The sequence below is a fragment of the Ixodes scapularis genome, unplaced genomic scaffold (assembly GCF_016920785.2).
Source record: "Ixodes scapularis isolate PalLabHiFi unplaced genomic scaffold, ASM1692078v2 PGA_scaffold13__105_contigs__length_92229423, whole genome shotgun sequence".
Taxonomy (NCBI): Eukaryota; Metazoa; Arthropoda; class Arachnida; order Ixodida; family Ixodidae; genus Ixodes; species Ixodes scapularis.
Genome location: NW_024609839.1, coordinates 91570399 through 91816174, shown reverse-complemented (window position 1 = coordinate 91816174; position 245776 = coordinate 91570399). Strand labels below are relative to the sequence as shown.

General features: G+C 47.2%; 4 protein-coding genes across 4 annotated transcripts; 2 read left to right on the top strand and 2 right to left on the bottom strand.

Moving 5' to 3' along the window:
* Window positions 1-24047: 24047 nt before the first annotated feature.
* On the top strand, window positions 24048-129299 carry LOC120837296. Its single transcript, XM_040206530.3, has 12 exons — window positions 24048-24183; window positions 69126-69308; window positions 80764-80917; window positions 97376-97532; window positions 99228-99344; window positions 101164-101238; window positions 103481-103526; window positions 105588-105703; window positions 107550-107673; window positions 113096-115431; window positions 116732-117070; window positions 126415-129299. The coding sequence occupies exons 2-12, from the start codon at window positions 69173-69175 to the stop codon at window positions 126487-126489; spliced, it is 3675 nt and encodes a 1224-aa protein (XP_040062464.1). The 5' UTR covers window positions 24048-24183; window positions 69126-69172; the 3' UTR covers window positions 126490-129299.
* Window positions 129300-144968: 15669 nt separating this feature from the next.
* Window positions 144969-149778, top strand: LOC120837297 (putative nuclease HARBI1). Its single transcript, XM_040206532.3, has 4 exons — window positions 144969-145399; window positions 146444-146583; window positions 147530-147698; window positions 149034-149778. The coding sequence occupies exons 1-4, from the start codon at window positions 145142-145144 to the stop codon at window positions 149721-149723; spliced, it is 1257 nt and encodes a 418-aa protein (XP_040062466.1). The 5' UTR covers window positions 144969-145141; the 3' UTR covers window positions 149724-149778.
* On the bottom strand, window positions 149778-151802 carry LOC120837298 (chromatin assembly factor 1 subunit A-like). Its single transcript, XM_040206533.3, has 2 exons — window positions 151628-151802; window positions 149778-151113 (listed from the first exon to the last, which is right to left on the bottom strand). The coding sequence occupies exons 1-2, from the start codon at window positions 151791-151793 to the stop codon at window positions 150431-150433; spliced, it is 849 nt and encodes a 282-aa protein (XP_040062467.1). The 5' UTR covers window positions 151794-151802; the 3' UTR covers window positions 149778-150430.
* A 21111-nt stretch (window positions 151803-172913) lies between these two features.
* LOC121835477 lies at window positions 172914-237656 on the bottom strand. Its single transcript, XM_042289719.1, has 6 exons — window positions 237537-237656; window positions 216021-216114; window positions 211906-211991; window positions 180617-180709; window positions 179369-179422; window positions 172914-173527 (listed from the first exon to the last, which is right to left on the bottom strand). The coding sequence occupies exons 1-6, from the start codon at window positions 237654-237656 to the stop codon at window positions 173438-173440; spliced, it is 537 nt and encodes a 178-aa protein (XP_042145653.1). The 3' UTR covers window positions 172914-173437.
* Window positions 237657-245776: the final 8120 nt, after the last annotated feature.

Below are 245776 nucleotides of genomic sequence, written 5' to 3'. Positions count from 1 at the left end.
CTCTCCGCCAATTCTTACGTGCAGTAAATACCTTGGTTTGTCGAAAATTGCGTGGAAAAATATTCTCATGTTTTGACACAACAATATATTGTACGATGAAACAATCAATCGAGTCATTAGCGACTAATCTCACCTTTGCGGAGGTTATGCCGGCAACTGTTACCATCTGTTTCCTCTGCTGCCGGGCAATTTCTGGTTATTACAGTTGGTGGAGCGCTCCGCTAGTCCTGCGGAATTTCCGGGATGGACTCGTGGACCAGGCGGATGTTTTCAGCGGCCATTAGTCGCCTCGAGGGCGCCAGCTTCTCTCCATTTCGGGCGATTTATTCTTAAATGTTTTTATGTGCCCATTTTTAGTTTGTTTTTCATACATGCAGGTTGTTGTTGTTGAAAAACTTTATTGAGTTGAAAGATTTAGGAAAGGGAAGGGGAGAAAGGGGAAGAAAAAGGAGAGAGTGGTTGTGTGCCCCTATTCCGGGGCTCCAAGTGCGGAGTGAACTCGGAGTGCTCGGGCCACGAGCAGCCTCTGCTCGCTAGCCGTCGCGTACTTGAGTCCCGCTTCCTACTCCTCGAGTTTGGGCTCCTCGACTGGAGCCAGTCCTGGGAGGTTCTTGCATGCCCAGAACATGCAGGTGAAGCTTAAGACATGTTTTTGATGCAAAGCATGCTCAAATCGTATCTCACCAGCCATACCCGTGGAAACAGCTAACTACCGCAAAATCAAAGGGTTTTTTTTTTTTTTTTTCTCCCGTTGAGTGACGGAACAAGGGCGAAATCGGAGTGTGGGTGCTACCTTCAGTGTGGAAACTCTGATCGACTGCCAGCGTTGTCTGTCGGTCGGTCGTTACCTTGACGTATTTTGAACGCGGCTTAGTGCGCGGCATCCAGCCCCGTCGATGAGACAGGCGCTGATTGAACGCCGCCGCATTAAGGCTGATGTGACGAAGTGGCGGCCATAATGTGCTGGGTTGTATGCCGCGCGTCTCTCGGGAAACAATTAGCGACGACGACGGAGCTCGAATGCGACGGATAGATGATCGAAAAGGACGCTTTGTTTCCCGGGTCTCTTGGGTCAGGGACATTTCGATTCTGGTTGGATCAAACGTGTTTCACGAACAGCTGAAACTCTGTGCGTTCCGATGGCAGCCATTCAAGCATGCTTTAAAAGAGCGTTGTCACCGTGCTCGTGTTCTTTGTGCGTTTGCTCTCCTCTGCGGTTCATCTTAAAGGCCGACGATAAGTTCGCGCTTTCCCCTTTTCCCCCGCTGCCTCCTCTCCCCCCTTCTACCCGGTCCACCGTTGCCTGTCTCCTCCTCTTCCATGCTGAGGAGGATCTTCTGCCTTGCAGAATCTGAAGTCTGGTCGTCGCTTAAGACGAAACGGAGTATAGTAGTCTTGGGGGAAGTTGTTCAGTATTAAGAAAAAAAAAAAAAAGAAAGAAAGAAAACTCTCGATCGCTCGTTCGAGCTAATAGTGCCGCGATGTGTACGAGCGCTGTTCAGTTCAGTCTGTCTCTTTCGTGCGGACCATCGCCGGTGTCTCGCGTGTACCTTCTAAAATTGTGGCCTCGCATTTCTGCTCTCTTTTATTCTTAGTACCCGGTCGAGCTCGAACATGTTCCCCCGCAAGGAGGGCGCGCATACGCGAACCGTTTTGGGCCGCTATCAGATGTTATCATCAGCGTCGCCCGCACTCCATCTCACGTGGACGCACAAACGCTATCGAAGGTCAGCATCAACCTACGAGCCGCTCGCTGTACTTCGCGTACACAAAACTCGAGAATGCTCCGGGTAAGAATCGAACCGTGCTCCTATCGACGGTTCGCTTCGCCCCGTCACGTGACCGCTCTTCCTGTCGATACACGCGGAGAGCTGGCGAGACGTATCGCGGTTCTTGTCGTTGATTGGTCGATCCGCGCGTGTCGTCCGCTCCACTGTCAGCTTCGGAGAAGGGAGGAACCGAGTTTTGGTTCTCGTTGGGGATGCGTCTGTTTTCCTCCGGGTTAATTTCCATGGGATCCCAGTGGCTTTGCGGGCCTCTCGCGAAGAAGGATGGCGTTCTGTTCTCGAGCCGAGTTTAACGGAGCGTACCGAGCGGGCCGCCATTTCAGTTTGAGTCAGCCGGGCTCGTGACCCCGACGGGGGCCTGTGGGGCCGCCGAAAAAGTCCTCCGTCCCGTTTAAAGTCACGCCGCAGCTGGGACTTTATTCGGCGAACTCACCCCTCAGATTGCAGCGTGTCGCTTGGTACGATTCTTCGTGCGCCCTACGAGAAAGTGGAGGTACGGTAGTTTTCCAAAATTCCGCGATTAATAAAATTTATCGGAAAATCATTACTCGTTAAAATAATGATTTAATTTACTTTATTGGATTTCATTATATCGTATCGATACCCAGTTACTGTTTGGACCCTTAGCCATGGAGGCTACTCTCGGGTTCAGTTACAGCATAGACTCAAATGCGGGAGGGAAACAAGAACATTGTGCGATAAGAATTACATACCAGAAAATACAGCCTGATAAACAATGATGGGTATCACTATTTTTCGAGTCGAGGTGACAAGTTTCTAGTCGTAGTAAAGAATTAACTGTTAGCGGGATCGAAAAAGAGGCAGCCGTCATTTTAAATTTTTTATTTAACGGTAGACTGTTTGTGATCAAAACTGCTTGTGTACGGAATGATCTTATACGAGGAACCAACCTAGGTCATAAATTTGATTGCTAAGCATCCAATCTATGATTCTAAAAAAAAAGAAAAAAAAAATCTCCGCCCATGTTGTGGCGATGAGATGATCGGTGGAGTGACGACGTACGCAGTGTGTCACTCAGTGTGTACATCATCATCTGACCGTTTTGACCTTTTACATTCAGCCTATACCGAAAGACAGCGTGCTCGCACTTTCTCAACATCTTTGATATCTTCGCATTCTTTTGACAGTATGACCAGCTTTGCGTACGTCAGTGCTTCCGAAACTCTGCTGCGCTAGACCCATAAAAAAGAAACGAATATATATAATATTAACATCGAGTCACCACAACTCCTTCCTCCACCGCCCCCCCTACCCGCTCTGCGATTTCTGCGCATAATAATTAATACAATTTACGCCGACATATTATTTGGCAGTTATTACAGTCACTGTCGTCATCGTCGTATCGTCGCCCATCGTCGCATAAATTAAGGAAAACGAAACGCATGTGCCAGCTGAAGTACCGTTTCGACTGATCAAAGCGGTCTTGTGTTAGATCGCAGTCTCTCGAAACGAGGTCGGAGTCCGAGCACTGCTACTCCCAGCGCTCCGGCTCTCGATGGTGACCTGGATGGATTTTGTTTTCATCGACGCCTCCACATATAAAAGCCAATTTCGCGTTTTTCGTTTTTTTCGTTCTTTTCAAGTTTTCCAGCTGCTTCGCGATCCCCCGTCTAATCTGTCGCCTTGGAGTCGCAACCGACAGTTTGGAAAACACTTGCGCGAATGTTTTTTTATTTTTACTTTCCTGGGTTGTTTCTATGATACTTTATCAGCGGGATAGTGGGCTTGCCATTTTATTTCACTAGCAGTAATGTGAGCCCGTCTCGGCAGTTCTAATTTCAACGTCAGTCTAAACGTTCTCGACCGAAGGTGACATTTCGACAATCACTTTCCGCGCAATTACGCAGTAAAAACATTCATCAAATTATTTTACCTGTGCGCCATCCTTAATTATCGTTAAATAACGTTTTCGAAGCCATTATCTGAGTAAGCTTTTGAGAAAAGACGCCGATAAGGGAACTAGCTGTACCATCGAAGCTATCTTTGTTATCGTGTTGCTGGCCCGAAATTCGCTCACCCAGCGACGAAAGTGACGAACGTTGACCGACACGAGTTGCTGCTGTATTTCTTGCCGAAATCTGTCATATGGAGGCAATATTTTCGTCGTCGTCCACGTCGTGCTGCTGTTGCCGCGATGTGACAGGGTTGTCGGACAGCACGAAGAGCGAGCAACAAGTTGCCCGGCTGTTGGACAATATGTTGTGCTGCTTTTGTCGTCGTGTTGCCTCAGTGTACTCTCTGAAAATGAGTTCTGGCATTGAAGCATCATTGCAAAAATTGTCTATTTTTTTTTTGTAAATATATATATATATATAATATTCTAATTAGTGATAAGGCGCAGGTGAGCTGGTTTACGTTCATGATTTAAGACAACCCTGAGACAGGGGAAGCAAGAAGGACAAACAGGACGAAGATTTCGTCGTGTATGTCCTTCTTGTTTCCCCTGTCTCAGGGTTGTCTTAAATCAAGATATATGTATATATTTTTTTTTCTCGCTAAAATAAACTATGCATCGCCGATTGCTCAGTCTCCACCGAAATTGGTAGCGTTAGCGGTGCGAACAAAATTCGCAGGTTTCATAGGTTGCTGTTATCTGATTCAAAAGTTATACTAAGCTATTTTTAAAATATTTTGAGAATAAAATGGGAGCCCTTCCCGGTAGACGACGCCATTTATCTCCATATATTCGCGGGCTTTGTCGGCCGCCATTTTCCCACCGTAACACTAAATTTTTCCTCGGTCACCCGGTAATTGCATTTATAATTTAATTCTTCCCGCTCAAATTAAGTCACTATTTTATTGGGCTAGAATTGCGAAGAAATTGCAATTACATATGATCAGAACTAGCAAATGAATAAATGTAACTCAGTATAATATCTATCCAAGTGTCTGCAAGAACCGGGTGCCCGTCGTAGTTGCGGCAATAGTCGGAGTGTGAGCGATAGCCGGCCGAGCCCATCGTCCACGGGCGAAGGTCGGTTCTCTGCGTGACCTGGCGGAGTCGCTGGGCCGTGGCCTGTGCGTGGGACGACGCCGGAGCTGGGCCTTTCGGAGCCGGAATCGGAAACGCCGCCAACGCCGCAACCCATTGTTGCGGCTGTCTGCATTAAGCTATCGCTGAGCCGACAAACATTACAGTTCGTTTCTGTTGACGCCCGGACGCCGCCGACGCTACGAGCTAATGGGACCCATATCCAGACTTGTGCCAATCTTGAATATTCTACTCTAGATATCCCATTTCAAATACTTTTGGTAGTGTTTCAGCATCATGTAAATACATTTCGTCTCTAGACTATTTACTACTTTATTTTAAGTACATTTCCCACTATCTTGTACTTAGTATTGCAAATACATTTTTCAACCTTCGAAAAATATTTGTCGCCGGAACAATCTACGGGTCTAGGGATCGGGAGAGTCGAGTGAAAAGTCTGAACCGGTTTTCAACCTGGGGCCAATCCACCAAAAACAGGACAGGAAACAAGGCACGAGCAAAACGCAGTCTCCGAATGCCAATAAAAAAGACCGAATGCCCCAAGTACGCCTTTTTGTGTCCTCCTGCCCGCTTTTTTTCTTTTTTTTTCTTTTTCAAGTTGTATTTGAATGGCAGCTTACGGTTGGAGCTAGCAAAGTGCTGGGGACGTCATCGGAACCTTTTGTCCGAAGCTAGAGTGGTTTTGTCAGCGGAAGATTATCATGCCAACGCTTGGCACGGTCACAACGAACAATTTTCGGAAATCGCCAGTTCAGGAGGTTCTGGTATGAAAATGCGCGAGCTCGTTTTCAAGTAAACGTCAACACTTCCTCGGCCACGGAAGCTAGATCGTGCCGGTTTTATTCAGCTAAAGTGACCTCGATTGGACTTCCCCAAAGCCCCTTGTGCGCCTATTGTGACTTAACTTTGGCTCCCAAGCTCGTTCAAAAGCGTTTCTTTTATCTCCTTCGGAATGCGCACATTGTTTCATTCTCAGAATCCCCCGATCCGGTTTTCCGCCAGGTGGAGCCAGGGATTGAACGCGGTTCCGTGGACACTCGGTTCTGTTACTTGTGTTTCTCTCTTGGCCTTCCTAATGTATTTTGTGACAGCTGGAAGGTACAGGCGCTCCTCCTCGTCCTTGGCTGAGGAGACCAAACACTCGCTCTTGGCTGTTGATTAGCGACAGAGGCTGCTTTCCTTTAGGCAATGTTTCTCCCGTGCGCCCACGTTTGTCATTCACTCGCGTACTCGTCATCCATGGAGTCTGGCTGCCTGATCAACTTCCACTTCGGCTGTTAAGGATATGCACTGCCGGTCCGGCAGTGCATATCCCTAACAGCCTAACGATACCGCGATTGGGCGGACTTTGCAGATGGTCCATCTGTAAGGTCCGCCCAATCGCGGTATCGTTAGGTTGGTTTCCCCCCAGACAGGCGCGTCTGGGGGGAAACAAACCTTGGAGGTGCGCGAAGAGCGGAGGAACTTGCGCGCCGTACACACCTGTCCAACGCTCATCACCCGGGCGAAATATGCCGAGTCACAGAGCTGTGCGCGTTTGCGCGTTGTCTTCTTTTCCACAGACGAGATCTATTGCCCGTGCGCCGAACACGTTCCAGATCCCAGGATACAGAGGCGATTATTGGAATGGTCTAGAAGGAGTGGAACGTTTCTGTTGCCAGTTGGGCTATTGCGCGTAATTGTTCTCGGTGAAGGCCCGTTATCCGTTGACATTAGATGCCAGAGAAACGTGAGTCAAACGCCCGAGGCAGCTGCCACGTTGGCAATGACCCTGGCAGCTGGAGCGTTGAACGCCTTCTCGCGCGCGGGCTTTTTCCCTCGCGGTGGCTCGCGAAACCTTGGCGACGCGGGAAGCATGCGTGGCACTAAAGTTTAAACGTGGGGCTACCGTTGCACGTCGCGTGATAAAGGGAGAGTTTGAAGCTTGAGGTCGGCCGTGAGATTGCCAGATCTGGCTACTTTCCAGGCTCCCGTCTCGGATTGGACGCTGCTTGGAATGCCGGTCACGCAACATCCAAGTCTAATTACCGTCGGCTCGTGATTCTGTCGCGTTGCGACATGGCTTCGAGTGAGTGTGCTAACGGTTTCTCGACGTCAAGTGATATGGTGGTTCAAAGGCTACGCTACGTGATTGAGTTGAGCTATAGTTGGTTCATACTTGTTACTGCGGACTGCCGAGTTTTGACGACATGCGAAGGCAAGGAATGGACGAAGACACGTCGGCGGTGTCTTCATTAATTCCCTACGTGCTTCGTCAAAGATCACCTGTTCACATTAACAGGGACGTTGAGGCATAAGCAGTATTAGTAGATAATGTTTGCTTCCCGATGGCGATCTTCAACACTTCTTTGCAGAGAGATTTAGTAGGTCGTTTTATAGCTCCGGTAACGATACCTGATAACATACGTTTCGCGAGCAAGGGCACCGCGGTGAAGTATGGAATTGTGCACAGTTGTCGAAACGATCTCTTGAAACTTCCTTGCAGTAAAACGTTCATAGTAGATTATTTTTGCTTTCCGATGACGATATTCGATAGTTTTGAGTCGAGTGTTTTAGTAGAGCGTTTTTATACTGCGATAACAATACCCAATAACGGTGTACGATTCGGGAGCAAAGGCGCTGGTGAAGGTTCGGATATTCTTATTGGAGTTAACCGAACCATCAACTAAAACTCCCTTGTAGTAGGAAGTTCAGTACCTAGCTTTTTACGTTCCGGTAACGATATCCATGCGATACTTGGTCGGTGGCGTCACGCATCCACCGTATCCTTCTTGGATATTGTTATTTTAGCGAAAAACCGAATTTTAAAAACTTCCGAGGGTCGTTTTTTCATGTTGGAGCTATCGGGAATATCGACCCTTTCGAATCGCCTCGACTTTGCTGATTTCCTCTGACGTTCTCGTTGAACTTGCATGGTCTACAATTTGTTGTTCAAAGTTCAGTTCAAAATGCGTTTATTGGCCATAATCTAGGGGGGAAAGGGTAGGGAGGGCGTCGGTAACCATTCAAAGTTATTCAAAACGACTGCTTTGCTGCAGTATATTATTTTTCTTAACACTTCCTTTTCCTTTAAAAAGACTATTCCTATCATGCACTGGAGCCTTTCTTTTTTTTTTTTTTAATATGCAGGGTGTTTCTGCGAAAGATGTCGAAAATCCTTAAAAATATGCTGTTCGAGATAACAATGAACATCTTTTGCGGGAACAAACTACCAGCCTTGACGGATGTCAAGAATTGCAATAAGCGTACGAATGAGCCAGTTAACTAAAATATATTGCCGATTTTTGAATTGGAGAAAATAAACATGGTTCTATTGAGAAACTTGCTGAGCATCATCGAAAGCAACTAAATCAACTCATTTTTTTTTATGCATGGGACAAACAACATTTTACGGCGTCCAAAAAAAAAAAAAAATTTTTTTTGGCCTGCATTTTTGCGTTTGTTGTTTTGCTCCCCGGTGGTCTCGGCGCGAAACCTCGGCTCCCTCGTAGGCTGGAAATGAAATGCAGCGCACGTGTGTCGCGCGACTCGCCCACTGGGGAGCAGGACCGCGGGCCGAGTTGCGCTCCGATAAGAAAGCGAAACCTAGAAACGTTTCCCAGACTGAGCGTTTTTACGATAGGCCGAAAAATGCTGCCCCTACCTTATATCTTTCTGAAAAGAGTTGATTTCGTGGTTTTCGATGATGCTTAGCAAGTTTCTCCGTATGTTGATTTTTACTAAGCAAAAATGAAGTATTAAATTTAGTTAATTATCTCGCTAATGTATAGGGTTGAGCGTGAAATAAAAATTAACTCGATTAATCGCCGCCCTTTAATCGATTGACTGATCGATTAATGGGCTTCGTTGATTGCCATGCATTAATTTTTTTTTTGTTTTTTGCTCGAATGTGTGATAAACAGCGCAAGGCACAATTGCGGAGTTTACATCAACCTTGAAGTGTAGTTGGGAACAGCCAGAGAGAGCCACACTCACAAATGATTACTTGAGCCGCAGAAGCCAGAGGTTCGTTCATATTCTCCGCCGATAGCGAAATTCTTTGATGGTTCAGAATAGTCGCTACTGCGCTCAACGGACCTTCGCACGGCGTTGTAATGGCTGGGACATGTATAACCTTCTCCACTTGTTTGGAGTTACAAATCTCGCCCCGTACAGTTTACTTTATGTCAATGTTTCACCTAAAGATTACCTCGATATATACGGGCGTCCTCGTCCACTTCTGCACGCTGAATGCGTCGAATTTTTACCTTTTTTGTTAGTGAAGATGTAATTGATTATCTGGTTAAAGATATTAATCGCGATTAAAGCATTATTCGATTAATGGGTAGGTTAATCGATCATGTGCCCAGCCCTACTAAATAGGTTGATCAATCGAGTCCCCGGCCCTACTAGATAGGTATGTTTTTGCAATCCTTGACGTCCGCCGAAGCTGGTAGTTTGTTCCCGCAAAGGGTTTCTTCTTATTTCGAATAAAATATTTTTAGAGAAGTTTAGGACCCCTACCGCTGGCAGCCGACCGGGAAGACCCCGGTAGATTTAGCGGGAACGTTACACTTTTGAGCGGAGTTGTCTAACGAAACCCTAGCCGTATTACTCGTATTTATGTAACACAATTTGCGTAAAAGAACTCGAATGTAGCAGAATCTGGCGGAAGTGCGTGAAACAGCAGTACGTTCTAGAAATCTGGGGGGGGGGGGGGGGGGGGGGGGGGGGGGGGTTTGACGTACGCTCTTAGCGCGAACAAACCATCGCCCGTTTCCCCTTCCTCCTTTCTTTCTCCATATTAAAGGACTGTCGTCGAAACTGCTATAGTAGTGGAAACTGCCCAGTTGGGGTACTAACCTAAGTGGTACATTTCGATTCCCAGCAGTGGCCTTTCGAGGCAAAACGCGCCGAAGTCGTGTTCGTGCTAACGCTGAAAGGCTCCTAGTTTCTCTTTGTCCCAGTTCGCGGAATATCGGTTGTTACTCCGTTGCTTCCAGGCATTTTTTCTTCTCGTCAGCTCAGGGCGTCTTTGGCACTTTCAATCTGCCATCGCGCCAAAAGGCGGCGAGCTTTCGCAGCCCGCGGCCGAGAAGAACTGCGATTTCCGTAAACACTGGCACTTGGCAGCGTGTGATTTCTCTCTCGAGCAATGCCGAGGTCGACACGCACACAAACCGAAAGCGCCCGTCCGGACGTTTACGTCACGTGGGCGTCTTCGACCTCGGGAACGCGATCCAAGGAATTGTTGCGCTCCCTTCGCGTCGGAAGCAGAAAGCGTTCTTTTGTTTGGCTCCGGTAGGCTGACTCTCGTCCCCTGCAACGGTCTATGCTTCGTTCCAGCTTGGCGAGCAGCGAACGCAGTGTCCTCCTCGAGCAAATCGACGGAGGTGAAGCACGGGCGACAGCGTAACCTAAGAGGAGAGGGGAACTCCCTTTTTACTCGGACCCTCTTTTGTGCTTTCCGGAAGTCGCTTTTGTCCCCATCGGAGATCATAGCCCCGCCACTCGAAATTCGTACAAAATCGTCTTCCCTCTCTATCCCGCCCGTGGCTTCGACAGCACTGCGCGCAACTATAGACCTTTTCTGCAAGTGCGCCGCCATCTTGAATTGACGTCACTTCCAGTATGGGCGAAAACATTGTTTTGCCTTTGCCGCGCCAATAAAAGGCATTTATGATATAAGCGTAACCGTCACGCGTTCTCGTTTTGCCTCCCCTTTATTCTTTTACTATTTGCAGGTTGAAACGTTGGATTATTTTTTTTGTCGCCCATACCGGATACGCCTATTAGGTGGCTGGAGACGAGAGTACACAGAGAAGGTCTATAGGGACCTAAAGAATACTCGGGTTTCTCTGCGATGCGTTGATTGGCTCCCTGGGAGCGTTTGTTTGCCAGGTTAGGGTGAGACGGTGCGTAATTAATGGGCGCCTGGCTTTCTTTCCCTTGGCGTACGACGGAGGCGAATGACTAATCCCTCGCCCCGGGACACCGTCGGGTGCAGCCGTCGTGGGGCTAAATGAAAGGCTGCTCCTTTCAGGGACATCGGAGACGAAGCGTCGGTCGCTCCTGGCAGGGAGCTTCGTTCTCTCGTTAGTCGCCCGCTTGGTACTCTCTCTCTCGAAGATCTGGAGCATTAAGGGGTGCCCGCGTGCAGGGAGGAGTTCGCACGAAGTACGCACGCGTGTGGTCTACGAGGCTGTTTGTTGGGAGAAAATGAATTACCCCCGAGAGAGAGAGCGACCCACTTTCTTGCCAAATTGACCTGGTCCCGATGTAAGCGAGCCAACAAGTTCAACAAACACAGCTGGTAGACGTAGGCTGCTTTGTGCGTTTTGCTTAGTGTGACGACCAACGTTCTTACACACCTGCCCATTTTGTTCCCAACGCTTCTTTTTTTTACTTCTATGTGGAGCGCGTGAAAGGAACGTTGCTAGATCAAAGCATAGCCTCCTCTATACTGACAAAGCCTGGCAGATCGCCACGAGAAGTGGCCGCCGAAATGGAAAAGGTGGAGCGGCAGACAACGGATGAGAGGAAAGCCACGTGACTGGCGCCCCGCTGCGGCGAGACGCCGAAACACACTTCTCTTTAGCCAACGAGTATGTTTTTTGGTCCTCATCGCTACAAAAGCTGAGCGCCGACGTCCAGGTTCCCCGAAAAATGCTCCGTGCTGCCAGATCCTCGCGTTCTAAATCTGCGACCAGGCACTCTATGGGTCCGTCGTCGAACTGCCAGTAGAACGCCCGGCGCCTTTTGGTGGCGGGTGCCCTCGGTGGCGCTTGCTGCACCATCAGCCCGCCGGACAGACTTGGTGGAACAGGTGGGACGTTGGCTGCACACTAGAGAGCTTGAGGGAACCGTTTTGCACATCTGACAAGGTACGATGGGGGCCCGTCGGTACGCACTGCGCACATGGGAAACTTTTCTTGTGTAGCGCATGTGCCGTTCGTACCGGAAGGCCCACCGTGCCGTATCGGATGGGCAGAAACGGGTCCCTAAAAATCCCGATTATCTGCGCTATAAAGGGATTCTATTGTGGTTTTAGGGCGCAGCTCTTAGGCGCCCGTTTCCGGCTTGAGCGGCGTCGCCGTCACCGTTGCCGTCGCTGTTGCCGTCGCCATCAGCGTACACTGCGCGGTGCATTATGCATTATGGGTAAATTTCCGCGCTGAATTTATCAAAAAAATTCCCCCGCTAAATGCAGCGAAAAAAATTCCCCGCTAAATTTATCGGGGATTTTTTTCCGCTAAATTTAGCGGGGAAACTTTTCCCTAAATGGGAGGCGAGCAGGAGAGGAGGAGGGGCATACCCTCCTCTCCGTACCTTCCCTTTCTCCTCCTCAAGAGCTGCGCTCTAATTCGGCATTACGGGGGATCGTAATCGTCTATCATTTGGTTTTATGTTGAACGAAAGGCATGGACGTCGATTAAAAATTTTAACCCGATTAATCGCCACCCTTTAATCGATTAATCGGTGTCGTTCACTTCCATGCGTAACATTTATTTTTAAAGTCAGAATACATTTTTTTTGTATATGTGGCAGACAGTGCAATTAATGTATAATTTCGAATATATATCGACCTGGATGTGTAGCAGAAAATAGCCCAAATACACTCCCACTCGCAAATTATTACTCGAGCTGCAGAGGCATAGATGTTGGTGCGTTGATATTCCATTGCAAGAGCGATCGGCTTTTGTTTGTGCGCTGCGTTAAACGGAAACAGGCACGGTGTTCAAGTGGCGTACCTTCTGCACTTGTTTGGGGTCACTCGTCCCTACGGGTTATTTTAGGCCAAAGCGTTACCTAAAGTTTCATCATACGTATGCGCTCTCACGTCTGCGTGATGAAAACGTTGAATTATAGATATATTTTTTTGGTTTGTCAAACTTTAATTGACTAACCGGTTAAAAATAATGATGCAATTAGATCATTAATCGATTAATCGGTAGGTTAATCGATGATCCATTTGCCAGCCCTAGAAACATAAAGTTTGCGCAACAGTTGACGCTGTCGCCCTTGAAGGCGTTGGCTGCGCTAGGAGCGCTGTCCGCCCACACCTGCTCGCATGCAGGCCACAAAGAAGAACCGTTTTCGAACGCAAGCTCTTCCGTGGAGCTCGTCAACTGAGATATCGAAACAAAAATTGAAAGACGTTTACGACTCTCCGTAACGCCGAATTAGAGCGCAGCTCTTGAGGAGGAGGAGGAGGGAAGGGTACTGAGGAGAAGGTATACCCCTCATCCGTCCTCCTCCTTTCCTGGTCCCCTCCCACTTAGCGGGAAATTTTCGCTACATTTCCCGCTAAATTCAGCGGAAAATTTTCCCGCTAGATTTCGTGGAAAAATTTCCCCGCTAAATTTAGCGAAAAAAATTCCCTCCTCCTCGTCTCTCGTGACCCTCGTGACGTCATTATGGGAAACGTCCCATAATGCAACACGCGGTAACGCCGACGGCGACGCCGCTCAAGCCGGAAACGGGCGCCTAAGAGCTGCGCTCTAAAATGTGGAGTGAAAGAGCGTCTCCGTGCACGAGCTCTTGGCGTTGACTCTGCTACGGCGGCATTTTGTTTCCGGCGATGTCTTTGTATTTTCTATCTGAGCGCGTGCTGTCGGCATCGAGTACTACGAGGTTTGTCATCACCCAGAAATACATTGAGACACCCTAGCTAGATAGAGCCTAACTTGCATCCTGCTGCACTCCAGGAAAACGTTACTGTACTCGTTTTCACTTCAAGAAAGAAGAAAAAAAGGTGTGCGCATTGTTCATACGCCGCGCCAAGTAGTTCTTACAAGATTTGATTGTCGGAGGAAGAAGCGATGATTTTGGCGTTTGAAACGTGTACGGCTGGGTAAGATAGCATATATCTAATCTCAAATACACCTACCCCATATATCTCAATTCTCTACATAAAGGGGAAAAGTTGGTAATGCTCCGCGAGAAGCGGGATGTTTTTTACTGCGGTTCTTGGGGTGAAAAAAGAGTATAGACTAGCTGAGTTACGGAACTGGCCATGGACGCTGCTTGCACTTGCAGTACCCCCCTCCCCCCCACCCCGCACACACGCACCACGCACGCACGCACGCACAGACACACACACGCACACACACACACAGACAGACAGACAGACAGAGAGAGACAGACAGACAGACAGAGAGACGATGAAAACATTGCGGTCACAGGTGGGGGTCAAAATATTGGTGGACAATTAAGGTCTAGAGAAGCGCGGAATTACACATACAAATGAACGGGTTATCTGGTTTGTCCAAAGAAAGAACTCGAAGTAAGGCTTAGAGGGGACGTAAATAGTGTGGGCTTGGTTGGCGCGAGCTATATACCCCCTCGTACTCTTACTATTCACCCACATATATCCGCCAGCCAGCAACGAACAGGACTTGTCGCTGAGTGGTTGTAAATCGCGCGGCAACATGCACTACGCGAGTGGTGTATACATTGGCTCGATATTTGGCGAGGCGAAGAAGTACGTGTTGGGCATATCCTAATTGTTGCCTCTAAGGTGAGCTGATAAGATTGGATCGTCCTCCTTCACAATACCCGATGGATACTCAGAGTTCGTTCTAGAGACGACAGAGACGATCGCTTCTGTTGCGTCGAATTTATTCGAATGGATCTGAACTTGTAATTTCCGGAGTTAACTGAAAGGGAAACAGAAACTGAGGATACAAAGCCTGACGAAGGTCTCTGTTTACTCCAAAAGTATCTAGAAACATTACTCGTTCCACAGGCACATCAACAACAAAGACGCACACCGCTAATTGTAATAGACTGGAGAGATTCAAGTTATGCCAATTAAAGGCCGAATACAAACGATGAAAACCTCGTAAGGCTTTTAACATTATATTACTGCCGTTCATGTAAATGTTTTCTTTAGCGGATTTCCTTATCGTTTAACTGAACTATCGGTTGCAAGTTGTTAAGCTCCTCCGAAGTTCGACCCGAGGGATTTTTGCCTTATCCACGATGGCCGAGTGAAAATTAAGGAGACCGTTTCTTTCGTGTTTTTTTTTTTTTTTTTTTGTCTTATTCAGAACTGGGTGATTTCACATTCAATATATTGGTTAGTATATTTGAAAAACAATAAGAAATATAAAATAATGTTTCGAGACATCGCTTTCAGCGTGGCACCCGCGACTTCGTTCACTTCGTATGAAGTACACTTCCTTCTGTTCAATCTTTTTTTCTTTCTTCGATGTTCAGAAATGCAAAAGAATTACTGCGGCAATAAATCCAGGCTATACGAAGAGTGTTTCAGTTTAGTTACTACCCTTTAAAAGTTGACGCAAAGTTCAATCGCTGACCTCATCCATACACTCTCACGAGGACGTAGTACCTTGATCATCTGCCATCACAGACGCGAATGCCGAAAGAATGAGCCACGGGCGGCGTGTCTGGTTTGCCAACAGACTGAACGCTTATTCGCCGTTTCCAATTTCTTCTATCGGCTCGGACGATCTCGATTATTCGGCGGCCGTGGAAAGTAAATGAAGAAAACAAAAACTGCTTCCGTCAACTCCTCACTCGTTTCCCAACAGTGACGACACACGCACTGGTTGCCGTCGCCCGCTGCGGCAGAACGCTCAAGACTCTGACGGTCCAAGTGCAGGTTCAGGCTTGGGGACGTATTCATTACCTTGTCAAACATCCGCACGAGCCCTCCCTGTATAAGAACCTTGCAAAGAAAAGCAGAAGCAGTATCGTTAGTTCACAATCAGCCCTCGTACTTTAGAGAAGTAAACACGAACTCATCGTGACGTGTACAGCGGCGTTCAAAGATACATTTTACGGGCCCTATCTGCCCAAAGTATGCAAAGCAAAGGAAAACCGCCGTGGGTCAATAATACGAAGCTTTCACGCCGCCGAAGGATAATCTCAACTTGCCCCTGCTATTTTTTTTTTTTTTCTTTTCTTTTGAAAGCGTTTGTAGGAGTGAAAGATGGACGCATTCAGCCGCGGTCACGTTGCGAATACATCATATAAAAGTCTGGAGGTGAGCTGTGTTTCTTCCTTGTACGGAGACCTTCGCATTAGTCACACAAAAACAAAATGTCCGCAGACATGTCCGAAGCACACGTGTGTGGAAACAAACATGAAGCGAACAGGCGTGATCCGGAGATACATCTGCCATCCTGTCTGCACGCGAATACCGTGCATTGTGTGTGAGGTACGAGCGGTGTGGCTGCGGCTTCAATGAAAGGCCCAGCCCTATTCTTACGGTTAATCTCCGCCATGCATTTGCGCGTCGGCGCTGTAAAATTGGCCTCCAGAACGAATGCCCTTATTTTTCGTTCGATCAGGGGGAAACAAGAAAAGCTCGTTCCAAGTTTTCAATTCTCTTTTTTTTTATCTTCCTAATAATACGAGACCGCTGGCGGTATAAACAGACTGGAAGTAGGACGCGAAAACGCCGCGAAGCCGGACAAGGTCGTTGAATGGCTCAAAACAACTGTGCGCGTTGTGAGCCCTCATACAGGCTGTGCGATGAAGCCTGCTGCTCCATGCAAAACTTCGGTCGAGGCGGGAAAAGTTGGCGGGGCTTCGTCTCGGAAAAAAGATGACGGCTTCTGCGAGAATGGAGTGGTGCCCGGGTCGATACTTCCTATTGTTTTCCTCTCCGCGATATGTAAGGCAGTCTTTCCTCGCTTCACGTAACGCCCTCTATGGCTGACTTGAGCTCTCTTGGGCAGCTGTGGAAGGGAGACATCCAGCGAAAAAATAATAGTAATAGTTATAATATTACATAATAATTCGTTCCGTGAATGGTGCGTGGGTCCAACAGATCCTTTCAAAAGATATGGAGTGAGCGAGCCAGCGGCGTCGCCTCCATCGCCTTTTGTTCGACGCCACCTATCGGCCGCCGGAGCAGTATAGACCTTATACGTAATTGCTCGATGGTCTGACGACACCCAGAGCGTGGCCATTTTAATGTTGGCAAGCGTCGTCGGTGCCGAAGCACGGTGGAGTCATCGGGGACGACTGTACGGGCAGTGTGCGATGACGCGGCAGCTGTGTTTTCCGCCTTCCGACCATGGAATGCGGACGAACAGTTTAAACAACCAACCGCAGCTGTCGGTGACAACCCACAGTGTGCAAGCTTCCACAGCGAAGGCGTAGGACTTGCTCCGCGGCTTCGACGAGGTTGTCACCAGCGTGCACAGACTTCCGAGAGTTTCGTCAGACAGTTGCGGTACGTTGTTTCAGCTCTTCGTCCACGTTCCATAGAATACAGCTGCAGCGCCATCGCACAATGCCCGTACGGTTGTCTCCGATGCTTCCACCGTGCTTCGGCACCGACGACGCTTGCCAACATTTAAATGGCCACGCTCTCAGTGTTGTCAGACCACCGAGCAATTTCGCGTAAGGTCTGTTGACGGACGCAGTTGTGGCAAACTGAACTGCGGTCAACGGGTCGTTGTCGTTGCGAGAAAATTAAAGACAATTGAGACTCTAGAAAGCGTTTTTCATGCAAGAAGTCTGTCGACCACGAAGCTGCTCTATACACCAACTCATGTTTACAAACAAACCGGAGCGCCCCTAGCGGACGCCACCGGCGCCGCGCATGCGCGGTGGATGGTGGGCAAGAAGCCCGCCGTCGCCCATAAACAAACCATTGAATTGCGTTGTTGTCGGCGTCGGTGGGAGTCCCCGTGCTCTTTTTCGCGTTGGAATTGTTGATTCTACGTCCTGCTAACATTGTCTGACTACTTGAGCGGCTTCAGCAAAACTATCGAGGCAAAACTTTGCGTGAATAATGTGACGTGCGGCGATTCATTTCACGTGGACGCCGCAGAATGGGCGCTAAAGCCTGACTCCCGCGATGAGATTCCGCTCGCTATTTTCAGTCGCGACGTCGCTCGGACTGCAAAAGCGTGGACCGTAGGTGAGATGGTGGATATCGATACTGAAAACCGCAAGTAGAATCGGGCATTACAAGTTGGTGATGGCCACTGGTAACAATGATCAACAACTTCTTGTATCTGTTTACACTTAGCCGACTTACCCCAACCAACCTTCAAAAGTGTTTTGAGGCCTGCACTTAGTTCTTATCGCAATTGCCGGGTCAACGTTTGGTTTACGGGCCGCTGTCGTTTGAACGAACTGACGACAAAAAGCAGCCAAGTTTGAAAGAGCAGACGACAGTTCGAACGCACGCGCAATGGAGTACGGGCAAGAAACACCGCGTCCCGCGTCAACAAACCATTCGAATGTCACGTTGTCGGCGTCTGTGTGAGTCTGCATACTCTTTTTCGCGTTGGAATTGTCGATTCTACGTCGTCATCGCAATGTCTTACCACTTCAATCGCCTGAGCGAAATTATCAAGGCTCGTTACGCCGCTTAACTTTCCATAAATAGTTTGACGTGCGGCGATTCATTCGCATGAACGCTGCAGAATGGACGCCGCAAACCATGATGAAATTCTTGTACTATTTTCGGTCGCGACGTCGCTCGTGCTGCAAAAGTGTAAAAGGTAGCGGCGATGATCGACGTCGATACTGAAAATCGGAAGCGGGAACAGACCAAGCGTAACAAGTAGGCGATGGCCAACGGTACCAATAATTAACATCTTGTATCGACTGTTTACACCGAGCCTACTTAAGTCTTTTGAGGCCTTCAATTACTTCTTATTGCAATCACCGGGTCAAAGTTTGGTCTACGGGCCGCTTTTGTTTGAACGAGCAGACGACAAAAAGCACACAAGTTTGAAAGAGCAGACGAAAGTTCGAACGATCAGGCGGCCGTGTGAATTTGAAGACGCACTGAATCCGTGAGTGGTCCGGACAACTTGGGGGTTTTCTCTCGTTCATGTTGGAACAAAGCAAATACATCTGGCGACCACAAATTGTGGCCCGCACACGCAATCGTAGTTCGATAGCGTCTGGTTTGCCCTTTTCACGGCTGCTATCCACGTTCTCGGAAGAACGGAGGGTGCAAAAACACATGAAAACTGATCTTCAAACCTTTCCAGACTCTCTTGGTAAAGCCCCCATCGCAGCATTTTGACGAGAAGGCAGGTTTTTTGTCTCGTTTCTTCCGAAGGAACACAGGAATGCATGTCTGGCACGGCGACTTCTGCCCACCGCCCCAGACCGGAAGTGCGTCCGGCGCGCCACCACCGCGGCGTGACGTAGGAGAGTTGAGTTGGTGTATACGAATTTGACCACGTGTATGTTGTGCAGCAAATTTCTATCGACGGATAATTTGACATAACTGCCCGGTGGGCTCATCAGACCAGACTCAATGCTCCTGGGGAGCACGTCAAGCTGTCTTTTTTCTGCCTTTGAGTAGCAGCTTAAACGCATTTGTTGTGTTATGGATCATTTTGACAACGAAAGGACGATTATTTTCGCGAAAACTCTGGCTAAATCTAGGTCTGTTTGAGAACGGGATGTAGGCACACATCGGTGTGCATGAATCGCCAATCGCGGCTGACTTCACGTATGTATGCCAATTAATTCGTAAAAAATGGCAGCTTCGAATTGTCATGACAGCGCGAACTAGGTTTGGGCGCTTTTTGGCAGTTTGCTCGAATAGGGCACATATGAACATTATTCGTGAACTCGGCATTGATGAACACCTCAGTGCCACTCTTGATGGTACCGATTTTTTAGTTACAAGAAAAACGTGAAAATCCGGCGATTGCTCGTTAGTGATGACAGTGACGCACTCAGTGCCTTACTTTGCTATGGCGACAATTCAATTATTGTCGTTTTTATCGTAGCCTTTTGCACCGGCTCGCGAAATGCTGGCTCCCTCTCAACAACGACACGAATGTTTACAGACATTTCCCTATTCTGCGACGATGCGGTCTAGGAGACGTCTTCAAAGCCGGTGCCCAATCAAGCCTGTGATATACTTAACGACATCTGGTTTCATTGCATTCCAAGATCGGTTGCTGCACAGATGAAGTCAAAACTGGCTGCATTGGTCATTTGCCGTTTTGGAGACGTTTCGAGCGTTCGTGATCCAAGTCGCTCGGTTTGATGTCATGAGAGACGCCACTGAACGCGTCCATTGCCGACAGAATGATATCGACAGAACTTTGAGTTTGATGTGGGTGTTTAAGTAACTTCGTTGCTGTGAGTACTAATTGCCCGCAGCATAAAGTACAGCGCTACCTGCAAGATGACATTCACTGGGAACAGCGCCTTGAATCGAAATTTCGTGTCGCTCAGTGGCATACGGTCCTCAGTAATTGATTACAATTACAAGTACTCTCGTACATGTATTTGATCAGATTATTGGATTACTCGAGACGAAAAATAATTGGCCGTTACTTGAAAAAGTAACCTTTGCTTCTCCGATTACTTCATATATGTTCAAAAATACATAATTTCCCGCCGACCTAAAAAAAAAAAAAAAAAAAGGTATTTGGAACTGTTTATTGTTGAATTAAAATCACGGAATTACGAATTCCTTGTCTTCTTAATCCGCTAATTTCGGTAAACCTTCCTCCTGTCAAAGATCTGGTTCGATATGATTCCTTGGTAAAAGAAATTGTACACAGGGCGCCATAAGACACGGGAGGCGAAAAACAAAGTAACAGTTACAAGCAATTTTAGTACTTCCAAAAGTACTCAGGTTACTCTTGCGATTACTTCCTGATTAATGTAATCAAATTACCAAAAAAATTATAGAAAAGTAATCGATTACAAGTAATTTGATTGCTTGTAATGAGTGCCAAGTCTGTACACACAGTTTTTTTCTTTAATCTGTACTATGTCGTTAAATTACGCTGCTATCATTTTGACTTTCCAAGAAAGATGCCCTCGTCGTACAATCCCCCGTCTAAAGCCCAGTCTAACGCCGTCCTAACGTGGCGGCCCTTAAGGGCGTCCCGACAAAATCGATATGTTAACTTCGCCACCGTACGGCGCCCTGATCGGCGCTCTGCGCTCGAGTTGCGTCCGCACCGCCCCTGTTAATCCATAGACAAGATTCCTTCGTGCATGGATGTCAGGTAGCATCGGTCATTATTCTAACCAAGTATTGGAAGAGATGATCATGCGAGACACTAAGGGCAACTGAAACAAGCGGATACGCATATTTCAGTGCCCGAAGCCTAGGCCGTTGGTTTCGGGTATCAGTGGGAAGGTGACCTTTGAAGTCGGTGTTGAAGATCGAAAGCTCCGGCCTCGTCGTTGAGGAGGTGTGCACTAACCGTCTCCCCACTGTCTTCCTGTCTCTCCCCCTTGGTAACACCTCGGCCGGTAACGACCAGCCGAGCTTGGTCCCAGAACCGACATCTTGTCCCGGATGTCGCTTCTCCACGGCTCCGCTAAATGTCCCCTTCGCGCGCGACTCCTCGACAGGTGTCATTAGGGGCCAGTTGCGATAAGCATCTCGAACGACTGGAAATTAAGGAGGAGGGGGTGATTACATCGGCGCCGTGACGACCTCCCCCCGCGGACCCCAGTTAACGACCATCGCGCGAAAAGACAAGGTCACTTGGATCCTTAACGAGAAAGGGCAGCTGGTTACCTGCACGCTGTAACTTCGTTTTCCCTTCGGATAGATCGCGGGGGTATACTGAGCTATCGAGGCCCATTCGATGGTATACTTTGTTCACCTCTAAGCTGACATTGCGGGCCAATCAGCCGCCTTCCTTTCGTCACCGGACTTCCCTTTCTACGCGCGGTCACGCGGCATGGTCACGTGGCGCCCCCTAAAATAATCCGAGCCTGCGCGCTAGAGTCGTGACGTCATCACATTGAGATCGAGCGAAAGCGCTGATTGGACACGAGTGTCGCGTCAGCGTTTGGCCGAGCCTCGTGTCCCTTCGAAGGACGCTCGGCATTGGGCTCGGGTCCAATTGCTGAGTTGGCGCCATGCCTTACTGCGATGACGTTCCATGGAGGAAAAGGAGGGCGTTTGCGGGCCTCGACTTCTCTTCCAGATGGTGTTGACGCAGCGACTCGCGAGAGCTGCTGTAGTCACGTGACGGGTTCCCAGCGCTGGATTGGCTGGGATGGCTCGGAGCATCCGCTGCGGTCCAAGCTGACGTGAAACGGCGTACATGCTGCAATGGCCGCTCGGGGCGGGTCTCTGGACCGGATCCGGACCTGCCTTTGGCTATGCCTCGGAAACCGTTTGTCTCGCTCGAGGTTATCCCACCGGAGGAGTCGCGCCAACGGTCCGTCGCGGACGCTCCTTTTCCGGAAGAATCTCGCGCCAGTTCCGCTCTGCCTGTTGCATCGACTGAACCGGGCAAGACGCTGTGATGCTGGGCCGTGGACGTACTTCTCCGTAGGAAGGTTGGACTTTCGGAAATCTTCGACGAGAAACAGCTATAGCGCTAATTATCTTTACTTGTTGGTGGGACTCGTGCACAGGCCATGGTTTTCTCGGGGAAACATTCCGAAGTTCCCTGAATAACAATCATATAGCGGCAAGCTATGAAAACCTTGATTTCTTGTTTCAACCGCAATCCCTACAGCTGGGCGTAGACGAAACGTTTGGCGGTGCTCATAGTTCTTTTTCTTTTCTTTTTTCGGTAAGGAAAAACAGTTTTTTTTTTTTCAGGCGCCCGTTCATGCATAAATATGGAACTCGCCAAGGAGAAAAAAATGAAATAAAACGGATTATTAGAAAGACGGCGAGGTTAAGCGAACTGAATGATGTCACTCACTAGTATGCTTCGTGCTGGGGGAGGGGGAAGGGGGATAAAGAAAAAAACAGATATGTACGAAGAGTAATTTTAAAAGAAGATATTAGAAATAAACGCACGAAAACTCTTCAATAAAATGAAAATAACGGATTTAATCAAAACACGAGCGTGCTCTGGAAAACCAGAGACAAAAAGGTCTATAAGCTATGTTCATTTTTCACCTCTGTTTTTACATATTCAAGTGTCCCGCTATGTGTGGCGTATACTCCCAAATTCCTTCACCTCATTGGCAGTAGGTATTCCGGTGATTGTCTTAGTTCTGACGTGGAAGGCTCAATAGAACATATCCTGCGTGAGTGTCCTAGATACCCCGACGAACAACGAGCTCTACACCGCAGATTGAACCAAATGGACGCACGGCCCTTCCCCGTTTCCAACGGGCTTGGTGCCTGGAACACAATGGACACATCTTCAGAGACGTCCAGGGCTTTTATACTCTTCCTTACCAGTGCCGGACTGTCAAATTGTCTGTTTTTCTTTTGTGTGCGTGTGCGCGTGTACATAAGTAAGTTTTAACATCGTCCTCACCATACCTTGCACCATCATCGCAATAATTTCATTCTGTTCTCTCATCACTCTGTTTCTTACCCCTCTTCTCCTAACCCTATAGTGTAGAGTAGCCAGCTATAGGACAGACATTCAGGCTAACCTCGCTGTCTTTCTGTAAATCAATCAGTCAAAATGTCCCGTTTAGCCTTGTTGCTTTTAACATTTTTGCCAGTGCATTGGCGGCCATCTGAGCTTAACCGGCTCGCCTAGGTTCTCCCTTTGACTTTGATGTAGTAGGATGTTGGAATGCTGTTGCAGCCCGGCCGTGTCATTTCGTCCCCCGTGTGCAGCCACAAATTCTGTGTCTTCTTCGTTTCCTCGGAGAATGTCACCGGCACATGTCTCTCGAGTCTCTTGCCCTTTAATTTGTCGCCGTAACGTCTGGACCCTTATCCGTGGAACGCGCCTGGTCGCCCCCCACTCTCCCTCATACCAGATGGGCTGTGGCAGTCTTCGACGCCGCAGAGACGAGTAAATAATGATCATAAGAAAACCCGCCGCTTCCGATGAAAACGCCGAAAGCGAAAGGACGAGGTGCCTCCGGCGTGATTTCGGCTCTATTTTAGGACCGGTTCGGACGCCTCCCCCTGCAAGAAATCTTCCCGCTCATGGGCCTCCGACGTTCCTGGGGTGCAGACTCTTGAAAAGGAGGGGGGGGGGGGGGGGGGGGCAGCAGCGTGGCGTCTTTTTGAACGCTACGTGCGCGAGGTCTCAGTCGCGGGCATCGCGCCTCGTGGAGCACTCCTTTGCGAAAACTTCCTCCGGACGTTCGCGAATTTCTGGGTAAATCGTTGCTGTTTTTTTGTCTTTCGTGTCTTCGTGTGGTGGGCTTGGTGCATTTAATTCGGTAAAACTGAGCCACTTTTTTTTTTATCTTACGAGTGTTGATTGGTTCGTGCGACACAGGATGTACCTTATGCAGGTGCAGTGTCTGTCGCGCCTGTTCCTACAATATTGCGACACTTGTATTCTGTGCGTGTTTTTTGTCAGTTTTGTTCGATTGCCGTCTTTTTGTTTTCATTGCAGATCTTCGGAGGGTGCATCGTGAATCAGAGTTTTAACCCCGGATTACGTCTGTGACAAGCATCGGTCGGCTCCCGAACTCCATTCGACTGCTCGGATTACGTTGCCTCGAGTCGGCCGCGACAAGCTCCCCGATGACATCGAGGTCAGTGTGCCGATTATGCTTTCGCTGAACTAAGAGACACTCTCGCGAAAGCAAAAAGTTGCAATGGGCTTATCGGTTGCTCTCGTTGATGCTCCCTTCATATTCGAATACAGTTAGAGCCTCGAATCTCTATTTCTGTACAGCCTCGTTGTCAATTCGTTCTAGAGTACGTACGGCTAAAATCCTGACAGACTCCTCGCGAAACCGTTCCACTTCCGTTTGGTGATCCGTTTTTTTGCTACGGTGGCCGAGTGCCTTAATGCGCCGTTACTCAGAGCCCGTGGAGCGACAGCAAGCGCCCCAGAACCCGGGGAGCTTAGGCTTGATCCCCACCCCCCTGCTTCGATCTGGATAAATATCGTACCGGCGTGCGGTCGTGTATCGCTACTGCGCGGTGCACGTTAAAGACTCCGGGCAATGCTGCTGCACTGGGAAATTTCATATCTGCAGCAGAGAGACCAGAGGGACCATGACTCCCATTGGGGCCCGCACGCAACGCTTATTCACCATCGTCCACTAGGCAAGTTCCAGTAATTAACTCCAGGCGTCGTTACCGGTCGCCGACGGCTAATATCCCCTGATACCGACGGAAAGGTCTGTGGAACGCAGTCATCGGCAAGCCCAACGCACCCAACTTCCGCCAAGGACTCCGTAATCCGAGGAAAGGCGGAGGAAAAGAACCATCGAAATGTTGGTTGCACATCGAGAGATCCCCACGTGGTCAAAATCGTTCCTCGGTTCGTCGGTTTGGCACGTGAAACCCTCTCATTTGCTTCTGCATGACATTGAAGAGTTTGAGAATAAGAAGGCCCCGACGGCTCTGCGCCCTACAGGAACTTCTGCAATTGCGCAGTGCGGTGCTACAGGCTGCTCGGAGTATACCCAAAGCGTCGAGGCCCCTATTCTAAAACACTCTATTTTGTATAACGCTCTCACTCACCAACTCAAATATACGCATCCCAGGTTTTCGCTTCTATGGAGTGTTAATTTTGTTTTAAAGATCGCCTTTTTCGTGGTGCGCGTAGGTCTCTGTACGCGCTCTTATGGAACCGGCACAAGACGCACAGTCTTCGCACGCGCGGCTTCGCAAATAACGAGGCAAAGCGAATACGAGGCGAACAACCGACGGGCACCTTCGCTTCGCGCGCAACTCGAACAGCCCCTGTTCGCACTTTGAAGAGCGCACTTTCGAAGAGGGTTTCTTGGGCCCTTTTCAGAAGTGGGCTGTATGTATACAGTAGCTGCTGTAGCAATGATTCGAGCCCGTCATTGGTTGATCGCAGCTACTCTGAGCGTGTGTATTGGACACCAGGGTCGCGTCATCGTTCGACGACCAATTGGCTCGGCTTGTATCGAGGGCTGGTGCTGCGTCAGCCGTTCGGCGAGGACTCGGATCCCGCCACATGCCTCGTGCCCTAAAAATGGCGACTGCCAATGTTGCTCGATGAACTGTCGAAAAGAGCTCTATATCAAGCGCAGAGCCCCGGCCGAAATTCCTTGTTTGTTCGCAGCATATTCGGTCCTGGGAGTCCACTTTGGAAGCGAGCAGCGGTGGTATATCATAGTTGTCATGGTCTGTCAGCTGCGTGTAGAAATGGCGTCTTTTACTCTAGTCCTTGGCAAGCCAAGAAATGCGGGGTGCAGCTTGTCCCGAGCATGTCATTAGGGATATTGTTTCTGCATCTTTGGCTTCTGGTCTGGGCCGCTAGCGCTGTATTTGGACGGCCAGTAAGACAATGCTGTTCTTTCGTGTCTTGTTGTCGTGTTTGTTCCTCTTCGCAGTCCGTGTTTTCTGAGCTGTTTTCCCCATCATGTATAACGTCAACCAACTGGCCCAGTTCTCCACCTTATTACGGCCAGTAAGCGTTGGGCAATGCGTAGTTTACCTTCGCAATTAAAAATTGAAAGACGCTTACAAATCTCTGTAATGCGAAATTAGAGCGCAGCTCTTCAGGAGGAGGAGGACAGGGTACGGAGGGAAGGGTATGCCTCTCCTCCTCCTTGTCTCCTCCTCCTCTTCCATTCCCTTCTCTCTCTCTTCCTCCTCCAACTCAGTTTCCCCGCTAAATTTAGCGGGGAGGTGACGTCAGTTGACCTCAACACCAATTCAGTTCCAGCGGAGAAAAGGAATTCGTCCGCTAAATCTAGCGGAGAAACTCAATTTCCCCGCTAAATTTAGCGGGGAATTGAATTGGTGTTGCAGTAACGTGACGTCAATGTTCCCGCTAAGTTTAGCGCGGTATACCTTGACGCCGACGTCCCTCAACCCGGAACCGAACGCCTAAAAACTGTGCTAAAAAAAAAACAACAAAAAAAAAAAACAATTTTTTTTGTTGTTTTTTGTTTTGTTTTAGGCACCCCGAATACAGGAATGAGGGCGTCCTTGCGTCTAGGGCTGCCCTGTCTTGGATGAGGACGAGGGGGCGACGTTTTGTGCGCGCCTCCCAAAGACCCCGCTAACCATACTGCAGCTCGCAGGCGGGTTTTCTCCGTGGCGTGGTCTGGTGAGCCGCCGGCGGGCACCTCGTACCCGAGCGTGACGACGGGGCAACCGGATTAATCTGGCAGATTAGGCTTCCACGTGGCCATTAAGCCGACTCCGCACTCGCTCGACGGCGCGTGGAGCGGTCGAGCCAAGTGCGAGATCCAAGTGGGACGGCCCTGGCAAGTCCACATTACAGGCCTGGCGAACCTTTGTGGGACCCGAGGTTCGGCTGGTTCCGCGAACTTCCGAGCCTTCGGCAAATTTCTCCAAGTCTGAATCATAAACGGTGCTTACCAATTGAAAAAAAAAAAAAAAAATGTAACGATTAGTTTTAAAGTAGTGTATCTTGTGAAATGATTACCACGATTATACGACGTCAAAACATATAGGTGTACTTTTAATGCTTTATTTCTTTAATGTGAGCAAAATCCAGGTGGCGCCAGCTCGTTTTCACATTTTTGCGCATGTGCACGAAAGTGAAACTTTAGTTCAAAATGTTTGTCGAACTTGGCGTTAGAAGTTCGCAAAAGTCGAACCTGGGCGAACTGGAACCTCGGCAGATCCGCGACAGCCCTTATGAGGATTCAAAGCCAGGCTCATGAGCGTTAGATACGAATCCGTTGCTGGCCACTTTTATTCTAAACCATCTTTCAAAGTGTGCGCCCTCCAGGAGCGGCTCCGTCGATTATCTACATGGTGTACGAGTGGCCGCCATCATTTGGACAGGCCTTTGAAGCAGACGTTAGAAATGAGTTCTGCGGCAGCAGTCATGCCTAAGTGCCCAAAATATGGCGGCCGCCATGTTTTTTTTTTTTTTTTTCGATGGAGTTTTAAAACAGCCTTGTCTCCTGAAATGTATTATAATATATATTACTTAATTACTGGTCGCCTGCTGCTTCGTAATTACCCGTTACCTTTTCCCCCTATTAAGGGGTGTCCAAACAGGACACTACAAATGGCACGACTCCGACAAATCGTGAAAATTGAAGCGGACGCGCCCGCTTCAATTTTTACGATTTATCGGAGTCGTGCGTTTTGTAGTGTCCTGTTTGGACACCCCTTTAGTTGTCAAGCGATTACTGAGGCTGCATGATCGTTTTCCGTTGTGCGCATTGTTTGGTTAGCTGGAGTTTGAAAGATGCTCCTCTTTGGGTTTGGCACGCGCCAACCCTCAACATCGCAATTGCGTTCGTGGTGTCATTCGTAGGGTTGCGTTCGGTTTCGAAGTAAGCACTCGACGAGCGTGTACCCTTTATTCGACGCTTGCCGAGATACGTAGAGAGTGGCATTCAAGGGTGGGGCCTTATCGCCTTCGGACAGCCGAGGTGCTATTTTTCCCTGGCGTTCCTTTTTGAGCTTATCCGGATGATCTCAACTTAAATGTCGCGCCGAGCTTCGCAAAGGGTCGGCGCGTCGAAGGCTGCCTTCTTTTCTTTCCGTCCGGTTTTCTTCGCTGCCAGGGACTGATATCTTAATCCTCGGCTCCATTGAAGCGGTACGTCTTGATTTAGAGCGACCGCTTCGCATACCAGCTTCATTCTGACCGCGAAGTACGACCGAGGCCCCAATACCGAAGCAGTCGAGGGAAACCAAAAATGAGCTTACCTCGATACTTCGCAAAAAAAGGCGATTGACGCAAAATCTGTCTTGTGTTGTTGTTGTTGCAAATGTATTTATTGTAGTCGGTCGCAGTTTAAGAAAAGCAGCGCAAGCTCCTCCTGCAAAGCCCTCCACTCTTTTCACTTTAGAAGAGCAAAAGCGGGAGAGGAGGGAAGCAGCATGCCATTGCGGGCAGAGAGCTTTCTGGGAGGGTATACTTTGTATCGTGAAACGTTCTCTGGCTAGGGGTGTTCGGTATTTCGTGAAGCCGAGATAAAAGCGTGGCCGTGAGGCTCGAACCTGGTTGGTTGATGGGCGGGATAGGAGGAGCGAGGTGCTCGACGCTGATTGGTTAACGGAGAGGTCGTGGGTAGGCAAGGAAGAGCTCGACCACCTGTGCGCCCGGACGGACAGGAGCACGAGAGTATGGAAGGCCCTGGAAGATCGCCAGACTTATCAGCCCGATCGGCGGTAGCATCGCTTCATTCTAGAAACAGCTATAAAGTATACACATGGCTTGTGTTAAACTATCTGATGAAGAGCTCCATGAACGTAGACGTCTGGAAACTGTTCATGATAGTTTCACGTATGTAACACAACAGGCGGTATGCGAAATGTCAAGGGCCATCCAGTAGCGTGCCGAGCACTACGTCCGCCATTTTAGTAGCGGCGAGAAAACGAAACCAGGGACCCAACCGGCACAGAGCCCATGTAAACAAGTGACTGCGCTTCATGCGAGAGATGCGATGTTAAAGCTATGCTGCGTTCTGCTGCAGAAACAGCGATATACTTTGATTCGTGCGTGACTTGAAGGCAAGCGTGAACGGGTTCACCTTTTTTCTTTTTCTTTGTTACTTTACACGCAGCTTTTGACAAAAAACAGTCAATGACAAAGTAAAAAAAAAAATACACGTGGACATTATTGCACAGAGCGAACCCATTTACCAGGGTGTCGAACCGGAACCGAACCGAACCGGAACCGAACCGTTATTTTTAGCCGAACCGGAAGTGAACCGAACCGAAATCTTCGCCGCCATCTTGGAACTGAACCGGAACCGAACCAAAAAAGAATATTACGGTAACCGGTTCAAAACGGTTCAAGGTAATTTATTTTTTTATTTTTTGTTAGTATCACAAAATGAAAATATGGGAATAAAAATGGTCAGCAGTATTTCTATCTATTGATCAAATTGTCATATACAGAATTGCAACGTATGGTAAATTGTGGGTTTTCGTGGCGCTTTTGTATTGGCACTATGATTAACCATGTGGCACGTTGTCACGTGACGTCATGGTGTAAATACATGTTGTCAAGTAATGTCACGTGACCTCGTGACGTCAAGTGACTCACTGCGTCAACTCGTTTAATTTGAGGAAGTCACTAGATGTATTAGCCTTGTTGACAGCGTGACGTAACATGACATCACGATTTTGCACTGAGAGTCACGTGACACCGTGACGTAAGCGATTTTCATAACACCTAGTCGAGTGCTCGGGTTCTTGACAGTCAGCATCGTCAAGCATTCGGGTAACGGCTCATGTCAATTAAATATGTTAATAGCTAAACTCTAAAAATATCTGAAGCTTAGCCCAAGCTTTTGCTTTCCAAACCCTAGCCGCCTAGGGCATGATTATGGTGAACACCGACGGTATAGAATTAGCGTCAGATCACGTGGCCGCTTGTTCAAATTGCGAGTTGAGGAGGGGATCGACAGCTGTCTCTCTCCTTTATTTTTCCTGCATCTGCTATTGCGCGGAGGAGAAAACTAATGGATGTTTTCGCAAGCTATCAACGTCAGTGGTTACTTCTTAACAGTATTTATTGATTGTACAAAAAATGTTGAGAGACTAATTGTACATCATCGAGGCACCCGAACATTTTTTGGTTGTTGCTGAACTGCATCCGAAAGATGTCCCCGAGAATAGAAGTATTGAAATGACTAAGCGCGACTTATTAATATGACGTTACATATAACTACATGTGAGTATGAAAGAAATACCTAAAAAAAAAGATTTTAGCGACCTCAGAGGGACAGCGAACGTTGGCAGTCGCTGTAAGTGCACACGAGCGTCGTTCTCAAGTTATTGCCCAAGTTTCGACCCCCTCTGTATTTTGGTTAAGAAGCTCCCCCTGGTAAGATTCGGGTCATGATCCCTACCGAAACGCTGCTTACGTGTCATGTAACGAGCTTCTAGTAGTGGCATGTAAACAAAGTAACGCCCACGCTGCTTTTATTGACAAAATACATTTGAAATGGAATCCCAGTGTGCTTTCGTTAGCTTTAATCTCCAGTTCTGGCAAAAAGGTTACGCGCAGCAGCAGCAGAGTTTTTGTACCTCGACATCTGAAAACCGTGCTCTGTCTGCGTTGTCACGTGACACGACCCGCCGGAGTAATTCGGATCTATTTTGGGTGAGATTGAGTCACCTCGCGGGTGTGACCCATGTCAGACTGCCCGGTATAGACACGCTGTTGGCTGCAGATACAACGGCAGAATTCCCTCCGTCCTCTATCGAAGAATGCGTCTGCAGGCAGTTTTTGTAGGACCGATCGTCATCCATGGAAGGCCTCAGACAGTGCCATGCGGGCTGTTATTGTGTATTAGCAGTTGGACCGTGGCTCTACTGTATTCTATACTCGTCGTCACATCCAGAAAAAAGTACCTTTTTTGTGCGCTTCGCCGAGTTCTTAGAAGATTTCGTCGTCTTGGGAAGACGCGATGCTTCTGGTATTCGAAACGTGTATGTCTTATCTAAGATTTTTCTAAGCATGTCTTCATTCGAAGCACGGAGGCCGAAATTAATCCTGTTCCTCAAGGAGCCCGAGTCCTTTTCATCATCATCTTTCTCCCTTTGTCCTTAGCAAGCACTAAACTGGGCCGACTGACATTGCCGCTGACTTCCATTGTAAACGAAACAGAGGCGTATTGCCCGAGTTTCGCGTCATTCGTCCGCTTTCCTTCGTCCTTGGGCCGCGTCCCTCTCGCCCGGACGATCGATGGGGTCCCTGCGAGGGCCGTTCCGAGTGGAGCGGTTGCCAGTCGGCCCTCGAGAGCTACAGCAAGGTCACGCCGCGAGTCACGATGATGTGGAGGGCACGGCCATTGTTGAGACGTGTCACCGACTCTTGCCCCGGCGATTGTTCCCCCGCATCCGTCACTCGGCGAGTAACGGGGATTAATGGCTGCGCCGTCGGACTGCCCGCTGTCGCCCGGGCAGATGTCTGGCGGAGAAAGGACCGAGCCGAAAGTGAACTGACTCCGGCAGCGAGGAAAGGAGGACGAATGCAACGAAGAGAGAGAAAACGGGCGTGAAGTGGCGTAGGGCCGGCTCGAGAAATTAACGGGTTCATTCGGTGCTGTGACTATACGCACATGTTAGTGCAAGTTACGGGCGCGAGCTGGGGTGAGAACAGGTTGGGTACACCTGAGTTGTGCACGTTCCCCTCCACGAGTAAGGAAATACCGTTGCTCGTTATCTCATCAAATAGTGACTCATTCATTTTCATTTAAATGAAACTAGGTCGTTCCTTCGTTACCGAAAGGAGCAACTACCCTATTTTCCGGGCTATACTCCGCACCCGGTGTACAGTCCACATAAAACCATTTCAGGCCCCCCAAAAAAAAAGTTTTTGCTCAGGTAGTTTGCACCGGAATTGTCCGCACGCCGTGCATATAGTCCGCACCTGGTGCGTAGTGTACACGAAAATCTTCTCATAGACGGCACACGTTGGCAAATGTCTGCTTTCTTAGCTCACAAAGAGGCACGTATTATATCTAAATCATCATTAACATACTCTTTCATTCACTAACTCCGTCACGTCTCGTCATTATGCGCCATCTTGAAAAACAAAAGCCCCGTATAGTCCGCACGCGTAGAGAGTCCGCACGGCCTAACATTTCAACTTTTATACACGTAGGTACAAGCAACGCCTTGTGTACAAGTCTGCTTTCAAGCAGACATGTACAAATTACTCAAAAAAGGTAGTTAAGTTAAGTTTCTGAGTATCGACGCCAAAAGTAATTGCAATAGAGTAGAAATTACGCATTTGTAATAGTAATTGAGTAAAATACTAACTACTGTAAAAAAGTAGCGAGTTACTTTGAAGTTACTTTCGAAGTTACTTCTTTATATTTTTGTGGTAGCGAAATGAACATCAATTTTGATCCGTGAAAAACCGAGCGAGCCTAAAATAAATGCAGTCATTTAATGGCTCTCGTTTTCACCAAAATAGATTATTCGCCCGCAGAAGCAATTGACTTTCAAAGTTTTTGATACGGGAGATTTCCCCTTTTCCTCCTAAAGACGTCCCCAGCCAAGTAAAATGCGTTCCATCGACGCGCTGGATGGAACGGCAGCGTTGAATTTGAGAAAGAGGCTGTGCAGGGTCGGGTGAGCGAGTGTCGATCTTAGGTGTCCGGGACGAAACATGTGAGGTTTGCCTAAACTAGAGGGTCTTTTATAAGAAAATCTCGTGCTTTTTCTTTTTTCTTCGGCAAGTTGAGATTGTTAGGAATTTTTATCCCACGACGTTCGGAGAATACGCTGAGCGAGTGCATCTGACCGTCAAGGGTTCAAGTCTCGCGCCACGACGATGAGATCATTCGGACGACTGTGCATGCTACGCTACTGAGAAAAAAAAAATTGCTTTGGTTTGACAAAAGATGAAACGAAGTATATTACGCCGCTGATGTCGGGTCCAACAAAAGGATCTCCCAAGGGTGACTCGCAATCCTCGCCGGCGTCTTCGGTATCTTGACGCGCCTGACACGCCTGACAAGAAAATCGTTTTCAACAAAGAGGAGGTCTCCTTAGCGTGGAAAGTCGGAAGGACGCGTAGTCGAACTACGTGAACAAGCATCGTCGCTCGTACAGTTGCAGCTGGAAGCGTGAAGGTGCTCCCATGAACGGATTATCCGTGTCTGCGTTTGTGCGCGGGGGAGTCGGGCTTCGCAAGGGAGCACGCGCTGACGACAAGGCGACCATGGGAACAGGCGCCCAGCTGCGAGGTCATTCCAGTGGCGCTCTCCGTGGAACCCCCAAACTGCTTGAGGCAGAGGTCACTAAAGGCAGACAACATGAAAACAACAATAACCCTGGGAGTGTCCCCGTCTTTCACGGTTGCAGCTGGAGGCGGGCGCCTGCGTGCATTACCGGATTAGGTCAATACACGACCAAGGCTTGTTAAGCATCTTTGCCTGCGTTCGTGCGCGCCGGTGTTATGTTTTGGCTGCTCGTCACAACCATGGCCCAAGGACGCTTTTGATGCAGTTTCTAGAATGGGAGGGGGCCACTTGTTCCGGAATGCCACTTCATCTGCTGGCGTCTTATTTATTTCTGCGCTCAAACTTTTGTGATGAGCAAAATTAGCAATAGATTTCAGAAGTAGTTAGTAGTTTGAGTAGAAGTTACCTCAAAAACGTAGTTAGATTAAACTACTAATTACCCAAATCAAGTTGTAATTGAAAGTTACCAAGTTACTCGGAAAAGTAGTTAAACTACAGTAGTTTGAGTAGAGTAGTTGAACTACGTCCAAGTCTGCTTTCAAGTACCCATTGGCTGACCTTCGGAGGGGTGTGTGCGCCAGGGCGACTTCTTCCAGGCCTTCCTCCTCGCTCACCGAGCATTAGCTTCGGTGCCACTGCGAGTACTTCGTGCCTAGACGGGCACAGACTGACGGACAATAGGAGATTAGAGGGGATTTCGCGACACCGACCTCTGGATGGGGCACTCTGTACTCGCCGCTCGAAAGCAGACGCCGAGCGTCGGGCGCGGCCGTTCGGCCTTTGAAGGCGTTCGAAAAGTGTAAAAGGAATTGTCTTGTTGGTACGTTAGTCTGCCTCAAATGAGCGACTTGTCTCATCAGCTGTGCATGACAAATTGAGCCAGTGCAGTACAACCGCTAGCCTGGGTTCTTTAACAGGCAGTAGAGGTTCACGACTGCACGTCGCTACGATGCTTATCCGCATCGAAACGGGCCGTGGGGATTGAACCCAGGATGAGTATAGAGACGAAGGAAGCTAGCAAATTTGCCTCTATCCCCTACTCATTCCAACCAGAGCTCGCTGTTCGGACGCCCCCGCGCGCTCTCCCTTCCTCCTCTCCCTCATTTTCTTCCCGTGTACACGGTTCCATTGTTTACGAGTCCTCAGCCCAGCGTGCGATTTCCTCAGCCCAGCACGCGCGGGTTTGTCACTTTGGAAAGCGAGCGAATCGCGCGCCACACGCACGAACGTTGAAAATGGAAGCGGTCAGGACCCCTCTGTCGACCAGTGTCCGCTCGTTCCATGGGCGCCGCCATGACACTGTGGTGGGAGCTGCGCTTTTTGCTAAACTAAGCTTTTTTTTTTTCTTCTTTTTTTTAAAGAAGTTTTTGCACGTAATGGTTGTGCAAGAACGTCAGAAATGCATAGTCACGAAGCTCCGAGAACAACACCGACGCCAAGAGCGCCGTGAGAAAAAAACGGAAGATCTCGTTTTATTCGCAAGGGCCTGCGTTTGAGATAATCATTTGCCAGTTTGATCTCTGGTGCTAGGATTTCCGAGAGTGGCCTATAGTCACCGAGAAGGTGAAAGCGGCAGGGAGCATCTTCGGTTGTTCCTCCCCCGGAGCGAGCTTCCTACCTTCAGTTGTTCCTCCCCCGGAGCGAGCTTCCTAAACTGCCAGCTGTTTTCATCCTGTGAACACCCCATTCCCCGATTTGCTTGATGGCGCCGCCATTTCTGTCGCCAGGTGTAGAGCGTGCGCAAAGGGGACGACGATTCGAAAATGCTACTGCCCGAGTTTTTCCATACGGTGATGGAAAGCTCGAGCCATATCGTTTTGCTCGGCTTCTACTGAGGTATACGACGTCAGAGACATCGCAACCGGCCCGAAACCGGGGCAACCGGCCAGGCGGCTCGAATCTGGACACTCGGCGAGAAAGTCGGCGAGGAGTTCGACCGCCGTGATTGGCCGACGCCAAGGTCGAGCGCGGCGCCGGCCAATCACGGCCGCCGGATTCCTCGCCGGCTTTTTCGCCGAGTGTCCAGTTTAGAGCCCCGGCTATACTCCGTTTAACCTCACGATAGGCAGCGCAGCTGACGCTAGACGAGCCATCGCAGCCAATCCCGCGCCGTAGACGCGATCACGTGACTTCGTAAGCCGCGTGTCGCAGCGCCCCTCCCGAAGGTCGAGTGCCAATCAGGCGGCATTAGATTGGCTTGGGTCGCTCGTAACCTCCTCCGCGGACCTCCGTAAGCTAGACGAAACGAAGTATACATAAACTTGACTTTGACCTGAAGCTACCAGGGAAGGCGGATGTTGCCAGCAAAGTCGCAGAGGCACTCGGTTACGGTCTGTGGGCCAGTCGAGATCGGGCCGATGACGGCCGCAGAGGCCGACGTCGCCGCGCTAGCGAACGCGTCTGTACTCGGGCGTGTCGAACGTCCCCGATGCCTGTCGACCGCGTGTGACACGCGACAACGGCTTCGGCGAACAATGGACCCGTCGGCGGCCGCCGTCCAGTGGTCAGGACGACCCCGTTTGCTCGCCCCCGCCCCCACATCCACTTTCCATGTCATCGCGGACTGTGGCGACGGGCTTCTTTTGTGTGGCAACGGACGAGCTCTCGCTTCGCTTATTGTGTAAGTTGATTCGTCGAGGTTCGATGCTCGAGGCCCATTCAATCGGCCGGACCGTTTCGCTGTGTTGTCCGAGCCGAACGCTGATTTCCTCGTCCGAGCCGACTGTGGCTGGGTTTTGTTGAAACCGACTGGCGCGACGTTGTCCGCGGTAAACGTTCACGCTTCTAGGAGCATTCTACTTTCTCCAGAATTCAAGCTTACATAGGAACATTCTAGTTTTCGTGACAGCTTTTCAATTGCAAGGGAGAGAACAAAACATTTGAGCCGTCCTGTGGGAATCCGCAGTACAGTCCCACCAATCACTGCGACACTTCGTGGGACCGTGGCATATCCTTACCTTATTTATCTTATATCTTGTTCTTCCTACAAGCTAGTTACAGCGCCCTGTGGGCATTATTGTATGGGTGGGTTGCTTCCAAATGCACTACGGTAACAAAAAGAGTAGAAAACGCTGTCATGAATAGACACAACTTCATCATGAAGGTGGTTCCACTCTCTCGCTGTTTGAACAAAGAACGAATTTCCAAAACTCTCGGTTTTGGCTACGTGCAGGGACCGTTGCCGGTGTCTGCTCTTGCGGAGAAGGCACCTTGTAGCCTAGATTTCGGGTGCACGTTAAAAGATCCCCGGGTGCTCCTTATTACTCCTCAGTGTACCGCCGGGGCGTGCCAGATGCCCTTCGTCGGTCTGGCACGGAAAACCCTCGAATTTGTCTTTTGATTGGGCCGATGTCTGAAAAGTGACGCACTCGTTCATTTTATGCACACAGGGGCCCTCTAGCGGACGAGGCGTGAGGCTGTGGTGGCCTGATGAGACGTTACCTTAAGCGCGCGGCCATCTAGCGGGCGCTGCGCGAGACTCGTATGCGCTGTTGTCCTCACAGGCGCTTTATTGGGCGGAGTGTTGAAACAGCTGGCGTGGCTCCGCGGCAGCGCGGTCGCTTCACAGTCAGCGGTTTGGAGCGGTCGTAAACCCTTCGGAGTCTACGAATCAAGTAACAAAAAATATACACATAACGAGCCAGTCGCTATCAGCGAGTGGACGTTAACGATCCTAGATTTAAACTATAGGAAGCTCTCAAACCTGTAAGGAGCAGTTGTATAAGGTAACTGGCTATCGACATCTTTCGTCGAGCCTTTGTTTTTGATATGTGATTTCTGGGAAGGGAAAGGCGTTCACTGCAGGTCACATGTCCCGTGGGAGTTGGGCGTAAAAAGAGGAGATACGCGGAAACGGCCGTAAAGTCTAACGAACCCCGGACAAGATGTTCTTATTCTCTCCTGGAAGATCGGTTTGGCATTAGCGAGTTTTAGTAGACCGTGTTTCCCGCTCCGCTAAGTCCCTCCGCTACCCGGAACTCTACAGCCAAGGCCATCGGCGCGCAGGCGCAGTGGCGGTTTCTTCGTAGCGGAGGGCTAGCGGAGCGGGAAACACGGTCTACTAAAACTCCCTATTCTCTCTGCCCAAGCTCGGGCAGTTGTCCTGATTCGACCTCACGGCGCGAGAGGGCGCCCCATTTCGCCTCATTATCTATGCACTCTCCGTCGTCTCGTAACCGGCATCTAGAAGCGCGGAGCAGAAAAAAAAAATTAAATACAAGAATGTACAAAGTCTGGTCCGTCTCATCCTAGATTCGGCCCGACTTTCACACAGCCCCAGATAACAAAATGGTCGGCCGCTTTTTTTTTTCTTTCTTAATTTTCATTTATGTCGGATGTTTTGTTCTAGATTCGAGAGTCTTACTTCTTCTATAACAATTTTTTTTTTAAGTAGTCTCTCGATTATCTGTATTCGTATCACGGAGGTTTCTCATCCGCATCAGCTGCTCTGCCAAATCATCGGTGGGTGTGTCGGCGGCTCGGCTGGGGCGAGGCTCGGCGTGTAATTGCGCGCGCAACCACGAGGAGACATGTCTGCTTGGCAACCGGCTTCGCGCTGTACCTGCACTCACTCTCGCGGTCGCTGACAGTCATTAGAAAACTGGGCAACTAAGTAGGAGTGCACGAATGACTGCGACACAACGACGTCTCAAGAGACGCCGTCGTGTTGTCTCTTTTTACGGCGGAGCTGTTCAGGGCTGGTTTTCCCAGTTTTGTGTCCCTGGACAAAGAAATCTCGAGGCAACCCCCTGGACAGCTACCGCCATCTAGGAGCGACGACGACAACCGGACAACCGGCAAACCGGTTGTCTGGTTGCCGCCGTCGCTCATAGATTGCGGCACATAGTACAGCTCCGCTGCTCTTCCTTCTTCATCAGAGTGGAAAGGCTGAAAGAATTTTTTCTTTTTCTTCGTTTTTTTTTTCCTCTTCACTCGTGGTTTTATAAATATATACAAGGTGTCAAAAAAGAAAAGAAAAAACAAACTTCGCAGGGTTTTTATTTCCGCAAAAATAAACTAGACATCGCCGAACGCTCATTCTCCGCCCAAAGGTAGCCCTAGAGGTCACTACCAGATGCCAAAGTTTCAGCCCGATCCGATACCTTAATCAAAAGTTATAAATGATTTTCTAAAAATTTCAATGGCAAAATGGAGCCCATTTTTGCCCGTTTTCGGTTTCTGGTACCATAGAGTCCAATGTATTCGAAAACTCCCTGGGCCGCCATTTTCCCATTGAAATTTTCAGAACATTATTTATAACTTTTGATTAATTAAGGTATCGGATCGGGCTGAAACTTTGGCATCTGGTTGTGACCTCTAGCGCTACCTTTGGGCGGAGAATGAGCGTTGGGCGATGACTAGTTCCTTTTTGCGGAAATAAAAACCCCGTAAATTTTGTTTGTGTGACACCCTGTACTCTGTCTCACAGTAGCTTGGCAAACGGCGAAAGCTACGGTCCCAGTGAGGCAATCAACGTGGCTACACTTCTTTCTCACTGTACTATTCCGCTCACCCCTAAGCTGAGACTGCGGTGGAGTCTGCGTCCTCTTTGAACAAATCGTGCTTCTCTCTTTCGCCAAGTCATCACGCTCCCACCCGTAGCCGTGCGCGGAGAGCCGGGTCGCGTGATGTGAGGGAGGCGGCTGACTGGCGCCTAGCTCCCACCGTAGTCCCAGCTTAGGGGTGAACGGCTCGCACTGACGCCACATCGCGTACTTTTGGCCACCACGAAAGAGAGGGAAGATGCCTTTGTGGGAACTTTGAGTGACGGGCTAAATCTTCCATACTCTTCTGGGAGGAGAATAGGGACAATCTCCGGGAGACACAAAAGAGAGCATCGGGAAGAGGGAAGCTCCTTCTTCCCCTCTTCTCCGGTGGCCATCGGAGCGCTCTTTGGATGACGTCACGTGCAAGCCATGTATAGTTGCGCGCAGTGCTGTCGAAGACACGGGAGAGAGAGAGAGGAATGGCCGCCCTTAAGGGGGGGGGGGGGGGGGTTTGAGTGACAGCGTTTCTCTGAAGGGGAGGAAAATCGACGTCTGGGACACACAAAAGAGTGAATTTGGGTAAGACGGGAGTCTGTCGAGACCGGTTAGAACGAAGTCGACGGGAATCGGAAATCACTTCGATATATCCGCTATTTCGTTGTAACCGACTTGGGTTGAAGTGCAAAAGGGAATGGGAATCGTGATCGCTTCGCTGATATAGCCGCTATTTGGTTATAACCGACTTCGTTATAAGTCCTTCCCCTCTTCTTCAACTGCTCGGGTTACGGTCTCCCTCGCCCCCTTTGGTAAGGGCTGTGCACGTGCATCGGCTCCGTCGTCCCGATTGACCCGAAGGGGGTTCGCTTTCAGCCAAGTTACGGTGAAACCTAGTGTAGCTCGCACAGCGCCTCCGCAAATCTGCGCTGCTTAGCAGACGGGAGAGCTTGCTCCGAAATAATGCGCGGTGTACATCTGGCGTGCTTTTTGAACGCCCCCTGGACACGCGGGGAGAGTTTTAGTATACTCTCTTAATTTACCGCATCTTTAACAATCGGCAGACACCTGGTAGAATTTGCTTGCTCAAGATATGACAGTCGTGTTCTCGGAAGCTTTTGGGCGGGCAAAATGCCTCTCGACTGTGGAGATCTCCCATTGGAGAGACCCTCGAGGGGCATCGTCGACGGACCGCTGTGTCACATGACCTCGGGGAGAGTAGCAACGTCACGCGCTGCGATTGGCTGGGGCCGGCTGGTAGGTTTTGCGGCAGTCTAGCGTAAAGGGCCACCCACACTAGCGAGAAAACGCGCCCGGCGCGCCGATAAATCGGTTAAGCGGCAAGATAAAGGGCGTGTGTCTGCACGCGCTCGTGGCGCTGACTGTGCTTCGGCGACATTTTGTTACTTGCCGCGATCGGCGTGCCACGCGCGTTTTCTCGCTAGTGTGGGCGGCCCTTAAGACGGAACGGACCATGCTCTAGACTCAGTTCACCTCTGAGCTGACGGTGCGGTGCAAGCTGCGCGCTAGATGGGGACCACTGTCGTATACGTCCCTCTTTGACCACGGGATCAGACTCCCGCCTATGCCCACCATAGAGTCATTATAAGAAACGCTGGAGGCTCAGCTCGCGCTAGTGTCTACGGGACTTCCGGTTGCAAATTGAAGCACTCAGCAACCAGTCTATTTTTCTACTCTTCCCGCGTATTTCTATGGGAAGATGTACGTGATATTTTTTCTCTTCGCCAGGGAATAATAGAAATCAGCGGAGTTTCTTTACTCGTAACGTGTGCTATGTAGCTTTATTCGCATTATAAAAGTGTAATTTATTTAGTTAATGGGCTTTCTTTTTATTATTGAGCGATGTTTAAGTTAGAAAAAAGGGAGGCGCAGGTCTATGCTGCGCAGCATGATATGTCAATACAAGCTATCAAGCAACAGCAGTCGTATTTATTTCAGAGCAAAATCACTCGGTTATTGCTTTATTACGGTTATTCAGGCACAGTTCGTTACTAATCCAGTACGTGTTCTTCGTTCCATAACTCCATGCTTCGTTCTTGTCGTCTGTGTTTTTTTTATTTACCTTCCTTTTGGTGTTTTGTCAGGCTGATTCACTCTGTGTGCCTCTAGAATTGACTATATCTGTAGATACTTGCCCTCTAATATCAGTCTTCAACGTCAACACTTATACATCTGTATTGGGCTATTTTAGCGCAATGTTCGACGCCATGAATTCTAAAAAAAAGAAACGATCTATCTGGCACATATTTTTGTACATCCGATCGTAAAATGTTCCAAACTTTTTATTCTGTCAGAACACTGCGCAAAATTTGCTCTTATAATCGACAAGGAAGACAACACGCATTTCCGTTTTCCCGTAGGAATGCATTGCCGGAAGTCAAATTTAGACTGGTTGCCGTCTGCTTCGAAATGCAACTTTAAATGCAACAGCACACTAGCGCCACCTGAGCTTCTAGCGCTTATCGTAATAACTCTATGATGTTCACACGCGGAGAGCTGGGTCACGTGATGAAAACGGAGGCGGCTGATTGGTCCGGCGAGAGCGTAGCTCCCACCGCACCGTTTACTGAGGGCTGAACGGAGTATGTGTGACGGTCGTCGTTCGTGTTGCGACCGTTTTCGTTGACACGATGCGCAAGCTCCTGTTGGCTTCGCCGGCTACGGCTGTATCGTGAGAGGAAGAAAGCAAGGACATCGCGGCACGCGCTGCGGTTGCGTGGTCGCCAGCGACGGCTTGGCGTGACACGCGTCTAGCTTTCCACGTTGGACGTTCCCTTCCCGGGAATTGAGCGGTCGACGCCGACGTGGGGTGACATATTGATTCGCTAGCCCGCGTGTATTTATATACGGCTGTTGGGCTTGACGTCACTGTGTTGCGTCGTGGCACGTTATTTTTGCGCCCACGACATAACCTCCGCTATAGTCACAAAGCCTGGCAGTTCGACGACGGAACCATAAGGCCAATTCAGACACTAGCGTTTGAGTGCGTTTGACTGCGTTGCGTCGAGAACCGAAAGCGAGTCACCGGCGCATCTGTGCTCCGTATGAAGCGTGGAATCCAATGCAAGGAATCATCTTGGCACGCGATATAAGCAGCAGGGATGTCCTGGTCTCTCGCAGCCGCAACGCAGTCAAAGGCAACTGTCTGAACCAGGCTATAGAGTGCCCGGTCGCAGATTTGGAGCGCGGGGATCTGGTACGCACAGAGCATTCCTCGGGGAACCTAAAGCCCGGGGAACCTGGTCGTCAGCGCACAGCTTTTGCAGCGTCGAGGACCCGAAACATGGTTCTCAAACCCGACGAGAAAAGAAGTGGTAGCGCGAGGAACGCGAGAAGCACGAGCGGACATTCGATCGCTAGGGAGAAGTGTGTTTCGGCGTCTCGCCGCACCGGGGCGCCTGTTACATGAGTCTCCTCTCCTCCGTTGTCTGCCGCTCCCCCTTTTCCATTTCGGCGGTCGCTTCTCGTAACGATCTGCCAGGCTTTGTCAGTATAGAGGAGGCTACGCCCACCAACGGGGGGCAACGGTGGCCGAGTGTGCTAACGCATCGTAGCTCGGACGGAGCACCCGGAGCGGAATCGCGCGTGCTGCAGGTCCCGGGGATCCGAGCTCAAACCCCACCCCTGCCCGCTTCGATTTCGACGAGCTTCGTAGCGCGGCGTGTAGTCGTGTACCGCTGTTGCCTGGTGCACGTTAAAGACTCGGAGGCTGGTACAGTGGTGGCTGAATTCCTCATCTGCAGCGGCGACGCCAGAACGCCCAGCTGACTCCACTTCACGCTGTCTAAACATGCGCAGATCGCAGTTACTTTCGACTTCTGGAACAGCCGAGACTAGCCGGGAACAAAAGTCTCGCGTGTTCGAGATGTTGAATGTTGACCAGCTGGCTTGTATCTTCTCCTTTATTTCTTCAATTATTTTTACGGAGATTGTTGGGCCTCGCGTGGAATCCGCATGACGCCTTTCTTGGGAAGAATTGGTGTTTGCGTTCTACATTTTTTTTGTAAAGGCAATGACAACTAGCGCGGGGCCATGATTGTTAGAAGTTAGAGGTATGTTAATAGGACGTGTAGTAAACACGAGTTGCACTAAGCAGCGGGTGTCGCCCAAGAAAAAAATGAAAGACTTTGACAATCCCCTGTAACGCCTAATAAGAGCGCAGCTCTTGACGAGGAGGGGAAGGTACGGAGATGTGGCTATGCCCCTCCTCCTCTCCTGCTCGCCTCCCATTTAGGGGATAATTTTCCGCTATATATGGCGAAGTTTTTCACGCTAAATTCAGTGAAAAATCCTCTCGCGTAATTTATTGGAAAACTTCCCCGCTAAATTTAGCGGAAAAATTCCCCGTCAAATTTAGCGGAAAATATTTCCCCGCCAAATATAGCTGAAAAACTTTCTCCGCTAAATTTAGCGGAAAAATTTTCCGTCAAATTTAGTGGAAATAATTTCCCCGCTAAATGTACCTGAAAAACTTTCCCCGCTAAATTTAGCGGAAAAATTACCCTGCTAAGTTTGGTGGGGAAATTTTAGAGCACAGCTCTTAGGGGCCCGTTTCCAGCTTGAGCGGCGTCGCCGTCGGCGTAACCGCGAGGTCACGTGACCCCCCAAGGTCACGTGGCCCCCAGGTCATGTGACCCCCGAGGTCACGTGACCCCCTGAGGCCACGTGACCCCCTGAGGCCACGTGACCCCCTGAGGCCACGTGACCCCCCTGAAGTCACGCGACCCCCCGAAGTCACGTGACCACCCTGAGGTCACGTTACCCTCCAAGGTCACGTGACCCCCTCCCCCGAGGTCACGTGACCCCCCAGACGTCATACGACCCCCCGAGGTCACGTGACCTCAAGGAGTCACCTACCCCTCAGTATGTTTTCATCCTCCTCCTCAAGAGCTGCGCTCTAACCGGCGTTACAGGGAATTGTAAACGGTTTTCATTTTTTGTTCAGCTAAATTTAGTGTGAAAATGTTTTTCGCTAGCGGAAAAATTTTTTCCGCTAAATTTATCAGAAATTTTTTCCCGCTAAATTTAGCGGGGAATATTTTCCGCTAAATTTAGCGAGGAAATTTACCCATAATGCAACGCGTGGTGACGTCATTTATGACGTCAATGGCAACGTTATTAGATTAGCTCAGTTACGGAACTGTTCATAGACGCTGCATGCACGAACAGCATCCTCCCCCTCTCACTCACCACGACTCGCCTGGCGTCGCTCGACGCGCCGCCGGACGGCTGCTTTGGTAACTACAGTGTATTCTATGAGAATCGAGATACGTACGTTTCGAAGCACCGCGTCTAGATGGCGCTTCAGCTCCGCTTTTTGGAACGCTGTTACGATTCCGGGCCGAGCATGCTCCCACTTCCAAGCGTCGTAGACTCCGAAGACACTGAGGAGCGTTCACTGAGAGGAGAAGACGTTTATATACAGAATATTTACACCGTCATCTTTTCGCTTTGACGTCTGAGAAGGGAAGACTCTTGACGAGTCCGAGCACCGGCTAATGTAGCCTCCTTGAAGTGGCGAGGGGGTCCCTGTCCAAGGTCCCGCGAGGGGAAAGGGCACTTTCGTCACCACGGGACGTCTCTGCAGGTCTCCCGGGGCGCGGACCTCCCACGTGGTCACACCCCGGTCCAAGCATCCCTCTCGTCCCGTCTCCCAGAAGATCGCGGGAACAGGCAGCTCTCCCGATCACACGCCGAGACCCAAACGTCTCCACTTGTCTACGTCGTTCATTAGCACCCGGTCCGAAGGCCGAGGAAGCGGGCCCCCGTTTCTCAGCGGGGTGTCAGGGGGGTCAGCTCCCGCTGTGCCGGGTGGCCCGCTCGGTGTCGCCCGGAAGCCGCACCCCACCCACGCCGCGTCGGTCGGCATGTTCGGCGGCGCCAGAATGCCGAGCCCGAGTCTCTGGTCACTCGATGGGTGGTCGATGGCGCCGCCAGGAAGCCGAACCTGCCCTCTGGGTGGCCGATCATAACAGCTCCTCCGCCGCCGGGGAAGAGGGGTCGAAAGGGTTGCAGCCCACGTTGCATCCCGAAGAACCCGTAGTCGCTCGCCGAGTGTCTCTCGGGGACTGCATCAGTCACATTCTCAAGGGAGCTCGTCAGTGCACCAGGTGAAACAAACAACGGTCTGGCCGCACATTGCCCAAGGTCGCAGGTCCGCAAGTGCGCAGCCAACCCTGGGATCTGCCAGATTGCTATAAAACTGATACAAACTTTGTCCCTTTAAAGTAGACCACAAAAATATAAATATTGTCACTCGAGAGAACCCTGAATTTATGGATACACTTTACACAAATTGAATTTCTACAGAACATAAACATAACCCTTTGCTTATGAAGCGCCCGGCTTCTAATTTTGGTTCAGGAAATCTCTCATAACCAACGAAACGGCAAAAGTGTGTGCGCGACCACGCACAAACAGCGGAAACTGCTGAAGCCGAACAAAACACACTAAAAAAGCAAAGCAACGAAACGACACGCAAAACTTTCGAACTCCCATAAAAGCTAGGAGCGCTTCGCGAGGTCCTCGGGAACCGCGAAGAAGTCGAACAATAATCTAGCTGTGGCCCGTCTGACCCCGACTCCCGCGCGAGTTTTCTCCGAAAAGCGAGAGCCGGGACCCTTCGTCAGAAACTTGAGCTCGATCCGGCTTTTGATGCAGCTCCTGAGAAGATAGGCCCGCAGCTTCATACCCCATGCAAGGGATATGCTCGCTTGGCATCCTTCCCGCTCGTCCATGAGCCCGCTGAATTGTATCTACTCCTTTCGAGCCATCAGGCCGGGAAGGCCCGACCTCTGAGCGGTGTTGTAACCCCACATGATTTTCCCGCAATTCCCTACTTTTTGAAGCTGGGCCGCCTTTTTCTTCGGCCGACCACGATTTCCTAACAGTTGGTGGTGCGCCAGAAAGGCCCTCTTGCGGTGTCAAAGCAATAGAGTCCACCGCCCCAAGCGTCGCGCCACTCGATGTGATACTCCATTTCGCGGCGTCATGGATGGCATCCCCGCACGGCCGCGTCTCTAGTACACCTGGCTCAGACAGGACGCCTGCCTCGACTTTGCGGGATGATTGAGCAGGTCTCATCTTGCTTCTGTCCGCGGCCCTCGACGACGCTGCTTGCTCGCGAACCCTGGCAGTGGTCACTGGCTGAGCGGTAACCCCCGGAAAGCTCAAACCCTTTGCCCTCAGCATTGCGTCCGACCGATTTGAGAACAGATAGGGATAGAGCCCGGGAAGGTTTTTAGACACCGCCGCCACCGTGCACAGCACCCCAAACGGCCCCTTCACCTCTACACGCGCCATCGGAAGACAGACGCTACTCTCCTCCACGGCCTGCCTTATCCAAGCGCACTCGCCAGTGTAGTCACGTGCGCTAACGTAGTCTGGATGGATGATATCTAATGTAGCTGCAGAGTCCCTGAGAACACTGCATGCCTTTCCATTCACGACTAAGTCGTGGAGATAAGGCCTGAGATACTGCGTGCTCTCCTCGTCGTCACTGACGAACGAGAAGACCACTCTCGGCTTTCGGCAGCCAGAACTAATGTGTCCCGGTTCTTGGCATCTAAAACACACAAGAGGTTTCCTAGCTTCATACGCTTTCTTTTTCTCAGACTCAGCCTTCTTTTCGATGTCCTTTTCTTTTCCAAAAGCAGGAGACTGTTCTCCCCTGTCACCACCCTTTTCTCCTGGCAACCCGGCATTTTCTTTTCCGGGCGCACCAACTTTCTTGGAAGGCTCCCCGCCTGCGTTTGCTCCGAGACGAACCCGGCTTCTCTCAGCATCGCGCCTTAAAGCAAATTCTTCTGCCAGATCGGCGGCTCGCTCCAAAGTTTTAACCCCCGGTCTGTCCTGCACCCACAGGCGGGTTTCCTCCGTCAAGCAGTTATAGAACTGTTCGAGACCGATACACTCGACCACCTTGTCGTGGTCTCCCAAAGCTTCCTCTGATTTCAGCCACTCTACGAGATTGGATTTCAGGTTGTAAGCGAATTCGGAGAAGGACTCATCGGACTTTTTTCTCTCAGTGCGAAATCGGCGACGGAAGGCGTCGGCGGAAAGGCGGTACCTCTTCAGGAGAGCCGATTTTACCTTGTCATAATCGTCTGCCTCCGCTCTTTCCAGCCGAGCCACCACGTCGGCGGCCTCGCACGGCAGAACTGTCAAGAGCCATTGCGGCCAGGTGTCGCGCGAATAGTCCATCTTCTCACATGTTCTTTCGAAATTTACAAGAAACAAGCCAATATCTTCCTTAATTTTAAAGGGCTGTAGGAGGTCTTTCATTTTCAGCCGCGGTGCAGCCTGACCAACCCTAGAACTCGGTGTCTCTCGGCCTGCACGCTCTGCCTCCACCTGGGCTATCTGAAGCTCTAACTTTTTCCGTTCCAGCTCCCTTTCTTCTGACTCCCTGCGATAAAGACGCTCCTTCTCTTTTTCTATGAGCTCTCTTTCCTCCGATTCTCTGCAATAAAGACGCTCTCTCTCTCTTTCTGCGATCTCCCTTTCTTGTCTTTCCTCCTCTTTCTTAACTCTTTCCTCCTCTTTCTTAATCCTTTCCTCGATTAGCTCCCAGCACTCCTGAAGCTCCACGTCGTCGGCACCACTCGCCCGAATAGCCTCGATTATAAGAGGTTTTCTCTGCACTCCCCCCAAATCGAGCCCCAATTCTTTACTCAAAAGAATCAGATCTGGTCTGCGCAACTTGTTCAAATCCATGGTTGTTCTCGAGTGACAATCTTTCACCTCACTCTCTGCCGGGGAATACCCAAATAAAGCCAACTACACCGGCAGTTATATCACCAAGTTTAAGCAAACTTCACCATCTACTCAAACCTGGCAAATCCCAAGAGAAAGCTGAACACTCACCAACACAGCAACCAGGACTCTGCACAGACCATCCCACCGCTGCCATCCAGTTGTTACGATTCCGGGCCGAGCATGCTCCCACTTCCAAGCGTCGTAGACTCCGAAGACACTGAGGAGCGTTCACTGAGAGGAGAAGACGTTTATATACAGAATATTTACACCGTCATCTTTTCGCTTTGACGTCTGAGAAGGGAAGACTCTTGACTTTCTTTCTTTCAAACGTATTTTATTTTGAATCCACACGCCTGGCCTGGGGGCCTCACTTGGAGTGGAGGGTGGGAAAAAGGGAGAGTGAGGTGGGGTGACGATGATTAAATGAGGGTGAGGGAAAGGGGAGAGTGGGGTGGGGGGACGACGGTTAAATGAGCCTCTCAATCCCGGAGGACCGGAGGAATGCGATGAGGGATGAATACAGTTTTTTTGCGTCACTGAGCACTGCGGTGTTTGGTCTTGTCCATTCACTGTACGTAGTTGGCCGGAGTTCGGGTGGCAATGTCGCAAGCACTTCCGCGCGTTCTCGCGAGGCCCCGAGGCAGTCCCATATTAAGTGGGAACACGTCGCCGGGACCCCGCAGTGCTGGCAGTTTGGGTCAGGGCCGGGATCCGAGGGGTTGGTGGGCTTGTAGAAGCGGGCTCGCAAAACCGGTGTCATTAGGGTCGTGGTTTGCAGTCGTCTGAGTGCCACCCGCTCCCACCTGGAAAAACCCCGCGGGATCGGGTGAGGGTCCGCAGAGTCCGAGCACCGGCTAATGTAGCCTCCTTGAAGTGGCGAGGGGGTCCCTGTCCAAGGTCCCGCGAGGGGAAAGGGCACTTTCGTCACCACGGGACGTCTCTGCAGGTCTCCCGGGACGCGGACCTCCCACGTGGTCACACCCCGGTCCAAGCATCCCTCTCGTCCCGTCTCCCAGAAGATCGCGGGAACAGGCAGCTCTCCCGATCACACGCCGAGACCCAAACGTCTCCACTTGTCTACGTCGTTCATTAGCACCCGGTCCGAAGGCCGAGGAAGCGGGCCCCCGTTTCTCAGCGGGGTGTCAGGGGGGTCAGCTCCCGCTGTGCCGGGTGGCCCGCTCGGTGTCGCCCGGAAGCCGCACCCCACCCACGCCGCGTCGGTCGGCATGTTCGGCGGCGCCAGAATGCCGAGCCCGAGTCTCTGGTCACTCGATGGGTGGTCGATGGCGCCGCCAGGAAGCCGAACCTGCCCTCTGGGTGGCCGATCATAACAACGCACAGTTATGAAACGAAAATCTAGATGGCGCTACGAACGTCGGCAGGCGGATTGAAGTGATAGAGGGGGGGGGGGGGGGGGGTACCCCCTTCCGCGGGAGTTCCACAACTGAGGTAATCTAGCAACCTTGGTCAATGGTGACCCTCGTGACGTCACACGTGACGTCACGTGTGATGTCATCATGGGAAACGTCTCATAATGCACCGTGCGGTTACGCCGACACCGCTGAAGCCGGAAACAAGCGCCTAAGAGCTGCGCTCTAAAAAAAATAAATGGTTGCAGGGGTCACACGTTAATTTCGGCGGCCAAACGTTGGGGAGCTTGCGTGGACCGTGTTCCCCCCACCGCTACTGACTGTCCGCAAAGAAGGCGCCATTAGTGCGCGTGCCCACCGCTCTTCTTTTCTGCGGTGTTCTGGATCTCGTAGCGGGTTGCGGAGAGCGATCTACGAAAACTTTGTTTCTAGCCAATTTCAAATGCCTTGGCTGCCCTCACCTCGATAGAGTTCATCAGCCGCCGAGAATCGGGATCGGACTCCTCGAAATCTCGTATGCACAAAAAAAGCGTTCCAAGAACGCCGAATGCGGCTGAAAAAGTCTCATCCGGCAGGTATATTTGCCACGCACGCTTCGTTCCTCAATTCCGACGTTCACGAAGAGTATTTGTCTATTTTTTTTATGTTTGAGCTTACTGAGACCACGTCCTCGAAGGTCTATTTTTCTTACTGCTCCTCACGAACTTTTCCCGCTTATCTAAATGTGGGGAGCCTACGTTCCAGGTGGCGAAGCTGTTCATAAAATTGCGACTTGCTTACTAAGCAAACCATCTTTGTTTTCGAGGCCGCTTTAAAAAGTAGCAAGAACGTTCGATGCAGCGATACTGCAGCGATTTGGACAGGATAGCGAAGGGACGAAAGCGGGAGACTCCTCAGTGAAGGTGAGTCCGACCATAAGAACTGCCGAGTGTCGGGAACTTCGTGGCCAGTGGAAGTTTGCGTGTACCGCGGGCATCGACCGTCGTATGTGACCTCCTCTCCCCTCATTATTGCCAAGAGCCAGCCCTTTCTAATTAAAGAATATTCATCATCATCTCCCCTGCTTGGGCGTTGGAGCCGTGTCGTGAATGCACGAGAAATGTCCTCCTCACTTTTTCTGCACTGTCGCTAAGAGGAAACTGAAACCCGATGCTCGCGATAGGGGCGACTAGGAAACACGGCGCTTCGTTTTATTCTTCTTCTTATGACTGCGTTCTGTATTATTATTTTTTTTTTTTTGTCCCCCGAAAACGAGTTGACGCTCTTGTTTCGCCGCGTCGCTGCGTCCTTTCGCTTCCATCGCTGCCGCTCGAACGTAACCCCCAATCGGTAAAAATCGTGTCGGTTAGAGTAAAAGTACTGTTATTGTCACATTTGTTTTCTTTGCGTCCATCGAGGTATACAGAAGTCGGCGTGTAGTGCAGTCGTCGTCGTCGACCCGTACGCCGTTTTTTTCGTTTCTTTTTTTTTAGGTCAACATACTTTTTTTTTTGCAAAAAAAAAAAAAAAAGAAAATGGCGAAGGAATTGCATTCCTTTCGTCGCCATTCGCGGCGACGAAAGGAATGCCGGGAACGGTCTGTAAGGAACCGGTTGTGGAACGCGACGGTGGCGACCTTAGCGGCGACGGAGGAAACTCAATCGAGGGGGCGAGGCCTGGCGACCAACTCAATAGCACCTAGGACAGAAAGCTTTCGGCGATGCTCACGCAAGCCGCCGGCACTGCGTGGAGCCACTTCTGATGACGATTTGGGGGCAAATGCTCAGGCCTTGGCTCCCAGCTGTTGATATTGAGCAACTGTGCCACCTTCTGTCTCTCGCTCTCTTCAGCGTCACGTGGTAGATGATGCAGGCTGCAAAGAGAGAGAGAGAATGAAGGCTGTGGAGAGATTGGCAGCCTCGAAAATGGCGCCGGGTACTTTATACCTTGAAAGTGAGAGATTGCGATTTATGACGGTAAAAGACGGGCCGAGAAATTAGAAAAGGGAGAATCACAAATGTAACAGCCATAAAAACACACGGACGACACGGGCGGTTGTATGCAGTCTTGCCTCGCGCGTGACAAAAGCCTCGCGCAAAGACACACCACGAACCAGATGAGGTGCATAAGAGAGAAAGTAAACTAAGGTGGAGAGACTGCAAAGCGCCTGACTTATTCTACGGGACGGTAGACTGTGCTGTGGGATGACTCGAACATACGCATCCGATTTTACGTACACATTGCACTCTGTTACAGGGTCGAGGTATCGGTCTATTGGAACGACGTACAGGGGAACGTAGCTTCCTGACGGTGTCTTTGCTCCTTCGTGCTTGGGAAGAGTAAATAAGGAACGGATGTAAAGGGCGTTCCCATAATTAGTGGCGCTTGTTGCGCCTGGCCTTTCGGGATTATTGGAAAACGGTTCATGTTTCTGCATAATCAGCATGCCTTCCCGGTGCTGCGTCACAGCTCGGACTGCTTTCTTCGGAAGGCGGCAATGCTTCCCAGCTGCCGCTTTCCCATATCACTGGGAAATCGGACGAAGCTCGAAGACGGTTTCCTCGAACGGACCACGAAAAGGACTTTGCTCGCGCACGATTTGATAAGCCCGGACAAACGCAAATTCGTTCCGCGCCGCTTTTTTTTTTTTTTTTTTTTTTTTACGGGTGTTTGACTTTTGGGCCGATTTGCCGCTGTATGCGGGTATCTGCCCCGGCGGTTCAAATAGCCGTGAGAGATTTTGAGATCACATGACCGGTGTCGTGGGGACAAGAAACTGAAGGTAGATAGGGTACCAGGCAGGTGGTTGCCGTTGAAGAATCCCTGAAAAAGAAAAAAAAAAAAAAAGAAGATTTTTAACATTTTAGTTGAAACACGCCTGTCAAAAAAAAAAAAAGAATAATTAAAAAAATATATAAAATTAGAGCAATATTGACGGTGCGAGACGCGATTTCGTCGGTAGTCACCTTCTTTCTACTTGTTCTCTCTGTCGGCATTTCGGGTGCGTGGGTGAGAGGGGGATCGGCGTCGCTTTCACCAAATCTTTCACGTTGAGGTGGAGAGAGTGTAGGACCATTCCGTGACGTCATGGACTTTGCGCGCAGAATTTCAAATAAATCTCGCGCCGTCAATGTAGCTCTAAAATTTTTTCCCGTATTTTTTTATATTATGTCTCTGTCCCAAACAAACTGTTAAAAATTAATATTTTTATTTTTTTTTATTTTCAGGAATCGTTTAAGTTTTTTATCGCCTAGAATATTCGAGTCCGATTTCGCTCTCTAAAAGCCGAGTGATCGAAATGTAAATTAAATTAATCGCAGTCGTGCGCTTTAGGATCGACGTGTAAAATTATTTCCGGGGGAGGTCGGGTTAGGAGAAAATCGAATCAAAAGTCAACGACAGGCAACGTATGTCGAGCGGAAGGGGCTGGAGTGCCACGTACTCTCTCCCCCGTGGAGTCGGTCACCTGACCCGACAATCCCTCTCGCGACCATCATTAACCGCCGGCAGTGAGAACCGAATTCGTCAGCCAACCTGCCCTGGGAATGCCTGGATCGTTTGCTCGAAGGGGAACGAAAGGGGGGTCAAGACCAACGCAATTTCAAACTGGAAGCGCTAGAAAACGCAGGAAAAACAGCGAGAATCGGCGAATGTTTTTGTGTGTCGAGACCCCGAGGGAGAGGAGCCGTCAGCGCGCATGAACGTCCGAACGCCGAGCTCTGGTTGGAAGGATTAGGGGGTAGACCTAAAGCTGTCTCCACCACACCAGTCGAAGGCGTTAGAAGGCGGGACGGCGGGGTTAGCTTCCGGCGGGGAATCGACGACTCGGAGACGCTGGCGTGGCTCTGCGTTTATTCTCCGGAAGCAGTACCAGGGAGAAGCGCTTGGCTTGTCCTTGCAGTCGCTTACATAGGCACAAGTGGAGAGCTACGCCCCCGCGACAGGGCGCTTCTCTAGCTTCTGCGACCGTAAGTAGGGAGTTTTCGTAGATGGTTTTTGCCGTTCCGCAAGGCCCTCCGCAACCGGCTACGATACCCGGAACTCTACAGCCAAGGCTATCGGCACGCAGGCGCAGTAGCGGCTTCTTCGTTCCGGAGGGCTTAGCGGACAGGGAAACGCGGTCTACGGAAACTCCCAGTTAGGGATTGGCGACGTGAACAACATAAATACAGAACACGGGCGTCCGGCGTTGGGCTCTCGCATTCGAATGCGGTCGAAGAGTTCATTGGAGACGAAAGCAGCCTTTGTCTCCACTGCACTCGTCGAACGCGTGGTCCGTGAACGGCTCACCGCTCCGTGAAAAAAAAAGATAAAGCTTGTTTTTCACGGAAAGAAAAAAGAAAAGCTCGAGCGAATGAGATATTTACAGCGCCTGGTGGTCTAAAGAAGAAGGCGTGAAAGTATTCGGACAGCGAGTCGTCTGCTTGTTGCACGGGGGTTGCGATGATACCAGAACGCGGAGCTCTTATTGGTTGATTGAAAAAAAGAAATAATAGCGATAGACCCGGAGGCATCTAGCATTCAGGTCTACCCACTGACCTTTCAAGCAGGGCCGATCATAGCTCGGCGTCGTTCTAACTTCACCGCAACCCCCTGCCAACGTACTGCGTGTTACTACTAGATGCGTGCGGTAGAAGCCAAGGCAACGCGAGGCGGTGGGAAGAAGGGCAAGCACTAGGAAAGCTGAGGAGGAGGAGAGTCCTCTCTAACGTTCCTAGTGCTCTCCCTTTCCCCCCTCGCCCTTCGTTGCCCTCCTCTTCCGTCCTGCCTCCCTAGTGTTCTCCCTTTCTCTCTTCGCTCGTCGTTGCCTCCGACTGAACTGCGCACAACTAGTGACACGGAGTATAGATTACCTCGGTTGTGGAACTACCGCGGAAGGGGGTACCCCCTCATTTACTTCAGTCCGCCTACCGTCGTTCGAAGCGCCATCTAGATCTTCGTTTACGAACTGCGCGTTCCATAGAGTATACGGCGGAAGGCCATCTAGGCGCTGTGCTTCGAAACGTACGTATTCCCTAGAATACACTGCAGTTAGCATAGCAGCCGTCCGGCGCGTCGAACGACCGGAGGCGAGTCGTGGTGAGTGAGGGGAGGTACTCCTCGTGCACGTCTATGAGCAGTTCCGTGACTGAGCTAATCTAAGAACGTCGCCCCCTGCGCAAGAAGCGGACGACTTTCTCTCCGAATACTTTCCCGCCTTTAGACCGCATGCAGGCGCTGCGAATGCGTCAATCACTGGAGAAGGCTGTCGAGCGAACCTGCCACCGCATATTTGCGTTCTGTAACCGCTCTAAGTGGCTGGTTGGTTCGTCCTTCGGTCGAGGAGTGGTTGGTAGGCCAGTGCGGACGCGCCTGCCGCTTCGAGGGGAGGAAGTGGCCGAGTGGGCTAACGCGTCTCAGCTCGGAGCGTGGAGCGAAAGCTTGCGCTGGGAACCTCCTGGGTTCGAGTCCCCGCCACCCCCGCCCGTTTCGATCTGGATGAGTTTCGTACCGGCACGCGTTCGTGTGATCACTAGTGCGTGATGCACGTTCAAAATCCCAGGTTAGCGGTTGTACTGCACTGGCTAAATTTCTCATCTACAGCTAAGAGACCGATTACCCGTTGAGGCGCATCTCCATCGAGGCTGTATAAACATACAGAGCAAACCAATCTTTTTTCTGCCGCTTCGAGGCGTCCCTCGTCCAGCGTCAGCGTCATTCGCTGCTCGGGGCGGATCGGGGATCCACAAACGATGGCGCCATGCCCAAGCCTTGTCTTCTGGGTGGAATTGCTATACTTCGTTTCAGCTTCGGTCCGAGCGCGGCCGATGTTATAAGCCAAAGGGCGAATCAAACAGCGTAAAAAGCGCAGCGTCATGGCTTGCTCTTTCTGCCTGATAAGACTAGCCGGAGGACTAGCACGCACAGAGAGACGGCGAATAGCGGCTGGTCCTATCAACTGCAGAGAGCACGCCATGACGTTGTGCCTCTTTCGCTGTTGGATTGGACCTTCGGCTCATAACATCGGCCGCGCTCGGACCGAAGCTGAAACGAAGTATAGGATCGCGACGTGACTTTCGTTCCGACGGTTTCACACTCGTCTCGGTGTGCCTTTTCTTTTTCCTCGGGCGGGCAGCTGCGCGCGTTCCGGCGCGCCAGCCGATGAAAGCCGGGCTCCGCACTCTGGTCGGCGTCTGACGCTCGCTGCAGCCGCGCGTACAAAGAACGGCCAGGGTCTGTGTCGTCTGACGGCCAGCTGCGCAATCAGCTGCGCCGGGCTACTCGACCACCGCCGAAGGCAGCACGCTGTCTCCTCTCGAAGCAACTTCCCCAAAGCGTCTTTTTTTTTTTTTTTTTAAGTTGTTAAAAAGGAAACGGTTCGCCGACAAACCTGGGAGGGGGGGGGGGGGGGGGGCAGCTTTTGTCGCGAATTAGATCTTGTTCTGGCCGCGTGGGGACGCAGGAAGTGAGGTGAACGTATTGGGCAGGAGATCGAACTATATGGGGCGCTTTATGGAGCTTGTTGTCCCCACAGCCCGGTGTTTACTAACGCAGCGTAACGAAGTAATTGAACCTCGGCTAGCACGGTCTGGCCACGAGCGCTTCGTCCTGACCAGTGCATTGGTCGCAGGAGGAGTGGCCTTCGAATCGTTTTTTTTTTTTTTTTTGTTGTTGTTTTTTCGATTTCTCTGGTCAAAAACAGACGAGAAGATTCGGTTTGTTGTCCCCACAGCTGAAGCGTATCGCAAGAGGCGTGACTGATCGATCTCCTCCCGAATAGCAGCCGTTAGCTCCGAGATGTGTCAGTGGCGCTCCCTTAGGATTCCCATTCGTGACTTTACATCCACGGCAAGGATTTCGCCCACGTTACTGTCTCAACTCGGTTGCGAAACCCCCCCGGAGAAAAAGAGCCCAGTCCGCCACCCTCGCCGTCCGTCATTGCAAGCGCCATCCGGACGCTGCGCTTCACAACCTGTGTATTTCATGAAGTATAGTTACCATTGCAGCCGTCCCCGTAACGGTGGGGCGTCGAACGAGGCGGACCTTGTCAGAAGTGGGTAAGGGGAGTGAGTTGTACTGCTTCTCGAAGCAGCGTCTATGGGCAGTTCCCTAAGACATGGCTTGCATTGACGTCACATCAGCCGCCATTGCTCCGTACCGTTCTCCTGTGCCGTAAATTCTGCAGCCTACATTTGACACCATCGAATTTGTTTTTCTGGTCAAGGCTTGCCGATAAGAGCAGATTCGATGGTGCCAAATGTATGCCGCAGAAGGCTCCGTACAGGAACCTGGTACAGAGAAATGGCGGCTGGTACGGTGCCATATGACGTCACGTGCAAGGCATGTATTGCGTGAAGTTATTATAACGTACGCTTGAGGTTCAACCGGTGCTAGTGTCTGTGGGTCTTCCGGTTTCAAAATGTAGCAAAAAACAACGCGTCCACTTTTGCGGTGCTCCTATGCGTCCCTATGAGGAAACTCGCGTGCATTTCGTCTCTTCGCCTGAGAATAGCAAGAGCCCTTTCTTCTTTGGCAACGAACTCGGTGGCACCATCTATCGGGTTGCCCGGGCAAGCTCCCGGTCCGCGTATATTTCCTCATTTCTTACGCTTCGTTGTTTCGCCATAAGAGTGAATTATGGTGTACAGCGTGGTCTGAATTTAGCGGGGGCGGGAGGGCGGTGTGTACAAATCACGGATCGTCAAATGTATCGCCGGAATGTACTACGATGTGATTACAAGCTGTATGTTGCTTTATTATTTCGCACAAAAATGAACGACGACCGTAGTAATAATAGGAATAATAGCGGTAATTCGGACACGAGACGACAAATACGCTCTGTCGAATGGTAATTGATCGTTCGTTTTCTTTAGGATAACACGCGTCTTGTGGCACGTCGGATGTGTGACATGAATGGTTAGGCAGCTGTAAGTATAGCGCCGTGTGGTCAGAAGCTACGTGTTCATTCTTATTGGGCGAGCTGGAAAAATGTGTATACACCGGTCAGGGTAATACCAGTCATCAACCCGGTAATTGCAACGCGAAGCCCGCGCACTGCGTCCTCGCCCGCCGGCTGCCGCTAACTTTCCGGCAGTTTTCTTTCGCAAGCGGCGGCACTCGTTAGCCGCAATTACCCGTAACAACGAGAGCGGCAGGTTCCGCTCTTCAGCTCCGAGGCGCCTTCCGTGGGAAAGAGCCGATCGCGTCGCTCTGGCGCACAATGGCAAAGGGGGGCTGCTTGAACGGCGGCGAGGACAACTCCGAAAGATGGACCGAGACCACAGTGAACTTTACACCGAGAGGCCGGTTCATCGTTTCGTCCTGCTCTGTTCCTGGGAGAATATCCTCTCGTGCCACTCGATCGTGCCTGTTTTTATCTTTCGTTGCTATGTCAGTGGCTTTATACACCAGACCCACCCAGTTTCAAAGCTACCGTTGCGTGGCCCATTAGGCGTAGCAACTTGAGATGTTTTCGTTTGTTTTGGCGCAGGAGGGCCTCGGTAGGTTTTGCGCCACAAAGCCCGCAAGTAGCCCACCGACCGACCGGTTCAGCGTTTACGTTTGAGTCTGACCGACTGCGTTAGGACTCCTTGCTTTCAACTCTGCGAATAGAAATTGAGGGAGAGGAGGAGGCGTCAGAACACCGAACCCAGGTTGGAGTGATTAGTTGGATGGCGCCAATCCAGCTGCCTTCGTGTTTACTCTGCCTTCGAAGGCGTTCGAAGAGGCAAAACATGCACATTGTCTTCTGTGTCCGCGGGTAGTGAACGAGGCATCGCATTTGCATAACGCCTATTGAACTCACTGCAATATATACGTCGCAGTATGGCGAGAAATGCGGATGAACTTTGGCGGGAATGAACAAGGGCAAGTGTGGTACCTCAGGGAGGCAGTCACATGGCGATTCCTGGGAGCCGACAATTGGATGAGCGGGGAATAGTGGCTATACACACTGTATCGGGCGATAACTTGTGCCACCTAGCCTTAATCTATCATAGAGCCAGAGTATCGCGTTTATAGCTTGCATATACTGAGGTCTGCACTAGAGATTAGCGTTTAGACACAGCAGCTCATGATTATGACGTCGTACAGAAGCCATGGCGCTATCTGCGTCGTCTTCAAAAAAAGCGCTTCGAAAAAAAAAAAAGCTTCCTGTGTATCTGCGCACTGTTAACGACTCTTGTTGTCCATCGTGCTTCTATTTAATCAGTGAGCTGAAGTTTTTTTATCACCCATTTCAATCTTATCTTCTGGACAGTGGTTCAGCGGATGAAGTCTTCTAGCAGCGATATCGCGAATCCCCCACTGCAGTTTGTTTTGTTAACGCTGGTTTGCGCATGAGCGCTTTCTCAACGTTACGATCCAAGCTCACGTACTTTGACGTCGAGGTAACCGCAACTTACCACCAGCACGTCCGTGCTTCGTATCCCGCCTGCCAAGCCACCCTTTATCAGGTTGTCACGCTTTGTACGAAACATCCATGTGTTACCATGGAGTTGCGGTCGTACCTCCACGTAAGCCTAAGCTTCGTAACGTTAGAAAACGCTGCTGTATGAACTATCCTATTTTTGGCGCAACAAAAGGGGCGGCTTTAACGCTGATGGAGCCTCTTGTCGGATCAGAGAAGGCTTCGAGAGTACTTCGTAGTTTGGTATGTCGTCACTGTATGACGTCACGATCGTATGCAGAGCGTGACGTATCCCACGCGCATTTCTTCCAACACCGTATCTACCGCTCAAAATGTCACATTTCAGAACCGTATCTGTCGCAAACAACTCCCATACTTCACTAAGCTGACGGCGCCCACAATTCACGTAACCAAATGTCACGAGACGGGAACGAACCAGGACCGTCGTGGCGGCAATGAAGAAAATCGGAAAATAAAGGTTACTTTTTTTTTTTTAAATAACGGCCAATTACTTTTCTTCTTAAGTAGTCTGGTAATGTAATTGAAGACGTTTTAACCGAAAGTAATTGTAATCAGTTCCTTTTTTTTTCGATTGGCGCGGACTGCCCGTCACCGACCCTAGTCCTCGTGTTATCGAGGAAGGCCGGGCACTTTGAACCGCCGTTCCGGAAGATATGGAGCGCAATGAAGGGGGGGCCTCCGCTGTGCTCCATCGTGCGAACTCGGGAGAAGTGAGGCGGCGAGCAACCCTGACCCAGTTGAAGGAGGGGAGCGAATTCGTTAGTTCGGGGCAGATCCCGCGGGCAACAAAGGCGGCCATCTCGGGTCCGGGCATGGCCCAATCGGCGGAACAATGGACGAGGCCCATCTGGACGCTGACCCCGCGCGTGACCTCTCCGCGAGGGCGGTCGGCGAGCCAAGGCGCGCCTGGCCGGCGCCGGTTTCGGACGAGACGCGCGGGACCTGCTTTTGTGGCTCCCCGCCGCTGCACGGCCGTGGCGTCGTCTCCGCGGCCAGAGTTCCTCGATGTTGCTGGCCTGGCGCAATTCAACCTGGAAGACAAGTCCCGCGCATGACGTCATCGTCGGTGGGTGTTGAAGCTCCTCCCACCTTAAAAGGATACTTCAACGAAATTTGAAATATTCCCGTCGTGTTCAAAAATAGGTTGAATATGATCGACAATATCCGTAAATGACAATCGCACGTTTGTATTTTGATCCTGGTGGCTGTATTTTTCGTTATAAACGGCCCACTCTGGCAAGCTCTCGGAGAAGGCCCAGCTTAGAGCACGTCACATCCAACGAAATCATGACGTAGGTCGTCTCAAGACGAGCAAAGCTACGGCGAGGCTGACGTCGAGAGGATGGCCTAGTCGTTCGAGCCACCGAAGCGGCTGCTTTTGTACGAATTTTGAGTGACGGGTTAATCTTCTATAATCTTCTAGGGGGACAATAGCGACTTCTGCGATACACAAAAGGGATTCTCGGGAAGAGGGGAGTTCCTTCTCCCCCCCTTCTCTCGTCGTGGCCGGAGACGAGACAACCTCCGTCACTAGCTGTCAAGGTTCCTAGACGAGCATTACAAACGAGGCGTTAGCGACATCCACCAGGTGCTCTTTGCTAATCGTTTAACTCGTTTTAAAATTCTTTTTCGAGACTTTTTTTAACAAGATATTGGTATGTTCCATCTGATACTGCTCTTTTGAACACATATAGACCAAAAAATGAGCGCCGAAATTTCGTTGTAGTATCCCTTTAACAGAGCGAACGCTGGAGACGAGTTCGATTCCTCTCCAGCGTTCGCTCTGCTAAAAGAGAAAGAGGTGGGTGGAGCTTCCACTTCACTCTTAACCTGTCGCCGATACTAGGTGGTATTGGCTGGTGACGTTCCCTGAGTAACTCTGTCGTCTGCTAGCGTAGCCGCCATCTTGCCTCTCACTTTATGCAGCCGTTTGTGAGCTGTTTACAAAAGCGTTGAGCGTTACCAGCTGTGAAATGATTCTGAATAACTTCGAGAACACGCAACGTCATGCGTTATATGTGTATGTACAGGTTTGTTCTCGGCGCCGGTAAGGAGTGAGGAGGCAAAATGGTGGCCGTGGTCAGGAAAATTCGGCACGTGCCCCCCAAAGGTTGTCGCCACTCTAGCAAGGCGGAGGAGCTATGCGGAGCTTAAAGGGATACTGAAGCGAAACTTGAAATACACCTATTATGGTCAGAAATAGGTTCAATATGATCAATGATATTCATAAATCATAATCGCGCGTTTGTATTTTGAACGGATGGCTATATTTTTCACCCTAAGGGGCCCGATTGGGCGCGCGCTCAAAAATCGGCCATCGGAGAGCGCGATGCGTCTTGGGATATTGGGCGCATTCGTGACGTCACTTGTGCCAGTCGGGAAAGGCTACGGCGTGAATGTTGTGGTTACGAGCGTTGCCACTTGGTGGCGCGTCGACGATTTACGACCTGTGACAACGTGGCCGTTTGAGATGTGCAAGGGCTGCACGCACGCTGCACCACGGGACCACGGCAAGTCGGCAACCACGGCAGCACTGACAAAACCAGCTCTGAGGCCGGATTCTCAAAGCGAATTCACGACGAAAAATGTGCGTACGACAAATTTGAGAGAAAACTCGTGCTCTCGAAACGAAATTGTCGTAACCTTTGCGCAGGTTACGACAGAATTCTACGACAGCTCCGAAGCTGTCTTACGCACTTTTTACGATCAAATCAACAAGGCCGACAGCGTCGCTCAGTTACTTGGTATCGGCCACCAACGGACATTTATTTTTCTTCGTGCTCTTCTCGTGCGTCCCGACTTCAACCAGCAAGAAAAAAGGAAGGAGTACTTAAAACGGACCACGACGATCAAGAACGCAGGATCCACAAACACACGAGAAGAGCTACAACAGCCACGATTCTGCCGACCGAGCGAGCTCGGCAGAATATAGTAGGCCTAGCAGCAACATCGACTCGGCGCACCGTTGCTCCGGCGGTCCTTGGCCAAGACCGTCTGTCCATGACCGGCTGGCCTGCTGAATGGAATATGCCCGCGCGACCCTTGTGGACCCTTACCGGATGAGTAGTTTGATCCCTGAACTAAATTTCAGAGGTCAATATTTTCCCCTTGTCATCTCGATCTCCTTGTTTTCCGAGACAGCGGTGACGATCGCTGTCGTCGGAAAAGGGACTCTCATTGATTCTATCTCCTTGTTTTGTGTGATATAGAGCTCAAATAAACGCCATGCGGATTACCTTGACAACTCGGTATGTACACTCTGTTATTAGTATGCCATTTTTATTCTGACTCGACGCTACGTCAGTGTCGGTCCAACCTTTCTTTGCCGAGTGTCTTGTCAGTATCGAGTTGCAATCGTAAAAGATCGGTCCAGAAGCGCTTACCGAAACGCGGTCTAACAGAGCGAATCCAGCACTTCGATCAAACGCGCGTGTCCGCTCCGAGTGTGAACAGGTATTTGGCATTTGCGTGGCTCTTGCTGACACCCTCGTAGTTCAAACATATCCTTTTTAACGTCGGCTCGCAGCTCGCAGCAACTAATACCGGCCGTGCCAGAAGCATGCTCGGGCCGTGTCGTGGAAAGAGCCGCAACGAGAACGAGCTCACTGTGGCCAACTACGCTTTGGCTTTCTCCGCCAAGGCTTTGCAAACGCGTTCAGGCCTAGGCGAATTCTGCCGGCACGCCGTATTGCCGGAGAACGGCGCTGCTATTTTGGCACAAGTGATGTCACGAGAACTTCCCCCCATTCACCAGATGAGAATTTGAAATCGTTTAATTATGTTTAAAATTAGTTCTCCTGTGTTTTACAGCGCAATATTTATATTTCCGAGGTGGTGCCTGTCCCTAGCCCATATTTATGCAACAAGATCGGCGCTAAAATTTCGTTTCACTACCCCTTTAAGTTCGTCTGCTTCTTGTGCAGGGGTTGCGGCGACGTCGGAACGCCGAGCTCTGATTGGCTCTCATTGGGAGGATAGTGGGTAGAGAGAGGCAATCGGAGCTCGGCGTTCCGACGTCACCCTGCACAAGAAGCGGACGAACTTGCCCTCCGCATAGCATACAACATGGCGGCACTCTATCTCCTGCCCGTTCGTTGTCTACTGTGCCCTGATTCGAGAGCGTTTTCAACCGCTCGATCGGGGTCGGGTGTTTCACGGGCCGAGTTTGCGATACAAGCTGCGAGGAGGACGCGAAAGCGTCGATCGTCTGCGAGCGTCTTCGAGCATTGCTCAGCCTCTCTGCCCGCGCTTTGCGCCGCGCGGCAACGCACGCATGCGCACGAGCAATCGTCAATGTGCGCGGGAGGTATCCGTCATTAAATTGCGAGCGCCTTCCGTGGTCGTAGTTTCTCCCTTTCTTGAACCTAGAATCTACTACGTTTGTCCGAGAGCCGATACCACCTGGAAGACAAGGCCTCCGCATTACGTCATTGCTAGTGGTCCCCGGTCTTCCCCAAAGTGCGCAAACACGCTGAAGCTTGACGAGAATAGCCGCGAAGCGGCACACGCGTCTGTCGTAGTTGTTGCGGATTCCAGAACGCGATTTCCACCCCGGCTGTCGTCCTCCGAAGCACGCGCCGAGGAAACCCGAGCCGACATCTCCAGCAGCCGGAGCGCGGCGATGGGGGCTGGGGTGAGGGCAAGACCGGAGAAGGAAAGCGCCGGACGCGCGTGAGTCGAACAAAGGAACTCGAACGGACGAGATCGCGACGACTCCGACTTCAACAATGACTGTATTTCTGTAATCGAGTTGGTATAATATAATTATTTTTGCTTAATTGGGAATTCCTTTAATTAGTATATATAGAACCGCGCTCAGCTTCTGCCACAGTAGTGTCGCAGCGTGCTAGCGTAGCATTTGCGAGACGCTACACCCCTGCAGCGGTTGGAAGCGCCCGTCTTACAGTGACTAGATAAGCTAAACACCTCGGAGTAAAGACACTTCAGCCATCTTGGTGCTTATGATCATGGTTGCCAGTTGTCTGTAACTTTATATCTGAAATATTAGGAAACGCTTTTCCCTCCTCCGGAAATATTAAAGCAGTCCGCGACAGAGTGAAACGGTATCGCCCGAGCTCCCTGACAGAGCATCGTCCAAAGCTTGGAAAGATTTTTTAATCGTAACCGCCACCTGTGGCACCCGCTCTGTCCTAGGCAGCACAATGGCGGCGCCCATCAGGCAGTCGGGGAACGGAGTGTCCATACTCTACGCTATTCAGTGGGCCAACTTGCACCCTTTTTACACGGGCACACTCCTTCCGAAATAGCTGCCCGAGAGTACCGTGGGGTAACTCTGGTGGAGCGCCTAACTTGAGTTACGTTTCACCGCAGTTAGGGCACTACATTGTCGGACAGCTTTCTTGTGGAGAAGTTAGAAGTGCGCGTGCATAACTTTGTTGAGCGTTGAAGATGCGCACGTGCGCCCATCTAGAGCCAGTAAATAAGCTACGCTCCAGACTAACGACCCATCTTGGTGCTTAAAATCATGGTTGCCAGTTATCTGAAGCTTTATCTGCAATCACAGGAAGCGCTTTTGCGTCCTCCACAAATGTTTAAACATTTGGCGACCTGGCAAAGGCTGTATTACATGGTCTATCGAACACCGAATCTACTGCTGAGGAAGTCGCCCTTTTGAATGAGGACGATCGGCAGTTTCGTCTGGGGTGTACTAAGCACCCAATGGCGCCGCCCGCAACAATATCGCTGTGCAGTGCCGATACTCTAAGCGCAGGTAATTTAGTGGCTCTAGCTTTGACTGTATATAGGGTGTCTAAAAAAAAATACAGATACGTATCTTAGTAAAAGACAAACAAACAAACGAGAAAGACGTTTACAAATCTTTGGAACGCGGAATTTGAGCGCAGTTCTTGAGGTATTTTGATTTTGCGATATACCCTTCCTCCCTCCTCCTTCTCCGTACCAGACGATATGTTGCTTCATCCCCAGCTCGTGCTGATGACGATATGTGACTCCCTCATATTGTATAACGGATAAGCTAGTTGGTTTGTTCTTGTACGAACAGCGCTACGCCACGGACAAAGTAAGAGAAGACGGACAGACAACAGTTGTACTTTGGCTGTGTCGCAGCGCTGTTCGCACTTTTAGCCTCATATGGCTAAAAGTCCACCCGAGTCTGTCTCGAAGACAGCGGAGGTCAGCCGTGCCCGCTTCTCGAACGAGGCCGGCAGCGCGTGACGTCTGCCAATGGCGTCCTCGGGCGGCAGACTCGACCTCGACCTTGCGGGCCCCACCCATGTCTGAAGGGGAGACGCCGCTCTCGCTCTCTGGGTATCGATCGAGTGGACCACGTGACCGCACGAGCCGCCCGATGGAGGCCACAGTGCTGCGCGACAATGTCAATGTTGACGCGGAAAAACAGAACCCGGGAAAGACGCGTCGTTTGTGTTCCCGTTTGGCGAGGTACTGCAGCCTGTTCTCGGGTGCGTATACGGAATAGCCTGGGAAGGAAGTAAACGGGCCGATCTCGGCAACCTGACTGGCTCGATTTCGTGGACGTCACATCGCCTGGTTTACGGTGGGAGAGGGGGGGGGGGGTCTTAGGTAAGCACGCCTGAGTGATCCACGGGCTCCAGGCACGTGGATCACTCAGGCACGTAGCCAGGATTTTGATTCGTAGGCGGAGAGGTATTCAAAATCAAAATCCATGCCCGTAGCCAGGATTTTGATTCGGGGGCGGTGGGAGACCCCAGCAAGATGAAAGATTTCGGGGGAGGGGGGCAAGCCCCATGCCCCCCCCCCCCTCCTCTTTCTGCGTACGTGTCTAGTGGGACTCCAGATTTGCTTACTAGCGAGTGAGTAGCCAAAGTTCAGCCCCCCTCTCTGACCCCGCAAACCAGCAATCTGACGTTCGTGAAAATGCGCAACTCAGAGGTCCGAAATTGGCCCGTGACATCGCATGACATCATGGTCAGTGTCAAGTGTGATTGTGTGTAGCAGGTAGCAGAGTCGGGCACCGCCTCGGCTCTCGCCGAACACACAAAACCGCCAGCTGTCCCCTCGAAACGCAGTCAGACGGCGAGTGGCTGCGGCAGTAAATAATTTCTCGATAACAATCTCTACGGGTCTGGCAGTGCAGTTGAAATGGATGGAAGATCGGAATCATGAACGGCAGCAGAATTCTTTGAATCGGGCGGCGTCTTCCGCATCTAGCCATTGTGGTCATTTGTTGGGATTCAGCGAGCGCTCCAGTGGGGCAGTACTGCGCTTCCGTTCATCTTTCGAACGAGTGCGCGAATAATCAACGCAATGAACAGGTGGACAGCGTACGTGGACCTTGCACACATATAGCAGCGCCATCGGGCTCTCCAGTTGCTCTCGCCTTTAGACTTGCCCGTTTTGAAAACAAGGCGTTCCGATTACGGACGTCCTTTGCGGCCACCGAGCCGATATCCGTGTATGCGTTGCGGCCTCGACCGAGTCGCCGTTGAGAAGTCGACGCCTGTCGGATGGGCCGCCGCTGCCCAGCCAGGAGCTGTCCTTGATTTCCCGAGTCCCATTTCGCCCCTGCCGGTGCTCCAGACAGGTGCGCGACAAAGACCGTCGTTGCGCCGCGATTAGCGTGGCAACTGCCGCTGCCGCGCAGCCACGTCACAGCGTTAGCGGCGGTTGCTACACGGTACCCCCCGTGCGCGATTTTTCTCGCTCATCTGTCCGGGCCTTTACACCATTCTGCTGTGGACTGTGAGCAGGTGCGACGAAAAGGCGGCGGACAGAAACGTGTGCATCTCATCTGCGGTCGCTATTGGCGAGAAGATGGAAGGGGCGCTTTATTTCGCTCGTTTTCCCAGGGAGCCACAAAACCTGCCCTTTGTATTCCTGACGTCAGCTTCCTCGATCGAGCGACGGGCAGAGACTGGACGCAAGTTTTGCGTCAGCGTTTGACTGGGACTCCTCTCCAATCGCTGCTTCACTGATTGGACACGAGTCCAAGGAGAAAAGAGCCATGACCTCATCGTTGGTGGTCCCGGACTCGCCCCAAGCAGGCTTGACGAGAGTAGCCGCAAAGCGAGAGATGAGTCCGTGTGTGGCGTTGCCTCGTATGGTGACGTCACGGCTTCTCCTCTAGACGGTATTGACACGAGCCCCGGCCGAACGCTGCGTCAGAAACGAGCGAGTAATGGACGTCCTGACTCTAGTCCGGGGACTAGGCGTTTTTAAAAAAATGCAGTTTTACGCCGCGAGGGGCTATCTGCAGCTGCGCACTATGTACGCAAGGATTTCTCTTTCCTAGATTGTTCATTATCAAATCAAATCTTTATTTTCAGAAAACTGGAGGGATCGCCAGGACAAAAGGCTGTTAAACAACAGCTTGACTGGGTCTGGGATCCCTTTGCATTGGCAGCAGCTTTGACACTGAAAAACATATGTTATATATAACATATCTATGACGAGGCGGGACGGATTTCAGGAAAGACAGAGCATTGTTGTAATGATGATTCTGCACGATACAAGCTTCTTTGGGAACCAACAGAGCAGGCTTTTGTCAAAATGTGCGGCGTATCCTATTTTTTTTTTTTTTTATATATAGGTGAGGATATGGTTTTAGATGGGGACGATGCACCGGGTGCCGGCAATCCAAGAAAAAGCCTTTTCTTTTCAACCGAAATTTCCCCGCGCGGAGTAGAGTCAGCAACTACGGTAATGCTTGTATAACGTGTCGTTATTGAACGATATTATAGAAAGGACTGACCCACTTGACTGACGTCAAGTTGCGGGGCCCCGGTATGTGTGTCGTCATCTGTATTGTGCTACGTTGTGAAGGCTGACGTAGCTTGCGCAGTGATTCAAGTCTGTGGATGCGACATGCCCATCAACGCTTCGTTTAGCGTCGCTCGAGAAAGCGTGCGAGTAAGGCGCAAACCGAACTCTCGGGGAGGTGCGAAGCCGCTCTGGAAGCGACGCCGACCCTGACAACGTAGCACTAAAGAGTTGACGACGTGCACCACATTTACGCTTACCGCTACACTGTTCAATGGCATGACAACACTCACCGTGAAGCATGCATCTTTAGAACTGCGCAAAAAAAAAAAAAAAATCTTGCAGCTTCGATGGTATGTTTTGTGTTTCGACGGTTGCTCAGAGTTACCGACAGATCATGGACCTACTTCTCCCGGTTATTTCTATTAGAACTCTTGCCAGTGTTGCCCATTCGTGTAACGTCACGCATAGATATTCCACACTCTGAATTAGAACGCAGCAACACTCGAACGCGGTGCTCCGTCAGCGAAATTCTTCGTCGTTCTTGACGTGGGGTTCCGGTTGTTCTTAACCGAAAAGATATTCGCCCTCGGAGTTCAGTTGGGACTTTCGCCGAAGTCAGGCTGTCTCTTACGAATTTCAGTAGACCCTTTTTTTTTTCTTCAAGAATGCCTATAACCTATCGACCTTTTCCACAGACAGCCCGTTCTCATAGCGCCGTGACATCTCTTTTGCACACCGGGAAATCGAAAAGTATGAGGCTGAAGGCTGGTTCAGACGCTTGCGACTGCCTACGATTGAAGAGGCTTAAAAGTCGGTTTTAAGCCTCTCCGGTCCTACGCAGTCGCAAGTGTGGGATCCAGCCTCGAACGAGAATATTAGAACATTGGAGGCAATATATCTACCGATGTCTTGTTCAAAAAAAGAATTTGGGAAGGTTCACACAAGATAAACAACACCTCTAAGAATTTTTTTCTTTTATTGTCGCGTTGACAAAGTTAGCGAATTTGCATAAATTGGATTATAGCACCGGCACTGCGAGTAGGTCGTATTCCCTGGCCGCCCCAACTGAGCTCGCTGGTGCAGAGCACGTGCTGACGGCAAGCTTCCAGATCGCCTCTTCTACGCACATTATACGCACCATAAAGATTGTCTTTTTTGGGAGACCACAAATAAGAACTCGTGCAAAATAATTTGTTGGCCTAGTTGGTTAAGCCATAGCCTCCTCTATACTCACAAAGTCTGGCAGTTCGATGACGAAGCCATAGAGTGTCCGGTCGCAGATCTGGAGCGCGAGGATCTGGTAGAACAGAACATTTCTCGGAGAGTCTGGTGTTCAGCGCAAAGGTTTTGCTGCGGCGAAAACCCGAAACATGGTTTTCAAACCCGACGAGAAAAGAAGCGGTAGCCCGAGGAACGAACGAGCGGACATTCCATCGCTCGGGACAAGTATGTTTCGGCGTCTCGCCGCAGCGGGGCGCCTGTTATTTGACTCTTGTCTGCCGCTCTACCGTTTCACTTTGGGCGGCCGCGTCCCGTGGTGATCTGCCAGGCTTTGTCAGTGTAGAGTTAAACATTACGAAAATAGAAAGAGCGAAAGAAGACTACACAATACAAGCGTTTGTCCCGCATAGTCTTCCACTTGTCCAATTATCTTTCGAGCTTTCTATTTTCCTGGTAAGAACTGATCCCGGGCATGCGCTGTGAGCAGTCACCTCAAATATGACGTCCAGTGAATGCCACCTAAAGGCTACTTACTTCGGTGTGAACATTTTTATTTCACTCGCCGTTAATTACTTTTTTTTTTCTAAGTGCGAAAGCATTAATTGTTTCATGGAGCGAACCGGCGTTATCAGCTCTTGAAGCCGCGTCAAACGGCACCTAAACTGCCCTGCCCCATGGGACAGGAGAGTTTAGCATGGACTTCACTCCATGGGGCAGGAGCGAGGCCTGTAGTCGTTAGCAACGGAACGGAGCGGAGTCATCGGTGTTTTAAAAATTCCAGCAACCGTCTCAAGTGCGTTTTCTTCCGTATATATATATATATATATATATACATATATATATTCATATATATATTGTCGCCGTGGCGTTTAATCGGTGCCCGTTCCTTGGCAGGTTATGAGCATCTCTGACGGCTGCTATCTGGAGAGCAATCGGCGGCCATGGCGACCAGTGGAAGCAGCGGAAGCAGCGGCGGGGGAGGCGGTGGCAGCGCCGGCAAGGCTGCGGGCCTGGCCACGCCGGAGGCATCGGGAAGCAGCGAGACCCTCGAAGACGACCAGCCGCCACAGGGATCCGGTGAGTGGCTTAAAGGCCGACGCAATCATCTCCTGCCGGGCAGAAGTTCCTCCTCTCCTCCTCTCCCCGCAGGCGATTCTCCTCTCCCCGCAGAGATGGCGCTACCGGTCAGCGTGAGACCGGTGGCGCCATCTCTTTTAATTCAAAGAATACAACAAGCGGGTTTCCGAGAAAGGAGGAAGGCCTCCCTCTTTCTCGAAGGGAGAGTTCCCTCCTTTCCGGAGGAAATATCCGCCGATGGCATGGCCAAGATGGCCGCCTGTGCGCCTCCCGCGTCTTGCTGATTCACAGGGGGTTCGGCACGCGGTGGAGTGAACGACGTGAACGCACCGAGAAACATTCGGCCACGCCATAAACAATCGGTTCTCGAGGGGTCCGCTTCTTTGCGGGCTGCCGACACCGGTTCCCGTCGCGATCGAACGCTCTCACGTTCCCGAACACATTTCCTTCTGGCATACCCTGCGTAGAAAGCAATACGAGAACTGCATTTTGTACCTTCGCGAAACGAGAACGTACGCTTAAACATATAATTGAGGAAATTTTCAATACCTGAAGTAAATTCTGTTTTATCGCATTACTTTTAGTGTATTTCATACTAAGGTGTGCAAACCAAAACTAACTAATAATATACTAATCGTATACTAGAATAAACTTGAAAGAACTCGCTGATGGGAGGTGCACTGATTTGTGGTAGTGGGAGATGATGATATAGGGCTGCATGTACGCAGGTAAATAACAATTTCAATAAACGGCCCTACTATACTTTACAAGCTATAGCAGCTTACATCACGTAGAGTAGCTTCGTGGCAGTGAGAAGGACTTGAAAGCGTTCGCTCTTATTATTTAAACTGCAGGGCACAAGCGAAACTTCCTGCTTATTAGCCATGTTGAATAAACCTGAGACTTGAGCAGAAATGAACATATAAGTCGAAGGAACGTGAAAAGGACAGGACGACGTCTCAAACTCAGCTACCGTGTTTATTTAGTCCACCTTCTTATATAGCCCACAATCGGCCGCCACCAACACAAAGGGGTAACCTTTTGCCCCTTTGTGTTGGTGGTGGCTGATTGTGGGCTATGGAAGAAGGCGGACTAAATACACCTGGTAGCTGAGTTTGAGACGTCGTCTTCTCCTTTTCATGTTCCTTCGACTTATATGTTCATTTCTGCCCCAGTTTCAGGTTTATTCAACATGGTTAACATTCACCAGCTCGCCTGCACCCTCGCTATATTATTTCTATCTTATTAGCTTCGCGTTATTTTATATTTGCGACATACACACCGTAGTTGGAGCCCTTTTAACAACATTTCAATGTCCCATGAATCGTATCACGGCATCGTCTTCGTTGGCCCTTCAAGCGTGAGTGCGATTGTTGGCCGGTGTCAATGCATTCCTTTTCGGAGCAGCGAGGGAAAGCCTCAGCTACGCATCATTTGCTTTATATTATAAGTATTGTTTCTCTTTGCCCCTACCTGTTATATCATCAGATGATCCCAGCGCATATTTTTACTTAAAAATCTCGTCCATGTTTTTTTCTTTCTTTTCAAAACGAAACCGTATGCGCGTTCTTCACTGAATCACGCAACTTGGTAGTAAGAAACGGTTCTAAAAGTGACCACAAACGAGGAACTAGCTTTCAATCCTTACTTTTTTAAGCTTCAGAATGCATTTTAGCGTAATCCATGGTTGGGATGGGGGGGAGATCGGTGGCCGAGTGCGCACACTTAGAGTAACTGGATCGCGGGAGAGTAGCGACAAGCTCCCGGTGTGATCGCCGTTTTGGTTCGTGGAATGAGCAGTTTCTCCTTTATCTCTCCATTCCTGGTGAGCCGTTCTAAAATCGACGGGGTAGCTTTATAGAGGCGTTTCTGGTATAACGAGATTTTGCTATTCAAACACCGGCGAAACGAGCGTACATCCTCGTATACCGTCACCACGTGCGGCGTCGGTGCTTGGAGGCATCGGAAAATAATTATCCCGTCTTGAAATACATAAGGAGTGCAGTATCATCCTAATATACCTCTGGCGACAAGCATGATTGTTAAGATGATGGCATGCACGGTGCCCAAGTCGCTTGTGGCCAGGAACGCTTTATGCACGACGATGCAGCGATCTTGCCGCGACGGGTTCAAAACGATCCTTTCCAAGTTTCGGGTGGACCGAAATGGGGATTTCCACCGAAACTAAACCCGATGAGGAAGATACCACAGCTTCGCTTTGCAACCACCTTCGCAGCGTGGATTGGAGCCTTTTTTTTTTTTTTTTCCCGCTCCCCCTATATTCTTGTGTACCCAGGAATCCTGGTTTCAACCTGCACTCGTGCTCGTTTCGATCTGGATGAGCATCGAACCGGCGTCCGGTCGTCTATCCTATACCGCGTGGTGCACGTCAAAGACGCTGGCGCTGGCTAAATTGCTCATCTTCTGCCGAGACGCCAGAAACCCATTGAGGTTGACGAACTTCCGGCTGTATAAACAGAGATGAAAGGCATTTATTACTATTGAAGTCGGGATTTGTGTCCCCCGCCGTATTCTAGACTCCAGCAAAACGGACGCCGCCAAGCGGGAAAACCGGGAACCAGTCGGTCCAGGTCGCTCCGCGCCCCGCCGCGTCTCTGATGGCTTTCGCGGACACGTGCTGTCGGCGCGGGGGCGAGCAATGTAATTTGACGAAGGTCCGAAAATTTCTTAAGTTTGCCTGAGTGTTCATTAGTGTGGTGAAGCCTCAGTAGATTGTTTCTTTCCATCACGTGTTTGAAAGCCCGTTTACTCCACAACACACGGTCGCGTGCTTTCAATTTTTTGGATGAGGAGGAATCGCGGAAAAGCGTTTTGATTTCTCGTCTGTCTCGAATCACATTCAAAGTGACGACTGCTTGGTAACTGATAAGTGGTTTCTTTATAAGCATGTAGAACAGTGGACTGAGGTCGACAGACCAAGTGTTTCACTGGAGGGAACACCAATGTTGCAGTCAAGTGAATGGGAAGGTTCGATAGCTGCTTTCCTTGAGTTTGGTTGCGCTCGATTAGCTTCAAGTTAATTTGAGCCACTAACGCCGGCCGGTGCGTTGGCTATTCATCTTGGCGGCTTTTCGCCGAAAAAGACCACATTGAAGGAGTTGGGCTAATTTCGCAATTACTTGATTCAGAAAACCTGCTCGCTGCATGTGATTAATGAGGGAAATTATCTGCTTTCAAAAGGTGGGGGACGCGACTCGCAAAGTTAGAAGCTGTCACGTCATTAGGATCTATCGCGCCTCAAATATTTATATTATAACCCCTGTCGAAGCCAGCAGCAATATACGTCTACATTTCTCAGGTTGACCGGCCACAAAAAATACTCATTTTATCCGTTCAGGATTCGAAGTCAAGTTCAATGCCAGAGAGGTTCTGCGTGAATCTCCAATGAAGACTCTTTTCAGTTTGTCCGCACTTGTCTCCGTTCTACCGGCTAGAACCATTTGGCTAAGTTGAAGTAGTATCTCTCTGTCTGTCAAATATATTTTCATTCAGCAGTTCACCTAATAGTTAGTTAACTAAGTTCATATTTCAACCCGAAGAATACACTAATGTAGCTTTAGTGGGACATAGTACGTAATATAATACATAATCCGCATATTCGTCAAAATGACTTCTCGATTGCTACTAAAACCTGAATTGAAATACGAGTATCAGCTGCTTAGTCGCATGGTCGAGGCATGCGAGTTAGCTAAAAATTACTCTCGGTGAAACAATTTTGTTGCCCTCGCCGCTTTCCTTAGATGATCAAAACTAATTAGAGTCTATTACCGTTTCTCCGGAGCCCATAGTTTCGGTTTTGATCGAAGTCTCCGAAAGGAAAGTTTGACATGAAAAGAACAAAAAACACCGGCAAAACAAAACTATGCTCGGCAAACAAAAAACACCGGCTACTCTTAACTGTCTCAGTTCAAATACCCTTAAAATTGGGCATTCAACAAAAGAAAATTTGTTAAATTGAATGCGCCACCCATTCGGGCGGCGCGGCCGAGCCAACGCGACCTGGACTCAGCCGCCATGTTTGTTTGGTGGTGGCGCCCCCTATAGGTCGCTGGAGTCGCGAATAGCGTGGTGTCGACGTAGCCGTAAATTGTCGTCATCGGCGAAATTTAGCCGGACGCCACTGTCAGTCATCTCGTCTCGTGGTTGGTGGCACTAAAGGTCACGTGACCACGTGACGTGTGCAAAACCATGCCAGGTCATGTGACTCGCGGTGTCATGCGACGCTAGGGCTCGTGACGTCACGCGCACCAGATTTCTGTGTACATACATCTATATAGGGAATGCTTTTTTAGGCTTTGCAGACTTTTTTTTTAAGTCGTGAAAGTTACCTTTATGTTGTTTGTGCAGATGCGGCCAGGGGGCAATAATAGAGGGGGCTAATCGTCACGATCAGTCGGTGGAATATGTCCATATTATATCGCTAGGGCATTCCTCACGCGGGAGAACTATGCGCTGCCAGAAACGCCTCATGGACCGCGGTGTGTTACCGTCCTCCCTTCCACGCATCGAAGGTGGTCTCCAGGTGGCAATAAATTGCGTCACACGGACTGTCACTCTGTCGCGATCCTGTCGTTCGGCCGTGGAAATGCTGGCAAAAACTGGGAGCGGACGCGAGAATCGCCGGGGTGTCCCAACTGCATGGATGTTGTAAGCTTCGGTGAACTGGCTGACGCGACCTGGAGCAGAACAGGCGTCTGCCACATCCACCTACGCTGCTCTGGCACCGCCAGGATAGCGACAGCCAAGAGTACCACATGCGCTGGCTAAATTCCTCATATATATATATCAGGGTGTCGAACCGGAACCGAACCGAACCGAAAACCGGAACCGAACCGGTATTTTTTCCGGAACTGAACCCGAACCCGAATCGTTATATTGTTATCGCGATGAACCCGAACCGGAACTGAACCGGAAAAAAATAACGGTTACCGGCTCATGTCAAAACGGTTCGGCCACGCGCTGTTGACAATGAAGGTGCTATCAATGCCATTTGTTTCTTAAGTGCCGTCAACTGACACACACCTCGCTTAGATATTTTTCTTCTCCACTCTGTCTTAGGAATATAAACGCTGCATCCATGAATCTTGACAAACGCTGCATTCATGAATCTTGATATAGGAACCAGTATTACGCTGGTCGCGGCTTGCACGGAAAGAAGAGAATTGGAAGGCTGCACAAAAAAAAAAAAAAAAAAAATCGCGTCACGGGATTTCATTTTTTTACAATCTCGTAAATCCTAAATGCTGCTGTGTGCTCATTTCACAACACGTTTCTAGAACGCGCGAGTTCTTGAAGCTTGCTTCCATCGGAATGAGAAAATAAAAGGCTGTGGAGTTTGATAATAGCTAACATATTTGTGAGACAGCGAACTCTTCTATTTTAATATTTATCCTATAACGTCCTTCTGGCGTTGCGTTCGGTGAAGTGTTTCTATATTTCGTATCTTGTTTAATGAAAACTTCCTTAAGGGTCTAATTTGAGTTACCGAAGGCTAGTTCAAATAAAGAAAGCTGTATTTTCTCCCCACTGTTCCTTCAATTGCTTACACGCCGAGGTGGCGGGATAGTTAGCGAGTTCTACTTGTAAGTGGGTTTGTAAGGAGGTCGCGGATTTTACAGCTACTGCGTCCGACCCAATTAGATGAAGTCCGAATGCGTAAACGTCGGTGAGGTAACCTTTGAGTGCACATAAAGAAACCATTCCTGGTAGAAATCCCTGAGCCTTACACTGCGATGTATCCCGTTTCGTATGCGCTGATTTCAGATGTTTTATTTGTAATTTATTTTGATGTCGCAATTTGTCATTTATAATTTCCGAACCGGTTCGCGAACCGGTTCAGCGCCCCGAACCGGTTCGCGAACCGGTTCGCGGATCGAATTAATCAAACCGGAACTGAACCGTAACCGAACCCGTATTTTTTTCGGTTCGACACACTGATATATATATATAACGGGCATGGTGGCGGCAGGCCGAAGGCGTGGGTATAAAGCTGAGAAGAAAAAAACCCTTAGTGAAAACAGCAACAACGGACGATTTAATCGTCCGTTGTTGCTGTTTTCACTAAGGTTTTTTTTTCTTCTCAGCTATATATATATATATATATATATATATATATATTGTTTGTTTTTGTTTTTAGAGCCCAGCTTTTAGGCGCTTGTTTCCAGGTTGAGTGGCGTCGGCGTAACCGCGGGCGTTGCATTATGGGACGTCACAGTTTCCGCGCTAAATTTAGCGGTGAAACTGAATTAATCTTGAGGTCGCGTGACGTCTTATTTCCCCCTAAATTTAGCGGGAAAATTTTCGCTAAATTTTCCGCTAAATATAGCGAAGAAAATTTGGCTAAATTTCGCGGGAGGAGGAGGGGAGTGTGCGGAGGAGGAGGAGGGCATACCCTTCCCTCCGTACCCTCCCCTCCTCCTCTTCAAGAGCTTTCATTTTTTTGAAAGCGTTCCTCGAGGTCTCGGATCTCGACTGTTCTCAGCGGGCGTTCGCTTTGACTCGTGGCAGGCCGGTTGCGAGCCCCGCGTGTCCGGCGGCGGTGGAGCAACGAACGGGGGAGCCACAGCTGTCAGTGCGTGCACACGCTGCGTCGCACACGGCTGGCGACGCGTGGAACACTGACGCCCAGGTGTTTGCCGACCTGCCCGCTGGACTGCGCCGGCTCGCTTACGCCACTGCGCTTGAGGAAAGCGGCGGGAGAACGCGTGGCCTCGCGGATAGGGCGCCGAAGAGGCCCCCCTGCCTCGAGGGACGCGGCCAAAGCTGTCCAGCTTCGACCGGTCCACGAGGTTCCGCGACAACAGTATTAGGCGCATTTCGTGACTTGAAAAGCGAGCAGACGCCATCTAGCGGAGGACGGGGCGAAACAGGATTGATTTTGATGTTGCACATTGGCAAACTCATTAACGCGTGTACACGTTTGCTTTGGCACGATGTAAAGCTCACCGCAAAACTTTCTTAATTTTTTTTTTTCGTCTCAAAAAGTTTGCAAAAATCGGGTAAAAATTGGTTGACGCACTTGGGACTGCTGTCGACCGAGTACATCGATGCCTCTTGGGATATCTTGCGACGAGATGACGAGAGAGCCGGCTTTCGAGAAACTTTCCGACTGCACAATCGTGGCCACGTGATTTTATGGGCCGCGTTGGCAATACGAGCTGCGAGAAGGCGCCGATAGCGTTGCTCCTCCGCGAACGTCTTCGCCTTTCCGCCCCTTGCCACACAAAACGCAGCACACACGCCCTGGCAACCAAGTTCCGTAGGAGGCGTTCGAACTCCCCGCATAGTCTGAGATGGCCCCCTCTCTTTGTGCGAAGAGGGTGTAGACGCTTTAAACCGGCGCCAGGTTGAGCCGCCATTGCCGACCTTCTCTCTAGTCGCTGTCCCTCGTGACTAGCAATCTCCCTCGTGACTAGCTAGTCACGAGGGAGATTGCACAGGTATACCTCATAGAGCGGAGCGAAAATGACCAGTGCGTTGGTGTCGCATCGATAGCGCTGTATGACGGGGAACTTGCGTTCTTGGGTGCTTTTGACAGGATTGCATAGTCAGTGACTTGGTCAAAGGGTTCTTGTTTTTCACTTCGATGCGTGTGATTTTCTAATAAGATCAGTTCAAAATGTGCGCTCTTTACGTGTGCGTGCTCTCTGGGCGCTCGTCTTGTTTGCTTTAGTTTTTAAAGACCATCTCGTCAATTTAGGCTATATCGTTCTCTAGAAAGCGTAGATTGAAGACAGCGTCCATCTGCAATCTGCATCATTTGCAATTTAATGGCGGGCGCCTCCTGCGGGGATAGGTCGGAAGTGCGCATGCGCTGGGCCAACAACGCTGGGCTGTAAGGCGGCGAGGAGGAAAGCGGGCGCAGAGGCGTTAGCAGACGATCAAGATTTTCGGCACCGCCTCGCAGCTCGCGTAGCAAACGCGGCCCACAAGCCGCATGAGCCTCATCCAGCAGTTGCAAACTCTCCGTAATACAGGCTCTCTAGAAAACACACTGGCACGTTGGCGCCATATGTAGGGCAACCTTGAAACTGAATTTCACTAGCGCGAACAAAGGCTTCGCAGTATTTGCTAAATAAAACCCTACCGAAAAAAAAAAACAGTATAACTTTTCCCTAACTGGATTATGGAACAGGAAATTTCCTGTTCCATATTCCAATGAGCGAAAAGTTACACTGGTTTTCTCGGTAGGGATTATACGCGCTATCTGTGAGAAATGGTCTTTCCTAACACTGCCAAGAGTTTTTCTAGCGAATAATAATAAAAAAAAAAAGGAAAATGCACGGAAACCGCCAGTGTTCTACGGCCGCCCGATAGATGGCGTCAGCGTGTCTTCTCTACCAGAGCCATACATACGTATGTATGGCTCTGCTCTCGACGTAAACGATCACGAGAGGTCGTAACGCACGGGGTCGTAAGCAGTCGCAATTGTGTGGGCGATGCCTAACACGGTTCAAAAGTCGAACTCAAACGATAATTGGCCAAACGTTCGAGGGACCGCCCAACTACCCTAAAAGTATCTGGGGCTCTAAACTCGTCGAACACAAAGTTGGGGCCGAACTTCAAGGAGCACACCGATGGGACTACCACGACGATGACTTGGCGCTTTTGTCGCCTGCGTCCAATCGGCGAGCTCCGCCAACTTCCGGCTCCAACTTTTGTGTTTGACGAGTTTCCAACTTTTGTGTTTGACGAGTTACGGGCCCCATGGTCGTAAAATATACCTCGGGGTTGTTTGGCTCGTCCATATTTCGATTGCCCTCTCCTGAGGGGGCGGACCCCTTGGCATTGTGGCTCCTCCTTGGGAGGAGTGGAAAAGCAAATATCGGTACGGCGGTGGTGGTTGGGCGCACTTGTTGCCCTTCGCCACCCGTCGACCCCCTGCTGTGGCCCTTTTGTGCCCCTTCGCGGGGTTGGGCAGGGCTCTACGGGCTCCCTGTCGGTTCCTCCTGGGTCGTTCTTTTGGCGAGGCCCAGTTCCCATTTGGCCATGAAATTCCCATTTGATCCGAGGATCCAATTCATTTATATCGAATTGGCTCGAAATCGGTTATGGCTATACAGGCGCGGTACCGATCGAGGATCATATATTTTTCATTCTTTGAACTTCCTCGTCATAATTCTGTCCATATTTTGCAGCAAAAAAGTTCATTTAAGCACCCCCTAAAAAGTCTTCGTGAACAACCTATAAGGGTTTATTTTAAGCACCTTTCTCGATGCGAAAGGGTTCTTTATCGCCCAGTTGCCTTCCTAGAGTGACAGGGGCCGATTGTGCTTGAGGCGAAACCGGTCTTTACGTGCTGAAAGAGTCCTTGGGGCGTCGAAAAACCTTTCAAGAACAGATTTGTTTTTAGAGTCTAGGCGAACTTCAAGGTTCAACGTTGTGCCTCAGGTTCGACGAAAGTTCGCAACTGCCCTAAGTACGATTATTGATAAAATAACTACGAAACTCCGCTTGAACTTGACGCGAGCCGTGAGGTTACTCTACCAACCTTTAGCCACTTATCTACCCAAAAATGACTTTTCTTTTCCACGAAGCTTGAGCCAGCTGCAATGACGTCGTAGCTCATTCCAGCTTGTGCGTGACCACTCTAGCTAAGGTCTGTTTGGAGCTGTTGACGCAAGTAACGTCATAAGCCCTCGAGCGTGTGACTTGCGAACGTATGGGACTAAGGCTTGTGCTGGTGGTCTTACAGTTGCTGCGAGTTTTAATTGAGGAGTTAACGAGGTTTACCATACTGCGCGACATTGGTGGCGAAAATACATCGGCGTTTTTGTTTCTATTTTATTTCGAAAGGGCATTGTCGGAAACCAAACTTTACCTCTTAGGTCAATGCGCTAAGCAAGCACTTTCCGCCACGATGGGAGTTTTGATGACAGCCTTTCGAAAAGCAGGAAAAACTGGCGATCGCTTGTTCGCGCTAACCGTGTCGTGCGGTGTGCCTACGAACATTCTGTTAAGGAGAAACAATGACGATTCATGGCGACCGGGTTTCGGGGGGACAATATTCTAGTGATCAAAAAGCATGCGTTGTTCTTTCTTTTTTTCTTTTTTTCTTTTTCAAACGACACGATTACTTACATTCTACTGTGAACGTCACTATGCGAGTGGTGTCGGCGGCTATTGCGCTACAACCGGTGTTCAGGTCTTGGCAGCACTAAAAATAAACTCAGCCAGAAGAGTTTTTTTTTTCTTTAGTGTTTTTGTTCTTAATTTTTGGACGAATATTTTTTAACAAGGTGCGTTCCACGATGCTTGGGCGGAAATTGGCAAAACGGAAACCGAAAATTCAGCCGAGAATCAGCGAGAGAGAGGAGGAGAGGTGTTGCAGTCGAACTAAGTCGCCGACTAAGTAGGGGACTTCGTCTAAGTGCCTTCGGAAAGTTACTACAGGAGAACACTTCACCTGCATTCACTCCGGGGGACTATTACTGCAAACAAATCATCGCCGGTTTTTTTTTCGGTTTTTCTCTCAGTATTGAAGGACTGTCATCGAAACACTCTAGTGGTGGGAAACGCTCAGTTGGCGTACTAACCTATAGGCGGCAAATTTTGATGTCCATCGTACTGCTCATTCGAAGTACAATGCGAAAGAGCGCCGAAGTCGTGTTCGCGCTAATGGTATCGCGTTGCGTACTTTTTTTTCTTTCTTTTCCTCACAGGCGGCGCTAAAAAGTGTGATTGTGTAATTGACTTGGATAGACCCTTGAGCCACAAAGTTATCTCGAGGATTGGAGCGAAATATTATGACCCGAGATCTCCGTGTCTCAACTATGCCTTTGAAGTTCCCTCGAGTGTTCCTTTCGGACAACCAGAATCGTCACTCTTTCTGGCATTTTTTGTTTTGTTTTTTGGACCGGAAAAAAAAAGGGGGTTGGGGGTGCATGCCCTCGTGGCTCCACTTCAGACGTAACCAGACATCGAGGCACCTACACTATCTGTACTCCGTTCACCCCTAAGCCGACAGTGCGGTGGTAGCCACGTGCTCGTTGGACCAATCATACGCCTATGTGCGCATCACGTGATCGCTTTCCCGCCCATGTGCACTCGCAAAGAGGGGGGTCGGGCGGTGAAAAGAGAGGCGGTTGATTGGCGCTGCGAACGCGTAGCTCTCCGCCGCACCTGCAGCGTTTCCCGTCGCTCAATCCGTTCGTCGGCGCTGTTCGCTCACGTACCGCGGACCTCCGCACTGTTTCCTTCAATGTGCGTGAATCAGAGAGGATAATGAAACAACAACGACGAAAAGACTTCCCCACGCGGTCGAGCGCTCCGCATAACGGCCGCAGCTGTTTTCACGCGGGCACATAGCGCCTGTTCGTTGCAGTGTTGCGTGGCGTTGCACACAGGCGGAGAGCTCCGACTAACCGCATCAGTCGATAACGATCGCCGACGCCGACTGCACTCGTGTTGACTCGTGCTGTCCGTCTTCCCGCAGCGGAGGGCAAGCGGAAGAAGTTCCACCCGCTGAGGGCGGTCCGCAAGATCTTCCGGTGGAAGGCCAAGCGGCAAGGGTCCCAGGAAGTCGTGGGACCGTCCAAGAAGTCCAGGTCCACCGGGGAACTGCAGTCCGTGCCGGATGAGGACCAGAGGTGAGGCGCCATTCCGCTCCTTTCTTCTTCCCGTCGTGGTTTGTTTTGTTCGTCGTGTGCGCGGCCATGTTCCCGCTGGTCGAGACGTTCAACGAACGAGTCGCAGACGCGCCGCATACGCCTCGGGCACGGTGTGAGATAGCAGGTAGGTGTGGACACCGCGCGCGCCGCAGCTGCCAGGCGGAGCGCTCACCTTGATTCACAGCGGTACCACCGGATGACTCTCGAAAATGCGGCTGATGGCAGACAGCAGTCGCGGGCCCGGTTTAATTCCTATCCCTCTGTATGGGAGACACGCTTGCTTTCAAAGTCGTTTTCTGAGTGCGCCACGTCATGTAGAAGTTCGAGCTTGCCCTACGTGTGTCGCTTAGAGACACTCCTTCGTGCCTCAACGGCGGCAAGAACAGTTTTGTGAACGCGTTGAAATTTTTGAAATTCTTATTCGAAAATCAAAATTCTTATTCGAAATTTACGCGGTGCTCCGCAGAAACTAAAAGAGACTGCCTATTGCTGTTTGGTAAGACCTACACTGGAATACGCGTGTGTTTTGTGGGATCCGCATCAGAAGTACCTCGCAGATAAGTTAGAAAAACTTCAAAACCGTGCGGCGAGATTTGTAACGGGAAATTATAGTAGGAACGATAGCGTAACAGAGACTAAAAATGTACTTGGTTGGGAAACTTTATTGTCGAGGCGCAAAGATTTTCGATTGAGGTTCTTGCTCGCAATTTTTAATGATATGACTGGTATTGATAAAAACAACTATATAAAATTACCTAACTACATTTTAAATCGTGTAGATCATACCAGGAAAATAAGGGAAATTTCTCGTAGAACAGATTATAAGAAGCTTTCATTTTTTCCACGCGCAATCGGTCAGTGAAACCTGTTACCAGTCTTTTTTTTATTCGTGACGACGTGAGACCATTTATCTCGGGAAATGGTCTTGATGTTTAATGTTGTTTATGTTCGATGTTTATTTATTTTCTTTATTGACAGCCCAGGTGTTATATTCGAGTGTTCCGTTTTTTTTTATTTTATTTTATTGAGCGTATTAATCCATGGGCTGTACCTGCTATAATGCCGAAGTTTTCGGCGCTGCAGGTTTTTTTTTTTCTGTAAATAAAAAAGCGGGGAGATCTCTGCCACAGTGTTCAAGCCAGCGCCCGTCAAGGTCACATGAGACGCTCCGAGCGGAAAAATCATGCCCCCGGAACGAGACACTTTTTTCTTCTTGCGTTTGTTTTTCTGGACGGCGGAGGTCGCTGTCGGACGAGGCTACTCGGGCGAGCGCGCGCGCCAGGAGAACTTTATCTGGTCAAACGCGTCGCAGCGTTCCCCGAAAAATTGAGTGAGGCCTTCCTGGCGCTGGAGGGTCCCCAAAGGCGTGGGAACTCCATGGGACGGGAAGGGGCGCGAGATTATTTTGCCCTTTCCAGTATTGTTTACCTCATTTTTTTCTTTTTTAAGGTCTGTCGGGGGATCCTTTTTTGCCCCTAGCTTCTCTCCCCTGTTTCGACGCCATTGAGGATCCAACTGACTGCCTTCAAAGGATATGAAAAGGTCGAGTTTCGTAGACCTAAGGGGCTTCCCTGTGGTTACTCGAATTGCCCGCCCCTTCATCCTCGCCCCTCCGCTCCGCCCCCAAACAAAGTATTTGTCAATTTGGGGAGTAGCGTTGCTTGTTCGTGCGGACTAGAAGCCACGAGCGTTGCTATTGCTGTGGCTTTCATTGCGTCTCTATGTAGTCGTAATTTTTTGTTTCATCTTAAGAATGGTGGAAATCAGATTTATACTCTTTTCTACAAGTTCCATGTGGATTGTGTCCTGCATTCATATGGCATTTTCATGCGATGTAAACCCGTCACTTGGTTACTGAATGTCACCGCAAAAAAAAAAACAAAAAAAACAAAGCAAACAAACAAAAAAACTTAAAGCTTCTTTTTTTTTTATGTGTTTGATGGCGTTCAATAAATCTCGTGAAGGGTCCCCATTACGCCCGCCAGGTGGCTCTCCACACCGAAGTGGTTATATGTTACGTTTCCATCAGCACTCTAACATTAAATGTACGTCCTAAAACCGCCCTCTTGCACCTGTTTCTTCTACCAACGCTCAACAGAACTCTCGTACAGATGGTCTATATTTTTTTCGTCTTTTTACTCCGAACATTCAGACGCCTTCAAAAATGTAACTTTCTTTTTTTTTTTTTTTTTTGTGCTTCCCAATTTTAAGATTATTGGGAAGGAGATCGCACACTCACGCCTCAAGTGGCACGCTTCAGTTGTGGGTACAACAAACCGTATTTTCTTCTTTGTTTTTGATCGGAGAAATCGAAGGTGACGATTCGAAGGCCGCTCCTCGTGCGACCAAAGCACTGATCAGAGCGAAGCGCTCGTGCCAAGACCCTGCTAGGCGAGGTTCGTTTTCTATGCTGTGTTAGTAAACACCAGGCTGTGGGCACAACAAGCTCGATAAAACGCCCCCTATAGTTCGATCTCCTGCTCAATAATCCGCGGGCTAGACGTGTTTGAAAGCTGAAATTTTACGCGGTGCGGACTACACAGAAATTTATTTTTAACGCAAAGCGTTCTTTGGCTATAGGTGTTTGGCATTTCTTGAAGCCCCAAAGTGAAGCCTGGATAAAAGCGTGACTTCGAGGCTCGACGCTGATTGGTTGACTGGTGGGAGAGGAGTGGGGTGCTCGACACTGATTGGTTAACGGGTTGGTCATGTGGCCAGGGGTGGAGTGCGGATGCGAGGTAAGAGAGGAGGAGTGGGTTATAAGGTTTTGGAAGATCACTAGGTTTATCATTTCAAGTGTACACATGCCACGTGTTAAATTATGCGATGAAAAGTGCCGTGAACATAGGCGTCTGGCTGAGCAGGCTAGACGTGCTTCTAAACAATATCAGCGTGTCTGATGCTAGTACGGTTTACGTATGCAACGCGATCGCCTAACGATTTGCCATACATTTATTTAAAAATTCTTTAATCGGACGATACGCTCGTGAATTGCAGATTATGTTAATAATCATTGCTGTAGGATACAAGCTTCGTGCGCTGATAGAGCAGGTATATTTCAAGATGCGTCATGTACAAGAATGTTTCCACGTCCGCAATATGCACCAGGTTTGGGCTATGCACCGACCGCAGGCTATCTAATGAGACTTTTTTGGACTCTATAGTCTGGACAATATGGTACGACGCCTTATATAAAGACCTGTTAAGTAACCGCGCTTTATCTTTAACAGGTTTACTACACTGTGTATACCCACTGTGCATGACCTAAATCCTGTTTTTCTTTTTTTCTTTTTTGGTTCTAAACGTCAACGAATAATTTTAAACGATATTTAAAGAGAGCTTAGAAAATCATTGCAACGCCTCTTTAAGAATGCAGTTATTATAGTTTTTCTTTTTAAGCTATTGCCGCGTGCGTGTACGGTGGCCCCATGAGCACCGCACCTGGCTGCCACGCAGAGGTCCCGGGTTCGTAACATCCCTGGTTCTAGAAAACTCGAAAACGTTGTCGTTTGTCCAGGACGGAATGTTTAGGGTCAAATGTTCTGGTCGGAATGTTCCAGAAAGCGAAGCGAATATAAAAGGGGCGTTGCCGTACGGAGTCCAATCTATTTCCAACGCTCGACCCTGCTGTCAGGCCGGCTTTCGACCCTTGCGGCACTTGTGCTTCTCTTTTGAGTTTGGGGCACAAGCAAGCCCCATTAAACGTTTATTTTCCTCATTTTATCTTCGCCTCGTCAGCTGTAATACGTAATACCTTTTATTAATCTTTTGTATGTGCATATGTATTAACTAACTCACTTTCCTCGATGTAAAAATACATTGTATAAATGAAATGAAGAGCATGCATTCGGAGGAACTCCAGGTTCTTGAAAAACTAAAGTACTCCGCAACATTTTTTTTGTGTATGTGTGTGTGTTTCACTTTGCACTGTGTGTGTGTTTTTTTACATACTGATTTTTGTTGCAAGCTAGCCGTCTTATGCTGCTATTATCACAAGCTTTCGACTTTGAACGAAGCGACTGGACTGCCGTAAAGAAGACAGGGTATTTGTTCGCCTGATGTAGGGGAACAACTCAGCATTCTATTCGTATCTGTTGGCAACACTGAAGGTGTTATAAATTTAAGGAAAGTGACATATGCGAAGATGCATGCACTAGGTCGTGCATTGAGGTTGGCAAACCAAAACCGTGACCATTGGGTTCCCAACATGCCTCGCGCTGCACTACGCCGCTAGGATTGCTTGGATTTCGCAAGGTCTATTTTCCGTTTGATAAAGGAATCGGATCGATGCAGTACTAAAACCTATGCACCCACCCATAGGACCCAGATCCCGCAATGGCATATGAACGAACCACATAGGACATATTGGACACATTTTTCTCAATCAAGATCTAAAGGAATTTGATGTTTAGTTACGATTGCCTACCACACTTTCTCTGTCAGATAATAGATGTGGCTCACAGCACCTGACATATTTTGTGTTTTATCCCCATAATACATTCATGAGTTAAGGAAGATTGTCTTGAACCTCTTAAAATCACCAACTCCGCTGATAAAGCTACATAATTTTCAGACTTTTTGTCGTATGGGTCTCTTGTATGGTATTGTGGGATATGGATCTAATGAGTGCATATATGTTTTATTTTCTGCATGGTGGTTAGGTGAGGAGGTTTGATGTAGGCGTTATCTTTTTAATGTATTCGCTCGTTCGTGTTTTTTTTTTATTTGTTTGTTCGTTCATCCATTCATTAGTTTGAAGATTCCATTGATGGCAATGGCACTGATCGGCGTTTGCAAAGAAGCGGAACTTACATGTCACAAGTATTTCAGATAATCAATTAATTCTTTAATTTATTTTCGTCAGATATTAAAAGGGAAGGGCGGCAAGTAGCTTCTTGAAAATGTCCAATGCATGCGCAGAATAAGGCAGTGGGGACCGATTAAAAATTACACATCGAAACATCTAACGCAAGAAATGGTGACTTTCAGCACGCTTAACAACATGAGTGAATACATTCCCAAAAGTTTGCACGTCAGCTAAGATCAACAGCCCTTTATTGCATGACAATGCAATTAATGCAACGGTGCAAGCGAGCTGTACAAGAATGACAATAAGAATCTCTGGAGAAGGGGAACAAGGGGGACAAACACAAATCTCCAAACACAGCTAAAAGTGACGGGTGCGCGACTGAAAAATTCCGCTTGGTCCTCGTATTGAACCAGGGACCTCTTCATTTCCAGGGGAGCGCTTCACGAACTGAGCTAACCAGGAGTTAGACGTCAGGCTTCTGGTTAACTCAGTTGGTAGAGCGCTCCCCTGGATATGGAGACGTCCCTGGTTCGATGCCAGGACCAGGCGGATTTTTTCAGTCCCGCACCAATCACCTAGCTGTGTTTGCCGTTTGTCCCTCTTGTTCATCTTCTCAAAGGATAATATCGTTCTTCATTGCATGCTCTTGTAAATGTATACCTGTTAACGAACACAATATAGTACTACAGAGGTGTATATGTCGGTGTATACACTATAAAAATATTTAAAATTCGAGTATCCACCTCGGAAGCCGGGAGCTGTCTGGATTAATGACGAAATATTAGAACTAAGTTATGAAAAAAGTAGAAGTTGGAATAGATGTAAGCAAAACCCTCAAGGTGCAACACTACAGAAAGAGTTCAGGCAGGTATGGAATAGAGTGACGGCGAAGATTAGACTAGCAAAAAAGAGATGTCATGTGACACAACTCCGGAATTTTGAGAAAAACCTAAGGAAAACGTGGAATATTGTAAATCAAACAATGGGAAAACCACCTAAAAGAACGTTGACGAATGTATAAAGAAAAACTTTAAAGTTGCCGATTACTCTACTCTCAGTCACGATTTCAATAACAACTTCGCTAAAATCGTACGAGATTTGCGTGCGCCAGTAAATAATACAACAGAGACCGCAAAACCACTGTTGAATATACAGAACTCGGCATACCTACCACAAATGACAGATACAGATCTAGAAGATATAATTAACAGTATGTCAAACGTAAAACCAGCGGGATATGATGAACTAAGACCACGAGACATAACAGTGAGCTATAACAACTTAAAACATGTTTTGATGGCGGTAATAAATGGAATATTGGAGATAGGAATTATACCCGATAACCTTAAAGTTGCCATAGTCCGGCGTATTTATAAAATGAGAAGGGAAAAAGGAACTAGGCAACTACAGGCCCGTCGTACTCATGTCCGTTATCTCGCAGATAATGGAAAAATTTGTTAAAAAAATCATGACCTCCTTTTGTGACAAATATTCACTAATTGGCAACACCCAGTATGGCTTTTGGCAACAATTAAGTACTACGCTTTTACTTGAAGACATGACAGATTACATGAATAAAAAAATAGATTCTAATAATGTAGTACTTGCAATATTTCTTGACCTGACAAAGGCATTCGACACAATTGGCCATTCCATATTATTACATAAATTAGAAAACCTTGACTTTCGGGGGTATTTCGTAGATTTGTTTAAAAATTACTTTTCTAACCGGACGCAACGAGTTAAGATAGAAAAATGGACCAGTGACGCTGTGCGCACAACTTGCTCTGTGCCTCAGGGATCTGTTTTGGGCCCTATGCTTTTTGACATCTACATGAACGATCTAGCCTTGTCACCCCTAAAGCCTAACTTCTAGCAACACGCTGACGAGACAGCATTAGTCCTGGCTAAAGAAAATTTTGATACGGCATTCAAACTCATGCAGAGGGACATCAATAAAGCAATGAACTGGCTTTGTAAAAGCCCTACATTTGTCAATAACCAAAAACACAACTAATGTGCTTTCAAACGCACCAAAGGCGTATTAACCTTACAAAACCCATGTTTTTGCATACAAGTCAATGCACCCAGTGCAGCTGTACGCCACCTTCATATACCACAGACACAAAATATCTAGGCATGTATTTTGACGAGTGTCCTGGAATTCCCATATACAGCATCTAAGAAATTACTTACGAACAATATCATCCTCTTATACAAATTGCAGAACCCCGCGGATATTAGGCTAAGAGCATTAATTTCTCAAATGTTATCAGAGTCAAAGTTAAGATATGGAATTACTATCTATGCATCCTGCTCCAACTGCAAAAAAAAACCAAAAAACAAAGAATAAATAAGTTAATGAAAAGGATGGTGCGGAACATCGCGTATGGAACCAAACTTGAAAATATGGTGTTTGAAGATCAGCTGTCAGAACTTGACCTATTGACAGTAAATAAACTGCTCAAATTTGTCATTCTAACAAATCGTTACTTCACATGCGAGTTCAAAATAAACACCATCAAACAAAGGCAACTGTGAAAAACGGAAAAGTTTAGATTCCAAAAATATATATTAACTACGGAACAATGCTCCGTAAATTGTATGTGCCCAAATATTTCAACCAACTTCCTGAAAATGTACAACTCTCCACTCCTTAAGATCTGTAAAAAAAATAAACGAGGAAATGGTTTATAGAGGAAACTTAAGGTTATCTAGTCGTTCTCGCGAACTAATTTTTTTTTTCTACTGCGCATTTTTGCGTAGTACCATATTAACGTGGAAGTGAAATCTTCATGCGTTCTCCGATTCCCTGAGTACAATACTACAATTACCTTGACCAAACGTGTTGGTTTATTGGTTGCCATTGCGTATTTTTTCTTTCCGATACCTTATCCTTGCTTTTGTCGTTTTTGGGTATCACGACTGCTCTTTTGTTCTTTGTGAGTATATGGCATATGCTATTTCCTTAACACTGTGGACGTGATGTCTCACTTGTAACGCACAGATTTTGTCTTTGTTTTGTTTCCTTTGTGCTTTAACACTGAATCGATGTTTGAAGAAAATGTTTGCAGGATTGTAAAAACCGAGTACCCGCGTAAAACTATTGTTTCAATGGACTGCCCGTTCTCACACACAAGCACGCGAGTGCTTTTGTGATAAGTTTCTTTTGTACCTAGATGCGGATATGTGAATGAACTATTATTATTCAACGAATACCTCGAGCTTGCAGCCTAGGAACAGAGTTGTTGTGCATCGGAAACGATCTGGGAAGCAAAAATAAAGCGAAACAAAGGGCGGTCGAATACAGATAAGTGTAAACTATGTGAGTACATTAAAAGCGCGGAGCAACTTTTCGACCGAAAATGAATCGTCGAGATGAGATCACTATGGTGCATGCCATTTCTAGCGCTCACGACACGGGAACCGGGACACGTAGCCGGTTGCCTGCGGTCCACGCCCCAGCGAGTCGCGGGCCGCATGCGGTCCGGGGGCCGCGTGTTGGAGACCTCCGGTGTAGGGTGACTTGAGGCCGCCTGCACCACTCGTCACCACCCTTTCCCGTGGAGTGGTGGTCGGCATACGGCTTCCGGGTCGGCCTTTCGATTACGCACCCTCGCTTGCCTTCCGTGTGTCGCAGCTGCGCCGAAACGCCGTGCCGAGAGGCGGGACACGCGGAAATGCGACATGGAAGCGCAGTTCGGCGCTGACGTGGTCGCTACACGTGCGCATGGAACCGTCGATTTCTTTCCTGTGTGGAGTTGGCCAGGAATCAGCGAGTCCCGCTGACGCGGGTATCGGATCGTATACTTTTCCAGGGGTGCCGTACACTCCGCGACACCGCGCGAACGAGGCATCGCCGGTTTTTTCTGTCTCTCTTAATTGTCGAAGGACTCCCGGGTAGCGGGGTTCTTTTGGGCCAAAATTGGTTTTTGTCCGGGACTTTATAGTCTTATAGGGTAACTGCAAAGAGAAAAATGTGTATTTTTAAACAGCCTAATTTTGACGAGCATGTCACAAAAAAATGTGTCCCAACAAAAACAAAATTTTTTACAGCAACATTTATTGCCCGGGATTGATTTTAGTTGGCGGCTATTTCGTCCGTTTTAAATCGCGCGCCACAAAGGTTGCACTGACGTCACGTCGCATATTTTTGGCCTCCATGTAAGAGGAGGAGAGGGAAGCTGCTTTTGTAAGAATTTTGAGTGACGGGCTAATCTTCTATAATCTTCTGGGGGGAGAATAGCGACGACTGGGGCAAATCCGGGCGGCACAAAAGGGGGCCCTGATAAGAGCGGAGCTTCTTCTCGACCTCCTCTCTGGTGGTCATCGGAGCGCCCTTTGAATGACGTCACGTGCAAGCCATGTATAGGTCACGTAGTGGCTGCTATACGTCACGGAGTGACGTATTCCAGCCACTCCGCGCGCGTCGAAAGAGCGGGAGTTTTAAATGGGGAGAAGTTGTGACTCCGACTAAATTACGTCCTGTGGCGTAAATATTGCTAAAAAAATTGTTTTTTTTTTTTCGCGGAAGATTTGTTTTGTGACATGCTTGTCCCAATTAGGCTGTTTAGAAAAAACACTTTTTTTTTTCTTCTCTGTTACGCTTTAAGAAACCCGAAGAAGTCAAGATATAGAGCCAAGCTTGACCTTCTTTGACCGGAGTTTAGGTATCCTAGCCCTAAATCGCCAAACAAATGCTAAAGGTTATGCTTCACTTGGGGTTGCTTGGCTTTCGAGCGGAAACCTTGGGCCTAAATTGCGAAACAAATACACGAATTAGGCTTCACTTCGGGTTGTTTGGTTGATACGTAGCATTTTTGGCTCATGTCTGACCTCGGTAATTTATGCGGCAAATCAGGCAGAAGCCATAGAAATGCCGAAGAAAAGCATTTTGTCACTAACTGACGCCTTGGAGCAAACCTTATTAGGGCTAAGCTATGCCCCTAGAATGGATTGCCATACCTGGGCCAACGTTGGCGGTTCTCTGGCGTGCTAGCTGTCATCAAAAATATACTCTAGCGGTGTAAAGTGCCCGGTAGAGGGTAAGCTTTGACTCCCGCCTGTACAATTTCGATGTAAACTGCGGAAAAGCGCCCAAGTCGTGTTGGCGCTAACACTGTCGCGCACTGTGCATGCATTCAAAACAGTACGGTAAGGTAGATTTTCTTCTACTGCCGTTAGGAGGCGTTAGGACTGTGGCAACGTTTCGAAGCGTATCCGGTTCGCAGCTGCAGAAGGTTATTTTCGTTGCGATCTCGTCTGTGATGTTTGAACGTTTAGCTATACTAGTATATTGCCTATGTGAAGCGCAAGTTGTTTGGTGTCCCTAGGACTTATGCAGTTATTTAACTTCTTTTTGGGGTCTATTTTTCTGAAAATATTCTGGAAGAGAGAGTCAAGTTTAGGACACGCCAAGCGGCCCCAAGTAAATTTTCTTGTTTATTGCCAAACGCTAGAATAACAATTAAACAAAATGACGGGCGGTTCTTTTGCTGAAAAATACTTGAGCCGAAAATACTATTTTTCTTGACAGTTCGGCCCTTGCGGGTGTTTTGTTTTATATAAAACGCCAAAACAACGTACCAGGATGCCTGTGCTTTTAAAACATTTTTAATGGCAAACACGTTTTGCTAATTCGTCTTTCCAGCTTATCAACATAGAAGCAAATAGCTAAACGTCGTTGAGCAAACGGTTACTTTGCTAAACATTGAGTTAGATCATTTGGCATTCGCTCTTTTTAAGAATCGATTCAATGAAGTCGGGGGTGGACTGTGTCGAGGTCCACTCGGCAATATTTGATTTAGCTTAAAATTCCAAAAAAGAACTCCATAAAAAAGAGTGTTTTATTAGGTGTTGATGTATTGGCGAGTTTTCCTTGCACTCTTCAAATACGCGGAGCAGTAAAGTGGAATGACGTCGCTTCCCCCTGATAAGTCCACTATTCTTGGCTTCGCGCATATGCGTTGTGATAACGCTGCCAAGATGTCAAATGTCGACCCATTGTGTTTTAGCTTTTATCTTCACCTTTATCTAGAGCTGGTAATGCTGGTTTTTTTCAGCCACTTCGTCCCAACGCACGCACGCGCTCTAGGCGCCTTGTCACCCTCTCCTGCTCATTAACCACCGGGCAATGAAGTTTGGTTGGACAAGGTGCGCCATCTTATGGGGAATTTTTGCAACTCTGAGACGGCCGCGATCATTGGACCCTCTCTCGAGCTCGAATCTCCGAGCACCGTTCCGAACTCTGAAGAAGCGCTCGCGTCCAGTCGCTCGGTGGCGCGCGGGCTTCCCCAGTGTTGATCTTTTTGGCCACCAGCCGCGCTGACCAGCAGCCGATCAAGGTTCACTGCCCTGGAACTGCAGCGCTAAAGTTTCACAAAAATGGTGGCGCTGCGATTCGTGCAACTTTTAGCATAATCGTGTGATGACAAAAATATAAGTTTGCTATATATAAATACATTTTTAAATAGGTAAATTATGTATCGGTTGCTGTTTAATTGTTTAGTATCGGTCGTTGTTTAGCCTTCTGTTGAGCATGTTCGGAACTTTCATCGAAGCTTGACTCGTTAGGCGAACCTTCGATTTTTCAGTAAAATTCAACGAAGTTCTCGAACAATGTTGCGTGTAACTTTGAAATTTCGGGAAACAAATTCCAATTTTAACTGTATGAGATGTTTGGCAATGGTGACAAAATATATAATAAATTTTTAATTAGTTATTTAGTGTATTAAATATGAAACCGTATACCCGATCACTGCCCCCCCCCCCCTCTTCTGGACCAGGTGGCGCTAGCTCGTTTTCAATTTACGGGCATGCGCATCACAGTTGAACTTGAGCGAAAATTTCGTGGAACTTGGCGCTACACGTTCGCTAAAGTCGAACCTCGTCGAACTCGAATCTCTTTAGGTTCGCGACATCTTTAGTTGAGGTGCCTCTAGCAATGAGAAGAAAATGCCTGCGCGTGACTTCACCGTTGGTGGATCCCTGATGATGCTGACACACACCTGGTGGCGCTGCGTGGATCCACTCGTGATGGCGTTTAGGGGGGGGGGGGGGGGGGAGGAGGGGCTAAAGACGAAAGCCTTGTCTTCTAAATGGTATCTGCTGTACGCTGTTGTAATGGTATCGACGCTGGATGAGGATGTGAACAGCGATTGCAAACAAAGTGGGCGATAGATGATGCTTTGGCTGCACGGTTTTGATTAGAGCTGCTAAGTAAGCTGCTTTATCGGCACACCTAGAGTCACTAAATAATCAACTCTTAGAGTATGGACACTCCTGTGTCCGCCGCTAACAGAAGTGCCGTTTTCCTGTGGCCGCCGCCATTTTGTTTTTTAATGCAGAGCGGGCACGGCTGACGTGGAAGATGATTCCTGGGCTTTTAGATTTAATGTGCAGGATCGCTCAGGCGATGTGGTTTTCTTCTCTCGCGGACTATTTGAACATCTTTATAGGAATGGTAACTTGGGCGAGTTGGGGGGTCTCCCTTCGTCACTACGGGCAGCGCTCGTCGTGTCGACTTCTCCCTGTCCTGCGCCATTTTTTGCACTGTTTTCCTTTCCTATTTTAACAGTTCTTGAGGACGGAACATCGTTTCCTGCGATTTCGGATCGAAGTTCGGATAACTCGCAACAGTGATTTTGAGCAGCGAGACGGCTAACGTGTTGTTACTCGGAAGCGCACTGCAGCCTATTAGTGGCTCCAGTTTGGATGTTGACTCGTCGGTGTTCTGCTTCCCCGTGTTATTGGAATGCGGTTTCCGGTGGCGAGCGATCGGCGTAATCCTGTTTTGTATGCGGTGCGAGCGTTGAGCCCGTGTTCCCCCGCCGCGAAAGAAATGTAGCCAACGATGCGGGCATCGGTGCGGATATATACGCTTCTGCCTTTCTGCTGCGTTCCTACCACGCCTGGGAAACCTGGAATTGTTGGGGAATTTCTGGTCCGCTCTTTAGAAGGCACATCCTCAAACTAGCTTTGTCAGGTTTGGACATGTACTCGCGTTTTGGAATACGGTTTGTACTTAGGTATGGTGTACTTGTACACGTGTATTACCGCGTAATGCCCGATTCACATGGTGTGCTTTTACTTGCGATTTCGCAGTCGCGACCGACAGAAAAAGCGTGATGGAAGCTGCGGTGCTCACCGGCGCACTTGCGAAATCGCAAGTAGAATCGTGTCATTTGAATCTGGCTTGAGACACTTCACTCTATCGTAATCTTTACGACTGGTATAAAAAAAAAAAAATTTCTTGGTCTTCCTCAGCTGCTATAGAGCCGTTGATCCCTGGGAACACCGGAACAGAAATAGCACTGAAATCGAGACAACATCGAGATATATGGCAAAACAATTGTGACACTTTGCGGGACAATGTACGCTTCTCTGAATACGCGTTTAGTGCATTTATTAGCGCTTAAAAATTTAATCTGCTTTTGATCGCCAAAAGCACGTTCTATTCTGTTGTGTTGAAGGAAATGGTCGGGCAAATGTTAAGTGTCCGTCTGCTTGGGACCTTGCTTGAAATCGGAGAACGGCCTCTCCTTTTCTACGGAGACGACGGGCAAAAACCCGAGTGCTCGTTTTGCACCCAAATCCTACGCAACATTGGAGTCCTGGGATAAAGGCACCCATTTTTGCTTCACCGATTTTGAGAGCACTACTTTTATGTCAGACATACACCAATTTTGCATAGGGTGCGTCCCGCGAATTTGTGTGAGCATTTATCGCTGCACCCGCAGCGGAACGCAGCAACGCATTGGCATCGCATCTCTGGCACGAAGCGCTCATTTACTCGGGTCTTGCCGGACGGGTCACTGGTTTCGTTTTCTCGCCGCAACCAAGATGGCGGACGTAGTTCTCGTAGCGCTGCTAGATGGCGCTTGCAAGGAGAAGAAACATACACGACAGGGCAGGCGCTGACTGACAGAGCCTGTCATGTCGTGTATCTTTCTTCTCGTTGTTTTTGTCTTATAGCTTTCCCCTGATCATGTACAACAACTAGCAATTAGCTGAGCAACGGAAGTAACATGCTTTAGGTAAGCAGACATACATTTGAGATTTTGGACTTTCATATATGAAGCTTGGTCAGTCGTCACAACAACCAGTCTTTCATAAGGGACCGGAGCTCTTGGATTCGTCCTTTGTTCCACAGAGGGCGCACGTTATCTGGAGGCACGTCCACTCACGCCACGCTTTATAGGGAAAATCGGTAAATTGTAATGTCGGGGCACTCAGCGGAAATTCGGAACAACGCAGGATAACAAAGCTGATGAAAACCAGATGAATGTCGCTTAGCAGATATCTGCTTGTTGTAACTAACAATATTAACGAAACTTTTTTTTTTGTATCGGGACATTTTTTGCAATTTTTTTTGCTCTAGACACTGCCTATAAATACGGTTCTGCCTTTCCGGCATATACCGATAAACCCTAAAAATTCACCCCATAGCCAGCTGTTACAAAATCGGGGAAAACTTGAGAAAAAAAAAATGAAAGAAACCAAATGGAGCTGACCTTGAATAAGAAAACCCAAAGTTTCATGGAAACAAACCTTAAACTACGGCTTCGTTTTGTCGTTACATGGAACAAACGTTACAAAACCCGCACTGAACTAACCACGAGATTGTTTCTTTCTTCGGGAACCCATTTTTCCGTTTCATTCTGTTATCGGTACAGGAACGTTTTCCCCGGAGGTTGGGGAATGCCGCGCCGTGTCCAGTTACACTCAACACGAACCCCGATAAACGCCGATTGTCGTAGGACACCGAAAAACACCGAATCTACGGGGAAAGATAAAACTTCAAGGAAACACCTCTGAATATGAAGGAAAATAAATCCGAAAACACGGAACTCTGCTTAAAATGGGTGCGTTTGCTCAAAGCTACGAGCACTGCGTGCGTGTTGGAAGCAGAGAACAAGAGTAGGTGTGCGTACACTTTGCAAGGCTTAAAATAAGTCGAGGTTCGCGAAGGTTGCTAACTTGAAATGAAGGCTGGATCTCATGCGCGAAAAACTAACTGAAAATCGCACGAAATTCTAAATGCGAGTTTTAAAATAGTTCGACACATCCGCCCCCCCCCCTTTTTTTTTTCTTTTCTTTTAATGAATCTTGCGGAAATATTTGTCGCATATAAATCTCATATACGCTTTTAACGAAACCTTATTTGCGACTGAATTACAGTAAATATCCTTGTTTTTTTGGAAAAATCTCCTGGCACGATTTTCGCTCATGTTCTGAATCGTGTGCGATTTTCGGTTGGTGTTTCGCGCGTGCGTTCCAGCCTAATTTAGGGAATAGTGTCTGCTACTGCATTTGGTCCTCAGCACACTTTTACTGTTAGAGGAGTTTTGTAGCTTCTCGGAATGTTCGAAACTGACGAATATTGTCTTACGGATTTGCGGATTTCTCGCGGCGAGCTTCACCGCTTCGCACCAGCGAGACGCGCCCGCGCACCTCGGGCTTCGCTGCTTTGCACCGGCGTGCGTGGAGAAGCGGCTTACCTGGCAGAGCGTCTCGCTAGCCTCGATGGCCTCGGAAGTTTTGCTCACTAATGTAGGTCGAAATTATATGGTTCCTATGGTACTTTGGCACCTATATAATTTAAAAATAAAAGTGCCGGAAATTAAAAGAAAAAAAAGTGTTATATCTATAATTAAATTGATAAGGTAGTCATTAGTTTGACTCGTTGCATTATGTTTTACCCTATGCATGTTATTGGGGCCTTCTTGTTTTATGCTAGTTTGTAAAATGTTTCTTGCGCTGTAAAACCGTCTTCTTAGTTATCTTTGTCAAAAGACATTAAATGTAAGATGATCCTATTAAAAAAAATATTGAATGCAATTTCTAGTCAATCTTTAATGCTTTATCTTATTTGCGGTAAATTCTGAATATTTGTACCGAGCTTGCAATGAGTTTTTAATCTTCGTATTCGATTCGCAGTCCAAAATTTAACGTTTGCACAACTATGAGAATGTGTCTCTCCCAACGAATGTGTCACATTTACCGGACTGGGTGAGGTGAGGTGGGAAATGCGTTTATCGATGGCCTTAATCGAGCGGTCGTGCTGTGGCACGGCTTGCAGGTAGGGCTCTGCCTAAGAGGGGGCTCCCAGTCCAAACGACTCAAGGTAGTCGGGGATGGAGCACAGCACCCCAGACCTACAATTGGGGTTCCTCGTTCGCTTAGTTCTGGGCACAAGACCCCCTGGTTTCAGTCAGTGTGAAAGAAAACAAATGTTATTTTGGGTGTTTGGGATGTTTGATGTGAGTGGAAGAACAAAGAGGCGAAAAAACAATTTAGGTTTTTCTCTCGTTCCCTGCTTTACCCAATAAAACGCTCTGGCGGGGCATGGGCCTGCAGGAGCACTTTTTCACGCTCATCTGCATACTGAGCCAAAGAAAAATATTGTTTCTCGGTTGTAACTTTTGATTTGGGAAAAGATTGCTTTTTGATCTTTTCAAAGAAACAAATGCATGAACCAGCTGCACCTTCGTGCTAAAAACGACGTCGGAGTGTGCGAAACCGATTTTTGAGATTTATTTAAAGTGGGTTTGACCGGTGTGGCCCATGCCGTAGAATAGCGTGCTCTATCCAAGTAGTGTGCTTGACAGTGGTGACGTTTGGTACAGGCTCAAGGGACCCGTGGTGCCGTACTCTATTGGGCTGAGTGTGTCGCACGACAGCGTGTTCAGCCCGGACACCTCGATGGCGATGGCAGATTCGGACGGCTTGCACCAGGGCTCCAGCCTCTCGGTCAACAGGACGTCGCACAAGCTCGTCTTTAAGGTGTGTTGGTTGCCGTCCCTTTCTCTTGGACGGCTTCTTGCCATCCCGTAAAGTATAGCATTTTCTACAGCCCCTCTACTGGGTGGCAGCTTGCGCCACCCAGTGGGAACAGCTGCCCATATTTGTTGAGCGTCATCGAATTATATAAGCTGCAAATTTATTCAGTGTAACTGTCACTGATATTTTTTCTCTGTGCTGGTTGAGTAGCACCCGATATGTTCAGAGGCACTACAATATATAGAGGATTCACAACCTCCGTTTGTTTCCCTTTTCACCGAAGAGGGTGCCATCCACCGGATTGAAGCTCAGTTGCACGCGTGATCAATTCCCCTCACATTTTTGTGCCTCCTTTCTCGTATGCAGAGGGATGCGTTTTGGTGAACTTGCTTGCTGTGTGGCTTTGCACATTTGCCAGCTCGTTGCCCTTTCGGCAAAGTGATGTTGAAGGGCAGCTTTCAACGTAATGACTTGTTCACACGTACAGCACTGTGCTAATCCCATGCTAATTGAGCGCTGCAAACAGGGCTGACTTCAGTGATGATGCAGCACTTGCTAGTACAGCAGAGGTGAGTGGTGTCAGCGATGCCGTTTCATGATTTGTACCGGAAGCGTTGCGAAGATGTGTCACAATATATACTTATGGTCCCCGCGACTTATGACTCTGTTGGAGATCTACATGTGGAGTGGCACGCACGAAGGACATCCTTGAAGCACCGAGCTTGTCTCAATGCCGTAAATCTTGTCTAAAGGGGTTATGATACAATATCGGGTTGGAATGTTCGTGACTTTGCAGAGTTGTGCTGGTCCTAGTCTGGCCCATGTATACTCGCACAGACCGCCACCGATTCAGAAGCTTCTTTGTCGCGGTGGAATTGCGAGGATAAAAAGGGACTATTTCTTTCAGTCTTGCCTTCGCAAAGCTTGATGACGTAATTGTGGAATCAGACCACCCACCTGACGACGGTCGAGCGCGACTCATAGATTGGACACGAGAACTGTGTGAGCACTCAACTTCGGCTCGTAACAATCGATGCCTCGGCGGACACTCCAGTACTGGCTCGTGTCCAACCACTGCGGTGATCAGAATAATCACACTCGAACAGGGCCTGGAGCTCATGACGCGTTCCCTACTTTGTCGCCCCCAGTGCGTGGGTGTGATTAACACTGGCGGCATAGGATTGGCACCAAGCCACATGGCCGCTTGTTCTGGCTCTGAGTTGAGGGGATGAAGGATGCTCATGTTTGTTAAATTTTTTTGCCGACTGCCATTGCCTAGAAAGAAAAACTAAGGCAAGTTTATTCCGCTATTTAAGTTGGGGAGGGATTCTAAGTAGGACTTAGTGCAAGTAGAAAAATCATTTCTAGGTTCCTTTAAAACGAAGGTTTTGCACCATGAGAGCGGTCGGAATCAGACATGGTGCCAAGAGAGCTTCTGTTGCCAGCCACGAAACTCGCTGCGACAGGCTACCTTGCAGTTTTGTCAACGGTGAGGAGGAAACCCCAGTGGTGAGAGGAGGAAGTGCTGCCCTAAATAAGCGCCAAACTCGGTGCAAATTACAGCACTGATTAGGCGTTAGACTGCACGCGTGACGCGGCCTTAAATGGACCGAACGTGTCGAACCAACCTGGCAGTGCCTTTGAGCCAGGGAACCTTGGCTCCTGGATGCCTAACAGCGGGGGTGACTGGTTCTGCAGGACGAGCTGTTCACGCGTGTCCAGGCAAGGCGGGATTCTGACGACGACGACATGGGCCTGCCCCACAGCCCGTGCACGAGCCCCACCACGGCGGATGTCCTCAGCAGGGGCCTCCAGGTAGGCTCAGCACGTTCCGGCTGGGGAAGGGGGCGACGGGCTTCTGCTGGCTCCATTGTTGTGCTTTTTATGAGCTGTGTTTTTTTTACGAAAGTGGCACTCATCTGGACACATATGTGGGTTGGTCCATGTGGGGCCCTCGTAGATCGAAATGTCACACACCCCCAGGCCTCATCTCACGTGTTAATCTAAAAAAAAAATGGTTTTGGAAAACGAGTTAAGAATTATTTTTCTCGGTCTAGGCTGAAGTAGGGAATCCTGATTATGATAGAAGGGCAGTAGAAAAGCAAGGCCTCTGTTGTTTAACACTGATAGTGTTTTAGGGCTGGGTTCATGCCTAGAGCACCATGAAAAGTTGTAATGAAAATAGAATATCAGTGCCAGTTGTCTTTACAAAACACTGCCCTTTGGCAGGAATCAAAGCACTGACCTTCGTTATTCTACATGGCTCATTTGTTAACGACTTTAACTTGGACAATCGCTATATTCTTCACAGGCATTTGCAATTTTCAATGAAGCTTCATTATTATTTGTGCCTTTTTTGCCATTGTTGAGTAAGATATGTACTTCCTCTCCCTTCGTAGTGTTGTCTTTAACTTTGTACAGTTTCAGCTTGTCATCATAGAAAAAAAGATGTCATCCTTCTTTTGTCCTTTACAGGGCACTTTCAAAAGATGCCATTTTTCGGACGACAGTAAGCTGTAACTAAAATGAATATTTGCCCTTGGCAGCGGAGGATCGAAATGCCTCTTCAAAATAGATCCCTCGACCTTTAAAACCAAGGCCGACAGTGAATGCGAGGTACGATGGCTGCACCACTGTCCTCAAGACTGTGAGAAGTAAAACAGCTACAAATATTTAATATCCAGTTGCACCTTTCTCTACTGGGAAAAATTTGAAATGCACCCGTGCCTTCTCCCAGTTCGTAACTGCTTTCAGCGTCGGGAAGCAGTGCAGCAAATGTTCAATGTTACTCACAAGCAGCATTACAAAAACATTTTTACGAAAAAAGTTAACTTTCATGCACCAGATTTCTGTTATTTTGTGTGTTCTAAAACAATGTCAAGGTTTGTAGGTCTCCAGTTATTGAAGTAAAGTTTTGAGCATTTTTAATGGTAGATTTTATCTTGGGCAATTTCAAGCTGTACTAGCTCCTTTCTGTTCAAATCGAGACCAGGACCCATGACATGGTTGACGATGGAGGCCAAGGCAAGCAACGCGCTCAGTCGTAAGCAGAAAATGCGGTCGTCTGCTCGCTGCGCTTGTCGGGAATTGACGCCACATGGACAAGCCTCAGTTAACTGTAGGTCATCTGCATCAGCACCCGTCGTAGATAATGGCAATGGTGTGTGTCTTCATTTACGAAGTAAAAAAATTTCACCATAGGCGACACGCCTATGGTGAAACTTTTTTACTTCGTAACCACCAAAATTTTGAAATTACTATGTGGAAGTGCCGATTTTTCCACCCCATTTTAGAGTGAGCCCTGGTATTGATAACACCCTGTAAATGTAACAATCTTCAATGCGGCAGGCAACACTGTTACGGGTTCATAATTAAACAACTTACTCGGGGATGGCAAAAAAAAAAAAAAAAAACATAAATAGTGATTTTACTTAATTGAAAAATTGCTAAATGTTTGTGAGGACTGTAGAAAACTTTTACGGTATATTGATGTCATTAAAATATGCTGTGGAAAAAAACATGCGGAGACTTATGTCTAAAACAAATTTGTCTATTATCTGGAAATCAGTGTACAGTGTTGGCAATTGAGTCAACGAAGAAATCCTCTCTAATGTTGAGTTTCTCTCACATGCAGGCCAAGACATCAAAACCACAGAGCACGTGCAGTGCCGGCAGTCTCTCAAGCATGTTCAGCTCGGAAAATGATGAGGTGAGTACGACAACCCTGAGTTTCTGATTTTGATATTTACGGTAGCTGTCTCACAATCCAATTGCATATTCGAAGCATCTGTAACAAAAATAGTATATACTACTATTAGTTTATTTCAGGCACAATTCTGTCGAAGAGGCTGTGACACAAAGTCTTCTGACGTTGCACTCAGTTTGCCAATCTGCATCAAGACTATGAATGATGCAGTACAACACACAGAATTAGCCCATCTCCCCCCGCACCCGATGTATAGTCGCAGGGGCGAATTCGGAGTAAAATATAAATAATGTTTTTGCTCAGATACTCCTCACGCTGTGCATGGTCTGCACTTAGTGAGTAATCCAAACATAAAAATTATTGTACACGGCACACCTTGTCAAATGCCCGCTGTATTAGCTAAAAAAAATAAGTTTTTTTATTTTGTTTTTCAATAATGAAATTCTGTTACTCACAAAAATCTTTGACGTGTCATCTCAGTGAACAATCTAAAAAAAGCAGAGAACACTCTTTGTATAGTTCGCATTCGGTGAAATTATGACTTTTAAACATGCATAGTCCGCCTACTAACGTCCGGAAAATGCTCTAATTATGCGTGAATTTGAAACGTCAACATCGTTGATTTCCAGCTCTAACCTAGAGTTACTTTTCATTGTCTCCAATGTGAATGAGAGGTCTGTTTGACTTGCAGTTTTCGTGAAAACGTTGGACAATGTGCAATTGTCACTGACAGAACGAGGACGGCAGGGCACGTCTTTCACGTGCTTCCAGCTCCATGCCTTCCTCCATGCTCTGGCTGCATTTGCACGCCTGAAGTGCACGAGATGGCGAAGCATTGTCAAAAGGAGGAAGCTGGAGCCAGGACCACTGGAGCTTCAGCCTGCCATGCTCGCCTTGTCAGTCTCAAGGATATATTTGTGGCACCAAACTTTAGCATGGTGGATCTTCAATGAGCTTGAGGATTGTGGGAGAGGCAGTTTTAGTAGTAGATCGTTCTGATACCTCCGATAACGATATTAGCACGCTCAAAGGCATCGAAGGAATACCAAGTGTCGCTATCGGAGGTACCAAAAGAGTATGAAAACTCCCTGTTATGTTGCATTGGAGCTTTTACGGTTTACTCTGCTGGAACTGGAAGTTTGAATAATGCGGCTCAGCTTCTGGGGCAAATAATGAATAAATGGCTGTCCCAGTGTGAAACGGGCAAGAATATAAGAATTTTGGGCTCCAAGTATGCTTTGAGCGCTGCTTTTGTTTTCACTCAAAGCACTTTACAGGAAAGATATTATGATTTCTGCTCTAAGTATGCTTTCACTTTCCTATGGAAGCATAATATAGTTGTGTCCAAATAAAATTCGGAAGTTTAGTGTGTGACATACAGTTCAAACGAGCGACGGATCCACTAGTCTGGTCGGCGGATGTCTTTACTCTTCAAACAAAGTCTCAGTTTTGCTTTTTCTGAAAAGTAATTCGATCAATTTTTATTGCATTGACTATACTGTTTCGTTCAAGATGTCTCTGGTGAGAACAAGTGGGCACCAAAACATATTGTGGTGAACAAGTACTTGTACTTTACTTTTTCAAGTATGCATTATGCAATCTACAGTATCCTTCGAGTACATCTACACGACGTGTACACTGCGTGGCGCTGTTGGCACAAACGAGCAATTGCCTTTTTTTTCTGGTTTTCTTCTAGGCCCTAAGCCTGTCATCGAGTCTACTATGGTTGTTGAAAGTGCTCACTTAGTGCACTAACCCACCCTGAAATACCACAGAAGCACCCACTTTGTTTAAGTGCCCACTATTAACATTTCCCAAACTTGGAAATTCTGCAAATTCTACGTTAACCGCCTGATTTGACCGGATAAGCACCCATGTCTAGATTAACACAGTTTTCATTAAAAATGTGGTGGCACGCTCTCCCGGTATTTTACCGTAAGAGGTAAAATTGGGTGTCTACCAATATATCTTTTTGTAATAAAAATGAAAAAATTGCCGATGTTGTGTTCACACTAACAGTGTTGCACAGGTTACCTGAAGTACAAAGTATGCAAGTTAATTTGTACTTCGAGTGCTACACTTCTAGTAGTACCACGGTCATCGTTCTTGGATCGGATGCTCCTCAAGTATTTATTTCTCTTTGACTCTAAAGACCATGCAGATTACATTTCTTTCCCGTTCAACGTGCAGGTATCGGATATCTTGTCATTTTGCGTCTCTAAAAGCCGCATTTTTCCTTTTTCAGGATGCCGCAGTCCAGGCCACTCTTGAGCGGAGGACGGATGCCGCGGGTAACTTCTTTTGTCGTGTTGATCCTCGCGTCAATTTGTACAGCTACAGTGGAAGAAATTCGGAACTTTGAAACATTTGCGATAAATGCGGGGCAAACTACTATGTCAGTCTGCTGTAATGTCTGCTTTATACATTGGCGCCAGTCGCACTTATGCTGACTGAAACAACAGCAACGTCAGAATCGTCAGGATTACCCTGTGCCTTGCACCACACCGTAACAAATCGAAGGAACAGCTATGAGAAGCAACTGTGAGCCAAAAAGAGGCACGCCCATATCCTTCTTCATCAGTGATTGGTCCATTGCAGGTGACGTGACCAAGCTTCGTGTCTTTTTGCTTCGGTTGCTGCGTAGCGTGTGAAGCATAATTGTTCCGATGCCTCTGTCGCTGCTGTCCTTTTGGTTGCTGCGCGAATGCAACATACAGAATTTTCTGAACCAGCGTTAACTGTGTCGCACACGGTAGATTAGTGGAGGGGCTAGTGGCCAGTCGGTTCTAATGTATGTCGATTTTGCAACACATAGGCTGTTTTTCAAAGCTGTTGTATGCCCGATTGTTTTCTCTCGTCTACCTGGCCTTTCGTTTTGTTATTCTGGAAGCTATTATAGTTCACATTTGCCTTTTTGTGCTTCCACATTGTCAAGGCTAGCGCAGTTTCCAGACTGGTGCAGCCAGGCATGGCTGCGAGAGCACCTGGTTCCGTCTTGCATCTCTTATCCTCTCGTGCGAAGGAGTCACCAAACCAAGTCACCCACGGCCAATAGACTGACCTCGCCCAGCATTCCTTAACTTTAGAGCAGAGGAGGCCGATGGCAGTGCACAATCATGCTGTCCTGTTCTACACACGCGGAGAGCAGCAGGAAGGTTGTTGCACGTACGGAAAGACTGAAGGTTGGTTCACACACTCGCGTGAGTCTGACCGGGTGCGACTGCAACAACTTGCAACATACAGGCTGCTGTGGCAACAGCTGCAACAGCTCCAACAAAACGGGGCAAAATCGGTTTTGTTGGAGCCGACGTAGCTGTTGCCGTAGCAACCCGTACGTCGCAAGCCGTTCGTTGCAGTTGCACTTGGGCGGGCTCGATGCAAGCGTGTGAATCGCTCTTTGCTGCGCCGCGTTGAGTTTCCTCAACGCAGCGCAGCAACGGCAACGTAGCCAAACTGGCTGGTCAGATAGGTCGATCAGCTGCAAATTAATTGTGTGGCAGCACTTTAAAGTCTTTTTTGCCTTGTTTGCTTCTTTGGGAAGCCAGTCAAGTTGAGAAAGAGACAACTTCCACTAATTATGCAAAGTTTGAGGCTACCATTTTCATTGTACTTTTGTGTGCCTCTTTCACCTGTCTTTTCTGCTTTCACTTGACACTTTCTCTTTGATTTTGTGTCAGGCGCCTGTTACTGATCACCGAGCCCTTGTGGGGCGGCAGGTTGGCAGCTAATGAAAGTATAAAGATGGTACAATAATATATAGAGTATTTTTGTTATATAAAACAAACAGAATAATTATTATAAATATTTTTGGTTTTATTCATTATTATAACAATTTTGAAATTATTATAGTATACTGTAGCATTAATGATAATGCTGTAGTATGAGTATTATTATTACTAGTGTGGCATGCTTACCTCTGACGCTTCCAGTTTTGTTCCCGTGCAGCTTGCACTAGCTGTAAAGATACATATTGCAGGTGAGATTACAGAATAGGAGAGTTGACTACAAAGCCCCATGAACTGACTATCTGCACTTGGCTGTTTTTGTGGAACTTTTAGTCCTTTATCTTTGTGGTATCTTCAGTGTTTGTAAATGGACGGAAAACAACATTGCAATGCGCTTGCATTAACCTAACTCGAAAGTACTGCCTTTCCCGAATTTGAATTTCACTGGGCGGCTCTCAAAATGTCATGTCACAGCTTTTCTTTCATGTGGCACCATTTTTTAGAGCAAAATGCAGTGGCCTATTTTTGGTCTGGAAGATTTGCATCCTATCTCGTATCTTGGACGGGGTGGTCGTGTAGATAGGGCCTATAATTACCGAGATACTCTTTCTCCTTGTTTGTTCTCAGAAGCCGACGTCAGCGCTGACCTTCCACTTCCACTCAACCACAATGCTGCATTGCACAAGATCTCAGTGAAGCCCAAGAGGACGCACGCTCTCCCTCGTCATCGTATGCTTCAGGCAGTAAGCACTGTGCCTGATCTCAGTTGGCTGTTTCAGTGAGACCAGCTTGTACCCATTAGAACCAATGTTGGAACCAACACAGAACCAGGTGGAACCAGCGAGGGCATTGTTGGAACCAGCAGTTGGCTAAAACTAGCTGGTTGGAACCAGTTTGAACCATCGTTTACTAGAACCATTTGGAACCTGTAAAAGCATTGTTAGAACCAGTTGGGACCAACAGTTGGTTAAAACCAGTTAGAACCAACAGTTTGACAACCAGTTGGAACCACTGGGAGCATTGTTGGAGCCAACAGTTGGTGAGAACTAATTGCTCGGGCTTTTTCACCTTTTTAGAGGGCTCCATATTTTTCCCTTTTATCGAGAATTTATGAAGAAATATTTTTTTTTTTCTCAAATATAAAATGCAAACTCTCTTGACCAGTTGTGAAACCTGTGCTGATAATTGGGGAAAAAAGGAAGCGTGGATTTTACCTGGCTTTCCGGACACCCCAGCTTCATGTTGCTGAACTAAATGAAACTTTTAATAGAATAGACATATCAGATTTTAGTTTCATTTATTCTTACTCTAGATACTGCCTACAGCTTCACTAATTATGGAATTTAACATAAACAGTAAGCTGAGTCTCGGTAAATAATTTATTATGTCAGATTCTTTCTACTTTATGGTTTCAGTTTCAATGGCTACGATCTGTGACCGCGGGTAGACGTCAAAGACCATAGACTTCAATTATGCGGTGGCTATCCCATGGCGTGGTGAAAGCTTTGTCGTCTGCCCTCATTTTAGCAGGTGTATATGAATGGATGTAGCACGTTGCAACTTTCTATAGTCGGTGGCAGGTTAGAAGTTGGGGGGACGCCCCTCCCATCTCTTTCCCCTCTAGCAGTACAAATACTGGAGAGGAGGCAACCGCCTCTCCAGCGTTTGCCCTGTTCAAGGGAGAGCTGTCTCCTCTGAACTCTTAACGTGTCCCCAACTTTAGGGCCGTGTGATTTCCATTGCAGTGTTGCACTCTCTGGTCTTTGATGTCATCCCAGGTTTCTGCTTACCAGCAAATGAAACTGAAACCAATGACGTAACAATAAATTACTTTCAGCAACTTTGTGGTTTTATGTTGGGTTTAATTATTATGTCATACGCATTAATTAGAGTAAGAAAACAACCCAAAATTTGATATTTCATGATTCTCTGTGGTTTTGGATGTTTCTGTAGTTTATCATTAGATTTAGATGAAGCAGTTATACCTGTTGTAATTTTTGGTGTTAGAGGAAGAATGGTGAGCTCAATATTTTTTAATATTTCCCTTATATGTGTAAACAAATTGCAACCTTATTTAGTCTTTGCTTTTACACTGCTATTTTAAAAATACTATAGCAGGAAGTATTTCATATATTCTAGAAACCGGGAAGAGTACAATTAAATTATTCTTATATTTTTTTTTTAAATATGGCACTATGAAGTTTTTTTTATCTTGCAATTAAAAAGAGAACATTGCAGTTGTCGCCAATTATACACAATTTGTACACATTGTGCTGAAGTCTCGGTCTTATTGCATTCTTTTGTTTACAAGGTATCAAAAAGTTACCCTTATTTAAGTTCTAATTCCAAAGATACCTTCTGAGAAATAGGATTGCAAGAAGATGGGCAACTCTTTTCAAAATATACTCGCAGACAGTCGGATACATGACTGGACCAATGCAACTGAAAAAATGGGCTGTTTCTGAGTGGAAAGGATGTAGTTTGTAGCTCATAGATAAAAAAAAGAATGCTCGAGGAATCTTTTCTTTTGACTTTTGCTCTTTGTAAGAGTCAGAATCTCTCTTTGATGGTGTTTATTTCATCCGACAGCTCTCGGCAGCAGCACCCCGGCTTCTCCCAACCACTCCAGAGCTGAGTGAAGATTCGAGCAAGGCTCCGCCCACGCAGCAGGTCGAGTCCTCCGAAGCAACGACAGAAGTGGCTGGAGAAGACGGTAGGCTCGTGGTGCCCCCTACGTAGGGTGACCAGACGTCCCGTTTTGGCCGGGACAGTCCCGTTTTTGAGGCCCGCTTTTGCCGTCCCATCTTTTTGTCCCAATAACGAATCATGTCCCGTTTTCGTAGAAGTGCATAGTTTCGAAAATGGCACTAAGCGAGTTGAAGCAAATCGAAAATATGCCTACTCGTTACAAGTATATTCTACAAAAATAACCGTAGGTACTTTAGAATATTTACCCAGAGAGAAAATTTTAGAAATGTTCTTGTCCACAAACACTTTTTCTCTCGCGAAGACGCATGTGTAGAAATATATATATTTCAAAATTTTTTCTCTCTGCGTAAGTATGTATATTAGGTACTGGATACAGCACGCATGTAGAATCTAGTTTGGCTACACTTCACTCTTTCGAAAATGCCGACGAAATGTATGTGTGTGTTCACCAATGGACCTTTGTCAAGAAAAGCGTTGAAAAGAAACTAGAAGAGGAACTCTTCAGGTCTCTCAGAGATGAGTGCAAGTCTTTAAAGAGATGAAAGCAGAATGCATTCTGGCGCCGAGATTTCCCGGGTCGTGGAAATGGCTCTGTGCTACTCTGGAAGCACGTCTCCAGTGGAGCGCGTCTTTTCAATTATGAACTCCATGTGAACATGCGAGACGTTTCGCCTTCTTGTCTCAACATTGCGAGCAACGCTACTTATGCGGTTGAACTTCCCACTAAAGTGGGCAGACGTTTACAACCGAGTCTTGCAGGATAAAGGCCTGCTTAGAAAACTTCCGTCGTTGACAAATTACGCCCACACCAACGAAGGACCCGAAGCAGGACCTTCCAAATGAGTGCATGCAACTGAAGTGTGAGTGTGGCTGTTTCCTAGGGCTTAGTGCAATATGCGAACGTTATGAAATAAGACAAATTCTTTCATTAAATTTTTCTTCCTAACTCAAGCTTTAGTAAGTAAGTAAGTAAGTAAGTAATATTTATTTTCAGCAATATTGTGCTGAGGGCACCAGACAAAAAGCTTCCATGAGGTAGCTTGACTGGGCCTGGTGCCCCTGCACTTACAGGGCATTATAAAAAAAAACAAGTACTACAGAACACACTTTGACTAAACAAAACAAACACGTACATCTTTTTTTGTTAAACAGTGAATATCATTGTGGTCTATAAGGAACTTGTTAAGTAATGAAGGCAGGTTATGCGCAATAGATTGGAGTGCATAATTTGTACGAAAATGAGGCACGTTCCAGAACTCTCTGCGTCTGACAAGGATGAAGGATTCACGTTTTGTCAGATGGGATACATTAGACAAAAAAGAAGCAAACTCAGCGGTCGAAAATAAATAAGAACATAGCAAACGGTACTCGTATACACTGGCAATCCTCATGATGTTGAATTTAAGAAATAATGGCTCAGTATGAGTGTCGTAAGGCACGTTTGCAATAAAACGCAGCATTTTCTTTTGTAGGATCGTGAGTTTGTTAATATTAGATTTGGTTGTTGTGCCCCAAACCAAATGACAATAGTTAATTTGTGAGCTAAACAGAGCATGATAAATTTGCATTTTAATATTTACAGGCAACAAGGAGCGACAGTGGCATATTATTCCAACAACTTTTGACAATTTCGTAACTAAGTATTCGATGTGATTATCCCATTGCATATGTTCTGAAAAAATGACACCTAGCGTTTTGTGCTGTTTAACTATTTCAATCTGGTCAGTTCCAATCTCTAGAGTATAATTACTAATAACGTGCTTATTTACAGGTCTAAACAAAATTGCTTTGGACTTTACAGTGTTTATTTTAAGACCATTTATTTTTGACCACGAAAGAAACTTTTCCAAAACTAAGTTTCCCATGGGTATAAGTTCGTCCATATTCGATGCAGACAGAAATATACTCGTGTCGTCTGCATACATTACAAAACGTGCTTGATGGCAAATATTGACTAGATCATTTATATATACATTGAACAGCAGAGGGCCGAGTATGCTGCCTTGGGGCACACCAAACTTCAAGATTTGCAAAGAGGAAACATGATCACTCACGGAGACACATTGCTTACGGTGTTCTAAATATGAATGAATAAGTATCAAAGGCGTGCCACGTATGCCATAACATGAAAGTTTATCAAGGAGCGTCGAATGGTTAAGACAGTCAAACGCTTTGCTAAGGTCAATAAATATTCCCAGTGTCAGCAGTTTGCATTCTATATTGTGTAATATTATTTCTTTCTGTGATATCAGAGCGCTTTCCGTGGATTTTCCCTTGCGAAATCCGAACTGGGAGTCAGTTAGCACTGAGGTCTTCGTAAAAAAATTGTCTAAACGATATAATATAATTTTTTCCAGCCCTTTAGTACGCCCCTCCCCCTCCCCTCCCCCCTCCCTCCCCTCCCCCCCCCCCCCCTTTTCCCGCCGCCGCGGCTGGGATGTCCCGTTTTCTGCGTTGAGGAATATGGTCACCCTACCCCTACGGGAGGTTTCTCGAACCCCCGTTTCCGGTTCAGGTGCCCCTTTTGGAGTCGAGGCTGATTCACACACTTGCGTTCGCACATGACAGAGTCCGTCACAACCGCTTGTGATCTCTGACGACGGGAAAACACGCTGGCGCCATCTATGAGGTGGCCTTGGAACTGCATTTCAGTAGAACAAAGGATTTGCGGCATTTGTGAGACCAAACATGCGTACGATCTTTGAGAAATCGTGTCATTTATAACATTAGCGAAAGTTTATTTGAGCCAGCAGCAAACAAATAGTTTGTGGAAAAAAAATGGAAATATACGGAAGTCGCGAGTGTTCCGCTGCTACCCGATAGGTGATGCCAGCTTCTTTTGTCGTGGTAAGAGATAACAAAGAATTCTAATGCGCTCGGTTGTAAGCAGTCGCAAGTCTTCATGCTGGTGAACCTGTTTCTTTGTTTTTTTTTTCAACTTTCCCCGTTAGTTTGCGTTTAACCACTGATTGAGAAGTGGTGGGGTTCTGCCGGGCACTGTTGGGACATTAACAGGGGGGAGATGGGAAAAAGATGGTCCAGGTGGAGCAATGCGTCAGCTCAATGGTCTCACCATAGTAACCCTTTCTTTTCCTCTGGCTCATTTCTTTGTTCGATTTCCCCCTACTTATTACCATGCACTCTGCTGTATAATTCAGTTTTTCCCCCAAACATTTCTGTTGGGGTGTCTTATTCAACGATACGACTTATTTGCCTTTTTTTTCTTCGGTAAGTATGGACCTCAACTGTGAAAATTGGCCATGGGGATTTTATTTCTCGTCCGATTCATTCACGACAGTGTTGAAACTTGCTTTCGCTCGCACATATATTGCAATCGTAATACACATATGCGGGCTTTTCAATGTGGCGTCGCCGCGCCGACCTTACGAATATGTAAATGTGACTTATACAAACGTGAGACTTGCATAGCAACCTTTCGCTGAAAAGAACCGTTTACAGGAGGTGCTACTTATAGACAGGAAAATGCGGTACTTAAAAGCATCATTTTCAGCTTAATAGGTTCTGAAAGCACTGTGCATAGCTTACCGCTTAAAGGATCCTAGAAAGGTAGCTATCGGTCATAGCTGGGCTGCAAAACCGTGGCTTTGTTTTGTTTGTTTTTTTCCTGTCGAGGGTAGTGTAGTGTGGTATCTGTTAGGAGCCATTAATGTCCCTGAAAAAACAGATTTCTCGTGTGCTGGCTCCTTTTGACTGGTAATGACTGCCAGTATTTTGAACAATTAAGGAAACGAAGCAGCTGCTTTTGTTCCTGACTACTCTCTCTGGTGCATTCGATCGCAGCCTACATCCATTTCTGCCAAGGAGAAAAACATTGCCTTTCCGTAAGGGAAATGTCGAGTGTGTTTCAGTGGCACAGACTTTTGCAAACATCCGTGGAAAGAGTGTGCCATGTGAAGCTGCCTTATATGTCACTTGAAACCAATACCTATTGTCCCTGGCAAGGTGAGGGTGGCAAGGAGGAGCTTCAGTTGCCCTGCCTTCAGCACAAGCATTCTACCTTCGACAGCCCTTCAACATTTCATGAACTTTGATTGAACATGCGGCCCAAGCCAGGTGGAAGCGCACGGAGCGCCTGCTAAATGCCGGGTGTTCTAAAGATGCATTCCGCCATTCTCACTCTCAGTGACTGCAGTTATGTTTAGCAATCTATTCAGGAACTCGTTTCATACAGCTACAGTAGGCCGGCAATAATTCAAATTCGGATATTTCGTACATCTGGCTAATTGAAACAAATTTCAAAAGTTTTGGCTGTCCCGCCATGTTTTTAATCTATTCAAAAGCCGCTTAATTCGAACGGCATTTTCGTACAATTCACATTTTTCGTTTTCGCGACCCCTTTGAGTGCATTTCTTTTCGAGCACCGGTGCACTGCAGAAAGGCAACACCTGCACTTGCTTCCGCGGGTGTTGCTTCCCCGCAGTGCACCGGTGCTCGGTGAGAAGTGCACTCAATGGGGCTCAAGCAGGGGCCCCACATGAGCTATGAAATCGAGCACCATGCAGAGCTTTCCATACCAACATGCACGGCGCTGTGACGTGGTGGCATGGCATAGGTCCACGTCACAGCGCCCGCGCCAGCTGCTATGAAAACTGCCACGTGGTGGCCTTTTTCATTGCTCATGAGTCTCCTGCTTAATAATTAGACATCTTCTTGGCTCGATGAACAAACTTAATTTTGTTTTGAGTTGTCACGTGCTGCCTAAACAGTCCACGATAAACAACATTTTTCGGGGATAAATAAGCTTATGGTATACATTTCACAAATGTTTCTTTGTGGCATACCTGTTTATGATCAGCGGCCTATGTAGGGGAAAATCAAATATCCGCTTTGTATGTGTAACCATTCATATGGCAAATCATAACTTCCTCTTGCAACGTATCTAGATAACTTTTTGATAATTCAAACTTTTTGTAATTCACAGAAAATAAGTGGATTTCTAGAGTTTGAATTAATGAGAGTCTACTGTAGTAAATTTAATGATAAATGTGTAATGCAGTTTGGAACAGGCTATATGGAAAAATGTACAGACTGCATACAATTTAGTATCGTGCTATCACCACTTAATGCGAGACTAAGATTGAGGAGTCGGACGCTATTGATTCTTATGTGAATTGCACGTGCACGCGAAGATGGTTTCTTGCTCTGTCCTCCGCACTCATGCTGATGTTAGAATGTGTGACTCTCTACCGGTGGTTCAGTTCAAGAGCTCTTTCGTGAGGCTGCATTTGTAGGCAACAGTCTTGGGACCAGCGTATGTCTTCCAACCCCAAATGCGAGAAACCAATGGTATATCTTAGCCACAGCACTTTAATTATGGCCATTGTTGCAATATATCTGACATGTGAGATGCTCAAAGCTTGAAATTTGAGAGCGTGCCCAGAGACGTAGTTCCTCCTCCGTTCCAGGTGTAACTCAAGCCACCTCCCAGGCCAGAAACCTGCCGTTGCTCCCAAAGCTCGCTCCGGAGGACGAGGAAGACGACGAAAAAGTTGCCGAGACCCCGAAACTGGAGCAGGCGCAAGGACCACTCGATGTGGTTGAAGACGTCAAAGACGAGGTTCAGTGCGAGAATGCAGATTCTCACAGTGAGGACAAAGATGCCGAAAGCCTCGAATCACCACCGACCCCACCGTCTGCAAATCTCAAGCTCGACGAGCACCAAAGTTCCGACCTTGTTGGTGCCGCCGAAGACGCGCAGGACGAGCACGAGCCAGCTCCGTCGTCGCGGATCACGATCTCAAACAACGAAGTCACCGTCAGCCGAGAGAGTCACCTGATCAAGGACAGTTCGGAGGTGACCGTCTCGTCGGCGAGGGACGAAGGCCAGGCTCTTCGGCAAGTCCACCATTCTCCGAAGCCAAAGGCGGCCGAGCTGAAGCTGCGTCACGAGATTGCGCAGTTCAACAAGCGACAGCGCGAAATGGGCAGGACACTGGACTACGGAGACACGGACGAAGCCACCGCGGAGATGATTGACATCCAAGAGAGTATCAGGACGCTCGACCTGGCGATCGAAAGCGGTGAATCGAAGGACGGCAACGAATACTTCGACGAGCAGGACAATCTGGATCTGGTCAATGGGAACGTCCAGTTTGGTGGCGAAAGGTACAACGGCTGCGTCGGGGCACCCGAGAAGGCGTCGTTCGCGGCCGAATCTCAGGTCGCCGCACCCGACACGATGGAGGCGTCCGTGGAGTCTCCTTCCGAGGTCGTTTCGTTCGGGCTGAGGAAGTTGTCTCAGCCTCATGTCGCCGCGAGAGAAAGCGTGGTTCCCGCGCCGCGCCGCATCTCGAGCGTCGAGGTCGTGCAGAGCGTCAACACCGGGGTCTCTCCTCTTCAGAGGCCGCTCTCGGTGGAAATACTCCCGTTCAGTCAGCGGAGGAAAGAGCAGAACTACCCTCCGTCTCCGACGAAAACGGACACCGAGTGCAAGCTGGAAGACACGAGGCGCTCGACACCGCAGCTAACCAGCGGCGGCCACAACGACGGCAGCTACGATCCGCCTTCCGACGTCAGCGGCCCCGAGAAGAACCACATGAGCTACCCGATCCACTTCCGCATCTACAAGGGGCGCCGCAGCTCGCTCGTCACGGAAGAGAATGGTCAGAGCGTCTCGTCGTCGCCGCCTAAAGCCCCGGCCTTAAACGGCGACGAGGCGGTGGTTCCTTCGCCGCAGTTCGAGGTCAAGATCCAGTCGATGTCCGAGAAAGAGAGCAAGCCGGAGGTGGCTCCCAGGGCCATCTTCCTCGAGAACGGGGAGCGGGTGGAACTGAGGAACCATCACGGCCAGCAGTTCGCGAAGGAGCGGTCCAAGTCGGCTTCGGACATGACGGGCAGTCCGCCGAGACGCGACGACATCCGGCCACGTCCCTTCACTCGCAGCATTCTTCCGAAGAATTCGGAGGCGAGCGGCGAACCCGAGCTCTTCAAGGTGTTTGCGCGCCGCTCGCTCAAGCAGAAGAGCGTGGAAAAGCACGCAGAAAGCGACGCCAACGGCGGCACGGCGGAGACGGCGGCCGTGAGACCGGACGTCAAGCCCGAAATGCTGAACGGTCACGGCACGCCGGCGAAAGGGTCCGGAGGGACCATCGTGCAAATTTCGGAGCTGGGAACCACCGTCGATTTGCCGGCGTCGAACAAGCTTCACCGTGCGAGGCAGTCGGGCTCGGTTTCGAGCCTGATCGAGACGAACGAAAAGTCGTCGGCCTTCGGAAGCGTCGAATTGCCGCCGAAGGCGCCGCAGAAGCAGGCCGATGCAAGCCCCATACCACACGCCCGTGAGTCCCTCGGGAGGTCTTCGGGTCTCCAGAGCGGCGACAGTTCTCCCAGGCTGCCGGGACTCAAGAGCTCGGAGTTTCTCGCCAAGTCGGTCACGGTCGTCAACTCGGAATCTTACCCCAAGCCCGTTGCGGCGAACAACGGCGCGTCGCCGGCGCACGCTCCGCCATCGAAGTCCCCGGAGTCTCGAGGTGCAACCTCTGCGACCCCTCCGGTCTTCCATGCGGCTAAGCCGGTAGGGTTTAAGCACGACAGCCACGCGGGGATCGTTTCGCAGAGGAACGGGGACCTGGGGCCTGCTTCCAAGTCTGTGACCATTGTTGCACCCGAAGCTTCGTCGGACGTGCAGCGAGGAGAAGCCACGGGCGCTCCGGAGATGCACTCGCCCTTGAGGCGGAACCTGCATGCCTCACGCCCGCGGTTTCATACGTCGCCCGAAGTAGCCCAGGAGGAGCTTGCCAAGGTGAGCTGCATTTGTTTGGCCAAGTGGCCTCGCCTGCTGCGTTGATACGAGGTGGCTAGATCGGTTTGTGCGATATTAACTGGCTAGACGGGTTAGCCTGTGACATTAAGGGAATACTTGAACCTTAAAATGGTAAAAAACTGCAATATCTTCTGACTTAAAAAAAAAAAAAAACTTTTTTTGGTCTTTTGTAAAGGGTTTTAAAAACCTGTAAGAAAATGAGCTAGTAATTTGTCTTCTGTATGGTCTATGAATCTCGAGAACTACTTGAGTTATCTCAAAACTAACTTCATATTTGGAGAAAAAGAGAAAAACACATAGTAATCTACACTGTTGAATTTCATTAGAATATCTGGATAAATAAAAAGCTTGTTTCGGGACCAGTGTCCCAAAATGAGAACCGGTCTACCCCTTAACTGGACGCACCAGTTAGTGTGGGACATTACCGTAAAATACTAAGCAAGTGACATTACTATAAAATACTAAGCAAAAGCTCGCCCGGAATTGGGAGAAAATCACGAAAAAGTATAGGAGAAGCCCAAGAGCATAAATGCCAAAGAGGCATTGGTAGTGTGGGCTTCACTGCTTTGCTCCAGGGTGCTTGGAGAAGCAGCTGACAAGGATGAACGCCTTAGGTAAGCTCAAAAGTCTGGGGTGAGCATTTGATACGTCTGTTGCTTAGTCCTCGAACATTTCAAAAGTGGCGGATGGTGGCTCAGTGTGACCTGGGCACACAGTCGGTATATTATGGTAAGTGGCTAAACCAGTTGTTGTGTAACATTAACTGAAAAATCAGGTAATATCACTTGTTACTCGTTAATGTTTGTCAACTAAGGCCATATGCACTTTTTGTTTGTGACTCTAGCTCTTAGTGAGTTTGGTAATGTCTAACCTGGACAGACCTTGGAATTTTTTAGTAGGTCAATCACATTGAGCTTGTAGTATCACTTCATAGAATACCTTCGGCTTAAATTTAGGGCAACGAATTATTCCGCCACTATATCGCGCTGGAATTACTGCACTTGGTTCTACGCCAGTTTATACCACAACCTATTTTCTGGCGCATAGCCCCTCAAATGTATATTCTAAGACATTTCATTCCAGGAAAATTCAATTCTAAAGTGTTCTGACAGGAATATTGTTTAATGTTCCTGTCAAATATATCGGAAGCGTGGCAAAATTCTTCAATAAAACTGCAGGAAGTGTTAAAAACATGCGTAAAAAGACTATGCAAAAGAACCACTGCATCCATGGTAAAAAAAGTTCCATACCGATTCACGTGTCTGCTCGCAACCGACAGGTGACTGGGGTCCAGAAAAAGCCCCACGCTCCGTTCGAGAAAACATCCAGCGTGAGTAGCAACAGCAGTATCAGCAGTGCGGAAGGAGGCTCCATCAAGGGCGGCAAAGCGCTGCAAAGGGCCAGTTCCGTGAGCAGCGCCTCGCCTTCGTCCACCGGTTCCTTCCGGGCTAGCAAGATGGCGGCCTCCGGCGGGGCCCCCAGCACGCCTGGGTGTCCCAAGATGGCCGACGAGCAGCAGCCATCTTGGCTCCAGCTAGCTCAGCAGCGTCGTGAGCTGCGCGAGCAACGGGAACGGCTCATGCTGGGGCGGCCGGCCGACAGCTCCTTTGTCCTCGAGGTGGGATTTTCGGGAAGTTTTCATTATTTCTTAATTTACGATTTTTAAATTGATTTTAATACCCCCAAGAGGTTACTGAAGGAAGTGGGAATAGGGGGGTACTATCATGTTTGATATGAGCTGAAACAGTCCTTTGTGATAAGGTTAGTAGAGCTATCACTTGACAAGATCCATGGAAGAGCATCATTCGAAAAGGGCTCTTCTCTGTTGCCTGAACGTGAGCAGGTGCGGGTGGATAGTTTTCCTAGTGCCACCAGCAGTAATGCCTCCACGAAAAACGAACAAGGACCACCTTCGAGCGACCCTCTTTTTGTGCCAACTTCATGTTTATTGGAAACCTTTCCACCACAGGCAGTTAGCATCCAAGTAACCGCCGGTTTTGCCGCCTCTGTCCATAGAGCACGCTGATAACGTAGCGAGCGCCACTGAGCGGACGCTCCCCACAAAGTGTGCCAGGCATTCTATTCTAGGAAGCTTGTCAACTGACTTTGATCTAGTGATGTTGCTTCATGCCTCTACATGGTACGTGCCGGTTTTCGAGGGAGCTGTGATTCCTCCTAGCAGTTGGAAGGCAAAGCTTCATGAGGTCTCATACTTTGAACTCTGGAAGATTGAGAGATAATTGTGCCTGTGGGGACCATAGATGTAGAAAATAAGTCAGATCAGCTGGAAAAGATAAAACAAAGATACAACGAAGGCGACCTGCTGATAAGGCTAGTCCTTTTCGTGACTGTTCTGAAAGCGTCGGTTATTGCGGCCAAGGAGGTGAAGGGGGGCTTCCATGAACGCTAGTTCTTAGGACGCATGAAAGATTGGTTAGTTCGATAAGCAGAAACACCGACTTTATGATGGTCCTTTTTAGGGGATGATAAATATGGCAGCTATAATGAAGCTCGCTGTTTATTTTGATGATAATGGGAATTTTCGTGGAAGAAAACTGGTCGCAACAGTCTCTTGCAGAGAGAAAGATGATGATGGTTTAACGTTGCTTTCATTGAACATATGATTAACGGACGAGAGTAACTCGATAAAATGAAACAGGCACAGATTACAACGCCTTAGCAGGGCGTCATAATTGGATTATGGCCGCGCCTAAGCGCACCCCAAGTGAGCAAGTTGACGGCACCTGGAGGTGCTAGTTGCAAACGTGTATAGAAGCTCTTAAGCTGTGTTTCAGAACAATATTACTGTGCTGCAATCGGTGGCTTCAAAATGACGCAAACAAACCAAATCAAGCCAGAGTCGATGGAGCTGGCAGAGCCTGCTTTTATCCAATAGATTATTTGATAGCTGATATAAAAGCCCCCGGAAAAAACCTTGTCTGTTACCTTTTGACTGGATACATACAGCAGCTGTCCAAAGTTCCCACATTACATGTTTTTACGCATATTTTTTTTTTCTAGTTTTAAGGTGGCTTACATCAACCAGTTGGAAAGTTTAATTGGCTCAATTTTCCGGTTGAAGTGGAGGCTGTGGTGTACAGAACTTTTGGAACCTTGAGTGGCTCTGGGTGAACCTGGAGGCATTGCCGTACCTATGGCTATCGATAACCTGGGCTTTGTTCTTTGCTTCTTGAAAAAGGGAGAAAGCTTCCTTTTCTTTTCCTGGGATTTGTTATCGCATAGTGGTTTTCAGTAGGCGACTTAACGAACCTGAATGTACCTTGTACATTTAGGAGGCATTGGATTAGCTTGCTAACCTGCAATCTTTTGGCTGATGGGGGGGAGAATGTGAGAAGGAAATCGAGGTCCATTCTTCAATGAGATGGGAAACGATTTTGTGCACTTGTGCCTTCACAGCAGCGGAGGAAAGCTCACCGGAGAAAATGCTCACCGCAAAACCGCTGGATGTGGAGAAAAGCTCACCAGCCTTCTGGCGAATGCGGAGGAAAGCTCACATAGGAATCTAAGAATTGAACAGTTCACTCGAGTGAAATATAGTCACTCAACTGTAATATTCTGGCATGCCTTATGAGCATGGGGTCATTCTGTACTTCAGTGGTTCTTGAATGGGGTTCCGCAGACCCTTTGGGGTCCGCAAAGGCATTCCAGGGGTCCACAAAGCCCTGTCTAGTCGGTGGAATAAAAGTTCTTTTTTCAGATTAAAAAAAGTGAAAGCCGTTTACAACTCCCTGTAACGCCGAATTGGAGCGCAGCTCTTGAGGAGGAAGATGGAACGGTACTGAGGGGAGGGTAGACCCCTCCTCCTCCTCCCCTCATTCTTTATTATGTTCCGGGGGGGTCACGTGACCTCGGGGGGGGGGGGGGGGTGTCACGTGACTTCGGGAAGGGGGGTCACATGACCTCGGGGAGGCGTGACCTGGGGGGTCACCTTAGGGGTCATGTGACCTTGGGAGGAGTCACGAGACCTTGGGGGGTCACGTGACCTGGAGGGGTCACGTGACCTCGGGGGTCACGTGACCTTGGGAGGGGTCACGTGACCTTGGAATGACCTTGGTATAGGATACTCATTAAAGGGACCATGAAATGACTTTTTTACTTTTTCCAGATAACTTTTACATTAAACCGTCAATGTTCACTGAATGCCGAACAGGCATCCGTTTTCGTCTCGGTTTATTAACTTCTACACAAAAAATTAACGAAATATCGACTTTTTCTTGACCGCAAAAGAAGCCGTGACGTACGCTGCTTCCAGAACCGGAAGTTCTCTCGGCGGTTGGAGATGGGAGCGTTAGCGGCGACGATTTGGGGTGCGCCGGTAGGTTTTACTGCGCCGATGTCACCGACGTATTTTCTGAATCGGCGCCTCTCATCGCCGCATCGCAGCTGAGCGAAATTCAATGAGATACGTTGCGCTACAGCGACAGCATGGGACTAGTCCCATACACCGGTATGCCTGTTGGGAAGTGCAGCGAGTCTTCCGGTGAAGACTTCAGAAGTCAACCCAACTGTCATTGTTGGTAAAAGGCGGCCAGTGTCAGTCGTTTGCAAAGCGACGTAGATGGAAACAAATTGCCGCGGCGTTTTTCGCGGTCTCGGAGATGCAGGAGCGAGCCGACGTTAAAAAAGATACGTTTGAACTACGAGTGTCAGCAAGAGCCACGTAAATACCTGTTCACACTTAAAGCGGACGCGCGCGTTTGATGGAAGTGCTGTATTCGTGCTGTTGGTAAGCGCTTCGGGACCGATCTTTTACGATTGCAACTCAATACTGACGCGACACTCGGCAAAGAAAGGTTGGACCGGTATTGCACGTATACCTCCCACGAACTGTTACAGCTCGACAGTGACGTGCAGTCTGTCAGAATAAAAATGGCATACCAATAACAAAGAGTACATACCGTGTTACGAAGGTAATCCATACAGCGTTTATTTCAGCTCTATATCACACAAAACAAGAAGGGAGAATCGACGAGGGTCTCTTTTCGACGAGTGTTCGTCAACACTGCCTCGGAAAACAAGGGGAAGAGATTGACCTCACCTCTTAATCTAAAATTGAGGTCAGCGATCAAACTATAATACGGGAAGGGTCCACAAGGGTAGCACGGGCATATTCCATTCAGCACGCCAGCCGGTCGTAGGCAGGCAGACGGTCTTGCGACGAAGCAACGCTGCGCCGAGTCGGAGTGCCTGCTAGGCCTATATTCTGAGAGCTTCGTCGGAGCGGGATTCGCGGCTGTTGTCGCTCTTCTCGGGTGTTTGTGGATCCAGCGTTCTTGTTCGTCGTGGTCTGCTTTAATTACATTTTTTTTCTTGCTGCTTGAAGTCGGCAAGCGCGAGATGAACACATAGAAAAATAAACGTTCAGTCAGTCAGAGTTTTGAGAGGAAGGAAACCAAAGGAAATAACCGTTCTGTCGGCCCTGCCCTACTGCGCACGCGCAGTAGTTGCTTCGTTTACCACACGATAGATGGCGCTTGGCTCTCAGCATTATCAAATTTGGCAATTTTCGCCACACATCTCTAATTATGCTACAAAATGTGGATCTGAATATTATTTAACAAAACTTTTAGGAAACATTCGCCGGCTATTTATTGTTTACGATCGCGGTGCTGGTGAGGTAGGCTCTTACCCAATAGGCGACCTGGATTTGGCTGACGTGCTCCATTTCCGCGCATGCATCGTAGTGAACAGGCGAAGGAAGGAAGGCGCAAAAGAGTCCAGTTTTCTTTTAAAAGTTCTATAGCAAATAATATTTTTTGGCTCCCTAGTTTTGTGTTTTTGTGTTTCTTTTCACACCTTTTACGACGTGCGGTGGATGAAATTCGATTTTAAAATCATTTCATGGTCCCTTTAAATGATAATCGGGGGACAGCATAGAGGGCTGCAGCTTGTCTAGTTTCTGGATAGTATACAAACCAGAGTTGGGCAGAAATACTCAAAAATGTATTTGAAAATACAAATACTGGGATGCATTAAAATAGTACCTAAAATACTGATACTGAAATATATCTGTAAAAGTGTATCGCGATACGTATCGAAAATACATTTTAAATAGAGGCAAAAAGTATTTGGAAACACAAATACAGGAATACATTTTAGGGAGGGCAGAAATAGAAATACTGATACTGCAATACATTTTTCAAGTTTGTTTGAGACGCCAAATGAGATGAAGCTTGACGTTGGAAGTGGAAGTTTTTGACCCTGAAATTCTTTTCCGTAGGCTTGGCACTTTGCCTTGAAGGTAGTGATTTCGGACGACAAGGAGTCTTCAATGTTCTCAAAAAAAAAAAAAAAACATTCCATCAAGGACTGACCACAGTCCCTTTCCTGAAATCCTGTCTGTCTGACGAGGAATGCAAAAAGACTTCGACCTCTCAATAAATTCTAGGTCATCCTAAATCCCATCAAAGCGTCACCACACCCCTGTCCAATAAGGACGCCCCTGTCAATATTTATCACATGATGTCGCGGTCAAACGAACTGGTATTCTTTATCTGCAGGTGTGGCCTTGAACATGAAACTTTACCACGCTGCTGTATGAAAGGACAGTACATACTTTTGTTGTAGGTTACCTTGTTGAAGATCGTGCAGGCAGTGCCATTTGGAATTTTCGAAAATAGTGGACCACCTAAAGCATCCTGGAACACATGTCTTACCTTCTGTTACGGTTGAAAAAACGATATGGTGGCATCCCTGTTGTGAAGGTCCTTTCTGCCGATCCGCCGCCAGCGACACATGAATTACAGTCCCCAAGTTTCGTCTTGCATACTCCAAATAGAGACCTCGTAGATTGCGAGCTGATATTGCCGGCACAGGTGCGAGCTCTCCGAGAAACAGCGCACTCGAGACGAGTCGCAGGTGAACGAAGTCTGGGTCGGCACAGTAAGGCCACGTCTGACCTCCTTCCTGGGTTTCGGATCACCAGAGCAGCGGGTCACTTTCATGACGGCTGATGACGTACCCTTGAGCCGTGCAATATTACGGGCGCAGCCGCATTCGAATATGTGTTGAGCTTCACTGCATGAGTCATCCTAATATTTCAAGTCAACCACCGCCAGGCTCGTGCTGCAACGGAATGTGACTCAGCTTTGCCGGCTGGGTGTACTGTGTACGCTAGGGCAAGAGAGAGGTTAGCAGCGGGCATTGGATGCCAGCAAACCATGACTCAAGAGATCCCTACCTAAGGACCTGCTGCACAAGATGCTCTGACTCCACTCCTGGCAAGCCACTGATTTGAGTCCGCGACTATGCAACACTACAGGAGAGAAGAAGACGCATAGAAAAATAGTTTGGAGAATCGGAAGGAACCTTGGTCAGCACGGTAACAATGCCCCAGCATTCCCTTGACCCTAACGCCCTCAAAAGTAAAAAAAAAAAAAAAAAGAAACGTTCGGATTTTTTTTTTTTTTTTTTTTGGGGGGGGGGGGGGGGGGGAGGGGGGAGTATTTCTCATGAAATGTAACGAAATACATTTCACCTGATTGTATCGCGATACAAAGGAACATTCAAAATGTATTTCGATACAGGAATGCAGATACTGGTGAAAAAAAATATATCGCGGTACAGAAATACAGATACGAAATGTATTTCTGAAATACTATCGCGATACATTTGTATCACGATACTGCACAACCCTGATACAAACACCGTATTGCCAAATGCTCACATTTCACCATTTTGCTTTTTAAGAATCAGCGGATTCAATTGTTACCTATTTTGATGAGAAAGGTTGCATTTCCACCATCGCGGCTACATAGTAAAAGCAACCTTCCTGCCGGCATGAAACCTTCCTGCCATTCTTAGAAATGAAAGGCTGCCGTGGAAAGTGCAGTGAAAGGTGCCAATTCGGGGCACCAACTTATGCCATAAAAGTTTGATGCTGGTCAATGCCTTGTCTAAGTAAAATGCAAAATTGAACTCACTTTCGTGCTAACCGTGTCACGCAGTGTATATTGTCAGAATGAGAGACACCTATAACTTTGGTTGCACTACTGGTATAAAATGACATCGGTTACTTCCTATAAAATTTAAATTTGAGGTGAACTTCTCAACGGGTCTGTTGAAAGACTGGTAAGCTTTTCTCCAGACCCGCACAAAAGTGGGTGAGCTTTTCTCCGGGATTTGTAGCTTCAAAGATCTGCATTGTTTAGTTTTGAGTGTGAAACACATTATGAGTGTGACCTGACAATAGTGATAAAGGTCTTATACCTCATGAAAATATTTCAATGGAACCAGTCGCTGTCAGAAGAGTCCGGTCTCGCACAATTTGTTGCACCAAGGCGAATGTAGCGTCTTACCTGTTTTACGCTCTCGGCAAAATTTTTGGTTTTGGTAGTTGTTGCTACTCTTTGTCTGCCTTCTGTGAAAAATTATGTTTGCTCAGAAAAGAAAATAATAGGTGGCACAATGAATAGTCAATGGAGCAGGAAGTGGCAATTTGAACAAACTCTTGGAATTGTCTTTGGTGTTACTTTAAATGAAAAAATGCTGTTACTTTAAATGAAAAATCACTCTCTTGGGAACACTGTGGGGTTCAAGTTTACTTCTAATGCAGCAAAAAACTGAAGCATAATAGCACTGGGGCATCGGTCTGTGAACCGGAGGTTTATCATATATTACTAAACATAGTTCAACACAAAGAGAAATAACTTGACATTAATTTGACACAAAGAGGAGAAGCAGCTTGACATTGATCTGACTCATTTAAGAAAATTACCTTAACATTAGTAAAAATATGATACATGAGCACATGGAAAATGGTCCAAAATATGCCAAGGCTATGCTTTGCAGTTGGTTTAGTCAAGTTTGATTGCAGTTATGCATTTGTTTGTTTGTGACTGCCCCAAACTCTGACAGTACATCTGAGCCAAAACACCAAACTGTGATTGCAGGTAAAAGATAATTTATCTGGCGTCGCCAGTTGGCAGGTTCCGTTTGCTCACAGGGAAATTTGTGGGAATGAGCTTTTCTACTTGAGGTTTTTATACAGAATGTGTCATCTGGCTGGTTTCTAGCCACTTCCTCTAACGCACTCTTGCAACAGAAGTGCACAGAAAAACCAGCACTATGGCCAGGTTACCAAGGAGGTGTTGAGCAAGCACACCTGCACACATTGTAGGAGGGTGTGCCGGATACAAGGTTCTTGGGAGGAAACAAGGAGACACGAAATAGCAGGTCCCGTGCTGGGTTGTGCGACCAGAAGAAATGCAGACTTTACGTTCCACTCCTCCTGGACCAGTAGCTCTGGCAGTGCCTTGTTTCGGAGATGGCACACACGATCAGTCATGGGCACGTTACCAGTAAAAAGTAACAGTGTTACAGTTACAGTTACCTAGGAGGAAAAAGTAACTCTGTTACAGTTACAGTTACCGGTTTCAAAAAGTAACGTGTTACAGTTACAGTTACTGCAAAAACAGTAACGCCGTTACTTTCGCGTTACTTGCAAACGTGTATAGTGAGAAGAAAGGTAAACTGAGAAATTAGAAAATTTTAAACCCGAAGGGTGTTTCTTTTTTGCGCCATTCGCCGTTTCAGCATTTTGATGCGCAAAATTTATTTGCAATAATTGTTATAACTTAGAATCAACGGTTTTTAAAAATTGCCATCGACACGCGCCAGTGAGCGTTTTCGTTCATTTTTCACTCCGAAACGAATGAGGACAGATAATGTCACATAATAACCTTATGGAATATACTCGGTCGGAAGCAGGCCTAAACATAGCAGGTCAAACAGCTTCGGGAGAATAAAGGGGGAAAGGAGACAATTAGCTTCTGGTGCACTACATGTACGACGACCACCGCGGCGTCTTTGTCCGAAACGCCAACTGTAGAAGTCATATTTACTCGAGCGGCTCAGAAGAGAATACAAGCGCCGGCTTTCTGCACAATATGGGGACGGCTTCCTTGAAAACTTATAGGGGTGAGGAAACGGCGATCGGCTGGGTGTAAAAACGACAGTCCGAACATGCCCCAGACACAGCCCAGATGGAGCGCTCGGAGACATCGCGCGACCATGACACCCACAGACGGTCCCCACAAGAGAAGAGTGAGCCAAAGTCGATGAAACAGACATTGTTTGCCGCCCCTACAACCGCGGGCGCCGCTTCCTTTATTTCCCGGTTTCGTGCTGACTCGTCTCTCGTCCATTCTCGGTCGTGGGCTAAACCAGGCAATTTTTTGTTTCTTTAATGCGTGGCCACGCTTCTTTTTTTTCTTTTTGTCAGCGAGGAGTTTTGAGAAAATGCTTCAAGATGGCAATTTCACAATGTCCTGGGCAGTAGGTTCTAATTTATATAGTAAAACAAAAGTAACTGTAACGGCCTAAACAGTTACAGTTACCCAATAAAAAAGTAACACTGTTACAGTTACAAGTTACCAGTTTTAAAAAGTAACGCGTTACAGGTAAAAGTTACCGAAAAAAGTAACTAGTTATCGGTAACGCGTTACTAGTAACTAGTTACTGCCCAAGACTGCACACGATGACGTTTGTGCTGTCAAGGCGAAAGATGTTTTGAGTTTGTCCGTGCGACATCACCTCAAAGCAGTGCACAGCACATTCTGTGTTACCACTACCTATGCCAGGGGTTCCCAAACTTCTTAATCTCGAGGAAGGCCTATTTGCCGAGATTGATAGCCGAGAGACTCCTTTTGGTCTTGGCATTGGCGCAGTGAAACGGTTGAGGAGTCTGCAGACCTTGTAAACAATAGTGCACATACTAGAAAGTGTTTGGATCATAGCTATGTATCAATGGGTGGCTTAGAGCCGCTAAAATAGTGCTTCAACTTTAAAATAAAACAGTTAGGTGCGGGGACGATTCGGGGAATCTGGCTGCTCGAGGAACCCACGGAGGTACTCTGGGGAGCCCAGTATGAAGACCCATTGCCTATGTTGCGCTAGTACGGGAAAGGGGCCGATTTTAAGGTAACCTGTCTCACATTCCAGACGTCCAGCAAACCTTCCCGGTCCAGCAAGGTCCTTGACATGGTCAGCAATTTCCAGAAGCTTCAGATGACCTGAGCTTTCCCTCGCTCCCGCGACCACCCCTGTGTCCCCGGATGTGTGTGTGCATTCCTGCTGTCTCACCTTGTGAGTGTGTGATAAGCAACCACCTGCGACCACATGACAACGACACTCGAGTGGACGCCAGCAATTGCTGGACCATTGCCAGCACGCTGCAACGACCCCCCCCTCCACCGATGGGAAGCTGCATGAAAAACCCCTCTTGAATACTGGACGGCCTTGCTACTGTAGTGTAAATGTCTCCGCAAAACAGATGCACAGCACAAATTGTGCATAGAGTTTGTCGTGTCCGTGGTCTCGTGGATGCACCAAGACGCTTTCGTTCCAAGGTATTAGGCCTCAATGATTTTGATGAGAATGGTTAATGTCCTTTCAGGATCATCGAGGTTGGTCAGCGTCTCTATCGATTACTTAGCGACTACATTATTTTATGACTTCATTGTGTCGTGTGAATTGCTTCAAAAACCGAGATGTGAGTGGGTCTGCTCGCAGTATTTTCGGTAAAAGATTCCAGTTACAGCACAGGTAGCTCTGATACGTCGGAACTGCATGCAGTTTGACATCTCTTAAGGCATTATGTAGGTGTACTCGATGATGCTTGGAACAAACCTATCCACAAGATATTTTTGGAAATGATATAGGGTACTCAGAACTTTAATAACTATGTACTATGTGGTTAGGCTGCCCATTCCTTGCAATGTTTTTGGGAGCACATTATGCAGATGTAGTGTCCTTTTACAAAAGAGTATACTTTTTGTTACCATGATGAAGAAACGGAAAGTTTGTATAGTGTGCACCCCAGTAAATAAGAATGTTGGTGCAATTGCTTACGCTACAAATGGTACGGGCCTGCTGCATCTGTCGGGCTGAATTTCTGCCAGCCTGTTTGGGGACAGAACTTGACATGTGCGACTTGGGAACAATTTTCTTCCTTAATGTTTTCAAGTACTTGCATAACATTCCGATGATCGAATGTCATTCATTTATTTGTGCCTAGAACCTCAAAATTATATTTACATTTGTACTGACGGCCTACACTGTGCTTGTATTTTCAATTTTTATCTTTTGTAAATAAGCATATCTTTGTATTTGTAGTCACATATAATTTCTCTCGAACATTAGATAGTTTCATTATGTAAATGCCTAGAAGGAAATTTCACATAGATTTCCAACACAGTTATTGAGCATTCGACTAGCAAGCTTTTTGAATTAATAAAATATGTGTAGTGTAGAGCTTTTATGGAAAGCTGAGATGATTGATTACAAAAAAAATCTTTTTATTCAATATTTACTTCAGAAATGTGAGTGCCTAAAACAAATTGTTTAAATGCGTGCAGGTCTGGATTTTTTTTAGAACTTGCATATGCAATGCCAAATAGACGGATAGAGTGGTGTTACAAACATGACAGGGGTGGTCCATATTCCTTTCAGTTCACTTGGACATACTATTTAGTACAAGCCTGGTTGATGGAGGGATGAAGATGGCAAAGTTCTAGGACCAGTTTTTGTGTACATTCAATTGTTGCTATTCCTAATAAAAAGTGAGCGTTGTATAGTTTGTACCAGGAGAGATAAGCATAATGAAAGAGGACTGGCAAAAATGCAATGACAGAGTGCATTTGTCGAAGCTGTCCGGGAATGGGACAGATTGGATTGACTAGAAAACCTCAGCCAGTCTAACGATGTTGAAGAGGCAGTTACGATTCATGCTACCCCAGCCACAGCCCACCTATGCTATTACTTTCATGAGGTCCCGTGTGTGTGCCTATGGGCATATAAATTGGCAAAAAAACTGGTTTGTGACGGATGTTTTTCTCAATTCCTGAAATTTCTGACTTTCTTCAGTAATTGTGAGAACCCATTGATGCTGTCAGTTTACAAAGTCAGGTTTTAAGCCTCACAGTGTAATATTTTTATAGTGACAATACAAGAAAGCTGTCATTATTTAGAATGTATTTTCCCCCAGTATTACGAGGAAAATCTAAGAATGCCTATTTCGCATTTTCTATCAAAAATATGTGATACAAAGATTTCGATTCAACATTTAGAAGTATGTGCCTTTTTGGAAATGATGCAACACATTTCTTTCAGGGGGTAAAAGTGTAAACGATTGAAATAGAATGTTAGCCTGGCTAACATTAGGACTGGCTTGCTTTTTAGCTCAGTTTTTGTAGATATATATATATATATATATATAATATTTTCTTGTATAGTTGAGTGTTTCAGAAGTAGCGAGAGCCTATTACTAACACGATGGAATTGGTCTGCCAAACCATAGAAGCGCTTTCTTTGTAGTTTTGTTCTCTTATATACTCGGACACTGGAGTCTGCATAAGCAATTCCCAACTACGATATATTTTTGTAAAACGTGTGCACATTGAATGCAGCTCGCATAATCCTCTTCTGAACTGGTCCTATTCGCATGCCAAAGGCTACCGCGGCATTTTAACAACTACTGTTACTTCAGAAGTGAGGAAACGAGGATGGCAGCGCAGGTTGTAAAATTTAGGAATATGTACATACCCGATTTATTTACGAATAGTTTTTTTCACATTTATTTTCTTTGTTATGTATGCCTTGGGTCATCACCGGAGTTGAACCAAGTTGCTCTGGTTTTGCTTTGGGTAGTGCCACGGGCAGAACCGCGGGCTGTTTGCATTGATTGACTGCACATTGTAGCAAATAGCTGCACTAAACTGTAGATACGCGACATTGTCAACACGTGGTTGGAACTCGGTGTGCAGTGAAAAACAAATATCTATGTATCTACATGGAAACGATGCCTAATAAAGTTCTGTAAGCCAAAACGAAATCTGGAATGTCGAAGTAAAATCTTCTGTGCCGGATCTGCATTTTAGCTAGATAATTTCCATTTGGATTTGTACTTTTTTGTTTCTTTCGGAGGGAATTTGCAGCAATTTTTGAGGCTTGATTCATTTACGCAAAAATAAATTGACTTACACATGAACCGTCACCGCCCGCGTTGCATTCTGGGAACCCGTGGGCCAGAACCGGATCGTGTATGGATTTTTCTTCCCACTGATGAAGTAAGTGAACTGTCTGTCTATGCTGGAAAAAGCGATGAAGAAACTTCATCGTGACGTCGCCAGTGGGAGGAGCCTAATCTCAATCGGCGGCGAACTTAACTGGCAGGAAACTTCATCGCCGCGCGTTGATGACGTCGACGGAGAGTGGCGGTTGAGTTGAAACTTCATCGGGCTTTGTCAACACCTCCTAGAAGACAAGGCCGTAGCGCTCTTCTCGTGACGTCGCAAAGGAAGGCCATCGGGGGCGCGCGTCGAAGCGAATGCAACGCGCGTAGATCGACCGTCGTAACGCGTTTTTAGTCACATACGCAAGTCATATTAGCTAAAATGAAAGCTGCACATAGCAACGGGTCTAGAAAACATTTTATTACACGAGCAAAATATGACACCGCTAAATAATCGGTACGAAATGGCACGAGGTATGCGTACAAGACGTCTATAGAAAAATGTGATTGTTTTAAGTCGAAAACATTGAGTCATGCAATTATTGTTGCAGGAATGCATATTTTATACAGAAATACTTCGACAAAATGGCGAGACACGCAGTGATTTGGAAACAGCAAAACAGAACAGTTAAAAATCAGGTAGACGTAGTCAACGCGGACAAGGCAAGACAAGTGTTTCTCTCGATCATGTAAGCGACGTTATCGCGTGCAGTCACTGAATTCTTGCATCATACCCCGGCCACATGGCAAAATTAATGCAATTTCGATCAAATGACATTGTGGGGTCGACAAATCCGCTTGCGGCGCTCGTATAATCACTCAAGACCGCGAGCTGATTAAATCCTATATCACTGAATGAAAATATATTAACTTTTCCGTGTGGCAGGGGTACTAAACTTACTACTTAGTCTACTAATTTACTTCTCCCTATGGGGCTCGAGCTGCCTTAGAACAACACATAACTTATTTTGTATATAATAATACTATTACCTTAATACAGTTAAGATTTAGTATAAACGCGGAAAAGGTAATAAAATAGCTTTAGTATAAATAAACACAGAACCACGAACAACGCACTTTCAATAATGACACAAACTTGTTTTTCGCCTTCCAGTGAAAACTAGATTAGCGAGCATATTTACAAATGTCGACGCAACTGCACACGAATCATGACAAAGAACAAAATTGCAATCTACCATGCGATTAAAAAAAAAAAAATTGCAGCATCTTACTTCCGTCCTACATGACCAAGAAGCCCGTAAATAAGTTGTTTCTCACCTGTCGATCGTATCCATACATCCCACAATATCTCCTGATCTGCCTAACGGGGCTACTTCGACAAAAATATCACCTATCATCGACAAACCGTAAGCACCTAGAATGCCTCTTTCTGACTGCAGCATCACCATTGAACATTGTCTTCCATGGAAGCAACCTCCTGGCTCAGCATTCTTCATTCATCGCCCTTGCCAGCCTCACCTAATCTCGTTATTGCTGATCACTGGTGAAGCACACCCGCCGGCAATATGAAAGTGAACACCTTACCTGGATTCTTGCCCGTTTTACGGCTCTCTAAAGCTATATTAACTCTCAATGTCTCAAATAGTATTTGGCTTGGGGTCTAAACTTTGCGTTCTAGCCCTCTTCTGGAACAGAGCTTGTTCCAAATCTTGCAGGAGCGTCAAAAACAAGAAGAGGCCTGTTCACCATCATATTGCTCACGGGTGTATCTTCCATCCCGGCTCACGTCCCACCTGTCCCTGCTGTTTCCTGTCTGTCGACAATGTCGCCACTCTCCAATGCGACATTTATGATTTGTGGTTCCACCAGAAATGTGAAGATGTATCTCTCGCTTTGTATAGACGCCTCTCCTCATTATCAACCGAGTGGCTCTGTGCGGCGTGCCAGCTCCCACCCCTGGCCGATGACCTCTTTCCATCCCCTAAGCAGCACGAAGCCCCTGTGTACCCCACCATCATCGCCAACACTACCAAGTAGTTCTCCGACCCGCCTCCGGCGAGCGACATCGGCAGCATTCACCGTTCGCACGACAACTCCGTGTTTGGCATAGTTGTCGTGTGAAAAGTGCGCGATCGGAGCTACAGACTCCAATCCCGTTTGGTTTTCCAACATTTGCTTCCTAAAATACAACCTTCCTGACTTTAAAGCGCTGAATTAATCTTTCCCGAATACAATATTCGCTGTGTGCGAGACATGGCTGGACGCCTGTCTTTGGTGGGCAATTAATGGGGAATTACTAATCAATCTCGCACAATTCTCTTTATTCCAGCAAAACTGTCTCTCCTTGGGGCGAAGGAGTCCGTCCTCGCCATGCCATAACACCTGCCCTGCCAACGTCTCGACCACCTCACCCCTCCGGGTCTAGAAGCCATCTTTGTCGAGGTATTTTGTAAACATGGAAAGCTTCTTCTGGTGTCTACCTACTGCCCACCCTCCGTCCGTGAACAATTGTACGCCCTCCTCCAAAAGAGCCTACAGCGCGTCGACCCCAGCAAGTTCTCTGCACTGTTCATCTGATCCACTTGATGACATGCTGTAAGACGTATTGGAAACTGCTGGCCTCACCCAACTTCATGACGCCTCATTCTACATTTCTCAAAACAGCAACGCTACATTCCTCGACCTCGTCTGCACCAATAATCCCACCTTATCCTACCGCTGCACAGTGAAATCCAGCCTACCAGGCAGTGATCGCAGTGCTCTCCTCACCAATATCCATTGCCCTAAGTGAGGTCATCATGCCAAGAAGTTCCAGCAGTTCTAAAAAACCGATTTCCCTCATCTCAATCAGCTCATCCACCTCGCTCCCTGGTTCATCGTGTTTGATCACCCATCGGCTGACGAGGCCGACGACCTCTCACTCAACATATCAGCAATTCAGCACAAATGTGTTCACCCTAAGGATCAACAGGAGGCACGGCAGCCTTCCATGGATGACAAAGGAGATTGCAGTCTTAATCAGACGTAAACACTGACTATTCAAAAAAGTGCCTCTAAATCCCACTCATCTTAACCAAGCCCACCAGGCACGTACCAAAGTATATATCTCCCATAACGATTACCTACCAACTAAGAGCAAAAGCAACCTGCCAGCCCAAACTCTTAAGCATGTTTTCACTATAAAAAAAAAAAAAAAAAAAAATGTTCCACGCGCCGGTCTTTGCACATCACGGCAGGCCCTATTCTAATCTTGACGACATAGCACAGCTCTTCTCTTACCACATTTCTCGGGCTGTAGCATTACTTGACCCTACCGCACCTAACCTTTGTCCCACCCAACCCACAACTCAGCCAATCAAGGCCACACCAGCAATCACATTCTCTTCCATAGTCATTCTTCAAAGTGAAACCTACGAAGCCCTCGCCTGTGTCAACTCCTCTCAACGCCCTGGACCAGACAGCCTCCACCCTGCATTGCCTAAATCCTGTGCTGGCTGTATCTCCCCCGTCCTCACTCGCCTCTTCAACGATTTTCTCTCCCACAGCTCTGTTCCTAAATCCTGGAAAGTTGAGTCAGTAACGCCTCTCAAAAAGGGACACGGTGCCCCCTCAAGTCTAACATCCACTTGTGACGGAGTGTATTACCGACTCATTTGGTGCTGTGCGTGCGGGCACGTGTGTGTGTGTGTGTCCCACCGTGGCGTTCGCGCCAGATTACAAAGAATCCTCGCCTCGCGGCCAGGGGAGGAAAAGAGGACAAAGAAGAGGGACAGCAAAAAAAGGGCGGTTTAGCCATCGCAAGCCTTCGGACGGAGAACGTTGTAGCAGTTGTCTGTGTCGCAAACTCAAGCCGAGTTTAGATAAAGTTATATGTGCCGGAACTAGTCCTGGGTATTGTCTCTCCTCAACGTCAGGGGAGACAACTGCTACGACGTTCTCCGTCCGAAGGCTTGCGATGGCTAAACCAAACAATGGAGCCCCCGCCAATATGGTTTCCGCCCGGCAGGAGCTGCGAATCGGCCCTTGCAGCTTTCACTTATGCACTCAGCACCAGCCTCGACAACCGAATTCCGTGCGAGATTGTCCAGTTGGACTTCAGAAAGGCTTTTAACAGCGCAGACCACAGCTTGTTCCTATCTAAACTCCAACAGATGGGAATCTCCGGCATGAGGAATTAAAAATTTACTTTTTCACACTACCTTATTCTTCAAGGGCTTTTTTCGTGATTTAGCACTAACTGGAAACACTACTAACAGGTAGGGTGTCCACTGAGCTAGGTTATGTGTGCCATTGCGTGTCAAAGGGGCTTTGAGAAAACTAATTGAAGAACACTTTGTCCAAGCTCAAGAGAAAAAATCTTGTTCTTGACCACTGGCTAACACAACATGATGGCAGCAACCGGTTATTGTTGTTTTCTTCCGGTGACTTTAGAATGAGGTCTACTGGCACGACAACCAGCTGTGGTTGTCGTGCTGATCCCTAAGACGGATCGTGATGAGGAAGAGCTAGAGCCCTCCCAGCCACTGTTTTTTCCCAGATATGCAGAACTACCATTACTACACTTATCCAACCATTTACGCAGTTTGTCATATGACGAGTTGCAGATTATTGTCAAGTGACCACTTGTGGCTGCGACATTCATAATTGCATAAGAGATCATAGAATAGATGCCAGAACCCTCATGAGGAACGTTATGCCGCAATGTCAATTTCGGTGGCCCTATTACAGCTATAATCTGTTTCAGCCTAATTTTACAAAGAAAAGCACTGCCACCCTTTGGAACTAATCAGAGCAACGAAGCAAGTTTTGTGAGAGCTCTCCGTAGGAGGAGTATACTCCCACAATATGTTGTCCCGTCCCTCAGCCAAATGTTCCGGTTGTCTCGTTGGTGCCGTAGCTTTGGTAATGCCCTGTAAGCTGCAGAAGGATGAGTCAACCTAGTTCCAGTAACAGTTCACCTCACGTACGAATATGACCAGAAAATGCTCATGCCACCCAAGGATGAGGGTCGACAAATTTCCCAGCGTACGGTCTCCGATTGTCGCAGCCTCGTGTGTGACTGTCACCGCTGTCACTGCCCTTCCTGAGTCTGCGACTGGTCAAGTTCTGGGTTGGTTTCACGCAAGCTTTTTGCACTCATTTGAAGCGTTCCATTTGTCATTTGCCTGATTACTTCTTTGTTTGTTTAACCATATTCATTAGTGTTTACTGCCATTGTCTGTATTTTGCGCTTTGAACGCGTTAATTTGGATTTTGTATCGGCCGGGTTGTAAACGAGCGTGGTCGCACCAACTGTGGTCGCACCAGTCGCACTCCCAACGTGCCTCGTGTTTTGGTAGCCGGTGATCCTTACTCGAACCAGTACTTCTCGTCGATTGACCGGAGGGCTATTGAGGTCGTTGCATCTAGTGGGATTAGGATTGGTAACTTGTTTTCACGGTCTGACAGGCTTGCCGATTTTGACGTTGCCATCGTGCACATCGGCACTAACATCACCAGTGTTAGTGCTAGCGTGTGCATCAACAAATCTGGTCATTGGAACGACAGCGTAGTCACGCTGCCGAGATGCAGGTTATGAATGACTACTACCGGGAGGTAAGCTCCCTGCAGCGCGAGTTTTGTCGCAAGGAGGGGTTCGAGTTTCTCGGCGGCTTGGCCAACGAGTAGCAGCAGTGGATCGGTCGCGACTGCTCGGAACGGACGACAGCCAAGTGACAGCAGCCCAGCTCGTGACCACAACCCAAAAAAAGAAAGCCCTTTTTATTTCCACGCGCCGCTCCTTATATAAGCGCTCTATAAATGATGGTGTCCTCTGGCGAGCAGTAAGATAAACACCATCACCTTAGTAGTGCCCACTACATCTCCCCTTAAGATCTATAAGTCAGTCGCCTTGGCGGTCCAATCACACGACCGCAAAGTGTGCGTCTCAGCCGAAGCCCCTCTTGCCGAGCCTCTGGCGATGATGCTGGTTGACCCTCACCAGGCGTAGACTGCTGTAAACTTCGTCCTTGATTTTGTTCACTGGCTGGCAGTTCCTCTGTTGACTGGCCTTTTGAGAAGGGGATGAGATGCCGACGGTTTCATTGCAGAGTTCCCCTGGGCGTTTCCACCACATATGACTCTGGTCACTGAGCGGGGCTGAGGATACTGCCTCGGCAATTGACGTCCTTAACCCACACGTCCTCCCCCAACTTCAAGGGGGTCGGAGGACTTGAAGTGTGCCGGCGATTGTGGTTCTTTGCTTGTTGTGAAGTGTTTGCGGCATCTCTTGCCTTGAAGTTCTGATGGCTTGGCAGTGATGGCTGAAGTCGTTCTGGTAGACCAGGAAGTCGAGTTAGTTTTCTTCACATTAACAACTGGGCAGGAGAAACACCATTGACACCGGGTGTGTCTCGGTACGATAGCAGAGCCAGGTATTGATCGGTACTCTTTGCAAACAAGTTCTTCACGATACGCACCATGCGTTCTACTTCGCCATTATTCTAGGGGTATCGCTGGCTCTTAGTCTCGTGGCGAAATCTGTGCGCCTGAGCAAAGTCTGCAAACTCGTGAGATGCGAACTGCGGTTCAATATCTGTCCGCACGACGTTCGGGATTCCATAGCAAGCCATGCAACTCTTGACAGCCGAGATGGCTGCTTGCGCAGATGTAGATCCGAGAGAGATGACCTCAGAAAACCTTGAGTAGTAGTCTACAATCAGAACATAGTCACATCCTTTTAGCTGGAACATTCGGAATGGACGATGGCGAAGAGACAGCAGCCCGTGATACCCCCAGAGTAACGGTGAAGTAGAGTGCGTGGTGCATACTGTGAAAGACTTGTTTGCAAAGAACTCTGATCCATACCTGACTGTCCTCGTTGCAATCCAAGTCGGCCATTCCGCCGAGTGAATGGTGCGGATGAAGTTCCGACGCAAACCACTTGGATATGGAGGTCACCTTCCGCCATAGTGACGGTGTTAGCCAGCTTCTGACACCATGTTCGGAACGGACGACGGCCAAGTAACAGCAGCCCAGCTCGTGACCACAACCAAAAAGAAAAAAAAGCCCTTTTATTTCCATGCGCCCCACCGGTTCTTATATAAGCACTTTATAAATGATGGTGTCCTCTGGCGAGCAACAAGAAAAACACCATCACCCTAGTAGCGCCCACTATTGCGACAGCATCCACCCAAGCCAGATGGGCAACAAGGTATGGCGTCTGTGCTGACGAGCTGAAATATAGAGACATTGATCGCAAGGATGGCTACAGTAGTAGCCGTACAAGTGCATATTCAGTTGCAATGTACTTAAGAAAAAATGACTGAGGTGTTTACAATGTGAAAGAGGCTTATTGCAGAAAAGACACCGTGGGTAATGTGAGCTTTCGGTTGCTCAATGAAAAATCCCCCTGGTGGTCTAAATATTCCTGTGCCCTCCGTTGCGCTTAGCACGTAAACCTAAAAAAAAAAAATTTGTTTCAAAAATTTTATTTTTGAGGGTGTATGAAATTTACAATCACCCTTATACTCAGTGTTCACAAGAACTTAACTTGAAGTATTTGTTTTTAGTACTTTGCAAGGAAACTACAACTCCCTGTCTCAAGTACATTCTCCAAACCTGGTCTTACTAAATTTGCGAGGTATATTCTTACCTAGCGAGGTGCGTAAGCAGACAATGCATTGCTTCATATTGTCTTTGAGAACAATGTCTTTTTCATTGTTCTTAGAAGACAACAGAGTTTTAGAGAACCGTTCTTCAACTCTGATTTTGAAATCATTGGTTCCGCTGGTAATCACTGCGCATGGAATGTGTGCACCTGCATGTCATATTGTTACTGGAGCTGGAAAATGGTTCCTTTGAACTCTCTTAACCATACTTCGTCTCGGATGTTTCGTACAGCTCTGGGAAACACACAGGGACAAATGCATTGATCTGAGCACTGGTTTGTTTCGTGAGGGCTCAGGAAAATCTAAGCTCTTTCAAAACCCATGTGCCGATGTCCTTGGCTTTCCAAATAGTACCTACAACTTCTGAGGTAGAGTGTAATTTTGCACTAACCTAACAACAAAGTGGTAGGCTGTTATCATGCAAAAGTGTTGATTTCTTTCGAAACCTCTTCTGGCCATTCCTCTCAGAGGACTGGCAGTTATAAGTGGCTTATAACTTTATGTTAATACATGCTTTGCACGCAATGTCATTCCTACTTGTTCTGGCCAAGAAGTACAAGTTTGAAGGTGTGAAATTTATGCTGCAGAAGGTACGAGCACAGGAGCATGGTACGGAGTAATGACTGCTGATGTAACGTAAATGCAAGCCGCTCATCGGGGAGAGAAAAAAGTACTGGGTGGCCTCTTGGCCATGTCTGATATTTGCCGCTAGTACCGCAAAGAATTCCCATATTACACACTTGTGTACCTATGCATACCATGATTTGAAAGACACTCAGAGTGGGAATGAAGAGGACCATCAGTTTACTTTATTTTAAAAAAAAAGACTGCATTTATTGTACTTTACTTCAACTGCATCACACCCTGTATACTTACTACTCAACTTGATGTACATGATTACTCTATATTTACTTCAAGTAGTTTTTAGATATGCTTTACTTTATGAAACACTGCTTAAAATTTTAAATGGACACTAACTCAGACAATTAAGTTAGGCTGACAGTCAGGTTTGGTACTGTAGTGTAGAGGTTAATAGTTGGGCACTCTCAGCTATCTGGGCAGGTTCTTGCTAAGTTCATGAACCAGCAGGCACAGAACATCGTGCAGAAGATGGCCAGGGCCAGAATTCAGCAGGAGTACTAGGGGACAACAATGAAGGCTTCTTCAAGCGCTGGCTGGACCATCAAAAGTTCCACCAGCCATGCTCTGTGAGGTTGAGTTTCCTCCACTTTGCTCTCCTGCTGCTTCTGCACCACCTCTGCCACTTGCTTCTGCTGCTTCCTCCCCTGAGAGTACCTGTGCACCTTGTGAAGCAGCTGCTGATGAGGTGCAGAGATGTCAGAGCAGGGCAGAGATGTCAAAATCTGCAGGCTCTCCTGAACCAGGTGCTTGCATGGCCTCTGAGCTCGTTTTGGACAGAAGCCAACCAGTTGTCACATATGGAAAGGCTGAGCGGGGGCACAGACGAGGCAAGCCTTCTGATGTGCCAGTGAAGTAGATCCATGGTGCTGGGTTCAGGCTGGTTGGTGGTGTTTGAGTCCACAGCAAGGATAGTCAGGTAGGGCAAACCTGGGAAAGCATTCCTCTTGCTAATGCAGAGGAGTGCCTGAAAGCCACATCTTCAAGGAGCACAGCTTCTTTGAGTGGAAAAGCTATACTCCGTTCCACCTTCGGTCTCAGCGCAGTGGACGTCACAAGCCATTCCAGCCGATCCAGCACCAGGAGAAAATCGTGTGACCTGCCTGTTGGGCAGAGCGACACCCGTAGCTCAAGGTCACATGCCACCCTCTCAACGCTGGATTGGCTGGGATGGCTCCTATAGCGTCCACTGCGCTCGGACTGAAGGTGAAACGGAGTATAGTGCAGGGGAGTGCCCGAAAACCACTTCCTTTGGAAGCACAGCTTTTGGAGGGAACGGTGAGTGTGAAGCTAGTGCAGAAGAGTGCCCAAAAGCCACTTCCTTGGGAAGCACAGCTTCTGTAAAGGCCTGCGAGCAAGCAGCCGTTGTCACTGCCGATGCTTCGGGTGGGAAAGCTAGTGCAGAGGAGTGCTTAAAAGTCACTTCCTCGGGGAGCACAGCTGTAGAGGCTGGTGAGTGGGTGGCCTTTGAAGTGACTGAAACCAAGGTAGTGTGCCCTTTTCAAAGCACGGTGGGAGGAGGGAAGCAGCGTGGGTGAAGTACAAGAGCACGAAGCGAGGGTCTCGCAGGCTGTGTAAGGCACTAAACCATACTGCCACTATTGCATCTTCCACCATTGCTTGGGATGGAGGAGACCTTGCATAGGGTGCCTCTGTTCTTTGTATGTGTCCGATAATCCATTTTCTGGCTTGGGGGAGGACAGCCCAGCATGTGCGACAAAGAGCAGGGCCACTGGAGGCAAGCATCCCGCCACATCCCTGCTGCAGAGCCATTTTCCTGCAGGCCTAGTTTAGCAACTATCCAACCTATCTAGCAGCATTTGAAGACTGGACCAAAAAAGGGTTGCATGTATTTTCAAAAAAAAAAAAAAAAAAAGAAGGTCAAAGACACGTTTACTAGTTCAATCTGATGAATTTAAGTACTCCATGGTTGAGTTCATCTAGTCAAACCAACAGCTAACTCCTTGGCCCAATGCGGTGAACGAGGGCTAAATGAAAAATTGATTCATATTAAGGCGTTCCTTAGCAGTCTTACAACCTTCCCTAGCAACCAGGTGCAGCTCTTGCCATAGTCTGTTGCACCCTGTGCAGCTTGAGAGGATGTATCTCAGCAGCAGCTAATAGACAACAATCGGTGGGGCAACTTTTTCCGAAAAACTGTGCATTAGTTTGATCAAACGCAGGAGGCAGTCCACGAAATGTGACAGTTATAAGAAAGCATGCACTTTCTGGAATGTTCCACAACAAGGCACTTCGCCTTAGTATGATAGGGGCAGAGTTAATTCCTCTCTACAGAAGTTATTCACTTACTTAAAAAGAACTGGCATGTGTAAGATCCAACAGTTCTCTGTCTGATAGTGTTATGAATATTGTGCGTAAATGTTTTACGTAACACGTAAAACATTTCCACATTGGGGTGGTTTTCAAGCTGTTCTGTTAGCTGAGGGACTAAAATTCAAACAGGTGAGAGATGCTTTCATTCAGCTATTGCATACAAGAGTTCCAGACCATTGGCAGTGATGTGATACTTGTGCCAAAGTACTACATCTTGCTACATTTGACCAAAATCTGAGGAACTCGGGCCAACATTGCGCCAAAACTTCATTTTAACAACTCTCAATTTGGCCGGAACGATAGGATTGTGAGAGTTTGCAGATCTTTAGAATATTACGTCATATAACATACTAACTCTGTCTGATTTCGCATCAAACGCAGACATTACTCGTGTAAGCGAGTGCCATTGTGTTTTGCCTTTTTTCTTCTATTTTGCCGGGCGCATCCCTGAAGTCGCCTACGAAGCTCAGAGGGCACGAATGTTGTGTTCTTAAAGGCTTGTGTTAACACCGACTCCTCGGCATCAGGGGTCTCAAACGTGGATTCCAGCGCCATGAAGATACAACTGGTTGGCGTCGGACCGGATGCGGCATCTGCCAGCCAGGCGAGACCAAGCACTGCGAGAGAACTATACAGCGGTCTACCTGTGGGACTCTGAGCAAGAGCATTGTGCGATGGTGGTATGCAACCACCATAGTTCCCAAATTTGTAAATTTGGGAACTATGGCCTAAATTTGTACTTTCGACTACTATATTAAACCCAGTGTTTTTTTTAATTGCCAAAAGCCTAGTTGTCAAGACCTCATTTATTTTCTAGAATATATTTTATTTGAGACTATTTCTAACACTCGGAAGTTCCGCAATAATTTTCGTGTTTGTTCTGGCGGGTTAGTTTCGCTGAGTGCGCTTCTCACCGCTCACTGGTGTACTGCAGAGAAGCGACAACCGCAGTGTCGCTTGCTTCGCTGCAGCGCACCTGTGTGCTAAGGGGAAAGCATACCTCCAGAGCTAGACTGGACGATTTTTGAATAAAATTCGGCTTGTATGTATGATAGACTGAGTGCAGTATCGTGGAGGTATCTTTTTCTAATTCTAGATTTAGCAAGGATACTTCAGTATTGCAAATATATTTATGTGGACTCTTCTTTACGTTAATGTTTTATGCCAACTTTTTTGTTTAGTGGTCACTCTTATCTAGGTGTGAGTGAATTAGCAGCTAAATTACCAGAAGTAGAGAATGCAAGCTTGAGAAGAACCTTAACAAGTTCGGTGGAGTTGTTTATAAGAAGGCATATTTATCATTTACAGGCCAATTTTAGGGGCGAAGCTCCTTAGGGTCTAGCCATGTCCGGCATCCGTGCTCACATCGATTGCCATCCCATCTGTCTTCTTAAAACAAAGAAAAAATGTTTGTGCAGTCAACAGCATTCAAACCTGTGCGGGGAGACCCCAATGGATTTCTAGTCCATCGCCTTAACCACTCGGCCACGACTGCGGGACGAGTAGGTGCTCTGAGGTGTGGTAGTAACTCGAGAGCTGAGGATGACATGGACGAAACGTTGCAGGTAGCCGCTCAACGTCTATACAGGAGAGGGCGCTGCGGTCAAATGCATATATAATTGCGTTAAACTTTGCATGCATTGGCTCAACGTTTATAGACGAGAGGGCGGCTGTCAAATGCGTATATAACCACGTTCCATGCCACACATTCCATACCAACGCAACCCAGAGCTCAGCACTACCTATGAGCAATAAAAAAAAAAATCAGCACCATCAGCACTACCTATGAACAAGATCAGTATCATCAGCACCACCGAGAGCTTCGCCCCAATCAACATCATTCACCATGTGGAGATGCAGTCATTTTTTTGTTTTTTTGTTGTGAAGTTCTAGGTACAAAATATAATTGATGTTTCATAATCAAATGATGAGTGCTTTTTTTTCTGTATTCAGAACTGCAGTTTTATTACAACCTCTACAACTTGAAGGAAACAAATTTAGGCACTCAAAATTATTGTATTTTAGCATTATTTCACTGGGATTCCATACCTAAATTTACAATTCACCACAATTCATGCTGTCCTTCATCTGTCATCTTCTTGTCACCGTGTCTGGTGCGTCTGCGTGCAAGTAAACTGCTAGTTTTGTGCTTGAGGAAATCAATCCTGCTGTGCAATCGATGATAACAAAAGGTTGCACATAAGTGAGAAGGCAAAGTAGACTCTGCCTAGTTGGACAGGTCAACACATGAATCTTAATGTAATATTTGCAGTGCTATGAATGAAAATGGAATGTGCGCTTGTGCTCCAAAAGTTCTTTTGGCTGCTCCAAGAGCTGCTCCAAAACGACTGAGCGATCACGTCACTGCATTGGTTATCAGTATCAAACATTGGGTCAGCTCCAAACTCTGTCTTTGCATATGGTTATATTGACAATGTTCCTCCTGATTTTGTCAAGCAACTGTGCAGCATTCTGAGGTTACAATTGGCCACTATAAATGTTTTTATAAAACCTGCACAAAGTCGAGGCCAAGTCAAAGTCAAATTTGGGGGTTTTATGTGCTAAACCAAAGACGGGCATCTGGCACACCCCAGCAGACTGAGGATTAATTTGGACCACCTGGGGATCTTTCGACGTGCAACCGAAAGCTCGGTTACACGGCGCCTCCTCTGCAATAAGCCTCCGTCAGATTGTGGGCAGCTCGGCCGGGATTTGAACCCGCCACATGGGGATCCGTAGGCCAGCGGTCTCGCCTTAGAGCCACCGAGGTGGCTTACAAAGTCAAGGCGGCACTCTGGATTGTGGCTTATTCACAATAGCTAACATGCAATACATAGCATCCGGCAAAGACCTTACCTCTGTAAGCTTCTGACAACAGTCAATGAGGACCCATTTACTAAACTGCATTCTAAAGGGAATGACAAAAGACTTTCCCATAATAAATTTTATTGTTTCTCAAGTGCGACCAAAAGACTTCGCTTACGCTGTTCATTGCTTGTGCAGGCAGCCTCTGCTTTGTGCCGGTGCTGTTGGCATTATTCAATGTGCAGGTTGTCCATCCCTCTTTCACGAGGACTGTCTAGGCAGAAAACCTAATTGTGGCATACAGTTTGCATGCAGTCGAGGGTGTATTGTCACTGGAATGCAGAAGGATAGGCAGAGGTTATCCTAAATGACTGTTTCAAGACCTTGAACTTTATTTACCATACCCGCCAAGTTCGGAAACACTAAATCCGGGAGAATTTCTAAGCGGGGGGGGGGGGGGGGGGGGGGTAGATGTTTTTTAAATTTTTAAAGATTGATAACAAATATAAATGAAGACAACTTCATTATATTTATATTGCACTGCTCATGCTAGTGAAAAACTGCTGCGCCTCGCTATCATAGCAGCCATTTGTTACGACGGCAAAAACCACTTATTTAAGTGCGAGGAGGGAAGGGGGGGGGGGGTTTGAGTTTTTTGGGAGATTTTTCTGGCAATTGTACAAATTGGTCAAAATTCGGGAGTCTCCCGGGTAATACGGGTAACTTGGCAGGTATGATTTACCCTTGTTATGTTTATTCTTGTTATTCTTTACCTTTGTTATGTTTCCACCTGCATATTTCTTACTTTTCATTATTAGAGTTTGATATGACAAAAACTGACTGATATATTTGAAAAGGCATGTGACCCTGTAATTAGTTGCAAGTTATTATTACAATTGTGTTCAAACACTCATCATGGCCAACAATTTCAATAACAATTGTTGTAAAAAAAAAAAACTTGCTCTCGAGACTAATAGATAGATAATAACAGCTATACCCTTTATAATGGGTGGCAGCTTCCACCACCTAGCCTAAAACATTAACAGAAACGTCATCCACTGCCTCCTCCCCCCGGCGAGGGAGTCGCCAATTTTCCTCTGGTCAAACCTTGTCAGCATCAGCAGATTCCTCACGACACCGCAGTAAATGTTGGGGCTTAAGTTTAATGAAATAATTCGCAACTGGTTATGAGGTCACACCTCATCATCTGCAACAGAGTGCCCTCTCCATTTCAAATACCATCTTTTTTCCCTTATATTTAGCATAAAAAAGTACTATGTACAGCTGCTGATTCCTATGGGGGGCAAGACAAGAACAGCTTAGTGATTTGAATTTTTATGCTTTGGTGCATGGTGCTTTTAATCTTTTTCTTTTCTTTAATTTAGGTCTTTTGGAGGAGCCCGACTGCTAGAGAGCGTGCTCCAAGGTGGTGGATAGAGAAACGGCTTCTGTCAGGAAGTTGTGAAAACAACTTCCAACTACAAGATAAGCATTCATGCCCACGGACCAACAAGCTTCTTTTTTTTTTTTGTTGTTGTTGTTGTTAATGTTCCTTTTTCTTTTTAGTTTGCATTTAGTTCATTTCTTTTTTTGTGCTTGTGGTAGGTCTTATTTTGTTGAAATAAACTTTTTGCATCCGTTTCATTCATGCTATTCTTGTTGCAAAAACACTGGCAGCAACATTCGTTCAAGATAATGCTGCAGAACAGGTTACATTGAAGCAAAGCAAATGTGTCAAAGGGACTGACAATTGAAACAGTTAGCAAATTAAACTTCATACTTCTTGGAAGGCTCGCTGATGTGACTGCTGCACCAAAGGCCCCAGCCTGCTATATGCTGCTAAAATTAACCAAAATACTATGATGAATTTGTGCCAACGCTGCACGAAAAGCTAGACTTTTGCTCGCTATTTAATAGCCCCTTCCCCTGGCAAATAGCGAGCGCTCGGCGGGCGCTCGCCGAGCGGATTCTTGTTTCCCTCGCGAGATGCGAGCAATCTCTCCGTGTGCCGCTTGTAGATCTGGAGCCAGTGGGGCGCTCGCCGAGCGGCTCCAACCGCTCCGTGGGAAAGTGGCGGAGCGCGTCGAGCGGTCCGGAGTAGTTCTCCGCGCAGGCTTTTTCGGAGGAGTACGATCTGTAGTCGCAACATTTCAGTTTCGATTTCAACGTTCTGGCGACCGGCGAGGGAGTGAGGGATTTTCGCGGCTTTTTGGTTTCGTTTGCTGGGTAGGCTCTCTTCTTGTGCTCGCTTTCGTTCCTCGATCTCGTCATGACCGACTCGACCGAGAGTACTGCGGCTTTGGCGTCGTTGCAGTTAATTTTAGGTCTATTAGAAAGCAGTGACAGCAGTGACAGCGAAAGCAGCGACAGCGACGAAGACGACGGAGATACAAGCTCCTCCAGCTCGAGTGACGACGAGGCAGCCGTTCTCGGCGAAGTGTTCGCCGAGACGTTCGCCTTGCCAGCGAAGAGGCCCAAGATAACCCGTTATGTCGAAGACGTTGTGCGCGCCTATTCGGATGAAGAGGTATGTCGTTTCTTCGTTGTGTGGTCTCTGTGAACCGACCATGAATAGGAGGTAAAAGCGCTAAAAAACGACGGACAAGTTGAAGAATGACGAACACCACAGAGCGCTAACTTGCAACTGAAGTTTATTACTGAAAAACACGTACACATATATACACCGTGACATCAAAAAGACAAGTGGCAATAATGCCGCTTCATCTATCTAAGGTTAATCTATGAATTGTTTACTCTTTCGAATGATTTCAAATATGCCACCTCAGAGCTATACAGGTTTACTGAGGGAGCGCTGACACACTTGCCCTGATCGTACTTCAAAATAAAAAACGCCTCCGATATCTCTCTCGTTTTTTTGTCTCTATTCCGAGTTAAGATAACGGTGTTGTCAAGCCGTGGGACACACCCACATCTGTTACAGTGTACAGCCAGATTGCCCGAGGGTGATGATCTAACTGACAGGGCATGTTCCCTGAGTCTGTCGTTTATGCACCGACCCGATTGCCCGATGTACACCTTTTACCTAATCGGGCAATCGGGTCGGTGCATAAACGACAGACTCAGGGAACATGCCCTGTCAGTTAGATCATCACCCTCGGGCAATCTGGCTGTACACTGTAACAGATGTGGGTGTGTCCCACGGCTTGACAACACCGTTATCTTAACTCGGAATAGAGACAAAAAAACGAGAGAGATATCGGAGGCGTTTTTTATTTTGAAGTACGATCAGGGCAAGTGTGTCAGCGCTCCCTCAGTAAACCTGTATAGCTCTGAGGTGGCATATTTGAAATCATTCGAAAGAGTAAACAATTCATAGATTAACCTTAGATAGATGAAGCGGCATTATTGCCACTTGTCTTTTTGATGTCACGGTGTATATATGTGTACGTGTTTTTCAGTAATAAACTTCAGTTGCAAGTTAGCGCTCTGTGGTGTTCGTCATTCTTCAACTTGTCCGTCGTTTTTTAGCGCTTTTACCTCCTATTCATGAATAACCAACTAGCCCAAGTACACACCCTTCTACAGAACCGACCATCTCCCTGTGTTGCAGTTCCGACGCAACTTTCGCCTCCAACGGGAGCCCGCCTACGCCGTGATCGAGAGGTACGAGCGGTCTGTATATTACAGGGGATCGATTCACGGAGGGTCCAACCCGAAAACCGCCGAAGTTTGCATCCTCTCTTTTCTCTGGTAAGACATGTTTTGTAGGTCTCAATGTAGCTAGGAGAAAGATTGACCGATTTGACCAACGATTTCCGATCCAGCCCATATTCCCCATACATATACTGGCACGGTAGTTGTACTGTAGATATGCCGCGGCGGTCACAAAATAGAAGCACGAAAAAATACAAAAGAAATGGAGACCCACTAAAAGCCGATAACTATATATGTATTAATTGAGCATATTAAATTGACTTTGGTAATTAAAAGTCAAATCATTGCGTCTTTTTATTAATGCGGTTTATTATTATCTTTTTTTGCTAACATCAATTACTTCAATATCTAAGGAAAAAACAACTTTGAGACATAGGGACAAAAATTGGAACAACACAATACTCTCAAAACTCAGCCGACTCAGCTGCAAAATGTATTATCACGCGTCTTCTTTCTAGGAGGACACAACTCCCCAAACAACGCTAATGCCAACAACCGTGGGGGGTTAACGGTTAGTTGGCATTACCGTTGTTTGAGGAGTTGTGACCTATAAAGGAAATGTGTGGAAATAAACGTTGTAGCTGACTTTTTAAACAGTAGAGAAGAAACATCAAAACGTAGAAGAGACAGAAAAAAAGACAGGATGATGTGTCAAATTCCGCTAATTCGTCTATTTAGTCCAGCTCTCAATCTCAAGGTCACCACCAACACAAAGGGACAAAGACTATACAGGTCAAGCGCCTAGTCTACATCACACAATGTAAGAATGTGGACAACCTCACAGGTTGACGCAATAAGGCAACATCCATCCTTGAACTTCAACTTCAACAATAAAATCTTTCTCCGCGCTATTGCGCTTTATAATATCAATATAGTTAAACCAACTAGCCCACCTTAATATTTTAGTATATTGTCTCTGCATCATAACAAATTATAATTAACGTCTGCGATTTAACTCAAAGAAACTCTATTTACGCTGCAGGTATGCTGGCAACAAAACCTGCATTCGAGATGTTGCAGGCCGCTTTGACATGGGGGAAAGCACCCTTTCCCGCATCCTGAATCGTGTGGCTGAGTTCCTGTGCAGCATTGCTCCAGATGAGATCCGCTTTCCTGACGATGTGGCAGCCCTTGCCAAGGATTTTGAGGAGGTTTGTTTTGTGAGCTTGCTTATTTACGTATCCTGCTGCTTCAATATTATTGGGACAATTTCGATCAGGAGCGGGGCAAAAAAGAAAGAGATAATATCATACAAACAAATGATTGAACAAAATCAGAACAAGTTCAAAACAAGATCAAATAGACAAGAGCAATGAAAGGCAGTCAGAAATTGCTTGAAATAGGCCATGCATGCAATGATACTAGGTTGGGAACATAATTAGTTTACACAAACTTAATGGCATTAGTGTGACCCAAGTATACTCACATGAAATGCCACTGACGAGGCGCTTCATTTTGGTATAAGTTAATTCAGGGACAAAAGCAAACTATTCATTTCAATCTGTGTTTTGCAGAACTGGATGACACAGTCACGTCGATTTCGGTGTTGTAGGACCGTAAGCACTCGATTTGTGCTTATGGCAATTATTGCCTGGGCAAATATTTGGGTAGTGATTCGTGAAAGTACAATCACTACTTGTACAAGAATAGGCAAACTTCAACCATGTCTGGAGCTCAGTATGCACCTTGTGCTTTGCCAACCCTAAAGCATGGCAATGATAAACATTGATAACATATAATCTGAACCAAATCATATGAGGCCACTTGTTCTGGCAGTAAGTTGGGGGGGTGATCATTGCCTGTCTAAACTTTTCGTGCAACTGTCTATGAAGAGCAAAGCTAATGCATAAATTATAAGTAATGGATGTCAAGGGGGATGCTTTATGGCAAGTTCAGACCAGAATTAAAGGTTGAAAGTTGGTTAAAAAAATGTTTTACTGGCGACCAATGAAGCATACGACATATGGCTGCATGCAAGGAACTCCCCGAGGTGTTTGTAGATTATGTGTTCTAATAATTTGCATATAAGTGGAGTGTGATTTAAGAAGATGGGTCTGTAGCTTGACAATGCATTTTCTAAATTTATAGAATAGAAGGACTTTCGCAAGTTTCCATGAAGATGAAAAGGGAACTGCAGCAGTTGGTAGCAATTTCTTAAAAATAACCGCAAGGCAGTGTATTTCTGGCGGATGAAAATATTTGCATCGAGTCAGTTTTTTCAGGTTTCTAGAAACTGAAGCAACAGTACAGGTGATTACACACCTTGCATATATTACAGAAAATTACATTGTCAAAAAGACCCTTGACAGGTGTTGTATAACTGGTGTAGTGGTCTGCCTCAAAGTTTGAAATAAAAAGGCCACCTTTCATTTATTAATTTATTTCCTTTGATGGGCAGACTACATATAGCATCTCTCCTTTTAGAACTTGGTGGGAATGAGTACACAGCGCATAGTTTGAGCTCACATACCACATTCTTTTACTAGGTTTCAGGCTTTCCTGGGGTCGTGGGTTGCGTCGACGGCAGCTACATCGGCATCCGGTGCCCTGACAACAAGGTGAAGTCAACATATGTCAATCGACATGACAAGACTTCACTGACGTTGCAGGGCATCTGTGATCACAGACGCCGCTTTGTGGATGTTTTCACGGGCCCACCAAGCAAGATTCACGACTCAAGGATTTATAAATTATCGTTTGTGTCGCGGATCATCCCATTTCTATGCTGCATGGGCAAGTATCACCTTCTTGGCGATGCAGCATACCCGTTGAGGGAGACTTTGGTCACTCCTTTTCGGGATTATGGGACATTAACTAACCAGCAGAAGAGCTTCAACACTAAGTTGAGCTCCACAAGGGTGCTCATTGAGAATGCCTTCGGGCTACTCAAACAGCGCTTCAGGCAACTGATAAACCTGGAGTTCCCGACAGTGCGCCGAATGTCCACGTTTATCATTGCTTGTTGCGTCTTGCACAACTTGTGCATTGATGCTGGGGACACTGAAATCCGTGATGCTGAGGTGGAAGAGCTGAGGCGCCAGGAGTTGCTCAGGGTGGACAGCAGGGGCTCGCCCGAGGAGGACCTGCCGGGCGTCTCTCTCTCGGATGCCGCACTCAGGGTGCTCGGACGCATTAAAAGGGACAGGCTGGTCTCATCCCTTTTCCCCACTGGTTGAGCTCCTCGCGCAGGCATCAAGCGCTCAATGGCGCCCTGAGGCAGCTCCTGATAACCTAACTATGCAAGTGCCAGGCATTGGGGAAAAACGTTTACCGTGTTTTTTTCACCGACAAACTAACTCTGTGTTTCTCATCAATGCTCACTCTTCACGCAAATATGGTGCTGCGGTCCGGAAAAGTTGCCAAAGTTTCAGACTTTGCCGTCGCTATTAAAGTTATCAGCAGTTTTCTGAAATTTTCATTGAGAAAAAGGAGTATAAGGGGGAGGGGGGGTCGGTATGAGGCCCACGAATACATGGTAATAAGGGGTGTCGGCTACCTAAAGCAAACTCCATTTTCACATCTAAAATTAGCAAAAAAATGACATAACTTTAACAGATAACAGCAACCTCCGTTTCGACATCGAGCAGAGACCAATTGTTCGGTGACGCAGTTTATTTTTTGCGGTGAAAAGAACACTAAATATTTTTCCTTGGAAACAACTGTACATGGGTAACTTACTCTGTCATGAATGTTACCTTCTAATATCATTTAAGGCATGAAATTGTGTTGAAACCAAAACGTTTTTATTAATTGCTCAATCAACATGTATAATCTTGAGTATATATATAACAAATGATGCTCTGGAGTATGTAGAAAACTAGGGTATGTACAAAACGTGAATAATCAAGTGTAATGGGCTAGAGAAACATTTAGATAAAATTAATCACTTTGCAGTGTTCATGGTGTCCAGCACTCGCTCCAGCATGCCAAGAAGATTTTGGTGCCGCTCTTGACGCTGTTTTGCACGATCCTCTCTCTTCTTTTCCCGCTCTTCTCTACGCTGATCGCGCTCCACACGTCTTTCTTCGCGTCTTTCCTCCTTGCAGGCACGTGCTTCATCTTTTTTTTTTCTGAGATCCTCCATTTTTGAAAAAAAGTGTTCCATATGCCGCATGCGCTCAGGGTTCTGCCGTGGACAGGGTGGCTTTTTTAGGGTGGTACATTCTGCTGATGTTGATGGTCTAGGATTTTCTGTGGAGGAGGCTGGTGCATGTAGAGTCGTTTGTTTGTATACGGCCTGAGAAACGCCCATCATCACTTCCGGCTCCACACTGTCATCGGCTGCCCTGATGAGATTGAACTCTTCTTCAAACTCTATGTGTTGCCGTGTTGCTCCACTTTTTCCATTGCTGTCCACAACCTTGGTTTTTCTTTTCTTGAGGGTTTTGAAACGTGTGTCACATTGCTGTGCAGTGTAGTGGGAGTTCATCCTCTCATTTATCTCTTCAGCAATTTTAATAAACATGTGTTTTCTTGTCTTAAAACGTTTAAATGGTCCAATCTCTGGGAAATATCGAGAGTAGAGGGCAAGAAGAAGCTTGGATTCGCCTTCTGACCAGATGCAAGCTGAAAACAAAAACACAAAATTGTTGAATAACCTAATAAACTGGGCATTCTTTCGATGCAGCTTGAAGGTGCTGGGCTTATACGGCATATTTGTGGGGTTTCTTATGTAGTATGCAATTAAGGAATGTTTTAATGCTCTGCATGAATAGGGTACCTGGCAATGACGGTAAATGAAATAAGCTTGCAAGACCGTGACAGGTCCAAGCAGAAATTGAATACCAACTACGAGAAACTGTCGAGAATGTTTCAAGGGGCATAAATGGGATGCATGATGCCGAATTGCCAAGTAAAAATATCATGCTGACCAGCTTCACTACTGCACTGGCAAAATTGGCCCCATGTTGCAAAAGGTCATGGAACATTAACCATGCAGCCAATTTGTCACCACTCTGAGTAAAACTTACATCCTATAGCATTCACTGTTAGCATATACCTTCAGCCACGGAGAACTGACTTATGAAGCTTTGTAATCCAAGTGAAGGGTATACTTTGTATGGGTATATGTATGACTTACGTTGAGTACTGGAGTTCTGTGTGGAGTTCTGTGGCGTACCGTCGGATTCTTCTGGTACAGGCAGAACGCCAGCGTAGCTTCCACCATTGTGGTCATTTCCTGTTGAATCGTAGGGCGCACCATTGATTAATGTGGCATCAAAATAATTGCAAAAGGAAATGAACATTCCTGCAACCATTCACCATACAATTGTTTTTTTTTTTTTTTTTTTCTTTTTTTTTAAATACTGCAGCTTAGATATGTGGGCCAATTGTCATAGCAGCTATAGGTGTGGCTAGACAGAAACAAAATCGTTTTAGCACCATATGAAACCAAGCACAGCTCCTGACAGATTGAAGTATTCGCATTTACTTGTATAGGAAAAAAAGAATACGGGAAAGCATCATGCTCAAGTCTATTGGAAAACGCACGTAGTTCGTGTTTCCTTAATTTTGACCGCAAGTTAATTAGATCAAGACATCCGATGCACGGATGTTCTGTGACTTCATGTCGTAACTTGACGTCATTAGCAGACGAAAAGCATCATGCTCAAGTCTGTACTGGCGAAACCATAGTTCGTGTAGTTTTAACCGCGAGTTAATTACGTCACGACATCCGATACACGGATGTTTCTGTGACTGTCGTAACTCGACGCAGACATAAGCGCCCGTAACATATAACGCAACGTAAGAAAATAGTACTGCGTGAACGTACTTTAAGTGCAAATTCTACATCTGTTAGAACTGTTATATTTAGTTTACCTCCGCTGACCAATTATTTTGCAGTAGTTGATAAGCGAGCGGTCACATCGCAAATCATATACACAATAGTAACTGGAATAATTAGAAGACAACGCGCCAAATACTCCGGTGATGGAGATCGCCTTCGGAGCTGACGATCGCTTTACGGCATACGTGTTTGGTATTCTGCTTAATTGCATCCTACGGTTCGTACAAGTACTTCTAGTTGTCTTCATCGGGTTTATAAAACTGTAAGGAAAAATAAATTGCCTCTTACCGTCGGGGTCACCGTTGATCACATAATAAACAACCTGGGGTGCTTCCGATCCGGAGTTCATTCTCTCAGCAAGGTGGCAAAGGGAACCGAAACTGTTAAAAAGCGCGGGTAGACGCTCCGAAAGCGGTGGCGCTGGGAGCGTTACGCTCGATTTGCTCCGCAGCGCGTGCCACTGGGGTAGATCACGTGACCGATCGCTCGCGGAGGCCGACCGCTCGACGACCGCTAGGTCGGAGCGCTCGGCATTTGCCAGGGGAAGGGGCTATAAGATTTACTCTGAGCTTGGTACCTTGCTGGATCATTATGGTAGAGGATGGTGCCTGTTCTCAAAAATAGACTATTGATTGGACTAACACACTATTTGATTTTACTTTCGTATCGAACAGGGACAGTACACTTAATTTCCCTAATAGTCCTCGTTATTTTAAGTTTGTTGAGGTGGCCACACTATAGCTTTGGTGAGTGCACTTCTCGATAGGCTTTGGTGCACTGTGGAGAAGGCACTCGTACCGTAAACAGCAGTTTTGTCAGGTTTGCTTCCCTGCAACACACTTTCGTACTAGAGGAAGACTTACCTAATGAGCAGGGTATTAAGAAATTAAACATCTGGGATATGGTACATGTTGATCTGACAATAAAACCTTGCAGCAAAATTGCAAAAATTAACTGCAGCTATTATGTAGGTGTGCATGTGACAGCAAAACGGCGAAAAAGTATTCCGGAATGCAGATACTTATAGAAATACATTTGTTCCCGAATGGTGCTACGTGAGGAGCGTATAATTCGTGGTGAATATGAATGGTAATTTATGCTTGTGCTCCTCTTTTTGTGCAATTTTAAGCACTACCCCTTTGCTCAAACTCTTTATTTATCATTATGCCGCTAGAAAAACATGACACCCCCCTTGAACCACATAGTTATAGAATGGTAAAGACTGCGTATCATGCCTGACAAAATGCATCTGCCCAAAATGAACATTGTTTTGCCATGAGGGCGCAGAACCAGTGCAGCCGCCGCGTTGGGACTGGCGCTGTGATCAGCTTTTGGAGCAGAAGCACAGGGTGTCGTCTGCATCTGTTAGCTCTTGTTTCACCGCACCACGTTGTATGCTACATGTAATTATTCGCAGTTTGATAAGACCATTCGCATTTCCTTAGTTTTAATGTATAAAAACGAAGTCTTTTCTGTGGATGTTTCCTTACTCCAGTCTACTAAAAAGTTTTATGTATGAAATGTGTTTGTCCAGATTCCTTCACATTCATTTAGCAATAGCAGATTCAGGCCAAGTCTCTAGAATTTCGCATTTAGATGATAGACGCGCAGCATCAGGATGATTTCACGTCTGGAGTTACTGGCGGCCGTGCGCGGTCAGGAGCGGTCACTTCGAAGACGAAGGCCTGACGAGAGCGTTTTCGCCAAAACAGTTATCAACCGTCACTTTGGTGTCAAGTTGATGCATTTATTCTGATTCTCAAGAAAGATTGGCGTGGAACTAGCATGCCAATGCCAATTCTCTGTGTTTTTTTTCCCAGGCCCACTAGTGGGCGTCCACAAATACCAGCGGACAAAGCATGCAGTATTATGCTCAGCTATGGGGCATGCAAGTGCCCTTGTATTAAATCCCAGACCTCTGCAAGGTATCTGGATCGTCAGTCTGCATCCAAGAGCTACTCAAGGTGGGGCTATCAAGAGTGTGATACTTTTCCTGTGTCTTTTAAGAAGAATATGAACATAGCACCACGTAGCATTAAAAAGAAACAATTTACATGAGTCAATCATTCAGTGCTTGCCACAGGGAGCCGAACCTGTGCAAGCAGGTGCGTAAAACGCTCTCAGAATATCATAATTGAGCACATTCCTACCCTAGGTCAGGATCTTGATTCTGTGTCCACCATGGGTGCATTATTTTCTCAAGTGAAAGGAAATGTAACCTTTCACTGGGCGTTATTGTTAAGCATTGCAGACATTTGAGCAAGAGCTCCGAGAAATGGCACCACAAGCAGAGATGGGCGAGGAGTTTCATCTGCTCTTGTTGTCTGCTTCTGCACAGACGCTGAACTGACTCCGGAGCTGGTGCAAGCTTTTGAGGAACTGGGTCTGAACTCGTTTAAAACTGGGATGAATCGAACGCGCCAGTGCAGCGGCTGTGCAACTTTAGGGTGAATCGAATGTGCCAGTTCCTGCACTGCTGAACTAGTTCAGCCACTTCAGGCAAATCAAACAGACCTCTTACGATGTTGTACACCCTCACTATAATAGTATCCTTGAATGTCAGTAGCAGACTCATCAGGCAACCACCGAAACGGTACATTGTGTCAGATGCTGGGACGACCGGCGTGTCGCAGAAGAGCACGAGAACACGCATGCCAGTGAGCACAACAAAAATGTCTAAACCAAGGTCTGGAAACAAAAGGTAGCAACCTGAAATTACATTCTGTACCACCCATCTCGATGCATGGCACGCCTGTCAAGAAAGCCGGTTTGGGCGCGACGTCACATAGATAAGAAGTGCAAGACATCCTCGCATGGAGTTTTAAGCTAAGACACTGAAAAACTTGTCTAACTCAATGCATTTTTCATTAAAGGAATTTCTTGCTTTGAAACTCACATTGGCACATTTAAAATCTTATATTGTGACCCATACAAAAGTATTTAATATTACTGGTGCGACACTTTTTCTAAGCATCAGAGGTGTCGCAAGCCCTTGAGGCTTTCACCGGCTCGCTATTGTACTTTCAAAAATGTATTTTCTTCAAATAAAACTATGTTCTATGTTCTACAATGTTCTAAATGCTGTCCAGCTTCACCTCATTTATTCACGCAAGACAAGTAAAAAGCTTGAACAAACATTCACTATATCAAAGCAGAAAACATATGTAACTTCACATGTAAAAAAAAAACAAAAAAGTGTTTCCCCTGTGAATTGCAGTTTGATACTAATCAATGTTGCAGGCCTTATCAGCAAAAAGCGGCTAAAGTGCTTAGCGAAGAGAAAGAAAAAAGAAACTTTTTGTGTTGGGATTTGCCCTTACAAGGTGCTTCATTTGCATTGCATGTTCTAGTTAAGTGTCTGAGCATTACATGCCCCAGACACTAAAACGATAAATACCTCGTTGCCTGAAAAGCACGTTCTCGCTTCGATCCGCAATTACAGTTTTGCGAATTCGCCAAGCTTAGTAAATTCTAAATAGTTTTCTTCTGCACTTGAATGCTTTAGGGAAAAGGATGAGTTCGATTTATACAGTTAAATTTTTGTAGGGATCGTTGACTTTGCCAAGTGTTAGCTACAAAATAATGCATTCGCCAAAAAGCATAACATTTCAAATGTAACTATTTCGCGAATTGAAAACAGCAGCCCAGGTTCGACACATACGAGCGGTCAAAAATACACGGCATGAGAACGACGCAGCAACAGGCAACATCACAGGAATTTCGTAACAGCAGAGAAAAAAAAAATTAAATTACACCCATTCGCTCGGCACAACTATGATTTTATTATGTATGAAGCAACACAAGAGTTTCAACTCACCAACGCAGGTTCGATGTAACGTTCAGCGTGCTTGGGCCGCTGGGTAAGAGCAAGGAAGTTTTGTCTAGTAGAGTATAGTTATGACATTTATTTCATTCCTGATGCGCTTATCGATCTTTCAACGAACCAATTCGAATGTCACCATTGATAATGTTTGCAGAAAAGCCAAAAAAGCAAAATATCTCAAACCTCCTGCACCTTGTGTAGGGTGGCTAGCCACCATACCTTGCGCACAGGACTGGTGAGCGCCATGACACAACAGATCCGCAGAAATTGAAACACGTTTGAACGTAAACATAACAAATTTGTTTTGTATTTGCAAAGTTAATAGATCTTGTTTAATTAACAACATTATTTTTTAATTTTATTTTATATTTCTATAAGCATGCGGTAAGAAACAAAGATTGGAAAATCATTCTGTGCGGTGGTATCGTGGTATTCTCTATGCCGCGAAACACAAACAACATTTCGGTAGGGTGATGGCGGCCCGTTGTCTTTTTTGAGGATGTACTGGGTGTACGCCACTGCAGAAATTCAGTGGGTGCGATTTTCGGACGTTCGGAAACGGTGGTGGTGGTGGTGGTGGTGAGGGGGGAAGGGCGGGAGGGAAGGAGAGCAAGGGCACAAACAACGGGCCGGCATAACGACAAGTATTGTTTGTGTCGCTTTTTTTTTTTAAGCGTTTTTTAATGAAGAGTTGGGGGCGGTCGTTTGTTTGCTGAAACGTTCGACCAACTGAGTGCCATCCCGTTGTGTTCTGCTCTTTCAGAAGAGAATATACGGTATATTATTTCTGCTATTGACTGGACAGAACGGAAGAGGTTGATACGACTATTTATTATTGTAAAAAATAGACACAGCACAATAAAAATGCAGACTGAGAGGCACGTAGAACGAGCGCTGTGTTTACATGGTCGGACAGGACGGTGTGTGTAATGTCATTCATGTGATGCATCACAAAAGGTGCACAGGATCCCAGAACAGATACTACATACTACTGAAAGCCAGAGCCGAACTTACACTGAAGACACTCTTGAAGAACACGGAACATACCGCGGTGTTTGTAATCAATGTATCTGATGGAACGTTGGGCTGTTCCGAAGTTCTCTCGGTGCGTGAATCTTGTGTATTAAACTGAGTGCACTGTGCACTTGTCCTTTTTTTCTTCTCCGGACCCTTCTAAATTATTTTCCTAACCACCGTCTTTTTCTCCTCTCCTAGCTGTCATGAATTCTTCATGTCGTGCCATATTCCTTGGGGCCATACTGACATCTCACTGTGTAAACATGCACAACATCCCACTTGCTTTGCTTTTGGGGAATCGGTGGGCTAGCGCACACCAGCTCGGAGCGCGTGGAGCAGTTCGCGCTGCAGAACCCAGGGCTTGGGTTCAATCCCTGCCCGCTTCGATCTGGATGAGCATCGTACCGGCCTGCGGATGTGTATCACTACTCCGTGGTGCACGTTAAAGACCCCAGGCTAGTGGTTGTACTGCACTGGCTAAATTGCTCATCTACAGCGAGTGACTCGTCGCAGCTCTAAAATGGCTGACTAAATACACGTTGTATAAATATTCACACAACCATTTATTTTATATGTTGATGACCTGTGCAACACGCGTTCGTTTTTCACCACACGCAAAAAAAAAAAAAACAAAAAAAAAAACTAGCAGCGTTTATTTTCTCAACTTAACAGACAGAACAAGCGGCCACCTGATCTGGAGCCGAAGCACATGACACGCGCTGAGTTCCAGATATTGTTATGGCTCGGCTACTGTCGTCATTGCAGCGATTGGACACGGGCCACTACCCGAATGCTTGTCGAGCTATCGATTATCATGAGCCCAAATCGAGTGCTCACGCAATGCTCGGGTCCAATCTATGAGCCACATTAAAATAACGGCATTGGGGGATACTGCGATCCCCCAGCTACGTCATCAAGTTTTGCGAAGGAGAGATTGAAAGAAAACGCTCGCTTTTGTCCTTGAAATGACATCGCAACAAAGGAGTTTCTTGGTCAGTGGCGGTGCGTGCGAGTATCCTTGAGTCCCACTAGTGCCAGTAAGCTCGTGTAAAGTGAAAAACATTCCAAGTGAATATATGCGATATTCAATTGGAACGTTGGTCGTTTTTCTTTCATTTTTTCTGCGACTTCGACTGCGTGGGGTGAAAAAGGAACGCGTGTTTTATAGGTCACTATCGTCAGGGATCCGTTCTTAACGGTATTTGCGCGAAGTATAGAAATTGTTGCATCGCCCCTTTAAAGGGATGCTGAATCAAACATTTCAGTGTCTATAATGAGTGGCGCACGATTTTTCCACGCGCCAGCAGTCGCCGGTGTGCGTGAGCACACGCAACGAAATGAGCGAGTTTTAGAAAAGAGGGCCCCAAAGCTTAGGGTGCCCCAAACAGCTCGGGGCATCGCAGTGGGCATGCGCAGAAGTTCTGCGCATGCGCAGTGGGACGCCCCAAGCTGTTTGGGGCACCCAAAGCTTTGGGGCCCCCTATTCTGAAAAGACGTACAACTGGTCAAAGTGAGCATGCAACTCGCACTGTCAGCTTATGAGTGAACGGAGTTGCAAGAGGAAGTGAGAAGTATGCAAGCTATGCCAGCAAAGACATCCGGCTCCTGATGAAAAGCAAAGTGTTTGCTCTGGCCAGTGGCGGCTGTTTCAGGGGGGAGGGGGGGGGGGGGGCAAAACACATGCTTTGCCCCCCACTTTGAGAACTGGGGAGGGGGGGGGGTTGAGAAGGCAAGCCCCCCCCCCCCCCCCTCCACCCCCGGTTGGTACGCCCTTGCAACTATCTGGGACAAGTCCTTTAAAGTGAAGGGAGCGAAATTATGATATGGACCAAGGTATGCGAACACACTCCGTAGCTTCGACTACGGGCTTCGACCCAAATTGCTTAGGCAAAATAATAATAACAATAAATAATCAGAAAACATCGTCCCAGCAAAAGCTTATATTCGAAACAAGCTTACACTTAATTGACAGAAAAGGTGTTTGCAAATGTATGTTATGAGAGTCATACTTAACCATAAATTGGTCGCTGCTTATTAAAGAACAATACCAATTTGTTAAATCTTTCGAGATTTCCTTCGAGGTTTTCGGCATGTCCAGCGCTTCCTTGTACACGAGACAAGAACTATACCACCATAAACCACTAAATCAGTGACAGATGTATGATCGCAGAAGTATACCACGGGTGCGGCACTTCTATGCACCGAATGTGGTTATCAAGGAATAAGATAATATAAATTAATTTACTTATACATTAATGCTGTCTCATCCACAGGCAACTCAGTGTCTAATACAATATGCGTGATGGGTGCGACTTATACCGTGAATTATTTACTATGAAGGTAACAACCAGGGCATACATGCCGAGGGCAGAAAAATTGTCCGGAGCAGTGGTCCTCAAGCATTGATGATTCGCGGACCTCTTGTGAATCGGCGGATATGATGGAGGACCCTGTTCGTGGTGAGGGGAAGGAAAAGTTATGGTTTAATTACAAAAATTATTTAATAAATGGATATAACTAAGGGCTAATGTAGAGTAGACTTCTTTTAGTGACATATACACGAGAAAACTCACTCGAAAATTGTTACGTTTCTTCTGAATCTCAGACAAGACAACTTTTATTGCTGGGCTTGACTGATGAGGCTGGGCTTCGCGGACCCCTAGAATACCTCCGCGGACCCCCATTTGAGAACCACTGGTCTGTAATAAAGGATAAATTCAGCGCAAAATCCTGCTGGTAAACATCTGTCGCACATGACATCTGTCGCACATGAAAAGAGCTTCACACTGTCGCACATGACACCATTCCGCGCTTGCACGCGTTAAACGATACCAAGAGAAGCGCGTTCCGAACTCCGACATCGTTTTATATCGGATGAATTGGGGTGAAAAAGCGACCAGAGCTATAAAATGTACAACAAACGAGCTATGGCATAAAAGGACGACTGAGACACAGGGCCGTAACCAGGGGGGGGGGGGGGGGGGGGGGTTAGGGGGTTCTGACCCCCCCCCGAAATTTTTTTTCTGGGTACGGCCCCGGTCGGTGCACTGGCAGCCAGCCGATTTTAATCACCACCTCTGCGCGCGCGCAGTGGCGCCGGTCGGCTACCGGGTACCAAACCGGGACCGGTTCTCCGGTTTGCTGTAACTCTCCATTATATGCCACCGATGCACATGATTCATAGGCGAAAATAAGACGATAGACACTTTCAAAATGGCCGCCGTTGTCCGCGAAACCCCCCCCCCCCCCCCCCGAAATTGTTTTCTGGGTACGGCCCTGCTGAGACATACTGGGATAAAGGGAGATTCAATGACGGTGGCCCGTGGTCTGCAACATGATTATCAAGTGTGCTCTAACGTTGTAACAGCTTATCTAAAGGTTGTAGCAAGATCAGTGAGTGACATAGACAGAAATTGTTTTCGGGGCCCGAGGGGGGGGGGGGGGGTGGAGAGAGAGAGAGAAGGATGAAATGCTTTTGCGAAAGGGGGGGGGGGGGGGGGGCGGCTGAAGCACAGGGGTGAGGTGAAGCCCCATAAGCGTCCCCCTGTCCCATACCAATTTAGCTTTGTCCTAGTATACACCTTTCCAATGTTCTCAAGTCCACAGCCCAGCGTACAACTCCAAAGCCTAGCAGGCGCCATACGTACAAGCAATGAAAACGGCGCCTGCCAGGGGCTCTTAGATGGAGGGAAGGAACGAGGAATTAAAAGAAAGGAACAGACCAGGGTTCAAGGATTAAGACAAGTGACAAGTAGATATGGTAATTTGGAGCTGTGCATCTTATAAAGGACGATTAAAAAAATTGTTTGTTGCTAGCTAATAAAGCGTTTTAGTTGTGATTTCTTCTTAGTAACTCATGTACGTACTCTGACGCTTGAAGAGAACACGGGAGCGCATGGACCCCGCACCCGCGCAAGGTATACTCGCCCTAGCAGTGGCCGGCTGCGGAACCGCGCTGCGCAGCCGCGCAAAGTGGGAGGGGCGTGGCGTCCCGCGCGTCGTCTGCTACGGACGGAGCCACGCGCTGCCAGGTTTGCCATCAAGGAAAAGTCACTCACGCACTTCGAAGGCTAAAAGTAGGAGTGTGCGATCACTGCTTCCATTCGAATTGTGCACTGTCACTCCTAACTTCAACACTACACAGAGCCGATATATCGTGAATCATGCTGCGCTATTCGACAGCCCTGTTTAACAGGAAACGGCAGTGTCTTGCTTTAAATAAGGCGATGGACCTGTTGGTGCCGCCTTTTGGCGTTTATTTTTATCGTAAAGCCACGAAAAAGAAAACAATAACAACGAAGAAACACAGTGTGGCTGTATGAAAATACTTATGCCCAGATAACGTTGCGCGAGAACCATAATCAGCAGCAGCTACGGGATTGTTGGTATGTGCCCGAAAAATTGTAGACAGTTCTTGATAATCGATTCAGATATGGTAAGCCGAGCGACCTTCGAAGTGCCGGAGTAAATTTCCTGTGGCGGAAAAGCAGCCAGCGCGCGGCTCCGGGTCCACACCAGCAGACGCGCTGGACGACACGCCCCTCCACGGCTGTGCAGGCGTTGCGCAGTCCTCTGCAAGTGACAGCCACCAGTTGAGGCAGACTACCTTCAGGCTGTACAAACATACACACAAACACAATTTTTCGCGGTGGACCACCCACTCGTGGGAGTCGTGGGGTCGTGGCACGTGTCTTGCGCGTTTCCACAACAATGGTTGGTGGTAGTAAAAACAACTTTATCAAGGCAGACTACATGAAGGTTATTAAGGGGCCGCGTGGCGCCATCTCCTGCAGAGTTTCTGAAGTCATTGGCGCTGCCTTCCTTTGCTTTTCATAGAAAACAACACAATACGTTACAACAAAAAAAAAAAAGGGGGGGGGGGGGGGGCTTGGTTCCATGATTGCACGTCGCTGAGAAAGCATGGCTACCTTATTTCCGAATGCTTTCGCGTGTCTTCATAGTTTCAGTGAAAATGAGATGTTTTTCCATCAGGTGAAGAAGTCAACTCTGACTTAGCGATGAGGGCGAAGGCACTGGAGGAGATGGCAGTTGTAGAGATACTCCACCGAACGTTCCTCTTCCTAGGGGCTATACACCCAAGATCTTCCAGATTTTCTTGATGTTCCTTTCACTGTCACCTACCTGCCAAGTCTACAGGCACATCTTCAGGAAAACGCTAACTCCTCCCCACACTTAAACAAGGAGTTTTTGCCGTACGGCAGCAATGATGTCGAGGCCCAGCTGTATCTCGCTAGCATGAACATGTGCAGTACAAATATAATGAAGTTGTCTTCATGTAACTCATTCTCAATATTGCTTAAAAAAAAAAATGTTAGTTCTTTTTTTTTTTTTAAAAGTCCCGTTAAGTGCGCTTCTTGTCGAGCGTGGGAGCACTGCGGAGAAGCAACACACACACAAAAGCGACCTCCGCTGATGTTTCTTCTCTGCAGTGCACCGGTGCTCGGTAAGAAGCGCACTCAACGGCCAACCCGCTGCAATCAACACTTGGGAAATTATGCATATCGCAATAGCGTGCTTGGGAAAAAAAAAAAAAAAAGAAAAAAAAAGCACTTTTTGCACGCGCGCGCCTGGTGTTTAAAAATAAACTAACATTTTGTGAATGTTTATATGTACGTGTAGTAAAGTATTCAAAATAACTCTGGCTCTAATGCAAGATTATGATAGGTAGATATCCCCAGACAACCTGCATTAACCATTCGTGATACATATCTTTTTAATTAATTCGAGATTGAAAAAAGAATATTCGCATATAGCGAGGCTTGTATCAATCAGGTATAGATGCAGCTCTATACTATAGGTTTCATTTTATGTTAAATACGTAATTTACTTGTTATCCCAAGGCATGGAACTTTCTGAGGTCACAGTCTGTAAATATAGTTACATTAAAATTAGCTTATAAATGGACTAGTGGAAGCTTGGGTACAACTTTCACGAGTTTAGCTGAATTTTCGTTTAAGCATGGTGCAACAGTCTGGGCTTTGAGAAACCATTCAATATTTGATTTGAGAGTATTTGGCCAAAACCACTATTTGCTTCAAACTCAAAATGGGCTATTGGCACATGACTAATAGATTCCCTACACCCACCCATTTAATGAATGCATAAAAATTAGTACTATCAGCCAGGGAAAAAATTGCAAAGCTCAAGTTTCTATATGAATTAGTTAACAGCAACTTCAACATTCCCACAGGAAATCATCTTACCCCTACTGGTAAACGGCTAACAAGATATAACCATGGTAAACTTTATGAAGAGCTTCCAACCCACAATAAGTGCTTCCAATATTTCTTTTCCCCCCCCAAGTTATGAACGAATGGAATCGTTTGCCGCGAAACATTGTACATTCCACTAGTGTAGAGCATTTTCTCATTAACTTGGAAGTGCACCTGTCGATATAGGCTTGCATACCACTATCTTCAAATGTGTACTAAAAAAACAAAAATATTTTTGTATGATGTACCACCCAAAACAATCCCAAATGGGATTAGTAGTATTGGAAATAAATAAATAAATAACCCCTATAGGCCTTCTTGATGCTTCAACATTTAAGACCAACTTCATTCCAGCGCTTCATTGCACTGCAGACAACTGCACTTGTAGTGCAATGGTGATCCACTATTCTGATTCCATAGCAAAAAAGTTGAATGGCTAAAAATTTGAGAAAGGTTGCCATACCAAAACACTTTTTTTAGACTTTGCATGAGAAATAAAGTTAAGCTTATCATGAAATTAAAGGCACCACCTAGAAATTTATGCCCCTTCCTGATGCAGATACAGGCTCTACATAATTTTAAGGATAAATTCAACGATAGCCCACGACACGGCAAAACAATTTACATAAACTGTTTTCTTGAGTGATAACTTTGATACATTTCTGTCTGCCTTTTTAGCAAGTTTATTTTTGGCGAGCAGTAGCCAGGGGCGACAGCGAAATGAGGATAAAAGTGGCAGGCATCTCCCCCAAAATTCACTGAAGTCACTCCAGTGAATTGTTTCGTGTTGAAGACCATGAGGAAAAGTTGTTGGGCAGGTGAAAATTGCCTGTTTCAATAAACAAGGTAAAACACCTTGTTTATCGAAACAGGCAACTTTCACCTTTGACACACAATGTTGGGTTTGCTTCAACATAGGCTGTTTAAGGCGGTCTGTGAACACTGGAAACTAGTTCTGGTCCACTAACCTTGGTTGTAAAATGTTTCTTATTCCTCATAAAGACAAGATGTGGTTCAGTGTTTATTTAGATCTTTTGCAGTGAATGATTTGGTGGTTGCTCTGGTGGGGGTCGGTACTGGCATGCTGCCTTCAAAGATCTTCTCTCGTCTTTCAACGTAGGTCCCAGTCTTGGCGAGTGTTGCTGCAGGGTGTCAGGGAGCTGCCAACTCAACTGGCAAATGAAGCAAAGTGCCATAGACAAGTTGAGCTGAGGAACAGGCACAGTCTTCTTCGACAGTTGCTTAAAGAACAAGAAAGATTACAGGGGGAGATCCAATGAATGATTTGGATTTTGATTGGTCATAATTGAAGCCTTTAGTTGGCAGTGAAAATTTTCAACGAGACCATTGGCTTGCGGATGACAGGCAGTCTCATGTGTCTGGTTCCCAGCAGCACAGAGAGGCGTCAGAAAAAAAACGCCTCAAACTGTTGCACATTCTGTTGCAACCTCAATGGGCGTGCCGGAATCGTGTGAACCAGGTGTTAATGAAAGCTGATGTAATGGTCTCGGCTGCATACAATGTCTTGTATAGGTGTCGCTTCCAGCCAGCAGGTAAGCCGATCCACAATAGTGAGGAGGTATCGATAGCCTTCGCAGGGTAGTAGACGTCCAACAAGGCCGATATGAACATTTTCAAAACAGCTGGCATGAGGCAAAAGTTTCTCAAGTAGTTATGATATGCCAGTGCATTTTCACTTACTATCACTGTAAACACGCTCCTAGCTGTAGAACTTGGCATAGGCTTCAGCTCGACACCTCTGTGCCCCACGGACAGATTTTAGACACCATGCTGAATGTAGCCTGCCTTTAAAGTTCCAAGGAAAGTGGTGGAATGAGGTGCGCCCTCTCTAGCTGGAAAGACCCTAGACCAGCTATGTGTCTACTGAGTCAAACAAGTAATCCTCAGAAATAAACCCTCGGAAAACTTCTACGGTGACGGGTAAAACTAACTTTAGCATGGAAGGCGAGGGGGGCACCGGGTAAAACTAACTTTACCATGGAAGGAGGGGGGGCACCAGAGTGGGGCTTTGTGTCAACCTCAACAAGGAGTTCGCCCTACGCCAACTTTTTCATTTGAGTTTCGTTCATAAATAGTCAAGAAAGGGCTCACCATGTAGTACATCACCAATAGTAAAATACGAACGTCTCAAGCACCTAAGTTACCCGTCAGCCCATATCGAGCTATTTCACTTACCGGGGCACCCCCCCCTCTCCCTTTTTGGCCCCTCCCCCCCCTGGCTCCGCCCACCCTCCGTTCACCGCCCGACCAGCAGCGTCAATACCCTTCACTCAGGGGCGCGGTCATACACGTCGTAGTTGAACGCAGTCAAGAGGGTGACGGCGAGGCAGGCGAAACGAACGACCCAGTCGACGCAAAGCCTTCACGTGCACGCGAGCTGCAAACTCATATGCTTGAGCTCAGTCCACCCACTCTACGCCACACCAGCTGAAGGTATCGAACGACCTGCGCACCGCTCGAGTTCCACCACCTCACCGACGCGTCTGACCGCAGACACCGCGCTGCTCCAGCACCAGCTGCACTCAACGAATTGACGCTCGACGGACTTTGCCAACGCCACGAACGCGCCGACGCCAGACCGCCACCGACAGCCACACCAGCCAGGCGCTAGCCGCGCTAGCCATGGCGCTAGCAGAGCCGCCGGCGCGGCGCGCCCAGCTTCCACCAAGCGACGTCATAGGATATTGATATAATGAGACAAACTAATTTACAGTATGTCTACAATGCCTTAGACTTTATAGCACCGCTTCTTTACATAAAATAATAGCTCAATAGCCTTATTTTATTTATACCACGTGACCTTTTAATTTCAAAAGTGCCTAAAAATACATTGTAAATATATTTGTGGGTTATACAAGTTTATGATATTGCTGAATATATAATATTAAAGTAATTTTATATTAGTTTTATACGTCACGTGGTTTTATACGTCACTTCCGGTGTCGAAGGAGCCTTGTCTGTGTGGATGTGGCTCCAGCGACGGCCGTCCGAGGAGCCACTGCCAATTTTTTTTTGCGGACTCGCGCTATGGGAGGGTGCTTCGTATCTGATTGTAACCATCGCGTGGAGAAAGATTCTTGCAGTTTCTTCAGATTTCCGCAAAACCCCAAAACGCGAAAGAACTGGATAAAAAACATAAGGTGAGTTTATTACAGATTGTACTCTCATCCCGGGTTCGATGGAGATCTTCACCGAAAGAGCACATCCACTAAATTTAATGTATACAAAAAAAAAAAAATGCGAAATTGCGATAGACATGCAATGTTTTATGAACCTGACAACCTCAATAATAATAATAACAAACGACTTATCTCGACGGCGTACGATTTGTTTCTCATGCTGGCCTGCACTACGCCGGTAATGCACTTCAGGTCGTCGTCGTAACTGATCTGCATGACGTGGTTTGATTTTACGGCATTTTCATCCCTCTGAACTAAGCTGGGTTCTTCACAGAAAAATAACGTTTATTGTGGAGGCCTCTACGGCCATGGCGATGCACTTGTTTTTGCCGCTCGTTTACCGACGCAATTCAGTGATGACGCCCGCTGCAACAGAGGCCAGCAAATCTATCAAGTCGTCTGCTACCAAAGCAAAGCGGAGTGTAATACTTCAGAGATGGCTTTCATCGTTGCAATACGCCACTGAGGCGACAAAAACATCTTCATAATTAGATATCAAGAAGTTACTGAATAAAAGGTTAAAAAGCGCGAACAAACGAGGACAATAAAGAAACACAGATGACAGGACAGGCGCTTGAAGCGCCTGTCCTGTCGTCCGTGTTTCTTTATTGTCCTCGTTTGTTCGCGCTTTTTAACCTTCTATTCAGTAATGGACCAACTAGCCCAAACCCAAGTTTTAATGCAAGAAGTTAGGTTGCTTACAAAAAATTAGTTACTTACTTATAAGCGAAAATCTAGCCTCGTGTGGAGTCTCTATGCATTAGTCCATAACAACGCCCCTAGCAACGGTTTTTTTTTGTTCCAGACGCCAAGTTGTGACGTCATCACTTACGGGGTCAATTATGTCTTTTTACATAAGTAAAACAATTTAGATGATCGCGATGCGTGAGCTGCATCGCGATCGTGATGAATCGTCGTGGCCGACGGTGGATCAGTGGTCTGTACGATGATTTGCCTCACTTTCGGAGTTTTTGCTATCAAGTCGGGCTTTTTCAAAGGTTATCACGTCGCGATTACCACTCGGCAGTCTGGTGGGGGACGTGAACTAAGTGTCCTCGCTGAACTCGAGGAGTAGGACAGAATCTTGGCCCATATGAGAACGGTTCCTCGCTAAGACACGGAAGAAGGCGCATGATTTCGAGGACGGACGCGCCTCGTCCGTCGCCACACGGCATCTCGGCTGCAGTGTCGGTAAGTGCATGGCATCTCAATGGGCGGTTTTAGCGTACCGTTGCCGTGCGCAGCGAAATTGCTACTGGGAGCTCGCGCTGTAACTTTGAAGCATGGCTTTCAGCGCGCTTAAAGCCTTACCAGCCGTACCGTGGCCACCGCAGATCACGGTAACGGTCTCCTAAAACATGCTACTTGTAGTAAACAGACACCGTGTTGTTTTTGGTCTTATTAGTGTTCCGCCAAGACTGGCGGAACACTTCCCCTAAAAATTCTTATGTCAAGTCTCGATTAATTTTTTAATGGAATGAGGCGATTTGTCAGACGCTAATGGAGACCTGTTTCTGGGAGAAAACGAAGGGTGCCATTAGGAAGAGAGGATGCAGCCTCTTTCTGCGAACTTGGGGCAAAGGAGCACAAAAGCAACGCATCTGGAGCTAAATATAAGTAGGGTTGTTCGTTTTCGGGTAAAACCCGATTTTACCCTATTTTTACACCCCGAACATGTTTCAGGAAAATCGGGTTGAACCCGATTTCTCCCCGAATTCCAAAACCACATGACTAACCTCTTTATTTTTACGCCGCACGGAGTTTGCCGTGCACACACGCTAGCTACCCTACTTCGGGACAACAGTGACCTGTAGTTCATTTCGCAACCTGCGTGCAGCACTGTGGACGCTACACGGCTCTCAACCAACCGCCCAACGAGCGCGCCTAACACACCGTGGAATTCTACGGAGGCCGGCTGCGGAAAAGCGACAATAGGCGTGGGGGCCTCGGAGGGACATTTCCGTCCCCCCGCTGTGCAGGTGGAACCGCCTCGGCACGCCACGTAGCTTCGGCCCTGCTGCACGCAGCTTGGGAAATGCACTATCAATACCCCTTCGACCGCTGTTAGGTCTCGACACCCAGCATGGTCTCTCGGGTAGCATGGCCATCGCGCTGACGTCCAACCTTTCTCACGAACAACGTTCGAGCCAGTCAGTCGCGTAAACAGATCGGGAAAACTTGACAGGTTTATTCCATAGCGAAATATCTGATCGAAGACGACCGTCCCTCGAACGGTCGGGATTTTTGTTGGCACCTGAGGGAGAGGAGGATTCCTTGGGCGGTACTTCCCTTGAAGCGACCGACGGCAGTCGAAGCTGGAAAACCCTGATGCCCCCTCTCCCAGTTACCAGCTTGAAACACATCCCTAATTTTAACGCGTTAGCAATAAACAGCTCGTAGTACCCTCCAATATAAAACAAAAACAAAAAAACTAATGTATTATTGAGTACATTCGTGTATTTAACCCGAAAAAACCTGAATTTCCGAATGTTTCCTCAAAAAACCCGATTTCTCCCCGATTATCAGCCTGAAAAATAGCACCCGATTTTTACCCCCCGAATTTAGAAAAATATAAAACCCGAGAACGAACAACCCTAAATATAAGTCACTGTGGCACCACCTCGCGGTCGCTCTCATGTGACGGAGCGGGTAGGGTGTGAGCAGACGACGCCCTATGTAATAGCACGGAATGGCTATGCTATAATAAAAAACTTCGTTTCAGCTTCGCTCCGAGCGCGGCCGATGTTATGAGCCGAAGAGCCAATCAAACAGCGAAAGAGGCACGACGTCATGGCGTGCTCTCTGCAGTTGATAGGACCAGTCGGTATTCACCGTCTCTCTGCGCGTGCTCCTCCGCCGGCTAGTCTTATCAAGCGAAGAGAGCACGCCATGACACTGCGCTTTTTGCGGTGTTTGATTGGCCCTTCGGCTCATAACATCGGCCGCGCTCGAACCGAAGCTGAAACGAAGTATAGTTCGCATCTATGCTGATTTAAAACGGTTAATTCATTCGAGAAATATGTACGATGGCCTTGTGAGTGATCTTTTTATGAATAACAGTGCCTCGAAGCAGTGCCATATCGAGGAACGTTTTGTCGAAAAGGAAAAAAAAAAAGGGGGGGGGGGGGGGCTGAGGTGGCTTGGATATCCGTTATTTATTTAATATTTGAAATACTGTGGACCTCTTGGTCTACACAGGAGGGAAGAAATACAACACACAAAAAACAAGAAACTCCATTACGCATTCCCCGCGTGAAGCGAGCACAGGTAGGTTAATTGTAGCTACTTTATATTATAGGATCGCCTGGGTTTTGGGAAGGGAAGGGGGGGAGGATGAAGACCCCATAAGCCTTTCTCCCTGGCTATGCCACTGCCTCGAAGCGGCTTTTTATATTAAAAAGAGCTTTAAAATGTTCAAAAACACGCCTGTAGCTTTGCATCAGTGTTACGGAGTTGCCACTCCAGAGTTGGAATGATTCCTAAATCATTCCGCACTTTCGCGACCCCGGAATGAAATGGGAATGGAATGGCGGCAGCGCTGGGGGAATGGAAAACGAATGGAACAGGTGCCTTTTGCCCGGAGTGGAATGGGCTCGGTTCTAATCTATTTTCATGCAGGGCCTACGGGCTGATGGCGCCATTCGCTAGCGCGTGGTATGGGGCTCTTGAAGCAACATCACTGCAGGGTCAGGGTCTGAACTCCCAGCTAAGGTCTCCGACCATGACGGAACTGCCAAACCTGCATTCAAGGCAGGCACGTAGCCAGGATCTTGATTCGGGGGCTGTTTATAACAAAAAACCCAGCAAAATAAAAAAAAATTTTTTGGGGTGGGTGGGGGGGGGGGGGGGGGGGGGGAGGGGGCGCCCGGCTTCCATGATTCTTCCACGCCCTGTTTACGTGCCTGATCCAAGATTCAGGATGCAGTGGCAGCTGCTTACACTGCCGACTCTTCAGGTTCTTCCTCGAAGTATATGAAATCAGATGCTCGTACAAATTATCAGAGCTGGCCAAATTACTCATATTTTGTAATTAAATTACATTACTAATTACTTTGCTGAAAATTGCTGAAATGTAATTAAATTACATTACAAATTACCACAGCCAGAAAGTAATTAATTACCATTACTAATTACTTTTAAAAGTAATGACATTACTTTCGCATTACTTTTGTATACTTTTAAATATAAAGGAGGTATTGATAACTTCCTTTTACAGATAACATTATTTACATTATTTACACAGTTCATGGCACACAGCTAGAACTCTCTGTTGCATGTTTACCGATGGACAGAGGAACGCATGCGATTGATCCGTTTCCCACCCCAACCCGGACAACTATTTTTGGAGATGACTGAGGACCCAACGCGGATTATCTCTGGGTGGGGGGAGAACAATTGTCATTTTTCGCAAAATCGCGGCGAGGCCGTTCCACCAGGGGCCTTAGTTCGACCTACTTCCGCTCCTTCGTTTCCCGAGAATGTCGAGCAGAAAAGCTCGAATGGCAGGCACTTACCAGCCCTATTTCTCACAGTGGAAGATAACACAGAGAGGGTACGCAGGATGCATCAGAAAAAGTAAGCGGAAACTTTCAAGAGGGGCCAGAAAACGTCGAATGCAAAACCGGAAAACATGGGTAGAGAATCGCGCTGAGCGGGTTTTCACAGTTCAAGAGAGTGGCAGAAAATGTCTAGCTGATAGCGGGCGCGAGAGTCGCACCAGCCGCATTAGCAGCAGCAACATAGCAGCGGCCAAAGAGCGTTTTTTGGAAAGGTGTAGAGGAATAAGAAAAAGTAAAATAAAAAGAAAAGCGCTCTCGTGTATTGTGGACAAAAAAAATATGCCTGGTGCGAAAAAGTAATTAGGTAATTTAATTACAATTACCGTCGCTGCAGTAATTCATTACATTGCTAAATTACCTGCTACAAAAAGTAATGAATTACATTACTAATTACTGAAACAAGTAATTAAATTACAGTAATTTCATTACAGTAATTACATTACTGCCAGCTCTGCAAATTATGCACTTCAAATAACAACGCTGCGATGTTTTTATCATAAAGTAGAAGACAAACTTGATTTCTTTTTTTTTTTAATTTCCACGCTTTGGATATTAATGACGTCCAAGATAGAAAAGGCAATAGAAGATAATGATGCTCTGCTGTTGTCTCTTTGTAGAAAGAGCGAGCTTCCTTTATGTGGTCGCCTTAATGTGCTAGTTTTCTTGCGTCACACTACACGGAATACACAGTCATGCCTCTTTAATATGAACAACTCCGGTCCCCGAATAAATCGTCCGTAATTTGAAATGTGGACGATTTGTTATCGGGAGAAAAATGCATGTACTTACCCGGTTCGTCCCCGAAAATTGTGTCCATATAGCGGGGGTACTCATATTAACAGGGTCAATATAAACTAGATAACCAGTTCTACCAAGTCGGATTCGATATTAAGTCAAAGTTAGCCGGTCATCTGCAGCGACCTTGAATAGAACTTCTAAAAATGTGAGTACCGATGAATCTTGTACGCCGACTGAAAGTTGGAGCTTGAAGACGATACGGGAATCCACACGTGAATCGATGCTCCAGTACTTGATGTCGTCATATCCTGTTTCAACGTAAGCGAGTTGACGGCATTTTGACCAATTAAATCTCGTTCATTTCGTTTCTGTCACTACAAACATTTCGCTTATTTTTTGAATGGCTCGCTGAAAAACTTAATTTTTTCAACAGGCTACACTATAGCGAGTATTGGTGTTGTAATTCGGAGTTTTACTAGATTGATTTGATGACTCCGATAAAGATCCCTGATACTCCCCTGGCGCCTGGACGATCGAGGAAAACTCCTTATTATGACACTCGCGAATTTCACTGTTTGTTAGGTTTGTTTTAGGCAAGCAATCCGCGGCTTTGCCATTAGTGCAGTTCGGGAAATTGTTTCATAAGTTGTCGAGGCACGTACAACGCAGGGAGTTGCAAAAAATGATCAGGATTAAAAAACAAACCTATTTTTATTTCTTTTTTCATTTTTAAAGATGCGCGATGCAATGAAATTGCCAACGAAAATAACGCATCTAACAGAAACAAGAATTATTGCGATAATCGCGTTGCTAAACTTCTTAGACATGATTAGCATCCTTTATAAAATTCGCATCAATGTTTTTACTGACGATATTTTCATAGCATCATATCAACATGGAAGGGGCAGGGCCATACAACAAGGCCGATTGAAGACAACTTTCGAGGAAAAAGCATAACCTCAAGGGCCATGCAATATTACGATAACAATCGACTGACACGGCCCCTTGCAGGCATCAGGGATCTAGACTTACCTTATTCCCTTCTTGTTACCACGACGTGGTTTGCTGCGTCCGCTATGGATAGAGTTATAGCACGAGCAATTATCTTGAAATCCCCTTCATCTCTACCATGTTGAATTAGAAAACTTTAGTTTCTCCACTTCGTACGCCGTTCTCCACATACCTTGCATCCGCGGCTACATTTATTTAGCTTCCTTCGTCTTACGCTAGAGCTTATCAATCACTCATCTGAAGTAACCTCGAATAGAACTTCTATAACTGGGAGTACCGATTAATCTTGCATGCCGACTGAAAGTTGGAGCTTGAAGACTGCACGGAAACCGCACACGAACCGAGGTTGGCGAAGCGCCTGAATTTCTTTCTTCTCGAGGCACCAAGTCGACACGTGGGAGTTCATCCAATGTGGCACTGCGTGTCCAGCACTGTTGGTCTTTGTCGCACGTCAGTCCTGTACCAGGACGCCGCACGTGTTCGCATCAGAAGCACGAAAGGCTTGGCAAAAAGCTCGCAGGTCAACACTTGTACACTTCTGGAGGTTGGATTTCCCTCTCCATCTTCTTGAGCCTTCTGAAGTAAAGGATCACGCAGGCGATGTAGAAGAGCTGCAACGAAAGTAACGTAAGACTCGCTGAGCAGATAACTCGAAAATAAGCCTGAGGCTGCCAACCGATGTTTCCTCAGATGTCTCGACTGCCACATTGCCCCGAAATACCTTTGCCAAAAAGATGCCTCAGCAAAGTCTTGGCTTTGCAGTGCCATCTTAGCTAAGCCGAAGCTTTGCCGGTATTCAGATTTCAATAGACCATTTCTTCATAGGTACTTCTCCCGTGTAAGGCACGGGAGATGTACCTATAAACAGAAAGAGCGGTTCATGTTTGTCTAGCATTCTACGATTTCAGAAAGCAAAGAAAGCAGGACGCGAGCAAAGAAGGGTGTACATCGGTATTTGTGATATGCCCGCTCATTTGTTTGTGTGTGTTCTGAACTGGAAAAGCGGTGCGATTGATGGGCCGTTCCTATGTAGTACGCTCGGGCAGGACGCTCCGTACATCCCGGAAGTAACTCAATTCCTTCTCACCTACCACTGCCAGTTCAGAACACACAGAAACAGATGGGCGGAGACATCACAGATACCGATATATACCTTTGTGGGATTTTCCGGAGAAGTTTATTGATGACGGTATTATTCGCATATCTTTCATACCGGCTTCTGGTGCCTTTGGGCTTTGCTTGTATACAGCCATAACGAGCAATCTTGTAAGAAAAAGCAAAAAAAAAAAAAAACTGTCGTTTATTCAAACGCCTGTATCTCAACACTTCTACAAATTCTGACACCCAGGGACAAACACAAAAACAAAATGTAACACTCAACACACTTTTTGGATGAGATTCATCAGCCTAGAAATAGCCTACTAAAAGACCACGAAAAAAAAAAAAAACGAAGACAAAATTAATAGGTATTAATGCTGCGAATTCGGCTAGTTGGTGAGCGTTATACAGAATGAAAACAGCTGAAACGACGAAGGCGAGGTGAAGTAACAAACTCGACAGGACGCGGCTATACTCACAACTAAAGCGTTATTAGTGAAAATACGAAAAAGGAAACAACGTAGCCAAAAAAAAAAAAAAAAGGTTACATCAACAAACACCTACTCATCTGCCAAGCACCACATTATCTTCGGAGGTGGAGCATTTCAAACAACGTCATTATAAGAATTTCAGTTCCGAAGATAATTTGGTGCTAGGTAGATGAGTGTGCGTTTTTGATGTAATCTTTTTTTATTCTTACAATCTTTCACTGATTGTAAGACGCTGCCAGTCAAGCCCAACGTGGCTTAGGCAGGTCTGACTTAACATACGTTTTGTCCATTTGCAATACAATTATTATTATTGTTCTTATTATTGGTTACGTCTTTTTTTCTGCCGTTTCAGCAATCAAGTGTCAGTTGTGAGTACAGCTCCGTCTTGCGGTGTTAGTTTTCTTACTTCATGTTCGTCGTCTGAGCTGTTTTCATCACGTATAAAAAAGACTTCCTGATTTGGTCTTCCAATTGGACAACATGATAATACGTAGAATATGCACAAAACCTGCGGTGGCTTAGCTCGCCTATGCCAGGATATACGTAGCGTGAGCTTATGCGCACAAAAGGAGAGGCGCTCTCAGGCGGCTCCGGTGCAGCGTCAGACTTGGCTACTGCGCAACGGAGGCGCACAGCTGGGCACGCGGCGGCGCCAGTGCGTCTGCCGCGGCTATGACGTCACTCCTCTGGAATGAGCAGACCGGCGAGACGTGTGCGGCGGCGGCGGCTCCGGCGTGCCAGCTGTGTGCCATGTGACGCCACTGCTCCTCGCGCATGCGCAGACCGGCGAGGCGCGCGCGGCGGCGGCGGCTCCGGCGCGCCAGCTGTGCGCCGTGTGACGTCACTGCTCCTCGCGCTTGCGCAGCACGGCTCTTTGAAAGCCACGCGAAACTGCTCAACCTCGGACAGTGTAACTCACGCTACAAAATTCGCTCGCGAGTGTTGCGGGCGATGTCTTGGCCGCCATATAGAGCCCTTTTAACATTCGCGTGCCGATTATCAGAAAGTCGGAACCCCTGCATAATGACGGAACAACTGACATTGCGAAACGTGCAAGTCATTCCATATGATGGCAAACGTCGGAGCGCGGCCAACGCCAGGAGCCGACGAGCCAATCAAATAGCGTCGAAAGTGCAACGTCACTGCGCTCATCACCTTTTTCTGCGGGTGTGTCTTCTTCTACTACAATTAAACACATAAAGTGTGCCGTGACGTTGGGGTTTTAGAACGCCGTTGTGCAGGGATTCCACAGCTGCCAACAGAGGACAGTATCTTGAAAGGGGTGTATTTAGTGAACGGTCCCCAGATGACATTGTCTCGCATTTTAGAACGCAGCGCTCTTAGGGGCTCGTTTCCAGCCTGAGAGGCGTCGGCGTCTTCGTAACCGGGGGGGGGGGGGGGGGGGGAAAGGAGGGGAGGGGGGGTCACGTGACCCCCGAGGTCAAGTGACCCCCCCCCCCCCCCCCCCCCCCGAGGTCACGTGATCCCCCCCCTCCCCGAGATCACGTGACCCCCCCGGGGTCACGTGACTACCCGCAGGTGACGTGACCCCCCTCAGTACCCTTCCCTACTCCTCCTCAAGAGCTGCGCTCCAATTCTGCGTTACGGGGATTTGTAAACGGCTTTCATTTTTTATGTCGGTCCTTTCCTACATGGACAGCCTTTAAACATTTTTAATGCCAAAATACTGTCACGAATGACGAGTGATGAGGCGATAATAGCTGCAAAAACTAAACGTTTAATGGGGTGAACTTGTGCCCAAAGAATGAAAAGGGAACAGTAGAAAGCGGAGCGTCGCGGGCGTCGGCGTGACGCCGTGACAGCAGAGTCGAACGCTGGGGCGAAACTGACTCCGCTCGCCTTGCGGAGTCCCTTATGTATCCTCGTTGGTTTCTGGATCATTCGGCGTAGAACTTTCGGTGCGTAGAACAATCGGAACACGATCAGGCGAGCATGTTCTTAAACGTACGGGAAGGCCAAGTTGAAAGCATAAATAAAAAGACAGTCCTCTGACTGGAATAGAATCTACACCTTTTGCGCGACAGTCAAGCGCGGTAACCACACGGCCACGGCAGGGTTAGACGCGTGACTGGATTTATTAAGATTTGTACGCCATATCTCACACATGTACAGTGGCCCAAGTTTTTTTTAATAATATCAAGCGAGCGTCGACCGCCGGGACGGCCAGTGCTGTGCCGCGGAGAAATGTGGCGTCACGGCAGAGATTAAGCGCGTACGCACAAAGCTCTTTCCATTGCGAACGTCGTCTGCTAGGCTATTCCGTTGCCCACACTCAGCCCCTGTTCATTATCTGCTCTTGCTTGCGCGATACTGCTCAGGCGTGGCATAAACCGCACGCTATCTCGAGTTTAATTTACTGTATTCTTTTTAATTTTATGTCTGCGTTTACATTTCTGCACCAACAAAAATGAAAAATACGGTGACGCGACAAACTGAACGCAACGATGCATTAAACTCTATACCGCAAACAATGCTACGAGCCATCAAAACCAATCCAGTGCTTTTGCCCTGCCACGTGACATCGTGCTTCCCGTGCAGTCGTGCCCAACGGGAAGGCCACGTGACTCACTTTTAGCGATGGACTGGCCAAGATGGTTCGTAGCGTCGGCTGCGGTACAACACAAAGTAAAACGGAGTAGAAACAGGGTTTTCGCTTGGTGTTTTGTAGTATCAACTGCGTTGTTGCTGTCGTCATCTAGCTTATGTAGCGAGGTAGTCGCACTTTTCTTTGGCTAGCAAGCGCGCGCACATTTTTATGCCTCCAGGGGCCCTAAACTCGTCAAATACAAAGTTGGAGGCAAAGTTGACGGAGCGCGCCGATTGGACAATCACGACAATGACTTCGCGTTTTTCTCGTCGACATCCAATCGGCGCGCTCCGCGAACTTTCGGCTACAACTTTGTATCTGACGAGTTTAGGGCTCCTGGAGTGCCCATAGAAACGCGGGAACGTGCGGTGAGAATGTCGATGGACGGCATGACGCAAAGGGATATAACAACAACTGTCGGGGTTACACTGGCTAACATCAATAGGATTGTGAACTCATTCCAAGAGGAGGGGCGTATCGGCGATACACTTCGACATTGCAAGCGCCCTGCCTTCCACGGAACAGCCTAGCAGACGACGCTCACACCAGAAAGGGCTCTGTGCGCTCGCGCTTAATCTTTCCCGTATCACCGCACTCCTTCGCGGCACGGCGCTGGCCGTCCCGGCGGTCGACGCTCGCTTGATATTAAAAAATTGGGCCACTGCACAAGTGCCCACCAAACTTATAATTGATTGGGTTTGGTGGTTGTGTGGATACTTATACAGCCTGTAGTCCACCGATCCCCCCCCCCCCCCCCCCCCCCCCCCAAACTTATAGGGAACATGCACACTGTCTTATTGTGTGGGAGTGCTATACTGGCGCAGCCCGAGAGCTGTCTGCTCCATGACGTATAGCAACTAATGGAGGCCGCTCGCTCAAGGTCCAAATGCCGCTGAACGGTGGATGCCGCGTTTTCGACAGCCGCCTTGCAATGCTGTTTGGTTTGGCGACATCTAGCGACTGAAGCAAGAAATATTGGGTAGCCCTGGGAGTGGTGCCTGCATTGTTCAAACGTGAGCTATTACTCCGGTGGCGCCGCTTAGCCTAGTGTCTGAAGCAAGAAATACTGGGTATCCCAGGAAGCCGTGATCGCGTAAGGTGCCAGTAGAGCGGAAGCTACGGCCTTGGCGGGCCAATCGGAACGTGACCGCGTATCACCGGAGCGCGCCTCAACTCCGGAGAAGTATCAGGCTTTTCGCTGCGTCATGCTCCAATGTGTGTGCGTTGCGCTCGTATACTTCGCGCATTTCGAAGCCTTCGGCACGCAATGTGGGGCTTATCGTTCACCCTTTGCCGAGTTCTAGCGAGATAGGATATAACCGTGCGCTCTCACCCTGCTGGCGCCGCCTGGCCGTTGCCGGCTGGCTATGCATCGTAGTGCGAGGGGGTACCATAAAGCATAGCTGACTCGGCAGTCGGAATCGCTGCGTTGTCTTCGACCCGGCGGCATTTCCAGCCTCGAACAAGCGGCCTCCCCTGCTCGGGCTGTTCCAGTGAGCGCGATGTCATGGAGCGTTCCTTCGGCAGCCGCCAGGATAGCGTTACAACGAGGTAAGGTACAGTCGGGGACAAAAGTCTCCAGGACACGCGAGCTGCGACTGAAACGCATTGCTCTGCCATCTGCCGGCGGGTCGCCTGGTTTCGAGATCACAGAAAAGCGCATGCGCGTCCTGTAAACTCAACTGGTTATAAAGCAAGGCGCGCTGACACGGCGAAATGCGGCGCAATGCCCCAGGCGGTATCTCGTGTTTCGGAATGTGTAGCAGACGCTCGTCAGCCGCTATTTCCGAGGCGGTACCACGCGCCCGATTCCGAGTTAGGTGCTGTGCCGCAGAAGAGCGGGAAAACACTCATGTTTGCAGAGGACGCGCATGCGCTTTTGTGTGATCTCGAAACCAGGCGACCCGCCGGCAGATGGCAGAACAATGCGTTTCAGCCGCAGCTCGCGTGTCCTGGAGGCTTTTGTCCCCGACTGTGCAGTGCGTCTTCCGTATAATTTTGGTGAGAATTGCACATTGTGAAAACACTCACTAACAAAATACCAGAGGTAACTACGTTGGGGCAGTTAAAAGTGGGATACGCATGGGAATCACTAGACATGTTTGTACATCTTTTTTCGATAATTGTACAATTAGTCGTTCGATATTCATGCTGATGCCGTGAAGCGTCAGGATTAAGCAGTGTTTCAGTCTTCTGTATTGACCTCGAAGCAATGAATTTGACGGAACGAATCTCGGCATTGAGGGCCCGCTTACCTGAACGCTGAAGAAGGCCACGGTCGTTGCAATGATCCATGCGCTCGCGGGCACCTTCGAGGAAAATAACAGAGGACTGAGAATTTCCTGCCTCGCTTCAGTCAGTCGTAAGAGGTCGCGTGAACAAGCTCAACAATGCGTCCACTGGCAATTTGACGTAGCCAAAAGTGTGCGCACCAAAGCAGAAGCCAAGAGTTTGGTGGACGAGTACCATGAAACATTTCACTTTCGTAAGATACGAAATTCAGTAAACTGTTTTCACGTGTTCATGAGCGAGCGTCACCTTGACGCAATCCACTTGGGAAGAAAAGGATTATCCGCTTTCACGTTACTAGTTTTTGTTGCATGAACCCTTTGGAGACCGGGGCCGGCTTGCTGCGTCTCAGCTGAGACTGGGTAAAAGAAAGCGGTGCAAAGGGCTGTCTTGAGACACGGCTTGAGTCCCGCTCAGCTCGTGCGCTGGCTTTGGCAGCGCTTTCTTTCCCTCAGCTGAGACGCTGTTTCTAGCAAGTCGGCCCAGATCTTTGTTGAAATGCGCGATTTTGTGAAACACAGAAACAAACAAACAATAATAATGGCAATTAATGATGGGCTTCAACTGTAGTGCACTCGCAATCGTGGTCGTAACCTTGGATGCCTGGCCTTCTCTATACATGCTGCACTACCTATCGGTTGATTAGACTGCGGAATGCAGGAGTGTCTGCTTTCTTTAATGCGAGCACCCTCACTGCACAGTTTTATCGCCTCCAGATAGCGCAGCATATACCGAAGACCACGCGTTCCAGCGTTTGCGTTTCGTTCCGTGCTCATAGTACGCTGTAAAGCCTTTTTTAAGGGGTAGACGTGCCGCCGCGGCTACGGTCTAAGGTATTTGGCTGGCAACCAGTCACTTGCGCCCAAACATCTGCGTGGCCAGCTCCGCCGGCTTCGCAACGCGAGAGTGGGGAAAAAAAACAAAGAAAGAAAAAACCCAAGAGGTAGGACAGAGGACTCTGAGCCGCTTCGAGAAGACTTCGCGAGCTTTGAAAGCTTCAAAAACAGCAACTAGAGAAGGAAGTGTGTATGTACCAGAGAGGACGGGACCAGGCTAGACATGGTGCCACATGCCTGGAGAGCTGAGACTGATCCGCTGCGTTCCTCGTAAAACGCGATTCACGTATGGCGGCTTGATCGATAGATCAACTGCAACTCTGTTGGCCACAGATGTTTATGGTATTTGAGTACTTTGTGCGATAATGATCGACTTACCGATTGCAACCCGAGGAATATACTTGATTTGAACAATACCGCGCACTCAATGATGCTGGTGATGATCCAGGGCAGGATGTACGCTTTGCGTTTCTGCAAACAGGAAAGATTAAAATCAGACATTAAATCAATGACATCGTGAAAAGCGACGAGTGAAGCCAGGCAACATTCGAAGAAGTTTAACGCACGACTACTACGACAGATCCTTGCTTGCACTCAGTCTTGTACAGGTTACTGAAGAAAAAGTAATCGGTGTCAATTACAGTTACTCTTAGTTAAAAAAAAATATTCAATTAGATTCCTTGAGAAGAAAAGTACTTAATGAAGTAACCGTTCCTTTCCAGATTACCTCATATTTTCGAAACGATCAAATTTTCTGCCGTTTGAAAACGAATATTTCATGCTGTTCGTTGATTATTATCACCAAACTATAAACTACTTATCGTCTTAATAAAAAAAAGTTGTTAAATCATTTTTCACTCGGTCACTTCGTTTGAGAATCCCTTTGTAGGAAAGAGGTACAAACTAAAGGTGCCATTCGGGAGGGGAAGGAATATACGAGTAATTTTATGAATTCCAGAGTAATCTGATTACTCTTGTTATTGGTTTCTAATAAATGTAATTAAACGATTACGAAATGTAATCGATCACAAGTCATTTGATTGCTTGTATTGGGTATCGTACAAGTCTCCTTCTTGCAGTACCTACGAACTGCGAGTCCCTTATGATAATACACCTTACGGATTGTTTGCTTGACATATTTTTTTTAAATGTCTAGCAATTGAAATATGTGATTGGTATACTGCAGGACAGAAACAAAAAACGGCGCTTTTTAACTTTTTTTTTTCGTGCAGGGGCCTTAATCTGGACACTTAGCAAAAAAGTCGGCGAGAAATGCGGTGGCCGTGATTGGCCGGAGCCACGCTTGACCTTGACGCCGGCCAATCAATTTCCTCCGGATTTCTCGCCGACTTAAGCGAGTGACGAATGCGCCCAGCGCGCGTACACGATTGGCTCTCACTATTCCCCCTACTTCTTTACAACGCTTACTACTAGACTAAGAACTGCCTGCCTGCGCGTCTACTTCCCCGCAAAACACTCGAAGAGCCAATCTCTGCGATTTACGAAACCAGCTCAGCAAATGATCAGGCGGAACATCCGTTTGGACCTCAAAATGAAGTCTGCGCAACGCCACAGCGCAGACTTCATTTTGAGGTCCAAACGGATGTTCCGCCTGATCATTTGCTGAGCTGTTTTCGTAAATCGCAGAGATTGGCTCTTCGAGTGTTTTACGGGTAAGTAGACGCTCAGACATTTTTAAGAGAGTTCTACTACTCGCCGACCTTTTCGCCGAGTGTCCCGATTAGTGCCCCAGATCAGTGTCCAACAGCATAGATTGTTGCCAAGCTGGATCCCCGCTTCAGCACGACCCATCACCCCATGAGATGAAGCCAATATATCGTTATTTTCGGGGTCAAACAAATCGATATATTGTTACAGCGAATATATACTATGATTTAATTTACACGAGGTGAAGAGGCATTGAAAAATGGCGGTTAACTTTCCAGAGATCTCAGCTTCCTCTGCTGTCTGGTCGCTTCTCATCTTTTTATTCGTAGCATCACTCCCGCCGGGGAAGAAATGTCGTCTCGGTATTTCGTGGGGAATGGCACGATTTGAAGCAGGGTTCTCAAACCATTTTAGCTAAAGGGGCCGGTTTGGGGAACTGTCACAGTCTCGAAAGCCGGAAATTAAATAAAACAATATAAACGAGAAAAAAAAAAAAAAAAAAAGAAAGCCGTTTACAACTCCCTGTAACGCCGAATTAGAGCGCAGCCCTTGAGGAGGGGAAGGTACGAAGAGGGGGCTATGCCCCTCCTCCTTTCCTGCTCGCCCCCATTTAGGGGAAATTTTTCCGCTAAATTTAGTAGGAAAAATTTTCCGCTAGATTTAGCGGTAAAAATTTTCCGCTAGATTTAGCGGGGAAAATTTTCCGCTAGATTTAGCGGGGAAAATTTTCCGCTAGATTTAGCGGGGAAAAATTTTCCACTAAAATTATCGGGGAAAATTTTCCGCTCGATTTAGCGGGGAAATTTACCCATCATTCACCGCGCGGTTACGCCGACGGCGACTCCGACGCCGCCCAAGCCGGAAACGGGCGCCTAAGAGCTGCGCTCTAAAAATAAAAACAAAAAAACTAAATAATTAGGCCTCAATAAACATTTCAATCCACAAACTAAAACTACAGCAAATATTTAAAAAAGTAAGGCGGATGAATACGTAATAATATACTTTATTTTTAAATGCAAAATATTGCTAATTATGACATTGCGAAATAAATGTGACCCAGAGAATTCGCCTGGCATAAATCAAAACGCGTATGAGCTAATTGGCATATTAACGCGGGAGAAACGAACAATAATAAGAATCGTAAATCTCACGATGAAATATGCGAGTGTTATGACACAGATCCTATTTACACGGACATGAAACAAGAAACTACCCATAGCAATGCTTGTTATGACAATATGCGCACAACAAAGGATATGGCGAGAGAACCCCCGTTTTGGTGGAGATTTTCTCTCATTCTTGCTGATATCTTCGCTCGAGCTCTGGAAAAAACCGTCGCGGTGCAGATTTTCTTTACGCTCTTGTTTTGGCGTCTGTAGCTCCGGTACCGTGGCCGGGCGTCACCGGGCGTCGCCGTAAAGACCGCGGCCGTCCGCGGGACGGACAAAGCGCCTGTGCCGGATCTGGCCCTCGGGCAGCGGTTTAGAGAGCCCTGGTTTAAGACGAAGGACGTGCACGGTTTGTAGCTGAAAGTTCGATGGGTTTGACTGCATAGGTTACGCCAGTAGTTTGGTTGAGGACTCGATATGGGCCGCAATACCGATGGGAGCAACTTCTCCGCAAGTCCGTTTCTTAGAATGTCTATGCTCTGTAAGAAGCGCAAGTTCCTCCGCTCCCGTTCTAGTAAAGTGAATTGAACGAAATATAAGTGGAAACACAAGAAATGAATGTCGCTTATGGCGACATCCATGCCCAGCTGCAAAGCGTTTTATAGACACTTGGCAGCAGCATTGCACCTTCTTTTAATATTTGTCTCATAAGTTTCTGGCAAGCCTGTTTCTGCGGAGTCCTTGGTTCGAATTACTCAGGGTCCGGTTTGTCGTACAGAAATGCGATTGTCGTTCACGTCGTTCAAGCGCTGCTGGCGCTCCAACGTCCACGCAAGCTTGACGCGAGATCAGATAAGTTCAAGAACTGGACTTTCTTTTAGGTCGTTGGTTTCACGGACCCGAACGCTCGATGCATTTCTCTTTTTGCTGCTATTGTTGGGCAAATCTCTGGAATCGGGACTGCGGGAGACAGACCAACCTCAAACGATCCGCGAGATTCTGAAAAAATTCGAATGCGGAATGCAGTCGGCCGATAGGAATCTACCTCGCCTTTCGGAGCGTGCTCGGGTAAAAAAGATTGAACGATGCACGGGCGTTAGCGGCAGGTGTTTCCGGAGGGTAGCTGACTGCTAAAGTTCCCGGTGCGCAGCTCTGTGCTACGATTTATGGGGTCAAAGACTCGGATAACATCGCTAAACATATAACTTCGCATGATCTACTAAAATTGTTTACTGTCTTTTTTTTTTTTTTTTTACATTGGCGTCAAGATTTGGATTGTACTATCTGGTACACAGTGGTGTCCTACTTTTCTAATTGCCTGATTTGCGATTTCAGTGATTACATTTGTATTGGGTAAACTTACGTTCGATCTGTGTATGTCTCGCTGGTTTTGGTGGCATGTGCAAGGTGTGGTGCAAAGTTATGTCACTGTTGCAAAGTAATAAAGCTACAGCGACAGCTTGCTCCGGTTAGAGTGTGATTAGTCTGAACTCAGCACATCATAACATGCATCGTTTATACAATCATGTAGCTTTAAGAAACGACTATAATCCAACCATGTTTCGTTAAAGTTAACACTTTTAGACATAAGATCAGGTGATCTCCCGAAATGTCCATAAATTATGGTAATGAAAATAAATATTTTTACGTCGTCAAACTCCTAAACACTATCAAAAACCCGATCCATGCCTATATTACACTTTTATTAAATTTACATTTAAACGGAAGGCGATTTTGGTGGACAGAAACATTGCCTGGTATCTATGTTAACACGTATTACACCGTATCACGAATAATATTTTTGCGTACGAACAACTGTTGTTATCTTTTTGTACCGCGAAATTACCTGCCATCTTTTTGTATCGCGTAATTATTGCACACATTTGTATTTTTTAAATTGCTTATATATTTTTTTCTCAAAACAATATAAAATGCCTTATACTAAGAGTGTTAAAGGGGCAGAAAGCTCGTCGGGCATCTCTGGCCACCTCCCAGTCAATCGTGGAACAAATAAAAAAAAAAAAAAAAATTCGGACATAAATGCTAAATTCGCAACTTTCACGACCTATAAGGGGTCCACTGGCGCCTATCAAAATGGCTGTCATCTGGATGATGGTCGTTGAACTCCAGTACGACGCTGGGTCTGCGACGCGTGAGTAATTCTAGTTTTGCTATCATACGAGCAGTATCGGAGCCTTGCTTTATTTCTTCCCGTCAGGGAGGTGTGGGCAAGCACCTTTATTGCGAAGCCGAATCTCCAGGAGCTAGGGAGCACGATTCTCACACCGCGGTACCACCATCGCTGAAACTTATTACTTGGAATCATTCCCAAACATTGATAAGTGAATAAACTTGCCCGAGTTTTTCTTTCTAGGCAATGGCAGTCGCCAGACTAATTCGAGAAATATGATCATCGTTCATCCCCTGAACCACGGGCCTCAACTCGGAGCCAGAACAAGTGGCCACGTGGCTTATACTATGCCGCCAGCGTTAATCGCACCCACGCGTTTCGGGTCGGCACAGTAGAAGACGCGTGCCCAGCTCCATGAACTGTTCGAGATCGCCGCAGTGGATGGACGCGAGCCATTACCCGAGAGTCCGCCGAGGCACTGATCGTGACGAGCCGAAGTCGAGTGCTCACGCACTTCTCGTGTCCAATTCATGAGCCGCGCTTGACTGACGTCAGGCGGCTGGTTTCGATCCCACAATTACGTCGTGAAGCTTTGCGAAGGCAACACTGAAATAAATTGTCCCCTTTGATCCTCGCAATTTTACCGCGACAAAGAAGCTTCTGAATCAGTGGAGGTCCGTGCGAGTATACTCGGGCCAGACTAGGACCGGTACGCCTCTGCGAAGTCATGAACATTCCAACCTGATGTCGTTTCATGACGCCTTTAAAAACATGCTTCAAAGGCTCCGGTAGTGCGGTACGCGGAACATTGTAACGGTTTGCTAGAAGTCCATAGTTTTGTAAATACAGTATTTTTCGTACCATAGTCCACGGAGTATACGAGTTAAAAAGTTGAAATTTTACGTACTTCGGACTATCTGCAGGGTCGGACTGCAGAATAATTTTTTTTTAAACTGCTCGTTTTGACGAAACGTCACGATTTTTGCTCATGACAGAATATGTTAATGGTGACTAATGTATGATACAGCGATGCAAGCTCGTTCAGGAGCTAATAAAACGGGCATCTGTCAAGATGTTCTTTGTATCAAATGTTTGTACGCGCGAACTCCGTTTCCCCTTAGGTCCGAGCGCAGCGGATGCTACGAGCCATCGGAGCCAATCCAAGGCCGTGTGCGTGTCACGTGACCTTGGAGAGGGGGCACGGCGACGCGCGAAAAGCGTATCGCAGGTTACGTCCACAGAGCGGGATTGGCTGCCATAGCTCGTAGCATGCGCTGCGTCCGGATGTAAGGTAAAACGGAGTATAGGCTCCAGGTGTGGACTGTACGCTGGGCGTAAACTATCCAAGAGGAAACTTTTTTTTTTTTTTTCAACTGAAATTTGCCTCGGCAGAGTATACAAAGGGTACGGAAAATGCGGTGCTAATATAACAGACAGAAATTGTAATCGAGAAGAGTAGCTCGTATAGTTGTAACCAATCCCTTCGTAGCCTTCATGACGTGCTTCTATACCACATTTACCCGGGACTATTCGGGAGCTAGCTAATAAAACGAAATTAAATGGCTGCGATATCCAAGTGGTTCTTTTCCTCGTAAGTCGACACGCAGCCTTGAAATCCAAGGCAACCCCCTCATCTGAGGTACATTAAGATGCTAGAGGAATATAGCTCAGGTAGCCTAATCGAGGCGGCTGATCGGGGAGTGTATACACATTTTGCTTCTCAAAGCACCCGACACGCGCGTGAAGGTTTCTCCTATCCACGCGCAGTACCACGCCCGACAGCTAATGGCCGGCAAATTGGTTCAAGGCGGTCGCGATATCGACAAAAACCGCGTCTGATCAAAGAGTTTCGTTGAGGCCGGTTCGAAGCATGCATCGTGCGAGACGGTGCGGTCACTTGGAGTCGAATGGCGCGTTTAGACACGTTTGAACTGGTAACCCATATGCAAAGACACATTGTTGTTTTTCCCCCGAAGTTATTGAAAAATTTTGAAATTTGGTCTGAGAGACTGCACTGGCAACACTGGAAAGGTGACGTCAAATGTTGTAATTTGTGAGCAGAGCTTGTTACCTTTGGGATACAACAAATTGAATGGCGTGAAATTATTTTGCGAATGCTCGCCGCCAGAAGAAAACAACGACAAAGGAATGCCCGATATACTGTGCTCTTTAGACTGCCTGCTCGAAAGAGCATATACAAACAAGCGGGCACGACGTAATATCGGAAAGGTCGAAGCAAATAAACGGAACAACATAAAACAACAGACCACGACTGTTTGTTTGTCAGTCGGCCAACAAGGCTCGTTTAAACGTTATGAGGGGTGAAAGCAAGTCTAAATCACTTCTGTCGTTATTATGAAGGAGCTGTAGGCGTGACATTAGAGACTGGACACGAACTTTCTGCCAGTAAGAAAGAAATGAAAATCTTATACCCTTCCGAGGGACATAAAAATAAATCGCACCTAAAAGCGAGGGTGCATCAAGCCTACCGTCAAGCCAGGACCGGAATACGTTTTCCTGCATTACATACGTTTCAATGTTTACAACCATTAGGGTTGCGGCGCGTGTTTCAATCAGCCACTTGCGCCAGCTTTGCTGGTATACCCTCCACGGCACAGTTAGCTTCAACTCTAAAAATTGGATGTTTGTCTTTTTCTACTTAAAATGGTGAGCGTCCCACTCTAAATTTTGCTGCATAAGGACTTAAACACACGTGCGAAAAATCAACTTAAAATGGCACAAAATTCATAAAAAAAAAAGATCCACGCCATTAAAAAAAAAAAAAAAAAGAAAAAGAAAAATGAACATATGGATGCTTGTTGCTCGGAAAGCGAAAATAGCGTGAGGCGATTTTGTATGTTCCAAATTTCGTGCCACTTTCGATTATATCAGCCGTTTTCACACAGCCGCGGCTTTTTGTGCAGGGGCTCATCTAGATATGAGTTCGGGATTCTAATCCTCGCTGCGATGCAGACATTAAAAAAAAAAAAGTTTTCGATAGGAAGGTTGTTGTTGTTTGATCGCTGGATCACATTGGGTCACATGGCAGCCATAGCTGTAAGCTTTGCGCTTGAGGGTGTGGTGACAATGAATGTTTGCCAGATTCGTCTCGCACACTGTTGCTTGACAGATAAGTTGCTTTATCCACAGCTCGTGCTGATAACGACATGTGAAAACATGTCGTCAGCTTTCGCAATGATATCGTACCAGCTGCCGCTGTGGTGGCCCTGCTGCTGAGCGCGTACTTTCTACAGCATACATTTCACTCCTCCGAATTTGTTTCTGTCTTCTGAGAGAACAAGAAGGAACGACTACCAGCATAGCGCGATGGCGTCATCATATCGCGACCCCCGCAAAACGAATGGCCCCTAGCGGAAAAACACTGAACTGGCCGGAACAGGTCCTTACGCGTTTTCTGCTCGCTTCTTGAGACTTTCGCAATGCATGTTGTCGGCGGTTGGCGTAACGGCCAATGAGGGAAGCTGCGTCGGTTGTGTCCACAGCAACGAAAAGAGCAGCAACGAAGGTGCCGCAGAGGAAACCACGGCTCATAAGTACCGTGGCTCATTACGAACTATAGGTTCGCCTTGCATCGCCTTTCATTCCGTGCTGGGAGAACAGCTGTCCCGGTAACTTTCTGCTTACTGTCGTATATAGACGCCACCTATGCAACCGCCGAAAGCCTGACAGTGTGCGATCATCAACGTTCATCAGCGTGGTAGAAGGGCAGTAGGTAGTCCTTCCATCGCTTTCTCGAAGAAGGCTAGGCCTCTGGAATCTCGCTTCAGTCAGCATTCCACTGCAGGTTTTGAACGTAGTGGATAGAAATCAGGAAAAAGTATTTTGAAGTTAGTACTTGCCTGCTTAAACCCGAGTGTTGTGCGTTGAGCTGACACATGACACGACGTAACCTGCTTTCGTAAAGTGGTTAGTTGGGCGAGTTGGTAATGATTGAACATGGTTAAAATGGCGCACAAATAGAAAGGAACAGAGAAGAGGGAAGAGAGAAGAGACAAGCGCAAACTCACAACTCGATGTATTGAAGGAAGAAAAAAGAACAGCCGTCGGTATCAGCTCGAGCCGAGGCCACACTCGCGCGGGGGCACCCGAGCACGCGGACGACACACACCATCAACCGCACTCAAACGACTGTAGAAAGGCTATTTCCTTGTCGGTTAAAGCCACAGAAGGATGGCTGACACAACGCTCGCTTCAAAGAAGCGAGCGTTGTGTTTTTCGGTGAATCTGCCAATTATCGAGGTCTTTTGTAAAAAAGGCGTACACTTACACGCTTGACAATGCGGGGGTAGGTGACCCCCCACTGTTGAATTTAGAGAAAGATTGTGCTCCCTTAACCCGTCATTAATACACCGTCCCGTCTGTCCTACGTAGGATCTGCCGCAGGAAAGGGGAATGCTATAAACCACTCTGGTTGAACAGGGCACGTAAGGGCGGACGTGTTTTGTGCAGCACCTGTGTTTTGTAATATTTTCTATTTTTGCTCGAACTTTAGAACAAATTTGACCCAATTTTTGGGGTGCTGACATCACTAAGGGGACTCCGTACCTATTGGCTACCTGTTTGAGATTGTGAGGTATTCTGTGTATATACGGAACCACCACCACTCTTTTTTTGTCGATATCACGTGCAGCTTTTTCGCATCCTTTTACTTTTTTTTATCAGAGTTCCTACCACTTCAGTTAGCACGTACCTGCGCTGGAAAACTGAAGTGGTAGGAACTCTGATAAAAAAAAGTAAAAGGATGCGTAAAAGCTGCACGTGATATCGACAAAAAAAGAGTGGTGGTGGTTCCGTATATACACAGAATACCTCACAATCTCAAACAGGTAGCCAATAGGTACGGAGTCCCCTTAGTGATGTCAGCACCCCAAAAATTGGGTCAAATTTGTTCTAAAGTTCGAGCAAAAATAGAAAATATTACAAAACACAGGTGCCGCACAAAACACGTCCGCCCTTACGTGCCCTGTTCAACCAGAGTGGTTTATAGCATTCCCCTTTCCTGTGGCAGATCCTACGTAGGACAGACGGGACGGTGTATTAATGACGGGTTAAGGGAGCACAATCTTTCTCTAAATTCAACAGTGGGGGGTCACCTACCCCCGCATTGTCAAGCGTGTAAGTGTACGCCTTCTTTACAAAAGACCTCGATAATTGGCAGATTCACCGAAAAACACACTCGGGAAATTTTTGAAGCTTTTAGTATAGACGCTTTACACACGCGCCAAATTCCAGCCGCCATTGCTGACCTTCTCTTGTCTTACCGAGATGCCGAGCAACTGAAACGGTAGTTGACGATCCTCTACAAAGGCCGATGATTTAGAAAAGGACCCAGTTGAATCTAATGTGGCAATAACCTGGCCTGCTATGGTAATGATGCAGTGAAATAAACGAAATAAGAGAAAACAAAAACTGAAGGTCAGTTATGGCGGCGTCCATGCAGAGCTGCTGCAAAGCGTCTACACTCCGCTTAGGCGAGCGTTGTGTCAGCCATCCTTCTGTGGCTTTAACCGACAAGGAAATAGCTTTTCTACAGTCGTTTGAGTGCGGTTGATGGTGTGTGTCGTCCGCGTGCTCGGGTGCCCCCGTGCGAGTGTGGCCTCGGCTCGAGCTGATACCGACGGCTGTTCTTTTTTCTTCCTTCAATACATCTGTGACGGTGTCGCGTGAACGCTGGAAGAAAAGGAAAAGAAGAAGAGGATCGAGCTGGAAAAGAAAAAGAATGTCACCACGCCTCAACGGAGCCGAACATTAAAAGATATATTTCGACGACCAATCGAGCTTCGTCGCACTTGGCGCCCGAACGGGGACTCCGTAATGAGGTAAATTTATGTGGGGACGGCGGTCATTATCAAATCGCCCATTGAGCTCTTCGCATCAACGAGAAGGCTTAACTACAACGTCAGCAACGATGGATGAAGACGGCGCAAAAAGCGGCAGTGACGCGTCGTTGCAAGCTAAAGTTGAGGCGGCAGTTGCACGGAGCGAAGAACTTCAGCAGATCCTTTCGAGGAGGGACGAAGAAATCGCTGAATTGAGGCAACGCATCGCAGAGCTTCTTAGCCGACAACAGACTGTACCCGCACCGACGCCTGCCTATTCTGCAAGTGCTGCTGGGGATAGCGCTTCTCTGAGAGCCATGGAGACCCTGGTGTGCGGATGACTGTCCCCAGTAATCGAGAGACTCAACTGCTTGGAGGCCGCGAGCTCGAGAAGTAACTCTGAAAGCAGCGATGAGGGCTCCAAGCACCAAGGGCAACCGAATAAAATATCTAAGAAAAAGAAACGGCAGCAGCGGTCGCTGGATACCGAACTACAAGAGAGCGTTCCAAACTCATGCAGCACATCTCAAAGCAGAGACAAGGGCTCGAACCAGCAAAGCCAGGGGAGAGGACTGGGAGATACCATCAACCATCGAGTTCAGCCATCCACCGCGGCCGTAAGTGCAGCTCCCCTCCTTGCCACTGACGTAATTGGTTGGTTCCATCAGGTCGAATTTTGGCTGAAAATTTACGGGCTGCCGGAAGATATCGCACTGCCGCTGCTCATATCAAAGCTACCTTCCAAAGATTTTGCTTGGATGCGCTTCGAGCTTAACTCCAAGAAGATGAGCACTTGGAATGACGTGAAGTCCGCGTTTCGGCGGCACTACAATTTAGAAAGCCCGGTGGAAAATCAAAGAGCAATGTTCGCTCGAAGACAGACCTCCACAGAAACGTGCATGGAGTACGCTATTCAGAAGCTGCAACTGATAGAAGAATGTGTCTTCACAGGAAGCGAAGCCGAGAAGTGCGAATTGCTTCTTGAATCGCTGAACGACAAGACGAAGCGGATGTATTTCGATAGAAGCTTTACATCGCTTGATGACTTGCTCGACTCTTTTATGAAGTTTGATCGGGCAAGCGGAAAAGCCAAGAAGCCCGAAGAGAAGTCATTAAAAGTTTCAAACTTCCACGAAGGAGGGGCCGATGAGCTGTGCAGTTTCGTCAAACTTGATCGGCAACAGCAGCCTGGGGAAAAACGTCAGGAATGCGATGCAGCGAGCAGTGCGAATGACAAACCACGACCAAGCCTGACCTACCAAAGGGAATTCCGCCGCCAGAACAATGCAGCCCAGACCAAGGCTCAAGGATCCCGTCGGAAAGTACTCAAGCTTTGCCTAAATTGCAAACAGGAAGGCCACTTTGTTACCTGGTGCCCCCAGCCTCTCACGCAAGAATTTCTTGAATGGCAGCGCGCATTTCAAGCGGAGCCTAACGTTCCGACTGACCTGGAAAACTCCGACCTGGTGTCTTCGGGGCCTGCGGGGAGACACCAGTAGTGCAGCGCGTTAGCTGTGAATCTTCTGTGGGCGTCAAACGGGTCCCAGTCTTTATGGGATCCCTTGAACTCAGTGCAGTTTTGGATTCTGGTTCCACCAGAAGCCTTGTGAATGAAGCTGTTTGCCAGAGACTTCAGATGACACCTTCAAAATCTTCCCTGAAACTTGTGGGAGCAAATGGGCTGCCACTTGAAAATAATGGAGAAGTGAGTGTCGACATTACGGTGGACGGAAGGTCATTCCGACAGACTTTTGTGGTTGTCCCACATTTAAAGGAAGACTTAGTCTTACTTGGAGATGACTTTCTACGCTCTTCAAAAGCATTTATCGACTGGGGTACAAACACGTTTTCGATCCAAGCCGAAAAACCACTCAAGGTTTATGCAACGACCACCCAAGTAGTACCGCCTCTTTCCCGGAAAGTCATCGAAGTCGTTTTGGAAGTCCCAGACGGCGAGACAAGTCGCGATATCTTATACGTAACAGGTTCTCAATCAGCTATTGAACGGTACCTGTTGGAACTGCAACCGACAGTCATCGATGCAGGGACAAAGACTTTCAAACTGCTGGCTACAAACTTTTCCTTGAGGCCATCCAAAATACCTGCGAGGGCACCTTTAGGATCAGCAGAAAAGGTAGAAGCTGTTGAAGCGGTTGACTTGTCTCCCATCGAATGGGAATCAGTCCTGCAATGTTCCAGTTTTTCTGATCTTGAGAACCAGGAAGATGTGCCGAAAGTCCGCAACGAAACGCAGCAGATAATAATTGATGAGTTGAGCTTCAACGTGGGAGCTTCGCTGAACTCCGAAGAGCTGGAGGCAGTAAAACAACTCTTGATGAAATGTCGTTCTAGTTTTGCAACCGACACTGCACACCTGGGATCTTGTACGATAGAGAAACATTCCATTTCTACTGGTGGTGCAAAACCGATTGCACAATACCCAAGGCGAATTTCACCGGCTCAAAGAGATTTGGTGAAGGCAATGATAAAAGACCTAATGGATGCAAAAATTATCCAGCCCTCCAAAAGCTCCTGGGCATCACCACTGGTTCTAGTCCAAAAAAAGGACAAGTCAACAAGGATGTGTGTAGACTACAGGAAGCTAAATGCTGTAACTGAAAACGTTGTCTATCCACTACCACGAATCGATGATGCTCTGGCAGCATTGAGTGGGAGCAAGTATTTCTCAACATTGGACCTCCTTTCAGGATTCTACCGAATAGAGGTGGAACCTGGCGACACCGCTAAGACAGCTTTTGTTACGCAGTGGGGGCTGTATGAATTTCCGAGAATGCCGTTCGGGTTAAAAGGGGCACCGGCAACGTGTCAGCGAACTGTAGATGCCATTATCGGTGATCTAAAGTATCGCAACGCACTGGTCTACATGGACGACTGCATTGTTTATAGCACAACGTTCCAAGATCACCTTCGACAACTGGGAAATATTTTCGCGCGTTTTGAGGCCGCAAATCTCAAGTTCAAACCGCAGAAATGCCATTTTTTTTTGCACCAGAGTGACTTACCTTGGACATATTGTATCCCAGAAAGGTATTGCACCTGATCCAGAGAAAGTCGATGCCGTAACGTGATTCCCTGTTCCTAGAACTGCGGCTGAAGTTCAATCGTTCTTGGGACTGACGTCCTATTTCCGAAAGTTCATTTGGAACCATAGTGCCATCGCAGCCCCCTTGAGAAAGCTCCTGAAAAAAGAAGAAGCCTTCACATGGGGTGCTCCACAAGAACACGGCTTCCATGAACTGAAATCTGCCTTATGTGGACCTCCCGTCCTGAAGCACTTTTCAGAAGACTCTAAATACGGCCTCCAGGTCCACACTGATGCTTCCAGAACCGGCCTCGGCGCCATATCCTCCTTCAGGAAGATAAAACTGGGGATTACAGGCCTGTTGTATACTTCAGCCGTTCTCTTCACGGAGCTGAAGAGAACTACACATCCACTGAACTTGAGGCCCTTGCAGTTAAGTGGTCCCTGGAACAGCTACGTCCCTACCTAATGGGCAGAAAGTTTCATGTTGTTACAGATCACCATGCGCTCTGCTGGGTTCTTCGTTACAAGGAGGGAAACCAACGCCTGCTCAGGTGGTCTCTCCTGCTCCAAGAATTCGACTTTGAAGTTGTGTACAAGTCTGGCGCATGTCACACTGCCCCCGATTGTCTGTCCCGTATTCCAAGCCGCTTCTGCTCAGGGGAACCTTCGAGTACCAACGGCTCGGGAGAGACTGGCAGGACCCGCACTTGCGATGTGTTTGAGGTCAAAGAGCCCAACTTAACTTCCGAGCAGAAGAAGGACCCGTTCTGTACAAAAATCATAAAGATACTGCAGAAAAAGGCTGGTACAAAGAAACAGCAGAAGAGAGCAAGTAAACAATTCGTGCTTTTTCATGATGTATTGTACAAAAGGGCTGCAGGACCAACGCATGAACGATTTGTTTTATGCTTGCCGGCGACGAAGCGAGCGGAAGTACTTCACGAATTTCATGGAAGTCGATTCGGAGCACACATGGGAATCCGTCGCACATACGAGAAAATGCACAGTAAATATTTCTGGCCTCGACAGTATCTGGATGTCCAACGGTTCGTGAAAAGCTGCGACCTCTGTCAACGGATGAAGATGACTACGACGTGCCCTTACGGACTGCTGCAGCCAGTTGAAGTCGATGTGCCATTTCATACAGTTGGACTCGACATAATTGGGCCCTTCCAGGCTTCACGAAGGTACAAGTTTGTCATAGTTGCCATAGACTACCTAACCAAGTTTGTTGAGGCGAAAGCTGTTCGTAACATTGAGGCTTCCACGGTGCAGAAGTTCATCGAGAGGAGAATTATCCTCAAGCACGGATGCCCCACAGTACTAGTTACGGACAGGGGCACACAGATGACTGCCAGATCAACTTCCGATTACCTCAAGTACCGTGGTATACGTCACGCAACGACTACAGCTTATCACGCAGCTGCCAACGGCCTCGTCGAACGAGCCAACAAAACGCTCAAACAGATGATGCGAATCACCACCTCATCTGGAGAGAAGTGGGCTGATGTTTTGCCCTATATAGTGTTCTGCTATAACACAGGATATCAGGACACAGTTCGTACTTCTCCTTTTTTCCTTCTGTATGGACGTGACCCTGTTTTCCCCTTGGATGTGGCTTATAACAGGAAAGAGCTGCAAGAACTGCAAGCAAGCTCCGAATACGCGGTGCTCGTGCGTGAGCGCTTGAACGAAGCGCGTGGATTGGCCGCACGACACATCAAGTTGGCTCAGGAGAAGCAGAAGAGACTATTTGACGAACACCGAACTGACATAACGTTAGAACGAGACCAGTTGGTGCTGTTGAGGGCCCCGCCTGTGGGGCTTAAAAAACGGACACTGCACACTGGGCCTCATCGAGTTGTGGCCAAGCTATCGCCGGTGAATTATGAAATAGAGGTCGGTGATGGTTCAGGGCGGGACATCGTGCATGTAGAAAAACTGAAACCGTATCTAGAGCCTGTTGCAGAATTTTCACTCTCCTAAAACTGTTCAATAGAAGACCGTTTTATACTTGTACAGGAGTTGCAATTACCACGTGGGACGATTGTGTCGTGTCTGTACTTCAATGTTGTATTATATGTGTACAGGACTTGCAATTACCGCTTCGGACGATTGTGTTTTGCGTGGACTTGAATACTGTTTTATACGTGTACAGCACTTGCAACTATCGCGTGTTTTGTGTGTGCTTTAAGTGTCTTCATAACACCAGTTTCTTTGCGTGTTGTGTGCGTCGGGTCGACGCCTTTTTGAGGCGGCGGCATGTGACGGTGTCGCGTGAACGCTGGAAGAAAAGGAAAAGAAGAAGAGGATCGAGCTGGAAAAGAAAAAGAATGTCACCACGCCTCAACGGAGCCGAACATTAAAAGAGATATTTCGACGACCAATCGAGCTTCGTCGCAACATCGAGTTGTGAGTTTGCGCTTGTCTCTTCTCTCTTCCCTCTTCTCTGTTCCTTTCTATTTGTGCGAAATTTTAACCATGTTTAACCTGCTTTCGGCCGCCATATTTTGTTGAAAATTGCGACCCCTAGCGGGTCGGTGGAGTCGCGATTACGATGCTCATTCAGATTGAAACAGGCAGAGGAGGGCGTGGAACCTGCAGGTATGGCTAAAGCCCCTCTATCCTGAGAAAAGTGGCGCCATTCATTGTTCTAGAAATGCTCGAGGTACGTGCGGCGCGCCTTTTCTGGGAAATTCATTGCGTCTGAAATCCAGCTCAGCGCTGCGCTGTGCCGCCATGATCTTACCAAGGACTGCACGTTGCACGTGCCTCGACGAACCTTGCGCTACTTTTGGAACATGAAGGGCTTTAGGTATGGCTAGGTGTGTTTGGTGTGGTGCTCTAAAAGTCACTAAATAGGTTTCCGGAGTACTTATTCTCCCAAGCTCCGCACCATGGCACTCAACTCCATCCATATCGGTGCTGCCGTTTTGGATCCTTCCATTCTGCACTGTGCGATAACTGTATACTATAATGCCTCGTTGGTGTTGTCGACAGTTCTTCCAGGTAAGTGTGGGGCGCTGTGGATAGCCAGCTTAAATCATTTACGACAACATTTATATTGCAGACCAGCTGCACTCGTGTTATCATTACTCCGCGGTTCACGTTATACTTGGTGACAACGTTTCCTGGCAATGAAGCCAAAGATGGGTACGCGTGCGCTCGCACACGTCGATCTCCGATCACAGCTGTGCTCGCGCGGTCTTTGCTTCTTCGGAGATGCCAGGAAAAGTTGTCCCCTGGATACTTCAGGTTAGCAGTCATACGGCACTGGTCAAATTCCTTATTTCGAGACCAGTCAGCTCTCAGTGTCTAAACATCCAGACAAATAATTCCCTCAACGAGGGTAGTGTGCCGTGTTCCCGTTGCAGCGACGAACTTCGTGGCTTATAACTTAGCCGCTTTTGTCATCACTTTCAGCCGCTGGAATATTTTACAGCCACGCTCTTTAAGGGGTATTCACACGAATACCCCCATTCACATGCCCGGCACGCGCATCCCACGACGAAAACGTCAGGCTTTGCGATGTGCAAAAGCCTCGCGTTTTCATCTCGTGATGAGCGCATGCCGGGGAGAAATCCCCGGGATTTCTCCCTCGTGTGAATACCCCTTTAAGGCTAGGGCTCTGTGGATTTTTCATGCGCGTCAACAAAACATTATTTTTCCGCTAAAATTTGCGGAAGAAATTCCCCGCCAAATTTAGCGAAAAAATACCCCCCCCCCCCCTTCCCAAGTATAGTGGTAAAACTTCCGCGCCGAATTTAGCGTAGCTACTAAATAAGCTACGCCTCACAGTAACGACACTTGGCCATATTGTGTCCTATAATCACGGTTGCCAGTTATCTGAAGCTTTATCTGAAATCAGAGGAAACGCTTTTCCGCCCTCCAGAAATGTTTAAGCAGTTCGCGACAGAGCGAAGCAATATTACATGAGCTTCCTAACACCTAATCTAATGCTGAGGAAGTTGCACTTTTGAATCATTACGATCGGCAGTTGCGTCTGCTCTGCATACGAACCAAAATGGCGGCGGCCACGACAATGTCGGGGAACGGAGTGCCGATACTCTAAGCGCAGCTCATTTAGTGGCTCCGACGTTGGCAACGTGTGCCCATGGGTTCTGCAGCGCGAGCTCTCACGCCACGTGCTCCGAGCTGCTCTTCGGTAAGACACTCGGCCCACGTAATGTTTAGCCCCGAAAAGTGAAGCTTTGTTCAAGGAAGAGAAGGATGAGCATCGAGGAGTGTCTCGTTCCCCTCAAACCCGAACTACCCCTCGTGCCATTCCTATGCGCGTTCCTCTTGTGTACACCGAAGCGCCGAACTCTTCTCTTTGCTTGTGATTTGCTCCACTTCGGCTGAACCGCTTCCCAGCCTCCAAGCACCGAAGAATGGCAAAACCACCCATACCGCTCGACCAGGGTATGCAAATAATGTTCTCATTCATATGTGAGATATTGTAATGAGCTGTCTGCGTTCTGCTTGCTATACGTAGCTTGCAAGGGTCGCCATTGCTGGGTACTAACGGTCATTTCTTCTTACTGGTTTCCTCGAACTACACTTCTGCTGTGTGAAACTAACACGGGAAGCCGAACGATCGATGCGCATGAAATACTGGCGTGGCCGCGAATGACGTCACATGCAAGCTATGTATAGGGAGCATTCACTGGTGGCCATAACTGAGTCCGCGGCTGCTGAGCGCGAGTTGACGGCGAGCTTGCATATTCTTTTGCAGCGTGGATTACACACCATCCTGATCAACGGTCTTAGAAGCCTATAAATGTCAGCTCATTTTGAGCATGCACAGTAAACAGCGTACTCAAATATGGCGCCCAGTAAACACACGTTATAGCCTGGAACGCAGCGAAGGATAAAAGCGAATAGAATGGCAAGTTTCAACTAACTTAAAAGATACCTGGGCATGGTTATCCCGGTAACTCGCGGTCGTGTCACGAAATAACTTAATGAAATATAGTAAAAAAATTATACTGTGTATGAGCCCTTACAGCATGAAGACAAAGGTTCAAAAAAAAAGCTATTCATCGCTGCTGAGCGCATAAGGACATCGTGTCTTCACCATGCTTTCGCAACGTGAACTTCTTGAGACTAAGAATGTCATTTTCTGTAGACGAAACGAATCGTAGCTTGTCCTGGGCTTTAAAACAACGGAATGAAACGAGACTTGCTTTTGTACTCTGAAGATACAAGAGCGACCACAATGCTTCGAGCAACGCTTTTCATTAATTAAGTTTTCAAGCACGCAATTTTCCAAATGACAAAACTCTCTGAAGTTACGTCGTGCCTGCGTGCTAACATATTTTCCGGCCAACTGCCAGTAGCGAAAATTACCCTAGTGCTAAAAGTGAGCAACCTATGAGATCTCATTACATTACTATATTTTAATGTCGCAAGGGCTGTAGGTTATACCTGTTGGGGATCGAAAAGGCAGCGCACGTAATAATACAGGCGTTGTCAAACTAAACAGTAAAACAGATAAAATCAGCATGCGCATATTTTCCTGCTTGCTGAATGAATTTAAAACTTAAAAAGGCTGTACTTGGCCGATGGACGGGCCATGAGCTCCGTCTACAGGCCGGAATTTCTGAGCCTAAATTACTTTGTATATGGCCATACCGGTGTAATTCATATTGACCGAACTCCGTCCTTACACGGATCTTTCATCCACTACAGGGAGGCTGAGCAAAACGCTCGTTAAGAAGTCTGTGGCCATACCGGTGAACCTTTTCAGTCATTCGTCCTTTCTGTTTGAACACAAGCGACTCTTTATTAAGCTCGATATCCGCCATGTCTACTTCGGCCAACGACCAGCCGACTGCTCTAGCATCTGCTTATTGTATACCTCCAGATAACGGCTGGTATTTTTAAAAGCAGATACAGACCTATGCCTCTTCACGTCGGCTACAACTGTGGCTGGCACAGCCCATCTCAACAAAAAAAAACTTTGTCTGAGATGGCAAATATTGCCCCCGCGCGTAGGTCAACATATAAAGGGTGTTGAGAGTTCATCAGCGCTGCTTCCCGCAAGTGTTCGAGCTAGGGGCCCAGGTCCCTCTTCTGGGCCCCTAGGACGGTTTCTCGGTTGTCAAGCGAAAACCTATTTTTTCTCTCTTGCTTTCTACAAACACGTCGGTTCGAGCTATGTACTGATGGCCCACCGGTTTAGGTTCATAGCCTTCGGATTTGACACAGATGTAGTTTTCACATGCAAAGCAAGGCTCGGGGAACTGCGCAAGTCGGTAAACAAAGGGGGGGCTCTCGCCGCCCCGCTGTCCCAGGAAACATGCTATCAAGCACACCACGTGCAAGACTGAGCAAATATTTTTATGCCCATGTCCTGCGGCGCTGAATACATTGACCAAACGGGTCGCTGCGTAAACGACCGGCTGCGGGAGAATCACGAAGACGTAGAGGACGCCGCACCCAACGATTAGCAGCATATAGACGTTTTACACACGCGCCAGATTACAGACGCCATTGCCGATCTTCTATTGTCTTACCGAGATATCAAACCACTCAAGCGGCCCTCCACAAAAGCAAATGCTGGGGGAACAGACACCGTCTTATCTAAAATGCCAGTAACCTGTCCTCCTGTGGTAATGATGGAGCAGAGTGAAAAATATAAGCGAAAACAAAAACTGAAGGGCGGTTATGGCGGCGCCCATGCACAGCTGCTGTATAGCGTCTATAGACAAGCAAAACCGGGAACGTCGCGGCTGCGCGCCCGAGTTCGCCACCATGACGACGCTGGTAAATCTTCATGACTCCGAAAGGGACGAGCCTGCAGATCATAGGCTCATCGTCTCTTCTGTCTAGAAAGACCTCAGGGCCCGGCTGCATCCCTAAATCCTCCCCTCTTTTTTTTTCAATGCTTGGAAGTTAGAAGTCGTGGCATCAGCAAGTGCCCCCCCGAACAAACATTCCTGGCTACTAGCCTGTTTCCGATATATCGCATGTCGTCCCTGAGTTCATCAAAACGATCAAGAATAGTTGTAATGTATTAAAGACCAGCGATGTCATGAGATCACGTGGATAGCCACGCTTCGACATTAGGGCGCCATCTGCGCGCGTCGAACGTAGGCTCCTCCGTCAGGATTCCCTGAGTCACGTCTAGGTGCTTAACTTCTTCGTTCGCCTCCTCCTCATGGCGACGAGTGAAGGCTCCAGGCCCCGGAACTGACGGTCCGGTGACGAGGCGTCAGTTCCGTTGCCATGAGCTATGTATGCTTTATGTAGCGTTAGCCTGCGTGTAACAATCTTCCGCACACTCGAGTGCAACGCGCTCTTGGCGTGAAAGTTCAGCGCTTAACACATTGTGTGTTAAAAAGAAGTAACCAAAATCCATCATTTTATGCGGGGCGCAAGTTCGTCTGCTTCTTTTGCAGGGGTTGCTGTGACGTCAGAACGCCGAGCTCTGATTGGCTTTGATTGAAGGATAGTGGGTAGATATCAACGCAAGCTGCCTTGAGCTCTACCCACTATCCTACGACCAGAGCCAGTCACAGCTCGGTGTTCTGCCGTCACCGCAACCCCTGCAAAAGAAGCAGGCGAACTTGCGTTCCGCATAGCCTGCGTGGGAATTACATATGTTGTCCCAATTTAGTAAAAAATTGTTGCTTTAGCCCCCTAAAGAGCCTTTTAATTTACGTCAATAATACTGTGCTCAGGAAGGCCTGAGGCACAGCAGGCCTACATGGTTTGTGCTCTAGCCTTTCTGCTGAGTCGTGGTTTTCCTGAGCCTAAAATAAATATTGTCATTATAACGCCGCCGAATAATTTTTATCTGCGCATCTCTTTTACATCCAGGAATAACTTCTCCGGTCCGTTCAGTACCACCACCTGTACCTTTGTTGACTGGACGGGCCAAAGCACTGGTCGTTGTGATGACGCTCACAAGCTCTGCCATCGTATTTTTCGTCTTGTACTACGTCCACCGAAACTTCACCGGGTGCCACGAGCCAAACTGCATGGACGTGGGCAACGACCTTGAAGCGATCATGGACACGAAAGCCGATCCATGCCAGAACTTCTACCAGTTCGTATGCGGCAACTTCGAGATTGCCTATCCTTCGTCCATAAGCTATCTTAGTGTCATCGAACTGCGAATGCGCGAAGCCTACCGCGCAATGCTCGAAACGCACCAGGAATCTTCGAAGCCCACTGTCATTGAGTCCACAATTCTGGCGTTCCGTCGCTGTATGCGAGACTACAAGGACCAGGTAGATGACGTAGCATCCCTCCAGAGGCTCTACCGCGACTTGCAAGGGACGTGGACACAGAAAAGCTCCAACAGGTCCAAAGCGAGCATCTTGGGTTTCTTGATGTTGCTCTCGCTAAGGTATGGCACTCCGATTTTCTTGAAGGCCAACGTGACACAGGACTTACGGTCGCCCAGAAACTTGGTGCTCCAGTTGGAGATTCAAGATGCCGGACCGCCGCTGGACCGCATGATCATTGAAAATATTCTAAGGCGGGTCCTCGAGGACGTGCAATGGGTAATTGGCAAAGATACGTCAAAGATTGTCTTCAGTATTATGACCCTGTTTTCAAAGGCGCTTGCTAAAGTGTCCACACGAGATAGAAACCCGGTGTTCATTAGTATTCGAGATATTGGAAACGTTTTTGACAAAGTCATGCCAGACGAGTTTATCGGAATCAGCAGCTTACTGTCGCTTTCCAAGAACACCAGGTTTAAGGAGGAGTTTTTTACAACCAACATGCTAGGTCTTATAGAACTCTCTAAGCTGCTTCAAACTGTCGATCTAGAGCACTTCATTACCACCACTCTCTTCATCTTGATCGAAAAACTGACTCCCATAACCACGTTCAAAATAGCCGACATTTACAGAACGTCTGCCAGGACAGCATTTCAAATACGCCAAAATACCTGCTCCGAATTCTCGCTGCTTCTGCTTCCCAGAGTCACGGAATATATGTTCATTCGAAAATGGCTCCAGCACAAGGCGTCCGACGCTCCGAAAGCCATATTTACGGACGTTGTGAATTCATTTCGTTTCGTTAAGCCTTATTCCCAAATGACCACCTTGTCGGAACTGCACAAAGTTCTCACGGCTACCCAAACTATTTTCGGCTCAATTCCTGGGCTCGACACCCGTGCAGCACTTCAAAGGAGACATAAAGGTATCACGAACGCAGTCAAAAAATCAACTTTTGTCGAGTGGGTACTGAAAGTCTCGAAATTAAAGGCGAAGTTTTCGCTCGAGTCAACGAATACGAAGCAAGAATACCCCGCGGATATTTACTGCACGGACCTCTCGCCCGGTGTCTTGTACGATTCCATGTTTCGCTACCTGCAAGTCCTGCCTGGACGACTGCTACCGCCATTGCAGTTAGGGTCATCGACGCTCAAGGCTCTTAGCTACGGCCAGCTGGGAACGGAAACTGCCGGCCTTCTTGCGCAGTCCATGCACCCCAGCGATCCCTTCCTCCATCGGCACGTGCAGGGATTATCAACTCTGGCTGACTTCAATATTTCCATGAAATGCATCAGCGAGTCACGATTCCATTATACTGGCCAGTACGCGGACACAGACGGAGTCGTCAAAGACTGGGCATCTCTTGTTGGACTCCGCGTGGCCTTTAAGTAAGTACCATTTCTTGGTACTGCTAAAAAAAAAAAAAAAAAAAGAGCAGCTCTCGAAGGTCACCGGGAAAGGCTGACTTTGAAAGCAATTTACGTATTTTCCGGGCTATAGTCCGCAAACATTACATGTTTCGAAGTTGAAATTTTCGGCTCTGCGGACTATCTGAAGCGTGCGGATTATACTGGATTTTTGTTTCTCAATATTTTTTTTAATATTACGAGACGAGACGGATTTTGTGAATGAAAGAGCATGCTAATGATGATTTACGTATATTATAGGCTTCTTTGTGAGCTAAGAAAGCAGACATTTGTGCTTTCTTTATGCTTCGTTGCACAATCTACGAGAAGATTTTCGTGTCGACTAATGGCGAATTCCACTGGTCGTTTTGGAGCGCGCCGGGATAGACTTTTCTGGAGCGAGCCTATTTCACTGGGCGATCGGGATCGAGACCGACGTGCTTCGCGGGTCGTTTTGGATTAGCTCCTGCTCCAGATCTCGATCTGGATCCGAGAAAAGTCGCTCCGACGATTTCGGCGGATTCAACTGGAAGCCAGCCGGGCCACCCTTACAAAAACGGGTCTCAACATTCTTTTTAATTTTTTTTAGACTTCTTATTGACTTTCTGCGATCCTACTGAATTCCTTTATAAACGCACTTTGTTTTGACTATTGTCAAAATACTTTCAAAAGAAAAAATATAGAATTTTTTTGTAGACTTATTTATAAAAAAATTAAAAAGAACTTGTAAAGACGTTTTTCTATAGGATATTTTCTAAAAAAATTCAAAAGGAAACACAATAGATTTTGTTTTGTAGATTTATTTATAAAAAAATTAAAAAGAACTTGTAAAGACGTTTTTCTGTAGATTATTTTCTAAAAAAATTCAAAAGAAAACAAGATATTGTTTTGTAGACTTATTTATAAAAAATAAAAAGAAGTTGTGACAACGTTTTTTGTAGGTTATTTTCTAAAAAATAAATAGAAAACCTATTGGCATTATTCCTTTATAATATTTTATAAAAAAAGACACTTTTTTATTATTTTATTTGGTCTGCGGTCGTGTGCGGGGTCCGATATGACGGATGTTTTTTTTTTTTTTACTTTTTATTGAAAATGTGTTGACTTCTTGTTCACTTTGATTACTTTATTTTGACTGACTTCCTGTTGACATGGTCAACAAAAAGGTCGTTGATTTTGTGTTGAAACTTTTTTATGATTTTCTTCTGCCTGAGTCAAAAGAAAAGCTATTGACTTTCTATTAACTCTACGTTGGATCTTTTTCTGTTGACTTCCTGTTGAAAGTGTTATCAGAAATACTGCAGACGTTCTATTTACTTCGTGTTTAAGGTATTCAGTTGACTTTCTGTAGCCAGTGTCAAAAGAAAAGCTACAGACTTTCTGTTGACTTTTTATTGAACATAATACATCTTGACTAAATGTCAAAAGTCACTAAGTTTCTCAATAGTCTCTGACAAGTTGAGAACCGTAGGGAGGAGCTTCCGTTCTCCTGGCTCCAGCGCGAGCCTTCTATCCTTGACAACTCTTCGACGTCTCGCGCCCCTCGAGCTCGACTGCGCGGTCAAAGCACGACGGAAGGCATCCGGCGCGTGCTGGAGGCCAGGCGTTCGAAATACACGCCCTGCCGTTCTCACTTTGTAAATGACTCTTGTTGCATTATTGACCCTATTCAACTAGTAAAGAAGAGCAAAATAACTATTTTAAAGTGGAGCAACCGTCTTGACTGGCTTCGTCTCGAGTGGTGCCATGCAGAGAAGCGATAACATTTGTTCTATGAGCTGTTTTTGTGGATGTTGTTTTAGCGACTATACGAAATTATTATTAGTTGTACCAATGCGTTTTAGTAAGAGATAGAGTCCACAAACTTCGAAACACTGTCTTTCCTTTAACAGACTTTCGAGAAGGAGACTGGAGACTTGGAAACTTAGTAAGTGCTGAGGGGGTCACCGGCCAAATGATTACCTTCGATATGTAGGCTATATAAGGCTCTGGTGCTGTCAACAGAACTGTGTTTCTGGTGTTGAGTGTTTGATGGTGTTTGTGTTTGTTTACATTGCTCATTTGTGGGATGTGTATGTATAAAAAAACACTATTTCCAAACGAAATTAAAAAAAATTAGTGTTTTTTTAACGTTAATCTGCGGTTTTGTCAAAAGGAATTCAATAAAATTTATGTAAGAAGGAATTCAAAAGAATGTATGTAAGAAGGAATTCAAAAGAATGTATGTAAGAAGGAATTCTAAAAAATTTAAGTGGCCAATTTTAACTAGGAGTTAAATAAGTTGTCAAAACAAAGTCTAAAAAACATCAACAAAGTTTAAAAAGAAATTTAATACGACTCCAGAAAATTTTCAACAAAAATTCAAAAGAATTTAACTACAGATTTTTGTAAGGGCAGCCCTCGGCGCACACACGTGACTTCCTTTCTCGTGGGGCATCTCCCCTGATCTGGCCTCAGAAGAAGCACGTCGCGGGCTCCTAGATTGTCTCGACATCAGAAGAACTCGTAATGGCCGCTTGCTTACCCCTTGGCTCGACAGCCGGTTCGTTTTCCAGGAAGGAGAAGAGGAGGTATTTGCCGCGCTACGGGCATTCCGGCAATCTTTGCTAGAAGCGCCTGAGCCATTCCTGCCGCTCGTGCGTCGAACACGTGTTAGCGCCGCGATTGCGAAAACGTATTAGAAACGACCGCGACGGCCGCGGAAAGGGGATTATCGGGCAGTTGAATGAAGGGAAGGCGTCCGCCGATCCCGGAGCAGTGGTCATGTTCCAAGGGGGATCCGTAGGCGGCGCGACCCCGTTCGGATCGTGTGCTCCAGTCCGGATCTGGTCAACTGAGCCCAGGGCGCTCCAAAACGCCCAGTGGAATTCGCCAACAGGAGCGGACTATGCTGCGGGTGCGGACTTTAGTCCGGAAAATATGGTATATAAAATGAATTCTCAAGATGACAGCTTACATTCGATAAAATAAAAATAAATAAAAAAGTTTTTGAGTGTTTGGAGAACCATTGTTTCAGAGAGACGTCGTCTCACACCGAGGCTTCCAGGAGTCTGGTTCACACGTTCTTCTCATACTTCGTTTCACCCTGAGTCAAGACGCAGCCCTTGCTACCAAGGAATGGGACCAACGGGTCTGCGTCAAAATCGCGAGTCACCGTGCCTTTTTCTGTTTATGATGGGTTTAGCAGTGATAGAATACGTGCAGAAACACGACGAAAACCGTAAAGGGTGCGTTTTTGACGCTGTCTGATAGGTACCAGCAGCTCGCATACCGTCTTCCGCGTCTGGAGTTAAGGCGAATCGAAGTTTAGCAACTTTTTCCTAGAAAATCTGAAAAAAAAAAGAATGAATGCGCGTGTAGTACGTGATTGCATTCTCTCAAAAGGGTTTCCCTAGTATACATTTTTGTAAACTGGCCATCGTGGCCACTGCATGCCTTGTTTGCCGTATCCAAGCTCTCGTGGGAAGTTATTTAAAGTTGTGAGACTACCAAAACTACCATCTTTCACGCGCGGTACACAACACCAGGCATGTTTTTCGTAATCTGCGTCCTCGGCTGCGTGCGGAGGCTCTAACCTAAACACTCGGGGAAAAAAAAAAAAAAAAACACGGTGAGGAATTTGATTGCCGTGATTGTCCGGCGCCAAGGTCCAGCGCCGCGCCGGTCAATCGCGGTCGCCAAATTCTTAGCCGACTTTTTCGCCAAGCATCCAGATCAGAGTTCTAGCACTGTCAAAACTACTTCTGCGCTGTAAGTTTTTGGTATGCTTTGTTTGCACAAACGCTTCCCGTGTAGGAAACATTTTTCGTGCCATGTACTCCCGTCCACGCCTCCCGAGTCCTGTAACGTTGGACGAAACGCGTGAGAAGTACGGTGTGTGTGTCGCGTCGCGCGGTTCGCCGGCAGCGTTCTTCCGCGTTGCTCGGGGATTCCTTTGTACCGAGGATAGCCCTTCTTATCATGGCGCCCTGTGTTTCGATGGTTGCATTGGCTTTTGTGATAGCCCAGCTCAGTAGAAATGCTATTTGTGGTTGCTCAATTTGGAGAAGGACGAGTGCCGTATTCAAACACCTAGTGCCCCCAAGAAACTAGCGGCGCAGGGTGTATGGTCCGCGATCGAATCAATCATCGGGGCTGACGCGCCTGGTGGTCACGGAAGTATTCGCAACTTTCAGCGATGGTGGTATCGCGATGTGACAATTCTTGCTCCTGGACGATCGGCTTTCGAATGAACCTGCTTGCTTAAACCTTCTTGACGCGGAACTATAAGGTACGGCTTTTATATCGCTCGTATTTTCCAAGGTTAGGATTACTCACGCGTCGCAGACCTAACCTTGCAGTGCTGTTCTACGACGATGATCCAGTTGACAGCCATTTTGATAGAAACTAGCGCGCCGCCAATAGGCTGCGTAAGTTGCGAACAGTCTTTCACCCGGAAACGGCAAATGACGCGCCAAAACGCGCACCGGAACTCAAGGCGCACCCTACTTGCGTGTAAGTAATTGGCCGTTACCTATGAAACTGACCGCTACATTTTTGTTTACTTTAAAATTTCAAAACGGTTGATTTTTCTGCCCCTTCGAAAGAGGGCCTTTATGATTGGACTTTAATCAACAGATTACAAAACTGTCCACCTCCTCATTTAACTATTTCTGTTTAACTGTTCCCCGAAAGGAGGTGATGATTGTATTGGAATCACCGGATTACAAACTATTCTCCGCAATAGACTACTTATAATTTACAATTCAAATTTGAAATATGAAACCCAAATATACTATATAAACTGTCAAGACAAAAAGTATGACCCCTTTGTACGGCTAAGTAATATATATATATATATATATATATATATATATATTATATTTTTTTTTTTTTTTATTGTGGTAAGATACGTTGCTGGGCTGGTTGATCCATCGTTGTAAGACATACAAAAAAGCACAAGAAACACAGACGCAAAGTAAACAGGACAAGTGCTAGCGCTTGTCCTGTTTACTTCGGGGTTTGGAAGATATAGGTACGGTTACTGCTAATGTTATTCTGAAAGTAATCATATCCCTATTGAGATTACTAACTCATAAAGGCAATCACTCGATTTAAAAATAACAAAAAGGGATCAGTCACAGTAATTTGATCACTTGCAATGAACAGCGAACGAGTCTACATCAAAGCGACGTCCTGGGGGGCTATGTTGCACGTTTTGGACTCCCAGGAGACGAGGGAGACGGAAGTGACGTAGGTGTGAATGAACGTATCTTAGCAGCTCCACGCAACGCGTCATCAGCGACTCCACCAATCAACATCCAAAGAGCGTTGTTGACGTCACTTCCTTCTCCCTGGTCTCCTGGGAGTCCAAAAACGTGCAACATAGCCCTACTGGTCTCACAAAAGAGTGAACAGGTAAAAGCGGAATTTCGTTCATTCGCTCTTCTCGAACTGCTCGAATTACGTCCTCGCAAAACTACATTTGGTAAGCGCTGCCACGTGCGTTGCTTCCGTCACTGATTGGTTCAAAGAGGCCGTAGCGTTCGCTCTTTGCCCCGTTGCGTCGAAACGATTTATAGACGAACACGGCACAGCGCAGAAGGCGAGAGTGATGTGTATTTCCAGGGCCTACTCCAACTCCACTCCGAAGAAGGAAGCAGAACAGCCTTACGTCCCCGGCGTGGACTCCGGCTGGCAGGCCTTCTTTGTGGCCTCCTGCCTGCTGGGCTGTCAAGCGGCCTCCAAGACAGAGGCCTTAACGGCTGACGCCAAGTGCAACCTGCCTGTCATGCACTCGACAGACTTTGCCAAGGCCTTCGATTGCGCTTCCAACAGTCAGATGAACCCCGTGGCCAAATGTGACTAGAAGGATCGTCATCCCACCTGCGACCACCCCTGCTATGGTTGATGCTATGATGTGCCATTATCAGAAATAAGTGCCATCTAGTCTGCTTATTATCAATAGTCAAGTTTGCCTCATATCGGAGGTTTTTCGTACCCTTAGTGTCGCCCGAAAGACACTGGTCGCAGCAAAGAGGAAGTCGTAGATCTAATATATGATCTTTGACTGCAACTCCAGCTCGAAGCCTTCGTACGATGGTTCTAATAAACACCGTTTACTTGACCGAGATGGATAATTTCGTTGCACGATGATGATGACGATAATAATTATATATATATATCAGTTCACAGCCACCAGGCGGCAATACCGAATCTTCTCGCCGCGAGTAGACGGGTCCACGTTGAAGGGACATTGAAATGCATTTTGGGCTGGGATAAATGTTTTTAGATTCTGATTTAAAGAATCGAATATTGCTTAGTTGGTTAGAAGAAAGCTAGTACACGAGGGTGAAAAGCCAAAAACCTTCGGTACGAGAGCTTGACAATATAACGAACTATTTCTTATCTCCTTTCCTACAGACGTTCTCCGTCTTTCCACATAGGATGCGTCCTCGGTGCCCAAGCAAGTCATCCGAACACAGCCCACGCAATGGACACGACCACTGCGACACTCGGACGTATGAGCTTGTCAGTAACCGATTTGCCGACGAATATCTGGATTCGCGTTCATGGCCAATGAGTGCTCTCACCTCATTTCTGATCACTTGCGAATGATAAGTTTCATAGTGTGCTTAAAAAGCACGCTGTAAGCTTGAATTCATCACTGCTGGTGCCCAAGCATGTCACGACCACGTGATTTCTCATTTTTTTCTTTGAGTTAAAGGAAAAAGAAGTTGAAAAAGTGAAAGCTGTTTACAACTTCCTGTAACGCCGAATTGGAGCGCAGCTCTTGAGGAGGAGGAGTGGAGGGTATATTCCTCCTCCTCCCTCGTGATCATGCCTGCTAGTCCTCCTCCCCTCCTGCTCCCCCTCCCTCTCCTTTACCACCTCCTCGTCCTTCAAGCTCCTCCCCTCCCCTCGCCTCCGCCTCCTCGTCTCTCCTCCCCCTCCTCCATTTTCGTACTGCTTTCCTCCTCGCCGCTGAAGTCATGTGACCCCCTCCCCCCGAGGTCACGTGACCCCCCCGAACCAGACAATGAGGGGAGGAGGGGGAGGAGGAGGAGGGCAGAGGTCCGGGGGGTCACGTGACCTCGAGGGGACGGGTTCACATGACCTTGGGCGGGCCGTCACGTGACTTCGGCGGGGGGAGGGGAGTCACCCCCTGGGGTCACGTGACCTGGGCGGGGGAGGAGGGGAGGAGGAGGAGCGGAGGGGGAGGAGGAGGGGGAGAGGCGACGCCGACGACGACGCCAACGCCGACGCCGCACAGGCTGGAAACGGGTCATGTGACCCCCTCCCCCCGAGGTCACGTGACCCGCCCGGACCATACTACACAATGAGGGGAGGAGGAGAAGGAGGGGGAGGAAGAGGAGGAGGAGGGGAGGAGGAGGAGAGGGAGGGGTGCGGTTACGCCGACGCCGACGCCGACGGCGACGGCGACGCCGACGGCGACGCCAACGGCGACGCCGACGCCGCTCAGGCTGGAAACGGGCCCCTAAGAGCTGCGCTCTAAAATTATTTCATGGTCCCTCATAGAATGCGGCAAATAAACACTACTGCATACCAGTCACGACACCGCATCGCTCCGCGGGCCAACCAGGAAAGCAATACCCACGACGAGTTATGTGACGTGTGAGCTTGTAGAAGAGTAAGACGTTGGCGCGACCGAGAGGGCCGTGGCCAGAGCATTCGATGGCTGAGCCTGCTAGGATAAAGGTGTGTTTTTTTGTGTCCAGCCTGTCCTGTCTTCCCTGCGGGTGGCCAGTGTGCGATATCCCCACAGACGCCTCGGGAGCAGACTATCTGCGCATGACAGAGGGGCACTGGCTGGCGCCAATGAGGAAGTAGGAAGAGCTTCTGTCACCTTCTAAACTTGTATCCGACTATGCACTGGACGCATCATGTATGGGTGCTGTTTAGAGCGCATGTTCAGACCAAGCTCACACTGATAGGCAGCTAAGACCGGCAATCTTGATGGTGTGAGATGCACATTGCGAAAGAATTGTGGAAGCTCGTCGTCAGCACGCGCTCAGCAGTCGCGCACACAGCAATGGACGCCAGCGAATACTCCCTGTAGTAGGGACGTTTTGGAAACTCGGCGCTGTGGCCGCTTGTTTAATTCGTGTTCTAAGTGGCGGCACAAGCACCTGCTAGTAACGAAAGCTCTTCTCTACGATCATCGGAAAGTCCCTGTTAAGACACCTTCAAGGTGCGACGTCCTACAGAAGGGAGATCACCCAGAGGCACCCACCTTGAGCACTCCCACGATGAGTAACACCGAGAAGGCCACCTGGATGATGGTGTGAAAGATGAGCAGCGCTGGGTAGAGGACTCCCCCTGCACAAGGACGGAACCCAATAAAGTGACACTCAAATGATCGGGACGCAGGTTTAGCTAGTTCAAGTATAGCAGTAAAACATATAAAATAGCGCAACAGAAACAAGGACAAGAAGTAAACAGGACAGGCGCTAACTTTCAACTAGTTTTATTCTGGAAAATCGAACACATATATACACACGACGATTTTCGATTTTCCAGAATAAAACTAGTTGAAAGTTAGCGCCTGTCCTGTTTACTTCTTGTCCTTGTTTTTGTTGCGCTATTTTATATGTTTTACTAAGATGAACCTATAGCCCAACAACGTACCTTACCAAGTATAGCATGTTGAGCCAGAGATCGGGGTACTTTCAATGTTACAAAGGTAACAAGAAAGATGAGAGTTGTAGACTGGGGGGGGGGGGGGGGGGGGGACCGGGCCATGGAATTAGGTTCGATCGAGGTAGCGCGCTATTATACGCGTCGCTACTGTACATCTCGAGCTCAAACGTCCGGGTGATCTGCCGAACTCTGAAGCAGTGCTCGCGTCCAATTATTTGACAGCATCTCCTTACCACAGTTATCTTTGTTTGGACACCAGCCGCGCTCACCAGCAGCCGACCAAGGTGTCTCCTCTTTACTGCGCTGGGGCTTTTACCAGCTCGGTCGTCTCGACTTTAATGTGTACTCGAGACTCGTGAGCTTGTAATGGTCTGCTCTCATAAAATATCTTCAAGATAAAGTATAAGTTTGTCTCTCTCCGATCTTTTTTTTTTTTTTTTTTTTTTTTTTGTAACTGCGATTTTGTTACCAACATGCTCCCCCTGACTTTAAATATTTGTTACACTTGCAAGCAAGATTGAAACTCTGTGCTTGCCTTCGTCGTTTTTGTGCCAGTTAGCCATGTGTCTATTATAGAAAGCATCTCTTCCGGAAACCTATATCTTACTGTGCGTAGAAAGACGTCTACGGGTAGAATGAACTACATCTACCCAGGAGTAAGACGTGTCTTGGAGAGTAGCTTCGCTGTCTGACGTTCCCAGTGAAGTCGAAACCGGCCTTTCTAGCACAAAAGCTTTTTAGAACGAGAAACCTGTATGTCTTTACGATAAGGAAAGAGGGACATTGAAGACAAACAGAAAGCCGGTCTTGTCTGTTTGTCTTCAATGTCCCTCTTGTCGTAAATTAATAACCAACACGCTCAGCCATCTACTGTATGTCTTAAATGCACTCTCGTGTCCCTTCAGTTGATGCTCAATTTGGCGAGCGTAGCACGATTGTTAACTTGGGAGTCGTGACTCAATCCCATTGGTCGATTGTTCAACAGGCGCTTCTTGAAGACATACCGAGTGCGCATTGACCCTTTCGTAATCATAAAAACCAAGAACCGCAAAACAACAAGAAAAAATGTAGCAAGCAAGGTTTCCGAATACTATCGCGTCGACAGAAAATCTTCTTAGTGATTATTGTTGTTTTATTCCTTCTGTCTCCTCTCGCCTTAGTTAAGATGTCGGCTTTAAACCAGCTCGTCGAGCAGTCTTTAACATTTTTTTTGGCTGGGACTTAACTATAAAGCCGGGATCACACTTCTCATACATCCTACAAAGGACAGTCTGAAGACACGAGTTGCCGCAATATTTGTGGTTCGAATGCCACGTGCTAAGTTACTTTTTCAACTCAATGCCATGCGGCATTCGAAGCACTGATCTCATGGTAGCTCGCGTTCGAATCTGTATGCAGGCTGTCTTCTGTATGACGTACAAGCAGTGTGACCCCGGCCTAAGATCTGCATCACTGAGATATGGTCAAGAATAGTGCTATGAGAGGGGATGGCTGTGAATGAGGACGTCGATGCGGAAACTGCCACATTGTGGAGAGGGAAAACAATAGACGTAGAAAAGAAAAGCGAAATAAGGAGCAAAAATGGAGATGTCAATATAGCCGTAAAGACGTCCCTCTCCATCCCCCTTGTATGTTCTGTTGTTTTTTCGTAACAAGTAGTCCAACATGCTTTTGAAATTATTAAAGATAATAGAATTTGGGATTGTTTTAGGCATTTGGGCGTAAAATGGGATCACCCATTTTAGGGCACATTACATTCCCGCTGTCTAAGCCTGCGTTCAAGACAACTACAAAATTATTTTTAGGAAAAAAAAAGAACTTAGAACAGGGCCGAACTTGTAACCCTGAGATGTGATTGACGCTTTTTGGCAAAAATTGTTTCACACCATTAACAACTTTGAATTCCACGCCATGTAAGTTGTTTTCCTCTCGTTTACAAAAAAAAAAAAAAAACAGGAGGAGAACCGAAGTGATTATTTAAACATTATGGACGCTAGGATTAAGAAAAATACAAAAGAAATGAACACACACCACGACAGGCGATATATGCCATTTCTTTTAGTTTTCGTTCTTGGCCACTGTGCTTTTCATCACGGAGGCGGGCCCATTTTCGACCGTGTTAACACTTATTTTCCCCGTTTACTTTTCCGGAACTAAGCTTTTTTTCGAAATAAAAGATTACTCCAAAAACTTTCCTCGCGTCCGGAGATGCTTGAGTGCATGCATGCAAGCCATACTTACGCTTAAAGTCCGTTTATGGAATGTAAGTGGACTTATAGGGCTTACAAAAAAAAAAAAAATATCCACCCCAGAAAAGAATTTTTGAGGACCCCGTTAGTCCAGTTTAGATTACAAGAGCGCGCATTATGTATACAACGCCGCTAATTACCAGAAGCTTGGAAGCTTGGGTTGTCCTGCCGTTTTCCTTTAATTACTGGGTGTCAACCAAGCGTTGCATCCCATATGCAGAAAAACGCGCGGTTCCGGAGTCACGCCGCTGCAGCGGTGGCGTCGCTGTCGGCACGGCTTAGGCGCACGCGCTCCGGATCATTAATAAGGTTTCTGCGCGCACACACTGCGCACACGCACTGGTTATAGCAAACACAGACTTCTTTGGAAACAACGCATTCGTCTACAAAAATGGCCTTGTGCGTCTTAAAGGGATACTGAACCGAAATTTGAATTTCGCAAAGTAAGGCTCTAGAAGCGTTGAACGGGACTCTACGAACTCTGAAACATTGCTCGTACATCGATATCTCAAACGGATGGCTGCACTTTCGAAAAGGAGGGCGCGATCAAGCGAGGCCTCTGACATCACTGTCCTCCGGGAGAATTTGAGAGTGAGGGGGAGCGGCCTCGCTTCTTTCCTCCTCGCTTCGGTTCACCAGCTCGACACGGGACGTAGTGAGGAGGAGAGGGAATAAGAATCGTGACGTCCCTTGCCTTGTCGGCCTCGTCGGCCGGGTTCAGTCGGGCGCTTCTTTTCTAAAAATTTAGCGATCCGTTAGAGATATCGCTGTATGAGTGATGTTTTTGGGTTTCGCATCGTCCCGCCTATCTGTCCAGCCTTGTTTTGTGAGTTCGAAATTTCGGTTCAGTATCCCTTTAAAGGCCGACTGCCAGACTCGAGATTCTGCAAGGCAGAAGATCCTTACCGTGGAGGAGGAGGAAACAGGCAATGGTGGACAGGGTAGAGGGGGGAGAGGAGGAATCCGGAAAAAGTGAAAGCGCCAAGTGTACGTCGGCCTAGAATTAAAGACCGACCAACAAGCAGGAAACTCTCCCCTCCTCCTTTCCATTCGAGAAGGAGGGAGATCCTCCTCCTTTCTGCGGAGAGTAGCTCAGAGACTCGCTCTTGTGGGGAGAGGAGGACAGAAGAGTGCGCGAGGGACTGGCGAGATGGAAGCTGGAAACCGGTTTTCTGCCCGGCAGAAAACTAATCTATAGATCGGCCTTTAATTCCAACTGCCTCAAAACTTCATTCGTTTCTCAAAAAAAAAAAAAAAAATATCGCTATTTTTTATGCGTGACCCGCGCTAAGCCTAGTATAAGGTGTCGGGTTGTTTCAGAGCCCGACGCTATCGCAATATTATCAGGCTCTACTTGTTGGAATGTAGACCCCGACCCTTTTATCATCAGGCAGTGAGCACCGCCTGTCGATTCAAAACTATGAAGCAGGGGGTTGAAGAGACAAAAAAGCTGGCTTACAGAAATGATCGTCAGATTTTGGCAGATCAGTTGTGATGATGAAGAATGCGGCGAGGAGGTACCAGAAGGCGAAGAACTCCAGCACGTGGATGAGCTGCGAGAACAAGGAATTTCCAGATGTCAAAAACAATATCCCATTACAAATAAAATGAAAAAAAAAAGAACCTGTTTAGTGACATGGAAACAACAGGTTGTCTTAGTATCTTTTCACTTTTGACCAATCCCAACCAGCAATAAAACCTGTTCCTGAACAAGCGGTAAAACTAAAAAGTGCTCGCGCCAAAAACAACAAAAAAGATTTTTTTTTTTTTACGAAATTGTACGTAAAATTTGTTTCTTAGCAGGTAATTTCAGTGACCACATTTCTCCGGTGGTCACATGATCACCATATAGTCGGTGCCGCTAGGAGTCGCACGGTCACGCGACCACATGAAGCGATATTACACAACGTTGCGTACGACCAGGACGTAACATCGTGTGACGTGGTGACACGATGTTAGGACTTAGGCGCACGTTTCCGGCTTGAGCGGCGTCGCCGTCGCCGTCGGCTTAACCGCGCGTTAAATTATGGGGCGTTTCCCATAATGTCGCGTGTGACGTCACGAGGGTCACTAGGGTTACGAGGTACGTCACTTGCAACAACGCGATGCATTATGGGACGTTTTCCATAATGGCGTCACGAGGGTCGTTAGGGTCCCAAGTGACGTCACGATGGACACTCGTGAAGGTCACGTCCTTCGCAGTGAAGGTCACGACCTTCACGAGGGCCGTCCCATAAGGCAACGCACTCGTCCCATAATTATGGGTGCGTTGCATTATGGGACGACGAAGCCTTCACGAGTGACGTCACGAGGGTTACTAGGGTCACGGGTGACATCGCGAGGGAGGAAGGAAGGAGAAGGGGAGGAGGAAGGGAGGACGAAAGGGAGGAGGTAGAGGGTAGCAGAAGGAGGAGGGGAGGAGGCGAGGGTACGGAGGAGGAGGAGGGGCATACCCTCCTCTCCGTACCCTCCCCTCCTTCTCCTCAAGAGCTGCGCTCTAACTCGGCCTTAGAGGGTGTTGCAAACGGCTTTCATTTTTTCACACTACAATATATATATATATATATATATCACTCTGTCAATCGGCATTTTCTGTCTCACAATGCTCCGAATACAGAATGTTTCCTATCAGAGGTGTTCTAGAGCAGCGGTTCTCAATCTTTTGGCCTTTGCGAACCCCCGAATCGACTCAGAGGACATCCAGGGACCTCCACTGAGTACAATACTGATAAGGAGAAAGCTCACACAAACGGGCACGTGCCCCATAGGCCTACCCCCTGGCTTCGCCACTGCGTGGATGTAGGACTTTTCCCTTCGACAAAAGCGGAGATGCTTCTACGGAGAGGCTGCAGGGATCGCGGGACGACGCGTGCTGGCCGTAGACGCTATCGGTCCTCCTCCTGGAGAAGTGAGATGCGCCGGTGCACTCCGAGTATTTCGGCCACCCATCGAACCGCGCGCTGATTGTACCCCGAGTAGGCTTCGGTTCCGGACAAAAGAGAGCAACGCGGAACCTTCAGAAGCCCGCTGAAATATAGTGCTTAGTCCTTGTTTTAGCCAAAAAAAGGCATTTGTATTAGTTTTGTTTTCGTTTTGACAAGTCAACCAGAGAAGCCAAATTCTACGTTGCGCTTCAGGAAATTCCTTCCTGAAGCGCAACGTTCAGTTTGGCCTCTCTGTTTTAAGTTGTCAAAACAAAACAGTTTTTTTTTGTCTTCGTATAGATCTAGGGTAAATACCATATTTCAACAGGCTTCTGAACGTTGCCGTCTTTTTGCACAACCAAGGCCTACGCGGCATACGTCCTGCGTGGTTCTACGGCTGACCGAAATACGAGCGGATGCACCGGCGCATCGCACTTCTCCAGAAATAGGACCGATAACCTCTAGAGGAAGCACGCGTCTCTATGCCAGTCGTCCGGCAGTACGGCCTTGTCAGGGAGGTGTCGGCACTACTCACGTTTTAGCAGTTGATTCAAGCATGCTTTGCATTCGTTTACCCTAGAGCTTTGAGCAATTCGACATTCACGTAGAACGTATAGCCAGACACATAACCCAGAAGCAGCTGACTGCTAGACTGGAGACGCTTTGTATCTTTTGCTAACAGTCCCGTTATTGAGTTTGTCTACATTCAAACGAAGCAGCAATGTCTTTTTGTGTGAAGCCGCTTTCACGGCTGTAATGAATTCATTCTTGCGCGGCTTCCCGACAGCCGCCCATTGCGTGTTTCGAGGACAAAGCCATTTTGATGCGTATCTGACCCTTTTCGTGGGATCGCATGCACATTCCACGTGAGCTGGGGCGTAGCCAAAGCTAGCACGCTCCGCGAAAAAAAAAAAGAAAAAAAAAGAAAAAAAAAGAACATTTTTTGTTTTGTTGTTTCGTCGTAAATTTTGTAAACGTTGAAAAATGATGAATTTTCAATTTTACTGAATTTCTAAATCGCTTCAACTGTATGTGCGTATACCCTATTTAGTGTTTATTCTATCGCGTTGTTACAATCGTAATTAGGACAATGTCGCTGCTCGTGAGCACACAAAGTAAACAGATGACCATGATGATGATGACAAATTTATTTCCGTGTTTTAGATTAGTATACTCAAAGCGTTTAGCGTTCGCAGAGAAATAGCGCGGTCGCCACGCGCCGATCCGAAGCGCTGGTTAGGCTCGGCGCCTGCGTAATAGCGACAACGCCATTTTTTTTTCTTTTGCGTACGCAAAGCTTTTACGTACGCTATGCCCCAACTCGCTAATGGTGAATCAGGGGGCTGCGGCTACGGCAACCGTATCGAGAAAGAAACCGAACAAGAGTAGACTCGGTCGGGTGTGCACGCCGGTGCAAGTGCGTCTGCTTCCTGCGCACCTTTTGTTTGCTCCCCAAACGAGCCCAGCTGCTTTCGTTTCCCCCCGACCTACACCGAGAATGGCACGCGCTCGGCTGCTTTGTCATGGCGCGCTCCCTGAGCGCTCTCTATAGGCCCCTTTCGAAAGACTGCCCTCTGTCGGAAGCTGGGAAATCCCCGCACAATGGCCGACTGAAACCGCAACGTCACGACACATTTTATGCGCTCAGTTGGATCAGAAGGCAAAAACACACCCGCAGAAACTTGTACTGCCACGGTGTCAGATGTTCCGCCAGTGTGCGGTGGTTCTGCCCTTCTTATAATCAGCGCGTGAGTTTTGCAAAAAATGCTCAGTCAATGTACTGCGGACGGATGCGTGACGTCTCATGTTCCGTGGAAGAGCTGGCTACTGCGCACGCTCAAGACGCCTTTCACGGCTTTGTTGACAAAGATGGAAACGCCCAATGAGCGATTCTGGGAAAGGCCTACATTGCCCCTTGATTTGCTTGCCCCCGTTCGGATCCGCCAGAGACGCATTTTGGAATGCTTGCTCGCCGCATAGTTCCTACACATAGCTCGTGTTTGGGTGAAACCGGTTCAAGAACTGATTATTGATCATTTATTCTTTTTGAACCGGCAGCGTCATCATGCATTATCGCGAGGGGCAAGGAAGAAAAAACAAAAACGTTTCCGCATTTGCGGCGCAATCCCACAAGGAAGAGGAATCCATTCCCTTAACGGTCCTAACAAAAACCAACTCTTACCCAATTTCGTCCTCGTCTTTCTTTTTTTTTATTATTATTTTTTTTTCTTGTGGACCGCGTTATGAAATATACCTAGAAGGTAAAAGCTATGACGAACTGCTCACATCGGTGGTTTTATGATAGATGCTATATAAACATTTCAGAACTAACTTTTTTTTGTCCGTGTGCCAAGTTATTTTATACTAGTTATTTAACCATATCAGTGACACTTGCGTGACGGTCGTACCGTCCCAGGACGAAGCGGGCGCCATGGTTTTGCATTTCCTCTAGTTCTTCGATTTGGTTTCTTGGGGAAGGGTCCGAGATAGAGCAAGAACACTCCTACGCCGAACGCACATAAGCAACATGGGCGAACTCTTTTATAGATTGAATTGATTTTGCTAAGATGCGACGCAGAAATCCAAGTTCTCGCCCATCCCTTAAAACGACGTCGTATATGTGCGCGTTTCATTCGCAATCAACTGAAAGCGTGACGCCTAGACATTTGAAGGTTTGTTCTTTTGGTACAACTTTGCTTTTCAATTGGTATTTATCTTGAGTTTTATTTTTATTTTTCCTAGTAAAACTAGCACGAACACAGGTCTAAGTTGAGTTCCATCTTCTACTTATTGCACCATTGTATAATCTTATGCAAGTCGTCCTGAAACTCTGTAGAACTTTCCTCTTCCATTGAACACCTGAAGCACTCGGCAAAGAATCGTGCCTTCAAACTTACACCTACATTAGGGACCTTTAGCAAACTGTTACAGTCTTCCGCGTACCGCACTACCTTTGAAGCATGCTTTTAGCGCACACCCGAGTGATTAGGTGAGCGCGGGGCGCGCACTTAGAAGCTTGCTTCAAAGGCTCCAGCAGCGCGGTACGCGGAACACGGTACAACTCTTTGCTAAAAGTACCTAGTATAATTGACAAATGTTAAAAATAACAACGGCTCGAACACGCAGCCTCATGCTAAAGTACCAAGCTTCTCTTCCGAAGGTAATCAATGGTAAGCTTACTGAATGTCGAAATTGAGCTCAACGTACTTTCCCTGCACTTTAAAAAGAAATGAAATGTGTCTACTTCCCTGCAAAGCAGTTTGAGACTCAATTCGTGCAACTAACGGATTACCTCCTTATGTTATGTCGATTGACTCTCTACGTACCATTCCAATTAAATGCGCGAAATATATAACTTTTTTTGCCGTAATATTTATTTAGGTTTAATCGGGTTTCAATCTTTAATAAAAGTGATCATCATTCTAACTGTGCTTCTAAGCTTGTGTAAAGTACAGTTGACTCAATTTGGTTAAAAGGTGGAGTGTACTAAAATCTAGAAATCCTCGTTTTAACGCGAACTGGAGACCAGGCGAGAAATTTTTAAGTTCCCAGACTGGCTATAGCTTTTGTTACTAATGGAACTATATAGATAACACTGAGAAACCTACTTAACATAAACGGCTCCGGCGCCAATTTCTCTCTCTACACTACGCATCTTCTAAACTAAGTAGAAATGAAAGAAAAGCTTAACTTAGCATCAGCTGATGAAATTAAAGATGCAGGTGAGCTGGCTTAATGCTTACCCTGGCATATCGCCCGAGGCCACGGGGGATTAAGGGTTAGGGTTAGGATCAGCGTTATTTGTATTTTGATGGTTAAATTGTCGAATTATGAACGTAAGAACCGATAATTGTTTTAGAGTGTACAGAGCTAGAGGCAGGTTGACGCGAGACAAATGCAAATTGGGAACAGGCGTCGTTTCCGAGTTTCATCGAGCGCATCCAAAAAATGTAGGAGCCTCACTGTTGTGTTAGAGGATCAGGAGAAACAAACTACTTTCTGTGGAAATGTTTCTTCAGCCAAGGCTTCTACCCCAGCATTGATTTAAGCTTAGCAGAGCCCACGAGGACTACATTAACTAATGAATAGCATCTCCGAATAAACCTGAACTTGATCCAGCGGTACTAATATTCGATGTATTAAATTATTTCGGAAACTCGAACATTTGGAATTCGAAAGTAAAAGAGAATTATTCGGTAAATCATTATGTAATTAAAATCTCTAACTCGAATATTCGCACACCTTTAGTTGTAACCCTGTAGATGGTGATGTGAAGTAGAATATATCTGTATTAACTTAACATTTTCCTTTCCAGCGTTCGAGCAGTTTCAGGCACTCCGCGTCCTTGACGGCTGGTTAGTTAAGCCTGCCGAAGAAAGTAGTGACGTAGGACCAATAAATTGTCGTATCATCTGGCTTCCAGCCTCCGCAACGAATCAACTTGGAAAGAAGCGAAGGTCGGTGCAAACGTTGTAGGAGGAAGACGCGGCCGAAGCTTTGCATAAATTGCCACAGAACATCGGTGTTGCCATTGTAGAGGCTATGTAGAGGCTGTTCGTCTTCGCCGACGAAAGAAAAGAAAGCGAGGCGCATAGCTTCGTTGGCGGCCCCGACCAGTTCAACCAGTTTGCTGCGTAAAATCTACTTGTATCTCTCACGCGAAGGACAAACACTCGATACAGACAACTTCCCACGCCGCCAAGTTTCCACAAATACATCGTTCGGGGCCCCATGCATCTTTCGATGGCGCTCATTCCTCTCTTTATGGGAGGCGTGCTTTTTGAGTGTGCCCTTCTCCGATTCAGGAACTATGGGAGACTGCTCTCTACAAGTTGAGTGCCCTGTGCCGGGTCATTTGTTAACCGAATACTTTACTATATAGACACGTAGCACACGGGCCAGATTACAGCCGCCATCACTGACCTTCTCTCGTCTTATCGAGATGCCGAGCAACTGAAGCGGGCGTTGACGAGCCCCCACCCAAAGGTCGATGGGCGGGTGAAGCACACGGTCTAAGGTGGCAGTAACCTTTCCCCCCGTAGTAATCATGAAGTTCATTCGACGAAATAAAAGGTAGCGAAAACTGAAGGTCGGTTTTGGCGGCGCCCGTGCACAGCTGATGCGATGCGTCTGTAGCTTATTTCCCCGTAAGTTGACATTGCGGTAGGAGCTCGTTGGACCATTCACGCCACGCGTTTATGTCTTCGCCACGTGAGCATGCCTTCGCCCATAGGCCCCATACCCAGGCGTCAGTAACGTGTACGAGTCTGGCCCATATCGGCCTTCCTTTCGTCTTTCGAAGACGAAAGGAAGCTGGTTCATTGAACCGGTGAGCCCGTAGCTCCCACTTCACTGTCAGCTTAGGGGTACAGGCATAGCCTCCTGTATACTGACAAAGCCTGGTAGATCGTCGTGAGAAGCGGTTGCTAAAATGGAAAAGGTGAAGCGACAGACAACCGAGGGGTTTACTCGTTCAAAAATAACACACTTGCATAGCCTAGTAGTGGTTTTGTCTTTCCGTTTGATTTAGGCAAGAAGGGGCTGACTAGCAAATATTTAAACAAAAAAGTACTCAGTTCAAGAAAAAAAAAAAGGAGAAGAATAGTGCAAAACGGTCGAACACGTTATAGGATCATGATGTAGAATGCCCGAGGCTGTGGTGAGAGCTGGAAAACTTGGTCGAAGAAAAAATAAAGGCGAAGAGACAGAGCTTCTTTTGAGCTGAAAGATATCGACGATACGAGACTTATTTACGGCGCATGTAGCGTTCGAGGGGTGGAAGCGGGAGCTTGCAGGTCGCACGACGCTTGCGGGCCGCGTCCCAGAGAGTCGCGGGGGCCGCTTATTTTAGACCTCGTTTTAGATAGTCCGCTCAGCGTTAAGACATCAGCTTTCAAACACGCGTGGGCCGCGGACCGCGGTCCGCAAAACGCGCGTATACCTTTTCGCTTCATAAACGATCTCACTTGTTGCACTTGTAGTGTATTACATTTTGCCGAGGGACGTGCAGTTGCCACTATGTTTCGAAACAACATTCCACTAGAGTGGCCCTGCTGTTTCCAAGCGCTTGAGCAACATCACGAGTCAACTCGAGAAAGGACTCCACAGCTCTTAGAAAAAGGAGGAAGGCGGCGCGCGTTGGTCGCTTTTCCCCACCTCTGGTTTTGTCCATCTGCCCTTCCGCTGCGACGCGAGACGTTGACACAACTCTCTCCGGACCGTTCCGCGATCCACTTTGTTTTGTCGTGTCCCGAATCTCCGCCATTAGGAGGGTTGACATCGACCGCGCCTGCGACGCGCTATCGTGCCGTCGCACTGTTGCGTCAGTGTCTGCGATGCGTACGTGAACGAGTACGTGTCTTACACTGAACGGTCGACTTCGCGAGTTTGCGTCTCCGAGAAGAATGAATTGCGCCGAGGGATGCGTCGTTTTTGCCGTCCGGCAAAGGGCGTTTTAATATCGCGCGGGTGGCATGGGTGATGTTGGCAAAGCGAAACCATTTACACAATGACTTTGCCTGTTGCGTAAAATATTGTTGCCGTGAAGAGCTCTGGTACGGCATATAGTGTACATTTTTTGTACGGCTAGTTCTTGAATTCTTAAGATATTCCGTGCTGTCGGAAGGTTAGGACAAACTGCTTGAGAGTCGTCAGAAAGCTATTATACTTTTACTACCATTATTACCTTTGGCTCACGTCACTAAAACAAAAAAAAAAAGAAAGTACTGCAATCATATAATCAATGAAAGGCGACCATTCCCTGACCACGCACACTTGACCACAAGTTTGAGAGATAAAATAGCGCTTTCTTCACAAATCTGCCAGAAGTAGTCAGTTTCGGCGTATCAGTACTTTAAAGCACGCAAAAAAAAAAAAAAAAAAAATCTCAACCTTTGGTTTTCATTTGTTGCACGGGAATCTGGTCACTGCTGTAGGACAGCTTACGGCAGGTTCCTGACGTTCATCTTGGTGCGCTGAATTTGCAAAGGCGTGACGGCTGGACGCCCGCTCATATATAGACAGACGAAAAATGAGGTTTAAACTCACGATGTCGAGGTCTGCAGAGGACGATCTTTGCCTCCACATAACGTCGAGCTTATTTCGTAACACGTCGCTTTTCGCTTCCCTTTTTGCAATTGCCCCCTCCCCTTTTTATCTTTAAGACAAACAAAACTGTGGATTGGCGGCTGGGCTGTAATACATGATCGAGACAAAATTCGCTCACCTAACCCAACAAAAAAAAAACGAGTGTCGCCAATGCCAGACCTCGTAAGACCACCGCTCCCTGTGCACAATACAGCGTGTCGGAACATCGCCTTTTTTCCGTCACGCGGAATTTTTCATTTATAGTCAGTGAAAGAGTAAGAACGGCAAGGAGGAGCTTCTTACCTTCGGCGTCTCGCGCCGTAGAGCGCGCGCACGCAGTCAAAGTGCGTCGGAAGGTATACCGAGCATGCTGGACGCCGGACTTTCCAAAGACACATCCTGCCGTTCTCATTCTGCCAGCGACTGTAGACGAGTGGAGTTACCTTGCGTATCAATTAATGTCATCAATCCACGCTTTCCCCCTAAGTTATTGCAAAAGCAATACAGAAAAATTGAATTCCTACATGACCGTTGCTTACGTGTTTACAAAAGCGCAGGGAAACGTGTGGAATGGCAAAACGTTTGCCACACCGTACCTTCAGCTGCTGTCAGAATGTTAGTTAAGCGTATACTACGTGTAGTAAAAGCTGATGCTGTTTTGATGCTCGAGCTGGGTAATCGAATATTTCATACCTAAAACCCCAGCTTCCAGCCTGTTGCAAAATTGTACTCCCCGGAATAAATTTCTTTAAATGCAAATTTTAGACACACACACACACACAAAATGTAATCGCGTGTTTTTTGAATTTATAAAAGTTTTTTTTAATTGAAAAGTTCTGCAGGTGCCTCTTTAGAAATTCCGAATCCTAGGATTTGCTAAAGTTTTAAGTATACTAATAAAGGAAAGCACCAAAAAGGTGCAGAGAACGTGCTACATTAATGCAGCCATTTCATTGAACTTTTTATATGGTAAAATTGAATGAGTAAAACACATCCCAATACACTCTAAGAAATGCCTGCGCGTCTACTTCCCCGCAAAACACTCGAAGAGCCAATCTCTGCGATTTACAAAATCAGCTCAGCGAATAATGAAGCGGAACATCCGCTTAGACCTCGAAATGAAGTCTGCGTTGTGGGATTGCGCAATGCAAGCCTGACTCTTTGCATTGCGGAATGCCACAGTGCAGACTTCATTTCGAGGCGCAAACGGATGTTCCGCCTCATCATTCGCTGAGCTGATTTCGCAAATCGCAGAGTTTGGCTCTTCGAGTGTTTTGCGGGGAAGTAGACGCGCAGGCATTTCTTGGAGTGTACACTCTTTGCTTCCCAATGGGTTTCCTTCATTTTTGTTTCCGTTATCCGAACACCCAATACGTGTACATCGCGACACTGTTAGCGCGAACACGACATGGGCGCATTTTCGCATTTCACTTCTCAATAGTATTAGCGAGCACGAAATTTTATCGCGTACATTATAGAATTACATGAGCTCTCCGTAGCAGTAATACCTTGGATGAAATCCCTTGGTTTCAAAGAGAACAATTGGAAAAACCGGCGATCGCTTGTTCGCGCTAACAGTGTAGCGCTCTGTACTTACCTTGTTCAACGAATGTAACCACAATTCGTCAAAAAAAAAAAAAAAAAAAGTCAAGGAACTTTTTTTTATTTTTGCAGAGCCCCGCTAAATGTGATGCTCCACAAAATGGCCATAGCGAACGGCAGTGCTCAAACGGTTTCCTTATAAAAGTGGGACCACTGTGGCCAATGAGAAGTATCGTGTGTGATTTCTCACCGTTGAGCACTTTCCTGCGTGGGAGCGTCATTCTTATCGAGTCTCTTTAACGAAGTAGCGTTTAACGACGTTCGACCATGTTGCGGGAAGACGTTGCCTGCGGAACTCGGATGAACCCCTCCCAAAATGTAATGCACGCACTGCTGCTCTGAATTGGCTTCAAAATTAGTTACGAGGCAGAGCCAAAAAGTCACCGCAATTAAAAATTGAAATCACGTAACAAACTGCTGGGCTTCAAATTTTTTTTTTTTTTTTTTTTTGCCCTTCACTAAAGTAAGTTGTGCACGCCTGCCCAGAGGATTGCTGAAAAATGTCGCAGCGTGGTTTTAGTGTTAACAGAGTTGTTTAAGAAAAGCCGTGAAAGCGACGGTAATTTGGCCTGTGGAAGTAAGTTACACGGTCGGAAAACATAATATAGAGAAATAATCGTAATAAATAGTAGGTTAATACTCTAAAATATGGTAATTAACTTTTTAAATCTTCAAAATAAAGATATGGTTTCAATCACAAACTTGCTGAGCGTCGTAGCAAAAATATAATAAAGATTTGGCGCGCGTGGGTGGCGCTGTGGTGCGCCAACTCGTGCAACACAGGCGAGGCTAGTGCGCCGAAAACACTTCCCGCGTAGTTTTTCCCGCCTCTTATCATCTGCGTTGTCGCACCGCCAGCATAGCGCGCGCTTCATGAGTGGTAACGTTAAAGGCCGTTTCAGACACTTGCGTTTGAGTGCGTTTGACTGCGTCGAGTGCGGAAAGCTAGTCACCGGCACATCTGTGCTTCGTATGAAGCGTGGAATCCAATCCAAGGAATCATCTTGGCACGAGATATAAGCAGCAGGGATGTCCTGGTTTCTCGCTGCCGCAAGGCAGTCAAACGCAGTCAAACGCAACTGTCTGAACCAGGCTTAAAGCATCACCATGCGTCCCACGCGTCCAAAAGGTTTCTAAACTTACTTATATTGCTGTTTTTTTTCGATGACGCTCAGCAATTGTTTACAGCGGAGCTATTAAGAGCCAGGTTCCCCAGAATCGTGTCCCCCGCAAAGGAATGAAGACAACGAACTCTGGACACCTACCGCCATCTATGAACGACGGCGGCAAACCACGTATCTGGTTGCTGCCGTCTCTCATTGATGGCGGCAGCCTTTCCACTCCGGGTGGCCGACTTGCGGCCGGCCGTTACTTTCCATTGTACAACTCTGCGGGTCTTAATATTCCTTCTTCACCAAAGTGAAAAGGCTGAAAGTTTTTTTTGTATTGTTCTTTTTTTAAATTTAACCCTTAGGATTATTCTTGTAAACTAAAGAGAAAAAAAAAGTTAATAAACAGACTATAATAGGTGAAGACCTGGGCGAGTTTGTTTTGCAGATTGAAGAATTAAAAACAGCGCGAGCAAGACGAAGGACAAGAGGAGGTGTAGCGCTTTTAAGCGCCGTGTCTGTCTTCCTCTTCTCTTGTCCTTCATTTTGTTCCCGTTGTTTTAATTCTTCAATAAACATACTTCAGTTAATTAATCGACTTATTGTGAAAAAATATCGCCTTATAACATGTTCTTCCTGCTGCTCAACTCACCTCCACAAACCGTATTAATGTACCTTTCACGGTAAAAAAAAAAAAAAAAATTGTAAAGTACAAGAACATCACCCTGCATTTTGTATAGATGGAACACCAACGTAGTGTGTTTACGGGCACACTAAAAAAGACTTCTATCTTATGGTCCTACAGTCTACTTTCGACCGAGTACGATTCTCGCAACTGACATTCATTAAACAATGTTAACGTCACCAAATATTTAGGCATAACATTTGACGAAACCTTATTATGGAGTACCGACATTGAATATCTAGTAAAACGACTGTCATTACTTCTAGTGAACAAGTTATAACTCTTTCACGCCAACGGAACTAATTGTTCATCTTCACATGTCAATTCCCGTGTTCCACAAGGTTGAGTACTAGGCTTACTTCTCTTTATTAATTATGTTATTTATCTTCCTCTCCCTGTCCTTTTTAAGCCTTGTTGCTGACAGTCCTGTTCTTTACAAAGAAATAATTAACGAGTCCCACATCTATTCTCTTCAGGCCGTTATTAAGAATACATAATCTTGCGATGACTGACATTTGGAATTTAACATCTCTAAAAGTACATCCACGATAGCCTCCCGTCAAAATAACGCTTACCTTTTCTGCTTCATCGATATTTTTATCCTCCTAAGTGTGCGCTCGCATAACTTCCTCGGTGTTCACAAAACTAATTATTTTTCCTGGAAAACGTGTGTGCACTGCGCCACTAAAAACGCAGTTAAATATTAGGTTACGTCAAAAGGATTTTTCATGTTACACATGTGTCATTAATACTTCTTATTTACAGAACTTTTATTCGTATTTAACTTGAATATGAGCTTCAAGACCATCTTACGTATCATCACGCACCAATCATCAACTAAAGGTTTGAATACCCCCATGAGCGTACTCTCCCCCTAGGAACAGCCGCCACTGGGTAGGGCAAAAACTGGCCGGCGGCGCCCAAGTGCTACCAAGGGCACCTGCCCTGAAAGGGGGGGGGGGGGGGGGGAGGGGAGGTCTGGTTTGCCGCCCCCACACAAAAACAAGTTGGTATACCACTGAATACCCCATTGCAGCGCATTTACTTTTGGTACCTCCTAACACCGATGGATTGGAATCGCTTTCCCGCAGTCATAGTTTCGATTACTAACACAGCTTCTTTTATAATTGCAATTAATAATTTCTTAAATGATAACTCGTACTAATTTTTCAGTTTTGCCCTTTTACCGTTGTTTACTTTTATATTTATGTCAAAGTCCCACTCCTCTCTGTAATGCCTTCGTGCCATGACAGAAAAATAAAGTAAATAAATTGAAAACAGCACATGTGGTGTCGAAATAGGGAAAAGCGTTTAAGATTCGCTGAGTGGTTATCCTTTGCGTAATTGAACCACGCTGTATAGCTCCAATTCTTCCTATCAAAAACAGAAAACAAAATGAAGAGTCTAATCCACAAAACTGTACGTAGCATAGTGTATATGGCTAACAATATCCGAAGTTGAAAACTTTTGAAAAGAACATGACATTGTCGCGAATATTTCGAATAGAGAAATTATGAGAATTTGTGGTTTTCAATCAATATTATACACTACGGTGGGTGACAGGTTAAGGGTGCAGTAGTCGCTCCCCATACAGAGGGAGCTTTCTGCCTTTGATAGCACTTCGTCGCGATAAACCTGTGGGTGCTGGAGGCTGAGCCTTTATTGCATTCCTAGAATTTCACCGACTATTGTAAAATGAAACCCAGAGTTAACTGACCCGAACGTCTCAAACATCCGGAAACCACTGAGATTTCTATACTGCACACAATTTACGGACATCGTTTGAGAAAATACTACGTTCCCTCATATTAAAATATAATTCTCCGAGAGGTTAACATTCAATGGACGAAAAACAGAAATTGAAGGACTGATGTTCTCTATGTTTTCTTCTAAAGCTGCGCAGACTTTCCACGCTGAATTCTTTCGGCTCCTTCGTTGCAGCAAAGAGTATAATTGGGCTGGTTGGTTCATATTGAAACTATATATATAAAAGCGGTGAAAACAACAAAGACCAAGAATGAGTAAGACCTATCCCAAAGTGCGCTCGCAAGGGTTGCTCATTCGGGAACGGCACGTATGATATCGGCCCCCATCAGCTTGTCTATTCACCAGCATGTCGGAGCGAAGCTTGTGCGATATAATGTGGAGGGCAAGTTCGTCTGCTCCGTGCGCAGGGGGTAGCGGTGACGTCAGAACGCCGAGCCCTGATTGGCTGATCGCGACCCCCTATCGGAGCGTCGTCTGCTCCTTTGCAACGTCGTCTGCTCGCAACGTCGTCTGCGTCCGTCTTACCTTTCCTGCGACTTTCGGAAGCGCAGGTCTTTACGAGCGAGCTCGTCTTCGCTTTTCAGAGAGGGCATGCAGACGAAATAACTTGAGCGGTACGTTGTTTTTGTCTAACAACTAGCAGGCGCGCATCAAGGAGGGAAGTCAAAGGACTCACTGGCGAGGTGTCCCGAGGCGCCGAGGTTTGTTTGCTAAGAACCGAGAGGTGAGGGTGGTTGGTGTCCGCAAGTTCCCTCCCAAATACTTTTTCCCTCCTTTCGTGTGCGGCGAGACTCCTCACTCTTTAACGGCGTATGCGGGTGGGCGGAGTTAACGTCGTCTGCTTTACGTAAGCGATGGCTGCTTTACCTTTCCTGCGTCTGTCGGAAATTCACCGCTTTTTCACCGGCGAGAACGCGGCCTTCGAAAAAGGCGAAAGGAAATACCTTGAAGTATACGTCCTTTCTTTTGAGGTGAAGGATTTCACTCTAGTTGCGAACGTCCAGACAGCTACGCGGTAAAGATGACGCTCTCCGATAAAGTAGAGTTTTTAGAGAGTCACTGCGAGTGCCCTCGCGGGGCCGCAAAGTGCAGCCACAGGGTGGCTACCGCACTTTACGCGGCTCTAAACGGACTATCCAAGACGGACCTTCTACAGCAGTGGCTGCAACGCCCCAAGAGCAGCATGCCGCGGCAGGTCGCTCGCTCACGTAAGAAGGAAACACCATGTTCATCGCTATGTTAAGACGTTTAGTTGCTCGAGTTTCGTGAATGGCACCTCGCGTTTAATGAGTTATTCAAAGATAATGAGCCAAAGACAGATGACAGCCGATGTAGTGACTGTAAATAAACAAATGCGGCTGTGCGATCGGTACTGTGAGCACATCATAGCCCAAAAGTGCTCGATCGCTGCTTGTTGTCACATCTTTCTCGCTCGACTGAAAGGCTGTTGTCAGTTAGCGTATTAGGGTATGTATGTGTGGCGTAAACCCAAGTGGCAAAAGTTTGAAAAGCTGTGCTAGTCTGTGGAAGAGAATCCGAGCAAGATCGATCGAGCTACCCGAGCGGCGTCGAACGTATCGCAAAAGTTATGTCGTAGACTCGTTGACATGAAGTAATTATTGTTCTAATGCAATTAAATGCAAAGGCGCAAGCGAGCGAGACAAGAAGGACGAAAATAATCCCTGGAGCAGGGGAACGAGAGGGACAAAGGACAAACAAATCTTTTTCGAAGGCCGCGTTCTCGTCGGTGAAAAAGCGGTGAATCTCCGACACACGCAGGAAAGGTAAAGCAGCCATCGCTTTGACTAGCAGACTTGCGGACGCTAGCCACCCTCACCTCTCGGTTCTTAGCAAACAAACCTCGGCGCCTCGGGACACCTCGCCAGTGACTCCTTTGACTTCCGTCCTTGATGCGCGTCTGCTAGTTGTTAGATAAAAACAACGTATACCGCTCGAGTTATTTCGTCTGCCCTCTCTGAAAGGCGAAGTCGAGCTCGCTCGTAAAGACCTGCCCTTCCGAAAGTCGCAGAAAAGGTAAGACGGACGCAGACGACGTTGCGAAGGAGCAGACGACGCTCAGAGAGGGGGTCGCCATCAGCCAATCAGGGCTCGGCGTTCTGACGTCACGGCTACCCCCTGCGCAAGAAGCAGACGAACTTGCCCTCCGCATAATACCATTTTTAGGGCGATTGATGCCTCACTTGTGCACCTATTCCTTTGTCTCGAATTTCGTACACCTCGTGAACTACTCTGTTTGTTTTGTTTTTGTACCTCGCTAGAATCTTAATGTCATGTAACACAGGCTTACACGGGAATCTACCGCAGTGAATAGCGAGGTGGACATTCACTGCAGCAGTGGCGAGTGCGCCTTGTGTTGTATTACTTTTTCTTGGTCCTTGATGTTTTCGGCGCTTTATACTTTTTTCTTTGTTGCGTTTGCGAGTGCTAACGATTACCGGTTTACTTCTTCTTGGTTTTATCTAAAATGCAGAAATAACCAATTGAAGGGTAATAATAAAATAAAAACAAAAATGATATGTGGAGACGTTGTTTTGCGAATAATGTTGAATTACCATCTGGAGCCCTACACAAGCGTTCGGGCGCTTACGACGTTAAACGATATCATTGTGTACCAACTTGTACGATAAACAGCCATTATTATTATTATGTTATTAATGTTATCAAATGTTAAAGGATACGGAAGGGTTTTGGACAAATATGATTTCATAGAAGAAAATAAATTTCCATTTGTGAAAAACTTTTTTTGAAAGATTGTTCTATCCGTTGACACCTATGTTACCGAAAAGTGATGTTTATTTTAAAGAAAGTCTTTAAACGTTGAAGAGGTATACCCCGATACACTATGACACATTTACACGTGTCAAGGAAACCTAGATTGAGTGTTTGTCGTTCCTGTGCGACTAAACAGCCCACAAATAAGTTTGAACTGTGTAACGTGATTGAACGTTGAAACATTTTTTTTAACACCATCACTGTTTTCGTTGGATAACTAGTCTTGAGGCTTAAAAGCATTTATCCGCCCGAAAGCACCGTTCTACACACATCGAAACCACAGCTTAAGAGTTGGTCATTTGTACGCGTTCGAACAACCACGAGAGGCTTCTAATGTGAACTACGGTGCCCCGCTGGTACGTGCCTCCTCCGACTGGAGTGTTTGGCGTCCTGTCCTACCCATTCATCAAAACTGGTCCCGAAGTGGTTATAAATGTCGTCACGGAAGCCGGTGTGTCATGCTGCGGGATGTCACAACTCTGCCTGTTGATGCTAGAAGACCCGTCAAAAAGTGCGAGCGAACGGGAGTGTCCCCGTCGTCGGTGGGTCCCAACTCCAAACTGCCGAAGATTCATTCGACTTTCTCAATCTGAAGAGAACAACCTGCAGCAAAAATGGCGTCTCCCAGCATCCACTACCACTGGTGTGACGAAACCGCCAGGACTCTCCCATGACGTGATCAGGCGGAAATGGAGGGAGCACTTTTAAGGAGGCGTTAACCACCTCACTCGGAGAAGCTTGAAATGCGGGGGGGAAGAATCCTTCTTAGATTATGGGTCTGTTTTCCCTCAACCTGCTCTCTCAAAAATGACGCAGTAGTCCAATCGGCGCCGTCTCCAGAACACAGCGAGCAAATGGCGACGCCTAAAAGACGGCTTCACCAAACACACAGTCTGCTGAGAAACCACGCGTATATAGTTTCAGTTTTATTTTATTTTTCAGAAAGCACGTACAAATCATTGAAAAGAGGGATAGACCCATAGCCAATTGGCTAGTGTGGGTTTATAAAAAGAAAACTATTATCTGAGATGCGGAGCGTTTATTGTGTGAATTAAAAGACGAACTGACAGATTTGTCTTTTAATTACGAGGTTGGAAGGTTTTTCGCTTGCTCGTGGTCCGGACAAACGAAAAACCTTGGTAACAAGGTCCACTAGGTTAGATACTCTACGTCACCTACCAGAGGCCAAGGCCAGGCATAGACTGCACTCGAGCGCGGCGTCAGCGTTCGGCTGCTTCTCGTGTCATCACTGATTGAACGCAAGTACCAGCGCGGAATGGTGACGGAGCACTTGCGTCCACTCTGTTCCCGACGTTGGCCTACCGTTGGTGACGTAGAAGGGCCAGCGGCACGGCCTTGTAACCTACGAAGCGTTCGATTCGCCCAGTGCCTGCTCGGCGGTGAAGACGACACGCGGGAATTTATTACAGTGCCGCCGACGATTTCTGGGGCATCGTAAAATCACACTTGGCGCTCGCTCCACGGGTGACCGACTGGCATCTGCGCCATCGATGAAGTGAAGCACGTCGTCTGGTTGCCCGCATACTGCACAACCGTGCTCGGTGTTGTAACCGGCTGGCGTACACGATCATTTGTTGGGTATCGCGATTAGGACGCGGCTTCTTTTGTGCCGAGGTTACTTTTTCTTGCGGAACTTCCTCGAATGAATAATGCATCGAGCCCTCTCGGTTCGATTAATTCGCCCGTCTTCTTTCCCGTAAGCCAGTTCAACTCTTGTTGAAACTGTGTTCAGCGTGCCACATGACGGGACGTCTGCAGTTTACGTTTTCAAAGTTTGGTCGAGTTTTCTAACCTAGTAAAGCAAAAAGAAAAAAATCGTTTGCAGAGGGAGAAAAATAGTGTATTACCCTTTTGTGCCGGAAGCTGTCACTTGCTCACTGTAGGTTTGATTTCTCCTCGTACAGTCCGCGACATTGCTTACGTGAAGAAAAAAATCACGCTTTTTTTTTCTGTTTTTCTTTAGATTAAAAAAACTTTCACCGAGGCTACTATTGCGATAAAGAAGCGATTATTTGGGACACTAAGCTAAGCAGTAAAATGTGGTTCCCTCCAATACTCTTCCAAATTAAAATGCGAAAAAGCGTCAGTGCAGAGAGCGCCGCTCATTGCGCGTTTTATGCTTTCTATATCAAAACAACACTCAGTTTTATTACGTAATCTACAGGAATGTACGAATACTGCTTTAAATCAAATAGGGCCATTGCTAGAAACATAGAGAAAAGAGCCAGTATGTCGTAAGCTTAGCTAACACTGCGGAGGCTATGAAGAGAGCAGCGCTATTCGATATGTACCCTTGTCCGCTCACCCCTGGTAATTTACAAATTGTTAACTTCCTCGCCCTTTCTCTAGTTGCCTTTTTTTGCCTTTTACGTGTAGGCGAGCAACAGACAAAGAGAGTGCGGTTGAGAGTCTCTCCAGGAAAATTGTGTCCTGTGTGCATTACCCAGATAATGAGTTAGAAACAGGCTCATTTGGGTCAGTACAGGGGTGTGGTCATGAACTCTCTCTGAGCGCCCCAACAAATAACGAAAGGCGAGAAACAAATGGAGCAATGATTTGCACGCGAACTAAAGACCGGGGGCCGGTCGAGTAAGAAGAAGAAAAAAAGGCCAGAGGACGCTGGTGCGACTGAGCGAGAAATTAGGTCTCTCCGGTCTTAGCAACTGCCGCAGCCAAGGCGAGGTGTGGAGGCCTGATGAGAGCTTGTCCTTCCGGTTCACCCCTGGCACTTGCGGTGCTCAGACAAGCGAGGGACCGTTGGCGAAAACGTGGTGAACAACCGGTGATAAGGTTTGCGCCCGAGGTTTTAACGGAGAATATGCTAATAAGATTGGGTTTCACGAGAAAAGCGACAGGTTCGGCTCGATCGGCACTAGAGACAAGTGACGTCATACGTCAATGCCCCGTGACGTCACGGTCTCACGTTACATCGCACACATGCACACAGCGTGTGCCCAGATTCTTGGCAACACAGTCTGTGCGCCTCCGGTCTTATGAAACATGGCCTAGACATGCTGAAATTTGATTTCGAGGAAGAGAAATGTCCATCTGCATGTGTACGCAAACCTACCGTTTATAAACGCGTGCACTGACTGTATCGGATTACTTCTGAAGTTTTTGGGACACTGAACAAAGTTTATTTTTGGTAAAGCCTCGTTCAAATACCTATGCGGATGTTTCGCAGTGATATATGGTGACTTAAAAGAGTGTCATATAGCATATGTCATGACGTTTAGTCTAATCTCTCATAACTATTCTGCTCTAACTACTGGCACTCTTAGTTTTCTCGTTAACGATGGCAATTGACGTTAGTAATCAATATCTTTACTCAAAAGATCTTCGCCAAGAAGATGTCATAATAAATAAAAACGAACACAATGAAATACACGCATCAAAAGGCCGCATCTTTTATCTTCGTCTGTGCACGCTCCGGATAAAAAAAAAAAAAAAAAAAAAAACTGTAACACTTTAGAACATTATTAAGGACGTTACGAAGCGTAAGCTCTTTGGCGATCTTGTGAATACCGACCTCGTGGTTGGTATCAACTGTCATCGCAAGCATATACAAAGTGACATATTGCTAGGTGCAGGCGTAATTATGTACCCAACAAAATGGCATGGCAGGGATGGATAGTGCCAATAAGAACGGAATGACAATGCCTCCAGAGGGTCAAGCGTATGAAATGCTTCGACAGGGAAATTATGTTAAGTGATGCTTCACTGTTCACTTCAATACGTACATCAAACCTTTTTATTTAGGTTACGTGGGCGAGACACGCGTCTCAAGCGCTCTCGAACGAAAAACAGAAGGGAGTATGTTTGGAACAAGTTGATTTGGTTTGAATGCTGTCGTACATTTAGTTATACTATAGCGTTAGTCGCATTGCGAACAGAGCGAATGTGGATGTGTTTCCCAAATTTATAACGTACGCACGGCTCCCTCCCTGCAGTAGGTGTAGCCATAAGTATCTTTGACGGAGGACGAAATGACAGTTTTTTTTTTTTTTTGACAAGCTGATTGCATCCGCGCATTAAGTTTGATTTGAGCTGCTTAGCCAAGGGAATAAATTGTTCACTCGGAAATGTACTTAAGCTAAATAAAACTCGTTATGTTGTGTAGATCTAAATTTTATTCTCTTTCCCCAGAAAGTTTCTTACCAATCAATATCCACAACACCAAGATTATTTGGAAGAAACAGTGCATCTGGGAAGCGGCGACGCTTAGGAGCAGGTCACAAAAGAAAACCAACTGTGCAAACCTAAGTAACTGCACAGTACTCATTACGCGCACAGCGTTCTTTTCAACAGCACAACTGATTCCACACGGTAGAAATATCGGCTGGGCAATTTAGTACAACTTCTTGCACTTCTGGTATTACAGAGCTTAAATTCTATGAGACGTAGATAATGCCACCTTTATCGAGGGATATTGCAGGTTGAACAAAAGCAATGGTGGACTTTATATGTATTTATTTGTGAAACCGTTATATGCAACAAAATAAAATATAATACGCATTCATCAGCAAAACGTTTGAATGTAACCGAGCTGGTGATAGCTAGTAGTATTATTTGATTAACACAAATAAAATAAATACAAGTAGTAAAAAAAAAATCCGAGTCTGAAACTGACGCGCACGCACTACAAGGTACTGCATGTTAGTCCTGTTTGTCATCGTCAGCGTAGATGAATGTTTGTTAAATATAAAATTCTATAGAAGAAAACAGCTAAAAAACACACAAGGACTACCAAAAGACAGGGCAAGAGCTCTTGTCTTCTCCTTCTAGTAGCCGTTGTCTTTTGCGCTATTTTTCGTATTGTTGTTATGTATAACGAACTAGCTAGCAAATTGATTTTGATGCCTTATGTATTTTGATCTTGCACTTTTTCTAGTCAACGGTTTAGTGGATCGTAGTTTTATCTGGTTAAAGCCCGATCGTTCTTCTGCCCCTCCATGTTGGCTGAGACGCATGCATTGCCGTTTACTCACCGCGCTGGCGATGCCTATAAAGAACACGATGTTGTTCAGGTTGCACAATGGGCAGCCTGTGTAGGCGGTCATCTCGTCCTTGACCTCCTCCTCGGTCGCCTCGTGCAGGACTCGCCTCATCGTCGTCGCGCGCCGGTATTCCGTCGCCACTTCACAGGCCGTCGGCTCTTGTATCGGTTGACAGAACGATCACCCTACTCATTCCATGTACTGACGACACCAAGAAACTCGTCACTTCACAGATGATTTCCTTCTATGACGAGCAACTTTAGACATTCACTTAGTTTCAGCTTCCTATTAGAGAGTAGCAACAAAGTTCATGGGAACCTAGTGATGAAACATTAAAGCTACACCGTTAGGATTGACTATCACGAACACTGATCAATGAAATCGCGGATGTAAATTTAAATATTTCCCTTTGAAGGTTCCAGGGCACGTCAATCAGCAGCTGGTTCAAAACGATGTTGTGGTCACTGGAATGCGAAATGACGACAAATGCAGGTAAGGAGCCGGCACCCCAACGATGTCACGAACCTTCCTTTATGCCTTCATTAAAACTCTCTTAATGGATGGAGCAGCTGATGCACGACAATCCTGCGGCCACTCCAATGCCGAGTGACGACGGATACCGACCAGAAGCCGGCGCTTTGAGGATGTCACGGATGTTTCCCCAAGACACCACAAAATTCACGCAGATCTGTAACAATAAACGACGCAGCGGAGCGGGCCTTCGATGGAGGCTCAATCTCGGACCGTTAAAAGCTTGCCGACGGCTACATCACATCACTGTCACATCACCGTCGCGAAACCGGCGCGGCCGAAAGGCGAGCCGTCAGGCGTCGGAATCCGTTGCCAAGAAGGGTGAAGGCGACGACGACGAAGACGTCACAGTCTGTCGTCGACGTTCCGTCCGGACGACAGGCGGGGTCTCGACAGTCGCGTTCCGTCGTCGGAGACTGCAGTATCCGGGAGTATGCGGCGAAGGGGAGAAAGACACCGTTACGGACCGCAATGTTCGGAACCGGTTCTAGGGTGGCGACCTTCCACTGCGGAAAAGCGTTTCCTTCTTGGTTTCTTTTTTTCTGGAGCGCGGCGAAATCGAAGCACGTTTATCCACCACGTCGGGCAGTACGTCCCACGTTTTTGCCGCGCCGGTCTAAAGGGACCGGCGGGTGGGTTACCTGTCCCGTAGCCGGAGGCTCCAAGCGTAGACCACAACAAGAACGGGTCTAAACGAGCTCCGTGGACTCCCCAGGGACACACTTGGGGCGTCTGCGTGTTTGTTTTCGAGGAAGGGAAGGATGAATGGCTATTCTGGAGTTGTTTGGAACGCTTCAGTTTCCTCCGCCGCGGGGCTTCGGGAAAGGTTGCGTCACGCGGAGGGTCGTGTAACAAATGACGCCTTCTGGGCTTGGTTCCTCCTGGACCCTCGTTTTTTTTATGTTTTAGCGGCACTCTAATCTTTTGGACCAGTTACCTCGGTAAAAAAAAAGAAAAAAGAAAAAAAATCTACAGATATAATGCAATTGAAACGTAGCGGAAAGCCTGGAGACAAAAAGAAAGCGAGCAAAAACAACAAAAAACAAGCAAATAATGTAAAAAAAAAAACTTGACAGGTACAAGGTCTCACACAGCTCTGGAGCCTCGGTGTTTTTTTATGTTATTGATGTTTTTTTCATATTCGTCTTGTATTTACCGGCATTTTCAGTTTTTCTATGTGTGTTAAACACTAACTCATACATATACTCTCTCTATGTTCAGATTGGAATAATCAAGTTGTATGAACTTAGTTTATAAAATGAAGCACGAGAAAGCTGTTTTACAACCCGACTCGCAGTTTTAAGAGAAAATTCCACCTAGTCAAACAATGCCATACTTTAGAAAATGAATACACTAAAATATACGTAAAATGAGATAAATGAATGATGAAAGTTAGAAAACAATTGTCAGCAATAGATTACTTATTTGGTTTATTGTCTCGTTCACAGCGAGAATCGTGTTTCAATCACGTGAGCTTTGCGGTGCTAACGTGACCGTTAAGTGAAAAAATGAATTAAACGCTTTACTTACATTTTCTTTCTGCAGGTCTAATGTGTTTTGTCATTAAAGAACTTCTCGTTTCATTTCCATTTTCATCGTAGAATTTTGTTCGAGGCAAGCTGTATCGTAGCTTGATCAAAGATCTAAATTTCACGGATGGTAATGCGGTTGTAGGTGGATCTTGCTGGATATACATAGAAACATGCATATTTTACCACTATTGTACCACGACGGATGAAGGAATAATAAGAATAGAATCGTGCCAGCAAGGCTAGCCATCGCAGAAGATAAAACGGGCAACTTTGTTTCGAACGACATCTCATGTAGTGAAAAACGCTTAATAATTGACATTTGATAAGTATGCGGCATTGCAGAGATGCCGGCACCATAAGGAATCACACTGCGCCAAGGAACATGAACGGCGTAGTTCGTTGCTGAGTAGACTACGAGAAGTCGCGGGTAGTTCTATGGTGCCTAGAGCGCGTGTCGAACTGGTGCGTAACCCCGTCCTCACAACTGGTCCTTCTGTTTATTTTTATTTATTTATTTATTCTCTGCAGCGCCGGAGCATTACAGCAGAGGAGTGGGTTACATGATTCACATATATCATTATAAATTGGAAAGTCCCATAACAGCACACATCAGCAATTTCCAACAACATCAATAAACAAGATTCACACCAGCACACAACAGCAATATTACGAAAAAAACCAATGATGTACTTAACACAGAAACTTACATCGCATTAATAAGGCTAATAAAAGAGTCACTGTTAGCTGATACAATATCAGACGGCAGTTCATTCCATTCCGATATAGTTCTCGGAAAAAAAGAAAACATCATATAGTTAGTTCGACATTTTATTTCGCGTATTTTTTTTACGTGGTCCCTCCTACTCGATATATAGTGGGGCATTTCTAGATAATTAGTCTTGTCTATTCCAGTTAAATCATTGCTGATAGCGTAAATAAGTTTAAGTCTATTTTTCTTACGTCTTTTTTCTAAAGGCTCGATACCCATACAAACTTTCATTTGTGTCACACTCTCTGCTCGAGAATACTTATTCAGAATAAACCTCACAGCGCGATTTTGAATGCCTTCTATCTTATCTATGAGATATTTTTGGTGCGGGTCCCATACGGCACTCGGATTGCGGATGACTAAGCTAAGAACCCTGCCAGCCTTTTTCATGATCATATCTATGTGCTGATTGAACGAAAGGTTTTCTGAAAAAATGACACCAAGATATTTAAGTCCAGCCACTTTCCGCAACGAGTCTCGACCAATAGCATAAGCCGAATCAATATTATGTTTCTTTTTACTAAAAGCGACATGAAAACATTTGCTTGTGTTTAACCCCAGTTCCCAGGTCCCGCACCATAAACTAACCCGGTTCAAATCCTCTTGCAAAGAAGAGACATCGTTAACGTTCCTTATTGTTCTGTAAATTACACAATCGTCCGCGAATAATCTGATATTAGAAGAGATGGAAGACGCTATATCATTAATGTAGATTAAAAATAAAAGTGGTCCCAGCACTGACCCTTGAGGTACCCCCGAAGTTACATCTACGTATTCTGATCTTTTACCCCCCAGGACGACGCACTGTTTCCTCCCACTCAGGTAGTCTTTTATCCACCGGAGCACATTACGGTCGATGTTTAAAGCACTCATTTTGTGTAATAACAATTGATGCGAAACAGAATCGAACGCTTTGCGGAAATCCACAAAAATGGCATCCGTTTGCAGTCTGTTTTCAGCCGCACTAACTAAATCATGATAGAGCTCAATTAATTGGGTACTGCAGGAGACACCTCTACGAAAACCGTGTTGGTTAGGGCAAACAAAGTTATTATCTTCTAGGTGCTTAATTATACTACTGTAGACAATATGTTCAAATATCTTACATGATATACAGCTCGAGGAAATCGGCCTGTAATTGTCAACAATTGATTTTGGACCATTTTTATGAATTGGTACAACACACGTTTGTTTCCATTCTTTAGGGAGCAATCCGCTTTCGAGAGATTTACAAAAAATTACATAAAAGTATTGTGAAACTATACACGAGCAGGCTCTTAATACCTTGGGGGACATCTCGTCTGGACCGACGGCCTTGACTTCTTTTAAAGAGTTTAAGCAATTTCTTATTCCCTCTAGCGTGATTATGACGGGAGGCATAGCATTTTCCACTCTATCTCTAAGAATCGGCAAATGTTCGTAGTCACCGTTTTTGAGAAATATTGACTGAAAATAATCATTGAAACAATGAGCTTTAGTTGTATTATCTGTTATGACTCTACCAGTATTTGTAATACTCGGAATGCCTGTTCTTTCTTTTCGTGTTTTTCTAAGGTAACTCCAAAAGGCTTTCGAATTTATGTTGATAGCCTTTGCCAGTCCAGAGAAATAATCCTCCTTGGCCGTACTTGTGGTGCTCCTATAAACTACATCCAGCTCTTTTAGACGGTACTCGAGATTGGCAGTAGGATTTTTTTTATACTTGGAATACATACGTGAGCGTTTTCTAACTACTTTTTTCACTTTATAATTCATCCAAGGTTTGTCGGGTTTTGGTTTGTCCTTTACATATTTACGAGGAATGTGCTTATCGACAAGCTTTGACAGCACATTTCTGAAGTCAGTCCGCTGTGAGTTGGCATCATAAGTCAATGATTTTGACATAAACATATTTAGTTCGTCCTCTAGATCATTTATAATTTCATTGTAATTGGCCCTGTTTCCGCCTGAGGATGGGAAATCAATGTCATCCTATCGCTATCCTGGCGGTGGCACAGCATCAAAGGTGGATGTGACAGATGCCTGTTTTGCTGCAGGTCGTTGTGAAGCCGGACAGCCGATGGAAATCACAGCGGCGACTATACTCCGTTTCACCTTATGTTGTACCGCAGCGAAGGCTAGAAGCGCGAGCTCATAGCGTTGGCAGCTGCCCTTGCTGCACGAGAGCTTGTGCCGCCGAGATGTGCCCTGAGCAGGGAGCTCGCGCTTGTAGTCTTTCCTGCGGTACAACATAAGGTGAAACAGAGTATAGTTGGGACGACGCTACTGCAGTAACCCTTGCGCCCTCTCTCCCTTTTTTTTTCTAGTATTTTTACAATTAGCCGCCAGGATCGTGACATCCGACAGTGCAACACACCCACTTACGTGACGTCATTTGTTACCGCTTCGGGAGACCACTTTTGATGCAGGATAGGACGGTAACCACGAAGATACTTTCCGGGCACCGTTAATTATAAAGGCAGGAGAGACCAGTTTGGGTATAATGAAAACGACGAATCCTATGGACATTTTTCGAGTAACTAGCGCCGTGTGGTGATTGGTCCCCGAACTACAAATGAAGGGCAGCCCAACAGGACTCCGCTCGTCAAAACACATTCACGTCGTGCCGTTGAATCGGTCTTAATTGCATTTTCTGCCCCATGCTACCGACACCCAGAAAAAAAAAACGTCAAAAAAGACGAACTTCGCGGAGAAATAGGCGCTGACAATGTTGGTCGTACGTGACGGTGCAGTGCGAAAGTGCAGACAGCGGGAAGCAAGGCCAGGGGAGAGGGTGTGTGCGCACAAGCTTACTGGAAAAAGGTTCGTTCGGGCTGCTCAAGTTTCATCGAATTCAGAGCCATAACCAAATCTGACCGCCATGTCATACACGCAGGGTTTTCAAAACAACACATTTAAAGACAAACTGTGGGAGTTACGTGAACTCCACTTTTACACTTAGGTGCATGCAAAACAGCGGAAATCGGTACAATAGCTCTCTCTCTGCGTAAGACAATAAGGCGGGGCCGATCCCTCTATCACTCTCGGTTGGTGAAAAAACTCTTATCAGCTCTACCGCGTTGTCACGTGCTTTTGCGCCGGTCTTCGCGGTTTCAAACTCGAAATTAGCCGAACTGAGTGTAAAATTAGGAGACGTGTGTCTCGACATAGGGGCTGCTTACGAGAATTTAAAAAAAATGAAACAGTCTTGCAATACGACCGACTTGAAGTTTCGACTATAAACTATAGTCGGTGAAAGGTAGAGTTCAATAGATAAACTTCACCCACCTTTTTCCACTTTAGCATAGAGAACGTTAAAGAGGAGGCGACCTCATTTTCAGCGTTATCTATACTAAAGAGGAAAGTGGCGGGAAGATCTTGGGGCTGAAATTTGAACCTATCACCTGCTATAAGAATAGTAATTAAAAGCGTATCTGTTAATTTTAGTGAATTAGGGAATAGACAGTTACGGTTAACCTTGCACTTAGTGTCGGTCTGAAAGCATAAGCTAGCTACAAAAACCAATTTTTGCGTAGCCCCGATAGGTTCTTTAAGAAAACCTGTAATACTTTATTTTGAATACCCCATATAAAGACGCAACACTCGTTTATTTTATTTTTAGGTAGTCCGCCTGAAATAGGCAACGCGTATTAACGTCTTTACCTGGACGAAGAGGGAGTGCGGCGGCCGAGTTGTTGTGCTTGCATGGTAATAGGGACAAACGTTGAGTGAGGCTTAAGGAAATAAGAAAAAAAAAAGTGTGCCTCTGTCCGCTCCCGCGTTAGCATTGCGCACTATCGTAATAGAGAGTCATCGCATGTGCCGAGACCAAACCGCAACTTGCATTGGCGCGTTGCGACGACTATATTTGTTCGCGTACGCAAAGCTTTTCAGTAAGGTATCCAAAATCACTCTAATGGCTTCACGCAACGGTACCACGTTGGTTCTCACTGAATCAAGTCCGACAAGTATTGAATGGCCGCGCGTGACCGATGCTTAAAACTCGGGAGACGATCTTTCACTCCCTCGGCCTGGTTCAAGACCGCGCAAGTGACTCTCGCTGCTTGAAGGCTGCTCCTCCGAGTCAGCCCTGAACTTCGGTGCGACCAGAGCGTCCGCGATGTCGGAGGCGACGTCGGGCTTTTTCCCAGGCGGACTGCTCCAATATCCTTCAGAAGCGCATCCATGGACTCCGACGACCTCCCTCTGAACCCAGTTTACGTTCGTCTGAACTTTAGAAGACTGGCGTCTGCATTATGGTAATGAGAAGATACTACAGCGTGTCCCCCTCAAAAAATGTTCACGGTGTTTTTTCATCGGGAAAGTAAAGCACGCATCGCCGAACGCTAGTGGTCCGTACCAGATGGCAAAGTTTCAGAACGAACTGTTACCTCCTTAAAAAGTGTTAGGTGATTTTCTAAAACTTTAAATAGAAAAATGGGGCTCGTTCTGAGTAGTTTTTGGCATTCAGCCCCGTGTACTCGCGGGCGTCACGTCGGCCACCGTGTTACCATGCAGAAGTTTCGAAAATCGCTTCCAACTTTTGTATAAGACCTTCATCTTGAAACTTCGACATGTGGTTCGGACCGTATTATATTCCTAACGAGCGTGTTGGTACGAAGTACTAGATAACAGAAAGTATAAAACAGAGAGAGCGTTACATTTGAGCGTAAACTCAGCATTCGACAATGCTTAAATCGTCTTTAAAAAAAAGCAAAAAAAAAAACACTGCATCTTTTTGGTGACCCAGCATTTAAAAAAAAAATTATACGCCCTTAATTACTAAGATTTCTTGATTAAGCAGAGAAAACGCGAGAGACAGAGGAGGAAATAAGGAATAATATATATATATATATATATATATATATATATATATATATATATATATATATATATATATATATATATACACATTTTTAAACACCGCAACAAGCGATGACGGCGATCGGCAAAAAATGTTCCTTTTAGGCATCTTGACGAGCCCTCGTTACCACGATAACCATCGACAGCGTAATAAAACGCGTCGCCCCTGCAATTTATCAACGCTCCTTAGTCAGTCAGCTTGCGGGATTTACTAATTTATTTAAAATACCCTCAGGACCGTCGGAATTAGAGAGGGAAGTGAGGGTTAGCACACTTTGATAATCAGTCGGAACATTGTAGATTATTGTCGGCAGTCTTAAATAGATGGTTAATGACTGTGGATATCGGCGCTTGAAGATGGTTCAAGTCCGCAGAAGATTTCAGAATGAGCGACTCGTGAAATGTGTTAGTGTAGCATTTTTGGAATGCCTACCTTATCTATATGATCCATGCGTGATGAAATATACAACGGATGATTCAGCAGTCGATTGTGAATAGATTAGTATCGTATGAGAGAGACACAAGCGTGCTATTTTTCCGCGTAAAGCAAGGTTAGG

What these genes read in the sequence shown, in the direction of transcription:
- LOC120837296 (XM_040206530.3), top strand. Translation starts at nt 69,173, where the DNA reads ATGGCGACCAGTGGAAGCAGCGGAAGCAGCGGCGGGGGAGGCGGTGGC. An exon ending in TCAGCTCGGAAAATGATGAG is followed by an intron (nt 101,239 to 103,480) that starts GTGAGTACGACA and finishes TTCCTTTTTCAG; the next exon opens with GATGCCGCAGTCCAGGCCAC. An exon ending in ACAGCTCCTTTGTCCTCGAG is followed by an intron (nt 117,071 to 126,414) that starts GTGGGATTTTCG and finishes CTCACATTCCAG; the next exon opens with ACGTCCAGCAAACCTTCCCG.
- LOC120837297 (XM_040206532.3), top strand. Translation starts at nt 145,142, where the DNA reads ATGACCGACTCGACCGAGAGTACTGCGGCTTTGGCGTCGTTGCAGTTA. An exon ending in TGCATCCTCTCTTTTCTCTG is followed by an intron (nt 146,584 to 147,529) that starts GTAAGACATGTT and finishes TTTACGCTGCAG; the next exon opens with GTATGCTGGCAACAAAACCT. An exon ending in TTGCCAAGGATTTTGAGGAG is followed by an intron (nt 147,699 to 149,033) that starts GTTTGTTTTGTG and finishes TTCTTTTACTAG; the next exon opens with GTTTCAGGCTTTCCTGGGGT.
- LOC120837298 (XM_040206533.3), bottom strand. Translation starts at nt 151,793, where the DNA reads ATGTTCATTTCCTTTTGCAATTATTTTGATGCCACATTAATCAATGGT. An exon ending in ACAGAACTCCAGTACTCAAC is followed by an intron (nt 151,114 to 151,627) that starts GTAAGTCATACA and finishes TTTTGTTTTCAG; the next exon opens with CTTGCATCTGGTCAGAAGGC.
- LOC121835477 (XM_042289719.1), bottom strand. Translation starts at nt 237,656, where the DNA reads ATGAGGCGAGTCCTGCACGAGGCGACCGAGGAGGAGGTCAAGGACGAG. An exon ending in TTATAGGCATCGCCAGCGCG is followed by an intron (nt 216,115 to 237,536) that starts GTGAGTAAACGG and finishes TTGTTCTCGCAG; the next exon opens with CTCATCCACGTGCTGGAGTT. An exon ending in TCATCGTGGGAGTGCTCAAG is followed by an intron (nt 180,710 to 211,905) that starts GTGGGTGCCTCT and finishes TCCTGTTTGCAG; the next exon opens with AAACGCAAAGCGTACATCCT.